Below are 288,358 nucleotides of genomic sequence, written 5' to 3'. Positions count from 1 at the left end.
CTACACACTACCTCCGAGCTGAAATAAGAGAAGAGAGTGCCGAAAGAACCATAAAGAGTCGGGGTTTGAGTAGCAATGCATTTAAAGGTTTATTTAGACAAAGCAATGGTGTCGTCTTTGGTGTAATTTATGTACAACAAAAGGTGTTATCCATGAGTAACAAAAGGTTTTAACAACCTCCTGTGGGTTTACAATGGAATCTCTGTGATTGGTCCATGCTCATTCAAATAGAATAAATAATATCATGGTCATAAGATGAGGTCATAGACAAAAGACATCACAAACTCAGTACAGAGCGTGCCAAGATATAATCAGAATATATCACAGACAAATACTTTTACAAATCTTTTTTTGCAACACAGAAACAGTGAAAAATAAATGTAGTACATTTATATGTCAAAAACATATAAATAGATAAATAGCAAAATTCATAAAGAGTTAATTATGTGCATAAGTTAGAAAGTATCCTACAACTCCTACAAGTATCCTATGATAAATATAATGACTAAATATATGTGAAAAGAATTGCTTACAGCCTAGATGTTTTCCAAAGACTTGCTGTTTTCTGAATCTCTGCTTCTCCTCTAAAGCTTACATCCCTTATAATGTACAGAGATATAGGAATTACAATTGATGTTATCAGGAGAAATTCAAAGGTAAAACAGGTGTTATAAGAACTTTTTACATTTTTGTTTGATGATAATAAAATCTAAAGCCAGGTATTAATATTCATCCCTCATAGTATATTAGTTATAGAAAAAGATCTGTTCAACCCTAGTTTAATTTTTGAGCCTCTTGCTTGAAATTGACTTTGCAGAAAAGTTAGTGTGTCAGGAGTGATGGCCAATCATCTTCCTTGTTTCAGACACAGAGAAGAGTAGACCCAATAAACAACAGTTTTTTAGGGACACAGACATGGGATTAGAAGAATTAAGTGTAGTTTTGTATTGGAAAATCATTTATAATGCTGAAGCACCGAAGGTACTGTAAGAGCAAATTTAGTGTTATGGATGTATGAATGTTTAGTGTTTTTTTATTCTAGTTCTATGAGTTTTGGTCACAGAGTGCTGATCTTTATATCGTTGGAATCTGTACAATCTCCAGAAACAACCAGGTACAGTATGTGTTTGTATCGTGTAATGACCGATATTATTGGGTCAGTTTTGTTAAGTAAGCAATGTTTAATTTTTTTTTCTGTCTGTTCATTTAGCTGTTTGGTGTTGGAATTGTGTTTTGTTTAGGTAAAAGCTGTGTTTGTAGTCGTACAGCTGAGTTTCTTCCCATTTTTCTGGTATGCTTCATGTGTACTGTAGATATAATCAGGGTTTGTATAGTTGTAGAAAGGATGTATAATTTCTGCCCCACTTTTCCCCAGTACCGGGGGCCCTCAGGTGGAATGGTTAACATCATACATTATACTTGTTATGCTAATGTACATTGGTACAATGTAACAGTTAAACCAAAATTAGCAGAAATCTAAAGATAAATTCAAATTAACTTGAAATTAACATGGATTAATTTAGAGGTCACAGTTTTTATTTACTACTGTAGTATTTTTTCTTCCTTCACCTTGTGAAACACAACTCCATCTGATTGTTTACGCCATTTCACTGTGATGTTTTGGGTCCTCAAATGATCCTTCAGTTTCTGGTTGATCTGAAGAACAAAATAAGACTTTTATTACTAAATAATGCAGGATAGAGACTCACCTGTAGGAAATGATACAGAAACTGTATACAACAGTCAGAATCTAATTACAATACAGTTTATATGTGTCAGAGTTTGATGACCAACCTGCTCCATGATGGCCTTCATCACTGCAGCATCATTCACATCCTCACTGGATTGGACCTTTACTCTTAGTGTTTGTTGTTTTCCTGTGATATCTAAATGCAGAAAGACAAACTATAACACAATTAAACTATCATTCTGTGCTGTTTAATTTGCCTAAATATAAGACTGAATAAAGCATTAACTCACTTGAGTAACAGAAGAAAGGCATTATGTCTGAGCATCGAGCATCAGCAGCCTGACCGTTATTTATATAACCACAGTTTTCATTCCCCAGGGCATTATCAGGTTTTCCAGACTTCCAGCTGATGGTAGAGAAATTAGTTTGGTCTGTCCACTTCCAGGAGTCTCTGAACAGACCAATTAAAGTCCAGCCTGAGATCAGTCCCTTTATAACTGTGTCTTCAGTTGGATCTTTCGAGATGGCCAAGTCTGTGTGATGCTGTCTACAATAAGCCTGAGCTTCAAGCCATGTCTTACGAGTTGAAATATAAATGTACTGATTTCCAGTTGTACTGACTGTGAGAATAAAAAACACATGATAAAATGTGCTTATTCAGGGAACATTAATACTTCCAAAAATAAAAAGTATACAAATTACAACATTAAAAACTGAAATACAAATTTCTCAAAAATTGTTGACAGAACAGCAAAAACATGTCACACATTAAGACCTGGTAGACTGAACAAGGATTTTCCAAAAGTCTTAAAGGTTTTTTAAGACAAGTCTGAAATGTGTTCTATGAAATTCTGATAAATAGTTTTGCCACTTCAATTTAGTGTGTATATTGAAAACACCCAGTTCAGAATTTATATTACAAAACAACATTCTCTAATGAAAAATAGAAAAGTGAACAATATGCAGATTCTTACCATCACAACAGACAGAGGGGTGTGCTATATTACAGGCAACATCCTCCCAACCATCAAAACCCATCATACCACACTCCTCATGTCCACCATAGTTGTTGGGTTCACCTGGTTTCCATCTCATACTACCCACTGGCTCATTTCCTAAGGACCAGCGCCAGCTGTTGACGGGATTGTAGAGTCCAATCCATGCACTGGAACTGAATTGTTGTCTCTGTGCTTCATTTTGAAGGCGGACCATGTCATCGTTATTTTTGATGATAGCCAGGTCAGTGTGTGTGGCTCTGCAGTAAGTCTGAGCATCACTCCAGGTTTTCACCTGCTGGATCAGATAGTACTGACGAGGGACAAATTGGACAACAGCAACCGCCCCTGAGGAGCAGATTTTTAAAAATTGTATCAATGTTAGGACTGTTTCATAAATCCTGCTAATGTTCTGGCTCAATCTTCAACATGAAAGATTCATTTCTCATATATTTATTATTGTACTGTTCTCCATCATTCAACAAACAACCTGCCTTTTGCTACAGCCATATTTTTCAAATGTTGACTCCTGAGTTCATAGACCTGCTGCCTTTTTCCTGCACCCTATTTCTTATGTTTTCATGTACAGTTGAGATGCCTTGTTTCAATGTTTGAGATCTTGCATTTTGGTCTCAGTTCATCCAAGAAGATTACTTCTGGCCAGACGTCTCCGAACAGTAAACAGGTGTACCTGTGTCCTATTCGTTTTTCCCAGTTCTTAGAGGTGCACATCCAGACACTGGGGAGGGATTGCGATAGTAGTGTAGTTTCTGTAGGGGAAAATCTGGATGCCTTAGGTGGAGTTAGTAACCCTCACAGTGGGGCAAATGGATGATGACTCGGCTGCAACCTGAGAAACCTGAAAAAGCTCTGGATATAGGAGACTCCATGTTAAGGCATGTGAAATTAGCTAGGCCTTTAGGGGCTCCAGCAGCACTGGTTATGTGTATTCCGGGAGACAGGGTGCCGTAATAGCAGCTAATATTAGGGTCTTAAGCAAGCATAGATACTTGAAGGTAGAAGGGAGCTAACAATATACACCTTCATCAGTCAGAGATTACTATGAATAATATTGTAGAGGCATGTAAATTAGCAAAAGTGATGACCAATGCTGCAGTATGCTCTGGCCCCATCTCAATGTGGTGTAGCTTACAGCAGGTTATGGTTGCTGAACTACTGGATGTCCAGGCGGTGCTGCAAAATCAAAGTGGGCTTCATAGATAATTGAATAACCTTTGAGGACAAAGCTGGCCTGTTAGGATGGGAGGGTGTCCATCCCACTCAGGAAGGTGCTGCTCTCGTTTCTTGAAGCATAGCACATTGGTTAAGAACAGGCCTAGTAAATCGGTGACAATACGGAGCCAGGGCCAGGGAGCAGACAAACAGGCTAATCCGACCATCTGCATTCAGTAATCACCCAGGTTTCAATATAGAGACTAAACATGTACAGTATTCCCGAGCTAAGCAAAAAACTATAAACACTCTGAAAACTTCTTTTAGTAACCTTATTAGCATAAAATTAGATCATCGTGACTGCACAGCCAGCACCTTTGATCTGAAGCTAGGACTGTTAAATATAAGATCTCTTGAATCTGAAGCTGTTATGGCTAATGAAATGATTACTGATCAGAAGTTTATTGTTCTGTGTTTAACAGAAACATGGTTCAAAGCAAACAAATTTGACACATTAACGGAGCTTGTCCGCCTGGTTATAGGTACAGTATACAGTGGTATGAAAAAGTGCTGGCCCCCTTCCTGATTTTATATTTTTTTGCATGTTTGTCACACTTTAATGTTTCAGATCACTCAAACAAATTTAAATATTAGTCAAAGATGACACAAGTAAACACAACATGCAGTTTTTAAATGAAGGTTTTTATTATTAAGGGAAAACAAAATCCAAACCTACATGGCCCTGTGTAAAAAAGTGTTTGCCCCTAAACCTAATAACTGGTTGGGCCACCATTAGCAGCAAGAACTGCAATCAAGCGTTTGTGATAACAGAGCTGTGGAGGAATTTTGGTCCACTAATCTTTGCAGAATTGTTGTAATTCAGCCACATTGGACGGTTTTCAAGCATAAACCACCTTTTTAAGGTCATGCCACAGCATCTCAATGGGATTCAGGTCAGGACTTTGACTAGGCCACTTCAAAGTCTTCATTTTGTTTTTCTTCAGCCATTCAGAGGTGGACTTGCTGGTGTGTTTTGACTCATCATTGGATCATCTTGGAACTCTGCTAAGCAGGCCATTTTTCCCCAGTCTCTTCTCTGAGGCAAGTAAGGCCTGCGGTTCTTTGGATGTTGTATTGGTGTCTTTTGTGACATCTTAAATGAGTCGTCCATGAGTTAGATGACATATGGAAAACTTTCAATAAAAAAACAGAGACAGTACACGTGGTCCCATGCCATTGATAATACGCTCTCCCAGGCAAGATTAGGTGTTTTTTATGGTTTTAAGCATCAACTTAAGATAAGATAAGATAAGATATAACTTTATTTGTCCCACAAGGGGAAAATTTCTCTGTTACAGCAGTAAAGAAAAAAGAAATATATAAAGGAATAAAAACATAATAGTATACAGTATATACACAACACAATGTATAAAAAGAAAAAAGAGACCATGAGTTAGTAGTTACACTAACAGACATATTGCACATTTTTAAATTTCTGTTATTGCACATGTTTAAAATGCTTTGTTATTGTTATCATTACAGTTAAACAGTAATATCAGTGTGCATTATGGTGACTGGTTCACTGGGAGCAGCTTTGATTGTAAAGTAGGGAGAAAAGAGTGTCTGCGGCAGGGAGAAAAGAGTGTCTGTGTCGCTCCTTCAGACACTTAGGATGTAACAGTCTGTCACTGAAGGAGCTGCTCAGATATGAAACCGTTTCATACAGGGGGTGAGAGTCGTTCTCCAGCAATGATGATAGTTTTGCTACCATCCTCCTTTCTCCCACCTCCTGTACAGTGTCCAGAGGAATCCCCATGACTGAGCTGGCCTTCCTGATCAGCTTGTCCAGTCGCTTCCTTTCTGCAGTAGAGATGCTGCTGCACCAGCAGACCACACCATAGAATATGGCTGAGGCCACCACAGAGTCAACAAAGGTCTTCTGTAGCTCTCCCTGCACTCCAAAGAGACCTTAGTCTCCTCAGCAGAAAGAGTCTGCTCTGCCCTTTCTTATAGATTGCCTCAGTATTGTCTGTCCAGTCCAGTTTGCTGTTCAGATGAATACTGAGGTATTTGTAAGAGTCCACTCTCACAATGTCCTTTCCCTGAATGTTCAGTGGTGGTAATGAAGTTTGTTTGTGCCCACCACCACCAGTTCTTTCGTTTTTCCCACATTTAACTGGAGGCAGCTCCGTTGGCACCAGTCCACAAAGTCCTGGATCAGTCCTCTGTACTCCCTGTCATCATCATCCGTGATCAGACCGACGATGGCAGAGTCATCAGAGAACTTCTGCAGGTGACAGGTTTCTGAGCTGAAACTTACTCTTTTTACAAAGTGTTTTATTGTTCCAGTAGGCATCTTTGACCAAAGTATAGTACACTGTACTATCAGTAAAAAAATGTAAAACCTAGGAGTGCCTACTGGCATTTTAACACTGCACTTTTAGAGGATACTAATTTTAGAGAGTCTCTTATTTTTCATACAAATTAAAGATTTTTGTCAACAGTACACTCTCAATGTCACAAGAGACATTGTTAGATCTCTGAAAGCTCTGGAGATAGAAATTCTTTAAAAGCTCCATTTAAATTCTTTTTCAGTTTAGAGCAAAAGGATGGACAGAAAAGATTCATGCATGCTCTGCGAACAGAATCAGGAGATCTCTCATCGGAGCCCACTGAAATTTCACAAGCAGACAGTAAGCTTCTACTTGAAGCTATACAGCAGTTTGTGGCCCGGGGAACAGTTGGTGGAGGAGAGTTTCCTGGTGGGTCTGCTGAAGCTCTTTGAGCAAGCAGCCAGGGAGATGGACAAAGAGTGTCAGCTTCACAAGACTCCAGGGGATGGAAAATGGTATACAAGGCGTTCTGGGAAGTTATAGGGCAGGACATGCTGGACATTCTAAGGGACAGCATGAAGAGAGGTAAACTCACATTGAGTTTGCAGGAGGGCCATCCTAACACCAAAAGGGAGACCTGATGAACCTGAGGAACTCGTGCCCAGTGTTGCTACGGTGCACTGACTGTAAACTGCTCTCAAAATCGTTAGCCTCCTGACTAAGGTAATGGAGCAGATCATTCACCAAGACAAGACATACTTTTTACAAGACTTTTTCTAGATCAGGAAAAGGCATTTGACTGGGTTGAGCATGAATATTTGTGGAAGGTGCTGGAAAAATTCAACTCAGGTTTTATAGCCATGATCAAGATGTATCCTGAAATTGAGAGTGTTCTAAAGGTTAACAGTGGTTTATGTGCCTCTTTCAAAGTGTACAAAGGTATACAACAAGGTTGTTCTCTGTCAGGCATGTTTTATACCATTGCAGTTGAACCTCTTTTATTTTAACTGAGAAGAAATCTTTCTGGTTTTAGTAGTCCACATGCTAATGTCCCTATACTGTATGCCTCTCAACATATGCAGATGACTTAGTCATTATGATAACTGCACAAGAATCCTCCATCTTCCCAAAGAAGAAGGGGGTCAGGGGCTTTTCCAGTTATCCAGCAGAACTGCAGCTTTCCGCCACCAGTTCATACAGAGACTCCTCAATGGACCCAAAGACTGTACACTAGTGAACATCACGGGTACAGACCTGTCACAGGCAGAGGACCTTGCAGCGTGTATGCGATTGTGGTCCCTATGCATCAGCTCTTACACCACTGGAGTTCCTCCCTAATGTAGGAGCGTGTTTGGCTGATGGACTATCAGCATACAGAGACTAGTCCTGCAGAGGAGGAACCCATTCCCCAGCTGAACATCGCTCCTGACCCTGACGGGTGTGAGGGCCAAGCTGCTCTACAGAGTCTGTGTTAAGGTTTTAAATAAGAAAAACCTGAGTGGGAGGGTCGACACCCCATGGAGAAGTGTACTTGGTTTTAATTATGATATTAAACCTGAGTGGAGACACTGTACAAACCAGCGTTAACCAAAAAAGCTGCCAACCTCCAATGGAGGATTTTACACTGTATTACACTGTATGTTCACATCTCTGTGAACTCTTTTATTTCCATTATAAACCCTGATGTTGCACATGACTGCACATTCTGTTCACAGAGAGAAACTGTTTATCATGCTTTTATTCACTGCTCCAGGGTACAGTCTTTCTTTGTGTTTTTAAGGAGCGTTTAAAGGTCTTTTAATTTTGACTTTACTTTCTAGGGTTTTATTCTTGGTTTTAAATGTCAGGAGAAACAGGTTCAACTGATGAGTTTTATCTTTAACCAGGCAAAAATGGCAATATACCTGAGCCGAAAAAACAAGATAGCACAAAACACTGACATTGGTGCAAAAATAATTTTAAACAGATTGGTTAAATCAAGAATTTCTATATTTTTAAAGAAGTGAAGTGTTATTGTGAGAATGCTCTGTGCTTTGTCACAGAAGAACTCTGCTTTGCATCAGAGATAAACTATAAATTTTAATATTTATTTATTTATTTATTTATTTATTTATTGAGTCACTATGATTTTCATTACATGTCACTGTAAATAAAGGATGGTAAAAAGTAAAAAAAAAAAACTCTCTCTCTCATTTCTCTCACCTGTAAACAATGTGAGTAGAATCAGATAAATCTTCATACTTATGTTTTCCTGAGGAACTCAGAATCTGAAACATAAAGATTAATGAGAATGTGAGCGATAAAACCTCCCAACACTCTTACTTAAATAGGAACATTGGCCAAATTCATTCTTTAGACTTTATTATTCATTTTCGTAAGTTGGAAGATCTTCTGAGAACCGCAGTTTTGTCCATCTTAGTTTCAGTAGGTGTTAATCAGAGCATAAAAGAACCCAATTATAATTGAGGTCTTACTCTTGATCCCATTCTAAAATTTGATTTAAATATAAAAATATAGACACACTTCCTCATTTGGAAACTATTACAGACCATTATCCCATTTCCTTTTAAAATGTGTCTTGGACATAATATATGCACTTTTAAATTCAAATCCAAATTTAATTTGTCACATATGTAAACTTTTACAGAATGATATGTTGTGCAACAGTTCTACGACTCTCATCCCATTAGAGAGAGTAAAACAGGAGTTAAACAGAGTTAAATAATAATTTCAGAGTTACAGTACAGTTCAGTGGCAGAGCTACAAACATAGATATAGTAAAATAAAGAGTAAACATTTCAATCAAAGAAAGTAAAATTTGAGCTATGGAGTTATATGGGAGTTATATACAGTAATGTGCCATATAGGCTTTGTGCAAATGAGCACAAATCTGAGATTATATTGCAGATTATATATCACAGGCTCCAGCTGACTTTCTGTAACATAAAGTGACCAGGTCAGAAAAACCCTGCTTTAACAGAGAGGGCCTACTGATGCTGAGAGAAGAAGCAGCTAAAACCTTAGGGAGAAGAAATAAAAATGAGTGAAAGTGTTGCTGTCAAAGAGACTAAAATATGTATGTGCATGTGTAAAGTGAAGTAATTAAAGTAGGTGCAGGTGAAAAGACACATATGACAGCAGACTACTACATATTACCACAAAATGATAAAATGGGGGACCTGGTTTGTGAACTGCACCACTTGAGGACAGCTGAAAAGATCATTGGAGTTTTTCCTCCCTCTATCACACACCTCTCACACACACTCTTCACCCTATTCATAATAACTTCACCCATATTACATAATAACCTCTTTGATTATTTATTCATATCTGTGATGTCACAAAATCCTGCAACCTTTAGATCAAATCATTGTTAATATTACTGTTACCGAAATGACTGTGATAAACCCAACATCTTACCTATAGACTGAGCATATGGTGGGATGTGAGTGGCCTGAATTTTGGCCCCCAACAAAGCTCAATATCTGCAAATGAATGGAGAACAACAAAGAGAGCAGATACAGCTATGGGTGAGCTCAAACCTGTCTTCAGCAATCCTACCTAGTTCATAATTTTCCTAGTAATTATGTGGTAACAATTGTAGGTTTGATCCACCAGTTTATTATTTCACTGCCATTTGCTCACAGCACTGAATCCAACACATTATATTATATTATATTATATTATATTATATTATATTATATTATATTATATTATATTATATTAGATTAGATTAGATTAGATTAGATTAGATTACATTAGATTATATATGCTTTGCTGAGTGATAGGAATAACTAAAAAGTCCACTACTAAAACTTACCTGTAATATGGAGATGATTAAGAACCTCTTTGTGTCTTCTGTTCTGCTGCTTCTAAACTCTGACAAGATTCTGCCAATTATAAAATGCCTCATGTAAAACAGCTGTAAATCTTACCCACATGAGAGGAACGGGTACATTCTGGAGATCTGATTGGACAACAGAAATTTCCATATCAGTTTCATGTGTCACTGTTCAAGCCTTCTCAATTGGTTAGTCTAATTGTTTGTTTTTCAAGGAGGGCACTTACTAATGGTTCTTTATTTAGTTTAATACAGAAGTGTCCTTTATTTAAAATTGTGTGAACAAGCTGAATTATAATTTTTATAATATATAGGCTTGTTGATGATGGAGTCACTGAATGCTTTATGTGTCTGCTTGCACTCTAAACACAATGTATATTGTCCTTCACCATTCATTGGCAATAAAGACTCTTAATATTATGGGCTTTTATCCTCCTCTCAGTCTCTGCCTTTCTGTTGAACTACACATACTACTCTTGAGCTACCAGTGAACCTAACTACACAAATAAAATGTAATTGACTTACATTATTAATTGGTTTATTTATTACATACAGTCTTTGTATCTACTGTATATACAGTATATATATTTGCAAAAGATGATTCTTATTCCTACTATATATTCTTACCATGTAATCCATGCATATTTGGTATACTTGGCTAGTGGCATTTGCAGCACGTGAGGGCAGTCCTAAAATCTTGATTGATGAGCTGGCCTCCAGGTGAGTAATTAGTCAAATCAAGGTAGGTGTTTCATCAGGACACAATTTATAAAAGCACTTAAATCTCATTGTTTTATTTATTATTATATTTTTTTAAAAAAAAGCTTTGTTATTATTCTTTAGGTCAAGGTAAAATAAAATCTTCGGTGAAGCCTCAATGCAAAGTGTTTAAAGAACCAAGGCACATTTCTCACTAATAATGATATGCAAGTATCAGTGACAATTTGTATTTCAATGTTTTAGGTTTTCTTTTCACATAAGTAAACTTGCCCTCTTTGTGCACTTTAAATTTCTATCGCCAGTGTAGTAGCTAAGCTCTTGCTAATGATGATAACTAAAAAGAATTTAGTTATATAAAAAAGTGTAAATATTAAATATGTTCAGTTATAACTGACCTCTTATTTAGTGGTCCAACTATGATATTATCACAACTGTGTTCATTGCATCTGAAAACATGTCTATGGAGCACAATGCATGTTAGAAACTGTAGCTGCCTGTAGCTAGACATTCAAAATGACAGTTAAGGTTGAAGAATGTCTCAGGTTATGCATGTAACTCAATTCCCTGGAAAGGGAACGAGACGCTGATTCATGGATTGACACTATGTGGAAATGGTGTTTGAAGCATATGCAAAGACACATTATCTTTACTGAAGGCATCAAATGATGTAGCAACGTGCATCAGCAAAACTATAAAAGGGCATCTGCATCACATATTCTTAGATTTTAATTGAAGAAAACATCTCTGTATTCTTAACAATGCTTTGAAACCATGCATGCGACACTGGAGCTATATCGGAGGGTATTTTTTCTTTTCCCATGACTGTGTGGTTATTAATATACAATAACCTATTTATATATTTACATTAATTAGCAAAAGTTCACTTATGGCATTTATCAGATACCATTATTCAGAGCAACTTACATTTGTCTGTTATGCAATTGGTTAAAGACCTTGCTCATTGAACTCACTATTCTTATCAGCAGTCGAACCACGGAACTACACTGAACTACAACTGAACTGCAACCACTGAACTACAACTTGCCCAAAAGTCCTATCGATATTTGCAGATATGACAATGCAACATTAGCCTAGTAAAACAGATTATCTGAAGTTGGTGAGTGACAAAGCAATCTATATGGTCAAAGAAAGCTTAAGAAAGGGCTGGGCATGCCTCACCTCTACTGTACTCAACCTTGGATATTTGCCTGTAGCTTCTGTAGAATATGAGGACAAACCAACAGTGCTTCTTCAGGACATATTTTTCAAAAAACATTTAATTGTTCATTGTTTTAGCCATGATTAAAATTTATAATAACATTTTACAAACTAAAAACTAACAAATGATTTTATGCTTTGCAACCATTCTTTGCTACAGGTTCTTTGTTTAGTCTAAGACATTGCGCATTGAACTCTGCAGTGAAGCTTCAATGCAAAGTGTTTAAACAAATTACCAAGGCAAATTTATCACTGATAATGAAATGAGAGTATTAGTAACAATTTGTATTTTATTGTTGTTTTTTCCCCATGACTAAACTTGTCTTGTGTGCACTTTATTTCTCTCTCACCTCTGACACTAACCAACAATGAAATATTTATCATATAATACGTTATGATATTAAATTATATTTTGAGTTATAATTGACCTCTTATTTAGTGACAAATTACCTAAATTATGGAAGATGAAACTGTCATTGAGTGTCTGTCTTCACGTTTATCAAAGCAGAACAGAAAGAATTTCTAGGGCAAAACAATTGATTTTATTCAAAAGATGAAGTCCTGAGTAAATGGTTTCTTTGAAGAACACTTTTTTGTCTGATTTCCTCTTAATCTTGAACAGGGGTGTCAAACATACGGCCCACGGGCCGGAACCGGCCTACCAGGGAGTTCAGTCCTGCCCGGGGGATAAATCTGCAATATGAAAATTTCAATATTCATTTTCGGCAGAACTACCAGCAGATGGTAGTACTGAGCTTCAGGGTCTGAGTAGCATTTTAGTCAATAACTCCTGAGCTAAACGCTGTTACTACACAAATAACACCTCTTTTCTATCGTAGTAATGTAGAGAGGCAGCTACAACCGCGTTTTGTGTAGTAACAGCGTATAGCTCAGGAGTTATTGACTCTGGAAAGCTGATCCTATATTAACACGGGTCCTAGTTCTTGCCTTATCGTAAGCCTTTCTTCGCTTTCTTTCTTTGTTTTTATCCTCCATGTCAATGTTAAAACTGCCCCTTTCTGCTCATTGGCTACACATTTGTTTTGGTTTTTGTTTTGTTTGGTGGCCCAACGCATTTTTCTGAAGCATTTCACAAATATCGGAGACCCCACCTTTACATGAGATTCTAAAATTGGCTGCTATTCAGGACATAATGCCTGATATTGATGCACTTGTGCAGGTTAAAAGATGCCAAGTTTCAGGGGCAAATTGATAAAATAAATTTGTTTACTTTAAAAAACATACATACTTGCGTATAAATTAACAATTTTTTACAATAACTTTCTTTTTAAAACAGCTGCCGCTTAAGATTTTAAGTGTGTGGAGTCAATTCATGTATTCAGAATTACTTCCTGGAATTGGAAATTGGATTTTAAACAATTTCTATATTTTGATGTTTGATTTATGTTAAAATGCAGGACAGTGTTGTTATGTTCCACAAACATGTGACTAAATGTTTTGCGCCATTGTACTGTACAATAACTGTCTTCAGTTTTTATGCATAATGCACTCAAATACACTGTAAATGTTAAACTGGGTAAAAATGTTGTTGATATTGCACATACTACTTAGGTTGTTCATAATATATTTTTGTAAAAGGACAATTCATTTAATATAAAGATTTGTATAATTTACTTCTTCTTTGCACTAATACAAAGAAAAAAGTGGACTTACTGTTAGTTCTACAGTATGTAATTTTGTTATGAGTTTACTGGACTGGCCCCCTTGAGATCAGATTAAGCTGTATGCGGCCCCCAGACCAAAATGGGTTTGACACCCTATCTTGAAATTTGTGATCCATGAATAACAGTTTGATTAAGTACAGTACAGACATTGATACCATTTGAACTGTGCATCCATCGGTATAAGGTTACCCACAAGCCTCGTACCCTTCCTTAATGGAAGACCCCACTTTCATCCTTGGGTTCCATTATAGCCACTCTTGGTGCATTCTGCTATTGAAATATTTCAATGTGTGCTCCTTTAATAAGAAACTGTGCAGTTCTTCTGGCTTTCCTCCATGCCACTTAATCTGCCTGGAAATGAGGACTGTGTTTCTATCTATGAAACATTTTTTCTCGTCTTTGCAAATCTGTGAATCTGCCATGGGCATAGGGTTATACAACATGGGCTTTGCACCTCTCCTTTGTGAAGGACCATTCTTGGGGTGTGCTGCCATTGCAAACATTTCTGCTAGGCATCTCTCATGGGCTGGGCTCATGTCTTATGGGAGGGTCTCATCCATGGGCGTAAATCCCGGGGGGGGTTGAGGGGGAGACGGAGGGGACATGTCCCCCCATCCGATGATTGTCCCCCTCAAAAAATTATTTAAAAAATATTGCACTCTCTATTGAGAAAAATATATGTATGTATACATAAATAACTGTGTAAGTTGAAAAAAAAACTGCATTTAGAAACAGTTGAGTTCCCCCTCCCCTTCCTCACAGTGGTTTGACCCACTGCCTGCTTTCCCAGTTCATCACCTACTCTGCACACACTAGTCAGGTGTGTGGCTGTGGCTCAGTTAATGTTGAACTCCATTAAGTAGGGGATTTTATTCACTTTAAATAAAGTGATTCTCTTTAATGTAGTTGATGCAGACTCATTCAAAAATTGCTCATGAGAAATTTTATATTTATTGTCCCCCCCTACTATTAAATGAAATTTACGCCCATAGTCTCATCTCTCATGGGACATAATATGCCTGGAAATGAGGGCTGTGTCTCTAGTTTAAAGTGCTTTCTCCATTTACATCGCCTGTCCAATGGGGAAGATTATGCACCATGTGCTTCATACCCTTTATCTGTTGAAGACCCTGGTTTCAACCTTGTGCCCAACACTTGGGGGTGTGCAGCTATTGCAGAGCACTTCCAATGGGCACAGCTCTCCCATGCTGGAATGTTTGCTGGCCACCCCACTCATGGGGAGCCCACATTAGTGTGCAATTTTACCTCTAAATTGCACACTAATAGGGTATAACCACCCATAGGGTTACCTGCCAGGGGCTTCGCAGACTTTGTTTGTGGAAGACCCCATTTCTAACCTCAGGTCCAGTGCATGTAGCATGTTGCCATTGCAGTACATGTTTAATGGGCACCTTTCTCATAAGCTGGGGTGCAGAAAATTGCCAAGCCCATGGATTAGAGAGTCCCCCAACTTTGATGGTACACAAGCTTACCATAAGCATAGAAACACTTACTCCATATGTGCAGGTATGACTGAGTGGAAGTGGATCTGTTTGCATCTGAGGAGTCACTGTCTCCTCTGGCTTGTTATTGTCACTGATGAGTACAGTATGTCCACATTTCAAGGTGTGAACAGCACCACTTGGACCCAGTTCACTGCCCAATCACTATTGTACTTGATTTTCCCCAGGAGTCCTTATCAGTGGGGCTATCCCCTGTCATTAAGCTGTACTGTATATGTCACTTATTTCTGCTAGTCAAGTCTTGCTTTTTGTGTTTGAATGGCCAGATGGCTGAGGCCTTTCTGCACACTGGAAGTCCATCTCTGTCCGCTCTCTGCTAAACCCAATGAGACTTCTTTTTGTGCTCCTCGGCTATCACATGTGTTGCTCAGAAATCATCATCGGGCTGCATCATGGATTGACACTATGTGAACCCCCTTGTGGAAATGGTGTTTGAAGCACATGCGAGCACACATTATTTTTACTGAAGGCATCAAATAATGTAGCAACGTGCATCAGCAAAACTATAAAAGGGCATCTGCGTCACATACTCTTAGATTTTAATTGAAGAAAGACCTTGGGCATGCCCATTGTGTGACCAGCCTTTTCTGGTGTATGTTCACACATGCTTTAGACACTGCTTCCACAAGGTTGTTTTCATAGCACTAAGCCATGACACAGCATTGAATATTTCATAAATTGTTTAATGTTCCAATGAAATTAAATGAGTGGAATAATATGCAAACATAATGTATTAGCCAGTAATTACTTAACCATAAGCCACCTGCTTCCAGCTAAGGTTTCTTTCAACAGAAAAAATAAATCACATCTATTTACTCGACTTTAAACACACACCAGACTTTAATAGAAGATGTCTCCTCTAACAATACAAAATCATTAATTTAGCCAGGCAAGTGTCATGATTTTTCTTCCAGTCATCACTTTCTCAGATTTTTTTTTGGAAAGGCTAAATTTAATTCAGCACTGTAGTGTTCTGCGGTAGCAGAGTAAAGATGGCTAATAACCGCATTCTCTGTAATGATATTGGAGCTGAAGTTTCTGGCTGAGGTGTCTGAGAGAAAAATGCTGAGAAAACATCTCAGTATTCTTACCAATGCTTTGAAACCCTGCATGTGACACTGGAGTCGTACCGGAGGGTATTTTATCTTTTCCCATGACCTGGCTCACTGAACTCACTATTCTTATCAGCAGTCGAACCACGGAACTACACTGAACTACAACTGAACTGCAACCACTGAACTACAACTTGCCCAAAAGTCCTATCAATATTTGAAGATATGACAATGCAACATGAGCCTAGTAAAACAGATTATCTGAAGTTGGTGAGTGACAAAGCAATCTATATGGTCAAAGAAAGCTTAAGAAAGGGCTGGGCATGCCTCACCTCTACTGTACTCAACCTTGGATATTTGCCTGTAGCTTCTGTAGAATGTGAGGACAAACCAACAGTGCTTCTTCAGGACATATTTTTCAAAAAACATTTAATTGTTCATTGTTTTAGCCATGATTAAAATTTTTATAATAACATTTTACAAACTAAAAACTAACAAATGATTTTATGCTTTGCAACCATTCTTTGCTACAGGTTCTTTGTTCTGTACAGGTGAGATCTGCTTTCTTTTATTGTTTTATTGTGTCTTAAGTGTTTTTCTTTTATGGTGCTGACTGTTTGTATTAATGAACATGTTTCCTTTTTGTACTGTATGTACAGCACTTTGACAAACACTTGTTGTTTTAAAAAAAGTGCTTTATAAATTGACTTTGACTTTGATTTCTTTGTTTGGTCTGTCATTGCACATTGAATTCTGCAGTGAAGCTTCAATGCAAAGTGTTTAAGCAAATTACCAAGGCAAATTTATCACTGATAATGAAATGTGAGTATCAGTAACAATTTGTATTTTATTGTGTTGGTTTTTTTTTCCCTATGACTAAACTTGCCGTGTGCACTTTATTTCTTTATTTCTAAATATTTATTATATAATACCATATGATATTAAATCGGGAATGGGGATGTGGTAGTCTAGTAGTTAAGGTGCTGGACTACCGATCGGAAGGTTGTGAGTGCAATTCTCACGTCCACTAATGCTGGGAAACATGACACGTATACAGTGACGTCAGACTCGGCTCTGTGATGGCTCTCTGGCATTCACTAAATTCCATATATATATATATATATATATATATATATATATATATATATATATATATATATATATATATATATATATATATATATATATATATATATATATATTTTTTTTTTTTTAAATTTACATTAAATTTACATTTACAGCATTTGGCAGACGCCCTAATCCAGAGTGACGTACATAAGTGCTTAAATCTCTAGCACACTAGGTTACATACTTAAGATACCATCTTGAGAGTTTAAAACATTTATTCAATGTTGCAATGAAAAAGTGTCAAAGGTTGTGTGTGTGTTTTTTTTTATTTTTAATGCAAAAGATAAGGAAAGAAGTGCTAGTTGAAGTGTTTCCTGAATAAGTAGGTCTTCAACCGCTGCTTGAAAATAGCCAGTGACTCGGCTGTCCGGACCTCTAGGGGAAGTTCATTCCACCACCTTGGTGCCAGAACAGAGAAGAGTCTTGTATGTATATATATATATATATATACATATATATATATATATATATATATATATATATATATATATATAATGCTTTATTATCTTACAGTTAAGCTATTTTCGAAAACAAATAAACAACCAAAAACGGTTAGGTTTAGGGTTAGGGTTAGATTATCAAATAGGTCATTGCCTGCCCGATGACGCAATATCTGTTATGCTGTTCTGAAATCCCTGGAAATAAGTGCATCCCATGGCAGCACCTGCACTAGCTCTGAACCAGCACTTGGTTCAAAAAAGCCATACAACCATACTATAAAAACAGCCTTCTTCCACCTTAGAAATATTGCCAAGCTGAGAAACATCCTGTCTGTCTCTGATGCTGAGAAGCTAGTTCATGCACTTAGAATATCTAAGTCTACTAAAGGTGGTAGAGCGTTTTCTTATCTAGCTCCCAAACTCTGGAATAGTCTTCCTGATAGTGTTCGGGGCTCAGACACACTTTCCCAGTTTAAATGTAGATTAAAAACTCATGTCTTTAGTCAGGCATACACATAATACATCCCATAATATTGTGCACTATTGATCCCATAATATTGTGCCATATGAGGATGAGGTTCCCCTTGAGTCTGGTTCCTGTCAAGGTTTCTTCCTTCTGTTCTAGTGAGTTTTTCCTTGCCACAGTCACCTGAGTCACCTCAGACTTGCTCATTGTGGATAAATACAAACACATTTAAATATATCTAATATTAATCTTGAATTTTGTATTTTATTAATCTTTATATTATTCTTTATAATAACCTTTTGTTCTATGTTTATGTTCTGTAAAGACACTTTGAGACAATGTCAATTGTAAAAAGCGCTATACAAATAAACTTGAATTGAATTAAATGGTCTGCATCCTACCTTGCAGGTTGCTCATGTCAGCTAACATGGAGGGGAGTGACATCTGCTCCACACAGACACTCCACTGGTGTCCCACAGGGCTCAGTACTTGGTCCTTTCCTTTTCTCCCTGTATACTCACTGTCTTGGTGAAGTTATTTCCTCACATGGGTTCTCTTACCTCTCTTGTTATTTCAAAACTGGACTACTGCAGGTCTCTCTGTCAGGTACAAGCACATGGACGCAAGGAAGGGTGTCGACCTTCAATGGAAGCTTGAACCAATTTGTCCAATTTCATCTGACCACCTACAGAACCATCACATACTAAATGTTTTTGTTTGTTTTTCAGGTTATTCTGTGTAGATTCTTTCCGTGTAGAGTCCATTGTGTGTGAAAATTCCAAAGAGATTAGAAGTTTCTGAAATGCTCAAATCAGCCCCTTCTTTTGAACTTTGCAAATCCACATCACCATTATATTAAAATTCAGTTAAGCTACCATTTAAAAACATTTATATGCTAAGCAGAAACATTCTGCAAGTAAAACACTGTTTGAGGCACTCAGTCCATGAGGTTATTCTAAATAATTCCTAATATGCTGAGACTCTGCATGAACTGAATGGCATCACTCTTTTAGGAGACTAGGAATTAGGAATAATGCAAAAACTCAAAATAACAGAAAGACCAGCAGTCAGTCATAACGCAGATGCTGAACACATTTAATTTGCACCGAGTACTGGTACTTCCTTGTTTCCTTGTACTTGTGTTATGTTTCTGTGTGATTTGTTTTGATTCATGTCTTGTGTCCACTCCCTTATTGTCATTGTTAACCTCATGAATTTAGTCTCAAGTGTTTTGTGCATATATTTATACCCTTGTGTGTCTTTTGTTAGATCTGTTTAGTCTTAGTTTTGTTGACGTAGTCTGTCTGTGGAAGCGGGGGCAAGCACTGGTTTATAAATAGAGGGTGCAGGAGAGGGACTGGTAATGATCACCCATCTGTGTTGAATTCTGTTAATGAATGTTCTCTGTTGCAATGAGTTGAGAAATGATAGTCAGGAAAAGAGAGGAACACACAGAACTATATTTAAGCTAGAAAAACTGCAAAGAAGCATAGAGAAATAAAGTGCACTTTGAGATTCACAAGCCGGCCTCTGTTTCACTTTTTACTCATGGAGTTGTAGATGGAGCAGAAGGAGTGCTTCCTGGCTCTCTTTATAGAGCCTGGTCCATTAAAAGGGAACTCCAGTGGCAGCCCTGATGGTCATGCCCCGCACTGCGATCAGCAAGATAGGGCTGCACACTACCCACAAAATATTTGTCGAGTTCCTTGAGCACACAGGTGATGAATGGGGCTGACCAGAGCATGCACTTTGCCTGCTAATACTATTATCTGAGGAAGCCCCACAGCTTCCTTTCTGCAGCATGCTGAAGTACCCAGACCTTCATCAAGCCCTTGTGCTTTGTCTTTGCCAGGGCCATCTATGTCAGCTCTGCATCATAAAGACACGGAAAAGGGGGAGGGCCATACCAACCTCTCTCTGGGGAATTTCCCTTGGGGACTTCTCTGTGGAGCAGACATGAGACACAACTTAGCATGGTAGAAAATACAACCAAACATTGCAATCTCCTTTTCATATTTTTATGGCATGTTATGAATGTCAGCTAATGAAACCACTGCACCCCCCAAAAGAGTCATTGCACCCATTACCACTGTTTGAGGTCCCCTTGAAAGAATTGGAATGAAACAGGCTGTTAGAATGGTTTTATCTAACGGTTTGACAATACACTTAAAAACAAATTATATATTAATTTGCAGAGATGTACAGAATTGGGATCAGTGGCTCAAGCCCCTGTTATTTGCATTGCAATAGGTCAGGCAAGCCTCCGCAGGGCTTTCCCTGTTTTCAGCCTCTTTTAGTAAAAAATTAATACTTGACCAGTGGACAAGCTCAGAACATTGGGGCATTTATTAGTGTGTGTATACTTTAGAGGGTTGCTCATGTACAGGAACTAATACTGGGAGATAAAGTGTTTATTTTGCTATAAGGGCTGTCCTGAGAACACTAAGACTGGTAGGACTCACAAAAAAAACAAAGAAGTATTAGATTGGAAGGGTGGAAGTATGGTATGTTGGCTTCCATTTGAACCATTGACAGATGTGTCATAAAAAACATGAGATAGCATAAAATTCACGAGATAGCAGCAATTGCAGCCTGCCCGAGACTTAAGACCAAAAAGGAGGTAAGACAGTTTTTGGGGTTGGCTGGCTATTATTGCAGGTTTGTGCCTGATCACAAGACCCGTCAGGCTTCTCAACACCCAGAAATTAATTGTTATCAAACACACACACACACACACACACACACACACACACACACACACACACACACACACACACACACACACACAAATTCTCTTCATTGCTGTTTTGCACATTCATAATAAATGTTCTTTTGCACACCACATTTCAATACATCATTGCTGCTTTAACAGAACTGTATATATGTTTGCTTTGTGTGTTTACTCTCCTCACTTGCACATATGTTTTGTACATTGTACAGATTACACAATGGTCTGTAATCTCTTGTGTTTTTTGTCCTGTAATGTTTTGCATCATTTGTTTGCATCATTTGTTTGCACTGGTTGACTAGAACTAACTTACTTCAGTCCTTAGCTATGTCTTAGTTCTATGTATCTCCTTGAATATAGGAATCATGGCCAAAATATATTGAGAACTAGTCTAGCCTCTTTTCTTTTCTTTTCTTTCCATTCTTTTCTTTTCAACTAGGTACCTTATAAGTGTTGATTTATAGTGATTGATTGTAATCTACAATGCTACAGAAAAATATTTGGGCATAATAGGTTACTCAACTTATCTTCTCCTTCCCACCCTCAGATCTCACAGCTTCTGATTGGATCTCAGGCAGTCTGCCAAGTCTGGCAGACATATCATCATGGATGACTGCTTATCAGTTAACGCTCAATTCTAGCAAAACTGAACTGCTGATCATCCCAGGTGATTCATCCCCAGGCCATGATCTTGCAAAATCGCACTTCACCTCACACCCTCAGATCTACATCACTGCTCCACTGGTCCCACCATCTCTCAGGGTAAGAGGCAAGTTTACTACAAGACTCTTTTAGTAAACTCTTTTCTGTTCTGGCACCAAGGTGGTCTAATGAACTTCCCCTAGGGTTCTGGACAGCTGAGTCACTGGATATCTCTAAACAACAGATGAAGACTTACTTATTCATGAAATACTTGGACTAGCACTTTATCCCCTCTGTGTTGTATGTGTGTATTAAAAAAAAAACTGTGAACAGTATTTTAGACTCATGGTATCTTAAGTCTGTAAGTTATATTCAATGACTTAAGCACTTTTGTACATGACTCTGGATAAGAGAGTGTAAACACAGTTGTGAGTATTTTCAACACTTTACATTCATTAATTTAACAGACCTGGATCATCAGTGGTCTAGTAAATTACTTCCAGACCTGAAATGTGTGCCTCTGCTGGGGTTTTCTAGGCAAAGGGAAAGCAAGCACTAACAACACTGTGCATAAGCGCCCTCTACTGCCTGATTATGGTAATGTAATATTTTTTCAGGTTTGTGGAACACTGTGACTGATTGTAGTTGGGTAAATGAAATTGAACTCAGTTTTATTCTTCTAACTTTAATCTTTTCAACTCCACGGATCCTCAAGCACAGGTGATGGAATCTGAAATAAATCAGAAAATTCTCTGAAGCTCAACAGACCAGACTCTGTTGTTACAGTGACATGTCCAGTTTATAAGCCATGTTTAAATTATAAATAAAGCAGAGATTTAGCTTTCTAACACTAAACTCGTGCAGAACGGAAGATCTATCAGCTCACAATAAAAGGCCAATGTTAAACTTTTATTCTGAAATATCTGCGCCCACGTGACCGGAAGTGAGTGCTGTTATGGGGTAGTTTGTCTTATGCTCATATATCCAGATAGTTTCAGTTGAACGCGGCGGTTTTTTGGTTATTATTTGTGTAGAAAGGTTTTTATGACGAGTGTGTAAATACTCACATGTTCTCCTGGTCCAGGTGTAAATGGTAAGATGTGTGTAAAGACTTATATGCTAACAGTTTAGCAGTAAACAAAGCGTTACCATGTGACTAATGCTAGCGTTAGCTACAGTGTTGTAGTTATCTAGTAAACGTGCCAGTATATAATATATACAATATATACAACCTGTCAGTATATAATATATATAATATACAATCTGTCAGTATATAATATATATAATATACAATCTGTCAGTATATAATATATATAATATACAATCTGTCAGTATATAATATATATAATATACAATCTGTCAGTATATAATATATATATAATATACAATCTGTCAGTATATAATATATATAATATATACAATCTGTCAGTATATAATATATAATACAACGTGTCAGTATATAATATATATAATATACAATCTGTCAGTATATAATATATATAATATATAATACAACCTGTCAGTATATAATATATATAATATACAATCTGTCAGTATATAATATATATAATGTATATAATATATATAATATACAATCTGTCAGTATATAATATATATAATATACAATCTGTCAGTATATAATATATATAATATACAATCTGTCAGTATATTTTATATATATGTATGTATATATATATATATTTATATATATATATACACATATATATATATATATATACATACACACACACACACACACACACACACACACACACACACACACACACACACACACATACATACAATCTGTCAGTATTTAAATACCTTAATTATCCCCAGTAATGTACAGTTTGTGTAATAGCTCCTGATATCGTTTTATCAGTTTCATTCACAGTCATTTCTGCTGCTGTTCTTCTTTAGGTAAAAGTCCTTCATCCTCTTCCTCAGACTGTACATGTGAACACCATTTTCTGGACAAAAACAAGTATGTGCAATAAATTTGGGTATAAAACAAACATAATGCATTTTGTGTTGCCTGCAGGATTCATTTTAAATCATGAAGCTTCATCAGTGTCTCCTTTAGGGAGCTTTTTTACAGAACCATGTAACGTTAACACCCGTTTTCCTTCGTACAGTACATGTATTTTATAGGAGGTGTGGATGATGATACCGTTTTGGACACTCAAGCCTACATAATTCTTCCTAAATGGTTGCTTGTGATTTTTTCTTTCTTTCTTTTTCCCCTTATCACTCATGTAATAGTTGTTATTGTGCATGGGTCCTGTAGCACTGATTTATTCGAAGCTTTTATTCTGATTTATTTTTGTTGGTTTATTTTTGGTCTAGTGGCATTTAGGAGAGACCGGAGTTTACGAGACATGTACGAGCAGCGCTTCCACCCCGACAGAGCTGTAAGAGCTTTTTGGATTTTGTATAATCCTGTGGAACTAAATCAGCTGTGGATAAACCATCATATAATGTGTCTTAAGCATGCTGACCTTCATTTGGGCCCCAAGGCATCTCTGATGTGCAGTTTATATATTCAGGTGTTGGGGTTTCAGGTGATTTTGTACTGATGCTTGGTGAACTTCAGGAAAGGGGTGCGATTTAATCATTTTTACTTAATCTTACTTAAACCTTCTCTGGAAAGCGTCTGTGAACATATCCCATGTGATGTTCCACTCGTCCTTCCAGGGGATCACCTGTTCACAGCACTCTTCAATTCAGTCTACATATTTCTTTACTGCTTTGGCTTCCTATCATGCTGGAAGCTGAAGATTTCCATAGACAGTAGGCAGTATTTGGAGCTGTCTGTGATCTTGATTAGAAGATAAGACACTCCATCGCATCACCAGGCTTCACAGATGCTTTCAATGATGAGCTGTTTAGTTTTAAACAAGCTTGGAAAGTTGAGCCCAGTCACATTCTTCGTTATTAAATCACATTATGATTTAAAAATCCCAACAGTGTTACTAATGGCTCGTCTCAGCACCAGCCACTCTACCATGTGAGTGTTACTGAGCTGAGAAAGCTCCACTGTCCACGTCGCATTCGGGAACAAGCAGCAGCCCTCATGTGGAAAGTGGGAGTGAAGAATGATCTATAGTAACACACTCTCATGAACTGTGCACTGCAGTGAAAACACAAGGGTGAGCTGACTGACTGCCGGCAGCAATGTAGAGAGCAAAACCTAAAACCCTTATAGATTCAAAAGCACTTAAATTATAGTCCACTGGACCAGCAGGAGTTTAACAGCTCATTTAGAGGGACTTTATCTTTTTTTCTTAGTGTAGCAGTGAAATATGAGGCTGGTAAAGTTTCCCCTGTTTAACGTTGGCTTGTTCTGATTAGTTATGTGTGTAAAATAAATGTGGATAATAAGCTTTCATGCAGAAAGTATGTGTTTGGTGGCCTTAATTTAAGACTTTTGCCTGTTTCAGGCCCCTTACCCAAGAGGAGGAGGAGGAGGAGCTGGTGGGGAAAGGAGAGCTTTTGGACGACCTGATGATGTTCGAAACTTTGACTACGACTCTCCTCGCTTTTACCCAAATGGGGGTCCCAGAAACTACCACAACGATGAGAAGAAGGGCTACCCTAGTGACAGCCACTACTCTTTCTCTAACGAATCCAGAGGAGGCCCAGCTAATCGAAGGGTAACTGCGAGATAAAGGACGAGATAAAGTTGTTTACATGCGAACATAAAAGGCCCTCTGACTGTGTTTATTAGTTATTCTTATGCTCTGACTAATCAGTCATTACGGTAGGATACGAGTCCTTATTTGTATAATTCAGGTCCATTTTCTCTCATGATGGTGTGTACCGAATCACTGTAGATATTAGATTACAGCTGTGTCTCCACCCCTCCCACCTCCTCAACAGGATGACTACTCTTACTACAGAGGAGCCAAAGATGACTCTCATTCTGGACGCCAGGTGGACTTCAGGTAGGAAGCAAAATGCTTTTGTTGGATGCATTTGTATAGCTTTTTAGTGATAGAATTCTCTGTGCTTAAAAGTAGGAGAGAGACTGAAAACTCACCTGTGCATGAGCTCCAAACCCACTAACCAAATGCTGCAGATCAGATCACTGAAACCGCCCCATTTTTACAGTGTAAAACAAAGGCTGGGCTTCTGAAAGTTTGATCCTGTGTTTCTTTATACTCTCCAATGATTGTAGTGTCTTAAAAGATATTCAGCAATGTTCCTATTAACCCTTAACTGCATGGATTTACTTAGAAATATTTGCAAACTGTCTGTTCTCTACATTGCCATCTCGGCCACCACATCTTGGCTGTTTTTTTTCTTTTATTTTTATTTTAGTTGCTCTGTGTACAGTTGAGTTCAGTGTGCTGATAGTAAGGCAGTCACTAGAATCTACCCTTAATGTGGACAAACCTTCAGGTTTTTAGTCAGGAATAGTTACTGAACATTGTATTCTCTGGAGCACCCAAACGTCCAGGTGTTACATTAGGACATGATATTGTCTCCAGCACATTTCCCTCCTTTTTGTTCTTTAGGACAAACTACAGTATTGGAAAAATAAGTATCTGGTTCATGCTAATAAAACAGAGAAATATGTATATGAATAACGTATTTTCAAAGAAATCAAATGTATCCCTGCCCATTGGCTTTCAGACATGTCCTCACTAACTCAGGATTTTTAGAAAAGTTATATTGTGCCATAGAAGAGCGTGTGATCCACCACAGTCTTGGGCGTGGTGACATTTATGGTGTGCACGCATTCCTGCAGGTGACCCATTTCCCATCCTCCCAGTATGTCTCTGGTAAAACAGGTGAAGCCCCCTTGGAGAGTTAAAAAAATCAAGTTTTCATTGCTCTTTTCAATGGTGGGAACAGCCATTGCAAGTCTATACAATTCTCATCGTCAGGAATTTCCTTCCTTATAAACAAAGTCATCAAACAGTTAATTCCAGTAGCACTGTTGTTGTAGTTCAGCGGTAAAGGGGTCACTGTCAGGGCAGGTTTTCCCATAGAACATGCATAGCAGTCAGCTTTCTTCAATTTTCTTCAATGTAAATCAGTCTGCTTGGGCTCTGGTAAGGTGTCTTTTACCTATTTGTGGACTACAGACAGAGCAGACGATAAGGTTTGCACAACTCATCTTCTGAAACTGATCTCGCTGCTCCTGAATCTACCAAAATGTGATACGGATACCTCTTACATGTACAGTCAAGGATTATTTAGCATATGTTTCTTCTGGAAAATATTTGTGTTAAAGAAATTCAGTAGGAGAGTTTATTACTTCTATATTACTATCAGAACTTGGGGTTAGCTTAAGCGTGTCGTCTTTGCTAAGTATAGAAAAAAATTTACCTGACCTTTCTAGACAGCTCTTTGCACCATTCAACCACCCTTAAATCCCCTATAACTTCCCAATCTGTAGTCTTCTTAGGGTAACCCCAAGACCAATGATCAACAGAGCCACAAACAAAACATCAATTTCCTCATACTTGTCCTCTTCCTCTGCCTCATACCTGGCCTCAGCCTCAGTCTCTGGCCTCAGATTTGCAGTTTGGATCTGCAACTTCCACCATGGGGAGCTGAGCTGTTAGGTCCGGAGTGTCCTTTGTTTTTGCTTGCATCAATGGCTTGTAGCTTGTAGCGGTACATCTACTGAAAATGTAGGTGGTGGAGGGAGCGGAGATCTTCCATCCGGGTCATTCTCTATAACAGACTTAGGACACTGAATATCATGGTGCAAGTTTATTACTAGCCTTAGGCTGAGGGTGTTTGCTTCTAGCTTGTGTTTCAGTATTTCATTTCTCAAAAGCTGATCAACTTTCTTTGCAACACTTCCAGCTGTCTTTCAGTAAAACTTTTCTTTTTTAGGGAAACCACACTCCTCTACCCACATCACAAACTGGGATACGGAATCACCACTCTGTTTCTTATCACAAAGTTTGCTGTTACAAGTGCCCATGTTTCCTCTCTATACTTTTAAATCACAAGCTGTCACTGACCTGATTTTTCCTCTAGATGACTATTCGATGGTCACTTCAGAGGCAGATTTCCACAGCCTTCGGTCTAGCAAAGTTGCTCTGTCTGACATCCATTCTCTAATGGGATGGCTCTTACCTGGGCGATGAACAGCGTGGAGTATTCAAGCTCTGCGGCGTCTAATGCCAATCTCACATGTTTAGATGTTTCATCTGGTTTTGATGAGATATATAACTGACAGCACATCAGCATAACAATGGAAACTAATCCCATGCCTTCTAATGATGTTTCTAAGGGAAGTGTGTATATTGAGAAAAGCAGAGGTCCTAAAACTGACCCTTGAGGGACCCCATAATAAACTGCCAATAAACTGGAGGATTCTCCATTTAAATCTACAAAATGATCAGACAAGCAGGATCTAAACCAACTTAAAGGATTTAGGGATGTGACCTAAAGATAAGAAGGAGTTAATAATATGAAGAAGAGGCTCACCGGCTTTATGTAACACTTCTTTCAGTAATTTAGTTGGTATGGGGTCTAGTGAACAAGTTGTTGATGTAGCTGTAGTAATAAGTTTATCTAACTCTTCCTGTCCTGTACTTGTAAAGCACTGTAGTTGTGAGTGTAGAGCTTTAGGTGAGACTGGGTCACAAGGTGCTCTCATATGTTGAACATCAACTATTTTGTTCCTGATAATTGTGAAGAATCTCAAAATCCTCACTACTGAACTGTGATGGAATAATAGTGTGTTTAGATCTCTGTTTTTTGTTAATCTAGTCACTGTGTTAAATAAAAACCTGGGATTGTTCTGGTTATTTTCTATGAGTTTGCTCAGGTTTGCTCAGGTGCTCATAGGTGCCCCTAGCAGCTTTTAGAGCCTGTCTATAGCTGGACATAATGTCCTTATACACAATACTAAAAACCTCTAATTTAGTTTTTCTCCACTTTCGCTCGAGGTTACAGGTTGTTTCTCTCTTGAGGGTGTGAGTATGACTATTATACCACGGTGCAGTTGTTTTATCTCTAACCTTCTGTAATCTGATGGGACAACAGTGTCTAATGTAGCGCCTATGCTGTTAGTCATTACATCTAGATGGTTTGTGTTTAAGGGTACAGTAAGAAGTCCAGACAGATCAGGCAGGTTATTAGTCTTATTTAGTCTTTAGTGGTCAGAATAATAGTTCTACCGAGTCGATAACGTGGTGAGACACAGTTAGTCTGTTCTACAGTTAGTGTGTACGTTATGAGGTAATGGTTTGTGATGTCATCACTTTGAGGTATGATATCTATATCAGTGACATCTATTCTATGTGATATTATTAAATCTAGTGTATGATTAAGATGATGTGTTGCTCTAGTGATGTTTTGTTTAAGCCCAAATGAGTTGAGTAGGTCCATAAATGTGAGTCCTAAAGCATCATTTGTATCGTCAACATGAATGTTAAAATCTCCTACAATTAATGCTTTATCAAAGTTAACCAAAAGGTCTGAAAGAAAATCTGCAAACTCTCTAAGAAGGCCCTGGGGGTCTATACACGGTGGCCAGAGCAAGAGATAGCAGGGATTTTTTTCCTCTGTATGTTCAGGAGTGCATTAAGAACAAGCACCTCAAAGGAGTGGATCCTGTTTTCTGGGTAACAGTAAGGAAATCACTAAAGATAGTCGCAACACCACCTCTACGACCAGTCTGACGAGGCTCATGCTTATAGATATATCCTGATGGTATAATCATGTAATGATTCATGTAATAATTTGGCCAAGTTTCGGTAAGGTAGAGTGCAGTAAGGCTATTTTCTGAGATCATTTCATATACAATAAGTGCTTTGGGTGCAAGGGATCTACTGTTCAGAAGCCCAAACTTTAGGAACTGTTTTTCTTGTTTAATTCTGTAAAGATTATTTAGAGAAAATTTCATGAATTTACTCTTTGATCTCACTAATCGGGGAACAGACACAGTAGGATGAGCTATGTGTGCATTTGTATCAGTTTGATGATGAGGTGAAAGATAGTTATCAGAATTATGATATGATTTGTGATTTACCAGCAGACAGTGATAGCATCCTGGAAATGTCCGAGAGGAGTTCCACTCCAGCTCTGTTGGGGTGCAGGCCATCGGCACAGAATAGCCTAGGATGCTCCCGGAAAACATTCCAGTTGTCAATAAAGAGTAGTTTCTAATCATGACACCATGACTGTAACCATTCATTTACGGCAAAAAGTCTACTGAAACTCTCAATTCCTCACTCTTACCATGATCCTTGACATGGGCGATGTGCTGTGAACCAGATCCACCAGGATCTTGAAGTCCCTCTTCAGGATCCTCGATCTGCCTCAGGCTGGTATTTTTGCTGGCATGAAGCTCCAGTGTTCTTGCTCAGGATCTGAGGTACTTGTGCAGTGATATCGAGAACACGAGCACCAAGAAAACAGCAAGTGCGCACCTTACCTTTAGCCACAGTAGCATGAATATGGTGAACAATGTAGCCTCCGATGTTCACCACATCGTGTTTTTCTTGGTGGAGATCTCAAAGACCGGTGGTAGTGGAGGGGGAGAGGTCCTCGCCTGGGGCCCGGCTTGCGACTTCTTCTGCTGCACCCAGGGTCTGTGGTACCCCAGCGCCGGAGTGAACACCACCTGGCCTGGCAGCTTCCTAAGTGTACTGGGTCTGGGCAGAGAAATACACAGAGTTGAGGTGGAGGAAGTATTAATTTTGTGCAAGGAATTTAATTTTAAGGTATTTAAGTATGTTTAAGTATGCAACAATGTATTTATGTCTGATGGAGTTCAAAACAGACGTGTCTTAAAACACCACGAATCATGAAAGATGGCAAATGTTGGCTATAAATGAGGTGAGCAAAAACTCAGATAGTCTATGGCATCTAACAGTTTTGGACTGTTATCAAGGAGACCAAAATGTCCCAGGAAAATATTTACCACTCCATTACACCACCTCCATTGCTTTGGGAATATTTTTAGAAAGATTCATCTGACCAGGTGTTGTCTGGTGGGTTTGTGTCCACTGTAGCAGATTGTAGCCCATCCATCTGAAGGTTAAATGTTTTGTGCATTCTGAGATGCTTTTCTGCTCTCCGTGGTTGTAGTGAATGGTTATGGGAGTTACTGTAGCTTTCCTGTCAGCTTAAAACAATCTGGTCATTCTCCTCTAACCTCTCATCAACAAGGCCTTTCCAACCGTAGAACTCAATGGTTGCTTTTTATTTTATTGCACTATTTTGAGAAAACTCTAGAAACTGCTGTTTGACAAATTTTTGATGTAAACATTAAATTAAACTTGTGTGTCTTTTTCTGCATTATTTTATTCAATGCACTGCTGCCTTGTGATTGGTTGCTTGGATGATTGCATGAATGAGCAGGTGTTTCTATAATAAAGTGTCTGAGTTCCCCATCAAATCCGTGAACTAATGAATCTTAGTGAGTAGTGTGGAATGGAAACTGGGCTTAGTCTCCTTAAAGCAACACTGGGAGGTGTGTATCCAAAAAAATGGAGAAAGAGATGCATTAAAGTCCCTTATTCATTACTTAATTTACCTTATTTTATCTTTTCATCTCACAGAGGCCGCAGTCGAGTTGTCTCCTCGCCCAATGCTCGTGTCCAGGGCTCGCACCCTGCTCCCAGATCCCTCTCAACACTGGGCCCCAACTCGGGAGATGACACATTAATCCAGGCCATTATGAACTTGGACCGAGGGTATGCATGTGCAGTATCTAAAATGAAGTTACACTGTGTTTGGAGTAGGTGTTGATCAAGGACAAGGTTGGGAATTTACAAACTTTAAATCTTTGTGTCACAGATTTTGGTCCGGTTAGATTTTGTAATTGCATCGCATTATTGCTGCATTTTTCGCATTATTGCTGCATTATTCCTACACATTCATACTGCAAGTCTCCTGTTCTAGTACATCCCAAAGGTGCTCTTTTGGATGAGTACACTGAATGTTCATGGAAGAAAGATGGGTAAAGTTTGGGCATAAAGAGATACACACTGTCATTGACAATACTCATGTAGTCTGCTGTATTCCACTGATACTTGGATACCAGGACTTTTACACACAGTCTTTACTCAGAATGGTGCAATAAAGAAAAAACATCAGGTTAGCAGCTGTTCTGCAGATGGAAATACTCTGTTGATGAAAGAGGTCAATTGGGAATGGCTAGACTGGTTGGAGCTTACAGATTGGCTACTCGGACATCCACTCTGTACAATTTTTCATGAGTAGAAAAGCATCTCTGAATGTTGAAACTTGAGGCGGATGAACTACTACAGCAGATGGTCACATCAGGTTCCTCTTCTGTCAGACAGGTAAACATGCAGAAACCTGGTCTGTTTGGCGAATCTCAGTTTCTGTTGAGGCACACACATGGTAGGGTCAGAATTTGGCACCAACAGCATGAATCCATGGACCCCGTCTGCCTTGTGTCATCAGCCCTGGCTGCTGTAATTGTGTGGTGAAGGTTTTCTCAATGCACATTGGGCCCTTTAATACCACTCAATGATTGCATTAATGCCACTTTCTATTTGAGTTCTGTTGCAGGCCATGTGCATCTCTTCATGGCCACAATTTACCATCTTCTAATGGCTACTTCTAGTATGATACAAAGCAAATGTCATCTCAGATTGGTTTCACAAACATGACAGTATCTTCACTGTCCTTCAGTGGCCTTCCCATTTACCTGATCCCTGCCCAGTAGAACACCTTTGGGGTGTGGTTGTGTAGGAAATGTACAGCCTGAACATGCACCTGAAAGATCTGCAGGAATTGTGTGATGCAGTCATCTCAGCATTGACCAGAATTTCAAAGGAATATTTCCAATATCTTGTGCTCCAACAAGGTGCTTTGTTAGTGTATACATCATAAATCTCACCATAACACTCATCGCAAGGTCTCTGCTTATGCTAATAGTGTGCTGCTGTTTACTTCAATGCCTAAAACATCTATATCCCCATAATTATTGATTAAATATCATTGGATCATTTATTAGGATATAAGGTCGATTGGGTCAAGGCTGAGTTAATGCCTTTCTGCAAATGTATAGACACAATAATTTTAAGATCCACCTCATGGAAAAAGTAGGCATTATAGTTACAAAAGAACTAAGTAATTTATTACAACAGAACCTGGCTAAGATTTTATTTTTTTTAACAGCAAAACTTCATAATATATTCTCATTTATCTGGGTAACAACTCTCCCAGCATATCCAGACAACGTATTAAGAGTTGGGGGATTACAGTGAGGGGAAAAAAAAATTAACCCCTGCTGATTTTGTACGTTTTTTTACACTGGCAAATAAATTAGTCTATAACTTTAATTGTAGGTTTATTTTAAACAGTAAGAGACAGAATAACTGGGTAAAAAATGGGTATTCCAGCATAACAATGACCCAAAACACATCGTCAAGGCAGCAAAGTAGTGGCTCAAGAAGAAGCACATAAAGGTCCTGGAGTGGCCTGGCCAGTTTCCATAGAAACGTTTGGACAAAGTTCCTTCATCCCATAGAAAATCTGTGGAGGGAGCTGAAGGATGGTTTGATCGGTGTGTTTGAACCGCAAGACATTAACGAGGACCTGGTGAAGGAGTTGGAGGATTTAGGTATTAAATTATGTGCATCCACTTCCTACACTTCACAAGGAAGAAGCTGCTCCTTCAGGACCAGCATAGAAAAATTATGGACTGAAGAAATGTGTCTGATCAAGGAGGTCACAAACAGGGTTGGAAGGGATGGTGGGCTTAGCCCCTGAGATTATGACTTACCAATGGTTCCAACGAATGAAAGAAAATGAATGAGTTATGGCTGTCCAATAGCAGTATACTAACAACAGCGACACCTAATGACCGGAAAAGGTATTGTTCTGTTTAACAGCTTGACATGTAAGTTTTTAAACTGTGTATAGCAGAATGAACAAGTAAAATAAGCGCTAACTCTTATGGGTTTCTTGTACTGTTAAGTCTTGTACTTTATTTGTGGTGTAAAATGTTTTCTTCAAAAGACCAGGGGCTTTGACAGTACATAATGTGCTTAAGCCTCCGAAATCTTACGATCGCAACACCACTGGTCATAAACCTAACCGGTTTAGCTTAGTTCTGTCAAAAATGACATCAAAGTATTGTTAGAAACTTCTACAACAAGAGTTGGATTAAAGTTCAAGCAATTAAAAGACAACAATATTGAGTACTAATAAAGTGTATTTGAACTTTTAACTAACGCTTAAATGTCTGCTATTATTCTGAAATTACCCCAATGGAAATATTGTAGATACACTAAATTGTATCTACACAGGAACTGTATAGTAACATAAAATAGGTGGAGTTACACACCTAAACTAATACTTTGTGGAAGCAGTGTTCATATTACAGCACTTTTTGTGTACGAGTCTATCAGTGTGATTTCCTAGTCATTGTTAAAGCCCCACTAGGCGCTTAGGGTATCTCCTGTGCATAGCCCACTTCTGTTACCCCACTGATTTTAGTGTAGAGCTCTGGATGTGTGCTTTAGGTTGTTCTTTTCATCTTCAGAGAGAAACACACAGTATTGGGTATGCGTGTTATCGTGTAATGGTTAAAGACAATGTGCATTTTGTCCACAATACAGAGTTGGTGACTCTTGAACACTGCCCCTTGTCTCAAATCATCTACATATTCTGATTTTATTTTTTTTTGGTATAGCTTAGCATTCTGACCTGTGACACGCCAGTAATAAATTAGCCAGATTAGCTTTTTTTTCCAGGTTTCATGCCTCACTTTTCCTGATGATAATCAAATAGTGATCTGAAGAGCCACAGTAGAACAGCAGTGTCTGTGGCAACAGTGTAGAAGTGTGTGATGGTAAGCCGCAAACCGACTACCACAATGATTGGATAATGAAGCATGACAAGACATCCAAGGCCTGTTAGGGTTGTAATCTATTCTGCCATTATACAACATCGCCATTGAGTTAGGAACAAAGGATAATTGTGTTCATTCTGTTAAATGTGTCATCTCATTCTTCTTTATGCTTCTTATCATCTTTCTTCTTCTTTGATGGCTGTAATTTTCTGCAGTGTCTTTCACAAAAGGCCTAATGTCAGCCAGATATAACGCGGGTTGTCTTTGTTGTTGCTTTATTAGAAACTTTGTGATTTGTCGTCGATGCTGGAATGATTACACAAAGATCTCAAGCCTGCTTTGTGATGTCCACTCTAATACTTGATGTTCCTGTGAAGGTATTGGAGTCATTGTGCCATTACTATAAAGCAGACAGGCTTGCATATTCATTTTTGAAAGAAACAGCTTGTGGGATTAAAGGTGATTGTAGTCACATGCCAGAAGTGAGCAGTACTTTTTAGACATTCCTGTAGTTCTTTCAGTTTTGCTGTTGGCCTTCTGGTACCCTCCCTAATAAGGTTTATCCTCGTCCTCTCATCAACTTTGGAGGGTCATCCTGATCTTTGCAATGTCTCTGTGACGCCACGTTCTCCTCTTATTGAAGATCGTTTTTACAGTGACCCAAATCAGGTACAATCTCCTGATTGGTAGCTTTCAACAACGATGTCTCAGTTTCTTTGCCAACACTTTGTGGCCCATGGCTCTCAGAAGAATGCAACCCCAAACATTCAAGTGAATACTACAGCAACATCTGACTTATTTGGTTTTAATCAGATTCATGTTAATTGGTGGCAGGTGTTTGCTAATGTTCCCAATTATTATTATTATTATTATTATTATTATTGTTATTTTTATATATTTTTTGGAATATCATATTAAAGATGTAACAAGACTTGCATTTATGATGATGTTCTGTCTTTATTTTGGGTGAGTAGACTTTTTATATCCACTGTAGTTATCTTCCTCATGATGACATCTATTGTGTGCAACGCAGCAAATAAACCCCACAACACATTGCTGCTACCCCCATGCCCAACACCACGTCTGGGTTGGTGTTCTTTGGCTTGAAAGCCTCACCATTTTCCAGTTACAGTAACCGTGTCCCTTTGTGCACATGCAAACTGTAGCTGGGCTTTTTTATGGTGATTTTGGTGCAGTGTTTTCTTCATTGCTAAGCAGCCGTTCCGGTTATATCCATATAGGACTTACTTCACTGTGGATTTAGATACTTGTCTAGCTGTTTTTTCCAACATCTTTACAAGGTCCTTTGCTGTTGTTCTATGACTGATTTGCACTTTTCATTTCACTTTTCTCTAGGAGATCGAATGTGTCACGGTTTATTCCGGTGTACACCTCTAATTGACTTCAGTCAGCCAGTTATCTTATCAGAAAATAATTGGCTAAAGGCTTGACATCATTTTGTCTATTTGTTGTTTTTTTTTCTTTTTTTATGCTGTATACACAGTTAATTTAGTTTAGGTAAACTCAAAACTACAGCAATACAACTACAATATGAAATCTTTGAAGTAGTTTTAATGATGAGTGTATTGTGTTGTATCTATAGTGTATTGACTTGAGTGTAATCTGAGTGTACTTCTGACTTCAGCTGTAAATGTTCTGATTTTTCTAAAATTAATATAACAGATCTCTGTATGTAGTGAGGCACTAATAAAGGAATTACACACATTATTATTCAGAAACAAATATCTCATCATGAATGTATTATACTGTGTAACAGTAAACCAGTCTGCTTTGTTAATGTGTGTAATATGAGAAAAGTTAGCACCTTTGGTTAAAGAACAATTTAGGAAACCCATTTTAATTTATGTAAATGTTTTTACCATAATACATTTGGTACTCATAGTTATATTATGAGGTTTGTGTTAATTTTTTCACCTGGATTTTTTGGAAGGATGTGGTAAGATGAATGCTGAAGAAACAATTTGTATTTGCTAGTTTTCAATGTTGTTTTTTTTTTATATATATATATAATGTATATATGTATGTGTGTGATTCTTTTCCCCACAGGGAGGAGAGGGAAGGTCTGCGACGTAAAGCACCCTTTCCTCCAGTCCACGACGGTTCCCCTACTCGACAGGACGTGTCTCCTTCCCATCATAGCCGCTCTGGTTCCAGCATTAGCAGCCGAAGCTACTCTCCAGATCGGGGCAAGAGCCACATGTACCAGCCTCCTCTGGGAAAAAGTAGGCTCAGTTTTCTGTCTCTCGTTTATTCTAGGCTTCACTTAAATGGGAATGTTTGCATACACCAATGACTACACCCTACATATTAGCGCTTGTTACACTAACGGCAATAGTGCTGCATGCTGTAGAAGCTAAATAGGGCAGCGATGTTTAGAACTGGTGAGAAAAGGTAAGAATTGACCGCTTCCTTTTATTCTCCACCCTTGGACTTAACCACAGATACGTATATCTACTCTTAAAAAACTTAAAAAACCATGGACAAGCTCTACCCTCAAACAGTTGTCATGCTGCACCACAAATTCCAAGACTCTTCAGGGTAGACAAGAGAGTCTTGTGGTTGACTGTCAAATGCTGCTGAAAGGTCAACAATGATGAGACAGTTTTGCTAATTTAGCATCATGTAGCTTCTCTGTGACATTCAAAAGACCAGCCGCTGTAGAATGTGCTGCAGCCAGACTGGTTAGGATCTTGGAGGTAGTTTATTGAGACCTAGCGAGACAGGTGATTGTAAACATTGTGCTCAGCGATTTTAGCAAGAAATGAGAGAAGTGATACCGGTCTGCTAATGTCTGAGAGATCCCGGAAAGGTTATTTCAGAATGTTTCTTTATCTTAAACTGACTCCTAACAAAACCTAATAGCTGGTCATTTCAGGCGATTCATCAGCATGTCAATGTGCAATCTCTCTGGATATCTTGCTGATCTCATTGGTCACTGTATGCAATCTTGGGGTAACCATGTACAGTCAACTTTCCTTTTTCTCATACATTGCTTATCTCACAATTTCATGTAATTTACAATATCAGAAGTATTTGTCCGTTTTTGTCCAAGTTCTCCCACACTACCCCTATGTTCCCTCCACTGGCCACTGGAAACTGCCTGCATCAGATTTAAAACACTGATGCTCTCCTTCAAAGCCAAAAACAGACTAGCACCTACTTGCCTCAAAGCACTCATCACACCCCACAGTGCACCAGGCTCCCTTCAGTCCTCCATCAGGGTACAAGGAAGTTACACATCAAGACTCTTCTATATTCTGCAACATAGGTGGTGGAATGAATTTCCCCAAGAAGTCCGAACAGCTGAGTCACTGGTAGTCTTTAAATGATTTGAATAGACGTAACCACTTGCAATTGTCTGTTTGCTCTTTAAGCTGTATTACCTTCCAAAATAGTTGATGGCATTCTGAGTCCAAACCTAGTGAAACAGTATAAATGTATTAGTTAATGCAGACTTCAAAAGCACTTCTGTATGTTGCTCTGGATAAGGGCTTCTGCCAAGTTTCTGAAATGTAAATACCTTCTTAAATAATGGCTCACACAAAATGGAAATATATTTATACAGAGTTTAAAATGTATGGAGTTGTAAACAGTACTAAATATAAATGGGCAAATAATAAAATATTTATGGTATCCTTGAGGATTTTTAATAAATATTCAAGCAGAACAGCTCAAGCTGACTAGTCACATTTCTTCCATGATGCATTTCTTTTACCTTTGTAGGCAGGGAAAGAGCCCCAGGGCCATCTGTCAGCGTGTCCCGAGATGGATCACCACATAGTTCTGTGTCAGCCTCTAAAGTAAGTAGCATCTTTCCTCAATGACGTAAATAACTGTCAAGGATTCTTAACCATGTTTATGGGCTGTTTAGGCAGTTTATTTTAGCCAGCCACAGTTTTTTAAAGGGTCTTACAGATAAACACCAATGAATTATGGATTCTCCAAGTTATGACTCCCTCAGGGCTTGCATTGTAGATGGCACACTGGGTGGTAAAGAGTACAAGGGGATAGTGACATACTCTTCATTTTTCTCTTCAGTCATTTTTGCCCGGTCACTGGACAGATTTGTGCTCCAGTACAGATTTTTGAACCTACTGGAAACCAACAGTGGCTTAGTTCAAATCAAGTAAACATTCACAATTCATGTACAGATTAATATTCCAAATTTCACTTGATTGGTGGTTCTCATTAAGAACACAGACTTGAAGTTTACCCTGTCCTCTGCTAAAGAACACACCTCAATCTTGGTACACGTCTTGGATTGAACACATCTTTCAAGTTTTATTAGATTTATATTAGATTTAACTTTGTCATTACACATGTACAAGGCAAGGAAATGTAGTTTGGCATCTAAACAGAAATGCAATAAGAAGCAACTGCAAGATACAGATGAATATGCTATGGACAAGATATACAGGTTTGGTGCTATAAACATGATATACAGGGTGTTATATATTATATTGTTTGGGAAAGAGCTGTTCCTCAGTCTGCTTGTTTGTGTCCGGAGGCTCCTGAAGCGAGACGGAAGGGGTAAAACAGACCATGGGTCATGCATCCAGTCATGAGTTATAGTTGCTTGGGCTTCAGCCGTCTGACACTGATGTGGTGTCAAAGTGTCATGTCTCTACTACATGCATGTTTAATGCTCTGGCCTTCCCATATTTTGTTTAAAATAGTTTACAAAATGATTATTATAAGTCTTATACAAGCATGCCAGCATCATTTATTACTGTGAATGTTCTCAACAATCTTAATTTTCCATTCTTCTGCATAACATTCCACACAAATACTCTGTATGCTGCACAGGAAGACATGCCAGTAATAGAACGTCAACCAGATGAAGCTCTGGTCCCTGCAGATGAAGCCACTACAATTGCAGATGATTTCCATGAACGGCGATCTCAAGCTATTGCAGCCAAAGCCAGAGAGATCGAGAAGGTTGTATTCTATCTGTTTGTTTAATTCTGTATTTTTAGCATTTTTGTGGCATTTTGTGATGATCAGGGGTGGCTAAATCTACTAAAACAGAACTGAACTTTAACCGAAGCTATTGTGTAAGATAGTGTTCGAATAAATTCAGTGTGATTATTCTCTCTAATCAACAACACTTTTTGTATGATGGGTAAGTAATTTGAAAACCAGTGTGTAAATAAAACTACAGAATTCTCATAGAGTCAAAACATATCCAAATATGTTTAATTAATAATTATTTTATATTTGTTTGCTATTTTTCTAATGTAGGTTTTTAGTACCTCTACACACAGTGTACACTTCCTTAACACTGACTGTTTATTTGATTATACAATAATGATTATTGACTTTGTGATTTTCAGGTGTACCGCCAGGACTGTGAGACATTTGGTATGGTGGTGAAGATGCTTGTGGCCAAGGACCCTAGTCTGGAGAAACACCTGCAGAACCCTCTGAAAGAAAACCTCAGTGAGATTCGTGAGCGATGTCTTGAGGATCTGCGACACTTTATCTCAGAACTGGATGAGGTAGTTCGTCAACCAGAACCTACTGTCTGATGTGCCAGCATCAGAGAGAAAACCTTCATCGTTTTCTGAGTGCACTACTTCATGGTTTCCAGATGCCTAATATTTTGGAACATAATTTGTACACAATTTTTCTTGAATTCAGTTATATTTAGTGTAGTGCCCCATACTAGTCCATCTTAAAGGATCATGTGATCAGTCATTACTATTGTACATAAATACTAATTGTATTCATACAGTATTAATACATAAAAAAAATAATTTATTATGTTTTCAACCCAAACTGTTTAATCCTTTTTTTCAATACCATGCATAAACAATAAAGAAAAAAAACTCCTGGATTAGTATTATTAGGCATTGGTCTTTTTTATTGGACATTTTTGTTCTTGGAAGTTTTCAGTATAATGTCTATCTCTGTAAATCAATAAAGGTACCATATTCTACGTTCTGATATGATCGTGTGTGAAACAAAGGAATAATTGTGAAATTGTGTAGTCCTTTATTTCCTTGTGGCCCCTCTGAGTTGATTTGGTCTCCAGGTAAAATATGTCTTTGGACTGATTTGACATACCACACACTGTACAAATTAAACACCAGTGCATTAGTTGGGGAAGTCGTGGCCTAATGGTTAGAGAGTCTGACTCCTAACCCTAAGGTTGTGGGTTCAAGGTGCCCTTGAGCAAGGCACCAAACCCCCCAACTGCTCCCCGGGCACCTCAGCATAAATGGCTGCCCACTGCTCCGGGTGTGTGTTCACTGCTGTGTGTGTGCACTTTGGATGGGTTAAATGCAGAGAATGAATTCTGAGTATGGGTCACCGTACTTGGCCGTATGTCATGTCACTTCTTCTTCACTTCTTCTTCATATTGCCTCAAAGTCTACTGCAAGCTCTGTTACCAGTGCTCTGGAGTTTTTAGAGTTGTACAGTGTTTTCAATTTCAGTGTAGGTGAAATGCAGCGAAATGCAGCTCATAACAACAATCATAACTACAGTGGAAAGTTTTAAGAGAGACTTAGGTGCAGACACTAAAATTAAGCAAGTAGGATGAAACATAAAGTCGAGTATTCTTGATTTTATGCTATGGTATGTTATTTTATCAGGGTTGTGTGATTAGGTGTGTGATGCTGCCTGGACACACTCATGGTAAGAGCTCAGTACTCAGGCCCTCAGCCACACATACATAACTCTACACCATAAAAGGAGCTGTGCACAGGAGGTCTCCAGAAGCTGACGCACACTCTTCCAAGTGACTTCAGTTCTACTCTGTCCCGTACTCATTTAATTACTTACAGCATTACAATCTGTACTGTGGAATTGTTTACATCAACATGGACCAAGGACCTGTGTCTTTTTAAGAAAGAAATCTTAAAAGAGCAGACTTAAGGTAAGTGTATATTCCAAAAAAAAAAACTTTCATATACTATCAGTGCATTTCTAAGGAAAAATAGAGGATCCTGGTGCAGTTAATGTGAATGATGAAGTAGTGTTTATTAGAATCACAGAGGAAAACAGTTTCACAGGCCTGACTGACAAACCTAAGGACAATGTGTGATAAACGTAGAACAATGAGGGCACCTATTTTGGTCGTATGTGGTTGTTAAACTCTTCTTAAAAGTGATGTGATTGAATTTGCTGGCTATCAAAGCTAACCTATGTCTAACTTTTGAACTATGTAAAGAATAAGGACCAGGCTGGAATTCCACCAATGGGAAACCACGGAAGTTCATGAACAATCCCTTATATCTAAGTGCTTGTACAATTTCCAGATCAATAATGCTGTTGATTATGGAACCTTTGTTCAAAACATGTTGCTACAGTTGCCATATTTAGTGATTATATTTATAGTCTTGTCTGAAAGTAGTGTAATGACAAGGTCAATTCTTTTGTTTTTGGCATACAAAGAATTTAGGTTTGAGGCTTTTTTCTTTTGACTGCAGTCAGGAGTTCTTGCTGGTACTCTTTGGTCCTTCTTGGACTGAATTCTGTGTCTATTGTTGACTTTAAACCTGTAAATCCAGCAGACAGTGTAATTTGAAGCTGCTGGTATTTTGTTATAAAGCTTTAGTAGGTGTCAGAGAAGAGAACTATCCCTTTGTCTCTAATGTAATGAAAACGTTTTTGTGCATGTATTTATGGGAGATGGGATATTGTTTAGGAGTTTAGGGTTTTCATGGCCTTCCTGTTCAGAATGAAGAACTCAGTGCCAGCTGCCTTAGACACTAGACAGCTTGAGAGTAATCAGAAACATCAGTCTGACATTGTTCCTCCTTGCCATGTCGAGATGGGAGATAGGACAGTGTGTACGATATGGGAGATGCTTTCCTCTATGAATCTACAGTACTTGATCAGTAGGTAAAAATAGGATGAGCTAGAGTGCTGGGAAAAAGAGAAGCAGATGAAGACAGTCCTTGATTGGTCTTTGAAAGCGCTTCATCACCATAGAGATCAGAGTGCTAATATTAGTTGTGCTAAAGCATGCATAGAAATGGTACCATTCAGTGGGTCGCTAATCCCCTCAGCATGGGATCTGACTCTGTGGTCCGTGCTACATTCATCTGCTGTTCATTCAGCTGTATCCATATTTCTCTGTTTCTATTGAATAAGATTAGTTCATTGTAACATTATAATAGTCATTACTAAACTATAAATATAATATAATTAATAAGTTTTAATTGATATGCACATATGCACATTTGATCACACACAACTCAATGTTTATTTACTTTCATATATATATATATATATATATATATATATATATATATATATATATATATATATATATATATATATTTTCTGAAGAGTAGAGATTGTCTACTCCAGTATTCTTCCAGAACACAATGACCTCAGAAGAAGAAGAAATAAGTGAGATTGGCAACACCACAGAGACCACTTAGGAAACCATAGCAACCAAACAACGGCACCTACCTGGGATAATATTTCATCTACGTAGCAACACCTTGGAAACCACATAAAAACACCCTAGCAACCACCGGGAATATCCAAGTAATTACCTAGCAACACCCTTTGAACTACCTTGGATAAAATAGCAACCACACTGAATATCATATCAACCACATGCCTTAGCAACTACCTGGGATAACAGCAACCACCTTGAAACACCTTAGTTACCAAAAATAAAATAGCAACTGCCTAGCAACACTATAGCATAGCAACCATGTGGAAAACCATAGAAACCAAGCAGCCCCTTAACCATCTAGTAACACCCTAGGAAACAGGTTTGAATACCATAGCAGCCAGAGAAGATCCCATATGGCAATTTACTTTTATGTTTGAGCAGAAACACTCCACAGTCCATTTTCCCCCATAAGGAATAATACAGTGATGTGTCATTGGTCTTATTCTTTCTGAAAAGATTTTTTTCAGCAGTCATTTATTTTGACATATGTTACAGGTACCAGCTTTCCTGTTTCCTGCAACTCAAAAAGATTTACAGAATAATGATTAAACAGATGGTTGTAGTTTTCACAAAATAACTGTTTTGAGGTTAATTTTGTTCCATCAAAATAACATCAGCATTTGCTCCCAGGCACAAAATACATAGTTTTCTTACAGTTTCATTGTCATTACTATCTAATTAGGAGAAGAGGCAACAACTTAACACTTAGATGTTTAACATCTTTGCATGTAAATCATGTGCACTTTCAGTATATTATTATTATTATTATTATTATTATTATTATTATTATTATTATTATTATTATGGAACAGTGCATTCTAATCAGATTGCACTTAATTATGCAGTAACATTTAAAAATATTTCTTTACTTTCAAAACTAAAAACAAAACGTAACACATACAGAAATTAAAAAAAATGTGTTGCCTTTTAGTTTGGAAACAAAATTACACGTGACTCGTCATTGCCATTAGTAGCTGGTAGAGCTATTTGCCTTAAATACAGCAAAATTACCCAAACTGAACTTTGTAGTTAAATATACCATGGCATCAGTGAATAAGTGGACCTGATGGTTTTTCTAAGGACCCTTTCGTACTTAACCTGTAACTCAGGAGATAAATTATCACATAGACATGTTTACAGTCTGTTCTCTGCAGTTATACAAGAATATATCTGGTACCAACAGAATTCAATGTGTATTTTGTGGTCTTGTGCTGCCATCTCCTGCTACAAATCAAGCAGAACTACTGTATCCTCCTGCATGACTATCTACATTATCTCAATACTGCAAGACTAAAGTGTGTAAAACATGTTAAGGTAAAGTCCCTTTCTCAATAACAGCAAAAGAAACTGGGTTACTTTTTTTACCTGTTGTGTTAGGAAAATCAAGCTACGCATTAACTATTCATTAAATATATACAGTAAGTATATTTTTAAGTATTATCTGCCTCGGTAGGTATAACTAAAGGTTCATCAGTATATCGGTTTGTTCAGCTTGTTCAGCTATCTGTGCAGGCAGCTAGTACACATGGAAAATCTTTTTTTCTTATTGGAATCCCTATTATGATGTGGATGTTTAATGGGAGGTGTGGCTTTTATTCTCATAGCAGGTACACTTAACCAGTAATCTTTGGGCATGTGGTTGCCTAGTGGTTAAGGTGTTGGAATACAGATCGGAAGGTTATGAGTTCAGTGGCAAGCTGCCACTGTTGGGCCTCTGAGCAAGGCCCTTAACCCTCAATTGCTCAGTTGTACAAAAATGAGATAATATAAGTCGCTCTGTATAAGAGCATCTGCCAAATGCTGTAAATGTAAATGTTCCACTTATCAGACTCATGATCAGAGCTGTCACATAATCCCATCAATCACAAATCTTGTTTATCCCCAACTTTCAGTTGATCTTTATGTTCACACAATGGATAGAGGCACTTCAACGGGAAATTATTTGTCCAGCATTTAGAGATATAATGAAGCATTTTTGTTTTCTTAATCACTCCAGCAACAGGGTATACCTCATACACTTTAGGTTCCTCACCAACACTATTGCCAGGTTGTAAAAAGACTCCTTTTGCCTTTTAATCATAGAAGCTTTTGCCTGTAGCACTGGACTGTTTGCTATTTTCATTCACTATACAGTTGGCCTCCAACATCCTTTTAACCCACTTTGCTGCATACCCCTTGGATTCTATTTCTGTCACTAGCCCAAATATTAGGTCCACTGATAGATGTGGGTACTGGCCTTTTAAACCTTTACCACTTTTGGAAAATTCTGTCTTTTTATAATTCTTTCTTCATATTCCTCATCATCCGTAGAATCTTAAGTGGGTCTATAAGTGATAAGGTGTTGCACTTAAATGGCGAACACCAGAAACTGATCTTTCTCATCTCTTGATCATGCTGGAAATTTGGGTGGATATCCAAGGTATAAAATCAATAAAGAGCAACTAGGCTGCTATTCTATCACTCTTTGTTATTCTAGAACATACTTGCACAAATATTGTGAAATGATTAATCACCTCAATGATATATTCATAAACAACCTGGCCTGGGATTAAAAATCACAACCTTCCAAGTGGTAGTCTAACACCTTAACCACAAGGCTACCACATATAGCTAGAAGTTCATGCTGCTTCTTTCACTGCTTTGCATAACTAGATTTATGTAGCAACTATCTGTTAGCACCACTTGCTGTTTCTCATAGATAGATAGATAGATAGATAGATAGATAGATAGATAGATAGATAGATAGATAGATGGATGGATGGATGTATGGATGGACAGATAGATAGATAGATAGATAGATAGATAGATAGTTAGATAGATAGATAGATAGATAGATAGATCGATAGATCGATAGATAGAGTAGATCTTTACTGTCATTGCATAGTACAGGTACATAGCGATGAAATGCCATTTAGCATCTTCCAGAAGTAAAAATACTAGAAAGAAATGTACAACGGAGCATGCACAGATAAACATGTCAGTATACTGTATGTACAATGTACAACAATAAATAAAGTTATGGTGGGGCTTTGTGTATAAGTGAACTATGTGCGAAATAGGAATATGTGCTAGTTGTCCGATATGTCAAAAAATATAATTATATCTATTGTGCAAATGTGTGTATTCTGTACATTTATGTAGAAAATTAATCAAAACATATACAGTGTATGTACAAATAATATACATAAATGGACACATAAAGTGCATCTGCGTAACCTGGTGCAAACAGTGTGAGACAAAAGACAAGAAGACAGTGCAGGTCAAAAGACAAGCAATACAAACCAATTCCACAACAAGCTACTGTATTTTTGGTATTGAGGGTGCGGTTGTTAACAAAACACAATGTTGACAGGCTTTAGATTTCCTCCCTGTAGTCCGATTCATTGTTGCTGATCTGACCAATCACAGTGGCATCATCTGCATACTTGATAAAGATGTTGTAATGCAGAGGAACACTGTCATGGGTGAAAAGGGAGTAGAGCAGTGGGCTCAGCACAAAGCCATGTGGGACACTGGAGTTCAATATGAGGGCTAAGGACATGTGATTAACCAACCTAACAGACTGTGGTCTATTAGTTAGGAAATCCATAATCCATCTGCACTAGATCTCTGAGCTTATTGATCATTTTAGTGTGGATGACTGTGTTAAATTCAGACCTGAAATCAAAGAACAACATACTAATGTATGTATTGTTATTGTCCAGGTGAGTGAGAGCTAGGTGAAGAGCAATGTTAGAATGGTAGGCGAATTGGTGTGATTCCAGTGCAGGTGGAAGGCTTGCTATGAGGTGACTTCATAACAATCTGGGTGAGTGCAACAGTGCAGAAATCGTTCAGACTGCAGATGTATGCTTGGGCACTGGTATGATGGTTGTAGTCTTCAGACATGTGGGAACAGTGGCCTGGGCCAGTGACAATTTGAAAATGTCAGTGAAGATTTGTGCCAGTTGGCCAGCACAGGCCCTGTGCACACACCGGGTATGCCATCGGGCCATCTGACATAAGCATCTACTCTGATCAGTGCAGAATGCACCTCTGTTGTGTAGAGTGATATAGAATGATCAACTATGGAGGGGTCAACATTTGTGGTATGGTGTTTGAAAGCTTGATCGAAGCAAACAAAGAAGTGGTTGTGTCAGCAGTGCAGGGATACAGTAAAAATACACCTAAATGCATGATAGCTAAAATAAATATTAACTAAAAAAACAAAACAGGGACAAAGGACTCGACAAAACATGACATGACCAGACGACATAGGACAACAAGGATTCTGCGCCACTGTAGGCAACGTGGCACAGTTAAATACACAACACAATAAAAACATCAGGAACAGGAGTGCAGCGGTGGGGATTAAGAGACCAGGGCGGGGCAGACACGTGACATAGAACATAAACAAAAGCACGTGGCCAAGGTCCGGGCTGGATCCTGACAGTAACACCCCCCTTGAGGTGCGGCTCCCGACGTGCCAATGTCGTCTTAATGACAATCCTGACGAGGTCCAGGAGAGGGGGTGGCGAGGCACACGGCGAGGCAGGTGGGGTGAAGCAAGGCACATGGTGAGACAGGTGGGGGAAGCAAGGCACATGGCGAGGCAGGTGGGGGAAGCAAGGCACGCGGTGAGGCAGGTGGGGGAAGCAAGGCACACGGCAAGGCAGGTGGGGGGAAGCAAGGGACATAGCAAGGCAGATGGGGGGAGCAAGGCACAAAGCAAGGCAGCCAGAGAGGGCCGAGTGATGTCCACAGCCGAGCAAAAAAAACAGAAATGGAGGGGAGGGCAGGAAAAGTCCTCCACCACTGGCAAAAAATAAACAAAAATTTCCCTAGGGCAAAAACATCCAGGCCTGCAACACCCCCCGCGGACAGGAAGTGAGGCGCCGTCCCCGCGGGAAACCGGAAGCGGTGCTGCGCCCCTCACCAGAACAAACATGGATCGATGTCACACACACATACAGTACAAAAAAAAAGTCCAGGATAAAAAAACAGTCTGAAAAAAAAAAATGCTCCCACAATAAGCCGGTCCAGGCTAAAGCTATCCTGCTGGGTCTTGGTCTGGCGGAATCCTTCTGTCAGCAACGCAGGGATAAAAACAGTGGCCAAAGTCCGGGCTGGATCCTGACAGGTTGAGCTTGTCTGGGAGAAAGGTACTTTTGGTCAGAAGTGGCTGTATAGTAGGTCTGTGGTATAGTGTGGTATAGTTTGTGGTATAGTGATAGTTTGGATGCATTTCCACATGCATCTGGGGTCAAAGCTGCTGCGGAAGTGCTCCTCAATGAAAAGTGCATGTGCATGCTTGAACTTTCACGTTTGCCCTGGCTCCGCTATAGTCCTCAGCATCACCATATTGGTGGGCTATAAGTGAGACCCTAAGAAAACATGTGGGGAATATTGTTCCTTTTTGACCACTCAACTACCATCCCAAACAGCACATTCCACATCCTCTGTAGACTCTCTGGTGCAAAGCTTAACATATTTCCCTATGTCCACTGGAAGGTTCACCTTGCAACAAGGTTTGATTTTCCAAGCCAATATTTTATATTCAATTTGAGTTTATTTGAGCTGTAACAATGGGATTTTTTTCCCAAAACAGCTTTACATCAATGTTTATTTAATTATTTATTTATTTATTTATTTATTTATTTATTTATTTATTTTATTAATTTACTTAATTTATTTGTATGAAGCTGAAAATCTGCAAATTCGTCTGTCCTGACACTGATAAAGTAGGGCTTCTAGCATTTGGTCAAATTTGGTCAAAACATTTGGTGTGCTCAAGTGCCTATTGCTGCTCAATTGGCCAAATAAGATGTGTCTTTAAAGATTGTTGTGGGCTTCTATCTGTGTTCTCTGTGCTGTAGTTTAAGCAGCTCAAGGTTTGAATAAACTAGTTATAATAGCCTAGAAACCTTGAAGTCTCCTACAATATGTGATGTTTTGCTGGTTAGTGACTACTGCGGTGCTGCAGTAACCCTGACACCTTAAGGTGATACAATTTGACCTAAATATCTGATTATTTGCCAAAATACACACACTTTTTAGATCTTAGAATCAATTAATGCTGTTAAAGCGCTGGAGGACTTTCAAAAAGTTCACATAACGAAAAATAGCATCCATGTAGAAAATACATTCTCTCAGGGATCTCGTTACCTCTTCCATACTAATTTAAAATGTCAAATGGAAAGTCGAAAAATCCAAATGGAATACACACACACTCATATAGCACTCATAGGGTTATGAGGATGTTATGAGGTCTTGAGCCCTTTGCCGTAAAATCTTGATGGTAGGACAATTATATTGGAAAGATCCATTATTAAAAGGACTTTCACAATCTCGTATTTAACTGAAAGACTGGAAGAGATGAGAGTTGACCAAGATATATATGTGTTATATGGAGGAAATAGCAGATTATTACTTTTCTGTTTTTTGGCTAAGATCAAGTGTACTGTAGTATTGGCAGATAATAGCATCCAAGACTTCTACTGTAGATTTTTCATCATCTGGCTTCATGGATATTACTATAGCTTTTTCACGGACTGTTCTGCCTTCTTCAGTTTGTGCTCCTGCAAAACTAAGGTAGAAGTGCTTTTTGGCCTCTGCCCTTGTTTGTAAGGGATAAAGTTCCATTGACAATACACCTGTATAACTCATTTGTGATTGAGGAAGACATCAGAGCGTTCCTGGGAAGATAATGTTCTTCCATGTCAGCAAAAAAAAAAAAAAAAAAAAAATAATAGCTGCTTTGGGATCTGGAAAAACAAGTGGAGGATAAACTTTGACTTCCCTGACCAGCCTCTGTACTTTCTAGAGATGTTGTATGCTCAGCCATTCAAAGATGGCCTACATTGGATGGAGATGATGTCTATGCAGTGAGAGTACACAGTGACAGAGGCCTGCAGCCAAGGAGCAACTATAAAACCAGTGCCTCTCATGAAAGGGCACAATGCATGCACTTTGGCCTCATGTGCTCTCTGGGAAGTTGAGCAGGTGAAGCAGAGATTGATCTAAGCAAGGCAGAGCCAATGGGAGCAAGCAGAATGGTGAAGATGGTAGTAGTGGGATTGCAATGAAGAAAGGCACATGATGCCCTGGCTGCAGCAGCTAACATTCTGCAGAAGGATCAGGACTGTTCATTAAGAGCCTTGAGTCTATTTGGAGCCAGGCAGGTGAAGGCATATGAAACTTGATGGTCTTGGAACATAGCCCTGGGAGCAGTTGCTGGACACCCATGACTTGCCCACCCATAAAAGCCCTGGAGTGACTGGGATGACAACCAACCCAGCTCAACAAGAGGGGACAGCAGTGGAATTCCCAAACAGTCATGGGGTTCAGGCCAGGAACAGGATCTGAGGATAAGCCAGAGGCCTCAAGGAGTGGATATACCTCAGCCAAAGATATGGAGGAAGAGGCAGAAAAAATAAATTGTGGATAGTAAGTGGAGTGCAGTAAGGTTCAGGACAGTGCATGTCTATGCCCCTTGACTATTAGGTCAGAGTAAGGGCTTTTTTTCACACATTGAACCGGCTCCTTTACACTTGTAGGCTACTTTTGTGAAGGGGATTTCACAGAAGATATAAATGCAGAGAAAAGGAAGCTGACACCGGTAATAGTGGGAGCAGGATTTATAGACATTTTTAGAGTGGTCTTGAGGTGCATGGAGCAAGAGAGGGTGAGGCAAGTAACATCATTGGTGAAGAGTATTTTTTGGGGCACGAGGTGTGAGTGCATCCAGAGCCAGTGCCTCTGAGTCAACCAGGGAGACAAAAATTCATTGCCTCTGGGGCCATTGCTTCACCCCTCTGCTTAGTTGAGGATGTCACTCAACCTTATTGCTTTCACTGTCTCTCACCCCTTGGGTCTTACTGTGGTCATCACAACCACAGAGGCCCTGGGCCTCTTCATGGTTGGCATAATCGGTCCCAATTTGGGACACTTCATGAGCCACGTAAATGGAGGGCTATGTTACGCCCACCATGGACAATTTATTCCCAAACCACCAGAGGCCAGCATAACTCTTTTATTTTCACTGTTCTTTTGTTGTTGGCTCAGTTTCCTTCTTTGACTGTGCTCTCCTGTTTAGTCAGCCTATTTAAGTTCTGTGTTTTCTTTCTTTAATTGTTGAGGAATTAGGTTAAATGCTTATGTTTATGTCTGTGCACATGTTAGGGAGAGAAAGAGAGAGAGAGAGAGAGAGAGAGAGAGAGAGAGAGAGAGAGAGAGAGAGAGTACTATATTAATTCCCAAGGGGATATTTGGCCACATCACAAGAACAAAATGGAGGACAAAACTTTAACAGTGCACAATAAACTCTACATATGTAGAAGTAATGCTTCAGAGTATTTGTACAGATTATGAAGTATATTATGGGTTGGCAGGGTTAACAACTGTAAGTTAAACATGTGTGATGAGCAGTTGTGTTAATATTTAGTTTAGTAGTTGGGTATGCAACATTAATAGACATATCCATCAACGCCAGTGTCCAGTTTGTTCCCCAACCTCATTGTAGAGTTGGATAGTAGTTAGTAAGAATGGCTTCCTGTACCTTTCTTTGTTACAGTAAAGCTGCCATAAACTACTGAAAAAGCATCTGTGCTGTTTTGCCAGTATTGCCATACTTGAATTTTGGAGCTGTCCATGATCATCTCAATATAATTACTTAGTTTCTTTGCCTTGCCAGCTTTGATGCTGCTTTCTCTGTGGATTACAGCAAATAATAGAGATTTCTTGTTGGTGAAACAGTTTACTTGTATAAAATTATTAAAGCAGAAAATGATGTAGTCTGTGACACACAGTCTGTGTTATTATTGTCCTCTACTTGTGACTCGCAGTGCATTTCAGCTCATGTATTGTAATTGATGTTTTAATGGTGAACAATAATCAGGGCTGATGAAAACAATATTTACAGTGGTAAATATATATATAGTGATATGTAATAGCCTAGCTTAGTGTTGGACTAAAATTCGGACGGTTGTGAGTTCAATTCTCACGTCCACCAAACTGACACTGTTGGACCCCTGGGCAAGGCTGGTTTCTCAATTGCATAAAAATGAGATTAAAAAATGCAAATCGGTTTAAATAAGGGTGTCTGATAAATGATGAAAATGTAAATATATAAATACAATAATAACACAGCTAACAAGTTCAAAAGGGGAATACTAAGGTCAGTGTCAAAACCAGAACAGAGAACTCTACATGACCACATTTACAACATATCTGCTAACAATACTCCAAACACACTACTTCTATCACCATCCTCCTTGCTTTCCTTCTTGTTCTTTAAATAGGGGCACCAGTGATGATGTCATTGAGGTGGAGGTGGGATCAAGGCAGGCTAGGCAGGCTGGGAATGGGACCTTTACACAAAACATTGCACAGAGATAACCGAAACCATATTAAAAGAATTGTAACAAGTAATCCATCATAAAACTGATATAACATAGCAATGACTTATTCTGAGTCTAACACCCACCTGGAATGCCATATCAACTATATACTGTAGTGACACTCTAGCAGCCACATGGATTACAAAAAAAGGCCACCCTAGAAACCACATGAAATACTCTAGCAACCACCTAGCAACACCTTAGCAACTATCTGAACTAACACTGCAACCACCTTGCACAATCTTAGCAACCTGCATCCACTTAGTGTAGAGAAAATTGCTCATTTAACGCAACTCTAGAGATACAATGTCTTGTTAAACCTTGTTAAATAATACAGGGTGTAGCACATGGAGTAGCAACACACTGATATAGATCTATGGGTAACTAAAACAAAAAAATAAACTAAGAAAACTTTTAATATTCTGATGAATATCACAGCTTTTAACTATGCAGGTAAGGGTCCTGCTCCAAATTCTTCTCTGACTGTGGTTAAAGTTAACTTAAAAAGTGGCAACAGATATGTGGCACAAGGTAAGTTGGAAGTACAAATACCCGGATACAACACACACCCGTAGCAGTAGGCAGCCATTTATGCTGCGGCGCCCAGGGACCAGTTGGGGGGGTCGGTGCCTTGCTCAATGGCACCTCGTCGTGGTATTGCCGGCCCGAGACTCAAACCCACAACCTAATGATGCATAACTACTAAATATTGTCAATACTATTATGATAATCGGTTCTACTCTTGCTCTCCTGAAGCTCAATGTTTAATCTCTATAAATGAATGTTTGCCATTTGACACCACCTGATGGCAATATGGACATTTCTTATGTAAACCCTGGCTATATAGTTATAAAACTGCAAAGTTTGGTGTCATTCTGATTTCACAAAAGCCAATCACTATTCCTAACATGGTGGAGGAAAATTCTGTTTATGCAGGAATGACTAGAAATGTTAGATACATACCAGTAATATAATTTGTCTCAGTAGAATTGTACACATATTAGTCTCTGTACTCACTGTACACCTATGACTGTATGGCCACTTCCAACTCCACCACCATCAAGTTTGCTGACGACACATTTACATTTACGGCATTTAGCAGATACCCTTATCCAGAGTGACTTACAACTGAGCAACTGAGGGTTAAGGGCCTTGCTCAGGGGCCCAGCAGTGGCAGCTTGGTGGACCTGGGGTTCGAACCCATGACCTTCCGATCAGTAGCCCAACACCTTATCCACAGAGCTACCACATCCCAATAGAAAAAACACTGACACAGAAAGACACAGAAAGACACTGTTGTGGTGGGCCTGATCTCCAACAACGACGAGACGGCCTACCTACAGGAGACTAACAACCTGGAGAGATGGTGCCAGGAGAACAATCGTCTCCTGAACGTCAGCAAGACTGAGTAGTTGATAGTGGACTTCAGCACAAAGCAGGAGCGGTCATGCCAACCGCTAAACATCAACGGGACCCCAGTGGAGAGAGTGGACAGTTTCCGATACCTAGGTGTTCGCATCACACAGGACCTGTCTTGGTCCTGTCATATCAACACCCTGGTGAAGAAGGCCCGGCAGCGTCTGTACCATCTGAGACGCTTAAGGGACTTCAAACTACCCTCTCAGGAGTTAAAGACTTTCTACACCTGCACCATTGAGAGTGTGCTGACAGGTAGCTTCACTTCCTGGTTCTGGAACAGCACCATGCAGGACAGGCGAGCCCTCCAGAGGGTGGTGCTGTCAGCTGAACGTACCATCCACACCGAGCTCCCTGACCTGCAGGACATCTACAGCACGTGGTGCAGGACCAGGGTCAGGAAGATTGTAAAGGATCTCAGCCATCACAACAATGGACTCTTTTCTTTGTTGTGTTCAGAGAAATGCTTCTGCTCCTTGAAAGCAAACACAGAGAGAATGAGGAGAAGCATATTCCCGCAGGCCATTCAGAGTCTAAACCAGGAAACACCCAGGATCTGGATCTAGTACTGGACCGCTTCCCTTCACTGTTTTTTCTGCACACCTTTTTTGCACTATGACACTTTAACTTTTCAACTCTATTCTGTCACTTTAACTCTGGACTTGCACAGCACAGTGCCATTTTATACACTTTATACACCCCATACTGCACATGGACACTTTAAGGACAATAATTAAAACCATATGCATTTATATATATATATATATATATGTATATATATATATATACAGTTGTGTTCAAAATGATTCAACCCCCACTGAAATTGATTGTTTTGGTCGGTTTGACATTGATTATGATCATTCAGTCATCCTGCTTACAATTAAATCAAAGAGGCACATGTAGGTCAGACAAATATAACATAACATTTATAATGAAATAATCACAAATGTCTTTTCTGAGCTCACATCATTATCAGTTTTATTCAACCCCCAAGTGGCATTCAATCTTAGTACTTAGTACAACATCCTTTTACAGTTATAACAGCTTCTAAACGTGAAGCATAGCTTGACACAAGTGTCTTGCAGCGATCTACGGGTATTTTCGCCCATTCATCATGGGCAAAAGCCTCCAGTTCAGTCACATTCTTAGGCTTGCGCACTGCAACTGCTTTCTTTAAGTCCCACCAGAGGTTCTCAATCGGATTTAAGTCTGGTGACTGCGATGGCCACTTCAAAATGTTCCAGCCTTTAATCTGCAACCATGCTCTAGTGGACTTGGAGGTATGCTTGGGATCATTGTCCTGTTGAAAGGTCCAACGTCTTCCAAGCCTCAGGTTTGTGACGGACTGCATCACATTGTCATCCAATATCTTCTGGTACTGAAGAGAATTCATGGTACCTTGCACACGCTGAAGCTTCCCAGTACCTGCAGAAGCAAAACAGCCCCAAAGCATGATTGACCCCCCGCCATGCTTCACAGTAGGCAAGGTGTTCTTTTCTTCATAGGCCTTGTTCTTCCTCCTCCAAACATAGCGTTGATCCATGGGCCCAAACAGTTCTAATTTTGTTTCATCAGTCCACAGAACACTATCCCAAAACTTCTGTGGTTTGTCCACATGACTTTTGGCATACTGCAGTCGACTCTTCTTATTCTTTGGGGACAGCAAGGGGGTGCGCCTGGGAGTTCTGGCATGGAGGCCTTCATTACGCAGGGTGCGCCGTATTGTCTGAGCAGAAACTTCAGTACCCACATCTGACAAATCTTTTCTCAGTTCCTCAGCAGTCACACGGGGACTTTTCTCCACTCTACGCTTCAGGTAGCGCACAGCAGTCGAAGTCAGCATCTTCTTTCTGCCACGACCAGGTAGCGTTTCAACAGTGCCCTTTGCCTTGAATTTGCGAATGATGCTTCCTATGGTGTCTCTTGGTATGTTTAACATCTTTGCAATCTTCTTATAGCCATTGCCCTTCCTGTGAAGAGTAATCACCTGTTCTCTTGTCTTCCTGGACCATTCTCTTGACCTCACCATGTTTGTAACCACACCAGTAAATGTCTAGAAGGAGCTGAGTATCACAGTCATTTTAAAGCTGCCTAATTGGTGCTTATTAGGCTTTATTGCTGCTCCCTGATATCCACAGGTGTTTTCAATACCTGATTGAAAACACTTCATTGAACCTCTGTTCTTCAGAGTGGTAGTCTTTAAGGGGTTGAATAATTATGTCAATGAAGAATTCACAAAAGAAACATTTACTACTGTATTACAAAACTAATTGATGTCATTTTAGTTGCATATGGTTCTTTAAGAAGTCCTTGTAGGATTTCATTCTGAATACAATTACAAATGTACACTAAATTCCCTAAAACCATTTACAGCATTGGGGGTTGAATAATTTTGAACACAACTGTATATATATATATATATATATATATATATATATATATATATATATATATATATATATATATATGTATATGTATATACATTATTTTCACTTATATTTTCATATTTTACATAGTTTTTTTATATAGTTTATACTTTTTTATTTATTTATCCTGTTGGTTATATTTTTTTATCCCTAATTGCATTCCATATGTTTGAATACCGGACAGAAGCAAAAAGCATTTCACTGCATGTCTGTACTCTGTATGTATGTGTATGTGACAAATAAAATTTGATTTGATTTGAGTTTTAGAATTAATCAGTCCCATAAAATAATCTAATTTAGATAATTAGTTTCACAGTATAATTTCCTTTTTATTTTAATGTATAGTCAAAATTTATTCAGTCAATGTCCCCTACGATTTCACCCTCCACTCACAGACTGCTGCTCAATCATTCCCCCACATACCCACAAAACATCTCAGGCTGAGACATCATCCATCCTGTTGCTGACTTCCACTGCTAAAGCAATCTGCACCACTAGCCCATGGACCATCTTAAACTTCAATAGCTGAAGTACCATGTACCAATAAGCACGTCAATGTCCGTAATAAATTGTCATAAATAACCTGCCAACCCAAAAAACTATCTCACCTCCTTTTTAGTCTTGTGTCACAGGTAAAACACAATAGCTGTTGTCTTGTCAATTTGGTGACGCTCCAGGCCATGGCCCAAGTGGAAGGCCAAATACTATACTTCCAACCATCCACACACTTATTTGGGTATGCCTTGAGCTCCTCCCATCATAAAGACCTCACAATATTTAGACACCGTTTTGAGTTTCCAAGTCGATGCAGATCTAGAAAAACTGAAAAACCTCAGGACCACAGATCTGAATCAGTCACTGTGGGATTACTTGATGTTCCCCATATCAAGGATGAGATCTGTGAGGTCCTCTGGCACCACTCATGTATTTCGTTTTAGGCTTACACCCATATGGTAATTCAATAAGGTACAGTAGACCACAACGGAGACTTACGGGACCAATCACACTGCAAAAATGGGTGTTTAAGCCACTTACTTACATACAAAATTGCAAACATCATTATACATAAACTTCAGAATTATATTTTTCAGCGTTTGATAAAATTGTTTGATAAAACCATCCAAATGTGTCTGTTATGAATAAATTTAATTCCTAATATTTGTATAGTTCACAAAGTGTTTATGTGAGAGATAAATATGGTGCCCCATTCAGTCAGAATTCCTTTCAGGAATTTTGCATGGCACGGCTTGTTGGTGTTGCCTTGCATAGTCCACTAAGAGTCATACAAAGTGTTGCTGTCATGCAGTCTGTTTCAATGCCCCAATGAGGTCCATCCAAATTCTTTTGAATTGGACTTTGATTGAGGGCACATTGGTGCTTTTGGGGCAGCCAGTGAATTTTGTGACATGCTGCACACCACTGGCCAAGAGTGGTGCCAACAGAAATGGGCCATTAGACGGTTCAGAGTTTTCTCTTGACCTAAATATCCTGACATGGGATTATGATGAGCTGCATAGAAAATCAATTCCCTTCAGCTGTTTTGGACCAAGAACTATTTAATATTTTCTTACATTTGAGTGTCCTGCATCAATCAATATAATCTATCTTTAATAACAGAAAAATAAGGATCAAAGAGCACAACTTTGGACTGAATCCCAGATGCTGTGCTTGGGAACATTGTCCTTTTACACGACACAGTTTAAGCCAAGGAAATGAATATTTTGTTATAGTGGAGTTCATAGTAGTCTTAATGACTGCAGGTTTCCCAGGTCATCTGGCTTCAAAATAGTTTAAATGATCACCATTCCTCCAATATTCTTGACAAATGGTTTTCTGTGATTTCACTAAACATGGTGATGTGCATGACCACCAAACATCTCCATCATGCACAGTCCAAAGGATACTGTTCCAGAACAAACCTAAGTTGTGCTGCCATAATGAGTTTTTTATTTTAGCCGCATTTCTATAAAGCCATACATGTTCAGTCTTTTTCTGATTGCACTGTCATGAACATGATACGTGAACATGAATATGGGGATGTGGTAGTCTAGTGGTTAAGGTGTTGGGCTACCAGTCGGAAGGTTGTGAGTTCGATTCCTATGTCCACCAATCTGCCACTGCTGGGCCCCTGAGCAAGGCCCTTACCCCTCAATTGCTCAGTTGTATAAAATATGAGATAAAATGTAAGTCGCTCTGCCTAAAGGTGTCTGCTAAATGCTGTAAATGTAAATGAACCTAAAAATTAATGTGCTAATAGATGTCTGTAGGTCACAACATGTAGGAATTGGGATTTTCTTTATATTTCCGAGTGTTTGACCTTAGACTAGATTTGCAGGGACATCGTGTAAAGAATCATTTTCAATGTAGAATGGGGAATTTCAAATTGTTTGTACATGGGCTTATAACCTTTCTTCGATTGATAAGCAGGAACAGTTGCTTCTCTGAGGTCATGGCTGATGTCAATCCTGATGTTCTACCCCTTGTTGGAGTCACATTGCCCAGTGGTCACCTTGCCAGGGATTGATCTGCATGGTCAGCTGGTGTCTCATGGGATTGTTGTGTATGAAGCCACCCAGAGACGTCATGTATTCTTTTGAACCAATGTTGTGTCAGTCAGCTGTATGGTCTGGTCTTTATCAGCAATCAGGTCTGTGCTGAACTCAGAGTTTACGATGACCCATTAGTTCCACAGGAGCTCTCGGCTGCACTATTATATGTTGTACTGTAGAAAGGACATTATTTACATTTACATTATTTACATTGACATTATTTCCTGTGCAGTGTCACCCAAAATAAGGATTCTGTTATGATTATTATTGTATTGTAATAATTATTATTTTGGCTCTGATAAATAAAAAAAATTATAAAAATGAGATTGTGCTTTCATTTGCCCATGAATATACAGTATATGCAGCTAAGTGAATTGTGAATGCAAGTGTATGTACTATGTGGGATTTTTAATGATAAATAATGATAAACAGGAAGCCCTAAAAGCCCACATTGGCTTACTAATCAGCTCCAGAGTCAATACCGCAAAGATCATGAGCAGTCTTAGGTTGATGGGAGATATGACGGCAAAGATGGGAAATATAAGCTAATGGCACCAGCTCATATCTCTCTTGCTGCCACAACTGCGTTCTGATAATTCAGAATCCGACAGGCTCCTTGCTTTTGGTGTTTTCCTTTATGAGATTTTTATTTTGCATGCTAATACAGAGCACTGTGTCATATGCTCTGTTGTAGAAATGATCAAACTCGTCCTGTATTTTTCTGTGGCCTTGTGATAGTAGGCCAGTGGATTCTGTGATTCGGGTTGTATGTACCTTATGTTGTCTGCTTCACAATAACATCACTGAGGATGCTGAATTGTTCACTTATCAGGGGAGTGTAGATGATAGTAGTGTGTGTGTGTGTGTGAGAGAGAGAGAGAGAGAGAGAGAGAGAGAGAGAGAGAGAGAGAGAGAGAGTTTTAGTGTCAAATCATGCATCTGAAAGCATAGGGAATGCTACTCGACATGCTGATTGCTGTTATTCACAATGGAAATCATGTGAAAGGAGGAAAAAATATCCCCTACGAACCTAATTATGTCTAGTGTCAAGAGCAGGTCACTGTACTGTATGGTGCTGCGACCTGAAAGACCAAAAAGAACCTCTTTAGCAAAATCTTCATCAGTCTTCATCAGTAGATGGTTGAATACATATGGGAACAACTTGAAAAGTTAGTAAACATCAATGAAAGATGCTGGAAGATTGCCAGTGGCTTATGTTCCCCAAACGAACAAAAGTCCTAAGTAAGTACAGTAAGTAAGATAAAAGAAAAACACAAGACATTATGACCCAGAGAACAACTAAATCTGATTGAGCAAAGTACAGACTTTTATATATCCTGGAAGCATAAACAAGCAAAAATGACATGAAAGTAATTTAATCATGAAAAAATAAGGAATAAATGCAACAAAGACAAGAATTTACAAGGTAGTGTAGTGGTAGAGGTTTGGTGATGGTCTGAATTAAAGTGGTTGTGAAACAGAACATTTCTTCATCAGTTACTGAGCGTGCCTCCAGAAAATATCAGCCTAGTGATTAGTTGTCTTTTAGCTGTAATATAAGTATTAAAATGGCACTTTATGCTCTTTACTGCATACAGTATTTAAATGATATCATCAGAAATATGCTCTGTAAGGATATACGTTTTCCCTAGAAAGAGATTTCAGACTGAAAATGGTTTAGATCAATAATCTGCTTGCATTTTGAGCCACTAGTTTGGCCTGATCTAAGTATTGTTTGAATTGAATATTATGGATTCCACATGGCTCTTGAGATTATTATGGCTCTCCTTTCCATTTTTTCCTCCTAACAACTTCATTTCAAACTTTTATGGGCAATACCAAGTTCCTTGGTATGTTCCTTAATAGAGAGCAGGAATGTTCTAATATGCCATTTTAGCTGTTATACCCCCAGAGATGATGATATCTATAGTGCCACCAAATTTGACCCAGGAACTCCACAGGCTGATTATACATGCCTGACTGCAGATGTAGTTTTCCATGACTAGATATAGTTCCCTGATCTTGCTAAGAATATCTAATTCTGATCGGTTTTGAATTTTCATACTAGTTTATTACATTCTGATGCACTGCTTGTTCTGGTTGTGTTTTTTCAACACAATGTGTTTTTTTTCACTGCTGAAACCCTCCCAACTGAGCCCATGTAGACAGTATTAACAGCACAACATTCAATACGCTCAATGGTCCGTAGCGATGAAGATGAGGAAGAAAGAAAATGCCCTGTGTGAGCTTGTGTTTAGTGTATCTTCTGATTCCTGTTTGAACTGTCAGGATTGGCACCTGATTTTGTCTTCTGTTGTCGTAGTCCATCCAAATCAAGGTTCAGCATTATGAGATGTTTTTCTGTCCACCTCAGTTGCAAACAAACTTATTGTCAGTTTAGACCAGAATGTTAAATTCTCTCATCATCTCTCTTCCAGCCACAGCACTGATGCTCACTGGATGTTTTTCTGTGTGGAGTGTTTTATGCATGTTCTCCTCCCGTCCATGTGGGTTCCTCCTGTTTCTCAGGTTTCATCCCATTTCCTAAATACAGAATGTTGACTGGCTAGAATAAATTGCCCACTAGGTGTGAATGAGTGTCTGTGTGTGCATGGTTTGATAGCTGGAGTCACTGTGACCCTGACCTGATAAGCACTGACTGTGTGAGAGAGTAAGACATACTGTAAATCAATAGAATAATATTCAAAGGCAGAAATTCATGACATGATTGAAGAATATAGTACAAATGACGTTTAAAACGTGTTTCATTATATTCACTGATACATGTATTCTTTCTTTTATTTATTTATTTTTTCTTTTGGCAGATCCTCCCTTATCCTATTAATATCCTTTTTCCACTTTCCCATGACCAGACCGGGCCCCTGCTGTATAAGCAACCACTTTGTTTGCTTATGCATAAGGCAGGCCTTGGTATAGTCAGTGACTCTGACACTGACAGCTAAGTGAACATAAACAAATTATATTAAAAAAAAAAAAAAAAAAAAAAAAAAAGAAAAAAGAATATTGGCATCTAAAAATAATTGTTGTGAGAAAAATATCAGTCAATAATAATAATAATAATAATAATAATAATAATAATAATAATAATAATAATAATAATAATAATAATAATAATACACTGTAGTGTCCCACCCCCGAGATGGTATGTCTGGAAAGTCGTGCACTATTTATTCTGTTCTGTAGCAAAGGAACATCTGGAAGCAGTCAGTGAGGTCTGCATAGGAGGAGTGGGAGTGAAGGAGGGAGCTCGGTCTCAGGCTCGTTCCCCAGACAAGCATCACTGCACTGAAGCAGGAGAGCGCGTTTGGTGAAAAGGGCCGTCGGCGACTGCAGTCGTCTGGTTCGCTTCCTCGGAACAGAGCAAGGACGAATCTCCTGATTACACTGTACACGTAGTCTGTGTTATCGGATCAGTACAGATGGGAATCGATCACAGCGGTAACGTTTAACCCCGTTAACACTTTAATATCCGGCCTGGAATGCATTCTGTTATTTTAACCTACTTCGACGGTTGTCCTTTTTTATGCGGCGTCCAGTTTTAAAGACATTCGAGACAAAAGGATATTTCGATTATCATCGGCCCAAGTGGGGCTCGTGTTGTGGTTCTTATCTAGGGCCCGGATGTTGTAAGGATGCACTGGTTCGTTCCCCTAGAAGACTCCAGTGAATATTTATTCCCTGTCTTTAACTCCATCATGGGAATAAGGTAATATTCACTCAACCCACAAAAGGGGCAACTTGAGTGTCTTCGTCCTCCTTTCTTCATATTTTTCATTTTCTTTTCGATTTTGGGATGTTTTTCTACCGCCCCCTTTTTTATTGTACAGCCTTTTTTGCTTCTTTTTTTTTCACCGTACCGAAAGACAAGCTGAGCTGCGTCTATGTTCAGTGAGAGCAAAACATGTATATACCGGAGGAAACCCTGGAAAACCATCAAGGTAACGTTTCATTTGGGTTTTGTTCCTAACTGCGAGCTGTGCGTGTGTGTGTGCCTGTGTGCGTGTGTGTGCCTGTGTGTGTGTGCGTGTGTGTGTGTGCGTGTGCGTGCGCGCGCCATATGGATGTCTTGTTAGGGAGGAGACATGACTCTTATGACGGATTCTTATGAGCTCTATATTAGGCTCTCATGTCCGTCTCGTGCTGACCGTCGGCATCACTTTTAATTTCTCCAAATCTACGGCGGAGGATCCACACAAATGGGCGACATCACATAACTAGCATTATTTAGGTCAAGCTGTAATCATAACTAATTGACTTGTTGGTTTTATTTCGGTATGATCAGCGCAGAGACCACAGGCTCACATACACAATCTGGTAGAACTCAGTGACTGGTAGAACTCAGTGAGTAATGAAACTGGTGGTGGATCTGTGATTGAGGTCAGTGCTGCTGCTACACCGACACAAACCGACACCGACACAAACCGACACCGACACAAACCGACACCGACACAGACACATGGTGCAGATACAAAAGATTCAATGCAAAATGAAGCTACTGATCTGATCTGATCGATACACCAGGATACACCTTTTTTTTTTTCCTTTTGTGATACACAACAGGTCTCTAGCCAATTTGTTCATTTACAGGTGTATTTATTTATTTATATAATTAATTAAAATGTACCTACTCTTTACTATAACAGAATTGCAGTAAAATGAAATATTATCACTAGACCATTTTTTTCTTATTCTTTAAGCAGATCATTTTGTTTTGTTCTTTATTGTAATTAGCAAAATTATGTGGAAATAGAACAAGACACTGTAAAGCTTGAAATGGGGAAAATGTCAATTAGGTTTTAATAAGCTTGCTCTTTATTTATTGTAATCTTATGAAATTTGTCTATTTTTGAGAGACTTTTACTTACTGAATGTTATTTTACACAGTGCTCATGGGATAAAAAACATAAATGGTCCTTAAGAAATTAAAATTATGTAGAAAACTTGAACACTTTTGTGACACCTGTAGAACCTGCAGTAAACAGTGCAAAATAAAAAAAAACAAGGTTTTCATTTGACTCAGCCGACTGTTTAAAAAACATGTTTATAAAATATTTATTTTACATTTTTATAGATTATTTTGCTGTTACTAGCAGCAGGGACATGAATCATAAGCGAACATTATGTATCCATCATTTATCAGAGCCATATAAGCCAAGCGTTGGTGATAGGTGAAGGCTGGGTTTGAAAGAAAAAAGTGTTGAGGTTAGTGCACGTGTGGGCTACTGAAGGGTCAGATGTACACAGCCTCAGACAGCTAGAATACTAATCACAGGCGGTATTCACTTGACCATCCACAGTGGACTGTGAGAAGCTATCAGTGGACTCTTGTCAGACCTCTAAAGATTGATGTGTTCACTTCTGCGTCTTTAATTTAAGCCTAAAAATGGAACAAAATCATTAACCTCTTCCCCATACGTACTGCAAAATCCTGCTTGAGATTTAATATGTTAACATGCTGCTGTTTCATCACTGAGGGACATCCAGATAACCTGAATGGAAATGGATGAATGCCGTATTTTTAGAGCTGAGCACATGAGTATTTATGGATGTTTTAATTTGAAAGAAAGTGGTATAGAAATACAGCTGGCTATGATTTTTATTTCATGTTTTTATTTCATGTTTATTTCAATTTGTACACTTCATCTAGACAGTTTAAGTAACCATATAATATTGTACTACTGAGAATGTACATAATGCATCTATATGTTTTAGAAATTAGATTATATGGTGGTATTTGAGATATTTCATGTGCAGTACTAAGAGCCTTCTAAGTGTACTGTTTTTCTGCATGGTTAACTTTGTAACTGATACAGTAAAAAACCCCAGGCTGCAGTACAGTGCCCTTGTCCCTGGCCTTAGGAACAATCACCTTCAATTACCGCTAGAATTACACTCAAACAGTTCAGGGACATGGTTCCTGGGGTAGACAGAGAAAAGAGAGTGAGAGGAGGAAGAGACACTTGCATTATGTCTAATTATATTAATTTAATGCTGCATAAGACAAGCAGAGCATATGCTTCAGCATACACATACATTCTATACAATTATGTGCTTTTAACTTTTTGGTAAGTGTTTGGACAAGAACCATGAATGTGTGTGATGGTCAGGTGTCCACATACTTTTGGCCATACAGTGTATGCAAGATTTGGGTGGGTCATGAACTTTACTGTCAATTCTGTATCTATAATATGGGGAATACACACTTTAGTGAACAGACACCAACAGTGTCAAAGACCTAAAAGGGTCAAGCGGAAAGAATATAAAATGGAGGTGAACAGAATATGCCGTTCATCGGGGCACCCTTCAGTGAGCATCCTTCAGTCATGTGGTGAGACAAGATGCCTTTTGCTCATGTCTAAATAAAGCTTGCGCACCTGAGAAGATTCCTCTGTATTTAGCAGCATTCATATATCCACCAATTCTGACCATTTTCCTGCTGCCATGCTGGCCATTTTCCTCACGGTAGGCTCACAGTTGATAAGTAGTGTATCGATTTTGGCAGACGTATCAGGGCTAATTGATGGAGTATTTCTTTCTCCAGTCTCTAAACTGTGTTACATTGCCTGTTGAATTGTCCAGATGGCCAGCCACAGGAAGTGCTTCCAAACGTCTTTCATTTCACAGTAATGGAGAGTAATGTAAAGATGTAGAGATGTATATCAGATGCATGTCTTGACAAAATTTACAGTATCAAAAATATATTTTTAATAAGAAATCATATGGAAAATACAACACTGTAAATAAGAACAATAACATATAAGTATTTTTGCAAAATCTCTTACACTGCAAATGTATATAGCTGATTCAAATTACAGCCCACATAAGCCCCTAGTGGTACTGAGGGTACAATATACGGCCCCAAATCATGAACTTGTGGTCTTACTCACACTGCTCACACTATTACTCAGTAACAGTTATAACATGGCTAGACATTCATTCTACGAACCTTACATTCTACCACATCCCAAAGATGCTGTGTTAGATTTAGATCTGGTGCCTGATGAGGCTAGTCATAAGATGATAGAAATCTATGTGGTAAATAATAATACTTAGATCAGGTGTGGCATTCCAACAATTCTGGAATGTTATTTAGGCGCCAGGAAAACATTACACCATTACAATATCAGCAGCCTAAACCAATGACACAAGGCAGGCTGGTTCCATGGATTAATGCTGTTGAAGCCAAATTCCGACCTTAACACTTGCATGTCAAAGATGACTCGAGATTCATTAAATAACATTTCAACAATATGTTGAAATGTTTCAAATAACATTTCAGCAAATAACAAGTCTAGTTATTTCAGTTGATGTAGTCTGGCTAGGCGTCAGCATGTGATGGTCAAAGTCTTAAAAATCACATTTTCCTGAATGACCTGAAACTCTTGACATATATCTGCATGATTTTGTGTGTAATGCTACTGCGACGTGATTGGCTAATAAGTGCATTAAGGAGTAGGTGTATGGGTGTAAAATTCCATCACATATTCATTTCAAAAGGCTCCCAAGTGAGCAACAATTATATACAACGATACATGAGAACAGGATAAAAAAACACAAAAATGTTTGGACACCATTACCGAACCTCCACAGATGGTCAAATTTTTGAATAATTCCAGAAAAACTATTGATGGTTGTTCTTAAGTATGATGGTTTGTTCTTAAGTGCTCTACTTTCTCTGTCATCGCTGAGTGTGTGTGTGTTTGTCATAAGGGGATATAGTTCACTACAAATTCAGAGAAGCAATCATCAAGGTTATTATATATGTATAACAATACAACCAAACATAAAGAAGAAATTGAACTCAAAGGAATTAGCACTGCATTAGCATTGTATTATTTTGTTCTACTCCATGTACCAGATACTTTCTTAGATCGTCTCCCAAAATGTGGACTTGAAGGACTGTAGGTCTTTGGTAATGGAACAGCTCTTGGACAGGTGATGAGCATAAACACAGAAAACTTGGACAAATGTGGACACTATTCTCTGACTCTATGCCTCTTTTGGTCTGTGATTAGACATCAGTATCTGGTATTTGTGTTCCTATTACCCTTTCTTTCTGCTTCTTTTTCTTTTATTTTTTGTAAGGACTTGTTGATCTGGCTTGTGTTCTGGGACTGCAGTCTGTAGAGGCATACGGGTCTGTTACATTTATAAGATGAACTCCTGTGTTTTGGTACTGTTTCGATCAGAGCTAAATGCTGAATAAATCTCTGAGGCCTCAGTAATCACTGATATAGTGTTATCAAACCCATCGTCAACTGCATATTGTCAGATATCATGTAGAGATGCCTTGGCAATGTTGGCAGAATTTTGTCCTGGAGGAGAAATCACACCCTTAGTTGGCATGAAACCACTTTGCTCTTCTGGGCTGGTTTGACATGACCAATGTGGCCCATGCTGTATCCTGTGGATTTGTCTATTCGCTGTTGCTGAAAACAAGGAATGGTGTAATAGCAGACAAGGTTCCCTGCTGGCTCTGATGTATAATCATCAAACTTAGTGCTTCCTGGGTCTGTGTGGCAAAGACCTCTCCAGTGGCAGAATGTTTTCACCAACTTCAGTAAACGGTGTTTTAGCCAGTCACCTTGTCTTCTTATGTGCTTTAACAATCCCATTGCAATCTTTGGCCACTGTTAGTCACATAACATTATTCTGATGCATGAGGACATGAATATATTTAGAGCTACTCCTGACCAGGAGTCAAAGTGAGGAGAATGAATTGGAAATGTGTTCCAGCTCTCATTGTGACTTTCAGAGGGTGAAAATATGAGCTTTCGGCCTGTGCCTGCAGCACGATGGACAGCTGGAACCAAACTCACAGTCACTCTGTCTCAGAACGTTCTAATCAAATTCCACTGGAAGAAAGTAAGAACCAGTGGTGTTTTAGATTCACATGAAATGTGTGAACACTGGCTTTGATTAAACAAAATCCAGTCAGCTTGTCAGGTATCAAATGCTGAGCCAGTGTTACTATGGTCAGTTATCACCCTGAATGTTATCAGCATCCTCAGAATGTCAATTTGATGCCCATTGAAGCTCAATTACTTCAAACAGATTAAAGTCTGTAACATAAATTACTTACTGGACCAGTTAAAGAAGTGCATCATGAATCAAAACACTGTGGGTAAGTTATCAAGATATGTTACTGATAGTAAAGTAAAAAATAATCAGACACAAAGGGTTTCTTGGCCTATTATCCTTAAAATGAATACATTAATGAAAATATTACCCATCTCCACTACCCTTAATTGACCAGATAACTCCGATTGCTCTCCTTGGTTTATTCTGTATCTTCTGAGGTATATTATGATGTCATTGCCAGGTTTGGGAACAAAATGGCTGATAAAACAATAATAACCATCAGCCCTAGAACAGAGTACTCACTCCTGTTGCGTTTCACTAACTCTAACCTCAGTTTCTGTGTTTTTCTTGTCAAGCTTTTGTCACGGTCCACCTGCCTGTTTTTTTCTACGTTGTTCTTATTTCTGTTTCTATTTAAATCCCGCCCTTGCATTCACCATCCAATCCCCGATTAGAAAGCTTAAACAAAACATGAATGCAGCAGGTTTTTGGTAACAGACGGTTGCTAATCAATCCCAGCATGAGATGGCCTTACATGCCAATGCAGCCTCCTTTTGTAAGCCTGAGGCTGACAAGATATCTCATGAAGAGTTCTCTCCAGGACCCGATTCAGTCAAGGACATCATCGCTCCACACCCCACTCTGTCAAGGATGTCATAGCTCAAGCACCTGACTCTGTTGAGGACTTCATCTCTCCAGCACCTGACTCTGTTGAGGACTTCATCTCTCCAGCACCTGACTCTGTTGAGGACCTCATCTCTCCAGCACCTGACTCTGTTGAGGACCTCATCTCTCCAGCACCTGACTCTGTTGAGGACTTCATCTCTCTAGCACCTGACTCTGTTGAGGACTAACCCTAACCCTAACCCAGCACCTGACTCTGTCGAGAATGTCATTGCTCTTCCAACTGACCCCATAGAGGATGTAATGTCTCTGCCTTCCCACGCTGGAGAGGAAGTCATTGCTTCTCTTCACCACTTTGCTGATGACATTTTGGGCAATACCCATCCAGCACCAAGGGCACATTGTAGACATTCTGATTGGTGGTTCAGGACCCCCTCATGGCTGTATGTCTCTATGTAGCAAAAAAGTGTCATGCTCTAACGGGTGTTGGTTCTGTGGCACATCACATGACATAGTCACAATCACAGATCACTCACACCTGTTTTGTGGTGTTTTCACTTATTAGTAACTTTATTTAACTTGCAGACACACTGTGGTTCATTGTCAAACTTTTCACAACTCACATGCATTGTCTCATTATTCTGTGTTGTTCTTGTTCTTTTCTATTGTTCGATTGTCAGTGTAGTAAATTAGCAAACCTGTGCATGTGTACGTATTCGCCCCATGCTTTTACGTATACATGCATTGTATAAAAGTCTGATGGATTATAAAACCACATGAAGTCAAATTGATTTTAATGATGAATTGTTTATATCACCAAACTTGTAATTATGTATTCTATAGTCTAATCTTCAAATTCATTCATGTTCAGACTTGTTTATCAGATTATGTGTAACTGTAACTAGTTCATAGTGGCTGGTAATCAGATCTCACAAACACAGATTAGATACTTAATGTGCAAAAAAAAAAACATAGTTAATCGGGATACAAGCAGTACAGTATTCCACCTTATTGTTTAATCTGCCTTGAATGTTATCCCAAACACTATTTTCCAGTAGTGTGGTTCACCCCTCTCCCCTGAGGGTCTGACACGGACCTGACATGAGGGGTTTTCATTTCATGGGAATTATGTATTTCTTTTTGTGTGTTGTGAGATCTAATTAAAAACTCCACCTCCTTTCTGGACACTGTCAGCATTCCAGAATCTTCTGAATTCCACTCGCACCCCTGGTCCTGACCATTCATACACAGAGACCCCCATTCGAGATCAAGGGATAATCACCAGTCGACTGGTTAGGAGTAGCTCAAATTCCACTTATTGTTAGTCAAGTCAGAATAATTATCAACATGCTGAATGTGGTGCTCACTGCAAGATGCAGACAGGTTTTAATGAAGGTAAAACCATATAAAACACATCAAAAGATTGAGCTGGATGATGCTTTACATTTGAAAAAACAACAGAAGTATTTTCAGAGCAGCTTTTCAAAATTGGTGAAACAGATAATACACATATAGCCATAAGGATTTGTTAATAGTTTTAAATGTGCATGTGTGTGTTACAGTGTGCAAGCAAAACTCCTAATACTTGTGAACAATCCCAATTCTTTTGCTTTCTTTTCTTTTTATAGAAGATTAGAAAAAGAAATTAAACTCCAATATTTGGAAAGATTCCAATATTTTATATGCATTAGCGTAGTATGTATCTAGCATTGATTATTGAAATCTGTGGCATTAAAAATGAAAATACAAATGATCCTGCATGCATCAAACAGTGTTTATTTAGCCTTGTGTATTTAGCCTTGTTTTACTCAACCTTTTCCTTTGTGAATCAGAGTTAAAGGCAGTTATACATTAAAGCTGTGTATACTGTATGTAAAGCTACAGCATCCACAGACATCTACCTCCATCCTTCACTTGGTAGAGGTTCATATCTCTATTCCTTTGGGAATTCCACTCTAGCTCTCTCATTCTTACTGCTGATGAGTGATTTGTATAGTATGTAGTAAACTATATATAGCATATTATGGCCTGTATATTTCTGCTCTCAAATGGTGTATTGTGATACCTTAAGCCATGTGGAGGTTTGTTGGTGATGTCATTGTTGTTTTCTGTCATCAGCTGCTGCTTTCCTTGGCTGACTCTGTTCCCAGTCTGGATGTTACTACATCAGTGGTTTCTTCAGGATGTATCAGATTGATGTATTGTCTATGCCCAGTGCTTGTGCAGTGATTGAGCTCTCAGTTTTTTTCTCAGCTTTAGGAAGGTTTGCTGTTTCTCTGCTGTTCATGTTCATTTATTATTATTATTATTATTTTTTTTTTTTACAAATATAGACTAAACAGGTAAAACTTTAACTTAAAGTCACAAAAAACACTGTTTCTTTATTCTGTTCTTTAAAGTGAACATGAGCTGAAGCTCTTTACTTGTATTTGCATTGCACTAAACTGCAGTATGGTGAAGTCTGAAATATTACCTGTGTAATACTTAGATGATGGGCATACAGTGAAAATAAATAAGACTGCTGTGGTTTGGTGAAAAGTAATTAAAACTTTGTACAGGCAGTCTTTATAGACACCGAGACTAACTGATTACCTATAGCAGCGGTGTACAATCTTATCCACAAAGGGCCGGTGTGGGTGCAGGTTTTCATTCCAACCAAGCAGAAGCCACACCTGATTCCACCTGTTTAATCAGTTGTTCTTGGCTTTTAGTCGACTCTGGTGTGGCTTCTGCTTGGTTGGAATGAAAACCTGCATCTACATCGGCCCTTTGTGGATAAGATTGGACACCGCTGACCTAAAGGATACAGATTACGAATAAATAATATACACACGATTAAATCACCAGCAAAAATCGTCCTCAAATCATCACAAAATTTATCCAGCTGCATCTTGTCCTGAGAACTAAGGAAATTATTTATGAGTTAAAGCTATTTAAGTCAAGATACTGTAGCTCTGCTCAGATAGGTCCAACTCTTCTCCCATATATAGCCACAAACAGCAATTATCAGGGTCAGAGCACATTTCACAAGTAGCATCCCAAACGGCAACTCCTGTGAGGGGACATACAGTGCTGTAGAATATCGGAGGGTAAGTAGAACAACGTGACAATTAACCAATAAAACCAACCAATCAGGCTCAGCAGGGGGAATATCACTTACTGACCATTTTATTCCTGTATATGTCACATTAAACAAATGATCTTTGCTAACCCTCAGCTTTTAGCAGAGAACCAGTATAATAAATGTAGCCATGTGTTTAGGGTCTGTGGAATTAGCAATACTACTGAGGCAAGGCATTAGATTCAGAGTCAGACATGAGAGATGAGATAAACTAACCCTTTCTCCTGAAACAATGAAGCCTTCTCCGGTTATGTTGAGCGTTCATTTTCCTCAGTATGAGCTGTTACTAGATGTGTTAAACAACCCTGAGTCCTGGGTTTCAGAGGCATAAAGAGAAACAGAGAGCTGTCTATGGGAGAAAAACATCTATTTTGAAGCTAAGGAAAAAGAGAGAACATCAATCAGAACATCAATCAGAGCCAATTCACGAACACTGAACAGAAACCATACAGCAATTTGGTATGTTCTGAGAACAACAAACAAACAAGCAAAACCACTGCTGTACTGACCACCAGCCAGTGAACAGGAAAATAGCAGTAACTGATGACAGAAACATGGTGAGAACTGTAAAAGAAAGAGTCAGTGCAATTCGTTTGAACTTGGTTTACTCAAACAGCAGTAGCTCTGCTAGCTTTGATGGGAGTTCTGACAAGAATGTTTTAGTGTGGTGGACACGGACCTTGAAAGGTTTATTCACGGCAAAATCCTGAGGCCGTTTACTAGGGTTTGGTCACATGCATGGGGGTGCAGTTAACTAAGGCAAGCCGATGTACCATAACTATTACCTGCAGTAATGCATTGCATTCTCTTATGAGCATTCTCCTAGCTCTTCATAATGCCATAGCAACCCCTGCCTTTATGTGTTTTAATTCATTTGGAATAAATTATAGAAGAGAATCTCAGATATCTACACAAAAAAATGTCAAATATCAAATCATTATTCTTCCTTCTGTTGATTTCCTTGGAGCTGGTAAATCTTGCCAATAGATTTAATTTGTTTTGCCAAACAGAAATTCAGCAATTCTTTCACAATTTTATTTCTGCTTTTTCTAGAAACTTCTAGATGTGAACTTTGAACAATTACATAGCCAGACTATGATGAAAAAAGATATTTTTTAGTCAACAGGCCTGTAATGGAGCAATGAAGTTACTTTAACACACTTATACCACCCTAAATATTTTAGCCACACAAACTGAGGTTAAACAAACAAATCTGAGTTCATTTACATCTTGGAAAGGCTACTTTAAGTACTAGACGTAAGGCAAGATCTTAAAAACAGTTTGATGCATTACAATCCATTTGATCCTTTTGAAAAAAACTGCTCTTGCTCTCATGAAAGCTTCTGCTTTACATATTTTGTTAAGAGGTGAGTCTAGAGGGTGCTTGGCTCCTTATTTTTATTATGATGCTTTCACATGTGCATCTATAGCAGGCTCATGCTTTATATGAAATTTGGCAGTGATGGTTGACTGTCTTCACCAAGAGAACAAATAATATCTCCACACCACAGTGGAGAAAAATGTTGTTCACTGATTCTGTGTGGCAGGTCGAGTTTAGTGGACACCATGATGCTAAGTTCTGCAATGTTGCATTTTCCACCAGCTTTTCTAAATCAGCCATCACAAAATTGGGGTCACTGCATTGAAAACCCGACCCCGAACAAAACTCAACCCGAACAAAACTTGTTTTTCTGATTTCTGATACACAGGACGATTCACCCATAATGGGCAAATGAATTTGATGGAGAAGTTGGCAAACAGGGAGTGAGGGGATATCTCTGCAATGGTGTGACGTATTTATACCAAACTTCGTAGGTGAGTCAAAGACTAGGATCTAATGACTCCAATCAATCTTGCCTAAATTCACCTTGAGGTAAAACTAGTATTAAAATTAGTAAAACTGCTCCTAAACTTTGAACTGATCAAGAAAAATTCTACTTTCTGTATAAAGTGTACACAAAGTAAGTCATTTATAAGGCTTTTTTCAGGTCTTGTCCAAGAAACTTTCTGATATCATTACAAAATTCTAACTCTTCCACTATCAGGCTATGCTTAAGAAAAGCTAAGAAAATTACATTAAAACGTGGCCAAAACAGCAAGAGAGGCCATTTGTCAGGAGAAAATCGCCAGAGCCAGGTCTCTTATCAGTGAGCCCCAAGACAGGAGTGTTTAAGTGTTTAATAAAACCCAAAGTGCAAACATAAAAAATACAATAAACAAGAAACAGGATATCCACAAAGTTTATGCAATAAATTCCACAAGGCAAAATAACTTTGTTGATAATCCATAATCAATAGTAATAGGTCCTCAAGGCAAACAGGGGAAATAACAAAAGGTTACGAAGGGCAACAGAGTAGAACAGCAGCATAATTTACATGAGAATTTAATTTACATGAGGCTGGCCTTACAACACTAAACATCAGACAGAGAAACACAAGGGAAATGGGAAACAGGTGGCAGCAATGAAACCAATGACCAGCAGAAGGAACGTGACATGGGGGTAGAATGAGGACCTCTAGTGGAAACACACAAAATGACCAGTCCAGAACCCTGACAGAAAATATTAGGCCTCTACTTTATGCTATACTGAGAGGACCCAGCAATATAACATGGATTGGCATGAAATTTGAAATTCAGCTGTAGGACCAAGATGTGAGGTCATAACCAGAATTTGGGGTGTGGTCATTCACAGGGGGTGGAGCTATGGTGGGATATCTATTCCTCAGAATCCACAAGTTCAATCAAGCCGTATTAGTGAATTATTGCATAATTATGTGACTTATTAATGATTAGTCGATTCAACTTTGTTTTTAAAACACATTTAAAATCAGAATGGTACCGACGAGCTGTAAAAAAGACTCAACAAATAATTATACTGGAATGAGACAAGATAAAAGCTAATAAATGCATAAAAACAAGAGAATGGACAAATAAAATAAAATTAAAAGAGAATAAAGAAGAAATAAAAATGAGAGCAGGTCATTATAAAATTGTAAATAGACTGAAAGTAATAATTTTTATTGCTATTACACAGTCTCCCCTGTTTTGTTAGAACATAGTGTTAGAGCAACAAGGCTAATTATTTTGCCTTTGCTATACACTGAAAACCTTTGCATTTGAGATTAAACCGTAAATATGAGATGGTAGATGCATCAGAATGTTAGAGCATGTGACTGAAACTGCTACATTCTTCTATTGTGAAGCTTTTCCAGGTTTGTACTGCAGCTTCTTCCAGTTGTTGTGTGTTATAGGGGTTTTCCCTCCTCAGTCTTTTAGGGTTACAGTCTGCTTATTGACTTGTCCAGTCTAAAATCTACTCTGTTGTTGTGTTGGAGCTGTGTTTTGGGTCATTGTTGTGCTGCTTGATGAAGTTCCTCCCAATCAGACTGGATGCATTTCTCCTTTCTGTGACTGTGGTTTTTTGGTTCTTCCTCAAAGCCTCACAATGTTTCTATCATCAGCTGCTGACATTTCCTTGGCTGACCTGTTCACTGTTTCTCCCATAGACAGCTTTCTGGTCTTCCTGTTGGTTTGACCCTTCTAACAACAAATACAGTCTTCACAGGTAAAACCCAGGACTCTGATTAGATATTCAGACATATTCATTACTTAGACAAACCATCTTAAAGGACACATCTGGGCAAGAAGAAACAGATGGTACAGTTACATGAAATTGGGTGGATTCAAGTGGAAGGTGTCATATTCAAGAACTCCATGCTATTTTGTCTAAATACATCTCTTGGGTGATTAACCAAACTGCTCTTAATTGTTGAACCACTTCCACAATTCTCTTTTCTGAGGATTCTAAATGTACTGAAAGTTTGTGATTTGTATAAAAAAGGAAAGTCAGCCATTTTGAACATGTTAAACAAAACTTCTCAAGTATTTGCTATTTGACACAGTAAAACACCAAAACATTCATCCAACAGGAAGTGAGGCCATAATACTTGATGTATTGCCACCAGATTGACTATTTCTTTGGCAACAAGCCTTTAAAGTGCCATTGGCTTCTAGTCTTCCTCTGTCAATAAGAGTTTGGGCCATAAAATGTTCGACACTTTAGTCATTGCTATATTTGCATTTGACTCTGAAATATGTAAAAAATAACAGTTTAATGGCCAAATTTTAGTTTCTTGTTCTTGTCTTCTCTCTCTCTCTCTCGCTCTCTCTCTCTCTCTCTCTCTCTCTCTCTCTTTCTCTCTCACTCTCTCTGGCCCAGTATCATAATTTTGATGTACAGACTTCATTTTATTATGTCAAACAATCTGGCTGAAATATCCCTGACCTGTCAGCTAATTCTCTCTGGAGGAACCAGTGGTCATGTTATTACCGGTATTACTAGTCTAAAACCTGACCCATCTCAGCACATCACTGCAGTAGACCTGTCTATGGTTAGTGTGGTCTATGGATAATGTTAATATGTCCACTGAAAACAATAGAGATATACATTCAGGGTATTTTATTCTTAGATCAGTGAATATGTGTCATTGCTTTAGAGTGATTTGAAACCTGTAATTACCCACAATTAATAAAACAGAGAAAGAGTTGCTATTTCGTTCAGGGAGGGGATTAAACAAATTGTAGGCTGCAAATCGTTGTTTGCGGGAGTAAAATATCAGTACATAAAACAATTGACTAGGCTAATTATCAGTATAGGCTAATTGACTAAGCTAATTAATATAGGATAAATAAACAAGCTAACTTACTAACTAATAAACTCATAGACTTTAGGTTAAAATGGTTCCCATAAACATTTGAGGTGCATGCAGCTATTTTGGAGATTTGCTACGAAGTGGGAAGTGTTAGCTCAGTGGTGTGAAGTGTTACATGTGACATATGCTTTGCTATTTCTTTATAACATGACAACTGTTACAGCAATTACAGCCTGAATTGGGAAAGTTGTTTTTGAAATAAAGCCTTCATATGGCATTGTGGTGAGTTTCAGTATAAAAAAAACCAAGATGCTAGTTTAGTCCATGCTCCGCTACTGGTTTAAATCTAAATACAGATTGGAGCATTAAACAAGTGCCAGTGCATGATGAGTAGAATACACTGCAGAATATAATAATATAATATTCTGTAAAAGTTTTCCCCACTTAACTGTCAAGGGAAACCATTAGGGTAGACATAGGGCAGACTGGACAGAACATAAAAATATACAGAAACAGAAGAAATAGAAATGATTAGAATTCTTAGTTATGTGTACAAAGCAGCAGAAAGTGTTCTGACCCTGAGCAGTCCATGGAAACCCATCTCCATCACACTTTAACATTAACTCCTGCTCCATGTTGACTTCTGAACACATTTTAAAAAATATTTATTTATCTTCAGGTCCCTGCATGTCGCCGCCTACATATTTATCCTCCTACACACTCTTCTGATACTCCTCTGCTCAACATCCCTTCTTCCTGACTGCACACCACAGGAGATATCAGCTTTTACTGTCGCTGTCCTGAAATGATGGAACGAATTCTCTACCGTTCCCTTTCCCCATTAGACAAAAAAAAAAGCCATCTTTCCAAGTTTCTTTTCCACCCACTCAGTGACTCATTTTGTAAATGATTGTGTCCTCTATCTTTTATTTTGCTGTCCTGTAGTTAATGAAACACGCTTTTATGTCCTTGGATGTATCTGTACAGTGTCCCTTTGTAGATGAAAATATCTAATAAGTAATATACAATATGATACTGAGTCGACTGAACTGAAAGTTAACATGGCTGATTGGTGTAGAGGACATTGTCAGGACATGGGTCTTGTTGTTAGGATCTAACTAAATCATATATAAACATTTCAATTGTTAACAGATTAAAAGTCAATTAAACTGTCTATTACAAGTGTTCAACATCACATAATAAATGCTAGTAACACATCCACCTCGTTCATGTGCCTGAGGGTTACACCTACATCTATATTCAGGTGAGATGTGTGCCTTCTAAAGGCTTTATTAATATAGTTTAAGACATGTTTCTCTTAAAAATGGAGGTCACACTGCGGCCTACAAACACGGCCACCCCGGACTATACACACACACACACACACACACACACACACACACACACACACTCAGATGAACGAGACTCTGATTCACAAAGATTTAGTCTTTATTAAAATGAACTGCTCTGCATACTGTATCATGTACTCATATCTAATAATCTGACAGGAGAGAAACTCTCACAGCTTTCCACATTTGATATGCGGTAAAAACCAGGCTATGGTGACACTGTGCCACTGAGCTGTGTTTGTGTCTCATGAGCAGCTGCCGGTCATATCCTCAGAACACAGTGAAAGGAGAGTCTGGGTGATGGGACGATGTTTATGGAAAGAAAGGAGTTGATATGCTAATTAGAGATGCAGGAAACAGCTGTTTGTGACACATAATCACTGTCACTAAGGGTGTGTGTGTGTTTCGGCATCTTAGGTGGCACAGATTCAGAAAAACTGAATTATAATTCCAGATTCTTTGCTCATCATCGATGGTATAAGGAACACATGAAAATGATCTGAGAAGAACTTGACTGTGTCTGAGATTTGATTTTAAGCGCACTAAAGCTTTAACAACCACATTTAACTACGATGATCTGCAGTCTTTATTGTGTCTCTTATTATATGGTGAACAATGCGGTGGTATTTCTACTGTGTCAGTGTAAATAAGATCATCATCATTTTTAATTATTTATAAGAGAAATAAGGTGAAAGAGAGAAGCGTCTCAGTACAGGATTAACACCCTTCCTCCTCTTTGGTAATAAGAGAAATCAGAGTAACTCTATCTCCAGACTCATCTTCTTATCTAGGCCAAGTCTGATATGTAGGCTTCGTACATATATTAGATCACCTCCCTAGAGATCAGGCTTGCTTTCTTTCTCAAAACTGCTTTAAAACCCCTGTATTAAAACCTACAGCTCACTAAGCCTGACATGGCCGCAAGCTAATGCCCTGAATTAGATTTACTTGACCACAGTGTAGACAAGTAGTGTGAGAGATCGAACCTGCGTAAAGGCATGGATGAGTACATGCTGAATCTTCAGGACCATTACTGCATTCTTCAAGGAAAACTTCCCATGTGTACATAAACTTGGTACATGATTTTTCATTTACACCAATATACTATAATGAGATATAAAAATCTATTATATTATGGTAGCAACAAACTTATTATACACTCTCTCACACACACACACACTATGTACTTGAACCCTTCCTTACTCAGCTCTCTATTATATGGTCAAAAGGTTTGATTGTGTAACCAGGGAATTCATTTTAGTTATAACATGAAGTCTGTCTGAAGTCTGAAGTGTCTGTTCACTTCTCATATCAAACTGCAATCCTGAAGCTATCATTGTAGTGATGGAGCAGAAGTAAGAGCCTTTCTTTAGTGAAGAAGGTTCTCCTTCCATGAAATATGGAATTTAGTTTAATGCCACATATGTTCAAAGTCATTTTAAGGTGTGAATATAATCATTATAACAGATATCCGGTATGCAGTGGAACATTTACATTTTCATTCAGTAGCCTGACCCACTTCCATGTGTTCACAGGGTAAACTGTTCTTGGAGGTTTTCAATCAAACTGTAGGGTAACTAACATGATTGTATGAAATATACACATCTGTTTTAATCCAAATGTCAGGATTTTATCAGTGGTTTGTCAGCTGTAATTTTTTATATCTGTGTAGAAAACACTGCTCTCCTGTGAATTAGTCAAAACAAATATTAAAATATAAAATCTGCAGAAAAACGGTTTCTGATACCTATATATTTACAATAAACAAGGCAGACGAATAAAATGAAGGTTCGACAGCAGCTGTTTAAAAGTTCTTTTATTAGATATAATGATTTCTTACAAAATTATCTAAGAATGAGCAGAAATTGTTAAACTAGTGCAATCACCACTTCTGCAGGTTTCCATGTCAACCTGTAAGTTATTTTGGGAAGCGTTATTTGTTGCAACGAGTGGTTTGGAAATTCATACAGTACACCTTCACACAAGGCTTTTGTTCAGAAAGCTTATTTATGTAAATACTTAAGAATGTGAAGTGTTTGATTTGAGTCTCAGGTATACTTTAATGTCTGCTGTTGTATAACATCATGGTGTCTCCATCACTTACATTAGCACTGTAACATGCACACATGTTGCTTTATGTTCTCATGACCTGCACAACCCAATGTTCATGGAGCTAAAAGCTGGAATATTGCAAGTTTCAACTGCTCAGTAATGCTCAGCAGATGAATGGAGCTCTTGAAGAGAGGAAAGGTCAACAATGTCCTCTTGGACAAGGGCATTTTCACTGAGCAACTTAGAAGTCTTATACTGCATAGAAACAATGAACAGCACAACTAAGTAATGACACTGGATTGTTAGGGCATGAAAAAAATACCACTAACTTTGAGTTCAGCTTCCTTCATGGTGAATTTTTTTTTTTCAGTAGAGAGAGTTCAGTTCTCGTCTCTGTTACTTATTAAATTTAGTAGAACACTGAATCTAACACTTTTAATCATTTTTGTATAAATGTTTATAAATACTATTTTTGTCTTTTTTCTTTCTCTTTCTGTCAAAAAAAACAAACAAAAAATACAATTTGCAGTTTTTATTTATTTTTTTTATTTCTAAATAATATAGTTTATTGATGATATATATATATATATATATATATATATATATATATATATATATACTGTATATATATATTTTAATGCAAGGGTTTCTTCTTTCAGAAAGAGGAGTACAGTATGTCTGTTACGCCATGTGTATGTAGACTATGGGTAGACTACGTCACCACACCAACAGACAGAAGAGAAAGCAAACAAAAGAAGTTCAATGCATGAGACATGTGCAGCACAAACTGTTGCTGACAGAGATACAATCATACAAGTAACTTGATACTGACGTCAGCTGTTTTTATATTGATGAGTCTATTTTTGGTGTATGTTCCAAAAATAGATGGCAGAAATGGATCATTATTTAGAGATCTGAACCTTCAGTGAGGCCAGAGAGTTCTTTTAATAATAATAATAATAATAATAATAATAATAATAACCTTTATTTTCTATAGCGCCTTTAAAAGAACATCTCAAAGCGCTTTACAAAAGCAAAATAAAAACTACAAAAATATACACATAATTTAAAGATTAAAATTAAAACAACAAAAATAGACAAAAATATAAAATAAGCACTATGTAAAATTACAATTAGTCAAATTAAAAGCTACACTAAAAAAATAAGTTTTGAGCTGAGATTTAAAAGTGCCAAGAGATGATGCTTGCCTTATCTCAGTTGGTAATGAATTCCACAGTTTTGGAGCTAGTGAAGAGAAAGCCCCGATCTCCCATCGATTTTAAACGAGTTAAAGGAACAGTTAAAAGACCAGTTTCAGAAGAACGAAGGTCGCAAGATGGAATATAAGGAATTAAAAGATCAGCCAAATATTGAGGAGCTAACCCATGTAAGGCCTTGTAGGTAAGCATCAGAATCTTAAAATCAACCCTAAACCTAACGGGGAGCCAGTGCAAGGACTCCAAAGCAGGAGTAATGCGATCTTCTAACTTTGGTCTAGTAAGTATTCTCGCCGCCGAATTTAGCACTACCTGCAATTTGTTTAAGGTAGCTTTAGACACCCCAGCCAACAAGGCATTGCAGTAATCAATACGGGAAAACACAAAAGAGTTGATCTCTTAGCAACAGAAAATGACAGCATTGGACGTAATCTGGCAATATTTCTGAGATGGAAGAGAGAAGTTTTAACCGTATTTTGGATATGTGGCTCAAACGTTAAATTATCATCAAAAATTACCCCTAGATTCCTCAATTTTGTTTGAAACTCCACATTTGAACCATCAAGAGTTAGCTTGACTGACCCGGCTTTGCGTAGTTGGTGGGGTGAGAGAACAAGCATAATCTCAGTCTTTTCACTGTTAAGACAAAGAAAATTTTCTGTCATGCATTCTTTCATCTTAGAAATACATTCAGAAAGAAAATCAACAGGCAGAGTTTCATTAGGTTTAAAATGAATATAGATCTGAGTATCATCTGCATAAAAACTAAATTTTAGATCAAAAGCTGGCCAAAAGGGAAAACATAAATATTAAAAAGCAGAGGGCACAAGATTGATCCCTGAGGTACCCCAGATTGAACAACGTTAACCTCAGATCTAAATCCACCCATGGCAACAAATGGGCTTCCGATCATTGAAGTAGGACATAAACCAATTTAAAACAGTATCAGAGACACCAAAAACAGTTTCAAGGCGAGTAATTAAAATTGAATGATCAACAGTGTCAAATGCGGCACTGAGATCAAGAAGGATCAAAACTGAAAGACAGCCTGAATCTGAGGCAGTTAATAAGTCAAGAGGAAGAGGAAGTCAACCTATGTCCATTCGTAATAATGCAGGTGTATGGACGTGTATTGATTAGTTATGTAAGATGCATGTTTTGAACCTGAATGAAGCTGCTGTTTTTCTTTTGAGATACATTCTTGAATTCTTTGTTAAATCTGGACATTTTTGGTCAGTAATCATCATTTCAATTGGTATTTAATGAATGTGAGACAGTGAGTGTGGACCAGTGAATGATGCAATAAGTAACTGAAAGGTTTTATAGAATGAAGTAGCTTCAGTGTGAGGATTTTTCTTTAGTGCTTCAAAGCTTGTGTTGAGTTACGTTGTTCCTTCAAAAATCCCTTCAACTCAAAGGTTGATTTATGAAATCCTTTCTTTCTCTAAGTAGGAAAAAGTTGAAAAAAGTTTGAAAAGTAACAAATGTTGTAAGTTTACTACATTAAGGTATTTTTAAAAATTATTTTATGATGTTATCCATCACTAATGCTGGCACTTGTTCAGGTGATCCTTTTTACACCCTTGTATACATTATTTGTTGCTGTGGATGGCTTGGAATGTCATATTTAGTAATAATAATGGTAAAGGTGGTCAAATTTCTATACAAAAGTAAACGGGTAGAATTTTGCAGTGATTCTGATATGAGGACTTGCAATCCAAGTGGGAGCTGAAAGCCAAAATGAAACCAGCTACAACTAAGGACCTGGCATAGCATCAACAGGATAGAAACCAAGTATCTGCGGATGTCAATGAGCTCCAGTAAGTGGTGGCCTCTCATCCACATTCCCTTACATAGGCTTTGTTTAGACCTTCCAGTAGAGAAGTTGGGGGAAGAGCGTGGAGGATTGGTGTAGGTACTATCAAATATGCACAAAAAAGAAAGGTACCAATATACATATTTAGACAGTGACATATTTTTGATCAGTTTGTCTCAATGGGTTTGCACAATGGGTTTTAAAATAAGAGTTCAAGATAAGATTAAAGTGTAAAAGGGCATCAACCAAAATATTAGGAATTACAGACATTTATTGCATTGTACCTTCAGTTTCAGAGGCTCAAATATAATTGGACATTTGGATTTTTATAATTAGAATTTGCATTTGGTAGCAAAAGAACTTTCTATCTGTGGTCCAGAGAGGTGTCGATGCGAAGAAAAAAAGAAACTATCAGATTGAAAATGCATAAACATTAGAAGTACAACAATTTGGTACATTCTTGAAAAGAAGGAAAGCCCTGGTGAGCTCAACAACACCAAAATGCCTGAAGACCACTAAAAATAAAAGTATATGATCACAGAATTATTTGGTAAATAAAAACCACTTTACAATCTCTAGCTCTGTTATAAACAGTCTGTATGGGGTAGGCATTTCATTTTTAAAGGCTATAACCAAGAGACACCATGAATGTAAACACAGAGGGTTTTCCCCAAGATTGAAACCACTGCAACACGTTAGAGCATAAAGGCTAGATTAAACTTTGCTAGAAAGCATCTAAGAAGCTTCCATAATCTAAAGGGCTCATGATCCAAAGCATATACTGTAGCAATGCACTGAGGCAAAGGCATGTATGGCTTCCAGTGGAACTGGGTCACTGGTGTTTATTGTTGATGTGACTGCTGACGGAAGGAGCAGGATGAAATCTGAAGTGTACCGAACTTAAATACATTGTTCTCACATTCAGTCAAAAGCTGCAAAACTGAGAGGACGGTGCTTTACAGTACAGATGGATAATTACCCAAAACATATCGACATATCCTATAAAAGGCCTGTCGTTGAATAGTTTCATCCTTATATATAATTCTAATATTTATAGCTATGTTAATTTGTCCAGTTACTTTTGAGCCTGTGAAAATGGCTGTAATTCATAAATAGTTAATGCTATATTTTTATTAAAGCTGAAAGTCAAGTCCAATTTGAAGGTGTAACGAGACAATGTGATGTAAACTGTCTTACTGTTCAAATACTTATGGAGCTAATTGTATGTTTATGTGATTAACTCAGTATTAAGTGCTTACTTATTGCATACTTGTAAAAATAAAAAATACCAGATACATCAAAAACCCCTTCGATTTTCTAGCTAAATGTCTTCCAAAATTTTTTATACTTAATATTCTAGATTTTTTTTTCAGATACCCTTTAATAATGCCTTTGAAAATAGAAGGCCATGGTGCATTAGGAAAAGATACAGCCCAAGGTCGAATTGTAATTACATGCATAACACCAGATGTGTTTGCTCATCATGAGTGGGACAGATGACTGAGTGTCTTCACAAAGACATGGCAATCAGGAGAGTGAATAAAGTTGTGCTTTTGCTAAGTTGTGCCTGTGTCTTGGGAATTTTAGCACCTACAGCCTGCATCTCATAATCATATTCAACATGTTCCATCATTTAAGCTTTTACATTGTGCTGATCTTTTCTTGGTTAATTACTTTAGAGGTCACTTGAAAGAGAAAATACAAAAGGTTTTTAATATGATAAAACATAAAAGATAAAAATCCAGGCCAGAGTCCATCTTTGGCTTCTAAGTGACTAAACTAAAATGATTTTCTGCAAACAATCATATGGACTTCCACAGAAACCCACTGCATAAACAATAATAATAGTGAATAAATCTGCAAGTGGCAGTCATCTGACTAGACACACTATGTCCAGAGCGACATAAAGGCAACTGTTTGAGTTTAACTGTGGTGGAAAAAAGTGGTGCTGGTGAAAAAGCCATCCCGGTTGGCTCAAAATTACATGCCCAATTAGAGCTCTAATGAAATAACTTATGGTGCATTTAGTTTAGACTTATCAAGTGTCACCTTCAGTAGAGGTCCCATCCGTTGTGGTCAAGCAAGTGTTATTGGGGGACGGGGTTCAATGTGCTAGGAGCATCTATTTAATTTGTAAAACGTCAGTATTATCTTAGTCATTTATGTGCCACCATGTTGTAATGTGGTGGAATCGATGACGTACACTTGTACAAATCCAATGACATGTAGCACACAGACTAAATGACAATACAGATAGAGAAGTAGAGATGTCAGAGAAATAAATTAGAGCTCAATACCATTAAAACTGACACTAATGACTGCTTCAATGACGGCACCATGAACTGTCATCCTATAAAGGGAAACATGTATAAACCTGTATTTTTAACCAGTTGATAACTTTCTTTTATGTTCATCAACTTGTGATGTGTTGCCTGAACAAGGCTGGTTTGTGCCTCGCATACTCTTTCTCTGCCCTCTCTAACCACTTGTTGACCCAATAAGGTGTGATACCCAGTAATGCGAAAACAAGTCAATGGTCCAAATATTTTTTTCATTTCGTATTCTGTACATAGTAGGAATTGTGGCCATTCTGTCTGGTGACCATGATAGTAGATCATGCGTTCTCAACCTGGTTATTGTATTTTAGGTGATGGCTTAACATTTCTCCATGAATTTCTGCCAGAAGCCAAGATTTAAATTGGAACCCAAGTGTGGTACTGTAACAATGTCCTATGGTGTACACTAGGGTCATAGGTATGGGTATGAGTAAAGGAACTGAGTTCCTCCCAGAAAAGGATTGATGAGATTTACTGTAGGAGTGGCACAGGAGTGTAATACCTTGACGGATATTAAAAGTAGTTAAACAATGAAGCTTGCTCAAACATATTGTTGTTTGGTTATAAACAGTAAAAATGGTGTGATGGATATATATATATATACATCAAATGAATAATAATGTGCCTTCAGGATGCAGGTAGGATGATGTATGAAATAGTCAGCATGGATTGTCCAGCTTTTACCTGTGATGCCTAGTGTGAGAGGTACACCCAAAAATTAGTAAACACTTCTGGTGATGCCAATTTAGTGTGTCTCAGAATGCACAGTGGCTTACAAGCATGGTCTCCACAGACTCCCAATCCACACTGTCATAGTGATACTTTATATGTGTGATACTGACACACATGCACTATATAAACACACACACAAAACTTTCACTTTTCACATACAAACTTTGTTTTTCTTTTAGGTTTAGGAAAAACACTTGTTGTTGAGTGGCAGACATATTGGAAGATGAAAGGTAACACATGCAAAGACCTAAACATGGTCAAATTTCAAACCTTGCAACAACATATCATTAGTTTCTATCACCATCATAAAGGCATAAGATACATATCTTCCTTAGCTTTGCCTGGATGCAAAACCACATTCCTACAGTAAGATCTCCTGGCAGAATGGCAAATCACTGACTGGTCATCCCATTGTCTTGCAACAAGCCTCAAAGTGCCTGAACTCTCATGTGTTACTTGCTATGAAATGTACAACATGCAGATGGTAGTACACTGCAGACTAAACATTATTTTGCAAAGAATACTAAGTTCTTACTGTTTCTTAGTGCTTGCTATTTACAAGTAATTAAGCCACCAGAACAGAGGAGAGTCTTGATGCAGGCCTTCCTTTTACACTGAGAGCATTTATTTGTTTCTGGCGTGATGCACGACTCGCGAGTCACCTGCGAGTGACGTACTTCCGTTTGGGAGGAGTATAGCGCTGACGTACAGTATGTGGCTTGAACAACCACATTCATTTACACCTGTCCAGTTTCATCTGAAATGCTTCCCAGACCACCTCCTGAAGGGGTTTGTACCATCGGATTTATATCCGTCTCCAAAACGTTTTGGAGGGCATTTAGACCTGGTCTTTTTACCATCGGATAGCTATCAGATCACAGAAAACTCATGAAGTGACCAGGTGTAAAAAGCCCCTCAGTTTTAGTGTTTTAAATCTGATGTAATAATTACAGAAATCCAGTAGAGGCAGCACAGCAGTGAGGTAGTGTGGGGAAATTTGTGACTAACATTTGACAGAGTTCATGCAGTCTCTGTTATGAATAATTGTAATCTTAAACATGTTATTCTTGTGTGATATCAGCTTGAGGGAAGAACAGTGTCAAGTCCAGTGTCACTGTCTGACAGTTTGATTTAAAAACAAATTTGCCACAAATTTGCCATAAATTTGAATTTATGATTTGGACTGTAAAAAAAATGTTTTGTTACACTAAACAAAAATATCAAATTTTTCTATTTTCATATAAAAACATGCTTTTTGCATTAACTCTTGTTTGTCCTCCGAAGAAAGCAACACTCTGGCCAAAATCTGGTGTACACATGGTTACTCATGGCTTTCAGTGATAATGTAGTGGGCTGTGTGCAAGATTTCTCAGCTTGAATGAGAGTGAAACTTCCTACTGATTATGTATCTTGTAGGTGGACACAGGATTTGAAAGTCTACAGTGTTATGGTGTTTATTTAGCTGGGAGGAGAACAGGGAAACCATAGGAGGAATGGGGTAGTGCTCATCAGATAATGCTACATTCAGGGAGGCATGATAGCTAGATGGCCACTGCTACTAAGCAATCATTTTGCTTTGCAAGAACATTATTTTGATGAACGAGTGGATTGCTTAAGCAACAGTAATGACTCAGTGGATGATTTTTTTTTTTTTTTCAAGTTACCGTTGCCAACCATTTTTCAAGTCAGAATATACAGAAGATGAAATGAAACAGAAGGCAGAAATGAACTGTGGATCTTTTAAAATTACATTGAGACAAATAAATAACATGAGCAACAACACGAATAGCTACCATAATGTTAGCAATGTTACTTGATTATTCACTTTTGTGTTAATGACATTCATTACTAGTCATCTTACTAATGGTTACAGGGTGAGGAGAAAGCATTCACTAGCAGGCATTCACTGGTTCTTCTACCTCAGTTATGATTCAAGTCCCAGACATATCTGTTTTCTTTTAGATTTATGCCTATATAAACTAGCAATTCTGATTAGTTGAATTGAGAATGTGAGGAACATGTTTAGATCACAAAGATTTTTATTATATTTTATTCATGTTAATATTAAGTATACAGTATAAAAATACATTAATTTCTGCCCAACATTTCAGATTTTTTTGGCAGTTGTGTTTATTAACATATGACAGGAATGATACTAATGTATTCAGTAAACTACATTGTTTACTGACTAGACAACATATACTTTTATAGTTATATATACATAGATATACATGTACATGCTTTTTCTTTCTATTATATTTTTGTTTGTTCTTTTCTATGGAATTGACTTGTATAAGTAAGTACCTCAAGGCAGTAAATTAATTTACTGCATATTTTCCCATCATTGCTTGGCTTGTTGGAGTATTTTAAAAGCTGCTGATCTTTAGGAATTTTCAAGCCCAACAGAATTGAAACATCCAGTGATAAACAGTCTGAGTCTATGTAGTTGTGCCATCAGTGCCAGTTTGAGTGGTTTGAAAGGAAGGCTCTGCTAACTCAGATGACCACTCTTTATAACTGTGTTGAGCATAAAAGCAGCTCAAAACCCACAACAATCAATGAGGTGGACAGGATACAACAACAGAAAACCACATTGGGTTTCACTTTTATCAGCTTAGAACAGGTATTCGGGGCTGAAACATGGTAACACATCTTTCACAATGCTTCCTCCTCCCAGGCTCAAACTCTCCAGAATAGCTCTGCTGATCTAATTAACGTAATTGATTTTACATAGAGCAGTTAATTAATTCTTGAATATGCAAGGTAAAAGGCAGATGAGAATGAGACCAAGAGAGGCAACAAGGGGACCAGAGAACAACCAGAGGAGAGAGAAAGGAGAGGAGAATAAAATACAGTAAAGGATTGAGAGAGAGAGAGAGAGAGAGAGAGAGAGAGAGAGAGAGAGAGAGAGCAAATGCTGTAATCTCCTGAGTGGAAGATTAATCTTGTTTGAGGACAGTAGGGCCATAGCAAAGCTGCTCACCCACAATGGAGTATGAGAAGTGAACCCATTTACATCCTTCATAATAGGGATATGCTCAGGCCATTTAAAAATATCATTTTATTTATTAATCCATTATGATTGATTTCCCATTATGCTCTTTCCAATTTACTGTTACTTGGGGTCAAGTGGAAATCCTGATGTATGTCTGGATACCTCATGAGCAATGTAACTTTCAAAATGAAGTTGCTAAAGATTCCTGGAAGTATGTGGCAGTTATAAATGCAGTTGTGAATCTATGGACTTTACTGGAGATTATCCATGTAAGACCCACCCAAAGGAGCCCATCCTTGAGTCCAGAACTGTTGACTGGTATTACAATAATCCATCATAAAGGTCAAGCAGCACAAGGTCTAAGACACAACCCTGATCAGAGGCCAGTAACAGGTCATTTACCAGTTTAACCAGCACTGTCTCTGTGCTATGATGAGGCCTAAAGGACTGATACATGTCATCAATGTTATTCCTATGTAGGTCTGAACATAACTGCTGCGCTATGATCTTTTCCAGGGTCTTGGAGATAAAGGGGAGGTTTGATATTGGCCTATAAATGGACAGCTGACAGGGTCGAGGTCATTTTTTTTAATCAGGAGTTTGATAATTGCTAAGTGCTAAGGGAACAGTTTATTATTTTTAGAAAAAGGCTAGATTACTTCTATCATTATCTGTTATAAGAAACATGTAGGTAAGGAATCTAGAATGCAAGCTAATGATTTTTTAGAGGAAATTAATTAGTGATATTATTTGGGTTTCTCAAAGGAGACTAAAACATTCTAAAAGCTGATCTGATAGAATAGTATTGTTACCTACAGGAATAGCTATTAAATTTTTAGCCAGAATTTTTGGCTGATAAATTTAGACAATATTGGCATTGAAATAATTCATGAACTCAGTGTTGCTGCATATTAATGGTGTGCATTTTCCTACAGGGGCTTCATTCCTAGTTTTGCTGCAGTATTAAATAAGATTTGGATTTTTTTTTGCTATCTTTAATCAGGGTTTAGAGATACACTGATCTATCAGCACTAAGAGATTTTCTGTAGTACAGGAAGCTTTCCTTTCACATTACATTAAATACATTTAAAAAACATCAGTCCTCTCACCTTTACGGTGGCCGGGAAGTGTAAAACACATTAACAAATCCGAAAACAAATTAACAAATCCGAAAACAAATTAACAAATCTGAAAACAAATTAACAAATCCGAAAACAAATTAACAAATCCAAAAACACACTAACAAATCCGAAAACAAATTAACAAATCCCAAAACAAATTAACAAATCTGAAAACAAATTAACAAATCCGAAAACAAATTAACAAATCCAAAAACACATTAACAAATCTGAAAACACATTAACAAATCAGAATACACATTAACAAATCTGAAAACACAAGGACAAGTCAGACAACCCAGAAACGGTAGTGTATCGTTTTTGGATGGAAACTTACCGATCATTGGACAAGACACCTGTCACTCAAGATATTACAGGTATGGAATCTTATGTGTAATGTGTAAAGTTCTCCGTTTAAATATAAGAAAATAACAGAATTAATCCACAGTAATCCATTCCATCCATCCATTCCAACTTTTCCCTGCGGCAGACTGTTGAACTTCATGTATACCTTGAGTGACAGGTGTCTTGTCCAATCACAAACTATACCAACCGCTTCCAGGTTGTCTGAAATGTCGTTGTGTTTTCTGATTTGTTAATGTGTTTCGTGCACCGATTCAGACAACCCGGAAGCGGTAGGTATAGTTTGTGAATGGAAACTTACCGATCATTGGACAAGACACCTGTCATTAAAGATATACAGGTGAATGAAAGGTGTCTCGTCCAATGATGGTAAGTTTCCATTCACAAACTATACCAACCTCTTCCGGGTTGTCTGACTTGTTAATGTGTTTTTGGATTTGTTAATTTGTTTTGGGATTTGTTCATTTGTTTTCATATTTGTTAATGTGTTTTGGGATTTGTTAATGTGTTTTGGGATTTGTTAATTTGTTTTGGGATTTGTTAATTTGTTTTGGGATTTGTTAATTTGTTTTCGGATTTGTTAATGTGTTTTGGGATTTGTTAATGTGTTTTGGGATTTGTTAATTTGTTTTGGGATTTGTTAATTTGTTTTGGGATTTGTTAATTTGTTTTCGGATTTTTAATGTGTTTTGGGATTTGTTAATGTGTTTTGGGATTTGTTAATTTGTTTTCGGATTTGTTAATGTGTTTTGGGATTTGTTAATGTGTTTTCGGCTTTGTTAATGTGTTTTCGGGTTTTGTTAATTTGTTTTGCACTTCCCGGCCACCGTACACCTTCAATGCTGCAATCAATAATCTCCCATGTTCTGACCATTTAGCCACTTTTATGATCTGATATAACAACTTTGAGTTACATAACCTCTTTGACAGCTTAAACCTCCTGCCCATTTAACCACCATGGCTGCTAGAGCCTTTAGTGGCTCTGCTCCTTGTCTCTGGAATATGACACTAACCACATTCGCTTATCTCACATGATCTTAGGCTACACTTGAATTGTATAAGAGTGCTATTTATTTCTCTTTTTTTTTTTCCTTTTAAATGGAGATACATTATCTAGAGTGCAGCAAAACTGTGGGGTCAGATGGTAATCTAATCATGAATGATAAGGGCGATTATTGATAAACCTCTCTGCAGACATGAATGTATGTTTGACACAGTAACGTGGCTAAGTGCATATATTATGACTAAGACACATATTAAATGAGATCAAATAGGTTCATGGCTCAGGCTGTTTAACTCATTCTCCTCTCTTCTGGAAATATCAATCTATAAGAGTTACTCATATGTTTGCTAACACTAAATGTTGCATACAGATGGTGTGGGAGTGATGTGTGAACTGTTTCCTAACCCTAACAGTTATAAAAGTGTTGGCCCCCTTCCTGATTTTTTAATTTTGTGCATGTTTGTAACACTTCAATGTTTCAGATCATCAAACAAATTTAAAGATAACAAAAGTAAACACAACATACCGTTTTTAAATGAACCTACATGGCCCTGTGTGAAAAAGTATTTGCCCCTAAAACTAATAACTGGATGGGCCACCCTTAGCAGCAAGAACTGCAATCAAGTGTTAGTGATAACGTACAGTGAGTCTGTTACAGCTCTGTGGAGGAATTTTGTTCCTCTCATTTTTGCAGAATTGTTGTAATTTGGCCACATTGGAGGGTTTTCGAGCACGAACCTCCTTTTTAAGGTCCTGCCACAGCATCTCAATAGGATTCAGGTCAGGACTTTGACTCGGCTACTCCAAAGGCTTCATTTTGTTTTTCTTCAGCCATTCAGAGGTGGACTTGCTGGTGTGTTTTGGATCATTGTCCTGCTGCAGAGCCCAAGTTCACTTCAGCTTGAGGTCACGAACAGATGACCGCACTTTGTCCTTCAGGATTTTTTGGTAGACAGCAGAATTCATGGTTCCATTTATCACAGCAAGTCTTCCAGGTCCTGAAGCAGCAAAACAGCCCAGACCATCACACTACCACCACCATGTTTTACTGTTGGTATGATGTTCTTTTTCTGAGATGCAGTGTTACTTTTACACCAGATGTACTGGGACACACACCTTCCAAAAAGTTAAACTTCTATCACGTCAGTCCGCAGAGTATTTTCCTAAAAGTCTTGGGGATCATCAAGATGTTTTCTGGCAAATCTGAGATGAGCCTTTATGTTCTTTTGGCTCAGCAGTGGTTTTTCTCTTGGAACTCTGCCATGCAGGCCATTTATGCCCAGTCTCCTTCTTATGGTGGAGTCATGAACACTGACCTTAACTGAGGCAAGTGAGGCCTGCAGTTCTTTGTATGTTGTTGTGGGGTCTTTTGTGACATCTTAGATGAGTCATCGCTGCACTCTTGGGGTAATTTTGATCGTCCGGCTTTGGTACTTCACTTTGTTAGTCAGGTCTTATTTAAGTGATTTCTTGATTGAGAACAGGTGTGGCAGTAATCAGGCCTAGGTGTGGCTAGAGAAATTAAACTCAGGCTTAGGGGGCATTTGTCAATGACATTTGTGACAAATGTGCAAAAAAAAAAGATCAGGAAGGGGAAAACACTTTTTCACACCACTGTATATATATATAGGGTGTGGGTGTGTGTGTGTGTGTGTGTGTGTGTGTGTATGTGCGTGTGTGAACTAAACTACTGACTTAAGTTTTTTTTTTTCAGTGCACACATACATTCACCTCTCTCTTTTCTGTGCAGGTTCTAACTACACCAGCCCATCTCTGGTTATGGTGTCTAATGTGAGTGAGCAGGAGCACAGTGTTAGTGTTAGTAAAGGTGGCATGGTAGGTCTGGCACCAGAACACATCCCAACACCTAATGCCGCCCTCAGCTGGCAGGCAGCTATCGATGCAGCACGTCAGGCCAAGCTTATACGGAGTGCAGCAGCAGCACCCATCTCCACAGCATGTTCTACGCAGCATCACCGTCAGCACTACATCAAACCCAAGAAACCAACAAGCACAGTGGCCACAAGGCCCCCACACTCCCTCCTCTGCCTTACCCTCAAAAACCCCCTTCGAAGAGCCTGTATCAACATTGTGGAGTGGAAGTATCCTTCAAACAGGAAATAGGTTCAATGTTATCTTGGGAGAAATGTTGTGAAAATGCACTAATACTGTTGCACTATTCTAATACTGTTTTCAATACTGACAAAAGTAATAATTCCAAACGTTGTGTATAAATGGAAGGTGTAAAGTGTAGATGTTAAGTTCTATAATACTTTCTTAAATATAAATATGTGCAAAAATATATGTTCAAAACCATATTCTAGCACAGGAAGTGAAATACAGAATGATGGGTTAAGTGATAAGCTGCTTGTTTCAGACATTTTATCAGTATGTGAACAGACACTGGCCTACAATGGATGTATCTATAAGGTGAGTTATATAAAGTAACTGCCATGATTGATGCAAAGGTTCATCAGAAGATGTTTTAACTGCATCTAAAGAACATTTAAAATAAATACTATACAAATACAAGTCAAGGTGGTTGCTGAATAAGTACATTCTTAATAAAGCTAACTAAACAAACACTGTATTATTATCACATTAACTACAGAGTAATTCATATGAAACACATGTAGAAACAAATAAAAATAATACATCGAAAATGTCTATACTTTATTTTTGCATTTTGAGAAGTGTAATAATATAGTAATACAAGAAGAATAAGATTTGGGGAAAGTTTGATCTTTTATGTAGGAATAAAATGAGATTGGTATTTTGATGTAGATTAGTTCATAGTAATGAAGAATTAGATTAGAATGAATAGGTCAGTAACTACTTTCCATACATTGTAGATATGATTGATTTGCTACTGTTAAACCAGAGTTTCAAACTATTAGTGAAAGCAGTCAGGGGAACCAGAGTAACACTGACCTTTTCATTGCTAGGCATAGACCACTACTCTTTAAATATTGTTGCAGAGATAACCAAAGAATGCTGCTAGATCTGTCGTGGAACATTGCACCAGGTCCCAGAGTGTTGTTTGGCTCCACTAGAGAGAATCATATTTGAAACTGATTTGGTGTTTGTAAAAAACTTGTCTGTGCCTGGCTGAATTTCCTGGATGTATTGAACTGGATGAGCTCAGGGTGCTGCTAGACTACCTCAGGACACAAATTCTGATAGACCCTTTTCTCTCTCTTTTAAGAAAAAACATGCCCAGAGTTGTTGCTTGTGTCATTTGCATTGTGACAAGTGCATGTTCGTCTGTGCGGCATTTGAGGTTAGCCACAGGCACCATAGGCCCTTGTTCTGACACTAGAAACTATACCCAATTGTGCATCTAACTAGAGGAAAAACACTATAAGGAACAAAGACTGGGTTGAGAGCAGATTTTAAGTTTTATTCCCCTGCATTTAAGCCCATGGAACGTATCTGTCTGATGCAGATGCTGGTAAAGCAAATTTTTTCTGTGAATGTCCTGTGTAGGGCAGATTGTCCTCCTTTAGAGAGTAGGAGATTTGTCCATTTAGGGCACATACTGTACAAGGCCAATGTGGGTGCCTAGCCAGCACACCAGGTTGTAGGATCAGTCAAGGATGATCTAACTGATCCATTTGTCTACGTAAACTTTTGATTCTGAAACCTATTCTGTTACATCCTTCAACTGTAAGGCTAATAAATAGAACAATACCTTTGATACCAAATCAACTCATTTACATGTATGGCATTTGGCAGATGCCCTTATCCAGAGTGAGGTACAAAAGTTCTTTGCAGACTTAGGCAATGAATACATCAACACTATTTCACTAGGTCACAGACGTAGGATACCATCAACCTAAAACTCTGATGGGAGAAAAAAACAAACAGTGAAAATAAGTGTTAGTTTAAGTGTTTCAGGAAGAGGTCAGTCAGTGTCGTAGCTATTCAGACATCTAGAAGATGTTAATTCTACCACCTTGGTGCAGGAACAGAAAAGACCTGACAGGAGAGGGCTGCAGTAGTCCAGTCTCGAATTGACAAGAGACTGAACAAGCACCTGAGCAGCTGGTTAGATACAAATAACAGAATCCTTCTGATGTTACACAGAATAAACTGACAGTGGCCAAAGGGGAGACTTCTGCTATACAGTAGCATGTACTCTGCCATCTAGTGGCAACTCTCACTATATATGGCATCTGGTCTTGCATCATTTTTTTTAGCTAAACCATTTTTGACAGCAGGACCTCCAAGACACTGATGGCTGCGGGGTGTTTTTGCATCCCAATTTTCAAATCAGCCATATCTGCCTATAATGCTGAAGTTGCCTGAAGATTTTGCTGAGAGATGCCAAGGGGAAACTAATTTTTGTCTTTGCTCTATAGGGCTTTGTATTCAAATACAACTGATTGCTTTCATATGCATGATAAAGATGAGTTAAGCAGGTTTACACTATTAACAGTTAAAATGTTAATAGTGTATGTTAACATTAAAAGAAATCCAATTTTCTATTTTACATGTTAGTTTAATGAGCATACCAATGACAAATCCAGTTGACATTACGTACTTTAAATAAATAGGACATGTTGTATTGCAGCAAAGAATCGCCATTATATCATGTTTTCATTTCTAGACCTGCCGATCTTAATTTGTTTGCTGTTGTGATTTATAAATATTTAGAAACGACAGTTCCATGTCTGAGTCTCCTTAGCTAAACCTGCACTTTGCGACATGCGTTTTGCTCTACAACTCACATGTCAACGGGTGTTTTCTTCTTGACCTTAAAAACGAATAAATAAAACCAGGTGTGTGTGTGGTTGGGGGGGTGGGTGTTAAATACTCAATGTGTTAAATACGTTCTAACCTTTGGTGGCACACACCATATAAATAACAAGGAAATAACATGTATACATACTGTATACTGTATGTGTATATACATCTGTGTATTTCTGTCACATCTGACATCTTAATAAGCAGTTTTTATAAGCAATTTTAATAGCTAGGTGTGGCCAGTGTCTTTATTATATGATTCCATAATCAATTCCATACTCAATCCCATACTCTGTGCTCGATTCCATACTTAATACTGGATTCCATACTCCATACACATTCACATTCTTCTATGAAAAAAGGAAAGGTTTTGTCTTAAAAAACAAAAAAACTTCTTATATATACATAGCACTAGACTTGATATTGCTGATGGACATCATCTCAAAAGAGCTTTAGTGCAAAAGGTATAATGGCAATTGCAATTCATGAGACTAGATCTATGTTACCTGACTTGCATGTATGCCTGTTTGCATGTATGGCAGTTGTGCGCCCATAAAGTACATTTTATTACTGTGTTTGGTGTTGACCACATTGTGGGTTCTTTTTTTTATCTGTTTCAGTCCTTAACTCTACACTTCTCCAGACCCTTTGAAATCATAATTTTAATGACTATTTTTGCTAACTGTGTTGCCTTAGCTGTCTACATCCCCTTCCCTGAGGATGATTCCAATGCCACCAACTCCAATCTGGTAAGAAACATGTTTTTTTTATAATTCTGCTGCTGTAATAATACTAGTAAGTCAATAAGGTTTGCGATGTTGAATGAGGGAATACACTCTAGACCAATGCTCTCATAATGGTGGTGTGATTTGTTTTGAATTGACTCTGAACCAGTTGATTTAAAAATGCTAAAGACTTTTTAGTTCAATCTAAGCCTTCTGCAATCTGTGGGTAGAGTCTTAATCACAAGTCTCTGCTCAAATTCTACATAAACATACACTTTTAACATCCGCTAGTTTTAACAAACAATGTTCCACATTCTTTTTTCTTTTACATTGTAAAATATATCTATAGATATATTAAAAGCATGCTTTTACTGGGTCTTCAAGTGCCATCTTGATTTGGGGAAAAGGGGAAACATAGGTTTAGTTTATGCATATTATAAGAATTATATGAGAAAGATGACTTTATATCTAGATATATTCTTTGAGGTCTGTTTTCTAACTTGAATTCTGACACAAATTTTAATGTTTTCTCAAAAAAATAGGTGAATTTTGAAATACCGTTGTTCTGGTCACAAAAGCAAAGATTGAGAGGATTGTCAACAACTTTTAAATGACTCTTGAATCTTGCACAGGTTTATATGCCATTCATTAATTGATTACATTATTTTATGCAACTGCTAAAAATTTTGAACTGTTAAATTATGTGTTAAAATTGTGTTTAACTGTTAAAGCCTGTGTTTATCATTTTGCATCTGCTTCTGCATTATGCATCTGCATCTGCAACAAATGCATCTGCTCACAAAACTAGCATTAAACAATCAGAATATGCTTAGAGCTTCTTAAAAGAGTGCTTGCTTGGCAAATGGGCTCAGGGAGTTGACCCTGTTGTCTAGATAAAGGGTATACTGCTTTAGCAGTTGAGTAAAACTATAAATTATGGTGTTATTTTGTAGATTTTTATAGGTGTATTTTTTATGTGTACACTTTAATTAAGCTTCAGTAATGGCAATAACATTCACTTCATTTGTTTATTGAACTTTGATCCATTCTAAAGGACCAGCTTAGAGGTGAGAGTCCAGAATCAGATTTACATTACCCGTTTTTCTTTTAGAAAAAAAAAATAATAGGAGTATTTACATGATAGATTACAGCATAAATTATCCAGAGCTGTACTAGATCAGTGTTGTGGACGTTTTAAGGTTTGTGAGAATTAACGTATAAAATATCACACTGGTACTGTAGGTACGGGCAAGAGTAAAAAAGCTTTCACAGTTTATTGTGTTCTGCTACACAGCAAGGCCCCACACGCCTCGTGTAGCATGAGTAAGGCCGGGCCACGATCATTGATAACATCAAGATTTTATAGACAAGATTCAAACAAACAGGACATGTAAAACAAAACATCATCAACCACTGGCTGAGAAGCATCACCTGCTTATCTCCTGACCAAGTGAATCTGTACCTACCAAGGTACAAGGTCTACTGGAAGCTGTTTATGTTGATTTAAAAAAAACAACTGCAATCTCTATTCACAATAACTACCAGTCATGGGAAGCATAGAAGCATAGAAGGACAAGTTCCCACAAACATCTCTGAGAGAAAAATTTCCACTACAATCAGTACACTACACTGTAAGCTGATGAATGTTGGGGTTTCCTGAAAGGCAGACAGTGCTTTGCACAGATCCACCTAATGAGCAGTTATTATCAAAGTTCACTAGGGGAAAGGCTCCTCTGGGTATGTGATAAGAAGATGAAGGTGGTATTAATGTCTATATTCTGTAGTCATGGATAATAGACCCATAAGAAATTGAAAATCCTTCTACATGTATCCAAAATTTCATGGGAAGATCAAGGGAAAGGAAATCTCTCATTGGTCTGCACATTGTTTCACTCACTGTCTTCATGTTCCCTAATTCTAGCCTTCTCTTGTTATGTGGAAAGTCCGGAACTCAGCTCACTGCTATCCATAGCATCCAAATACCTAACGTTCAAAGCACTTTTCAGTAAGACCAAAGTTAGTGACCTGCCAGCTTATCACCCCTGTGACTGTACAAGCTAAGGTAATGCCCTCTACCTTTTTCACCACCACTGGCTTCTTTTCATACATTAAAGATGGTGGATCATGTATCGACTACAGAGGCTTCAACTTAAGAGGTGACCATACTATGCTATCCACTCCGGCCCATCTACCAGGGAACAGATTGCATTGCACTCTCACATTGCATTTTTTTAAACAATTTTTTTCCTTGGGGATTAATAAAGTTCTCTTTATTTCTAATCATGTAGACTTATGAAGATCTGTGAGGGTGGTGACTGGTAGAAGTCGTTTAGTACCACTTTGAGTGCTGAAATAATATTTAATGAAACAATTAAAACAATATTTACAGCATTTTGCAGATGCCCTTATCCAGAGCCTCTTACATTTATACAACTTAGCCATTGAGGGTTGAGGGCCCAGCAGTGGAAGACCTGGGATTTGAACTCACAACCATTCAATCAGTAGTCCAATGCCTTAGCCACTGAGGTACTACATCCCAAGCAAAACTGGAACTGGGCAAGTGGCACAAATTGTTTAAGGGGTGAAACACGCATTTGTAGTCTTCAGTTCACACTGTCATATTGTACACATTGTCATCAGGTACTAAGAACAAGCACTGGTGGCCTAACCTACTTAACAATATATACTATATGTTGTGCCCAAGTCCCAAAAACCCCTACCTCAGGGAAACTGGCCACAGAACCCACTCCACAGCAACCATGAGCCCATCTGGTGGTTGATTTTATAACTGGTCTCTTTGAATCATGACTGGCTAATGAGGTCATTAGACTACTTTACAAACTGGTTTGAGCTCAATCTGATTTTAGAACTTGATTGACAACAAAAATGAAATTTTTAAAATTATATAGATTTTATGAAAATGCATTAGTACTTTACTCATTAAAGGTAGAGTTTCCGTTGTTTGAAAGTCAATGTTGACATTTGAAATCATCAAAACAAACATGCCCCTAAACCAAATGGGTCCCACCCATGTATTGATAGCTCCGCCCACACATACATACGTAACCCAGGCAACCAATGGAAAGAAATGAGTCTTGTCATAGCTGAAGGGAAGAACAATACGATTGCAGATAAACAAACAAGCAAAAATGACACACAAGCATAATCATGTAAAGGACAAAGGCATATATTAGTTCTGTGTAACAAAGCAAAACCAACGTTACTCACCTATCGAGAAGGAAAAAAGCGCCTCTGCGTCTTAAGTAAAGTTGGTCACATATTCACAGATTGGAGTTTCCCGTGTCAATAACTCCTGAGCTAAACGCTCAAATACACAAATAACACCTCTTTTCTACCGTAGTAATGTAGAGACGAAGCTACAACACAATTCTCCTCAAAATATTCAGCTTTCCTCCGTGGTGGACAAAATACACAAGTCTCTATGTGCGGACAACTTAGAGACAGATTCCAAGGGACCGTCTGCAAAGTGCAAAACCCAAAAAGCGAATACTACAAAAATATTCAATAAGTTCACTGTAATACACTGTACTGTCTCCAGCTCACACATCACTGATGTCCTGATAGTTATACTACAACACTTATTTGGGGGAAATGTCTTTTTGTATCATGTTTATGATTTTTTTAATATGAAAATAATTTCCCCAAAAGTAAAACACATTTCCCCCAAATAAGTGTTGTAGTATAACTATCAGGACATCAGTGATGTGTGAGCTGTACACTCTCTCCACCGATATTGATAAGACACGCCCCTTTCTGCTCATTGGCTACATGTTTGTTTTGTTTTTGTTTTGTTTGTCGGCCCAATTCAGTTTTCTGAAGCATTTCTCAAACAACGTACACCCCACCTTTAAGACATTCAATTATTAATTCAAATTAGTGTGTAGTTTGTAAATTCACCCTTTTGGCTAGAGATGCTAAAGCAAATTGTGTATTTTTCCACTCTTGTTGGCTGTGTGCCTGACCCACTTGGCAATGTTTTGCTTTGGGTTTTTTGAAAAATGCATCCCTCAGGCATTTACACCACACCTGCTTCCCACAGCAAAACACTTAAAAAGTGAATATAATGCTTACTTAGGTGTGCATGGAATGCAAGGTTATTCTTTTACAAACAAATTATTTTCCTCATGAAGCTTTTACTGGCACTTCCTATTGACTGCTGCCTCTAGTCGACAGTAAGGCTGAGGTGCAAGTTACGCTACGGTACATCCCACTGTAGCCAATGACCCAAGCCAAATACATAGACAGCATTCTAAATATGAACAGAAACGGTAAATATTAATCTAGCCTATTGAAACCGGGACAATCAGTGTCCTGGAGGACTGATTATTAAAAAGAAGGACAATCCCGGGAAAACCGGGACATTTGGTATATCGATCTGTAACTCATGATGGATTGTATGGATTCACTCAAAACATGGTTCAAAATTCAAATCATTAAACTATAGTCAGGAAAGTGGAACCAGAGGCTCAGGTAGGGACCTACTAGTATGTCATGCAACATTATAATTTAAAACCTACACTATAAAATTTACATGAGGTAGGAAATTCAGGTCTCAAGATGTTTGGGTGGATATTGATTATAATTTGCAATTCTTGCAATTTACATACCATTCTTATTTTAATGTATTTGGCCCAACGTGTGCTGAGCAACGTAACACAATTCACAAATTAAAAGGTTTACTGTTATTTCTGTAAAACTTAAATGTGCAATATCATATTCTACCACAAAATGAACCAATAAATCCTATTTTACATTGTAAAATTACAGCCATAAAAGTAAAATATTTAATCAACTATTTAGAAGATTATTTGTAATTACGTGTAAAAGTACCATTGAGAAACAGCAATAAAGCTGCACTTTAGTCTTGTTTTAAATAATCTTAATAGACAGTGGATTTAATAAAATGGTTTATGTGACAAAAGTCAGAATAATCATTGTTGTCAATGGAGGCTCATGCTTTTTACAAAGTACAGCTGTTGATAATGTCATGCTAATGATGTGTCTTAAAGATTTTAATTACTGGGAATCCAGTAATATTTCAAAATGTTTTATAATAAATACTATGTGCAATATCATATAACACCACAAGGTGGCAGCATCAGTTTGTACATGTGCATAGTCAAGCATGTTTATTTATCATGTATATTTCAGATATCAGTTTATTAATATTTAATTGAAACCACAAAAGCTAAACTCTACAACATAAACTATGTAAGATATTTATGAATTTTATTAGTAATATTACTACAAGTATTCAATTATTGCCATTGCCAAAAGTACTGCCCTTTTGTTTTTGTTAGGATTTTTCTTTGCTAAATCTGTTCATACAGGCCAAACATTCATACATGTAGGCAGGCAGAGAGTGAGCCTACTTTACTCAAAATGATGAATATCCTGAATGGATGTCCACTGCAAATTAACTGATCAGAAGAAAATATATGTCTGTATCCTCTTTCAGATTTCTATAGTCGTTGCATTGTATGTACTGTAGCCACTACATACAACAATTTATTGTTTTAGCTATAAAAAGCTATAAATTCATATATATCTCCTCAATTGTTTCAGATTATAAGAAACTTTCATGAGAAAATAATGTTTTATGCATTTTTTTTAATTATTTCTAATTACTTAATTTATATCGACCACATTTGAAAACATGGAGGGATTTTTGACCCTTAAAATCCTTGTTAACAAGTATGGGAATTTTGCTGAAACATGGCAACCCTTCCTATGAACTTTCAAGAGTTGTGCACATTTAGGGCTATCCAGTTCCTAAAGCGGATAATTACCATGCTGCACCTACTGATTATAACAATACTAATACCAACATGATGCCAGGGCTCTCAAGTTTTGAAGACAGGCAAGAGTGACATCTCCACCCCCCCAGCGACACACCGTGAGTGAACCGGGGCCTCTGGCACCATCTCAGGGCCCCCAGCTTGAGAACCACAGGCCTAGACTACTTGTTCTGAGCAGGTGTTGTCAGTGAACTGGGGCCCCCTGGCACCATCTCAGGGCCCCCAGTTTGAGAACCACAGGCCTAGACTACTTGTTCTGAGCAGGTGTTGTCAGTGAACCAGGGCCCCCTGGCACCATCTCAGGGCCCCCAGTTTGAGAACCACTGGCCTAGACTACTTGTTCTGAGCAGTCGTTGTCAGTGACCCGGGGTAGAAGGAACTTCCACATCCTCTCCGCTTACTTCTGTCAGAAATAAAGTACAACCAGCATACACATGCTAGGAAGATATGGATTCAAATACACACACACAATTCAAGATTCATAGGTCCTTATTCATCGAAGCTGTGAAAATAGGTCTGTCCCCACTATCTTCAACAAATTCCGATTGCTTGTTGGGTGTGCTCATTGTGAGTGTAACTCTAATAATAACTTTTTATCTGTTCCTGGAAGAACAACACACACATCATGAATTTCAAGACAATCCTTTGTTTTCTGGTTTAGTTGGCTCTCTGAAATTTGAAATCATTTCTTCTTCCATTATAGTGAACATTTTGTCTAAGAGATTGTGAATGGAGAAATGTAAGCTTGGCTCACCTTTTGGTTCTTAATTCACTAATTAGATAATCCAACGACTGTTTTGTATTATTTTTGTATTCTGACTTTTCAACAATTTTCTACTGAATTCTGTTGTCTAATAATCTTTAGAATGTTACTGTTTGAATTTAAATATTATATTAATATCACTATTTATGATTAATAATGTTACAGCACATGTACAGTATTGAGACTGTGCGTTTTGTTGAAAATTATACAATAATATAATGTTATTAACGAAATGAGCATTGCAAATTATTTTCTTATGGCCTCTTTATGTCTTTATCTCTCTCTTCATGTCTCATGTTATTGCAGGAGCAAGTGGAGTATCTCTTCCTTATAATCTTTACAGTGGAAGCATTTCTGAAGGTCATCGCATATGGGCTGTTATGTCACCCCAATGCCTATTTAAGGAATGGCTGGAATCTGTTGGACTTCATCATTGTAGTTGTAGGGTGAGTAAAATAAATCTGATTACTTAGATAATTCATACACGCTCTTCTGTCCTACAACAGCCATGTTTCAGAATGTCCTTCGCTGTTATTTACTGTAATGTTCTTATCTTGAGTTACTGGTTGAGAATAGAGGGGTTTAGTATGATTATTGAGCAGGGGTTGAGAGGATCACTGTGCTTTGAACTGACACAGCAGAAGCATAGTCTCACCTTCTGCTGCCTTTTTAATTCCGCAGCAGTTAGCTTGTTTTTTTTTCAAAGTTGCAAAGATTCAACAAATCTCTTCATTCCCTTTAGTGCCATAGCAGGTATTCAAGTTGAATCAAAGGTTCAAGCAGAAGCAAGACTTGTATGTCTGTGGTGTCCACAAGGCCATGTTGTTGGCTCCCTCAGGCAGAAACATGACATTGGGTTAGGAACACAAGGCCTGTTTTCAGACTCAGACTACAACACAATCTGGGAGGACATGCCATTGGCCTCAGGCAGGATGTGAGGCTGCAAGAGAATCAATGTGAAAACAAACCAAAACCAAGAAAAAGGAAACTGGAACATACAGTAGAGCAAAGGTGCAGTACTGACAGATGGTAAACCATGGAACAACCATAACACCAATGTGAGCTAATAATTAGCATTAATTATAATGTTTCTGTCACTTACAAACACATTTAAGATGAATGATTCGTTTGAAACTAAGCTTGCACTGACAAGAGTCATTTGTGTAGGATTTGTCACAGAAGAATTGAGTTGTGTTTTTAGTGGAGGATAACCTGGCATCATTATAAACTTCAACAGTTGAGGCAACTGACCTCATGGATCTGGTTTACCAGATACTACATGGAATGCAGCAATTAGATGGACAATAAATCTATAGAATATGATATAACGGATACTGTGAGTGATTTCACATGAGTGATTCTCACCCCGGCTGCTCCAAGTGTTTAAACATAGCAGATAGTTGGTGGGGTATGGAGCCATCATGTCGAGAAAGCACACAAACACATGATTAAGAACCACTTTAACTAGCATACCCTAAGGCCTTTTTTCAATCTACAGAAAGAGCAGTTTAGACAATACCGCTTCATTCTTGTAGGTCAACCCCAAAGGCTTCAGACCCATGAGAAATATAATTAAAATTATGCCTACCTCCAGTGTGTTTTCCTACACACCCTCACACATTGGATTCTACAGTGGTGATGAAACCCATGATGAACCCAACACCACTGCTTGACCTTCACAACAAATCAAGTACAGCAGCACTCATGTAGGAGCAGGCTGAAAGTTGGAAGGCACTTTAGAATACCAGGAAGGCAGCAGGACCATATGGCATTCCAGGACAGGTCCTGACAGCCTGCACTGGCCAGCTATCACCAGTGTTCACTTAGATATCCCTGTCCCTTGAACAGTCTACAATATAGAGCAATGATCAAGCACTCATGATCAGTGGGAGCCCAGTGAAGAGAGTGGACATTTTTCGGTATGTAGGGGTTCACATCATGCAGAACGTCATGTTTCTTCACCATGGTGAAGAAGGCTGGGCAGAATCTATACCATCTCAGATGCTTAAAGGACTTTAAACTAAAACTAAAAAGTCTTTAGCACCTGAGAGGGCAGTTTAAAGTCCTTTAAGCATCTGAGATGGTATAGATTCTGCCCAGCCTTCTTCACCATGGTGAAGAAACATGACGTTCTGCATGATGTGAACCCCTACATACCGAAAAATGTCCACTCTCTTCACTGGGCTCCCACTGATCATGAGTACCAAGTTGGGAACAACACCAGACAGGACAGTCAAGCTCATCAGAGGGTGAGGCAATCAGCTGTACATAGCTTTTGAACTGAGCTCCCTCACCTAGAGTCTATCTACAGAAAACAGTGCTGGACCAAGACCATGAAGATAGTAAAGGACCTCAGCCATCCCAGCCATCAGCATTTAGAGAAGTGCTTCTACAAACAAAGACAGAATAAGGAGGAGCTTCTTCCCAAAAGGCCATTCGGGACCTCTACCAGGAGTACACCTAGAGCCTGGACCCTTTCTTTTTTCTTGCCTTTACTTTTTAGGACTTGCCACAACGTAGTGGGTGTTGTGGGGCTTAGAAGGACATTTAAAAAAATGCTCAATTTGCACTACATGATTTGTAATAATCTCTGTTTCTCTCTCTTTGCCTCTGTCTCTTTCACTCCCCCAGGTTGTTTAGTGCTATATTAGAACAGGCTACAAAAGGAGACGGAGGGACACCTATCGGCGGGAAGGCAGCAGGCTTTGATGTGAAGGCCCTGCGTGCTTTCAGAGTACTGAGACCCCTACGATTAGTGTCTGGTGTTCCCAGTGAGTCATACACAATCAAACACAAATCTAGCAAATACTAATAAGGAGGTTAAGGACACAATTAGTGAAAGTTAGCATTTTTTTAACAAACAGGATCTATAGAGTGCAGTATATAATCATTAATAAGCTGGAGAAATGGCAAAGCAAATATTTGCAAAAACATGTTTTTTTGTGGTTTCAGGTTTACAAGTAGTGTTGAACTCCATAATTAAGGCCATGGTTCCTCTGCTGCACATTGCTCTGCTTGTACTCTTTGTGATCATCATCTACGCCATCATTGGCCTAGAGCTCTTTATGGGGAAGATGCACCGTGCATGCTTTTTCTTCAGAAATGGATACAGAGGTCAGTGTCAATTTTAGTTGTCGTAACAAACTTACACAGTATGTTTCCGATTGTTATTGTTTTTAGGCTGAGTCACGTTTTCACAGGAAATTGCTTATTATGCTTTGTCACTTTTGATGGATCATAATGAGACAATGGGTATAATTTTAGCAATTGAAGTTTGAGAGGTGTAATTGTGCTGTAAATTTATAAACATGTACTAAATCCTTGTACCTTAGGGCCTATAGCTGAAGAGAAGCCTGCACCTTGTGCCCCAAATAACGCGCATGGGAGGCACTGCACACCACTCAATATCACCCAGTGCATGATGGGATGGGAGGGACCAAATGATGGGATTACAAACTTTGATAACTTTGCATTCGCCATGCTGACAGTGTTTCAGTGCATCACCATGGAGGGCTGGACTGATGTCCTGTATTGGGTGAGTCTGGTATGAGCCAACAAATAAATGTCCTAGATTATGTCAAGCCAACTTATACTTTTAAAAAAACATAAAAATAGCTAAAAGATAGGCAGATGTGTAACTAGGACTAGGATTAGGCATCAGAGACCAGTGTGTGTGGTATGTGTTTGTGTGTGTATGTATGTGTGTGTACATTGCATAAGTGATGAGGTGGGATAATTAGAGTTCCATGTACTTCCAAAGGATTTTAACCTGTAGACTGTGGAATTTGACCTTTACATTCTGAATAGTAACCCTTTATAGATGAGAAACGTTTTCATCACAATCCAATTCAATCAACATGTACTTGAGGTCTCAGAGGAATGATGACACTAATCAGTTACATAATTATATGAAGTAAATGCTCAAATTATCCTGTCTCTCCTTCTGTGTCCTTCTTTCTCTCTATGCCTCTATTACAGCGTGTTCAGTTGAGTAATCTTACTAATGCTTGACTTTGCTTGACATGCTCTTACCTAAAAATGAATGAGAATGATTTATCAGTTCATGTTTTTTATAGATCACTTTGGCCACACTGCTATTGTCACCAGCTGTTTGTATGGACTATTCTTCTCTCTTCCATAATAAAAGAATGGAGAGTGCATTCACTGCTTTATGAGCTTATTCTGAGCTTTATTATAAAACATCCATGACAATAGAAGGGGCTGTGTTTTATACCTATTTATTTCAGCTGCTGTTCTCTCTGAGAGCTGTATTCAGAGTTGAGTAGGATGTAAGGCCAATGACAGTCTTTCAATTTTTTTTATAAATGCCCACTAAACTGTATTTGTACATTTATATCATTTATTTAATGTGCAAGCAATACATTCATGAACAGTTTGGTTTTTTCCCATTTCTCTTATAAGGAATTCCCTCCAATACAGTAAAACAAGTAATATACTGCATGAACAAATATTTTGGGTGGCAGCTCTGTTTGTTTACACCTAGACTAAATTCAGATTTTACTCCACATTCTTCATACCACCATACATTTATTTTAGCAAGGAAGTTAGGGTAGAGACTTTCTTCATACAGTATAAGACCCTGTTCAGAGTGCAGGTAAAAGTGGCCCAAATCTGATTTTATTGGGGTCAAGTGGGGGTCAGACTTCTTCAGGAGTAGTGTGAACAATCACATCTTGCCCAGATCTGATTTTTTCAAATCAGATTTAGACCACTTCCATATGTGGTCCTGAATCAGACCCAAATCTGATTTTTTTCCAATGTGGCCACAGTGTGAACAACCAAGGCGGATTTGATGCGACTTTTACGTCAATCTACTTTGACATTCGTCACAATTATGCGCCGGCGAGTACGCACACAAACTTAGATAATCAAAAGTTGCCCTTGACATCCGAAAATTTAAACAAAATGTGAAGCTATTCACATCACATTCGAACCACTACTGGCTTCGTCTCCACATCCACACAGACCTCTGTAGTGACTTTGCAGCCATAACCCCGCAAAAGGCCAAAATAGCTCATTTTGCTCTCTTTCTCTTGATTCTTCTCGTCCTCAGCACCTGCTCATTAATGTTACGGCTGCCAGTATACAAACATTTTGAAAGAAAAGCGAAAATGCTTACTTCCTCCATAACGTCGCCAACTTTTTAGCGCAACGGCGTGCTGCGTGTGACGTCATTGTTATTGTTCGTTTGCGCATGCGGGTCAGATCGAAACAGCAAACAGTTCACACTGGTATCTCATATATTCCACATTTTAAAAGGTAATGTGAACAGCCAAACAAAAAAATCAGATCTGAGCAAAATATCCGAATTGAGCATTAAGACTTGCAGTATGAACCTAAGAGGTTATTCGCGATAGATACATGTCAGTTTATGCTCTTGATACTATGGGGAAATTCTAACAACTCAACACAAAAGAAAAACAACTCAATTAGGAACAAGTTCTATACCACTGAAGATAAAATGAACAGCTGTACAAATTGTTTGCAAAAATAAATTTCATTCAGGAAACACAAATTAACTTACAGGGATGGGATTTGGTAGGATGAATCTGTGGTCTGAAGGATTAAAAATAATCAATTAAAATTCAAGAAAGTGTTTGTAAACATTTAATCCACTGAAAAGCTAATCTAGATAAATAATAGCTGAAATAAGTCTGAAACAATTCTGACATAATGTTATGTCTCCAGCAAAACTCACCAGCTCTCCATGAATCAGCATGTTCGATTTCAATATCGCCTGCGGTCCCAACAGATGAAGCACTGCACAAGCATGTGTCATACCCAAGTGCTGAGTTCTTTGGTGAAGACATACTATTGCTAGTACATGCCACAGATTATGCAATATTTCTTTATCATCGTTAATACGTTTTATTGTTACCTATTCTTCTGCTAGCACTTGAGCAAACCAACCATTCTGACTCCTGTGTAAAAGAGATGATTAACACCTCACTCTGGGGAGTCAGACATCTGGGCCATAAAAAGGGAATATATGAGGTTTTTCTCTGCGATATCAACTAGTCAAGTTACGTGGCTTTGCAAGGTTGAGCACGTGTCACAGTCAGAGATTAGTTGTACAGACTAAGGAATTTCCTTGTGAACACTCATGAAATGGGTAACATAGAAAGACGTGTTGGTTGTTTTCTAGTAAGAGGATGAATAGGTGGGAAAATAGAGCCTCAACAGAGTGGTGTACGACACAGCGATGTAGTTCAGTAATATACAGCACTTGAATATTTCAGGAGATCTTCATGAGTCAGTGGTTATCAGAATTTAGGTTTCTCAGACTGATGGACTTCTCCCACAAGCACCCTCAAATCATCTGGTTTCTCAGCACCAGTCAAAGAGACAAAAGGAAAAAAGGACAAATATGCAGTGAAACTTTCATCACTTTTTCTTGTATTCTACCTAATATATTTAATTTTAGTAGTAGGTGATATTCTGGTTGTTATTATTGCAGATTCTCTGTTTCGCTTTGGCTCTGCAGTCTTTCCACCTAGGAAAGAATTTTGTTACTGCTTCTGTTTTTACTACCTTCGGCTAGTATTGCCCATATTTCATGAACCTGTCCCTGAGATCCTTGTAGTACTTTTGGCTCTCAACTTACAGTCATTTACAGAGTTAGTGTGAAATAGTGTTCAGGCTTGGGGCAGATCGGTGCCTCATTCTGGTGTATACTGGTGGATAATGTATGGTCAGAACACAAAAACCTGCTGAAAATGAGACAGTACATCTGGCCCAGGAGATCTTCTTGGCAATTCTCAGATTTTGCCAAATGCTGGTCTACTCAGACAATGTTGAGACTCTCAGGTGCTGCCTTACAAAAAAACTACATTTGAATGATTTACCTTGTTCTTTGTAAAGGATTCCAACTAAAAAAGATTGATCACTTTAACCACTGCTATATGACCTATGGAGTGAATCTAATAGTCAAGTAAGGAAGTAGTAGTGAAATTCTTACCATTTCCAACCTTTCTCCCAGACACCATTTGGATCAACTGTTGCTTTGAGTCCAGTCATGTCCATGTTCATCAGAATTGTGAGTTGGATTATAGCTCAAAAAAGTTGTTGCTTTCTGCATTAGTGTGTAACCAATGATTGTTTATTGTATATGGACTCCATGGCCCTACTGACACCCACTGTGATTTTAAAGCCTAAATTGGGTGAAATTGAAAATTGTAATTGTGTCTGGCAGTAGGTGGAAATTGGAGTTAGAGTCTCCACATTGGTCATGGACAAGCCCATTCTTCTTGCTGGGAGCATTTATGATGACTGGCATATGACAAGTGCAACATCTTATGGTGATGTTATATAACATTATATAATGGTAAGCACAGCATTAATTTATATGCAAAACATGTTGCTAAATTCTAACCTTTCATTTGTGAAAGAATACTAATTTTACCATTTTCGTGACAAGATTCTAGAGCCTTGAGCCATTACTTGTTAGATATTTGTGGATTTGTTATAGAGCTATCAATTTTTTCAACACCATAGATTCAAAGTTTGAGGTTTGAAGATGTCAAATACAATGCATGGCTACACTGTCAATAAGAGCTCCAGCTGTGCACTGGAAAGTATGTGTGCATTTATTGGTAATTAATAGCTGTTAATTTTTAGCTGTCATTGCCCACCTCAAAACTCAATCACCTCATCAATCATGCCCATTTAATTATCATTAAATAAATCACTTAAAAATATTGTGTGATATATCAGTCAACTGACCATTAAAATTCAAAGGGCTACAAAATGGCCATATGAATGGAAATTTGAATCTAACTCTAATGTACAATTATTATTATGTAAAGTCCATAAAATTCCATAACCCAAAATCATAAGCCAGAATCCAGGAAACGGGGTAAATACAGAATGAGCTCGAAAAAGGGCCCAAAGGCAAATCCAGAAGAATAAATGAAATGACAACTCATCGGACAAAGTACATTGGCCCTCCCTGTGGCCCTTGGTAAATATTGCAACAGCCACTGAAACTTTGGCCTTATCTATAACTATATCTATAGGCACTAATAATAGTAGAAATAGTATTAACAGGTCAAGTATCTCAGCCAATGATGACATTAGACAATAAAATGTGGGGAAGTATAATCCACATCAGGGATACTAACAAAACAAATTGAAGTGAGACATAAAAATAAAAATAGCCTACTTATGTATTTGTGTATTTTATTTATTTTATTAAATAAATAAATATTTGACAACCACCGATAACACGGTTACTTCAGTGTGATAACAGTACTGTTGTATTCATTGTGTCTGGGCAGTAATGTAGAGTGGCTAAATGGCAACTAATCCTTTCAGCAGCCTTTGATACAATTGCAAGACTCTCTTGTCTATCTCCAAAAGTATTATAATTTATGACACAACATTGCAACTTTACTTTTTATCTGGAGGGTAGGTCATATCAGATGACATGGAGGGGATCTACATCTGCTTTGTGCAGACTCTTCATAAGGCTTAGTGGAAGATCCTCTTCAGTTCCCACATCCACTTATACTCATGCACTTGCTGAGCCATAAACATAACCCTAACCCTAACACACCATATGCAGTGATGTGGTCCTGGTCCTGTGGTTGCACACTATTTATTACATCTGATAACCTTACAGAAGGAAACCTATAAACTTAGGAAGTTCAGCATTGTTTGAACAGAAACTGCTATCCTTCTTTGTAGCAAGGAACTACATATTACCCTTTGTATATTATACTTCATAATCCTTTGTTTTGAATCCTGAAAATACTATTTGATTGCATCTTTATTCAGGCAAGAACAAATTCAGAGTTGCAAATTGTTTAGGATTTGATATTGATAAGGCCCTGATTACAGGCTTGTAACAGACCTGGAGTTTGTGTACTCCTGCATAATAGTCAATAAGAACACAATGATCCAATGTAAATGCTGCAAAGCTGTTTTTGAGGCCCTTTTTTGGTGGTGCTGGTGGTTGTGGAAGTATTCTTGGGGCAGATTCAGAAAACTGACAGTGGGCATTCAACTGCCTGAGATGTCTTGTGGTGGTCAGACAGAACCTATGTGGTGAATGAACAATAAACTGGGTTATTGTGACATTAATGTGACAGTTTTAAGTAAGTCCTCCAGTGCTAGCAGTAAAAGGCCAATGTGTTGCCAATGCAAGCTACATACCATACAATAGGACACATTCTCATTAGCACATGTTCAGTCTGTCTACATATAATGCTTGGGCAGCATGCATGTAATCCTTTATCTTATGAGATTAGTAGCATCATTTTCAATTCAAGCATCATTTTCCTTACCACCGTCACCTGAGTCACCTCAGACTTACTCATTGGGGATGAATACAAAAACATTTAAATATATCTCATATTAATCTTGAATTTTTGTATTACATTAATCTTTATATTAACCTTTTATGTTTTGTAAAGCTGATTTGAGACAATACCAATTGTTAAAAGCGCTATACAAATAAATTTGAATTTGCATGTCAAGCAACCCAAATTTACTCGCATTATTCTTAGCTAGAATGCAGGCCAAGGAGCTTTGGTAGGTTGAGCTATGAGTTCTCTATTAATTTATAATTAATTATAAAATGTCTGAGCCACACACTCATTAAGATGGTCCATACTGAAGCAGTGAGCATATAGGTGGTGCCTGCCTTCAGCATTCAATTCACTCAGACTTTGGCTGTTTGAACATGGCCCAGATAATTACCAGTAAAACCACTCATGCATAGTAGCAGTGCTGGCAATTTAGATGGTGGATGATATTGAATACTCCAAACAGGTAACAGTGAAGGGGAAGAACCTAACCCACCATGGAGTACGAGAGGTGATCTGAGAAAAGCCTGACCCAGGTCCATTATTTTCACTTAGCAGAATTCAGCTTAATTGGCAGGCTCAGTAGAAAAAGCAAATAGCACTGGAAAACTTTTTGTTATGCATTTTGGCAATTAGTGTGCAGCAATTGAAGAGAGCTAAGATCATCTGAGAGTAAGTGATGAAATCACAACTTGGTGCAGATCTCGACTCTTACTGTCCACTTCTGGCAAAGTTCTCTTCAGACGTGACTTCGGTCAAGACTTCCTTCTACAAGGAAAATCTTGAAGCTTCTGCACAAGACCCTCATAAACCCAACAACATCTCTTCTCTACTCAACACCCCGGCTCCACCTGCTTTATCCACTGTGCAGAAGACTTTGCTTATTTTTACCACAAGAAGATTGAGTAAATCTGCAGGACCTTTACTTCTGTCCCGACTGCACCTACATTTCACAGTCAGGATTCTCCTACTTCTGCATTAAATTTCTCAACCGAAGCAGCGGAAGAGATTTTACAACTCATCCAGTCTTGCAATCCTACCACCTGCTTATTGAATCCACTCCTTCCACTATGCTCCAGACCATTTTACAAGACCTTGTGCCCTTCATCACCATGATCATCAATGCATGCCTATCTTGTCATGCACCAACTACCTTCAACTGAGCAAGGGTTATTCCCATCCTGAAGAAACATGGGCTGGATCCATCAGACATCAGTAACTACAGATCAGTCTCACTTCTTTTTTTTCTTTCAAAAAATCTTGCATTGTCTATAATCATCTGTCTGTCTATCTCTCACAGAACAATGAGCTTCTAGATCAGCCAAGATGTCATGTGTCCTCATCCTCCTTATTTAAAACATGAGAATGATTCGGACATTTTTGTCCATACATGCTGCTCAGATACTTGTTCAGTCTCTTGTCATTTCAATACTGGACTACTGCAACTCACTGCAGCTACAACTCATTTGTCCTTTGCAATAATCCAAAATTCAGCTGCACGACTTGTTTTCAACCTGCAGGTTCTAACAAAGCCAAAAATCTAGCAGCTTCCTCTTACCTCAAACCCCTCATCACTCCTCACACTACAGCTCGACACCCTCAGAGCTACCAGCACTGCTCGACTGGTTCCACCATCTCTCAATGTAAGATGTAAGTATAGAACAAGACTCTTTTCTGTTCTGGCACCAAAGACCTTCTTCTTGGTGAAATACTTGAACTAGCACTTTCTCCCCTGTTTGTTGTGTGTGGATATTTTGATGTGGATAAGGGGGTCTGCTAAATGCTGTAAATGTAAATGTAAATAAAAATATATATTGATTTTAGTCCATTTCTAACATACTGCAAATGTAATATTTACGCAATTGTATTAAATCTAAATATGTAAATCTATTTTATATCTAAATCTATTTTCTTTTCAGCCAAAGTATACTGTATGTGAATCATGGTTTAAAATGCATATACACAATTTACTTAAAATACATTATATGGTTAAAAGGTTGTGGACACCTAAAGTAAATGGTTAGGTGTCCATAAATATGTGGCCATATAGTGTAGATACACAAAAGAATGAAGTACCCCTTGTGAAAGGTTTATTTATTTATTTAGTTAGTTAGTTAGTTAGTTAGTTATTTATGTTAGCATAAAATCCAATAGGTGTGCATTAGTTAGGACACAGTCATATCAATATACTCAGAATGGGCCACCCAGAATAATAATCACCCCAAATAACCTTTCCCATATATATCAATTGACATAACTTTTGACATACAATGCTCTGAATACAGTAACTACTGAATGCTGTAACTACTTGAGGGGCGTAAGTGCCCCTTAAGAAGTTACAGCAACTTTCTAGCATCCATTTATTTGCCTTAAATTCTTTTCACCCTCTGCTCTCTCTTTCTCACACTTTTTATTTTCCTAACTGTGCTTCCTTCCCTCTCCCTTTAGATGCAGGATGCTATGGGCTATGAGCTTCCCTGGGTCTATTTTGTCAGTCTCGTCATCTTTGGATCCTTTTTCGTTCTAAATCTGGTTCTTGGGGTGTTGAGTGGGTAAGCAACATGCATGTGCATGTGCTATATGTGTATGAATGTGCGTTATGGACTCTGTTGTCTAGCATCAGAGTAGAACATCTCTTTGACTAATAGAGCATCTTTCATCTCACAAGGAGAAAGAACAGAGTGCAAGAGAAAGACAGCTGTTTTATTTATTAAAGAAAGGCCCATTATTTTGTTATTAAGCAGTCATATGCTAATCATCCCTCTCTCTTTCCATTTCTCCATCTCTCCTTTTTGTCCTTATTCCCAGGTGAATGATGCTGTAGGGAACTCCTGGCCATGGCTTTATTTTGTTACTCTTATCATCATTGGCTCATTTTTTGTTCTTAACTTGGTTCTGGGGGTCCTGAGCGGGTAAGAGACAGATGATCATGCAGACAGGTTGAAGATAGACAAATTAAAGACTGGATTTCTTGACTGGAATCCTAAATAATGCAGAATTAAATAATATACAAAAAGATGCCAAACTGAAAAAAGAATGCTAAAATATTTTGCCAATACACTGTTTGTACAAAGGATTGTACAGAGATAATTAATACATTGGAGCTAGGACTCCTTCATTTAAGAATTCAGCTAAACAATACCACAATCATGAGAATCTTTTATCTGTTATCCTTTTATGACAGCACTGACATTCACATTTCAATATTTTTATATTATAAAAGTAACTGAAAATAAGCTTCTAAAAATAAACTTATAGCATTATAAAATCTGGGTTTCTCCAAATGTCAAAAAGAAGGAAATTGGATTCAAATACTTCACACATTTATAAGGACAAGCTAAAGGCAAGTGGATATATTTATTTATTTAAATTCAACTCAGCAAATAAACATGAAAAACGAAGAAGGCAAGGGAAAAACATTGGGCAAACACTGCAACGTGAGGGGAGAGAAGGAAGAAAAAGAGGGGAGGAGGAGAGGTAGTAAGAGAGAAAAAGGAGTGTCATCTGTCATCACAGAGCGCCCCAGATGATTCTCCACTTGCAAGATGGCTTCATCCAAGGCACTGGTTCGTAGCACAAGACCCATTCCACTGTTCCTGCTAGGATCTGTGTGATTAGCTGTGGTAGCACAACCAAGTATAGAAATCCCTCTGTGTCCCACTCTTCACAGAATTCAAAACACACAGAAGTCTCCAAGATTCTGTCAAAGACAAAAAGGCAGCTGACCTCCAAGAGTATCAGGAGCCTAAAGAATTGGTGAACCACCTTCTTCACTTCTTCACCACTTCTTCTTCTTCTTCCTCTGACAGCAAGAAGAGGCATATGGCCCATTCTTTCTTTGGCCATCTCTGTGCAATAGCAGCATGATTGAAGTGCTACACAAAGGGATCTAGATCATCCATGGAGGATATATTTGTGAAAATATGATCAAGGCTGGCTGGAACAACTTCAGATGGAGGCACTGCAGCTGGGGGCATGGCTGGATGCAACTGCATCTGGAGCACCTGTTGGTTCCCAGTACACTGCACATGGATAGTCTGATTTTGTGTCTGAGGTCCATCAGTATTTGTTCATTCTTACTATAATTATGTTTTTTATAGATATGAAAATAGTTGCAGGTGCAGTTGTTTTAGACATGTTAATGCCAAAACTACAAAACTAATTACCCAAAAACATACCCATAATAGTCACACATACTGTACCTTTTTTCACCTTGTGCTTGCTACATATTTTGGATCTGATTGAATGCTTTCTAAACAAAGCTGTATAAGTGCATTGCATCAATGGATGATGCACCTAATTTGGAGTGAGCTTGTGAGCCAGCAGGATGATAAAGTTTAATGTACCAGTGTTCTGGCTTCTGCTCAGGTGACATAAAAAAAAGCCTTGTAGCATAACAGGCTAAATGCATATTCATGGAGATATTCATGGAGTTAGCTTGTCAGGATCACAAAAAAAGAGGACTACTGAATACTTCATATACCACAATCTTACCAAAGAAACTCTACACCAACTACACCTTCATTCATTTCATCACCACCTAATGCACTGGATGGAGGATCAGTCTGTTAACCCTCAATGTCAGTGCCATACAACAGAAGCAAATAGCTTTCTGTATCACTGTCATGACTAAGATACCCAAACCCACAGTTGTCAGACTTCCTGGAGGAATAGAAAAGTCACACACTGGTTATCTCATTGTCATCTTAAGTGTCTTCAAGTCCTATATATCTGTATCACCTTGCTGACCATAGAAAGTCCTGAAACCCAGTATCACATAGTGATTCAGAATGAATAACATGAGTTCAAAGAAGTGTACTGCAAAGTCAAAGCCTTTTGACTCCCATCGCACCACCACCAGAGATTGCAACATAGAGATTCTTGAGCATCCTTAAGCATACTAATCTCCCCATGCCTTTAGATTGGAGGTGGATACAGCTGAGACAGAGGTAGAAGTCATCATTTCACAGTGGTTTGGGGAGAAACCCAAGCTTTACCTTGTGGCCTTCCTTATGTCACTGCCGAAACTGGCATCCAATTTAACTACACATAAAACTGCACAGCCAACAAAGATTCACCACCCATAATGCACCTTTTAACTCACAGACCACTGGACTCAACCACAACACTACAGCATTTAAGAACTCCCAGTCACTCTATTCATTGCAAAGTATATGATCTGTGCTTTGTAACAGTCATTACATAGCACATACACATCTTTTGTTTTTTCGATTCTAGTTCTGGGTTTCTCAGTACTGATTCTTGCCCTATTTATGCTGTTTGTACCTCATCAGACCATTGCCTTTTTTTGTATTTGCCTTACGTTTTGAAACAAATTGAAAGCTTTTAAAATAAAGCTGTCAAATACTGCAATTATGTTATAATTATTATAATTATAATTATGTTAATTATCTGCTAACTGACAAAACTAATCTAATTGCATCATTCTTATCTCTTCCCAAAAGGCTGTAAAATCTTTACACAGCCACAGCCTTTAGGGTTAATGCATTTATTGCATTTGTCTGGTTTATTTTTAACATTAATTGAACTTTCCTCAACATAGCTAAAGTGTAGCACAACATCTAAAGCAGAATTTGAGAGCAGAAAACAAAGAAACATGAAATGGTGATCTCCTCAATGGAGCAAGGAGACATACTTGACATAATTGTTACATACTCAGAGGAGCAAGAAGAAGGAGTGACATGGAAGGGTTGTAGATGTCCTCAGCCATTCAAAAATGAAATACAGTCTCAGGGTGGGAGATGGTCACAGTCTTTAAAAATTTGAGTAGAGGGCACATTGCCTCAAGCCAAGTCATTCCAACAAGACATTGATCCATTACCTCTTTTCAAGCTGTTCCTACATCAGAAGCTCATGTGACACAGGGGCTGATGGGTAGTGTAACTTCATGCTAGCAGGGCATTACGTGTAATAACTAGTATAGTACTGTTCTCTATTAATCATTCCTGGCATTATGTTTTGTATTCATTTTATTTGAAATGAGTTATTTGAATGAGTTATGAGTTTTTGAGTTTTTTTTAAGGAGAGAGTTCAACAGGCTTCAGATTTGTTAGAGGGTTTCCCTAGTATTGGAGGTAAGATTATTAGAGTACAGTCATTGAGGCAAGAAGGCTCTTCTTTTTTTTATACAGGCCCCCTTTCTGATTTTTTTTAAATTAATTTATTAATTTATTTATTTTTTGCATGTTTGTCAGAATTTAATGTTTCAGATCATCAAATAAATTTAAATATTAGTCAAAGATAACACAAGTAAACACAACATGCAGTTTTTAAGTGAAGGTTTTTAAATGAAGGAAAACAAAATCCAAACCCACATGGCCCTGTGTGAAAAAGTGCTTGCCCCCTAAACCTAATAACTGGTTGGGCCACCCTTAGCAGCAAGAACTGCAATCAAGTGTTTGCTATAACTTGAGTCTGTTATATATATAAAATGAGTCTGCTACAGCACTGTGGAGGAATTTTGGTCCACTCATCTTTGCAGAATTGGTGTAATTCAGCCACATTTGAGGGGTTTAGAGCATGAACCACCTTTTTAAGGTCACAGCATCTCAATAGGATTCAGGTCAGGACTTCTCCAGGAAGGACTCCAAAGTCTTCATTTTTTTTTCATCAGCCATTCAGAGGTGGACTTGCTGGTGTGTTTTGGATCATTGTCCTGCTGCAGAACCCAAGTTCGCTTCAGCTTGAGGTCACAAACAGATGGCTGCACTTTGTACTTCAGGATTTTTTGGTAGACAGCAGAATTCATGGTTCCATTTATCACAGCAAGTCTTCAAGGTCCTGAAGCAGTACAACAGCCCCAGACCATCACACTGCCACCACCATGTTTTACTGTTGGTATGCAGTGATACTTTTATGCCAAATGTAATGGGACACACGCCTTCCAAAAAACTATTGTCTCGTCAGTCCACAGATTATTGTTGTGTGGGGTGTTTTGTGACATCTTAGATCGTCATCGCTGCACTCTTGGGGTAATTTTGGTTGGCCAGCGACTCCTGGGAAGTTTCACCACTGTTCCATGTTTTCACCTTTTCCAGACTGATATATCTCAATTACTTTCTTTCTCATTTGTTCCCGAATTTCTTTGGATCTCAGCATGATGTGTAGCTTTTGAGAATCTTTTGGTCTACTTCACTTAGTCAGTCAGGTCTTATTTAAGTGATTTCTTGATTGTGAACATGTGTGGCAGTAATCAGGCCTAGGTGTGGCTAGAGAAATTAAACTCAGGTGTGATAAACCATAGATAAGTTATGTTTAAACGGGGTAGGGGTGGGGCACACAGGGACATGTGGATTTGGATTTTGTTTTCTCTTAATAATAAAAACCTTCATCTAAAAACTGTGCTATGTTTACTTGTGTTATCTTTGACTAATATTTAAGTTTGTTTGATGATCTGAAACATTAAACTGAAAAAAAAGGAAGGGGGGCAACACTTTTTCACACCATTGTAGGTATTATAGAATCAGACACTGCCTTCACTAATTTACACACCTCTACAATATTACTTTTAGTAACCTCTGACTGATGAAGGAGAATATTGTATTTCTTGCATATCTTTGAAAATCTATGTTTGCCTAATGCCCTTATATTAGTCACTTCTTGTCTCACTCTCGCAAACCCTTTCTAGTGTCTGGATGTTTCAGAGAGCATATTCATATAACATATAAAGCTACTACTAATGACAGAGAAAAAATGACTAAACATTGTGCACTCAACATAACGTACAGAGAATAAAATTCTGTAAGAAAATGGAAAATGCAAGAAAAAGTAAGAAATACAACAAATAATAATTATAGCACAAATTTATTAATGAAAAGGAACACTGTAGTTTACATTATATGCTGTGAGAGCAAGAAACTCCAAAAAGATTATTATTTTATTATTTTAATTCCACACAGAACATATGAAACGAGGCTGTGGGCCAGCTTTGAACAGATGTAAATATAGAAGCTTCTCTAGAGCAGCTTTGTAGGTGTCAGGAAGCAATATTGAAGAATACTTAGTGAATGTATGCCATAGTGAGCTTTTAATATCAACCTGGAAGGTTTTGGTGGAGATATCAATGCACTGAAATACCCCAGCTATTTCTCCCCTACTCTCCCTTTTACAATAGGGGTAATGGGGGTCCTAGTCACTTACCCATTTAGAGCAAGGAAGGGGCTCTTGGGGAAACCTTTAAAGGTGTATTGTTGCACAGTGAGATATGTTGTTTCACAGAAGAATTCTACATTGAATAGTCCTTCCCACCTTCATCTGGCTTTTTTTTTGTATCGAGGCCTCAATGCTATCACCATAAAGCACCTCTGTCCTCTAGTCATTGTGAGACTCATCTGTTCATGAAATTGGACTTACAAAGTGCCTACAACCCGATAAGGATCAGAGAAGGTAAAGATTGTAAAACAGCATTATTACTATGAATATCAGATTATGCCTTATGGTCTGACTAATGCTTAGAGACCTGTTAAATCAATATGTCGTTGTCTACATAGATGACATCCTCATCTACTCACAAAACAGCACATCTCATGTTCGCACCATTTTACTTTGTCTCCTGCAGTTCTGGCTATATGTCAAGGCAGAAAGGTGTGAACTTCATCGCACCATGACTACATTCCTGGAATAAATCATTAGCTCTCATGGGCTTGAGATCGACCAGACCAAAGTAAAGTGGCCCATGCCCACTACAGTCAAGGAACTGCAACATCTCTTGAGGGTTTACCAATTTTTACCATCATTTCATACAGGAAGACAGTATAGTAGCCACCCCTTTACCTCCTTACTACAAAAAAAAGCCTAGGAAGATTTAGTGGAATGACAATGCCCTGGCAGCCTTTGAGAGGCTTAAGAAAAGTTTCATCGCAGACCCAGTCCTCAGGCACATGGACGTCCCCTTTATAGTAGAGGTGAATGCCTCCAATTGCGGTATTGGGGTGGTCTTATCTCAACACCAGGATTGCCAGCCAATATATTTATACTAATGTGCCTATTTTTCTAGGAAGCTAACACCAGAAGAGGCCATTTATGATGTGGATAACAAGGAACTTCTATTCCATCAAAGTGGCCCTGGAGGAGTGGAGGCACTTGCTTGAGGGAGCATGCTGTCCCTTCCAGGTGATTACTGATCACAAGAACCTGGAATCCATCAAAGGTGCCAAGAGAGTTAATCCCCATCAGGCCAGATCAGCACTATTTTTTCCAGGATTAATTCACAGTCACGTTCCAGCCTAGCTCCAAGAATAGCAAAGATGAAGCCCTATCCAGGTAACACAACCTTATCAACAACCCCCCTGGTTCTGAACCCATACTGCCTCTATTTCTGATAAATGCCCTTACTCATTGGGACCTAATGGAGGAAATTCAGAGGGCCCAACAAGCAGATCCGGTACCACCTGTGTCCCCCCTAAGTAGTTTGTTTCCCAAGCACTTCTTAGAACCATCCAGTGGGTCCATAACACTTCCCGTTCGGCCACCCTTGAATCTAGTGAACAAGCACAATGGTACAAAACACCTTCTGGTTGCCCACACTAGCCATAGATGTTTACTTTGTCATGTCCTGCCAAGTGCACAATTATGAACTTCATGTTATCTCCCTGCCAAGTTACTCTAAGCCCTGTCTATGCCTCAGCACTTGTGGTCCAACTTATCCATTGACTTCGTAACTGACCTCCCCACCTCCCATGGTTACATGACTATACCAGTGATCGTGGACCGCTTTTCCAAGGCATGCAGGCTGGTCCCCCTCAAGTGCATACCCACAGCTGTGGAAACTGCTACAGTGCTGTTCAACCATGTATTCAGGGTATATGGCCTACCAGAGGACATAGGTTCCAACAGAGTCATTCAGTTCACTTAATGAGTGTGGAGGGCCTTATGCAATCATTTGAACATTAATGTCAGTCTCACCTCGGGATATCATCCCCAGTCTAATGGCCAAGCGCACCAGGAAATCAGATGGCACCTATGGTCCTATGTGAGCAGTACCAGTGGTGTGAGATTTTCCTATGGACGAATATGCGCAAAACTCCCTGATACACTTCTCCACAGGGCTCACCCCATTCCAATCTGTCCTTGGGTTTAAACTCTCCAATGTTCCCACAGTGGATTACTGCAGGCTTATCAGCAGCAACGCTCACACCCGCTATCAGCCTGGTCAGATGGTGTGGCTGTCAATTAGGAACCTCAACCTCCGACTGCCCTGCAGGAAATTTAGTCCCCGGTACATAGGCCCATTCAAGATCCTGAGACAACTGAACCCAGTGACCTACCACCTAGAACTCCCCCAGCTACCAAATATCACCTTCCTTCCATGTGTCACTGTTGAAGCCTGCCCACGGGAAGCCTGTTGGAGGCACCTCAAGTACCACACTCCCTCTCCTGCTAGATATCGAAGGGTCCCACTGCCTAATTGTTCAAGGAGATCCTGGATTTCAGGAGAAGGAAGGGCCACCTACAATACCTGTTTGACTGGGAGGGCTATGGCCCAGAGTAAAGGCCGTGGGTCAATTCCAGGGACATCATTGACCCTTCCCTTATCAGTGACTACCACAGAAACCTTTTTTTAGTTATTTAAGCCTAGCTTATGCTAAGCTAATTTCAAAGTATTGTTCTCTGCCTTACCAAGCCAGTCTACTGTTTAATGTGTTTACATTCTGTGCATAACCTACTTTTCTGTTCTCCTGTTTTGTGCCCTATGGATTTTGTGTTTTTTGGATGTATGGATGGATGGATGGATCTGTTTGCTACGTTCTTTGCCTTTCTGTATTTTCTGACCTCTGCCTACTCTTCTGCCTTTGCGGTTTGGATTTGTATGCTTGTGCTTTGAATAAACACTGCATATGGATTCTAATCCTTTGGATTCAGTCGGCTCCTTACAAGTCCAATGATCACAGGTAGGAAGGATTTCCTGTGTTGCTCTGTGGAGCACCTTGGTTGGATGAGTCTGCAACCAAATGTACTTTTGTATCTGTCCCGGACATCATGGAGCTGGTTGACATCAATGAAGCGAGAGCAGTTTCTTTCTGATTGTGTTCTCAAGCTCAGTCCTGTGTTCTTGATTTGCCTCACTGTACTGTCACATTAGCAACCTCAGCTTTAACTCGCAGTAGTTGGGACACCCAAAATCTCTGGTCACTTGTTGCTGGCACTCAGTCTCCTTTTTAGTTCTAGGCTACTAAACCTGACTGGCTGCTCTTGAGGTGGGCTTGTGATGATTGAATGCTCCTGGGTGTATTGGTTGAGTATAGGAGTCTCTTCTCCTGTGTATTATTGCATCAATTGCTCCACAATGATGCATCTAATTTCGGCCTGGTGGATCTTCAATGCAAGCAGACTTTGCCATATATATATATATATATATATATATATGCCACATTTATCCATTTATAGTGTTTTTGCCTGTATGTCCATGTAATTGGGGTGCTTCAATCAATCGATTTACCCAGGCCAGAGACTTTGTTTTTCAATCAAATTTTGTGCGGAATTTGTTCTCTGACCTCTGCTTAACATTTATTAGTTTTTTATGAAAAAATCTTTGGTTTTGTTAATAACCGAAATGAAATGAAACAGAATCTTTAATTATTTTTGCTTTTACCTGTACTATTGTTTATAAGTCACATTGTGAATCAAATCAATAGCATGTATTTCCTTAATTTAGCCTTGTTAAATAATAAATGATAATAGAATGACAGATCCTTACAATCCCCTCAGAAAGTACTGGAACAGCAAGGTCAATTCATATGCATGCATCAAAGACATTTGCATTTGAGATAAAAATAGATATGAGATGAGAGTTCAGGATTTCAAATTTTATTTCATGGTATTTACAACTATGTGTTAAACAACATAAAACATGGAACTTTTTGTATTGAATCAACCAATTAGTAGGCACAAAAAGATAGTAACAGAAAGGAAGATGCTGAAATAATGTCCCTGCATCAATAGTGGTTATTCCTTCTCACCTACAGCATCCCCTTTTTTCTGCAGGACAAATCTTCTGGTGTCACTCAGTCTACCACAAGCAAAACAGTTTATTACATTAGTGCTGACAGATGAAAGTATTTTTGCACAATATTGTTATTGCAATAGACAGATATGGTTATCCCAATCATGCTGTAAATGCGAGAGAGAGAGAGAGAGAGAGAGAGAGAGAGAGAGAGAGAGAGTATTAAGTCTACAAATAGGTATTAGGTGTGACACGTAATAATTGGCTCTTTTTAATACTCTCTACTGACTCCTATAAAAAAACAAACAATAGTTAACAATTTTTTAACCTGTCTCAAATCCATGATTGACTTGATGTAGGTGTGTGAGCCCAAAAAGGTATTTTTGCAGGTATTTGTCACTTTTGTAGCCTGAAATTGACATGTTAAATTTATATAAATAAACTAAATATAGGGTTTTAAACTGAAAACTGAATTATTAAATCAGAATTTTAAGAGCACTAAAAAATTTGTTAGGGTATAGATGCTTGATTCTTTTAAAATAATAAACATGAATTTTAAAATAACCATGAAACAAGAATTATTATAAAGTTATTAAATTAATGTCCATTCATTTTCATTATTACTAATTCATTGCTTTTAATTTTTTTTATTCTAATTTGTGTTGTGTTTGTGTATCACATTTAGGTATTGTTTGTTCTTTTCCTTCTCCATTTATTTGTTTGTTTTTTACTTATTTTTACCCAGAGAGTTTTCTAAGGAACGTGAAAAAGCGAAGGCACGTGGAGATTTCCAGAAGTTACGAGAAAAGCAACAGCTAGAAGAGGATCTGAAGGGCTACCTGGATTGGATCACTCAGGCTGAGGACATTGACCCAGAGAATGATGAGGGACTGGATGATGCTAAACCCAGAAACTGTGAGTAGAGAATTAGTTAGATCTATGTCAAAGATTTTATGTATGTACTAATATGCAGGAGGGAATGAGTTTAGACACATTAAGCCATTTCCAGATCTTAGTTAATTGGTGTAGTGGAGTTAATACTGGCTTGGTTGTTAACACAAATGGGAACCTTCAGCTCGTGCTCATAGACAGGCATTTACAGCAGAGACTGTCTTGCTTTGTTGCTTTCCCTGTTGAAACATAATGTATTAAGAAACTGAATCTGAGCTTGGTAAAATTTGCAGGAGATATTTGTGCTAAATCCATTGATATGGTATTATAACCTAATTTACTACTAAATGATTTTAATGAAAATACTTCACAGAATGTTCTAATTTGTAAATATTTGAAATTATACTGGATTTATACAGTAATTGGAATGCAATTGTAAAGTAATGGAATTGTAATTGTGGAGTCTATTACATTTGAAATTAAAAATTAAAATGTCAGGTTTTGGTTAATGTGGTGAATATCTGTGATATGTATGAGATAAATTGATTCTGTTCTTGACATATGTTGTAGTAGAGTAATAAAAATGCATTCCTTTTAGCAGTTCTGGCTACTGCCACTAGAGGGTCTAAATGTTTGTGTAGTGGGAACTTTCATTGAGGTTCTTAAAAGAAAAGGAAAACATCCATTGTTGATTTACCTGTCTGTCATTCCCTCTCTGGAATACTTCTTGTGTGATATTTGATAATATGTGAATAATCTCTCTCTCTCTCTCTCTCTCTCTCTCTCTCTCACACACACACACACACACACACACACATATATATACATTGCATCTATATAATTTAATCTATACATATCTACAGTGAGTATTCCAGCAAGCGAGAACGAGTCTGTGAACACTGATATCCCTCCTACAGGAGATTTAGAGGGAGAACCGTGTTGTACCCACATAGTGTAAGTCTTTTTGCTTAACTTCTATTCATTCTCTATTAACTTATTTTTTCCCCCTTCCTTTGTCTCTTCTTATTGTACTAACCATATCAGTGCTGTTCTGGAGTAAGACAGCAGAGCCATTTTGTGGGACAGAGAGCGTCAAATGCCCAGGTTTGACAGATACATAAAGGGGATATTATCAGGCTAATGTATATATATTTTAATTAGCCTAAAATTAATTATTGAAAGAGATCATATTAGATGCACTAAGTTTATCTAACAAAATGAACGTGCGAACTACACCAAATCATTTAGTCATTGTGCCAGTGGAAGTTCAACTTTATTCAACATTATTACATTTTCCACTGTCAAGCTGGAATTAGTGATTGAAATCTCTCAAAAGTACAAATATATCACTACCTTAAAACACCTTGAATGTTATGCAAGAAAACAAACAATATTTCTCCAAATGGAAGGAAAAATAAATAAATAAATAAATAAATAAATATATAAATAAAAAGACCCTGCCCTCTAGTTTAACAATTCCACTTACACACACCCACAATCCATACACACACTCCAGACACTTTAATTCTATTGGTCAGTGGTGGCAGTCGTGGGTATATTGCAAAGAACAAAACACAAACCTTGTACATGTCTTGTCACAAATTGCAACCTGATTGTAGTTCCCCTGGGGCCTGTTTCAGAAAGGAGGTTAAGTGAAAACTCTGAGTATGTTAACCCTGAAATGAGAGAAACTCTGGGTTTTCCGTTTCAGAAAGGGAGGTATGTTAAACCCGAGAAAGCAGGCTAAGTTAAGCCCGTTTCTGAAAGAGCGGTAACTTGTACTCAGAGTCAGTTACCATAGTAACTTACTCTGTGAACCTAACATGGTCGGGAGCAGGTTTTCTTCGGTAAACCCAGAGATTCTGTTGGTCTCCTCCCCTTTTTTAAAGAGGAAGCGATGTTTAAACACCTCATTCATTGCACACATTTCAGTTACACAGAGAGTATCTATTAATTCGTAGGGAGTTACAATTACATCGGGATCTTTATCTGTATCTTTACAGTCAATAAGATAAATTCATAATCTCATCCATCCTTACATCAGAAATATCAACCATCACGGCCATGCTCTTACATCCGAGCAGATGCTTCGTGTTGCCTTACGTTTATTTGCAAATGGTAGTTTTGTGTATAACATCGGGGATGCAGAACATATTAGTAGGGCTACTGCTTGCAGAGAGGTCAGGAAAAAGCGCCTCGCTCTTAAGTGCTTTCTGAGAAGTTTTGTGTTGTTTCCTGATAAAATAAAATACTGTTCTTCCGGTTTCACCTCTGATATTATAACATTTGGGAATTTACTCTTAAATGGTTCTAAATTACTAACTACAAATTACATCTTCAACAAGTCTAATTAAATTAATGTAATAATTACTATCTCTAGAAAGTATTGGTCTATTTACTAATTTGGTCTATTTTAATTACTTTCTAAATACCAAATCAACCTCAACCACTTGAACAATAAGGAGAGACAAGAAACTGCACTGCTAATGCTTTCAAATAAGCAATATACAATTGCATGAATTATCCTTGAATTGAACAAAGTGTGTAACTAGAGGGAGAAGGGCACATTAAAAATATACCTTTTAAATGTATATAGGGTTTTATTTTTTATAAAGTTTTTTTTTTTAAATACATGTTAAAATTCTCCATATGCTTGCAGACTTTTTTTGTCTGATGCTGTTGCCATGGTGACTCATTATATCTGTGCTCCATTGATAATGGCTTTTTATAGTTGTGGTGCACGCGCTTAACTCAGAATCAGTCATTTACAGTTGATAAAACTAACTAATTTCAGCTGTTCTGTAACCGAACACAGTTTAAACTCAGAGTTGGTTGAACCTCCTTTCTGAAACAGGCCCCTAGACTTTCAGTATATCTACTTCAGTATATCCATCTAGCATTCAACTGGCCACTGACATTACTGAGGCTTGTTTGTCTATATATTTTTCCAGCATGTAAAGCTACCTTTTAAAATTCCCAGGCAAAGAGATTTGGGCAAATATGTAGTTAGTTTAGTCAGGACTGACACAGATATGACCACTGCTTTTCCGGAAGCAGATACATTGGATTCATATAATCAGATGTCTGCCAAAGTAATATGTGACTACCTGAACCTGTCAGGGATTGGTGTGGAGGTGACAGAGAGGAACCCAAGCGCAGGACAAACATCAGATAAAAAGGGAGTTTAATAATAGTCTTATCCTAGGAGAAGGAACAGAACTCTAAAGGAATCCTAGGGAAGAGTTCAGGAATTAATCCACACAGGAGACAAAATTAACAAGAATGGAAACAGCAAAAACAGGACAATATAACAGCAAAACCCATTGGGTAAACATGGTAGCAACTGATAGCAAAATGCAATAGGTCTACAGGAACAGGAAGAAACAGGTCCTGCCAAGCCAGAGTAGTTGTCCTGGTTGACAAGGAGGGCTTGGGTGTCATTGGCAGATGGACTGGTGCTCTTGGTGCTGGATGGCCCTTTGTTGTCTCACGTGCCATTTCCCTTATCACTTTACTACGCTTGTAACAATTGTCAACTGCCGAGATCTCAGATGGCTTGCCTGACCAGGGAAATAGGAGCAGGTGTTACCTGAGCATGCAATGGTAAGGGTTCATACCAGTTAACGATCCGGTAAGGAAACTTTGAGCATATTCTATCCAGGTTAAAAACTCACTCCATCTCAGCTGGTCCTGAGAAAAGTGGACCCGCAAGTAGCGGCTGATCTCCTGATTTATGCGTTCAACCTGCCCATTTGTTTGTGGATGGTAACCAGAGGTTAAGCTGATGTTGACTCCCTGGCTCTGGCAAAACTCCTATAAAAATACCCTAGACATGAATTGTGGCCCCGTCTGAAACTATATACTTGGTAGGCCGATAGTCTGAAAGACATGGTCAAACAAAGCTTGTGCCATTTGCATGGTGGTGGGGAGAGTCTTCAGCGGTATTAGTTTAAATGCCTTGGAGAACTAATGGCAGGGTATGGAGAGTGGTTGTAGAACACCTGTGGGAAGTTGTCTGGGAGTTCTAGACTGGTTGCATATCGAGCAACTTCTGACATTCTCAGTAGCATCTGCTGATATGAATGGCTAGTCTCATGTGCACACTGGATAGTTCTCTACCAATGTGGCTAGGACCATGTATTTTTTCAGTGGACAGTGCAGTCCCATGATTTGTGTGGTGGTAAAGTGTATGCCTTTACTTTGCTTAAAACCTCTCGAAGCTCATGGTATTACGTTGGTAACTGGGTGGGCTGGATAAGTTTGAGACTCTTGATGCATGTGGTATGACAGTGGATTTCGACAGTCTTTTGCAGGCAGTGGGTAATGCAACTTGAGGACCAGTGAATGAGTTCCTTGCTCCGCCTTGAGATACAAGGATCATGGGTGTGGAGCCAGAGGAATCCTAGGATAATTTGGTTATTGGGGGTAGAGATAAGGTAGAAACTCATCTAGGTTAAAAGGTCCAATCTGAAATGTAATGGGAATGGTTTTATGTGTCAGGTAGCCCTACCCTATAGGTTGGTTGTCCACAGCAGTAATCTATATGGGTGCTTTACATAGTATAATGGGAAGTTGGTGGTCTTCATCCAACTTGCTGTGGATCAGGTTAAGAGTCAAAACAGAGTCTATCAGAGCTGGGACAAAATGCTCCTGACTAGCATTAGTTATCTGGACTATGATTTGTAAACTAAAAATCCTAGGAGTGAGGCTCACCTTAGGTGTTTGACTGGTTGGATTTTCCAGACAGATAGCACAGCAGTGTCCAGTACAGTAGTACAGAGCTGCTGTTTTCTGTGCCTCAGTTGCTCCTCTGAAGTTACCAGGGTTCCTCTGGGTTTCGTGGGTTTAGGTACAGTTGATCTTGGTTCTCTTTCTACAGGCTAAGGAAGTGCAGATGTGAATAGGAGAGAAGACTAAATTTGGAGCATGATGTCCATCCTTATTGCCAGGTTGATATACTGGACGAGGTCACAGTCCTGGTCCCAGCAGTCTGGAGGTGCGGGGTTGAGGGCCTTGCATAAAAGAGCTTTCACTGAGGTACCTCTTGGCTGCAAGGGTGCAAAATTTTAGTGCTCAGTTGTGATGACACATCTTTGCCCCTCACCAGATACCCAAAGACATATCTTAAGAGCTGAGAGAACTGCTGAGTGGAAGTGCATACCTGCGGCTCAGAGTCCCAAATTGTGGCAGCCCAATAGGGGCCCTTCCAGTAAGCAGGGTCATAAGCATGGAGTCATCTTGATATGTTTCTTTTTGGTGTGAAAAAAGACTTGCCATTGCATTAGAAATACTTTCAGGACTTAACATAGAGCAAACAATCCAAAACAGAAGGCAGGAGACAGAGTAGTAAAAACTACACCAGGTTACGTATGTAACCCGGTTCCCTGAGAAGGGAACGAGATTCTGTGTCAGGGCTGACACTATGGGAATGCTTCTGTAAGGAAGTTGTGTCTGAAGCTCTGTGTGCACATGCCAATTTAATGGCTCGGGAAGGACACATGACAAAGTGATTACGTGCCAGTAAGTCCATATACAGTAAGGGCATCTATGTCACATTACTCCAGCTTCCATTTGTCTGAAGGAAGTGCAAGAGGATGCCCAGGGCATGGTCAGCGATGCAGTGTCTCATTCCCTTCTCAGGAAACCGGGATACATATGTAACCTGGTGTAGTTCCCTTTCGAGGGAACTTGACGCTGCATCAGGGCTGATGCTATGGGAATGCCAATATCCACGCTGCCACGCACCGGTTGATGACTGTATCATAGGCCATGAGAGAGCACGAGCAGTCTGGGAACAGATCATCAATGGCCCTGCAGGACCTGGGACCCTGGAATGGGGTCCAAGTCTAGGTTATAGAACCTGATAAAGGTGTGCGGAGAGGACCAACCTGCCGTAGCAGAAATATCTTCAAGGGGGACACCCCTGGACAAGGCAATACCCCTAGTAGACTGGGCCCTGGAGGAGGGAGGCGAAGCAAGACTGCGCACCTCATAGGCCTGAGTAATGGCCTCCACTACCCAGTGTGCCAGGCGATGTTTGGAAACCGGATTACCCCTATTCCGGCCCCTAAAACAGACAAAAAGGGCAGAGGAGTTATGTCACAAGCTAGAGCGGTGGACATAAGTCCTCAAGGCACCTCTTCTGTTTCACTGACTCATGGGGTGGAGGACAGTAGGCCTGCAGGATAACTGGACAACCCGCCATCCTGGGCACCTTAGGGATGCATCCTGCCATGGGGTGCAGAATAGCCTTGGACATGCCAGGGGCAAATTCTAGGCAGGTAGGGGTGATCGAGAAAGAGTAAGGCACGGTCTACAGGAAGGCCTCAGCCGCCTGACACCATACAGAAAGCGAGAGACCAGATGGTGCTTATCCAACTAGGCCCCAAGGACAGGTTTGTTGTTCGAAGTGATGGCAGCCACGTACACCTTTAAAGTAGACAGGGACAGGCCCCCCAAAAAAAACGAGACTGCAGGAACTCCAGCACGGTACTGACCGGGCAGTAAACTGGATCCTGAAAGTGTTTATCGCATACAGCTTCCTAGTGGAGGGAGCCCTAGCATTCAGTAGAGTCTCTTTCACCTCAGATGAGAGGCCTGCCTCTAGGAACTGGTCCCCCTCAGGGTCCAGACCCAAAGCTTCCACATCTCGGGGTGGGGGTGTAGGATTGCCCCCTGTGCCTGAGAGAGGATATCCTTCCTCACGAGAATCTCCCATGGAGTGCCATTCAGTAGGGAGACTAGGTCCGTGAACCAAATTCAAGATGGCCAATGAGGGGCAACTAGGAGAAGGTTGACTCAGTCTTAGCACACTCTGGCTAGGACTTGTGGGAGCAGAGCCACCGGCGGAAAGGCATACAGACGGAGCCTTGGCCACGTCCATACAAAGGCATTCAGTCCCAAAGGGCCCAGATGAGAGTGGAAAAACCACAGCGGACAAAGGGTTTACTCCTTGGAGGCAAACAGATCCATTTCCGCCCGGCCAAAAATCTGCCAAATTCGCTCCACCACATGGGGTGGAGACGCCACTCTCTGGGCCTCAGCACTTGCCTTGACTGGAAGTCTGCCTCCTGATTTACATGCCCTGGAATGAAAAGCAAAGTGACAGGAACCTGGTCTCTGCCCAGAGCAGAATCTGCTGTGCCAACCTGAACAGGGGGCGTGAATGCAGACCGTCCTGATGATTGATATAGGACACCACTGCAGTGCTGTCTGTCCCTACATGGCAGCCCCTGAGGTGTGGAAGATAGTGTTTTAATGCTAGAAACACAGACCTCATCTCCAGGCAATTTATGTGCCATGAACATTAGTGGCCCTCCCACAGAGCCTGGGCAGGGTGGCCATCCAAGGCTTCCCCAGCCCGAAAGCGAGGCATCCATCGAAAGAGCCCTGCTTTTTGGGTCTTTGTTTGTGGCCCACAGCGCGTAACCATTATAACCCTGAGGGGATGTCTCGAGGATGAAAGCCCACACCCCTGGGCCAGAGCTGGAATGGCCTCATGTGAAGCAGACGCAAAGGGATAACTTTGGCTGCTGCCGACATGAGGCTGAGCATCCTCTGTGCCTCGGCGACAGAGAGGCCTCGGCCTAGCCGAATAGCTTTCACTGCTGACAAGATGGTGGAGTCCGAAACTACCCCAGAAAGGTGGTTCTCTGTGAAGGAGAAAGCACACACTTTTCTGGGTTCAACCTGAGGCCTAGAGACCTCATATGGGCAAGCACAGCATCTCGATGACTGGCCGCCATAGCCTTCGACTGGTCCAGAATGAGCCAGTCGTCCAGGTAATTCATTACACGGATGGCCTGGAGACGCAACGTAAAGGCTTCTATGCCCCCCGTTCTATGTTATATGTTCTATACTGGTACAATTCTCCCCCAAATGTGAACCTGGGAAACTTCCTGTGCACTGGCAGAATGCCTATGTGAAAATAAGCGTCTTTGATAGTCACAAACCAGTCTTTGGACCTGATCTGGGACACAATAACCTTGAGCGTGAGCATCTTGAACTTGTAAGTCTTCAGAGTAAAGTTCAGAGCCTGCAGGTCCAAAATCGGACGCAGCCCCCAGTCCTTCTTGGGAACAACAAAATATCGGCTGTAAAAGTGGTTGAAGACCTACTTATTCAGGAAACACTTCAACTAGCACTTCTTTCCCTATCTTTTGCATTTATTTAAAAATAAAAAAAAAAAATTTTACTTTGAACAATGTTTTAATGGTATTTTAAGTATGTAACCTACTGAACCAGCATTAATGTATCCAATGATAGAGATTTAAACACATGTATGTCACTCTGGATAAGGGCGTCTGCCAAATAGATAGATACAACTTTATTGCCATTGCATTGTACAGGTACACAGCAACGAAATGCAGTTTGGCATCTGTATGCTGTAAATGCTATAAATGTAATGTAAATGTAAAAGGTGGAGACCTGCTCTGGGAGGGGAACATGTTCTACGGCACCTTTCCTCAGGAGCGAGAGAAGTTCCCCTTGGAGGAACACCGCCTGGTGCCTGCTAATGATCGCGGGCAACACACCCTGAAAACATGGAGGACGGGGGAGAACTGTATCCTGTATCCTTTTTCCACAGTCTCCATTACCCACTGAGCCACCCCTGTCAGAAGTTTCCACGCTGCCTGGTTGTCTGATAGTGGTGTCAACCTCGCACAGACCTCTGAAACAGTGCACTGGTAGATGCTAACCCAGGGAGATGCATGCAAGGAAGAGGAGCAGGCACAGACCCTACTGCTCCCCAAAACATCGGAGGCAGTGGGGCAGACAGTAGGGGGAGCCTTCCTGAATAGGATGCTCCTAGGAACCCCAGCCCTCGGGCATCGGGACTCCTTTGTAGCTCACCTGGCCGAGATGATGAACCTAAGGTCCCCTCTCACCTGACGGGTCTGGTCCCAGGCACGCTGACCGGCCTCCTTAGTCTTAGACGGGGGGCAAGGGCCACCACACTAACCCTTTTTACTGCCCTGAGTGAGCTAGGAGGGGTTGGGTGTGGCTGGAAGATGGCCCAGGCCCGAGTGAGAAACTCCCTGAATGCCGCTGACTGGCATTTCACCTCCTGGTGCCTGTCAACAACAGTACTCACTGCGTTGCCAAACAAGCTCTGAGGTGAAATTGGGGCATCCAAGAGAAAATACTTATTCTTATCTCTAAGTCCAGTCAAATTGAGCTGCAGGTGCCTCTCTGTGGCAACCAGCGCAGCCATTGAACAGTCTTTGGAGCGGGCCATCTGCTTAGTGGCACAGAGAGCAAGGTTGGTGGCTCAGCAGAGCTCAGCTACCCCCTGAGGTCCCAACCCCTAGCCACCGACTAGTTCTGTCAGCAGGTCAGCCTGGTAAACCCGAAAAACTGCCATGGTGTGCAGGGCCACACCTGCTTGGCCTGCTGCCATGTACAGTAGGCCTTACCCACAAGGGCTGAAGTAGTCCTACAAGGATTGGTTGGAAGGGCAGGTTTCTTCCATGCAAGCAAAGTAGGTGAGAGATAGCCCGCAAGCATCTCTTCAATCCCAGGCATCGCTCCATACCCATGACTTTCAAGACCTATAATGGCTGAATAGTCAGACATGGCAGGGGAAAACGACATGCTGAAAATGGATTTCCCCAAGACCTCGACACCTCGGCATGGAGGTCTGGAAAAAACAGAAAGCAGCATGCTGTCTTCCGGGTCTGGTGAAATCGCAGCACGAGCTCCCAAAAACCAAAGCTGAGCAAATAGAGTCAGGGGAGAGGGCAAGAGAAAGGGAAATACCTGTCTCTTGCTCCTCTTCCGCTAACTCAATCTGCAAACCCCATGATCGAAGCCGCTGAGCCGCCTTGGCAGACATGGGACCCGAACCACAAGGCCCAGCTGAAGCCGAAAATACAGCCAGGCGGGATCGGAGAGTACACAGAAGGAATCCTGCCATGCATGCAGTAAATATACGCAGGAAATGCACAGTGCGTGTCATCCCCTGTGATATAGTGGGGTCACGGATGCACGCATGTCTTAAAATGCTTGGATTGCAGCATAGTTTGTTTTTTCCAACCAAGCTTTCCCGAAAAATATATATATTTCTTTCCCTGCACTAGACAGACAGGACAGACAATTGACATACATACACAGAATGCTTCCTGAAGACAAAGAAGCTGGAATTATTTGACGTAGATAGCCTTATATGGACTTACTGGTGCATAATCACTTCATCATGTGTCCTTCCCGAGCCCTTAAATTGGAGTGTGTGCACACAGAGATTCAGACTCAACTTCCTCACAGAAGCATTCCCATATGGTCAGCCCTAAGGCAGCATCAAGTTCCCTGCGAAAGTGAAACTCTTCATAAGCAGTGAATGCAATTAGAACAGCCAACAATTCCAAATACAAATGTGGAGTCAGCGTGAGCATGGTTTAAATAACCACAATGAAGTGAATTGATGGTGCTACAAAAGCCCTCCTATAGAAGTTAATAGAAACCAATCTTTAAAGTTTATTAACAGTGCAGCCAGGTAGTTATGTTTATAGTCTTTTATTGGTCATTTGACACACCTTCAAGCCATATGACATATCCTAAGAATGAGATTTTGACACACAAAATTTTAATTTCTTTCCTTAAAATAGAGCTTCTCCAAAAGCTGAGCAAAATGCCTTGCAATGTGCATTGTTCTTTGTCTTTTACCATGTCTGAAGGTTGTCATTAATAAAGCATTGGATGCCCACTGGCACCAGCGCTCTAAATATCTTTCTACTAAATTAATACATTTTTAAAAATAAGATTTCATACATTGTGTTGCTGTCAAGATCAAGAATTAAGCCTTTCTACATTTTAAAAATAAATGCATTGTATAGGATAAATGCTAACATATTCCACAACCATTTGCCTTTAGAAAATGTCAGCAATCTCCTATAGTCAGTATGAACAGTTTTGTAGGCTAAAGTTTTTCTACGAAGCATAGAGAATCCTGCCACCATTCTGCTGTCACACTTCTGAAGCTAATCCCTAAATTCCTTTCATTGTGTTTATATATATATACGTACATATATATGTGACACGTTACATTCTTGTTGCCTTAAAACATTTTTTAATAATAATAATAATAATAATAATAATAATAATAATAATAATAATACAGTGCCTTGCAAAAGTATTCATACCCACTGAACTTTTCCACATTTTGACATGTTACAACCACAAAGAAAAATGTATTTTATTGGGACTTTATGAAATAGACCGAAAGAAAGTGTCACATAATTGTGAAGTGGAATGAAAATTATAAATGGTGTCTACATTTTTTTTTACAAATAAATATAGAAAAGTGAAACCCTTCAGAAGTCACCTAATTAGTAAATAGAGTGCACCTGTGTGTAATTTAAGCTCAGTATAAATACAGCTGTCCTGTGAAGCCCTCAGAAGTGTGTTAGAGAACATTAGTGAACAAACAGCATCATGAAGAGCAAAGAACACACCAGACAAGTCAGAGATAAAGTTGTTGAGAAGTTTAAAGCATGGTTATGTTATAAATTAATATCCTACGCCTTCAACATCTCACGGAGCACTGTACAACCCATCATCTGGAAATGGAAAGAGTATGGCACAACTGCAAGCCTACCAAGACATGGCCGTCCACCTAAACTGACAGGCCGTGCAAGGAGAGCATTAATCAGAGATGCAGCCAAGAGGCCCATGGTAACTCTGGAGGAGCTGCAGAGATCCACAGCTCAGGTGGGAGAATCTGTCCACAGGACAACTATTAGTCGTGCACTCCACAAATCTGGTCTTTATGGAAGAGTGGCAAGAATAAAGCCATTGTTGAACGAACGCCATAAGAAATCCCATTTGCAGTTTGTGACAAGTCGTTTGGGGGACACAGCAAACATGTGGAAGAAAGTGCTCTGGTCAGATGAGACCATAATTGGCCAAACCTTTGGCCAAAATTTAAAATGTTATGTGTGGTGGAAACTTAACACTGCACCTCACCATGAACACACCATCCCCACCGTGAAACATGGTGGTGGCAGCATCATGTTGTGGGGAAGTTTTCTTCAGCAGGAACAGGGATGCTGGTCAGAGTTGATGGGAAGATGGATGGAGCCAAATACAGGGCAATCTTAGATGAAAACCTGTTAGAGTCTGCAAAAGATTTGAGACTGGGGCGGAGGTTCACCTTCCAGCAAGACAATGACCCTAAACATACAGCCAGAGCTACAATGGAGTGGTTTAGATCAAAGCATATTCGTGTGTTAGAACAGCCCAGTCAAAGTCCAGACCTAAATCCAATTGAGAATCTGTGGTGAGACTTGAAAATCGCTGTTCACAAACACTCGCCATCCAATCTGACTGAGCTTCAGCTATTTTGCAAAGAAGAATTGGCAAAAATTTCACTCTCTAGATGTGCAAAGCTGGTAGAGACAAACCCTAAAAGACTTGCAGCTGTAATTGCAGGTTCTTCAAAGTATTGACTCAGTGGGGTTGAATACAATTGCACACCACACTTATCAGATATTTATTTGTAAAAAAAAAAATTTAAACACCATTTATCATTTTCCTTGAACTCCACAATTATGTGCCACTTTGTGTTGGTCTATCACATAAAATCCTAATGAAATACATTTTTGTTTGTGGTTGCAAAATGTCAAAATGTGAAGACACTGTAATGCCTATACAAACTTTATTAAAGGTGCCCTTCCACACAAAACCGTTTTTACTTGTATTTTTTGATATGTGTTAGGTCCATATGTGTTTGTGTTGTGTCGGGAATGTGAAAATGAACTGCTACCTCCCCTGTCAGCTCTAGCCACTGAAAAGAAATAAGCAGAGAAATCAGGTCAATTAGAAAAGCTGCTCAGTGTGACGTGGAATTGATCGAGCTCATTACTATTCATGAGCTCTCCCACTTGAGACCGCACCCACAGAATTCGTGTAGCTCAGTGCTAGGCTACTTATTGTGCTGGGCGAATAAATAGTCATGCTCTCATATCCTAGCGGTTAGCCAATCGGAGCCAAGCAGCATAGCTCATTGAATATTAATGAGAACTGGCGCAAATCGAGCTGAGTCTTCCTGCAGGCTTTCTATACCACACTAGAATGGCTTGAAACAAGTTAACCAAGGCATTTAAGGTAAACTTCAGACATTACCACAAAAGTAATGAAATACGTGTGGCAGGGCACCTTTAAATAAGAGAAAAGTAATGTTTGGAAATCTAAAATAATATATTATTCTAATTATTATATTATTATATATATATATATATATATATATATATTATTATTCTTATTCATAGATCATAACACCCATGCCACAGTTAAAGTCACACTTATAGAGGTCAGACATTTTCCCCATTCTGATGTTTGAACATGAACTAAAGCTCTTGACCAGGATCTGCATGATTTTATGCACTGTGGTGCTGCCACATGAATTGATAATTGCATAAATGAGCAAGTGTGAACATTATGCAAGTGGACAGTGAGTGTATTTCTTGCTTTTCTTTGCATTTTCCTTCTCTCTCTTCTTCTAATGATCTGTGTGATCAGCTGCTGGCATTACCACAAGGGCAATGATACATAACTGCTCCTAGTGAATAGAACATTTCATTTGTGTACCTGTGTGCTGAACTAGGAGCTGCTGATGTTTGTGTTATGTCTCTCACCTTGTTGACGATGTCATCCATATTGTTATGTCCTTGTCTGTTATAATCCATTCTGCTTTTCATTCCAGAAATAGGATCTCCAAATCCAAATTCAGGTTAGTACATGTTCTCACTGCCTGAAGGAATAGTTTGCCATCTAATGGTCCTCTTTAAACATTCTCATATATGTCTGTCTGTTTGAGTATATAATGTATATTCATTCCAAATGTTGTGCCCTTTCCACTGTATCATCCTAATGTGACATACTGTACATTAGGCTGTGACTATGCTTGCCTTAAATCCTTCTAACAGCAAATAGGTCTCCATATTGCTCTGTATGTCTTCATATATTCTGTCTGTCTGTCTTTCTGTAGTCGATATTCTCGCCGCTGGAATCGTCTTTGCCGGCGTAAATGTCGGGCTGCTGTGAAGTCGAACGTCTTTTATTGGCTGGTGATTTTTTTTGTGTTCCTGAATACTCTAACCATTGCCTCAGAACACCATAAACAACCACAATGGCTGACTGATGTGCAAGGTAAAGGAATGCTCTTATTTATTACAACTGCAAATAATACCCTATAGTTAAAACACTACACTGTCTTTTGAGAGATGCCAGCTTTATTGCATGTAAAGATTTATTATTGAAGTGACTCAGGTAAAATATCTGTCCACAATTTCCTTTGATTTTCTGTTCCCAGATATTGCCAACAAGGTTCTCCTAGCTCTCTTCACTGGAGAAATGCTTTTGAAGATGTACAGTTTAGGACTGCAGGCATATTTTGTCTCGCTTTTTAATCGCTTTGATGGTTTTGTGGTGTGTGGTGGGATACTAGAGACCATTCTGGTGGAAACAAAGATTATGTCCCCTCTAGGCATCTCAGTGCTGCGTTGTGTGCGCCTGCTGCGCATCTTCAAAATCACCAGGTGTGTATGAGAGTGTTCAAAATATGATTCGAACATTTAGAAAATTTGAATATCAAATTTAATAAATCACTTGGAAAAGAAATGTCTTCATAAAGCTAGCCTGAAATGCGTCCTAAGAGCACAAGCGTGGATTAAACAAATATTATTAAATCTATTGATTTCATAATACGCAGTATTATTCAATAGCAATATTGAAAATAGCCCATGCAATTGGCTTCATAAATAAATTACATAATTATTACTTAGTTTAATAAGTTAATCATTATTTAACAAACACATTAGAAATTAAATCAAGCGCATTGACTTTTATATTAGAGCAATTTTTTAAACTTTTGTTTCCACCTTTTAGATTAACCAGAAGTGACCAAAAGGAATATCACATTTTATGGTTATATAAGTTCTTCTGATTGTGGCTGTGTACTAAAATTGTTCTGCACTGGAACTCAGGTACTGGAACTCTCTCAGCAACCTGGTAGCATCTTTGCTGAACTCTGTTCGCTCCATCGCCTCCCTGCTGCTTCTACTCTTCCTTTTCATCATTATTTTTAGTTTGCTTGGCATGCAACTGTTTGGTGGGAAATTCAACTTTGATGAGACACGTCGGAGCACATTCGACAACTTCCCTCAGTCATTACTCACAGTCTTCCAGGTAATATAGAGAATGCATGTCAATGACAAGTAGAGATATTTCTGTGCAATATTTTGAGCTTAAATCCAATATGCTATACAGTAAAAAAGGTCATCTTTATATTTGTCTGCCTTTCACCACCACTAAAGTGGAGGCTAGTAACAGAGGTGTTACTTGTCGTATGCTAAAGTCTCAAGAAAACCATCAGTCCCAGCCAGCAACACTTTACTGTGTTGTTCAAGTACACATTGTGAACTAGGTAAATGGCTTGGTAATCAATGTTATATAATAAATAAAGAATAAAAGAATTAACACAGTAATAAATGATAAAAATGTGCATTAACAAATCATAGACAACATAGAAATAGACAACAATGTACATAAGACACAAGACACAATATTCTCTGCTGTGCACAGCAGAGCATAAAGAGGAAAAATCATGTAAGTTTGTGACTGCAACTATCCGGCCCATGGAGACAGCCCCAAGATGGCAAAGCCAGTGGATCCTGTGCCCAAGCAACTGGGTAAAACCAGTGTTATCAGAGAAGTGACAGCAACAGCAACAGCTCCAACTATGTTTTTACTGTGGTTAAACCGGTCACTGTAGTGATTCCTGCCCAATCAGAGAGCTGCCAAGGTGAGCCTGAATCCTTGGCCTCAAAGCTTATTGTTAGTGGAACAGTTGACCCTGCTAATGGGGTTCATCATCTATCAGCCTTAATAGAGTTGTGGCCTGCCATCAATGTGATCCATCAGTGACTGTTTGAGAGGACCTACACCTCACCACCAAGTTTCCCCTGCATTGCCACTGGCACTGTGCCACTGATCACCTGTCTGCCATTCTGATCTATTCCTACGATCTATTATGTTAACCAGGTTCTCACTCTGCTCTCTCTTGTCTGCTACAGCACCAGCTGGATGTTTTAGGAGAAAAATGTGAGTGAGAATGTTATCAGCAGGCTGGGAGAGGGCAGTGACAACAGCAAGATACAGGCTACCAAAGAATGGCCCATCCCCTTTACCTGTTACAATGGGTCCTGGGTGTAGCAAAGTTTTACCATAGATTTATATGGAATTAAAGCTCTGTGGCTACTCCAGAGGCTCTATTGTTCCAAGACAGACCAATGAGCTTTATACTGTTTGAAGCAGAGCTTCACTGTGGCCCCCATACTGAATCACCCCGATCCTAGTATCCTGTTTGTGTTAGAATAGATGCACCATGGTGTCCGCTCCCAGTGTCAATGCCAGTGCCCTATCTCAACTCCTTGACCCTGTCAGCCAAGATGCCTGAACACATCCTCCCAACCTTCATAATCATGGCCCCATTCAATGGAATATCATGGAATATCATTGCACCATCTTTTTCCCAAATGAGGATGTCCGTCAAGTACCAGCAGGCTTACTGGGACCCTTCCCTATACCACAATGTCCAAGGTCCCACATGACCGTAGACTTTATTACGGACCTCCCCAATTTTGCACGCTTCTATCCCATTCATTGCACATTGTAAAGATCTGTTTTTTGTTTTTACTTTTTGTATTTATTCTTATTTTCAAGATTCATAGATTTATGTTTATTGTTGATTTTCTCTCTTTATTTGTCCTTTATTGCACTTACATTTTACATTTCAATTTCTATTGTATTTCTTCTCATTACAAGGAACAGTCGTAAAAAAGCACATTTCACTATATGTCATACCGTGTATGCTTATGTATGTGACAAATAAAATTGGAAAAATAGAATACTCTACTATATTGGTCACCATGGACCAATTCTCAAAGAGGATGACCTCATAGAAGGAGGTGTTCCTAGGAAATTCTCCAAAACTCCATGTTTGCTTTACATGCACATGAACTTTAATGACATTCCATTCTTAATCCGTAGTGTTTAATATGGATCCCCACCCCCCACCCTCTGCATCTATAACAGCTTCAACTCTTCTGGAAGGCTTTCCACAAGGTTTAGAAGTGTTTAAGGGAATTTTTGACTGTTCCTCTAGAATCACATGTGTGTGCTTGCAGTCTCCACTCTAATTCATCCTGAAGGTGTTCTATCGGATTGAGGCCAGGATTTCTTGCAGGCCAGTCAAGTTCCTCCACACCAAACTTGCTCATCCATGTCTTAATGGACATTGATTTGTTCACTGGTGCACAGTCATGTTGGAACAGGAAGGGGACTTCCCCAGTTAGTAGCATGAAATTTTCCAAAATGTCTTGGTATGTTGAAGCGAGTTTCTTTCACTGAAACTAAGGAGCCAAGCCCAACCCCTGAAAAACAACCCCACACCATAATCCACATCCACCAAACTTTACACTTGGCACAATGCAGTCAGGAAAGTACTGTTCTCTTGGCATCTGCCAAACCCAGACTTGTCCATCAGATTGATAGAGAAAGAACTGTGATTTGTCACTCCAGAGAGCACATCTTCAATTCTCTAGAGTCCTTGTTGTGACATGCTTTTTACCACTGCATCTAATGCATGGTGATGTAAGGCTTGGATGCAGCTGCTCAGCCATGGAAATTAATTTAATGAAGCTCTGTACACACTGTTCTGGAACTCATATCAATGCCACTGAAAATTTGGAGGTATGTAGCTATTGACTGTGCAGAAATTTGGCGACTTCTGCACTCTGTGTGCCTCAGCATCACCATGCTCTGTGCTGTTGCATGGTTTAACACTTTTTGGCTGAGTAGATGTTGTTCCCAATGGATTCCACTTTGTTATAATACCACTAACAGTTAACCATGGAATATTTAGTAGTTCCATGGAATATGCAGACTGTTTCTACAAACATTTGTGAATTAATGGGTCACTCTCAGGAGCTCGACCCATTAATTCACAAATGTTTGTAGAAACAGTCTGCATGCCTAGGAGATTGATTTTATGCATATATCCTGTGGCCACGGAACTGGTTGAAACACCTGAATTCAATGGTTTGGAGGGGTGTCCAAAAACATTTGGAAATATAGTGCATCTGCCCTGTGTTCTAAGAAACACCACAAATGGATTTAACACTGCCTGCCTCTGAGCATTTGTTACAGGGACCTTGGGCTGCTACACAAACTAGGTCCCAGGAGCCAGTAATGGATAATGCCACCAGGCAGGATAGAGGGCACCTGAAATTGTGTGTGAGGAAGCAGATGCCAAGTAATTGAGTTGGTGTTGGTGCTAGGATATAGGCTGATAGACAGATTATTATGAGTAATTTCACATAACATTCTTATAGATATGAAAAAATAATTTGCAAAAGGTCTCACATTTTGCTTGGTGGCTGCTATGGTATTCCATGTGGAGAAGAGTTGCTTGCTTGCAGATTAAATTGAACACAGTTCATGGTGGTGATGACCCATCATCTTAAACAGTGCTCCACAGTTTAGGTTAGACTTCTTTTCAGACAGTTGACAGATAGGGGATAAAACAAAAAATCTTTTCACTAGAAGAGCCAACAGAAATCTAAAAACAACCCAACAATTAATCAAGAAATACTACAGTTCTTTAATAATTAAACAATAACACCTGGTCTTTTATTATTTATTAGTATAATTTATTAGTATGGTGTAGGGCCTACTTTTCTATCCAGTACAGCATCAGTTTCACATGGGAATGACAAATACAAGTCCTACACCATGGCCAGAAGGATTCTGAGTAATTTCTCTTGCAGAGCAGGGGCCAGGTAACTATGTGATGCTGGTGGAGAAAAATGTTTTCTAACTCACTTCTCCGAAACACCCCAAAAAGACTCAATATTATTCAGATTGAGTGTGCAGGCCATGGTAGATATTTAACTTTCATGTTCAATAAACCAATCTGTCACCAGTCTTGCTCTGTTTATTGGTGCATTAGTTTTCTTGATACATAACACCACTTTCAGGGTACAACAGCGTTCAAGCCCATGCACTGCCAAGCTGCCATTGTTGGGCCTTTGAGCAAGGCCCTAATCCCTCACTTCTCCAGACATGCTATATCACGGCTGACCCTGTGTTCTGACCCCAACCTACAAAGTTCTGAGAAAGAATTTCACTATGCAGTAATGTCTATGTGACAAAATAAAGGCTTTTATTCTATCTGTATTTGAGTGCTTTTTAATTGCTGTTATGGGAACAGATTTTGACTGGAGAGGATTGGAACTCAGTAATGTATGATGGGATTATGGCTTATGGTGGACCTTCATTTCCTGGCATGCTTGTGTGCATCTACTTCATCATTCTCTTCATCTGTGGAAACTGTATCCTTTACAGTGGGGGGATTGAGAATGCTAGAAACATTACAGTCAAGGTCAAAAACAAAACAAAACCAGCACAGGCTTACACTGTTTATTTTATACTCCTGAACTCCTGAACTAAACAGATATCCTACTGAATGTATTCTTGGCCATTGCTGTAGACAACCTTGCAGATGCCGAGAGTCTGACGTCAGCTCAGAAAGAGGAACAAGAAGAGAAGGAGAGGCGAAAGCTGGCAAGGTAATGTATGCCCACCATGGAGTTAAGAAACCATGTATAATGAAAAGTGTAAAGTCCTTAACGTGTAAAGTACACCTTGTAGGCTATGGAAATATTACTAACAAAAAGAAAAGGGTCTTCTTCCTTTGTTGTGTGCTTTCACTAGGAACAGTAATGTGCTTGTCTGTTCAGTCACAAAATGAAAAAGAGGGTTTACTTAATGCAGAGTGGACGATTTTTCAGTGGGCATGAAACAAATACAATTAAATTTTTTCCATGTCAGATAATAATTTGAATTGTAAATGCAAATTGCCAACTTCAACTCTGTTTTCATTTGGTTTAAGACATTCTGAGTGACATAAGAGTTTTATCAAGTATAATACTTTCCTCATTTGGCTCTTGTTTTGAGGTATCTTAGTGTTTCTTCTTCTCTAGAATATTTAGGCAGTTATGGGCAGTTGTGTTACTCTAATAAGGCAGGGCGCAGCACTCTCTTCTGTGCTAGAGCTTTCAGCAGTGTAAACATACTCTGCTGTATCTTTGTCTGTATCATTATTATCCATTCAAGCTCCTCATTCATTCCTTGCTGACTGTTCTATGGTCAGAAATCCTGATACACAACTAATTGTTAGATTAGCACAAAGATTCTGTATTCCAAAAGTCATCTCAAAATTTCCTATGTCTCACCTATTCAGTAAACATGAGTGCTTCTAGTTTGTTTACCCAGATGGTGTTAATTTGTTGCTTACGTTGTCTTACTATTGACAAGGCTAATCAAACAGGCTGCTTAATGAATATCTTTTTAACCCCTCATGAAGACTTGGAAATGACTGCACTAGCTCTGGAGGAAAGCTCTCAGGCAGTTCAGAATGAACTCAGTTCAGACCAGCAGGTTACATAGGCACCAATGGTTCATTAATTTACTAAATTAACAACAAGAATCTTGAAAAAAAAAAAATAAGTATTTAATTTTAGAGCCAAGAAGCTGAGTAGCTTAGCCCAGACTTATCTGCATCTGGCCACAGATTCCAGCTCCACTAGGTGGATGCATCCCCCACAACTGTGAAATAAAATCTCCATAAATATATAGAAAAGGTGTAATAGAATTTATTTGTGATTGTGTTTACATGATTATAATTATTAAATTATTATAGATCAGCTTGGTTATTTTAAATAATGAAAAAACTAATTTATATTTGTACACTTATTTGACTGTACTATGTGTAGATATGTAAAGGAAATTTATATTTTGCAATTGCAGCCAGTTCTATAGAATTTCCATTTTCATAAATAAATATTAAAACGATGACAGTTTATACATTCAAAATATTTATATTGAATAAAATTTACAATAACCGTGTGTATTCTGTGAATTATGTCTCTCTATGGATGAGTGTAATGCTATACTGGGATCCAATACTGTTTAACTGAAACCATATTACTGTATGTGTCACAGAATGGCTAGTCCAGAGAAGTGGCAAGGCAATGAGAACCCTCCAGTTGAAAAAATAGAGGAAAAGATTGAAATGAAATCAATTACATCAAATGAAGAAACTCCAAAACCCGCCAAGGCAAGTTATTTTCACTCTTGTACCTACATAGAAACAAACCCTACTAATTATTTAAAAAAGGTGACCAAGCGAATGCAGTTGCAACTGTATGAGTCTTTTTGTTAAGACGTTTTACTTATCTTGGCCAGAACTGATATATTCAAGATATAATAGATCTAATCAATAATCCTAATCCAGAGATATAGATTTGGACACACCAACCTCTAGATAGTGTGTTTCATTTTATCAAGAAAACTGCCTTAATATACAGCTGTCAACAACTGTACAATGAGGATTAAGAGAGTAAGCCTTGACTGATTGTCCATAACATTTAATAGTAACTCAAGGCTTCTAATAATGTTTTCAGGTGTTTTCCACATGTTTTCTATGGGTAGTATTAGAAGAGGACTATATAATCCACACAATCCAAGCAATCAAAATGTCTTTACATAATTTATCTTTAACATTTACCCATCTGTTTTCTAATGGAGCTTTCCTGATATTGTTCCAGTATCACTTGGCAAGATCTTAAAAATGTGACTTGTGATTTGCAGATCAATATTGATGACAATGATGAGAATCCATATCCAGTGAATGACTTCCCAGGTACCAAAGAACCTGTTTTAAAATGAAATAATAATGGTAAGGTGAAAAAAAAGTGTTGCAGACTCAAATTTCCAAATTATTTTTTCTACTATGGCAGCACAGTCAAAATGAGCTGTAATAAATTCTAACATTTCCATCAGTTTTACTACTTTAGCAATATGTGTATAATGACTGCAAAATTTTTTTGTTTTGTTTGTTTTTTTGCACCAGAGTATATTTTCTTCTCTCACCCTTTGTGGAAAGTTATACTTATTTGCATTTGGAATATTCACATGGGATCTTTTCCCAAATAGCAGAATCATTACCTGACTTATGTAAACAATAAAAGACTCCCAATTTATCTTGCTCATCCTCTTTCCTAATATTGTATTTCTAAGGAGAAGATTTAATGTATTTCTATTTATTTATTTCTTATGAAACCTATCTATCTTCTATAATATGAGCAAAATAAAAAAGCAGTCAACAAATATGACTTAAAAATACACTGAACATATTACTATTCAGGGCTTTCATAGATGATTGAAAATCTGAAAACATCTAAATTATATACTGAAATACAGTTATGTGCACACTACACAGGTCTTCCCCAGCTACCTAGCCACTCTAAAATATTCCATACACATCAGAATAAATTATTTAACCTAAAATATATATCTGGATCATGCAAAATTGTTTATCACTTTACTCACCTTTTCTGAGTTCAGTCTTAATATACTAGACTATAACTCACCTCTTAACATGGATACCATATAAAGTGATTTTAGGCCCAACAAAGGATGTACTTCCCTTGCCAGTTGAGGAAGTTTAACCTGCCACAGTTTGTTTAAGCTGCTATAACAGTTCTACTCAGCCATCATTGAGTCTGTTCTGTGCACTTCAGTAACTGTCTGGTTTGGTTCAGCAACAAAATCCAATAACTGTATATATCCAGAGTGAGTTTCCTCAGAACTCAGAAAATCACTCTGGATCCCTCACATACAAGTCATCCACTTTTTAAACGTTTACCATCTGGCCGGCACTACAGAGCCCCAAATACCAGCACAACCAGGCAGAAGAACATTTTCTTCCCCAAGGCAATCTACCTCAGGAACAGTTAAATGTTCTTGCCATTGTGCAATAACAATGTGCAGTAACCTTACATTTAATAGTTACCATCTCCATCCTTGTACATCCCTGCTTCTCATTTTATTCTGTTCCATTCTATCATCTATAGCACAACTGTACATGCAATTTATTTATTTTTCAATAATTCTTTTTATTTTTATTGTCTATGTGGTGTTGTGTTCTGGAAGAACCCTCTTCTGGAAATTAAACAAATTCCTTGTATGAGCAAGCATACTTGGCAATAAAGTATTTTCTCTTTCTGATTCTGAATTCTACTGTTTGAAGCCTGATCTTTTTCTCACTCCCTAGGAGAGGATGATGAAGAGGAGCCAGACATGCCAGTGGGTCCAAGGCCAAGGCCTCTTTCCGACATTCATCTGAAGGAGAAGGCTGTTCCTATGCCTGAAGCTAGAGCCTTCTTCATCTTCAGTCATACAAACAAGTAAGTGAGTCTCTGCCTAGAGTCACAGGGTCTCTAACAAACGCACTGTTCAAGATATCCATGATTACTTATATACATTGTGTAATTTGTTGAGAACAAAATGATCTGATGATCACCCAATTGAGGGCTGGATTTAAAATCACACCAAAAATCAAAAATTGGAAATTTAAGTCTGATACAACCTGCATGATTTTCATCAACCCATAATAGTGTGTTTGGCCCCCATGTGTCTGTATGCTTTCCCCACAAGACCTGGATCAAGGCATCAGTGAGCTGGACAGTCTGTGGAGCTAGTTGGTGGCTTTGGGTCCTCCAATAAATGATGTCCCAGAGGTTCCCAAATGGTTTGGGCCAGTCAGTGGCATCAGTGTCTTCATCATTTAGAAGCTGCCTACACACTTTGGCCAGATGAAGCCAGGCATTTGTCATGCACTTTGAGGAAGCCAGGGCCAACTGCAGTAGATTTTCACCCCATTACCTAAAGCAATAAGGCTACTGTTGGCTATCATGTGTTCAAAAACACTCAGAAACCAGTAGCCTGCTGGAGGTAATTTTGTAGGGCTCTGGTAGTGCTCCTCCTCCTGTTCCTGCTCAAATAATGGAACAGGAACTGGTCCTGCTGCTGGGTTGTTGCCCTTCAGTAACCCTGTCCAGCTCTTATTGTGTATCAGCCCATCTCCCAGAAGTGCTAGTATTCCTGTGAGGGCTCCCTCTGCTGACAGCAGAGGGGAGGCATGCCCAATTGTGTTAGATCTTGGATACCTATCATCACCTGCTGTATCAACACCATAGAATACAATAGCAACAGCCTAACAATACCCTAGCAACCACTTGGAATACCATAGCAAGTATCAAGCAACACCTTGTAAACACGTGTGTTTCTAATGAGAGAACACAAAAAAGATAATGTTCATAACTAGGGAAACATTTATCAACATTTCAAGACCAGCTAAATGTTAGAAACACTAATAAATAAATAAAAATATACATGAAACAAATTAAATGCTATTTTCTCAGCCATTGCATGCGTAAGTATATAGTGTTTCTAATTTACAGATATTATCCACTCCACAATCATTCTGATCCAAAGAACTAAATTCTAAGAATATTTTACGCAAGATATGTGCTGGCTTTACATTAAAAAAAAATCACTCATACATCTTCTTTGGTTTGTTACCTTCTCTTTCTTCGCAGGTTCCGGGTTTTGTGTCACAGGATTGTCAACCACAATGTCTTCACCAATCTTATCCTCTTCTTTATTCTGCTAAGTAGTATTTCACTGGCTGCAGAAGACCCAGTAAAAAGTGACTCATTCAGGAATCAGGTAGATAGGATAATTGTACATGTCCATGTGTGCATTATCTGTGTGCCTTATCTTTCTGAAGAAACACTGATATGTGCTTGTGTATTTTACTCTCACAGATTCTAGGTTATGCAGATCATGTGTTCACAGGTCTCTTCACAATAGAGATCATATTAAAGGTGAAATAAATAAATAAAATCATGTCATCCCTGAGCCTTCCATGTTTCCTCTATCATTTCATCTTTCACAAGCTTTTTCGTACATTTTATGAATATTTGGTCATTCTTAATTTCATTCTCCTGTGTGCAGATGACAGCATATGGAGCATTCCTCCATAGGGGTTCTTTCTGTCGTAACTACTTCAACATTCTGGACCTGGTGGTGGTCAGTGTCTCTCTGATCTCTTCTGGGATTCAGTGAGTAACACCTAATGTAATAAACCCAAACTGTCTAGATCATAGTTAGCACAATTTGTAATGTATGGGCTTTTATGGCCATTTACTCTTTGTCTGTATTACCTGCTTTTTTAAGTCTTACTAGACATTTTAGTATCTTCCAAATTAACAATTCATCTATGGGACATACAGTATTGGATGCCTACGAACAAATGCAGACACAAATGTGAACAGTCATATAGAATCCACATACTGTATGGTGTACAATTGTCTTTATATGACCATATCCTGTTTGGATCAGCTTAGATATATACCTTTATTTGCCCTACAGGTCGAGTGCCATTAACGTTGTCAAGATTTTGAGAGTTCTTAGAGTCCTCAGACCCCTGAGAGCTATTAACAGAGCCAAGGGCCTCAAAGTAAGTCAGAGAGTCTCTCTCTTACTTATTGCTAGTTCTTAGGATCCCTGGATCTTCATTAATTTTCATGACACTCTAAACATCAACAAAACAAACTCATTTCTCTTCATTATGTTAAATTATGTTTCTGTATGTCTTTGTATTCACAGCATGTAGTCCAGTGTGTATTTGTAGCAATTCGCACCATCGGGAACATTGTTATTGTCACTACTCTGCTGCAGTTTATGTTTGCTTGCATTGGAGTGCAACTCTTTAAGGTGAGAATAAACATGAAACATTTAGTTAAATGTTTAGAATGCATACTATATTTATGTTTAGTAATAGATCATGCATCTCATGCAACACCTTGTGTTGCATAAACACAATTAACTTTCTGTTTTGTGACGATCAGGGCAAGTTCTACTCTTGCACAGACTCTTCTAAACAGACTGCGACAGAATGCAGGTAACAATCTAAAATCAATGGGGCTTTTCAACTTACAAATTTACAAGCATATAAAAAACCAAACAAAATTCTGGATAAGCATCTAACATGATTGACAACTGTTAGCCCTTTAATGCTTCACTATTAATTTATATCTGTAGTTTTGTAGTGACAAGGACAATAACAATACATGAAACTGGAGACTATTGTTGACTTCCCTCTTTATTTATTATTTACTTCTAATATGAACAAAATCTATAAACAAAATCAGAAATTTAAATTTAAGGTTAAGCAGAGGAGGAAACTTAATCACACACAGGTGGCACAATCTAAATAGAACACACCAGCACTCAGTAAACACAACGTAAATGTAAACTAACATAAGCCAGATATCCTTGGATTCATTTATCATCATCAATGGCAACAAACTTGACATTTGAGGAATAGCATCAATGGTTAGAGAATAGAAAACTTCATGATCTCCACAGTTCACAAAAATGTAATATATAAAGAATGAAATTTACCGAATTCACAACAGACTGGGTGGGTGCTGATTTTCTCAAGGTGCTAGTTTACCCTCTCGTATTGTCCTGGCTCAAAGAACATCAAAGCCAATTCCCTCTCACATCCTTATAATGAGTGCAGAGAGTAATTCATTTCACAATGGTGGACCAAGGTTTTACCCTTAGTAGAATATGTCCAGAATTCAGAAACCTGCTACACAACTCCCTCCCTACCAGTGTGTTTTTAGCCCTACCAGGATACCAACCTCACTTATTTCCTTGGAGAGGAAACTGTGGCTCAACCTTATGAGGATGAACACTCCAATATCTCCCCAGGGCCTGTTCAGTGTCAGTGCCATCATTGAAAGGTATCAGGAGGAAAAATGCCATTTTCAGTCTACCTCTCTGTCTCTACCTAAATGTCTTCCAATGGACTCTGGATACCATAGAGAAAGGTTAAAGAATCCAATTTGCCTTCGGCCACCCCTTTGAAGGCCTGTCATTCACTATTATTGGCACAGAGCAACCATTAACACCTCCTGGAACTCCAACCACCACTCCCCCTCCCCCCACTGTACCTTAACCTACACTTAGATCTCGGGTCTTCCAGAAACAGAAGATCAGGAACTGTGACACTGTGACAGCTCTGAAGTCATTCAGGTTTCTGGGCACTAACATCTAGTAGGAGATGAAATCAGAGATCCATATAGACTCTATTTTTTAAAAGGCCCAGCAAAAGTTATACTTCCTCCACCAATCAAGGAAGTTTAATCTACCACAGGAGCTGATGATACAGTTCTACAAAGCTGTGACTGAGTCAGTCCTGTATACATTCATCACAGTCTGGTTTGGTTCAGCCACCAAATCAGACATCACTGACTGTTAAAACAGCTGAGATGATAATGGGGTGCCCCGGCCCAACCTACAGGACTTGTGCAACTGCAGGGTGAAAAAAACTGGCAGGTAACCTTTCTTACCCTGGACACAGTCTGTTTGCTCTTCTGCCATCAGACATATGCTATAGATCACTATGCACAAAAACATCTAAGCAAGAACAAGAACTTCACAGGCTTTTCACAGGCCGTATCCAATTTGAACAACTAGCACACCCACCATTACATATTCTGTCTGTTAATGGATTTTAGCATGAAGCAGAATGGGAACTACCACTCACTCATGATCAACAGGAGCCCAATGAAGAGAATGGACAGTTTCCAGAATCTAGATGTTCACATCACGCAAGACCTGTGGTCCTGTCATGGTCTTGTCACATCAACATTGTGGTGAAGAAGTCCCAGAAGCGTCACTACCATCTCAGACACATCAATAACTTTAACATTATCTTTCAGGTGCTAAAGACTTTTTACATCTGCATTAACAAGAGCATCCTAATAAGAACAGCACCAGACAGGACAGTAGAGCACTCCAGAGTGTGGTGCGATCAGCTGAGCTTTAAATACACACTGATCTCCCTGACCCAGAGTCTATCTACAGCAGGCGGTGCTGGACAAAGGCTAGGAAGATAGCAAAAGACCTCAGCCATACAAACAATGGATTTTTTTTCTCTGTTGCATTCAAAGAAGCACTTCTACACCTTGAAGGCGAACACAGATTGAATAATGAGGAGATTCCTCTGCTTTATCTACTTTATTTTTTATTTCTTTAAGGACACATGTAAAAAGCATTTAACTACATATTGTAGTGATGTGACGAGACATACAGCTAAGTATGGTGATACTCAGAATTCGTTCTCGGCATTTAACCCATCCAAAGTGCACACACAGCAGTGAACACACACACACCGTGAACACACACCCTGAGCAGTGGGCAGCAATTTATGCTGCGGCGCCCGGGGAGCAGTTGGGGGTGTTCAGTGCCTTGCTCAAGGGCACCTCAGTCGTGGTATTGCCGGCCCAAGACTCGAACCCACAACCTAGGGTTAGGAGCCAAACTCTCTAACCATTAGGCCACGACTTCATACTGTGTAGGATTCATCACATTCTCCCTTTTTTCACACACTTTCATGAAGTGGATGGATGCTGCCCTGGCTCCTCTTTGTTTCAGTCTACCTCTTTGAGGGATTGCCAATGACAGAACACTGTTTCAGGGAGTGTGGAAACATCTTCGACAACCATGCACCATTATATAGATGACTGGCTTATTTGAGCTCATTCTAAAGATATGGCAGCCAGTCATCAAGATGTTGTGCTTACACACATGAGGTCCTTGGGACTCAGACTTAACCCAGAGAAGAGTGTGCTTTCTCCCCCTTAGAGAGTCATCTTCCTGAGGGTTATTTGGGATTCAAAAATGAAACATGCACATTTGTCTCCTGCTCATGTGAATTAAATTTTTTCTTCTGTAAAAGACATTTGGCTAGGCCAGCAACTCTCTATTGCTCAGATGCAAGGTTATTGGGGCTCATGGCAGCAGCAGTCAACGTTATTCTTCCGGGTCCATTGCACATGAGATCCGTCTCAGTGCTGGCTTAGGGGCAGGGGGTTTCACCCTCACAATCATCTTTTCAGGTTCATAAGGCTTACACATCATGCACTTTGTACCCTTTTTAGCTGGAAAAGGCCCTGGTTCCTCAAATTATGTCCTACTCTCAGGACGTGTTGCCAATGGAAGACTCTTTTATTGGACACCTCCCTCATAGGCTGGGGCATGGTCCTAGATGTCTGCTTGGCTCTTGTTTAATGGGAAGGCACTCATTTCATATGACACACAGATGGACAATAGTTTCCTTTATCAATCATTAAGTCAGTCTGCTTTTGCACCCATTGTTCAGGTTTTGTTCAGCAGATCCTGCACTGGGCTGGGACCATTACTATTATCACTGAGTGCGATTTACAGTCCAGGGTGCATAAACCAGGGAGACTTCCTGCTTGAGATTGGAGATTGGTTTCTCCTCTCGAATGTGGTGGAACACATATGGCAATATTTTGGCTAGTCAGAAGGCTAATCACTATGATGGTACTCCCTCTCTCCTCCAGCCCCTCTGCTCAGCTCTTGTGAGTCCTAGCCAGAGTGTGCCAAGACCAAGTTTGCCTCCATGCTGGCCTGCTTGGGTCTGGTTCTTGGACCTGATTTCTCTCCTGGACAGAATTTCTTGGGAGATTGTCATATGAAGAATTATGACAGGAATCCTAGTGTCCTAGTGTGGAGTCCTATTAGTCCACAGTTCACCAGGACCTTTCGAGTCTGGTTTACAGATCTTCTTTCTCTCATGGACAGCACTCTTTGGGAAGTCCCCATCAAGAAGGATCTCCTCTCTCAGGTGCCCTCTCACCCTATCCAAGATATGGAAACTCTGAGTCTGACATCTAAGGGGAACTAACTCTTAGACTCTGGTCTCTCAATTGAGGTTGAGGAAAACATTAAATGCTAGTGCTCATTCAACAAGAAAGTTGTAAGCTCTAAAATGAAGGATCCATTATTCCATGAAGAGGCGTTCCCATAACATTAAGCTATAATGCAACATTTTGTTACCTTCTCAGGGTAATGGGTTACATACATAACCTGATTTCATTTCAGCACCTTGAAATCGAAGAAAAACCTGCTTACATTGTCAAAAATTTCTCAGCTCTATGAAATTTCTGCAATCAAAAATCAATTAATGTCTTAAAATAATTTTTAAAATAAGACACCAAGGACTTAAAAATCAGTAGTGCATTTGGTTTTGTATGTGATTCATTCGATTAAACAGTTACTTTGTTTTCATTTCTATTTATTTGATTAAAACTATTTAACAAATGATATTTGCTGTTTCAAAGAATTGCAAAATGTAATACTGTGTGTTATTAACTTACTTCAAAAAGTAAGTTTCTAAACATTTATTTTTAAAATTCAGATTCAGAACCTGTTTAAAAAAATAAACAAGACAGTCATTTTAGGTACAAAATAACTTTCAAAATAACTTTACAAAATAAATATCTTTAATATGTTATTACCAGTGTTGTGCTAGTTACTAAGAAATAGTAACTAGTTACAGTTACTTCATTCAAAAAGTAACTCAATTACTTTGTTGATTACTTACACCAAAAAGTAACGCGTTACTGTTAAATGTAACTTTTTAGTTACTTTTTTAAAGAACGTTCTTTAATGTTCCCATTAATGCCCCTTTATGCGTTATGGTCTATACAAACACAAAACCAGACATCCCAAGTGTCCCGGATGTTCCGGGAGTCTTCCGCATATTGATAGCGGCTCCCTGATGCCCGCAAATTAGTTACAATCTCCCGGAATCTAGAGCGAGCGAGCAAGAGACTGTGCTCCAATCCTTGTAGCGCATGCACAGCAGAGAGGGAGGGGGCCAGTCCTGATTGGCTTGTTTTGGTAAGTCAACCCATCAATTGTCAGTGTGGGCGGGCTATAGCCCATGTGTTTCGGAATACCTCCTGGAAAATACTTTTTGCGGGTTGTCTGCAAAACTGACTTAAACACACAGTAATTAAAAAACACACAAAGTAACACAGACCAGCACAAACTGAATATATCACAAGGATTGCTGAAATAACAAAACAAGCTGAATAATATATTCAGTATCAAAAACTAAAGTGGCTTCTGCATCATAAAAGCTGTTTATGGAGGTGCATCAACAGATTGGAGTTGCTGTTTATTGCAGTAGATAGGACCTTCGAACCAGAAAGAGACATCTTACATTTGACTAAAAGCTTTTTGTCTTTATACCCAACTAAAGTGAAATAATGAGCATATTTCCGCTTAGAGAAACTCATCTTGCTCTCGCCTTGACTCGCCATTACTGCCGCACATACTTGAATAAACGGAAACACACCCACAGTGCGGCTTCTTTGTGTTTACAGTGGTTGGCATCCATCCACCAATCCTACAATGCATCGCTGCCGTAAACAGGTTAGGCTGTAGGATACACTTCAGCCAAAATGAATTAATTTAAAAAAGTAACGGACAAACGCACCATATGGTATCGGTAACGGAGTTGCTTTATTTAAAAAGTAATGCGTTACGGTATTAGTCACTGTCAAAAGTAACGCGTTACAGTAACGCCTTACTGCCCAACACTGGTAATTACAATATGTTACATATCCTAAAAAGTTGACTATAGTCTTGGTAGAATCCTATATTGTTGTAATATAATTATCTCTCTCTGTATACAGAGGGACATACATTCTGTATAAAGATGGCAATGTTGGAAAGCCAGAAAGAGCTCATCGTACCTGGGATAACAGTGACTTCAACTTTGATGATGTCCTTCAAGGCATGATGGCCTTGTTTGCAGTGTCCACTTTTGAAGGATGGCCTGCGTATGTCAAACACATATTGAAAATTTACACCATAAAAGACAGAGCTTTTATAGTATATTAAAGCTGCAATATAACATTATTTCCTTTTGACCTTCAGCCTCCTATACAAAGCCATAGACTCCCATGCTGAGGATGCTGGCCCCATCTACAACTACCGTGTGGTCATCTCTGTCTTCTTTATCATCTATATCATCATCATCGCCTTCTTCATGATGAACATCTTTGTCGGTTTTGTCATTGTTACGTTCCAGGAGCAAGGAGAGCAGGAGTACAAGAATTGTGAGCTAGACAAAAACCAGGTATTGGTATTAGCAAGTGTGGTAAGAAATAACACATCAGCTCTCAATTTTGTAGCTGTATGTAACTGCAAGAAAAGCTGTATACAAACAAAGGTCAGATTTAGACGTCATGAATTAATTAAATCAAATAAAAATGGTCTAGAAATCCACATGTTTATACTACCAGCAGCCTGAACAGTTAATACAAGACAAATTTGGTTCCATCATTCATGCTGTTGATGCTAAATTCTGTAAACATTTTGTAATCTATTTGAATTTTTAGTGATAACCTGCTTGCTGAAAAACATTGCCCCATCACCCAGTCAGCATTCAGCTGGCATGTACAGGAATAGCACTGAGTTATTCTATTTTATTTTGTTTCATTTGGAGACTTACATAGTGGGCATTATTAAGTTCAGATAACATAAGGTTAATTATGGGTTATGGAAAATAAAATAACTAATATTAATTTAATTAGTGCCTTCCTACTACCAAGAATATTAAACACACTATAAATAACAATATACACAAACATATACAGTGTCCATTGGTTCAGGCATAAAAATTAAAACTGTTCTCCAAACCCTTCGAAACTTTCCCTCTCCCCTCCACAATCCCCACAAAATTGCACCTATAGCAAAGTCTCAGTCATACCAGAATTAATGTCACTGGCAAGTCAATTCTGTTTCCACTTTAAGGAAGAGACCATCTTCCTCTTGCATTGACTTCCTCTTGCATGGGAAGCCCTTACAGTGCTTCCCATCCACAAAAACATCCATGGGGCCCCCTTGTCTCCTGTCAGAGGATTTTAGAATCTCAGATTCCATCTCCAAACGCACCTAAAAACTCCTTCCATTGGTCAATTATCCCTCTCCTCAGAGTTCTTAAAGGGACCATGCAGCTTTTTCACAGTTCATGAAATAAAACAGTTTATTGGCTACCAGTATAATATATAGATCTCCAGTACAGTAGATCTCCTAAATGATGAATACAGTAGAGGATAAGCATATGTTTGTATATTAGCATTAAATTTTGAGCTATTCTTTGCAAAATCTGTCATCCATGGGTACAGCCCAAGCAGATGAAGATTCATCATTTGTGGTGCCATATAAAGGGTTTCATGTCATAGAGAGAAATTTAATGTACTGTCTTACAGCTGGTAAAAGGATATTACTCTTTTGCTGTTGAGACTGGGTAAGGTGTGAAGGGGGTTGAGGTTCTCAGAAAAAAGTTTGAAAGGAGGAAGAAGTTTGAAAGCTGTGCCATAATAACTAACAATGATCTGGTCTAAAGAATAGCAGACATAATTCAACATATATACTGTTACTATTGGCTGATTTTTTTTTTTTGGCCAGTGAATGTACTGCATCTTCAGGAGCATAGCTTGCAATGTATAAATCTGTCTACATGTTGCTGTTTTGTTTTGGATGGCAAAGGGGATGGCATACAATGGAGCTTAGAGATAGCATGCTGCCTCAAGTGTTTAAGTCATGTTTCAAGCAGATTTGTATGCCTCTTGGCCCTGCATGTCAAACGGTCCACATACTAGCAGTTGTTGCCAGAGAATGCTTTTACCAATGTCTGGCATTTTACAACTTTCTGTACTCTCACAATATGCATTGCTAATGGTATTATACTGCACTGAGGGCAACAATTTATAAACCTTTTTTGAAGATTTACTTTTGAAAGTATAGATTAATAACACCAGAATTACCATTACCTTTGTGGCAGATTTAGGCAGTGGTGTATTAAATCAGATGGTTATATTTTATCTCAACTTGACAAAAGACAAAAAAAGGACAGAGAAGGGACATGATGTAGCATAAAACATTTAGAGACAACCTGCATGGGGTCACAGTAAAAAGATAATGACCATCGAATATCATGCACATAAAAACAAAGTTTTTTCTATTTTCTAATGCATATGTGTGTTATTCTGCCTGCCTGTCTATCCCTGACTGTTTGTGAATATGTTTGTTGTTATGCTCATGGTCCAGCGGCAGTGTGTGGAGTATGCTCTAAAGGCACGGCCTCTACGCAGGTACATTCCAAAGAATCCATACCAGTATAAGGTGTGGTATGTAGTCAACTCCACCTACTTTGAATATCTGATGTTCACCCTAATCCTACTTAACACCATCTGCTTAGCAATGCAGGTCAGTATAACTCGTCACTCTATAACTTGTTATAGATTGCTAGATGGTAACAATTACTTGCTTAGTTATTTCAATTGTGAAAAGTTCAATTGAAAAAGGTTTTTTTGTTTAAAGATTACCATACTACATAATTTACAGTATACACTGTGTCTCTTTACAGCACCATGGTCAGTCACCATCCTTCAACAAAGCCATGAACATCCTCAACATGCTATTCACTGGTCTGTTCACTGTGGAGATGATCCTCAAACTTATTGCCTTCAAACCCAGGGTATGATCTGCTTTCTACTCACAGCTATGCATTTAAAAAGTGTAGTTCTATGCTTCATTAGTCTTAGGAGGTTTAAAACTGTAGCAATTAACAATGATGGTGAGAGGGTCAGTGAGAGTGGCAGAGATAACAAACGCTTTTCTTTAAAAAGTTTTTCTTTAAGGTTTTTATAACCTTTTTTCAGTGTCTCTCTCTCTCTCTCTCTCTCTCTCTCTCTCTCTCTCTCTCTCTCTCTCTCTCGCTCTCACACACACTATAAGCCTCTCTCTGTCTGACTTCTCTCTTCTCCACCTTTTTTTTTTGCTGTTTAGAGCACAGCTAATAGTATGGTACACACAGGAGCCTCACAGGTGCCTCTTACCACTAGCCGAGTACCAAGAAAACCAGGCTAGTCCAATCACTGTGCAACTCTTCTATTACCCCCATATCAATCATGGACTTGAGTTTTAGTTTTCGGGTAAGCAATAGGGTCAGCTGTGCACTACGACCCCTTGGTCATTGTGCTCTATGAGGTTAGCGTGACCAGGGAGAGCTGAAAACATGTCAGAAAATTCTGCTTATATTCATAACCTCTGTGTGTTGAGGAAGTGAGAGTTCTGGCTACTCCCTCTCAGGATTTACCAATTAAAAACAACACAAGGACCTGTTCCCTACAGGCATGGAGTAGATTCTGTTGATACATTTGCTGTGACTTGCCTCATTCCTGTGCCTGCAGCAAATTCTCCTTTGATAAGAATAGTATGCCAATAACATAACTTGAACTGGGAAACTCCTATGGAGGTGTGTGGGGGTAGGGTTAGCTCGTAATGCGAACAATATTGGTTCCAGCAACTTGATGTCTTTGTGACTGAACAATTTTTTCGCAATTTTCTTTTTTAATACACATACAGCAAACATGGGAGAAAGTGTTAATTCAAGTATTTCATGAAGAAGTTCATCTTCAACCGTCGTTTGAAGGTAGCCAGTTACTCAGCTGCCTGGACCCCTAGGGGAAGTTCATTCCACCACCTTGATGCTAGAACAGAAAAAAGTCTTGTCATATACTTACCTCTTACCCTGAGAGATGGTGGGACCAGTTGAGCAGTGCTGGTAGCTCTGAGGGTGCGAGGTGCAGTGCTAGAAGTGATGAGGGCTCTGAGGTAAGAGGGAGCTGGTCCATTTTTGGCTTTGTAGGCAATCTGATTCATGCAGCTACTGGAAGCCAGTGGAGGGAGTGCAGCAGTGGGGTGGTATGCGAGAACTTAGGCAGGTTGAATTGACCGATAGTAAAGGGCACTGCTGACATTTGACCAGCTGACATTTGCAACAAGCTGCACACCACTTGTAAACATCACTGCAAATGCCTGGCCAATAAAAACTGTCTATGAGATGATTTAGTGTTTTATCATGTCCTAGATTATTGCACATCAGATTATGATGAAACATGGGGAATAACATTTTCTGGTGGCTCTTAGGCACCAACAACTGTGTTATTTCCTCCTTTGTATGAGTGTCCTGTGTCACCTGATAACCCTATCCTGTAACATTGTGGGTGCCTTTCAGGCAAATCCGTGGCCACCAGCATGCCTCTTTATAGGCTCTCATTCATGTAGCTCCAATTAGTGCAACTCGTGACACCTGCACACACTGCTATTTAAGACCACAGATTTGGCGCTTGCCTTGCGGACATAGTTTGTGCCACATAGTTTGTGAGTTTGAGCGGTTATATGTATAAATAGAGGTAATATATATTCCCATAGGAGTTACGAAAGAAGATTTCAATTGAGTGTCAGCATGTTAATATGTATCAGAGCACATAGCAGTAACGGTAGAGCTTCGGGCACATGATTCGAAGAGCTTAGACTCTGTGGATTGAACCACACTTCGGGCACTCCCCTTTATCACAAGCATTTCACCTACCCTTATTATTTTTGGTCATAAATATATACATATATATTTACAGTCAGAAGCTTCCCTCCTGCACTTACCCCTTATTTATATTTGCACCGATTTATAGACCTATACCATCATCACTCCCTATCCAACCGCACGCTTTCTCTTTCTGCTCTGGACACCTGTCTGCTTTCCTATCTGCTACTCGAGTGGATAATGGGCAGGACCAGGTACCCCCTCCTCTGAGTGGAACTGGAGTCCCCCTATAACATATCCATAATAATAGCAAAATGGGGTGAGAAAGAGAAATGCCAGGCTGTAGGGGTTGACTATCTATTACTCTCACTTGGTCAAAGGCATGTGGGAGATTCTTGTCCCTCAACTGCTCCAGGGAAAAGTCAGCTGATCGATCTCCATGAAGCAGAGAGGGGGCCATCCTTCTGTGGCAATGGCCCTAGCTGGGTCCCGATTTCCATCAGCAGGCACTGGTCCTGGCAATTGGCAGCTTTTCCACAGTGCCAGCAGGTAGGCTCTGGACTCAATACTGCCATTGGGTGGTCCGTTCAATGCACCTATTGGAGCAAAGAGGAGGTCACAGGAGTCAAAGTGAGGAAAGGGAAGACTGGAGTCAGTAGTGCTAGTTTCAGGGGAGTAGGCCCTCATTACCAGGTACAGGCATGAAAGGTCAAAGGAAGGTCATGGAGATGTGTCATCTGTCTTAGAGCATGTGTCTAAATAATCCTTGGCCAACTGGATGGCCTTACTGTGTGACACTGGTCAGTATTACTGGATCCACACCGCCTTCCCATCAGAAGCCTGTTGACGAACAGCTCCAGCAACACAAGGTCAATCAGTCCCTCGGGGGAATGTGGTCCTGTCAGCATCCACTTCTGGTGAATGGTTGCCCAATATCTTGGAAGGCCAAGAAGCAGAATCCTCAGTGATGGCGGTCCTTGAGCATGCATCTTGCTGGGTGCAGGATCAACGTTTTTAGGTCCAGGTAGTACACTTTTTCTTTTTACTGGGAGTTTCTGTGCTGGGCCTGCAGGGAAAGTAGGCACACCGCCACTTTTTGCCTACAACCCGGCCTCAGTGACAGGCTTGAACAATCAACTAAGGCCTTAGTGTCATTATGAGACCCCATCTTGTTCAACGGGAGTAAAGACAGATTTACTGGGGACACCAACAATGTTCCCTTGGCATGGAAGGCACTTCTGAACAGCTGGTGAGTCACTCTCTCCACCACCTTCCCCAACTCTTTTACTGTTTTGGCTAACGCAAAGCAGAATATAGTCATTAGTATAATTATAGAAGATAATAGAAAATAATTGTGTGGAAGTAAGTAGTTAAAATGAATGCAGTACAAAGCAGCTTTTCAGATTAATGCTGAACTATGTGGAACAGACATGACTATAAAAAAGCAAGTGGATAAAACTGCACCTTGGCCACTATATTCTGGTATTTCAGCTAAATTTAAAATGTCTTTTGCCAAACAGCAATTCCATATTAGTTTCAGTAGCTAGCATGTAGTGTACCTTAAAGCCATGTTAAGGGAATCCATGACCACAGTAATCTTGGCTTTTTACCTTGGTCTGGTCCATCTCAACCCCGCAAGGGCTAATGATGTACAATAGGAATGTGGTCATGGTGCATTGAAATTTACACTTCACTGACTGGACATAAAGTCAGTGCTGCAGGAGACATAGTAGAACTTTGCGAACATGAGAGATGTGCTGTTTACTGTTTCCTGAGTATATGAGGATGTCATCTATGTAGAAAATGTAGTCCTCCATTTTTTTGGACAAGGAATGGATCCTGCTCTTGGGAGGGGAAGCGTTAGGCAGCCAATGGGCAGTGAGGAGGCAGTTGAGCAGCCTTTTCTTACCTCCTTCAGATCTTGGTACTCGCCGGGGGATTTGACAGACTTGTTTGGGCTCTCTATGAAGGTGGATACATTCCTTTAACTGCCAGGGGTATCTGAGAATCACTGGGTTCAACAGGGGGGAGATCACAAACAGAACAATAGTTTCCATATGGAAAGTCCCAATTGGAGTTTCAGAGAAATGGTCTAGTGGGTGATTTAACCATCTACAATGGGTTGGCTGTTTACAGTCGTGATTCTGAGGGCAGATGCACAGGGTGTGGTGGGTATGTTAAGATCCTGCACTAGGAGAAAATAAAATTGGTTGTCTGCAGAGCCAGAGTCTATAAGGGGTGAGACATAGCAAACCTGGTTTGAACTGGTATAAGAAGACTGTGAAGACAGGAAATTTAGTCCAACTTGTTGATGCGGTTCTCCGGTTTCTTTAGATGCAGCAGTGGCTGTCTGCAGTAGTAGCACGATTACTGAAGAAAATGCTGCTGCCGCTCCTCAGTAGAGACTCTGATTTTCTGTTTTCTCCAGCTGCATGGGTTCTGGCACCCACTGTAGAGCGGAATGGGATGCATCACCCATGGTGGAGAAAGACCTTGGGGTCATAGGGAACAGCTGATTCATTCTTCATCTCAGCTTGAAGGGCCACAAGGAACATGGCCCTTAACACTGTTTCATTCCATCAATTTTGAGCGGCTAGGGTCCCGAACTGAAGGGCGTAGTCGGCTGCTGTACAGGTCCCTTGCTGTAGCTGCAGCAGTTGGACAAAAAGTCAAGTCAAGTCAAGAATCTTTTATTGTCATTTCAACCATATATACAGTTGTATGAAAAAGTGTTGGCCCCCGTTCTGATTTTTTTTATTATTTTGCATATTTGTCACACTTTAATGTTTCAAATCATCAAACAAAATTAAATATTAGTCAAAAATAGCACAAGCAAACACAATATGCAGTTTTTAAATAAAGGTTTTTATTATTAAGGAAAAACAAAATCTGAACCTACATCGCCCTGTGTGAAAAAGTGATTGCCCCCCGTTAAAACATAACTGTGGTTCATCACACCCGAGTTCAATTTCTCTAGCCATACCCAGGCCTGATTACTGCCACACCTGTTCGCAATCAAGAAATTACTTAAATAACACCTGACTGACAAAGTGAAGTAAATGTAAATGTAGAAAGGCAAACAGCATGGCAAACAGATTCAAAAACACAAAATTCAAAAGGTATAAAATGTTAGAACAGAATACTTGGTCATACACAGAAGGTAAATACTTGAAACAATAGAACAGCTTGGCAACAGAACTGACAATACTGACTACAGTTGTGTTCAAAATGATTCAACCCCCACTGAAATTGATTGTTTTGGTCGGTTTGACATTGATTATGATCATTCAGTCATCCTGCTTACAATTAAATCAAAGAGGCACTGTTCTGTTATACAGTTGTGTTCAAAATTATTCAACCCCCAATGCTGTAAATGGTTTTAGGGAATTTAGTGTACATTTGTAATTGTATTCAGAATGAAATCCTACAAGGACTTCTTAAAGAACCATATGCAACTAAAATGACATCAATTAGTTTTGTAATACAATACTATAAGAAGATTGCAAAGATGTTAAACATACCAAGAGACACCATAGGAAGCATCATTCGCAAATTCAAGGCAAAGGGCACTGTTGAAACGCTACCTGGTCGTGGCAGAAAGAAGATGCTGACTTCGACTGCTGTGCGCTACCTGAAGCGTAGAGTGGAGAAAAGTCCCCGTGTGACTGCTGAGGAACTGAGAAAAGATTTGTCAGATGTGGGTACTGAGGTTTCTGCTCAGACAATACGGCGCACCCTGCGTAATGAAGGCCTCCATGCCAGAACTCCCAGGCGCACCCCCTTGCTGTCCCCAAAGAATAAGAAGAGTCGACTGCAGTATGCCAAAAGTCATGTGGACAAACCACAGAAGTTTTGGGATAGTGTTCTGTGGACTGATGAAACAAAATTAGAACTGTTTGGGCCCATGGATCAACGCTATGTTTGGAGGAGGAAGAACAAGGCCTATGAAGAAAAGAACACCTTGCCTACTGTGAAGCATGGCGGGGGGTCAATCATGCTTTGGGGCTGTTTTGCTTCTGCAGGTACTGGGAAGCTTCAGCGTGTGCAAGGTACCATGAATTCTCTTCAGTACCAGAAGATATTGGATGACAATGTGATGCAGTCCGTCACAAACCTGAGGCTTGGAAGACGTTGGACCTTTCAACAGGACAATGATCCCAAGCATACCTCCAAGTCCACTAGAGCATGGTTGCAGATTAAAGGCTGGAACATTTTGAAGTGGCCATCGCAGTCACCAGACTTAAATCCGATTGAGAACCTCTGGTGGGACTTAAAGAAAGCAGTTGCAGTGCGCAAGCCTAAGAATGTGACTGAACTGGAGGCTTTTGCCCATGATGAATGGGCGAAAATACCCGTAGATCGCTGCAAGACACTTGTGTCAAGCTATGCTTCACGTTTAAAAGCTGTTATAACTGTAAAAGGATGTTGTACTAAGTACTGATTGAATGTCACTTGGGGGTTGAATAAAACTGATAATGATGTGATGATCATTTGTTTATTCTTGCATTATATCAGTATATACTGTAATATCTGTAACCCTCATTATAATCCATTTTACAATTTTATTTATTTTAAAATTACACCACTACAATTGTTTATAGTATTGGCAATTACAGTCAGCTGATAATTTATGTATGTTGTATATGTTTGAGATGTTTTTTCTTTTTTACTATAATAATTTATTCCAGGCATAAAGTTTAACTTATCCTTTATCCTATGTAGGGCTATTTTAGTGATCCTTGGAATGTTTTTGACTTCCTCATCGTAATTGGCAGCATTATAGATGTCATCCTGAGTGAAATAAATGTAAGTACACCAACATCTTTCTCTCTCTTTCCTTCCACACATTTTATTTCAGTTCTGTACCCCCAACCCCCCACAGCCCAACCAATGCTGCATTTATTTTGATTCATGGAATAAATTTGTCCTAGTACTTAGAAGCATTTTATGTTACAGCAAGTAGTGTTTATTTGAATCTGTTGGTTTGTATACAACATATTTTATGTCTTTATTTGTTCTCTTTTTCTATTTAACTGAGGTTAAATGCTTTTGGTTATTTATGGCTTTCCTTTAGTGTTGAATATATTAAGTTCAAGTTTAATTTATAATTCAAAAAGTGATCTTAAGTTAAAATAGACATTTAAAGAGCTCATAGTATTAGGCTTTGGATGTACTTTTTTCTGTAGCAGGGATGAGCACATTAGTCAGAACTGTACAAAGAACAAAGGATGCTTCCCATTTGCAAAGGATACTTCCCAATGTATAGAAGTTTGTACTTGCTTCTACAAAGTCTTGCCTCGACAAAGTCTCCAAAACTCTCCAAAAAAACTTTTTTTGCATTGCCACAAAGATGATTTATTTGCAAGAAAAGACTATTTATCTGATTTCTTATCCTTTGCTTGCAATAGCTGACATCCCCAAACTGTTACATTCTTCTCTTTTTGTACTGCTGATAAGTGGCAGACTTGAACAGTGTGAACTTTGGGATTGTGCATTCTCATGGACCAACCTGTGCCCTTACAGGACACTGCAAATACAATCACTCTCTCTCTACCTCACACAGAGACACCTAGAATACAACTTTGTGTCCACTGTGTGATATGAGGTCAGCAATGCAATAGCTTTAATCTGTCTTCCTTTCTTTAAAGCCAGCTGACCCTTCTTCCTCTACTCCTTCCTCTGTGGTAAGACCAATGGTAAGAACTGCCAGTAATCAAAGCTCACTTCACAGTCTGTCCCGTTCATTAAACATGTTCTTCCTGTCACTTTAGCCATCCAGGCTCCAGCATGTCATACTCAGGAACCTTCACAGAAATGGAAACTTACAAAACATGTCTTAGATTACTGGGCAGATATGTATCAACCAAAATGTGCCTTGTATCTGTTGTGTTGCTTTGGCCCCCTTTCATTCCCACCCAGTATGTTGGCATCACCATCTGTCATGGTAAACTGTCGTCACATGAACTGGGATTGTGCCAGCCTTCTCTTTACCAGGGCACAATGATACAGTACATTTGTCAAAAATTATCTGTTGATTTTCATTTTTTTCAAATATGTATGGCTACATGTGTCTGTATACACAGAGGTTTATATATTCATGAGGGAATATGATGTATATATAACATCACTCTTTACTCAATAATCATGTATATGCTGAAAGTTGACTAATTTGACCAGTCTACACATCTGTAGATGTTATATGAATTTTACAAACCTACCAGATATTGTAACATACAGTATGCCTCCCTGTGTTCAGTTCACTGTAGGCTGCAACAGAGAAAAATGCATATAATTTGTTACTTTATTAAAAAAGATATTTTTGTTTTTTGTGTCTTTATGTGTATGTTGGGAATGGGTGGTTCCTGTGTGTATGTGTTTGTGCTTTTTTGTCTGTCTGTGAAATGCTGAAAGGGGCTCCAGAACACAGAAGATAATGCCAGGATTTCCATTACCTTCTTCCGACTTTTTCGAGTTATGAGACTGGTGAAGCTGCTTTCACGTGGAGAGGGGATCCGGACATTGTTGTGGACCTTTATCAAATCCTTCCAAGTGAGAAGTGGCGTAGATTTTATTTTGTGAAATTTATTTAAATTAATTATAAAAACAACGGAAATGTACATTTTATATATAGATATATATGTGAATAAATGTTTTCCCTCTTATTTCTATTATCTATTCAGGCACTTCCTTATGTAGCATTGCTCATAGTAATGCTTTTCTTCATCTACGCTGTTATTGGAATGCAGGCAAGTCTTTATTCAATAATTTTTCCATATAGTCAAGAGTTGTATGTGTCTTAATTTCATATACTGTGTTTGTACTGAGTGCATGTCAGATAACTGCATGAAATAATATAGACATTAATATGGAAATTAAATGGGTATATAGTTACTAGTCTACATAAAATTGTCTAAAACATTTATTTCGAGAAAATCTGTTCATACATCTATAAACAGAAAATATAGATACAAATTTGTATATAGACACTATGTTTATAAATTCATTAGACAAAAAACTATTCGGTGGAAATAAATGTAACATACCATCTCACATATAATATCTTTGTCTAAAACTACTTATATAAATGTGAATATGGGTGTCTGATATAAACTATACAAATGAATGTATGTGCGCTTATGTTGTACATACACAGTTCATGCAAACTTGGCTGCTACAAATAGCTTTGTTTTTCACAGTTATATATCGTCGCTGTCGGGCAGAAACCTCGTATGTCCAAATTTGGTCAATTTCATATTTTTTCACATATCTATGCTATTGGTCAGTCCCCACGTGGGTCTGTTATTTTTACAAGTTATTAACCAATCTAAAGTCTTGAAAATAGCTTGAGTGCAAATTTCATAACTCCATTGGACACTTCAACTGTCCACCTCTTCCTCACTCCGAGGGAGAGCTTCGAGGCATATTTCTCCTCAAGAAGAGTCGCAACGAATCAACACGTCTTCTGAGGTAAATGTCTTCAGAACACTGGGCTCAAATAAAAAAAAAAATCTTGACCCCCGCTAGTTCTGGTGCTCATCTGAGGACAGGAATTTAGCGCAAGACAATCCACTGCAACGTGGACTAAACCCTGTGCACTGCAGATAAGGTACGGCGTTTTTTTTAAATTTCCTGAAAAATAACGGTTTTGGAGAAACGAGGATTCCGCCCGACAGCAACGATATCAAAATATGATATATATTTAAGATAAGATAAGTTATATCTTTATTCGTCCCACAATGGGGAAATTTCTCTGTTACAGCAGCAAAGAGAAATAAATGCAAATATATAGAAGAATAGACATAGTATAATATACAGTATATACACAAAACACAATGTACAGTATAAATACAGAGAAGAAAAAAAGAGAGTAAATAGTTACGCTAACAGACATATTGCACACAGGTAATATTGCATGTTTTTCAAATATTTCTGTTATTGCATGTGTTGTTTAAAATACTTTGTTATTGTTATTATTACAGTTAAACAGTAATAACAGTGTGTATTATGGTGACTGGTTCACTGGGAGCAGCTTTGATTGTTAAGTCTAATAGCAGCAGGGAGAAAAAAGCGTCTGTATCGCTGCTCAGAGATGAAACCGTTTCATACAGGGGGTGAGAGTTGTTCTCCAGCAATGATGATACCATCCTCCTTTCTCCCACCTCCTCTGTGTCCAGAGGAAATTTGTAACAATTTTGAAGGAGTCACATAAATAAATGAGGAGGGATCAATCACCACTTATATCAACATTGTATTTCCCTTGTTATCAGAATATACAGTTTCGTGCACCATATATGTTTTGACAATAGTACACAAAGCAGAATTATCAATCTTTTCACCATTGAAAGTAAGTGCTCATAAATGTGCACCCAACATTAAAGTCCTGAGTTACCACAAATGTCCTTGGTTCTTCACTCAATTATAGATGTTAAGAGCATGATCTTGTAGCTCACCCATAACTGGTTTATCCAAAGTTTGCAAGGGAGCTCAGATATATTTCCAAATTGAGGAGAAACACAAATCAAAATCTTGAGCCAGATGAGATGTCCTCAAACTCCAGTAGATACATAAATCCTATTGAGATATAGAACATGAATGTTCCTCAACCAGGGTGTACAAGAATCAAAGCATAGGGAGAGCAAACACTCCTAGCTAACAAGTATCTTCCCTCACATTTCCTCCCTCCTTTTACCCCTAACCTGGAGAAATCTCCCTGATAATGACCCCTATTGCCCTCTAATGGCAGGGAGTAAAATACAACTAACAAAAAGTAAGGAACACAGGCAACAGTTTATTGAACTGTTACAAATTATGATGTGATGTATGCATATTTCCCCGTGACCCGAGGTACTTCCCGAGAGTGAGTGAGTGAGTGCATGCACATTCTGGAACATTATCCTTTGGACTGATGAGACCAAGATATCATGCTTAGGAAGATATTTAGCATAAACAAAACAGGGTGTATTTCAAAAAAATCACTTTTTTTACCAACTGTGAAGCATGGTGGTGGTAGTGTGATGATTTAGGCTTATTTTGCAGCACTGGACCTGAGAAAAATGAGACGATCTGTTCAGCAGCTTAATCTGGGCCTGAATTAGATCATGTAACTGCACAACAATTCACTTGAATGCCATGTCTGAATGGGTAAATAAGAAAAAATAAATAGTGTGTTGGAATGGCCAATTCCATTGAGATGCTGTGGTAGAATCTTAAGAGAGCTCTGCATAAATAATTGCTCTCAAACATCAGTGAACTGATGCATTGTTGTAAAGAAAACAGGCAACCATTTCTCCAACAAAATGCTTGAGATTGATAAACTCCCACAGAAAATGCTTAAAGTTATTATTACTAAAGCTGGGATCTGAGAGCTCAGTCCATGCAGGTGCAGCCTGTCCTGTCATGTCACTTTAAGAACGTATCATGCCCTAGGATTTAAAATTTCAGGTGTAAACTGAAGGAGGGGGTGCAGAACAGGGCTTTCAAGTCCCCCATCCAGGGGGTGCCTCCTCAAGGAAGCCCCAATGACCAACATATGACTTGCGGAGATAGCTGCCACATACACTTTCAATGTAGAAGGTGTTAGGCTTTCAGAGAGGCACTTCTGCAGGATCTTCAACTCTGTTCCAACAGAACAGTAGACTGGTGACACTGATTGCACCAGAGACATAAGCACCTCCATTTCAGGGTATACCATCTCCTAGTGGAGGGGGCTCTAGCATTCAATATGGCCCCACAACATTCACTCAGGGACCAGAATGTAGGAGCTAGTACCCTTCAGGGGGCAGACCTTGAGTTTCCATATCTTGGGGTGGGGGTGAAGAATCACACCCTGACCCTGAGCGAGGAAATTCCTATTGACAGGAACAAGGAGTACCATCCAGGAGGGAAATCAGGTCTGTTACCCAGACTTGAAAGTCCCTGGTGCAGTCTGAACTACTGGGACTCAACACTAGGAGCAGAGCTACCTGTAGTTTACTCCAGCTTGAGACAGATGTGCCCAGATTATGGTTCAATCCCAGTTTACGAGTCAAGTCAAGAAGCTTTTATTGTAATTTCAACCATATATAGCTGTTGCAGTACACAGTGAAATGAGAACATTTCTCCAGGATCATGGAGACAAGACAGTTTGATTGTATTGAATGCTGAACTAAAGTCTATGAACAGCATTCGTACATAAGTGTCTTTATTTTCCAGGTGGGTAAGGGCTAAGTGGAGGGCTGTGGCAATGGCATCGTCTGTGGAGCGGTTTGGACGATATGTGAACTGTAGGGGGTCCAGTGATGGTGGTAACTGGGTCTTGATGTGCCTCATGACAAGCATCTCAAAGCACTTCATAACTATGGGTGTGAGTGCAACGGGACAATAGTCATTGAGACAGGACACTGTAGACTTCTTTGGGACAGGAACAATGGTGGTAGTCTTGAGGCATGTAGGAACAACGGCGTTTCTCAGGGAAATGTTGAAGATGTCAGTAAAGACATCCGCTAGTTGTTCTGCACATTCCCTGAGCACCCTGCCAGGAATGTTGTCTGGTCCAGCAGCCTTCCATGGGTTAACTCTGCATAGAGTTCTCCTCACGTTGGCCATGGATAGACAGAGTACCTGGTCGTCAGGGGGAGGGATCGTCTTCCTTGCCGCTACGTTGTTCTGCACCTTAAACCGAGTGTAGAAGTCGTTCAGCGCATCTGGCAGGGAGGCATCGCTGTCAGAAGCAGGTGAAGCTGTCTTGGTCTTGTCTTGACAGTGAAATGAGACAACGTTTCTCCAGGACAATGTTGCTACATAAAACAAATACAGAGCTAAGGACTTAGTAAGTAGTCCTAAATACATAAAGTGCATCTGTGCAACCTGGTGTACACAGTGCAGGACAAGAAAACAAGACAGTGAAGGACAAAAGACAGTGCAACCAAAAAATGTGCCTTTGATGTGCCTTTGCGTGTGCATAAATATTGGAATGAACACAGTGTTATAGCAGCAGTTACCTGAGATATTTATGAAGGATTGTGCAAAACAGCAAACAACTGAAATGTGAGACAGCATGTGCAAAGAGCAAAAAATCTGTGTGCAAAACAGCATGTAAACAGTTTGATGGATACAGTATATATTGAAAGTGTGTGTTGTAAGAAATAAAAAATGTGTGAAAATCAGACGATGAGGGTGAAGATCTTAATGAAGAACAAGAAGTTAATTCCAACACTGATAAAACACATGAAGTACTTTGGGTTCATCTGAGTCAGTAAGAACCCAGGACAAAGCATGCTTAAGTATTTCATACTGTTTTCCCTCGTTGTAGTTCCGCTTTGAATGTGTCTTGAGAGTAAGAACTGAGTGTCTCCCAAATGGCTGGGATACACCTTGTTGTCTAGCCGGATGTCTTTAAATGTTAATCATGGTCACGTAAACCTTGGCTTGTTATTGTTACAGTTATGACCATTTGGGAGATAACTGTAACTGATGTCCTGCTGCCTCTCCAATACTAACGATTTAATCAAGTTTATTCATTTAGAGTTCTAAACGTATTACCTTATGATACATAAGCCTTTTTAGGAATGAGCTCTTTCCAATGTGTATTTTGGAGTGGAATCTGGGTGTATTTGTCTGTAATTTCTTACAGTGTATATGGTGTAGATCTGTGCAGTCCATACAGTTGATGTGCATGTGTGTGTGTGTTGTGCTCAGTACAGTACAGTTCAGTGATTTAGGAGTCTGACGGCTTGTGAAAAGGAACTGTTAGACAGTCTGGTCGTGAGGGCCCGAATGCTTCGGTACCTTTTTTCCAGATGGCAATGCTGTTGGCTTTGTGGATGCAGCATGTGGTGTAAATGTCCATGATAGATGGAAGAGAGACTCCAATGATCTTCTAAGCTGTCCTCACTATCCGCTGCAGGGTCTTGCGATCCGAGGTGGTGCAGTTCCCAAACCAGACAGTGATGCAGCTGCTCAGAATGCCCTCAATGGTCCCTCTGTATGCTGAGGCCTCCTCTCTGTATGCTGACTCATTGTTCTTGCTGATGAGACCCACCACAGTCGTGTCATCGGCGAACTTGATAATATGGTTCAATCTGTGCAGTGGACTGAGCATGCAACCCTGAGGGGCTCCAGTGCTCAGTGTGGTGGTGCTGGAGACTTGGACTGACTGAGGCCTCCCAGTCAAGAAGTCCAGGATCCAGTTGCAGGGGGAGGTGTTCAGTCCCAGCAGGCTCAGCTTCCCAATCAGGTGCTGAGGGATGATTGTATTGAAATCTGAACTAAAGACTTTTACAGAATTCGTACGTACATGTCTTTATTGTCCAGGTTAGGGTTAAATGACTTGCCGTGGCAATGGCATCATCCGTGGAGCGGTTTGGAAGATACCAGAACTGTAGGGGTCCAGTCATGGTGGTAACTGGGTCTTGATGTGCCTCATGACTAGCTTCTTGAAGCACTTTATAACGATGGGTGTGAGTGCGACGGGATGATAGTCATTGAGGCAGGACACTGTAGACCTCTTTGGGACAGGGACAATGGTAGTTGTCTTGAGGCATGTAGGAACAACAGTGCTGCTCAGGGAAATGTTGAAGATGCCAGTGCAGACATCCACTAGCTGTCCTGCGCATTCCCTGAGTCGTTTCAAAGTCCACATACTGATGGAATATTTCCAAAAAGATTTTCTGGCACACTTTTTTCTGGGTTTAGTCTGATTGCAGTGAACTCTTGATGTTTGGTTGCCATGTCCTTCAACTGGGCTAAGATAAAACAGCAACCTGTTTTGAAGGGGGGCAGGAGGTGAACTGGATTCTATACATTTTCTCTATGATATCCAGAACCCATTATGATGCATTTATCAGAGGTTTCCAAGTTGCCAGATGGTTTGACAGAGGAGTTATACTACTTGTGTCTCTGCCATACCTGGTGCCCTGAATCAGCATACTTACAGTGGCCAACACAGCAGGTGGAGCTAAAAAATTAAGTGGGAACAACAATGGACACAACTGAGCCCGAAACACCGCTAGTGAAGGGTGGAAAGTGGTTTTGCCTGAGAACCACTTAGAAGGTGAGCTTAGAGCATAGAGGTAACACATGGCCTGAAGTCAGGTTCTAGTTTAGAATGGGCAATGCTAGACTGCTCATTAAGCAAATCTAATTTAAACTTTTCAATAGTGCATGTAACTACCTCCAAATGCTTCTCAAACTGATTTCTGTTGCAGTTCATTCTATGTCATCTACATCAGTCTCCCCACCGCTTGATGTGGACAACCTCTACTCCTCTTTTTGTTTGGAAGAAGTCCCAAAGCAAGCTCCCAAAACCAAAGTGGTGATGTCAGATTCAGGGAAGCAGACAAAAAAAATGGGATCACCCATCGCTTGTTCCACATTTGCTGACTCAAACTCTGACCCCCATGACCAAAACCAATACAGTACCTTAGCAAACCAAATGGCACAGGTGCTTGAATGAGAGCAGGGCTTGCAAAGTGGAAATGCACAGTGTGTGTGTTGTCCGCTATTACATTGCAGGTGCATGGATTGTTCTTTTAAATTGTTTGCCAACCATCATACAAAATTCTAGTCTTTATATATCTTCTTTTGCCCTATTCTAAGACAAACAAGACAGACAATTGGCAACAACATACACAGAGCATGTAATATAAATAGGTATAAATGTAAACATATATGGTCTTGCTGGCCATCCAAGATGGTAGCGCGGCAGTAGCATGCAGTGGCCACTCTGGATACAATATGGTGCTATTTACATTTTTTAGCCCGGTGTTCATGTATACAACCACCAAAAGTTAGTACAATACAGAAATTGTCCAACAACCAACCTGCAGCATGATGTGTTGGAAAGGCTTTGCAACCTTGGATTGCTGCAGAGACCAGGCCTCCAGTCTTCAGCATCACCTGATGCCATTACAATGACAATAAATGACACCTGATGACAATAAAAGCTTCTTGACTTGACTTGACTTGGCATGCTTCACTTTGACCTCTTTAAATTACCTCTTTAATCCAATAGATTGGCATGTTTTCACACAGAGATTCAGACACTGCTTCTGCAAGGGGCATTCCTATAGGGTTTAGCCATGACCCAGCACTGACAATAACAACAAAAAAAAACCCAAAGAACTAAAGTTCCATCATCTAGGAGTCAAAACAGTGCCTTTGATGCATAGCTTCCACATGATGTGGAATTAGCTCTACTCTCCAAATTACCAGAGGCAGCGGTGTTCATGCATACAACCACAAGAGGTTGTTACAGAACAGTAATCATGTCACAACCAACCTGCATGACGATGTGCTGGAGAAGCTTCATGACCATGGCTTGCTGGAAAGAAAATCGCCTGATGCCAGTGACTGGGAGAGGGGATGCAGGAAGTGGCGCTTGAGGAAGCAGAAGCATGGCAAGCTGTTGTGTGTGTGTGGTACCTCAGGTTCTGTGCCTCGGTCTGGTCCATGTGGCACTTCTTGGGTTGGCCATCAACTTGGCTTCCTGGAGAGCTCCCAGATATTCACTCAGATAAGGAAGGTGGTTGGACCAGGTGGAGGAATGGACAATTACGTCATCCAGATAGGCGGTGGTAGGCTCATAGAATAATATACTTCAGCCAATGTAATGTCGCAGGTACCCCATGTAGTCCAAACTAGAGTACAAGAAGATGTCAGCATACTGGTCTACCACCTCTGTCGACTCCTGCTTCTGGGATGATCAGCCACTCGTGGGACCAAGGTTTGCTCCACGGTGTCTATGGGAGAAATAGCAAGTGCAGATACCACAAGAGCTGGTTCGCTCCAACGTTTGAGCATATTAATGTGATATACTTGGGCATCTGCTTGCTTACCCAACTGAGGATGGTGACCCTGCCACTGGGCAAGGAACCTGCAGGCAGCATTTGGGACGAGGAGTAGTACTTGAGGGTGTTGTCCTCTGATTTCTCCAGCATGCCTGTGTGGGAGAAGTGCCTGTGTTTTCTGCTCTGCTCTGATTGGCTGTTATGTTTATGGGACGCTTTTTCTGCATCAGATTTAGAATATCTAATTTTATAAGGGCATCAGTGCATGCTCTGCTGTCACCGTACCTGCTCTGCTGTCACCGTACAAAGAAATATTCATTTGAAATTAAGAAAATCCCACTCACCTGCTTCACCTAGGATGGTGTTCCATTGCCTGGTTGCCCCAAGCTTGCTGCTTTACATCCCATCATTGCTGATGATGATGCTCAGTTTTCTGGTTTTCTAGCATGTCACTATGTCCCCAGGTTCACCATAGTTGTTAGTCCACATCTGAGTCCTGATCCTGTCCCCATTCCCTGGCTCCTCCATCAATGTTGTCTTTAAAGGTTCTGTCATATTATTTGCTCTGGCCACAAGCTATGTGTAAGGTAATGATCTCTCTGCATCATGGAATTGTCTCTGCCTACTTGCATTTTCTTTAGATTGTCTCCCCTTTGCTTTCTGTGATATCCGACACAGGCTTTCCTGTGTGATTTATGTAATAGTGATCTTAACAGAGTAACTCTGATTCCATATGTTGAATTGGCATGGGAATATTTTCACTCAATTTCTCTGTCTATCTCAAATAAACATGTTCCCATAAAAAAGGATCAATGGTAGGAAACATCCCTGGTTCTCAGACAGTCTCTCAGAGCTAATTCATTTAAGAAATAAATTATGGGCCCAAGCTAGATACCTTGATAAGAAATTCCAAATCAGAGTTTTATCTGAAGACAGTTACACAGAATCTATATAAAACCTCCAAATTTTGGAAAGTAATTCATCTATGTCAGGTACACATGTTGCTTCAGGCTCAGATGAAATAAATGATAAAGCTGCTATGATCAGTCAGTTCAACAAACACTTTATTTGTGCTGGGTCTGCATTTGACAGTTTAAATGTAAATGCACAGGCATTGACCACAAAAAATCTGCCGGTCCCGACAATCTGGATCCTTATCCTGTAAAGGTGGTGGTAGATGTTATTGCTGAGTCTATTACTCACATTTTTAATTTGAGTCTTATGTCCAATTCAATACCCCAAATCTGGAAATCTGCTTATGTTCTCCCCTTATTTAAAGGTGGGTACCCCTCAAAGCTAAACAATTACTGTCTGATTTCCAAACTCTCAATCCTGGCTAAGATCTTTGAATCCCAGGTAAATTTACAGGTCAAACCATTCTTATTTGATAATATTTGAAACAATTTTCAATCTGGTTTTAGAACTGACCACGGTACTATTACTGCTGCTATGGTGGTAATAAATTATCTTATTTGTGCCTTGGATAGACAACAACATTGTGCTGCTTTATTTGTAGATCTATCCAAGGCATTTGATTCCGTAGATCATGAATTGTTGCTGAACAAACTTAGGGATGTGGGTTTCAGCTCTAATGATGTTGAATGGTTTAGAAACTATTTTGTAGCTCGAACTCAGTGTGTCTATGGCCACAAATCTGAGATTCTTGGGATATCTAAAGGGGTCCCACAGGGGTATATTTTGGAACCTATTCTGTTCTCTATTTTTATAAATGATTTAGGTAAAGGATGCTCAAGCAAAAGTACACTTTTATGCTGATGACACTGTCATTTATACATATGCTCCTTCCATAGCACAGGCTGTGCAAGAGCTTCAGACTGCATTTCAGTCATTACAAACTGCTCTGTTCAATTTAAAATTGGTTTTAAATCCTCAGAAAATTAAGTACATGGCCCACAGTTGGCAAACAAAACTCGTCCACAGTTGCTTGATGATCTTAGCATTTTTACGTCTGATGGTAAATACATTGAATGGGTACCCATGTACAAGTACTTGGGTATATGGATAGATGACAAACTTTTATTTATTGTACATACTGTATTACTGATTTAGTTAAATAGCTCAAAATTGGCTTTTATTTTAGAAATAAATCTAGTTTTAATGCCAAAAAAAACTTGTTGAAGCTACTTTTCTGTCTGTGATTGATTATGGTGACATATTATAGATGCACGCAGCCTCCCACATCTTACAGAGCCTTGATTCAGTGTATCATGCGTATTTATTACAAATGCAAAGTTCCTTACTCACCATTGCATTCTTTATGATGTGGTGGGTTGGACATCACTGACCACCCGCAGAAAACAGCATTGGTATATTTTTATATGTAAGCACCTGTAAAGTAGGGGTATGGATGACAGCATTGAACTGTGTCAATTTTGCCCTGCATGCTTATTTGCTGCAGTTGCTTTAATGTACATGAATGCTTTGCAGTTTTGAGCATCTGATATGATGTGGGACTGTGTACATCATCCAATCAAGTTTGTTGTTTGAGTCAATTGGATGCATCTGCCAATGAATGCAGGGGGGCGGGGCAGAGAACGAGGAAGCCCGGGAAGCGAGAGAGATTTTTGAGGAAGTGCGCACGAGGGGCGAGCTAGAAAAGAAACCAGATAAAAAAAAAAAAAAGGAATTGTTTGATAAAAAAAAAAGGAGTTCTAACGTTTTCTTGACTCTAAAAACTGAGGGGCGCCGGTCGTGAACATCGAGGTCTCACCAGTGAACAGCGGATGGTTTTCGTACCTGGTAGCTTATGCTAATAACACTTAGCTCGCGCATCGCGTTGAACACGGATTGTGAGCAACGTTTGGTGAGCTGGAGTTTCGCGGGCTAAAGGATACCACGAGACATCGCTTCGGCCGTGAGGACGGACATTTTGTGAAGCAGGATCGGAAAGTAGTGAGTGATAAGCTCAAAAAAAATAGCTATTGAACTCTTCATCTTGGTGAGTTTTATAACGTGCACCAACGGGCCCCAACGACAAGCGTTTTGAGAACTATTACATTTGTTGTTTATTTGCTATCCAAAGGCATTGTTTTACATGACCTTTTTATTTCATTTGAAGTCATTGACATTGAAGCTGCAGTCTGATTATTGCAGTAAATTAATAAACTCTTATTTGTTTCTATGTTATTATAACTGGGTGTAGTGGCAACTCATTCCCACACACATACACACACCCACATACACACACGCACACCTACACACACGCATACATACACGCGCACGCACACCAAGTTTAGGACATTGTACTCTTACTGTATTTTTCATGTTCTGGTGACATATATTACGCACTGCTCACTATCAGTAAGTGTAGTAATCACCAGTGGAGGCACCGCGCTACTGGATAGTAATGGAGTTTCTTCGTTTACCACCACAAATACTAATTCTGGGCTTTAGAGTAATTCTACATAAGTACAGGGAGATCAGCCAGTTCACCATTTCACCGCTGAGAATCCAGGCTCCTGCTGCGCCATTTCTATATATGTTGTAGTTTAACCCTGAAAAAGGGGTTACATATATATAAAGCCATGCTAGGTAAACTTCCAGCTTACCTCCTCTGTCTCAATTCTGCTAGTTATCAGCTAAAGCTCCTCCAAGTGGTTGCTTTTTAATGTACCCTGGGTTTGGACAGATTTGGGGAAAACTTAATTTTGATACTATGCACCATGGGCATGGAATAACTTGCAAAAAGATCTTAAACTAGAAATGTGTATATCAATAAATACATTTAAGACCATCATAAAAAATGTGGTAAAGGAGACATGTAGTTGTTTTTCTTGAGAGGTCCTTGTATTTAAATGATTTTTGTATGATTGTATGTATGTATGTTTTTACTATGTTGTGTTTACGTATGGCTGCTACCTTGTATGCAGCATTTAATATGTTGTTTATGTATGGCTGCTACCTTGGCCAGGTCTTTCTTGAAAAAGTTTTTTTGATCTCAATAAGACTTCCTGGTAAAATAAAGGTAAAAAAAAAACTAAATTAAAAAATATATCAGCACCTCTGCACATCTCAACTGAGAAGGCCACTCTGCCTTATGGCTCCACTGTAGACATTGCTTAAAGCCACCCTCAACATTTCAATTCAATTCAATTCAAGTTTATTTGTATAGCGCTTTTTACAATGGACATTGTCTCAAAGCAGCTTTACAGAACGTAAACATAGAACAGAAGATAAGCATAAGGAGTAATATAGAGAATTAATATGATAAAAATTCAAAATTCAAAATATATATAGTTCACAGTGTGTGTGTACGTGTGTATGTATATGTGTTTATCCCCAATGAGCAAGTCTGAGGTGACTCAGGCAGCAGTGGCAAGGAAAAACTCCCTTAGATTGGTAAAGGAAGAAACCTTGAGAGGAACCAGACTCAAAGGGGAACCCATCCTCATATGGGTGACACTAGATGGTGTGATTCCAAATATACAATCAGACAAATGTTGTATTGGTGTAGGGATCACATGGGGTTCAGATCTCCTCTTAGTATCACAGAGTCCAACTGGAGCTGGTAGATCTGTAGATGTTTTCTTCAGGATTCTCACAGAGTCGGCCTCATCTAAGCGGAGATCCAAAAACTTCATCGCACGGAAGATGATCGGAGCTGGTACAATGTCTGGGTGTCTTGGCATGGGTTGAAAAAGAGAAGAGCAGTGCAAAGGGATTAACATATCTGCTGTTCATAAAAATGTGCAGGTCTAGTGTAATAGTGCACAATATAATATAACGGGATGTGTTATGTGTACGCCTGACTAAAGAGATGGGTTTTTAATCTACATTTAAACTGGGAAAGTGTGTCTGAGCCCCGAACACTATCAGGAAGACTATTCCAGAGTTTGGGAGCTAAATAAGAAAACGCTCTACCGCCTTTAGTAGACTTAGATATTCTGGGAACTACCAGAAGTCCTGAGTTTTGTGATCTCAGAGAGCGTGAAGGATTGTAACGTGTTAGAAGACTAGTTAGATACATGGGAGCTAAACCATTAAGAGCCTTGTACGTAAGTAGCAGCAGTTTGTAATCAATTCTAAACTTAACAGGTAGCCAGTGTAGAGATGATAAAATTGGGGTTAGATAGTCATACTTTCTTGTCCTAGTGAGAACTCTGGCAGCTGCATTTTGGACTAACTGTAGCCTATTTATTAAAGATGCAGTACAACCACCTAGTAATGCATTACAATAGTCCAGTCTAGAGGTCATGAAAGCATGAACTAGTTTCTCAGCATCAGATAGAGACAGGATGTTTCTCAGCTTGGCAATATTTCTAAGGTGAAAGAAGGCTGTTTTTGTGGTTTGGGCGACATGATTTTCAAAGGACAAGTTGCTGTCTAATATAACACCCAGGTCTTTCACTGTCGAGCTACTAGCAACAGTACAACCCTCTAATTGGAAGTTAAATTGTGAGAGTTTCTGTGTACTGGTTTTTGGACCTATAAGTAGTATTTCTGTCTTATCAGAGTTTAATGAAAGTTACAGCTCATCCAGTCTTTTATCTCTCTAAGGCACTGAGTTAATTTGGACGATTTAGCTATTTCATCTGGTTTTGATGAGATATATAATTGTGTGTCATCAGCATAGCAATGGAATCTAATCCCATGTCTTCTAATGATGTTCCCTAATTATTCCCTAATAACATCCCTGGTAGCTGAACAAATGGTCAAAATGGGGAAGGAATAGCTAAATTGATGATAGCGAAACCTAACCTTGAAGTGAAAATCTCTGTCATGAGTCCCCTTAGAGCATAACACTTTATTATAATATTCTTTATTTACATTGCTTGTCTCTTTCTACAGTACACTGCCATGTTATACCAAATATTCTTACTTGGTACCTGTTTAGTCTGTATATTTATACTCGCTGTTTTATGCATGCTATTGTGTGCCACCAAGCCCTGTTTTTGTCAGGACTCTGCCTGGACTTTGGCCATGTGCCTTTTGTTTATGTTTCATGTTCATGTGTCTGCCCTGCCCTTGTCTTTTCTGCCCCGCCTCTGCACACCTGTCCCTTGTGTATAATGATTATTTGTATTATTTAATTGAGCCGCGTTGCTTCATGCAGCGCGGAATCCTATTGTCTCCTGTCGTCGTCATGTCTGGTTATGTCTGTGTCCTGTTTCGTGTCTCTTTAATTTATTAAATCCCCGTTTTTGTTAAGCTGTCCTGCATTTGGGTCCGTTTTTACCCCCGCGTCGCTGACAGAAGGATTCCGCCAGACCAGGACCCAGCAGGACAGCTGAAGCTTGGACCGGCCGCTCGGGAGCATTTTTCTTTTTTTTTTTTCCCTGGACTTTGCGGGTTTTGGTGACATCGGTCCGCATTTTTCCGGTGGGGGACGCCGCTCCGCTTCCGGCTTTTCCGCGGGGCCGCCACCTCACTTCCTGGTTGCGGGCCGTGTCACCAGCCCGAGTTTTGTTTTGTTTTTTCGGTGTCCTGTGACATCGCCCCGCATCTGTCCGGTGGGGGGCGTCGCTTCACATCCGGTTTCCGTGGAGGACGCCGCCCCACTTCCTGTCCGCGGGGGGTGTTGCAGGCCCGTGTTTTACCCCCTGGATTTTTTTTTTCTGTTCTGTGGTGGGTTTTGTTTTTTCTCCGCCCTCCCTCCCCCCTTTTCCTGGTTCTGAGTGTTGGGTTTGACCGTGGTGCGTCGGGGGTTGTGCTCGGCCCTCCTGTTCGGCTGTGGACGTCGCTCAGCCCTCCTGTTCGGCTGTGGACGTCGCTCGGACCTCCTGTTCGGCTGTGGACGTCGCTCGGCCCTCCTGTTCGGCTGTGGATGTCGCTCGGCCCTCCTGTTCGGCTGTGGACGTCGCTCGGCCCTCCTGTTCGGCTGTGGACGTCGCTCGGCCCTCCTGTTCGGCTGTGGACGTCGCTCGGCCACTCTGGCTGCGCCGCCGTGTGCCTTGCTCCCCCCACCTGCCTCGCCGTGTGCCTTGCTCCCCCCACCTGCCTCGCCGTGTGCCTTGCTCCCCCCACCTGCCTCGCCGTGTGCCTTGCTCCCCCTCCTGGACCCGTCGGGACTGTCAGGATGGTTTGGCGCGTCGGGAGCCGCGCCTTGAGGGGGGGTTCTGTCAGGTCTCTGCCTGGACTTTGGCCATGTGCCTTTTGTTTATGTTTCATGTTCACGTGTCTGCCCCGCCCTTGTCTTTTCCGCCCCGCCTCTACACACCTGTCCCTCATGTTTATTGATTATTTGTATTATTTAGTTGAGCCGCGTTGCATTGTGCAGCGCGTAATCCTCTTGTCTTTATGTCTGGTTTTGTCTGTGTCCTGTTTTCTGTTTTTTTTAATTTATTAAACCCCGTTTTTGTTAAGCTGTCCTGCATTTGTGTCCGTTTTTACCCCCGCGTCGCTGACAGTTTTACCATTTGACCAATATGACTAAAGTATAATGTGACTTCCGAGTTTCTAATTTTTCATATAAAAGCAAAAGACAACATGTATAGTAAGGGTAACTAATCAGGAGGAAACAGGTGAGGGCAAAAAGGCACGAAACAGAACAATAGATCAGTTGGGGCTAGGCACTTTTTAGGAAAGCAAATCATCAACAAAAGCACATGACAAAGGCAAACAAAGCCATACAAAACAGTCCTGCCAGGTCGCCCTCAGGAAGTCAGACAGGAAAATGTCCACACTATCCCTGACACTTCTGCTTGTGCCCTGATGATGATTCCTGCTGTGCAAAAAAGCCATCTTGATTATACTCAATTGTGTTTTGCTGTTTATAAATGCAGAAATGTATATATCACAGAAAACTTTGAAGGTGCTGCAATAGAAGATAAATTATCAGGTTTTATGGTGTATTATTACTATAAGTAGAATTATTGTTATCTCCACAGATGTTTGGTAAGATAGCACTGAGAGACAATACACAGATCAACCGAAACAACAATTTTCAGACGTTCCCACAAGCTGTGCTGCTGCTTTTCAGGTGAATCCTGTCTTCTCGTTTGCTCTGTTTATTTACTTGATCAGAAGATTTTGCATTGTGTAACCAGGTGTGTATTGTTGTATGCCTATGTTCAGATGTGCAACAGGTGAAGCCTGGCAAGAGATAATGCTGGCCTGCTCTCCTAACCGCCCATGTGAAAAAGGATCTGAAGAGGCCCCTACCAGTGAAGAGTGTGGCAGTCATTTTGCTATCATTTATTTTGTCAGTTTCTACATGCTCTGTGCCTTTCTGGTGAGTGCCTCCTGCTCATAACTGTCCAGTAAAGCTTGTTGAAAATACTTTAGTCATAGAGGACTATCAAGACATGGTGTGGTTAGGAAAAAGCTTTTTTTCCAAGCTTTTGGAAGTTGCTAGATATGAATTCTGGAAAATTGCTAACCTTGCTTCCGAAGTGTGCTTATGTCACAATTTTCCGTGTATAAGTTTTCTGTATAGTGTATAAGTTTTCTGTATGCGCACTGTAGCATAACAGAGTCTATTCAGTTTAGCTATCTGCATTGCACATATTCTGTTTTATTCTCAAGTTCTAAAATGTTTAAATGTTAAATAAGGTATAGGTAATTACATAGTACAAATACACTGTGTTCTACACAGACAAGACTTGACTTGACTGAGATTACTGAGATATTGGAATCAGGTGAGGAATATTAGGTAGTGGATAATACTGTCTATGATATTTGTGCTGCTGCAGGCTGGCACTTTAAGCACAGATTTATCAGGTTTTGTAGCTTTAATTTGGAAACCAACATGTGGTCCCAAATCCCACAGGGCTAGTTAAGGTTCTGCTCCCATAGTTTCCTGTGAAGCTCTCAGAACCCTGTGGGACAGACATCTGCTGCCATGTGGTGGCATTGTTATTGACATTCCTATAGCAGAATAGCCATTATGCATCGTCAAAATGCCTCGGAAGGGAACCAAACCAGGTTATGTGTGTAACCCGGTTCCCTAAAAAGGCAATGAAATGCTGCATTGCTTTTCAATAGCACTTTCTTCAGCCAATTAGAAACTGTAATGATGCTTGCTTGTTTGACGTGTTTTCACAAAGCTTTTAAGTCTGTAACCTAGTGAACCAGTGTTAATGTATATAAAAACAGAGACTTCAAAGCACTTTTGCACATAGCTCTGTATAAGGATGTATGCCAAATGCTGTAAATGTAACTGCTTCAGTCTCAGCTACTGCAAAGAGGCATTCCTATAGCATCAAGCCATTACACAGCATCTCGTTTCCTTTTCAGGTAACCAGGTTTTTTGCCAGTAATAAAACTAAGCTGACTCTATTGAAAAACAGATACAGTGGGGAGAACAAGTATTTGATACACTGCTGATTTGATACTGCAGGTTTGCCCACTTACAAAGCATGTAGAAGTCTGCAAAAATCCAGAAAATCGCATTGTATGATTTTGAAGTAATTAATTTGCATTTTATTGCATGACATAAGTATTTGATATATCCGAAAAGTAGAACTTAATATTTGGTACAGAAACCTTTTGTCAGGACTCAGCCCGGACTTTGGCCATGTGCATCTGTTTATGTTTTGTGTCACGTGTCTGCCCCGCCCTTGTCTCTTCCTGCCCGCCTCTGCACACCTGTCCCTTATGTGTTGATTGTCATGTGTATTTAACCGTGCCGCGTTGCCTATGGCAGCGCCGGAATCCTCTGTCGTCATTGATCTCATATCCTTTGGCGTCCTGTGTCTTGTGTCATGTTTTGTGTTTTTTATTTAATAAATCCCGTTTTCTTTTACGCTATCCTGCATTTGGGTCTATTTTATCCTGCATCCCTGACACTTTTGTTTGCAATTACAGAGATAATACGTTTCCTGTAGTTCTTTACCAGGTTTGCACACACTGCAGTAGGGATTTTGGCCCACACCTCCATACAGACCTTCTCCAGATCCTTCAGGTTTCGGGGCTGTTGCTGGGCAATACAGACTTTCAGCTCCCTCCGAAGATTTTCTATTGGGTTCAGGTCTGTAGACTGGCTAGGCCACTCAAGGACCTTGAGATGCTTCTTACGGAGCATCTCAAGTTGCGCTGGTTGTGTGTTTCAGGTCGTTGTCATGCTGGAAGACCCAGCCACGACCCATCTTCAATGCTCTTACTGAGGGAAGGAGATTCTTGGCCAAGGATCATCCAGATGGTCATTGGCAAACTTCATACAGGCCTGGACATGCGCTGGCTTGAGCAGGGGGACCTTGCATGCGTTGCAGGATTTTAATCCATGACTGCGTGTGTTACTTATGGTTTTCTTTGAGACTGTGGTCCCAGCTTTCTTCAGGTCATTGACCAGGTCCTGCCGTGTAGTTCTGGGCTGATCCCTCACCTTCCTCATGATCATTGACACCCCACGAGGTGAGATCTTGCATGGTGCCCTAGACCGAGGGAGATTGACCGTCATCTTGAACTTCTTCCATTTTCAAATAATTGTGCCAACAGTTGCCTTCTCGCCAAAGATTTCACCACTCACAGTTGAAGAGTACCTATGATATAAATTACAGACTTCTACATGCCTTGTAAGTGGGCAAACCTGCAAAATCGGCAGTGTATCAAATACTTGTTCTCCCCACTGTATGTACTGTAGATTTTTTTAAATCTTAAACAAAATGATAATCAGTGTTATTACTTAGGTAATTAGGATGTAAAGGGGGTGGCTTAGTGGATCTCATTCTTCAGGGTTTAAGGATTCAATTCCCAACTCCACTCTGTGTGTGGCGTTTGTATGTTCACCAGAACCAAAAACTTTTTGCCATCTCTCAATTGTCTGTAGTGTGTTTTTACATGAATGTGCCCTGTGATGTCCCTTGCTTTGTGCCTGGGATTAAGTTCCAGGTTTCCTGCTTCCCTCTGTAGGATAGGTGGTACACCTGGATGGATGAGTGGATGGATGGATGGATGGATGGATGTTAAGATATATGTCTAGAGGCATGCATGATGTCTTTTTGTGGAAATTGAATTATACATTGAAATGTGATATTCTCTGTGTTTACTTTCAGGGTTGTCAGACTTGCTATATTATAATAAATTCTATAACCCCACTCCTGATGCAGCACACTGTTTGCTTCTCGATCCACAGATCATCAACCTGTTTGTGGCTGTCATAATGGACAACTTTGATTACCTGACACGGGATTGGTCTATACTTGGACCACATCATCTTGATGAGTTCAAGAGGATCTGGGCAGAGTATGACCCTGAGGCAAAGTTAGTCACTGTTCATTTGTTTACAATGAAATGTATGGTAAAACTTAGTTGTGCTTGGATGTCGCTTAGACTCCACAGAGATGGCATGCATAGCATGCCTGCAAATTTACAGAAGAAACTGTTTTGCTTGATTTAAAGTGGATTTACTTTACCAGATACCATATAAATCTTACCTTGGTAGCTTCTGCCAGGTAAGGGGATCCAAAATATTTTTAATACAAATAAATATGTTCACATACATATTCATTACGTTCTACATTGCAGCAAGTTATATTTCAATGGTTATACTCCTGCAACAATCCCATAAAAGCTTGTTTAAATGCACGTAATTTATAATTAGTGATGTGTGTCACAACATATTTTAGTATCAAACAAAATGTGTTCAGAGATCAAATTTATAATAGGGAAATATTTGAATGAGTTCATTTGGTCTTTATATTGGGAGCCATGGATCCAAGCTTATTCTGTTTTAAAACAGGGGAAGAATTAAGCATCTGGATGTGGTGACATTGCTTAGAAGGATTCAGCCACCCCTGGGGTTTGGCAAACTCTGTCCACACAGAGTGGCCTGCAAGGTAAATTAGCAAACATTTTTAAAAACCATCCATACATCAAGGTGAATATAAAACATCTATACTTTGTAGAAATTACAGGATTTTATAACATAGGACAAAGATATGTGAGACTCCATCTCTAATGTGATATAGCAACAAACAATAAAAACTAATAGCCTGTATGCAAAAGTGCTAAAAACCCATCAACTAATACTTTGTTAAAGCACCTTTTGGTTATAATACAGCACCTCATATTCCTCCATACTCCTTAAATCATTCCACATATTTTTGATAGGATTCACATCTGTATTCTGACTGCACTGTTCTAAAGAACTGATATTCAGAAACCATTGCTTGTTGAATTGGATTTGTGCTTATTTCTTCATTAAGCTGGAAGGCATGAAGCCTGAAATATACAAAAGGCAAACCTTATCTGAACATAATTATCTTTATTGCTGTTGGTTTAGGTTAAGGTGTTTTTAGAGGAGTTTTTATAGAAGAGAATGCTTTGGCAGTAGACCTATTGACCTATTAAGCTATTTTCCCAACATGAGCACATTGCACCCTGCTATGTGCACATTCTCTGCAAATCCATGTTCAGAGGTTCTAGGGAAAAAGGTCCCTTGGTTTTAGCCATCAGATTTCTAAAGCACTTCTTTGGGTTTTTGATAGGATTAGATATGCACTCTTACTGCACCCTTTTACTACACTGATCTTCAGAAGCCATTCCTTTCTTGATCTGAAATTGTGCTTGTGTCTTCATCATGCTGGAATTTGTTTTTTTTTCATCATTTTTAGCTGTCTAAAATAGGCCTACAGGTTTTGTGTATAAGTGATGATATGGAGTTCTTTGTTTGGTTTGAGTGGAAAAATATTCCAAGCATGCCCATGCTTTTTAAGTTGTTTCAGACCATAGTTTCAGCTCTCAGTTATAAACAAGATAATGTCAGGAACATCATTCAGCCTATGAAAATTCCTGTGTTTAAGATTTTGAATTCAAGTTTAATTCAATTCAAGTTTATTTGTATAGCGCTGTTTATAATTGACATTGTCTCAAAGCAGCTTTACAGAACATAAACATAGAACAATAGGTTAATATAAAGAATTATATAAAGATTAATAGAATGCAAAATTCAAGATTAATATTAGATATATTTAAATGTGTATGTATTTATCCCCAATGAGCAAGTCTGAGGTGACTCAGGTGACTGTGGGGAGGAAAAACTCCCCTAGATGGTAAAGGAAGAAACCTTAAGAGGAACCAGACTCAAGGGGAACCTCATCCTCATATGGGTGACACTGGGGGTGTGATTATAAATATACAGTCTGATAAATGTTGTACTGATGCAAAAGATCACATCTCCTCTATAGTATCGCAGAGTCTAACTGGAGCTGGTAGATTTCTAGATGCCTCAGGATTTTCAGAGTCGGTGTCATCTCAGTGGAGGTCCAAAATCCTCATCGCATGGAAGACGATCGGTGCTGGTACAATTTCTGGATGCCTCGGGATGGGTAGAAAGAGAGAAGCAGTGGAGAGGAATTAATGTAGCTGCTGTTCATAATATTTGCAAATCTGATATAATAGTGCACAATATTATGGGATGTATTATGTGTATGCCTGACTAAAGAGATGAGTTTTTAATTTACATTTAAACTGGGAAAGTGTGTCTGAGCCCCGAACACTATCAGGAAGACTATTCCAAAATTTGAGAGCTAAATAAGAAAACGCTCTACCACCTTTAGTAGACTTACAGTAGATATTCTGGGAACTACCAGGAGTCCTGAGTTTTGTGATCTCAGAGAGCGTGAAGGATTGTAACGTGTTAGAAGACTAGTTAGATACATGAGAGCTAAACCATTAAGAGCCTTGTACGTAAGTAGCAGCAGTTTGTAATCAATTCTAAACTTAACAGGTAGCCAGTGTAGAGATGATAAAATTGGGGTTATATGGTCATACTTTCTTGTCCTAGTGAGAACTCTGGCAGCTGCATTTTGGACTAACTGTAGCCTATTTATTAAAGATGCAGGACAACCACCTAGTAATGCATTACAATAGTCCAGTCTAGAGGTCATGAAAGCATGAGCTAGCTTCTCAGCATCAGATACAGACAGGATGTTTCTCAGCTTGGCAATATTTCTAAGGTGGAAGAAGGCTGTTTTTGTAGTATGGGTGATACGATTTTCAAAAGACAAGTTGCTGTCTAATAAACACCCAGGTCTTTCACTGTAGAGCTACTAGGAACAGTACATCTCTCTAAATGGAAGTTGAATTGTGAGTTTCTGTGTACTGGTTTTTGGACCTATAAGTAGTATTTCTGTCTTATCAGAGTTTAACAACACAAATTTACAGCTCATCCAATCTTTTGTCCCTCTAACACACTGAGTTAATTTGGACACTTTAGCTATTTCTTCTGGTTTTGATGAGATATATAACTGTGTATTGTCAGCATAACAATGGAAACTACAGTAATCCAAGAACTAGTAAGGACATACAGTCTTGGTCCGAAGATAAGAACAAGTCATTTGTAAAATGTAAAATGAATGTGACTGGTTAATTCTGATCACAGTCCCAAGCCCCATTATAAAAGGGTGGCAACACATATGCAACTAAATTACTTTAAGTTTTTTGTTTTGTTTTTTCCTTAAACCTTTTTAGTTGAATTTTGTTGGTTGCTGCATCACATTAAAGGTGAAAAAGATCTAACATAATTTGTCACTTATTTTTACATCAATAAAGCTTGCCATTTGTATACAAGCATTATGTAAATTACATATTTACATTTATATTCCTATGCTGGACACATATGTATACTTTTTTTTTTTAAATAAATCACAACATATGTATATATGATTGAATTTTTCAGCGCCTGGTGTCCATGAACATGCCTCTGAACAGTGATGGCACAGTAATGTTTAATGCTACTCTGTTTGCCCTGGTGCGCACAGCCCTTCGCATTAAAACTGAAGGTATAAAATAATATGCTAATATGATACCATTCTTAGAACTTTGGTTAAGCTATCCTGTAGCACTGAGACAGCATTCATGATATACATTCAAGGAGCAATAACATTTTATGTGTGGTATTAGGTAATCTGGAGCAGGCAAATGAAGAACTGAGGGCGATAGTAAAAAAAATCTGGAAAAGGACCAGTATGAAGTTACTGGACCAGGTTGTGCCACCAGCAGGAGGTCAGTAATGTTGCATTCTGTGCTACTTCTTGGTCTTTAAACAGTTTGAAACTACAATCCCAACAATGAGAATGGAATCATGCCTATCAATATTTATATCCATATCCATGCTTTTTTCTGTTTCCAGATGATGAGGTAACAGTTGGGAAGTTCTATGCTACATTCCTCATCCAAGAATACTTCAGGAAGTTTAAAAAACGGAAAGAACAGGGATTAGTGGCTAAAGTTCCTCCAAAAACAGCTCTCTCTCTGCAGGTGGGCATAACACTGATATTACATATACTGTATATGACAAACATAGATATATTACATATTTATTAGAATTTACTCTGTTACACCCAGTAAACATAGATATACAGTGGCATACTGTAGGCTCACCAAAACTGAACAGGTAAAGGTTGAAAAAAGGCCAGATTTACTATATAATTTTCGTGAGCCTGTGTTTACGATCACCTCACATTCCTATTGTTGGCTGACAGGAGTGGGACCTGATGGCCTTCTGCTCTTGTAGCATATAATCTTTAAGGTTTAGGGTGTCATGCAGCAGTTGTACACAGGGGATAATTTAGTTACCATAGCTTCCTTGTCAACTCAACATGATCCTCTGTCCTCTCACATCAGCAGCTTTTTTAACCATTCAGTGTAACTATAGTATCTGTATGGAGCAGTTTCTGAAATACTCAAACCAGCCTGTATGGGACCAACCATGCCATCAAGTTACTGAGAATATATTTTTCAGCATTGTGATTTCCAAACAATGGAGTGTACCATGAGCATTTGTCCAAACAATTTTATGCACATACACATTCAGTAAGCACAAATTAACTACCATGGATGATCAACAGTTCAACTGAAAACAAGACAATAACTATGGTTCTGTGTTGTACCAAAATAGGTCCACTGGTAAGATCCGTGCTTAAGTTCTGTCTTATATCACCACAGTCTGAAAAGTCTATCATGTAAGGAATACTCCCTAGTCCAAGACTGAAAAAAACTGAAGTTTGCAGGTGATCAACGGGATGAAGATCTAGACTTTTGGAGTAGTGAACAGATAAAACAAAAGCAAATATATTAATATTAATCATCAGCTCCTCAAGCATGGAGGAAAAAGGTATCAATGTCTTCTTGTCCATTGAAAGCTTTGAAAGATTTTCTTTAAGCTCGACTTCTGCAGTGCTTTTCACCTTTCTTATATCCTTGTGGACAGCAGTCAAGGGGATGAGAGGAAATCTTTATCACCTCCAGTAGCCATTACAAATACTGCTTAATGCCATTTGGGCTCTCTAGTGCCTCCTCAGTATCATAAATAACGCTGTAGGGGACATAAAGTGAATAAATGAAGATGTGCCTTGTTTAAGTTCAAACATTCTCCACATCATCCGTCCTAAAGCCCCCTGAAACAACCAAAACCTTTTATAATAAATGTGGATGCTTCAGGGACAGGAGTTTCAATCATTTAGCTAAGTATTTCGATTAAGTATTTAGGAAGAATCTTTTTCTAAAGCACTGCATATTAAGGTCATCTGCAAATTAAATTAATTGAACACTATAAGAAAGGGTCACAATTATGTGTATAAGGTCCAACAATTGCATATCCTTAGTCAACATGGCTCCATTAGTCATGCTTTCAATGGCCCCACTCCTTAATAAAAGGCACATGGCAGGCACCCTGAAAGCAAGAAGAAAAACATTGGTTTGATGAAATAAAAATGGAAAGCCAAATGCTGGTGATCAACTAATAATGCCACCCTTATGATAACCAGCTTCTCAATTCTCTAAGGGATCTTCTCAATTGCAGGGATGGTGAGATTCTTCAGAACTGAAGATTCAAAACTTTAATTGTTGTCACACCGAGAAATCAATTAAAAAAATTACAAAAATAGATATTTATTTTCTTCTATCTTAAGCACAATAGTCATATATTAAATATAAGCCCTTTGAGGTTCCCAGCACTGAGTACTGCTTTTCTTCATTTCCAATATTGTATAGCCATATACTTTTATTCCCTGTCATTGGTTTTTGCCCAGATTGTGTTTACTTGTGAGAAAAGCTAAATATTTCACAGCTGAGGAAAGATAGGAAACCAGTTAAAGCCATTGCACAAGAATTGGACAAAGACAATGTAACAACTGGAAATATCATAAGAACACTCCCATATTCTTACCCCTGATATTTTATAAAAATGCCCTCAACAACCACTGAAATGTTAATAGAAGTTTAAAGATGGTACAGTAAGTTCCATGTGACCAGGTAGCACAGTCTTCTGTAAAATTCTTGAACATTGCTCATAGAACTTCTCTTGAACATTGCTCACAGAAATTCATGGAACTTCTAATTGCATCTAATTGCAATTCTGATCATAAATTTATATTTTTAATGAACATTTTACAGTCGAGACCAAAAAATTAACCTAAGCAGATTTATATTAGAGTGCTAAGAGATTGGACTACTTTAAATGTTACTATTGATTGAATGACTAGTTTGAATCACTTTAATAATCATTATTCACCTTTCATATTCCCCTTATACTATTTCATTAGTTATTAAGAAGCATTATTACATGATACAATGCATGTGAAGTAAAACTTTTATTGTTACAACATTTAAAAGAAAATAATTAAACAAGCATGTGGCTTATTCTAAAAATCTTTGTGAGGTAGGCTGGTCTGCGTACACTGCATGAAATGGGTCCAGAAATACGGAGGGCAATATCAGGAGACCTCACTGCAGAGGAGGAGCTGGAGAAGGCCATGAAGGAAACAGTGTGTACTGCATCTGAAGATGATCTCTTCAGGGTGAAGGTCAGATAATTTTTTATTACTTCTTTTTTGTTTACTGAAGTTCAGTTCTTGGCCAAGCATCTATTGTTTCTAAAGTGAACTGGTATAATTTATTTTGGTCCCTGTATCTTAAGCATTTCATAGTTAGTGATAATTAATTATAGTACAGTGCAATTGGATTATATTTATACATACGTTGGGGTATAAACGGTCATGGGAGAAAGAGGGTACACCCTTCTTCATTCTATGTTTTTATTTATTAGCTCCAAATAACAACTGTGTGGTCTTTACCAACTTTGATAAACAAAGAAATAACTTCAGCTGACAACAAAAAAATCTGAAACCATGTGTGAAACAATAAGAACATTTTCTACTTCTAAAATCTTGAAGAGAGTAATTGGCAGCCCGATGTTTCAAGATTAATCCTTCAAAGGGGATGCCTTATAAAAGCAAAACCTTGGGCACATTATTGTTCAGGAGCAGACAAGTATGTGTTTACATCATGCCGAGAAAAAGAAAGAACATCAACCATTGTTGTACAGGTACATGTCACTTAACAATTTGTGACAAAGAGGTACAGATGAGCAATCAGAGAGCTCAACAGGCATAACAAGAAAGACTAGGCTAGGTTAACAACAGTATGAGTCTTTAGCAACCTCAAAAACAGTTACACCTTTGACACCTCCTGATGTACCTAGGAGCAGTAGAATGATGACAATGAAAGTTCCATATAAGCTCCTTCTGTAGGATATCCAAATCTGGAACTTAGGAGTATTTCTCAGGACCATTTCCCTTATAGTACACCAGATTCTGGATACCACCCCAAACCTGGTTAAAATTAAGCAACCAGCAGACTGCATGGACAGAACACTGGAGTCGGGGAAGTCAAGGGGAGGTGGAGTGTGTCTGATGGTGAACAACCATTGGTGCGACAGCGCGAGCATCGTTCCTCGTTCACATTCCTGCACACCAAATCTGGAACTACTGACCATGTCGACCCTTCTATCTACCTCAGGAATTCAGCTTAGTCATAGTCCGTGCCATTTACATTCCACCTCAAGCAGACACGGATACTGCAGTATGGGACTTACATGAGACACTAACGCTACACCAAACACAGCATTAGGACACTGCGCTCATTGTGGTGGGAGACATTAGCAGTGCCAACCTCAAGCACGCACTACCAAACTTTCAGCAGCACATCACCTGCCCCACTAGGGGTGAAAGGACACAGGACCACTGCTGCCCAGCATTCAAGAACAGCTACAAGGCACAATTACGTCCACCATTTGGGAACTCGGACCATGACGGCATCTTCCTCATGCCTGTATACAAACAAAGGCAGAAACAGGAAGCTCCAGTTCAGAGGGAGGTCGCGCGGTGGACTGACCAATCGGTGGCTGCTCTGCAGGATGCTTTGGATGACACAGACTGGGAGTTGATAGTGGACTTCAGCACAAAGCAGGAGCGGTCATACCAACCGCTAAACATCAACGGGACCCCAGTGGAGAGAGTGGACAGTTTACAGTACCTAGGTGTTTACATTACACAGGACCTGTCTTGGTCGTGTCACATCAACACCCTGGTGAAGAAGGCCCATCAGCGTCTGTACCATCTGAGATGCTTAAGGGACTTCAAACTACCCTCTCAGGTGCTAAAGACTTTCTAAACCTGCACCATTGAGAGCGTCCTGATGGGTAGCATCACGTTCTGAGACTGGTGCGGTCGGCTGAACGTACCATCCACACCAAGCTGACCTGCAGGACACCTACAGCACACAGTGCCGGACCAGGGCCAGGAAGATTGTAAAGAATCTCAGCCATCCCAACAATGGACTATTTTCTTTGTTGTATTAAGGGAAATGCTTCTGGCTTCTGCTTGTTGAAAGCAAACACAGATTTATATATTCTGATATTCTGGTTCAGGAAAAAATGGGTTTGCCAATTCTAAGGCTGGTCAGGTGTCCACTCTCATACTGAAAATAAAAGCCAAGTAAACCTCTCAGTTTCTTGGGCTGCATTGGGTCTATACATTTTTAGGCTGTGTTTTAGGCTTTAGTTTAGGCTGGGGTTGGAGCTGTCAGAAAATGTCAGAAAATGTGGGTGTCTTCACTGGGAGGAATTAGACAAATGCAGGAATAACCTAAAAATGGGGTTTATTAAGAAAAATACAAACACATGGAAAAACATTGGAGAAGACAAAGGAACTGAGGTAACAAAACAGAAAACCAGGAAACGTAACAAATCAAAAACACAAACACACCACAAACACAGGTACACAGAAACACAAGAACTGAGCAAAATACACACAAGACAACTGGTATAAATATGGAAGGCAATTATTTAAAACACAAGGAACAGGTGTGCGGAGGCAGGAACGGATAAGGATAGGGTGGGGCTAACGTGAACAAAAACAGAAGCACAGGGCACAAGACAAAACGTCCCCCTAGTGTTTAGACATGGAAAAAGTCAAAGCTGTCCCTGAGAGGAGCTATTCTATAGTCAAGTCAATTCAAGAAGCTTTTATTGTAATTACAACCATATATAGTTGTTGCAGTACACAGTGAAATGAGAATGTTTCTCCAAGATTGTGGTGCTACATAAAACAATGACAGAGCTAAGGACTTAGTAAGTTAGTCCTAGCCACATAAAGTGCAACTGTGCAACCTGGTGCAAACAGTGCAGGACAAGACAGGCAAGACAGACAAGACAGTGCAGAACAAAAGACAATACAAAAAAGACGATACACAAAAGAAAATAAACAGAAACAGCACCGACCAGTGTAAATACTGTATGTTCAAACAATATTGTGTGCAGTAATACTAGAGTGAACACAGTTTCTTAGCAGCAAAAACAGCAAACAACTGAAATATTGTACAGTATGTGCAAAATGACTGAAATATTGTACAGTATGTGCAAAATGACTGAAATGTTGGACAGTATGTGCAAAGAGCAAAAAAGTGTGCAAAACAGCATGTAAACAGTTTGATGGATATACAGTATATTGGAAGTGTGTGTATTTGGTGTAGGTCTGTGCAGTCCATACAGTTGATGTGTGTGTATATTGTGCTCTATACAGTTCAGTTCAGTTATTGAGAAGTCTGATGGCTTGTGGGAAGAAACTGTTACACAGTGAGACTTTCACCCCTGCCCTTTGCAGTCACATTGTTACAAGTAAAAAATATAAAAAAGACAGCTCATGGTTTTCACAATACACACATTGAAGTATTACATTCTTCTTATTTTAAAAGCCTGTGTTACATATTCCTTAAACCCGGAGCCGCAAGTGGCTCTTTCATCCCTCTGCTGTGGCTCCCTGTAGATTTGGAAAATAAATATTTAATTTAAATTGATTTTATTTTAGTTAGTTAGTTTTAAAAAAATGCATTCTAAGATTATGATGCTCTTGTAACATTAAAATCAACCGTGTTTGTTGAAATCTGCGTCATAACTGCGTCATAACTGCCGACTTGGGAAATCCGACACACAGAAGCAGACGCATTTTTGGTTTGCTGCAGTCGGCAAGTTAAAATGTTGATGTCATGAATATGAAGAGGACTCAATTAGACATTGAACATTTTATTTGAAAGTAACCTTCAACCCAGCGTCTTTTTTGTTAAGGTTAGTTCAAACTGTTCAAAATATTTTTATTTGGCTGCAGAAATAAAATTTCGTTTACTCAGTAGCAGTTCATTGATTTCATAAATGCAGCACACTACAGTTTTTTCTATACTTTCCATAAAGGTAAAAAACGATACATGCAGTATCTTCATTTTAGATGTCAAAAGGGTTTTGTGGCTCCCTGTGTTATTTTTTCTGTGGGAAACGGGTCCAAATGGCTCTTTGAGTGTTTAAGGTTGCCGACCTCTGCCTTAGACAGTAAATTTTCAGGTTGAGTCACTGCACATTTCAAATTTTCAGTCAATCATTCATATATACAATTCCATTGCCTAATGTAGAAATTTGTATGTCATAATAATTTAATTTTTGTATTTCACCTAAAGGGAAGCAGAATCTGGTTATTTATTTTTTTTTGTCAATATCTAATACATGTAGTGTGTGTTGGGACTATGTGTTTTTACACAGCGTAGTGATCATGTCTCTTGTCCTCTGCACAGCGGTCAGATGGTTTCTTCAGAAATCACATCAACTATTATCATCAGAGTGATGACTGCAGTGATTTCTCCCAATCCTTCACCAGTCAGCGGCCACTGCACATCAACAAGTCAGGCAGCCCTGGAGAGGGCAAGTCTCCATCTCGTGAAAAACTGGTGGACTCTACCTTCACACCAAGCAGCTATTCCTCCTCAGGTTCCAATGCCAACATCAACAATGCCAACAACACATCCATTAACCTCTGCTACCCATCCATTAGCACCGTGGATAGGCACACCAGGCCCCTGTTCATACCTGTACATCTACCGTGCTCTTCGTGGTCCTTCCCCAATAAAAGGTAAGGCAATTGGGGAAGCATAATGTTGTTATTACAGTATAATGCTATAAGTGTAGAGCATAATGTGGCTGCTAACTACAAAGGGAATCTTAAAGGGTATTAGCACCTACAGTATATAACCCTGGGTATATGCTTTATCAATATTAGCCTTTTTCATTGATCTGCATTAATTTAATGCTTTTATATTTGGTTTAACTAAATTTAATTAATGATTTGAGCTAAACTTTTAAGCAGTGGATTGAGATGCTATGTGGACACCAGTCATCCATGTGATGATGCTGTAGATGGCATTGCAGATCATGATGAACTGGGTTCTTCCATTCAAAAAGAATCCTCCTGTTTGTCAGCATACAAGTTACAAACTTCATGTATCTGGTGAGCAATTAATCAGTAAATCATGAAAGATGCCTGTAGTAGCTACAGTGCCCAAGGCTTACTGAGGAATAACTTGTTTGCCCGTCTGATCCTAATGAAGAACTATTTTAGGACACATTGCTGTAAAAAATAATTGCCGGTTATGAAAGAAAGGTGTCAGAATGCACTGTGCATCACAGTTTGCTTCATATGGGGCTGGGTAACTGAAGACCAGTCAGAGTGCCCATGCTGACCCCTGTCCACTGCCTGAAAGTACCTAGCATCAGAACCATGGCATAGGAAGCATAGGAAAGTTATCAGGTTTGCACAAAATGTGCAATAAAGAAAAGGAAATTCAATGCAAAATGCAACAATGTCTGTATGCATCACTGGTTTCTGTGTCTTGGGGGTATGTTTACTATTTGGTTTATTCTGTCATGTCTCTGAAAATGGACAGCATATATTCAAATGCCTTGCCAATATTTTGCTGAACTACAGAATTTGGCAGCCACTTAGCAGCATTGCAGGTGAGTTAAAAAGTGACCATATTAGTCAAAAGTAAAACCAGGCCATCAGGAGGTTTCAGCAAACTCTTGATGCACACAGTCCAACTGACTATTTCACACAAAACCAAACGGATTAACTAATTAATTTGTCTGGAAAAATGAGAATGTATAAGATCAATAGCTCCCAAAATAGTGCAGCATAAATCTCATTACTTTTTTCTATGTTGGAGTATTATTTAATAAAGTTCCAAAGTAATAAGTCACAATAATGTTACTGTATAAAAGTGGGTATTATAAGTAGGTGTTATTACAGAATCAATTGTCTGCTAATCCTATGGTGTTATGAGGATTTACTAGCTGTTGGATAGTTACCACTGCTTGGCCCCTGAGCAAGGCAGCTAACATTCAATTGCTCAGTTGTATGAAAATGTATGGATAAGGGTGTCTACCAGATGCAGTAATTTTAATTAGTTAAATAACTTGTTAAATACAAATTTGAAAAAAAAATGATGTACATACACAGTAATTTTACTATATAGTATTTGGGATTGGTGATATAAAATAAAAATACATAAATGTGAAAAAACTTAAAGGTGGGGTCTCCATTGTTTGAGAAATGCTTCAGAAAACTGCGTTGGGCCGCCAAACAAAACAAAAACAAAACTAACGTGTAGCCAATGAGCAGAAAGGGGCATGTGTTGTCAATATGGGCAGAGTGAGTGTTCAGTGCGCATGTGTGACATTAGCAGAAAGCAGTTTTAACATTGACATGGAGAATAAAAACGAAGAAAGAAAGCAACGAAAGGCTTACGATAAGGTAAGAAGTAGGACCTGTGTTAATATAGGATCAGCTTTCCAGCGCTGGAGAGAACTGAAGGAGCAGGAAGTTGGCGCATATTCACAGATTGGAGTTTCCTGAGAATAACTCCTGAGCTAAATGCTGTTACTACACAAATAACACCTCTTTTCTATCGTAGTAATGTACTGTAGAGAGGCAGCTACAACCGCGTTTTGCTAGTAACAGCCTTTAGCTCAGGAGTTATTTACTCGGGAAACTCCAATCTGTGAATATGCGGCCAACTTTACGTAAGATGCCGAGGTTGTTTTTTTCCTTCTCGATAGGTGAGTAACGTTGGTTTTACTTTGTTACACAGAACAAATATATGCCGTCCTTTGCATGATTATGCTTGTGTGCCATTTTTGCTAGTTTGTTTATCTGCAATCATATTGTTCTTCCCTTCAGCTATGATAAAGGCACATTTCTTCGAATTAGTTGCCTGGGTTGCATATGTATGTGTGGGCGGAGCTATCAATACAGGAATGGGACCCATTTGGGTTAGGGGCATGTTTGTTTTGGTGATTTCAAATGTCAACATTGGCTTTCAAACAACAGAGACGCTACCTTTAAGTTTTAATGTTTAATGATAATTAATTTATGAATATTAGTTACTGACTCTACTTGTGTTTATGTTCAGCTCAGATTCGGGTGAATGTCATTTCCCAGTTATCTCTCGAGGAGAGACTGCTAAAGGTGAAATACATGACAAGATGGATATAGAGACTGAACGCTATCATGAGCAGGACACACTCTCCACTAAAATGTAACAGCTTTCCCAGCATTCTCAATTATTTTGATTTCTCTTTTCTGTTTTTTAATAGAAATTTAAAAATTAAAAATACAATATTATCCTGTGCATATGAATGTGGCAGGTTGGTGTTGCAGAATGATGAGTGTAAGCAGTTAGCTGTGATGGAAGAGGCAGATGGGAGTGGGGACAGAAGACCATGGCAGTTTCCCCAACAAACTGTTCTCCATCCAACTGCACTAAGTAATACTGTGGTCATATGAACAAATCAGTCATCAGGTTTGTTGTAATAAAATTGTAATAATATAAACCCTGCATCCCTTTCTCACAGGTCGACGATCTTCCTTTCATCTAGAGTGTCTCAGCAGACAGAGCAGGACTGAAACTTTATATACAACAGCTTTGCCTCTGCACTTTGTCCAGCATCAGGTGAAACACGTACCAAAAGTAGATTATTATAATCTTCGTGATACCTTCACCCCTGCCATGGCTCCTTTTTCCTCCTATAAACAGTTAGTCCCATCCTGCCACTGTTCGGTGCTTGAGCAAGGCACTAAAACCCCTCTGCTCCAGAGGTACTATATCGAGGCTGACCATGTGCTCTGACTGAAGTTGGGATATGTGAAGAAAGAATTTCACTTTGCTGTAATGTATATGAGACAAAATAAATGTTTCTATTCCTTTTTGCTCCTGCAGCACCCATGTAGTCAGTGATAGTGGGTCTTCATGAGCATAGGTATGGGGTGGTGCCAAGGATTGAAGAGATGCTTGGTTGAAAAGACATTTTCCCTTTTTTTAGCAGCATGGAGAAATGCTTTGCTTTCTAAAATATGCTTTCAAAGTATTGCTTTCTAAATTGCCATCACAGGCAAAACCTACATAGAATCAGGTCAGGCTGGTGCATCTCTGTACACCATGGTGGTCTTGCAGGCCTACCAAGCCAACCTGAAGAAGGAGTTGGATTGCAGTGAGTGGTTAAACCCAGAGGCATTAGGTGAGCTCCACTGGGCCAGAGATCTTGCCCTTTCATCCACTAAGCAAATATCCCACACTATTGACCATTCCATGACTTCACTGGTTGTCACAGAGAGCCACCTGTGGCTAAATCCAACTGGTAATAAAGAAAGTGTTTCTCCTGGACATAGTAAACACTGTTGTAGACAGGTACCAGGAGACTAAATGGCAGTTGTTTTTCTCATTCAGAGAGCTCATCTCTCACCACAGTCAGGTCACAGGGCCTTCTTCTAGCTGCCCTTGACCACAGCCTTGCTCCAACAGGCAGCACGGCCATCCTCAGAGGTAACCCTGCCAGGCCAAACAGGACCTTAGGTCGGTCAACTTCACCAGGTGGACTAAGAAGGAATTCTGATGCCCAAGGACTAGGGTTTCCGAGAGCAGACCCCTGGGGACAGGTTGGTCTATGTTGTTCCATCTAATTCTAGCCAACCTCCCTCAATGCTCTCAAAGGGCTCTTCTAGAATGTGTTCCCCAGGCTTCTACAACCAGTAATTTTTCATACTAAAGTGGGATGGAGGCTGCATCTCATTGTAGATTTGTGTACTCTGAACCTTGCTCTGAGGACTTACAGGTTAATACTCAAGCTCATTATTTCACAAATCAGGTCCAAGACATAAAAACTTTTATGCTGATATCCAGTCAGAAAACAGGAAGTCTCAGGTTCACTTTCAGGGGTGGTACCCTGAAAAAATAATCCAGTAACAAATTCTTCCTTTCAGTCTAGCTTTCTTACCACACACCTTCATGGATGCTGCCTTGGCTCCTTTGCTTCTCCAGAATATCCATGTACTGAATTACATAGACAACTGCCTTATTTTGACTATAATCTATAAACTATAATCTCTGTGTTAGTCTCATCTCATTTGGTCTGCTACTTTGTGCATATCATGCAGTGCTTCAGAGATCCATGGTCATCATCATTAGAGGGAATGAAGGTGCAACATGATCTCCTATCGTGGGACAAACAACACCCTCTTTAGCTAATAGTATAGCTATGGCTATTTTATTTTGTGTTGTAGTCAATCTAAGGGCTAAGAGTTCTTGTTCGATACCTTCGGCTGCCCGATTAGTGGAGTTAATATAAGTGGCAAGCCGATAATGTGTGACTTCTAGTTGATTCCATACCTGAGTCATCCCATATTGTGGGAAGAAGCAGTCAAAGAATTTACTCAGTTTAGCTTTTAGTCTAGGTTCTGACGGAGGAAAGTCAACATCAGAAATGTCTCTTTTGGGTCACTTTATCTGTGATTGTGAGTGAAGTATGACCACATCTGAATACTTAAACCTTGCTTAAGTACATACTCCTTTCCAGTTATGGGGTAAGGCCAGATGCATGTTTTTACCACAGACCCAGTACCAATAGTCAGCCCTGAATAATGTGCCGGTGTCAGATGGATGAATAAGGGAACACTGCCTGTGGGCAGGTCCTGCCATCTGAATATAGGTGTGTGCACCTATGGCTGGCGATATTAACTAATGGTATGTTTCCCGTTCCTACAAAACAGTGTGTGTAGTTTAATTTAGGAAGAGGCTGTGCAACAAATGGGTTAACTCTGGTTTGATTTTGTCATGAACACGGAACAGAGCAGACCCAAACGCAGGATAGCTAAAACAAACAGGGCTTAATAACAGAAAACACGAAACATAACGCAGACTAGAAACAGGACAAAACCACAGTAGATGCCGCGCTGCACGAGGCAACGCGGCACAGTTAAATACAAAAGACAATGATAACACAATAAGGATCAGGTGTGACGACAGGGAGGAGCAGACAAAGGCGGGGCAGACACGTGACGAGAAACGTAAACAAATGCACATGGCCAGAGTCCGGGCAGAGTCCTTACAGATTTAACTTGAGTGTTCATTTCAACACATGCATTAAAGGCCGTAGACATATAATGGCATTAGTTTAATTAGTCCTCCCAGGACCTCCATCTTCACACCACAGGGTACCATTCGGGACTCCATAAGCATCCTGCTTAAACATGCAGTAAGACTTTCTACAGTACTGGGCTATGGCCTTCAGTTCGCTACCATTACCTCTCATGGGGATCATTGTGTGTTTGCTTGCAGCTGTGCGGACCACTAAACACACGTAACAAGACCAATTTGTTGACCAATTTGGACTTTCTGGAGTCTTTTCTGCATTCTCTTCTATTTACAGGCAGATCATAAGAATGCCAATAGTCCCTAGGACTCTTGGGTGATCGTCAAAAAGGCTCCTCATCTTAACAGGAGCTTCTAACCCGTCTATTTGCATGTCATTTGCATGACACTCTACAGTAGATAGTGAAAATGTAAATAATGTCCTTCCTACAACAGTTTACAATAGTGCAACCAAGAGCTCCTAAGGAACAATGGGTCATCGCAAACTCCCAGCTAAGCACAGACCTACTTGCTGATAAAGCCCAGAAATATAGCTGCCCGAACATTGGTTCAAAAGAAGGCCATGCAGATCAATCCCTGTCAAGGTGACAACCGGGCGACAAGACTCTAGCCAGCGGTAGAACATCGGGATTGAGGAAGTCGCTCCGTAAGAAGAGACGATCGGACCAAGAACTTGGAACACTGGGAGCTCCGGAGTGATATATATATCTCGACAGAGAGAGAGAAAAATTGTTAGGCATGACTGTGATCAGGTTATTGATGATGTAAATTATGTGCAGAATGCAGACAGGGACTCTGGCAAGACTAGCTATGACAGCATAACTAAAAGGCTAGAGCCAGAAGGCATGACATGAGGGCTTCCTGGGATGTAAAGAGGCCCACCACTCCACAGTCTGCAAACCTGAGCGACTTGCAATGGTGGTAAGCCGGCAGCATCCAGACATCCTAGTTCACCAAACACTCTATGCCCATGAACCCTCCAGATCCAAAGCTATTCATGAAAAGCTAAACTAAACAAATGTGTTTTTAGCCTGGACTTAAATACTGAGACTGTGCCTGAGTCCCTAACACTAATTGGAAGTCTGTTCCATATCTGTGAGACTCTGTGAGAAAAAGCTCTACTTGAGGTACTACCAAATATCCTGCACCTTTTGATAGAAGTAGGCGTGACGGATCATAAAGAAACAAAAGATCTCTCAGGTACTGTGGTGTGAAACCATTAAGTGCTTTATAGGTTAATAATAGTATTTTATAATCAATGCAGAACTTGACTGGAAGCCAATGCAATGAGGTTAAGATAGGGGTGATGTGTTCATATCTTCTGGTTCTAGTTAGGACTCTAGCTGCTGCATGGATTAACTGGAGCTGCTGCATGGATTAACTGGAGCTTGTTTATGCTTCTACTGGAACATCCAGACAGTAAATCATTATAATAATCCAACCTAGAGGTAACAAATGCATGAACTAGTGTTTCTGCATCATGTAATAACATTATATTTCTTATCTTAGCAATATTTCATAGATGAATGAAAGCTACCCTTGTGGTATCCACAACCCTTATTTATGTGAGCTTCAAATGAGAGGCCGGTATCAATAATCACACCAAGGTCTTTCATTGCTGCACATGATATAACAGAATGACTATCCAGAGTTACTCTGTAATCAGAAAGCTTACTTCTGGCTGCCTGTGGACCTAGTAAAAGCACTTCTGTCTTATCTAATGTCCTTCACACAATCTTCAGTCTTACTAAGCTGGCGACTCACATCTGATTTGTGCTGATGACACGCAGGCACGCTACATGTTTCAGCTAACAGTGGAAGCCAATACCATGATTACGAATACTTGCACCAAGTGTTACTCTTTCAGATGAAGCTGCTTCTTCTCAGTGTCTGTAAGCTGTGTTATATATGGGTTTCTTCTGACTCAGACACTATACGTGTCGTAGAGAGTCAGATGGAGCTCACAGGAGAGGTTACTAACCCTTGTTCCTTTTAGCAGCTGTTTAGCAGCTTGTTCCTTTTAGCAGAAATGGTCCAAGCCACCGCCTGGCTCTCCAGCTTCTGGTGCAGATCTGTTTGCATCACTTTAGGCAGTTCATTCATTGCATAGAATCTGAGGCGTGCAGCTACCGGAAGCCAGTGGAGGGATCGCAGCAGTGGGGTGGTATGTGAGAACTTTGGCAGGTTGAAAACAAGCCGGGCAGCTGCATTTTGGATCATTTGCAGAGGACGGATTGCGTTCATAGGTACAGTAGACCTGCCAGCAGTGCATTGCAGTAATCCAGTCTTGAAATGCCAAGAGACTGAACAAGTACCTGAGCAGCCTGTGTGGACAAAAATGGCCGAATCCTTCTAATGTTGTAGAGAAGAAACTGACATGAGCGAGTCACATTAGCAACATGAGAGGAAAAGGACAGTGATACCGGTCTGTAGTTACTGATGTCTGATGGATCCAGAGCAGGTTTCTTTAGGATGGGAATAACCCTTGCTCTCTTGAAAGCAGTTGGTACCTGACCAGATGCTATGGATCTATTGATGATAGTGGTAATGAAGGGCAGAAGGTCTTGCGAGATGGTCTGGAGCATAGTGGAAGGGAGTGGATCCAATGGGCAGGTGGTAGGATTGCAAGACTGTATGAGTTGTAAAATCTCTTCTGCTGCTACAGTCGAGAAATGTGACAACGAAGGAGTGGGGGAATCCATAATGTGAGATGTAAGTGCAGTCAGGGCTGAAGTGAAGGTCCGGCAGATTTCTTCAATCTTCTCCTGGTAGAAAGAAGCAAAGTCTTCTGCAGTCAGGGAGGATGAAGAAGGTGGAGCCGGGGGGTTGAGCAGAGAAGAGATGTTGTGGAATTTCGGAGGGTCATGTGATGAAGCTTTTCCTTGTAGAAGGAAGTCTTGGCAGAAATCACATCTGAGGAGAACTTGGCATGGAGTGTTCGGTAAGAATCAAGATCTGCATCAAGTTGTGATTTCTTCCACTTTCTCTCTGATGATCTTGGCTCTCTTCAATTGTTGCGCAGCAGATCTGAAAGCCAAGGAGCAGAACAAGACGTTTTCTTGGGTTTAGTGAACATAGGGCAGAGGAAGTCCATATTTGAGGAAAGAGATGAGAGGAAAGTATCTGTGGCTGAGTCCAAGGGTAGTGAGGAAAAAGACTCAGGATCAGGAAGAGAAGAAAGAGTGCCAGAAGCTACAGAAGAAGGGCAGACAGAGTGAAGGTTGTGTCCGGTAAGAGCAAGGGGGTGAGTGGTAGTTTTAGGTAGGATAGGTAGAGTGATGGTGAAGGATACCAGGTGATGATTGGAGACATGTAGTGGGGAAGCAATCACGTCTGTAGCTGGAGAAGGACGGGTGAAAAACCAGGTCCAGGACATTGTCTCCTTTGTGTGTGGGGATGTAGCTGTTGAGTGTCAGGGCGAATGAGTCGAGAAGAGTCAGAAGGGAAGAAGATTGAAGCTTGTCATTGGGGAGGTTGAAGTCACCAAGCACCGTCAGAGGGGAGCTATCGGAAGGGAAAGCACTAACCAGTGTGTCCATTTCTTCCAGGAAGTCTCCTAGGGGACCAGGAGGGTGGTAAACAACAATGATAACAAGGTTGATTGGAGAATTAACTTAAATGGCATGGAATTCAAAAGAAGAGATGGTTAAATGAGACAAGAGTAGAGGTGTAAAGCACCATTTCTTTGACAACAATAAACCTGTACCACCACCCCTACCTGTTTCTTGTGGTGAGTGAGAGAAAGCATAGGTAGAGGATAAAGCAGCTGGTATAGCAGTGTTCTTTGGGGATATCCAGGTTTCTGTTAGTGCAAGAAAATCAAAGGAGTAATGGGAAGCTAAAGAGATAAAATCAGCTTTCTTTACAGCAGACTGGCAATTCCAGAGCCCACCTACCACCACTGTTTGAGACTTAAACAACAGAGAAGGGTAGATGAGGTTACTGGGATTGTGACCTCTGCTCTGTAGACGAGAGCATCTGTGACAGTAGGAATTGAGTACAGAGATGGGTTTGAAGCACATATTTGCAGTCAACCAAGAGTGAGAATTAAGGTATGGTAGAATATATCAAAACAGTACTAGACACTTATGTTACAATGTGAGATAGAGAGATACAAACTGGAGAACCTTCAATTTAAAGGGGTAAGCCCTGCCCACAATTCACACCTTAAGGGAGACTGAAACTACTCCTGATTAATCAGTTGAGAGAACAACAAAGACCAACACTATAAAATCAACAATGGTATAGAATATAACAAAATTCAAATCACACTACTCTAGAACCAAGTGAGTTAAGCAGATAGTATACAAAAGTCAGGAACCTACTTTACCAGAAGACAATATATTTAAATGTAGAGAGTTAAAGCACACTGAAGAGTGTGGCCATTTAAATTGAAGGCGAACCAGCCTACTCTTCAGTGTGCTTTAACTCTCTTCATTTAAATATATTGTCTTCTGGTAAAGTAGGTTCCTGACACTTGTAAACTGACTGCTGAACTACTGATTAATCAGCTGAGAGAACAACAAAGACCAACCCTATAAAATCAACAATAGTATAGAATATAACAAAATTCAAATCACACTACTCTAGAACAAAGTGAGTTAAGCAAATAGTATACAAAACTCAGGAACCTACTTTACCAGAAGACAATATATTCAAATGAAGAGAGTTAAAGCATTAGCTAGGTCTACTACAGAAAACTTCCTTTCCAGTGGAATCTGGGACAAGATTGTGCAAGGGTTTGGCAGCATTCACTACTTGCAAATCCTGGACAAAGTGCCACTCCTCTGGTTCACCCAGAGGCCTAGGTTTTCTCACAGGAAAAATAGGTGTTCTCACTGGGGAGGTTACACATGGCACAATCACTCCAGCTTCAAGTTTAAATACCGGCATGATACCCTTAACAGCCTCTGGCTTTAAGGGGTACTGTTTCTTACAAGGTCTGTAATCTGATTTAGGTGTTATCTGCACCAGTGCACAATTGTTGATCAGACCTACATCATATTTTCCTGTTGCCCAAAGTTCCCTAGGAACTGGGGTCTTCCCCAGAAATGTGTGTCATTTGCCACATTGTTTTCAGTACATCTGTGTCTGCCTGTGGCATTATCTATCCAGTTCAAGGACATACAATAGGCTTTAGTTTTCTCACTGTACATCACTGTGGGATCTGAACTGGGTTTCCAATCACCAGCTTCCACAAATTTCAGTGTCCACTTTCCTAAATCTTCCCACTTCTCTGTTTCACCTATTGATAGACACACATGTAGTAGTGAATTCTCTATTGTGAATGGATGGGCCTTCCCTGGTTTTTCATGTATTCTAAAAAGACTCACTTCTGCAGTACACCTGTGATCAACTCAATACAAATTCTTCAACAACAACACATCAGCTTCTTTCTGCTTTTCAAACCACTCTTGTTCATAAAGTACATCTGGTCAAGTGTGTGTGAGCTGTGCAGTACAGATCATGTGTCCATGTATTGTGTGCATGTAATGTTAGTAACACCACGAGCCTTATCTCTGAGAGTTTGAGTCACTGAATTCACAGCAGAGGTTCTAAGTTCTCACTCATACACATAGAAAAGAGGTCTGGGGTCCCACTTAACACCCTGGAATGCAACTGTTTTACTGGTACACATTTTTAATCCATTTGGGGTGCTAATTAGGTTTATTACCAATTTGCAAATCAAATCCCTGCCAATCATATTTATCGGGCAGCATTCAGACAGCAGAAATTAACATTTGAATGACTGCTGGTTATTCCTAATACACCTTATGGGTGCCGTAAATTTTTCTCTCAATAATCCCAGACGCTCCGACTGAATTCAGGGATCTGCCACTCATTTTTGGCATCTCACTCAACTCATGTAATTTGATCACAGAGTTTCCTGCACCAGAATCTACTAAAAACACAATGTCTTTCCCTTCTACATTTAATGTGTGTATTGGCATGTGCTTATAGGCATCTAAACTGTACTTTGTATATGTGCCTTGTGGAGCATGTTTCTTTTCAAGAAAATCAATAGCATTCAAAACTTTAGCATTTAAGTCGGAATCAGATGTTAGCTGAAGCATTTCTTTATTGCAAAGCATCACAGATTTTGACTCACCCATCCCTTCAGGACTGATCTCCTTGACCCCAACTTGAGATGTTGAAGGCCATGCTCTTTCCTCGTTGTGTTTCTTAGAGCATTCCTTTGCCCTGTGATCTTGTCCTCCACAAATAAAACATCCACTCTTTCCTGCTCTTCCTCTTCTACCTCTTCCTCGATACCACCCTTTTCCTCGATGTGTTCGGGACCACGGCTTGCTTCATTATCAGCATTGTGAACTTTGTATGTTTGCGCTTCTTTCTTTTTTCCTGCTCCTGCTTAATTTGTGGGAGCAGCTTTTCCACATGCAAAGCATGTTGTTTGATGAGTTTTCCAGTGTCCCAAGTGATGCATAGGTTTTTTTACCTTGTCAGATATTTCTGGAATCAGTCCATTCATGAAGCTGTTTCTCAAGTGTGCCTCGTACGCTGTCACTACCCCTTCACTCATATCATTTGTGGGAATAAGGCCACTGTATGCATTGTGTATTTCGTTGAGGTGATGGAGGTAGTGTCCTGTTTGCACAGTGCAATCTTGCCATGGACATCAATCAGGACATGCCATTTCTCCCGCTCTCATGGTCTGGGTGTTGCATGCACAGATTTTCATCCGGCCATTCAATTGCTTTATGTCAGCTGCTAGTTTTCTTCCCAACAGGTGCCTCAGTTCAAGTGAGGTGGGAGGAAATTCTTTTCAAAATCGTTCCAACACCACACCAAACACCCCACCCCCCCACCACGACTTCTCTCGGGTCAGGGAGGGGCTCATGAGCATGCTCAATGTCCTTTAGTGTCCAGGGACGTCCTAGCATGGGGTCTCCATCCGGCCCCGCTACTTCCACCACCGGCATTGTACTCACTCTGAAGTTGTCACTTAACCTCTGAAGTCAAAGCCTCTTCTTTGACAGGTTCAGGATCAGCATTCTCCTTTTGCTTTTCTTTCTGCCATCTACAATGGGGAGGGTGGACTCTTCTTCGTTGGCTCCGTATCTGTGAACACCTGTTAACTTGACACAGCCTCCCCCAGACTTTTTTGAGGAGGCAGTCCATCCAGGTCAGAATCACCTGAAAAAGACTTAAGACACTGGAGACTTTGTTAGCTTATCATTGCACTCTGTGTATTCTGTATATATTGTGTACATAATCTCTTTGGAGTAGATTGTGCTTTTCTCCACCTTTTCTCTGCCTCTGATTTCACATGTGAAAAGCTGTCCAGTTTACCTTTACCCTGTTCTTCTTCTTCTTTTTCCTGCTATTGTCTTTTTCAATTTGGATTAGGTTACCTTTCAGCAAGTCTAACTGTTTCAAGCTAAAACTGCTGCTGTCTGAGAAGCCACACTCCGTCACCCACCACATTAGTTGTGATACAGAATCAGGACCATAATTATTCATTCATTCATTCATTCATTTTCTACCGCTTATCCGAACTACCTCGGGTCACAGGGAGCCTGTGCCTATCTCAGGCGTCATCGGGCATCAAGGCAGGATACACCCTGGACGGAGTGCCAACCCATCGCAGGGCACACACACACTCTCATTCACTCATGCAATCACACACTAGGGACAATTTTCCAGAGATGCCAATCAACCTGCCATGCACGTCTTTGGACCCCCGAGGCACGGGGAGAACATGCACACTCCACACACACAAGGTGGAGGCGGGATTCGAACCCCGACCCTGGAGGTGTGAGGCGAACGTGCTAACCACTAAGCCACCATGCCCCCCCCAACCATAATTATTACTCATAAAATACACATTAGGTCCAGTGACACACACTGTGTTTTTACTGAGTTTCCTTTTCGTTTAGTTTACTTAGTTTAACAGCCTTTAAGGCTTGAGCGCTTGCAAGCCTCGGAGGGAATCCCCGAAGTCGACTCTCAAATGCGGAATCCTGCCAACAATGCCAACTTGTTGAGGAGTTTGAGTTTTGAGAGATTTAAGGTATAAAGTATCACACTGCTAGGCACGGGAAAGAGTAAAAAGGTTTCACAATTTATTGTGTTCTGCCTCGCAGCAGGACCCAACACTCCTCGCATAGCATGAGTAAGACCGGGCCCCAATCATTGATTACATCAAGATTTTATAGACAGAATTCAAACAAAGAAGACATGTAAAAGCAAAACATCATCAATAATTGGTGTAAATGCACACTGCCTGCTCATCTCCCGATCAAGCTAATCTTTTCTTACCAAGGTCTACTAGAAGCTATATATGTCCCGCCAACTCGTCTCCAGTCCCCTCTGTCCTTGTCATAATCGAAGCAAACAACCTCTGGCAATGACAATCTCTAGTTACAATAACTACCAGTCATGGGCATAGAAGGACAAGGCCTTACAAACATCTCTAAAATAAAAATTTCCACCACAGTCTCCTGCTTGTGTAGAGTCCATCCTGACTGCTGTGAGCAACATCAAACTAGTCCAACATCTCTTTGTTTCTCAGATGCGGAGATTATTAGGTCCAGCATGCCAAACCTTAAAGATAGAATACAACAAGACATCAGGTTCCTCAGAAAAAGTAGTATATTAGGGATATAAAAACATGATTACATTTTTGGATTGAACAAAAAATGTGTGTTATAGAAAGATACAAAGGGTTTCTTTGTTTTCTTTGATTTAGGTGGAATTCTGGTTGCAATGGCAAGTGTACAGGAGGTTTTCCAAAAGGTTTCAGACTAGGTGCACAGGGATATTAAAAAATGGAACAAGGAACATTATAAAACAAAATAGGTTAATGAGCATTTAGTTCTTACTGGGAGTTGCCCAGTTTCAAAACATTCCCTACATCTCAGAAATACTGAAGACATTTGAGTTTGAGATTAAAAGATGAAAATGAAATGACATCAGAATTTCAGCTTTCATTTACTGTTATATACAAATAGATGTTTTAAACTTGAAAATGACATTTGTGGTTGTATTTTGGAGTGGCTTGATTATTTCCCTCTTTCTTCAGCTTTAAAATGGCTTGCTTGAAACCCAGGGCTCATTTCCAACTAAAAAAAACAATTCCAACACCAAGCAACTAAATGACAAACAATACATAAACAAACAGAAAATGTGTAAATATTGTGCACGCAACATAACAGACTCAAGCAATCAGCCAATACAACCAGATTCCAATGGTATAAGGATGAGCACTCTATGACCAAAACTCACAGAACCCGAAGCAAAAATAACCTTTTTTTAAACCACCAAAATTTGGTGTTCCATCTTCTGACCTTCTGACATTCCAAGTACCAAAATTATTCAAATACACCTGGTAGTTGTTGAGATACTCATTTTAATTTGATATCATTTTTAAATGAGCAATTAAGCAAGATGCTCAAAAATAGGCATATGGTTGCACAGTTTATGAATCAAGAATGATGGTGAATGCAAAAGCAGTATTCTAATCACAGCACAGAAAATAACTTGGTAGAAATACAAACTGAAGCAAAGCAAAACAAACTATCAGTAGCAAACAGTAATATCTGAGAACTAGAGCGAAGAATGTCACATCAAATACAGTAGAAGGAATCAATTAGAAGCTAGACAAACAACTATTATCACAACAGTATAACTCATTACTAAATGTAGAACAGGTGAACAACTGAATGGAGATATGAAACACAACCAAAGAATAGTACAATATATTCAGAGTTGCCCTCTGGAGGTCAGTCAGAGAAATGCTGGGAAATATTTATGACATTATTATTTAACATGCCTGTACGGAAGCGTATTGCATTGACTTGAGTAAAAAAAAAAATCTACTCTGTTTTTCTGAATTAACGACTTAATTATCTTAGAATTATGAGAGAATTTTTCAGGAAAACATTTTTTTTTTGCTCTGTTTTTCTGAATTAACGACTTAATTATCTCAAAATTATGAGATAATTTTTCAGGAAAAAAATTTTTTTTGCTCTGTTTTTCTGAATTAACGACTTAATTATCTCAAAATTATGAGATAATTTTTCCATGAATAAAAAGTTTTGTGCTCTGTTTTTCTGAATTAACGACTTAATGTGGATTGCATGGAAGTAAACATGTCCCGCCTTTCAAGTTTAATCCGGTTTTATTTTACTTTGGGTTTGAGACATTGGGAGATACTGCTGTCTTTAAGTAATATAAATGGTATTGTTATTAGTGCATCAACTTTGCGCAGACACCTCAAGACTTTGCGCCTGTTCAGACAAAAAGAACATTCTGATCTGCTTGACGTTGCTGTGTATCTCTAGGATCAGTTGAACCGATATGTCTTGGCCTTCCATGCCGTTTTGCCCCTCCCTTTCTTCATGTGTTCAATGCTTTTTCCTTATGTCATTCCATTAATTTCTGACCTTGTTTGTTTTGTTTTCTTTGTATGTATGGATTACTTGGGTTGTTCTGACATCTTGTGAAAATTGAATGTTTCAGCAACTTTAAAAATATATTTAACTAGAAAAATGGTGACGTGTGCAATACTTATTTTACACGCTGTATGTTATAATAAAGTGGTACTGCCAATTGTCTGTTTGCGTGACTGCATGGAATGCATACATGTTCCTATTAATATGCCACTTTAATGTATATTTTAATAAATTTATACAAACATTATATTTTTATATATATTTTTCTCAGGAATAGGAGTGTTAGCTGCTAGATTTAGAATAGTCAGTACATAAGTTTAATAAAATAAAACAAATAAATTAAAACAAATTTTTTTATTTTTAAATTGCATTTGAAATTGTTAATTACAGTCTGAAGCAAATTGATAATCGAACCTATTTATCACCAGTTAAGGGTACAACAAGAAATTAAGTTCTCCTTTTTTTTTCTCAGGTGTTAATATCGGAACAGTTGGACCACTACACACAGGACCCCTCAAATGCCAAGCTGGCCAAGCAAGAGTTGTCTGCTACACAGGACATGATCATAGAGGATATGGAAAATATGTCAGAAAACATACTCAGTGCCAATGGGCCTCACAGCTCAAATGGCAGACTCCTGCCCTATACGCACTGCAGCAATGGAGTGAGAACCAGCCAGGGACAAAGAAGAGCCTGGGAAATAAAGGTTCATGAGAAGGGAGCAGGAGGACTGCAGGTTGCTGAGCGAGGTCAATTGAACAATAATCTTCTCATTGATGAGGACATGGAGTGTGTGACAAGCTTGTAGGGAGATCTTCAACAAAAAAGACTTGTTTCACCAGACTGTCATCCAGTTAAGGGTTCCCCTGTTCTGTCTCAGAATGCTACAACATCTCTTAAGCCAGAAATGTATCTTTAAACCCATAGATATTATAGGAGTACAATGCAGTTTGATTTAGCTTAAGTGGAAGTTTTGTCTTTCTTTCTTTCTTTCTTTCTTTCTTTCTTTCTTTCTTTCTTTCTTTCTTTCTTTTTTCTGTGTGAATGGCTATGAGCAAATTTGTCTAATATGTGAATGTGTGAGTGAGAAGGAAAAATGTGTCTATATAAAAGTGCCTCACAGTTCTTAGAACCTTGACTGAGTAATGATGCAAAGAACAAAAATGAAAAAAAAAAAGACTACAAAAACAGGAAAAGCAGAACTCTGCTTGTCATCCATTTTACACTTTGTCATTAAGGAATGATCAGCAGCAAAAGGCCAAGTCTCAATGTAAGTTTAAGTTTTGGCGCTTGTGTGTTCAGCTTGTAAATGGGCAGAGGCAGCTTTTGCTCTCTTTCCCCCATACTTGCTTGTGTTTTTTTTTAGTGGACAATACCATTGGACAAAGGGGCAGTACACTGGCAGGCTCTAGCCAGGCCCCTCCACTATGCTCACATACAGTTTAAATAGTAATTACACTTGATTCTTGTTAGTTCCTGCCCTATTTGAGGGTTTGCAGGTTTAGGGGACAGAATGCAATTGTGTGGATAAGCTATGGGGAATATGAAGTAGGATTTGTTAGCACTTATCAATCACATGGTTAAAGATTTATTTAGCATCATTTAGATATGCTAACAATGGAAACTGAGTTGTTTTTTTTTTTTTTTTTTGCAATTCATAATTTGACGTGGAAGACTTTTTACCAGACTCACCATTATGTGATACTATTGATTAACTGGATAACCAAACAGTTGGCTAAGTACATCATCAACATGAGCAACTTCTGGAGACTTATACAGTATGGAGATTGAAGAAAAACTCATTGTCACTGAATGGTACAAAGTGTTTTGTCCTTAGCCTAGGGGTTTATATAGTACAGAAACAGCCCTTGAATAGCTGTTTATAGTGTTAAGTACAATTTCTATAAAAGTTACAGTAATAAGTGATGTCAGCCGAGTAAAAACATAAATAGCAACTTTTTTTGCTCATTAGCTGATATGTATAGTTATTAGCAATTCATTGGTGGCTATCAAAATATTGTTGTCCCAGTTTATTGTCATTAGTATTCATAACATCAAAAAGGTCAACCTCAGAACTTCAAAACTGCTTTTACTCTCTAGAACTTGTTTGTAGGTGTTATATTAACTGCTTGAGAAGTGAAAATGGAAAACTTGCAGGGAAATTTTTCAGGTTAGCCAGAGCCTTTATATGTTGGCAGTAAGTAATGTTTTTAATCTATCAGCAAGATTAAATATTATAAAAATGAACAGAACTATTCCTTTACTATGTTAATAAAATCATAATTGTCTATAGTACATTTATAGTAAGAAAACATGCATAATAATAATCTAAACTCCTTGGCTGATCTTATAGCTTAATGTGGTGAGGGTTGGTGTAGCAAGTCCATTTACATTTTCCTGTTATTTTAACAGTTTAGACAAATGTATTTTCAGCAAGACTTGGGTTATTTTCTTATAAATAAAATAAGAAGGAGGTTATATTTTTATAAAGCAATTACTTTCCGTTTTTAAATTAAAAAAAAAATTGTGTAATTACTCTTTAAAGTGTTTTTGTGTGAGCTATAGGAGGAGGAGCATAAAGCATAGAGGTTTTTAAGTAAAGAAAGCACTGTACAGCCATTGCAAGTCTCCTGATTTTCCAGTCTGTTCTCCTCTGTTTAAGTAATTGTCAGGAGGAAGTTTGCATCCAAATCCACCATATATGTCAATTTATATAACAATTATCTTCCATGGGCATTGCATTTTATTATTCTTTGTGTGCCCCTTGTCATTTTCATTTTGGACCATGTTCTTTCAAGCTTACTCTCTAGTATGTGAGATAGTAGAAAGAATTTGTGGTTAAATCTTCTGTTTTCTCCTTATAGCTCTTCTCTATATCTCTGTCAATTATGCAGTGGAATGGATTTCACAACTTTAGAAGGTTCAGGTCTGAAATACATTTTGTTCATGCATGCTATATTCGATAATGGTATTTTAATAATGTTATATTTTCCTGGACATGTGTTGTATTTTTGTAATGTAATTTATTCTGCTTTTAAGAAAACAGAACCAGTTCCCACTCTGCAATCCCCTGTTTTTACTAAGGTGAATAAGATATGTAGTACCCTGCCTAAGGCCAACACATTAAATGTATTTATTTAATTTATTTTTTTTAGTGCTCATTGGGGAAGCACTGTGTTGCTGTGTTTCATTAATCATGATCATATAAGATGTGCTAAGGAATGATATCCCACCTAGACAATTGTATCAAAGGAAAATATGCGAAGATGCAAAGACTTTCGTTTTTATTGCTGCTCCTTGTTGGTTGGTAGATAGTTTGAAGATATCAGTACCCAGATGGCACAAACTGTCAAAATTGTTATTTGATATAGAGTGACTTTTAAAGTCAAACTGGTATTGCAGTTACTTTTAGAATATTTAAAAAGCCTCTCCCAAAGCCAGGGAGAAAACTGCTAAACTAATCATGACAATAATGGTGCACTTTGAGGAGAGACAGGAGACAACTGTATTTATTCAGGGACTCATGGGTAGCCTCATTTAAGATACTCTCTCCAGCATAGTTTAAACAACAGGGCTAAGTATATCATTAAAGCCACTATTATTATTATTATTATTATTATTATTATTATTATTAAATCATTGTCATTGATGGTGGTGTTACTATTGTTGATGTCTAAATAATTTCATTTGGTTTTAGCAGTGAATTCAATCACATTCACAAAGAAAGAACTGGTGATTTATTATGCAAATAAGGTATTCAAATGTTCTAGATAATATTATTATAAGAAGATAATATGATGCCAGAGTGACTTATATGCTTATAAACATTTTGATGATTATGAAATTGACATTCTTAGTACGGCCTTTTGTTATTCCATACATATCACACTGTTTAAAAAAATGTTTCATATAAGACCTCTGAAATTGAAACTCTATATTAAACATTTAGTTTTTCCAATATTCTGTGTTCTAAAGATCCACTTTGGCAACACTGTATGTCTGTTTATAGCATTTTTATAGTGTTTTTTTTACAGCTGTTGTGAATGTATGTACTTCTGTCCACTGTAAGAAAATGTTTATGGTAAAATCCTGATAAACATGTAGCCAGTATTCACCTTCTTCCTTTGTTATCAGTGTTGATCTGACCTAATTTTATTTGCCAGTTTACTCCCATTTTCTAACTTTGAGGCAACATCCATGGCCTTGAAGACAAAGGACAATAACAATGTTGGCTGATGGTCCTCACATGACTCCTCTTCTAGCTTCATATACCAAATGGTCCAGAACACAGGATTTCTGGCAACTTCTACCAGGACAGACTCCACAATAAAGAAATGATCAATTCCTCTAAGCACAAAGCAGAGATTTGTTAACAAACTGTTAACAACATCAATTTGATTATAACTGTGGTATTCCACCCCAACATCAGAAGAATCCACTACTATGAATTTTTTTGCATGCCCTGTTGCATGAGGGCAGTGGGTAGCCAAGCTCTATTATAGCAGTCAATCAGGGTTCAGACATTGGCAGATTCCTGTAGTAATAAACACTTGTATATCCATAGATGCTGCCCTCCCAGAATGACCCTGGGGAGAACTGTTGACATGTATATGAGGTTACCCACAACATGACTACAGCTATTTCACATAATAAAGACCCCAGTGGAGACTGGCCCATCGCTGGTTATTTGTGGCTTGAATAGAAAATCGTGCAGTTTGGAGTGTGACAGGTGGAGTTTGATAAGTTCTTGTGAAGTGTGATGGTTGCAGCTGTATTCATTTCTGGATCATAGGTAGGGGCTGACCTGCAAGAAATAATTGCCTGTAGTCCAGTCTTGAGATGATGAGAGGCTATACAACACCTGAGTGGCCAAGTACTGTAATTGCATTGAACTCAAGGAAAAATACCCACAACCTGATGCAATTGCCTCATACACAAGCACATCATCTAAAATCCATCTGAAAAAACCCTCCATATACAGTGGTTTGAAAAGGTGTTTTCCACCTTCCTGATTTTTTCAGATCAAAAAAATTTAAAAAGTAGTCAAAGATAACACAAGAAAACACAACATGCAGTTTTTAAATGAAGGTTTTTATTATTAAGGAAAAACAAAATTCAAATTCAAATTGTTGTGCTTTCTTAACCAGCTGGGTGGTGTTCATTGTCCAGGTGAGGTCCTCGCTGATGTGGACTCCCAGGTATTTAAAGCTGCACACCCTCTCCACTTCAAGCTCTCGGATAAACAGTGGCTGGTGAGTTCCCTTCTGTTTCCGCAGGTCCACTATCTTTCCTTTGTCTTGTCTGTGTTGCGGGTAAGAATGTTGTCTTCACACCATGTCACAAGATGGGCCACCTCCTTCCTGTAGGCCGCTTCATCCCCGCCTGTGATAAATCCTATCACTGCGGTGTCATCAGCGAACTTCAAAATTCTGTTGTTCTTGTGTGTGGCAACACAGGCATGTGTGAGCAGTGTGTAAAGGATAGGACTGAGAACGCAACCTTGTGGGGTGCCAATGTTTGTGATGATTGTGTCTGATGTCCTATTTCCAATCCTAACAGTCTGTGGTCTGCCAGTCAGAAAGTCTAAGAGCCAGTCACAGAGTGTGGGGTGTAGTCCAAGTACAAGCAGTTTTTGGGTGAGTTTGTGAGGGATGACCATGTTGAAGGCGGAACTGTAATCAATAAAGAGGGTCCTGGTGTAAGTGTCCTTATTTTCCAGGTGAGAGAGGGAAATATGAAGGGCAGCAGCAATGGCGTCTGAGGTGGACTTGTTGGTCTGGTACGCATACTGGAGTGGGTCCAATATGTCGGGCACACTTCTCTGAATATGGGTCAGCATCACTCTCTCGAAGCACTTCTTGATGATTGGAGTAAGAGCTACTGGCCTGTAGTCATTCAGGCAGGATGGTGGGATCTAGTTGGGCAGGGGGGTGATGGATGTGGTCTTAAAGCAGGTGGGGACGATGCTCTGACTGAGGGAGAGGTTGGAGATGGAAGGGAGAACTTCAGTCAGCTCCATAGCACAAGCTCTGAGGGCCCGCCCAGGGATGTTGTCTGGTCCTGCTGCTTTGCGGGGGTTGATTTTCCTTAGTGCTTTGTGTACATGAGCTGATGAGACAGTAGGGGGTGGGGAGGGGGGTGTGGTGGGCTGAGTGTGTGTGCCTCCTCTCTGTGTCGGTGCTGGTGGTTTTGAAGCAGTCTTAAAAGCTGTTGAGGTCATCTGGTAGGCTGTCTGATGAGTTAAAATTAGTGTTCATGGTGGTCCTGTAGTCTGTGATGTGCTGCATGCCTTGCCACATGCACCCGCATCAGCATTAGAGTAGAAGCTGTCCAGCTTCTCTCTGTACTGTCTCTTGGCCACTGTAATGGCTTTTCTCGGTCCGTACTTAGCTTACTTGTACTCTGTCTTGATGCCTGATGTAAATGCAAGTGAACGAGCATGCAGCATGTGGCGTACCTGACTGTTTATCCAGGGCTTCTCGTTGGGGAACGTCCTGATTTGTATGGTGGGTACAGTGTTATCAACACACGTGCTAATATACACAATCACATACTCAGCATAATCCTGTACACTGACAGGAGAGTCCTCCAAAGTGGCTGCAGTTTTAAACACATCCCACTCTGTCAGAGCAAAGCAGTCCTGCAAGATGCCCTCAGTTTGTGGGGTCCAAAGCTTAACCTGTTTGGTAACATAGTTTGTTTGCTTAAGTCATTGTCTGTAGACCAGGTACATAAACAGAGATATGTGGTCAGAGTATCCAAAGTGGGGGTGGGGTGCAGCCCTGTATGCACCTCGTATGTTGCTATAAACATTGTTCAATGTGTTTTTATCGCGGGTGGGAATGTCCACATGCTGATGATATTTGGGAAGAACAGTCTGTAGTTTGCACTGATTAAAGTCGCCAGCTGCAATAAACATGGCATCAGAGTGAGACGTCTCTAGCGCTTTTAGTACATTGTGGAGCTTGCCTAGCACTGCTGTTGCATTAGCTCGTGGGGGGGTGTAAACAGCAGCTATAAACACAGCGGTGAATTCCCTCGGTAAATAATAGGGATGGCATTCAGCAATAAAAACTCCACATCAGGCGAGCAATGATTAAAAACAATTTGTATGTCCTCACACCATGCGTTGTTAATTAACACACACACCACCCCCTTTGGCCTAACCCTAGGCTGCGGTCCGATCTCCTCGGTGTATGGAGTGAGTTTGTAGCTGAAGAGAAGATTCCAGGACTTTATCTGAAAGCTAAAAATAAATTCTTTATCTAAAAAAAATCCTCCTCCACAGAACAAAATCAACGAAAAAAATCAATGTTGGAAAAACCCGGGCTGCAACACCCCCCGCAGACAGGAAGTGGGGTGGCATCCTCCACGGAGACCGGAAGTAAAGCGACACCCCCCACCGGAAAAGTGCGGGGCAATTTCGCAGGATACCGCAAAAAAAAAAAAAAAACTCAGGCTGATGACATGGACCACAAACAGGAAGTGAGTTGGCGCCCCCCACGGAGAACCGGAAGCGGAGCAGGATAAGGGATACAAAATTAGGATAAGGGATTAAGCCGGGATATCTTGGTGATCCTGGCTCAATTTATCCGTGATCCGGTTGCACTAAAGCTGTTATGGTATAAATTACCATGGAGATTTATTCTGTGGAGCTAGTCTGCTCCAGACCAGGCTAAGTTCTAGGATCTATTTAATCTCATCCCTTATGTCAGTCAGCAGTCACCACAAACGGAAACCAATAGTTATTCCACTGCCCACTATACATTGTTATCACATATAACTAGACCCACTGTCATTATTTAAACATTTGTGATCATTAATTTCAATCATTTTGGATAAATGATGATTTTTAGATGATGTTGCTATCATTAGATAATTTACAGTATCCCATAGACTATACGGCTATATATAAAATGATAGAATATTAGGGCCACAGGGGGAAAAAAAAGAAAATTCAGACTTTGAGAATGAAGTCTTTAATAATATTGTAACCCGTCATTTTAGAGGAGGACAGTTGTTAAAATGACAGCTGTGGGGCATTTCGTGGAAATCTTTCTGCAGAAAGAACCAGCCTCATAAATTTATGACTTTTTTCTTCTTCCTCAGTGTGGCCCTAATACTCTGTCGTATAAAATACACATTCCATATAAATATAAAAACACAAAGTGTAACATTATGTTCCTTTATTGAATAATGATAAAACAAAGCAGGTAAACCATCGGCTCCTTTCGAAACTGAAGTCACATAGTGACTCTACAAGATGGAAAGCAAAGAATCAAAGCATATTATACAGCAAAAGGATAAATACACATTCAAAACGTCTGTATATAACACACCCTGCATGTCTGCTCATTGAAATAAATGCAGGACAAATCCATTCACATCAACTGAACAGACAAATGACAAATGAATGGATGCAGTAGCCTCCCTGCAAGCTTGTATTACACACAGTATACAGCACAAACATCATAAGAGGTCAAATCAATTTAAATATATACACATACTAACTAAAGTAATTCAACACATATTGGTCCCTTAGCAGCCGACCGCTGTCGACATCAGGGAAGATTGCCGGATTGTCCCAGTCCATGGCTGGTGGCACTCTGGGGGTCCTCTCCTTCCTCATTGCCACATTGTGGAGGACAGCACAAGCCACAGTAATGTCACATGCCCTCACAGGGCTGACCCTTAATTTGTGAATTTGGCATGGGCATGGTTGTAGGCCTGCTGTGCTTCATGGGGGTCTGTGAAAGGTGTCAGGAGAAAAGGCTGGCAGCCATGCCCCCTGTCTCCCAGCAACACACCAGAGAATTCACCTGTCAACACAAAATCTCATCATTACTACCTCATAAATTATTATAGTGATATAGTATATTATTATAGTGAACTCATAGTGATATTCTTGACACAGCCATGATGTAAAAAGTGGTTATTAATAGGGGTTGTGTGGCTCACCTTGTGATAGGCACTGATAGCCGTCATGTGCTGTTGCTGCTGCACTGGGGCCTTCACCCGATCACATTTAATCGGATTCATATTGAAGCTAGTAGACAAGACATGCCAGGCCTACACTATGCCTTTGATGGAGTACTCACTGGATCAGCATCGTCTTGTGCTTGTGCTGGTGGCTCTAACAGTAACACAGTGCAAGGTAATAGGCAAACCATAGTCAGACACTCCAAATGGATTCAATATGAATGTGGTTGTGTCCCATGTAGAGATGGAAGGACATACCTTGTATGAAGCGGGTGGCATCTTGGGAGGGACCTATTCTTGTCTCTTTCCCCCCCAGGGATCCACTCCAACACGGGCCTGCCTTTATTTAGCTCCAAGGCTATGTGGCCTTTCTCTCTCTGGCTCTCAACGAAGGCGGTCGCATTTTCTCTCCCTCTCCTCCCCTCTACTTTCCCTACTTTGCTTCTTTCGTCTTGTCTACTGTCTTATACTTTGAGAGACTCTCTCCGCACTGCTCTCCACGCAAGACTCTCTCCGCACTGCTCTCTTCTTCTCAACGAGAAGCTTGGGTTCGGGGGAACCTGAGTGCCCTGCCGGAACGTTCGCAGCTGGCTATATGATGGACGCATGGGAAAGGTGGCGGGTCGTGTGTCTGGCACCTCTTTCCGTGGAGGACATTGAAGATATCTACCTATTCGGAACCATGACAACAGGACTTCTGCTGATTGGATTAGGCATTGCCCTGGGTTATTGAGAGTATCAGAAAACGGTAACAAAGGTTTCAAAATCTCCCAAAGCTGCCCGTCATGATCGATGCAGTGTTCAGAGCAGTCGGCACTGAGGCTGGGACTAATAACCGCAATATGGATAACATCACGATGAAGCTCACTGCTTTGGATACTGTTTTGGTTAACATCACGGAGAAGCTCACTAAGAGAGTAGTCGTGTAAATTGGAATGCGTCTACTCGCCCCAAGACCAAACAATCCCAATTTTATCTGCTTTCGGCTCCCCTCAACCAGCACTGGCCTCGGCCAAGGCCGCTGTTGGAACAACAATTCCCCTGGAAGAGCACTGCAGCGAGACTCTCTTGCGTTCCTTCCCCCACTTCTACAGACACCTGCTGATTGTTGACTCTCTTTGGGACCTAATCAAGGTTGTCTCCATGGCAATTTGCTGTGTATCGCTATGACAATCTTGTGGACTGAGGCACCAAGATTTGATGCCGGGAGCAACGACTCTCCAGGCCTACACTTACATACATACACACACACACACACACACACATATAAAGATATGCACTCCCCCCCCTCCCCCCATCCCACGCCTTCGCTGCTTTGTACCGCCAGTCTGACAAGCGGGTCTGTGATCAGCGCTGAAGATAAAGGCCGCAGGACCTGATGGCTGCTTGCCTGTGCTGGATTACCTCCACCCCCCCACTCCCCTCCCCTGTTGCAAGTCGTGTGTTTTATGGTGTACTGTTTATGTGCTTATGTTGCTGAGGTGTTTTTTTCCTGTTCCCACACTGTACTCCCCACCGGAGCATAGTCTGGGTTTTTTTTTCCTCCTCCATTCCCTCATGTTATGCTGTATTTCTTTTCAATCCCCTGTCTTCCTGTCCCGTCCCCCCCTTGTCATATTGTATGTATTGTATGTATGGACAGGTTGATGGCTAATTTCACTGGTTACCTGTGTCAAGTGACAATAAAGGCTACTACTAATACTACTACTACTATTTCCTCTGCTGGGGAGAAGTCAGCTTTTGGTGACCCACCACCCGTGCCTTGTCTGAGTGTATTCTTTTTCACTGCTAAAACAGTACGGACAATGTGTGAGCAGGCACCTTTTGGGTACAAAATATGCTTGTGCATTGTTAAGTATTAGTCAGGGTCCTTGCCATTCTGCAGAATGTTCTTGTATTTGATTTTGAAGGTCATGTTTTATGTACATCACACACACCACACACACACACCCCACAAGAGACACTTTCTTTATCACACAAGAACATTCAATGGGGGGGGGCACGGTGGCTTAGTGGTTAGCACGTTCGCCTCACACCTCCAGGGTCGGGGTTCGATTCCCGCCTCCACCTTGTGTGTGTGGAGTTTGCATGTTCTCCCCGTGCCTCGGGGGTTTCCTCCGGGTACTCCGGTTTCCTCCCCCGGTCCAAAGACATGCATGGTAGGTTGATTGGCATCTCTGGAAAATTGTCCCTAGTGTGTGATTGTATGAGTGAATGAGTGTGTGTGTGTGCCCTGCGATGGGTTGGCACTCCGTCCAGGGTGTATCCTGCCTTGATGCCTGATGACGCCTGAGATAGGCACAGGCTCCCCGTGACCTGAGGTAGTTCGGATAAGCGGTAGAAAATGAATGAATGAATGAACATTCAATGGAGTCAGTGAGTGTAATGAGTGGCATGTTGTTTGGTCCACTAGGTGGCAGTAATGGGTGGTATAAATTTGGGTGCATTGATTGAAGAAGAGTTGGTAACTTGTATGTGATGGATGTCCCAGGTGGAATAAAGAAAGCAGTTCCTGCAATCTCAACTTCCTCTTATTTGTATGATGCCTGAATAATACATGATACCAGGAGTGGGGCTAGAAGAACGCAGTGGACGCCATTAAACCCCCTGTTTCACTGAAGTTGTGTGGAAACGTTGGTGCAAACATTGATGCAAACGTTGATGCAAACAACAGTTTGAGTTGTATGTTACAGCCATTGGACAAACGGCCACTGCGGATGAAAGAAAGATTGCCCTGCTACTTATGATTGCTGGAGTAGATGCTGTGGAAGTTTTTAACACCTTTATCTTTGAGGATGAGGCAGATAAGAAGAAACTGGACAAGGTATTGGAAAAATTTGATGCTCATTGTTTGACAAAGAAGAATGAGACATATGAATGATATGTGTTTAGAGCTTGAATACAGCATGAAGGAGAGGCTTTTGATTGCTTTCTTACTGACCTCAAGATCAAGGCAAACGACCTCTAATTCAAAAACGCACAGTTCCCCTTAAAGCCTACAATGGACAACCAATTGAAACAAAAGGAGTTTGTAGATTGAAAATACAAGTTAAGGAAAGACCCAGAATTTAATGTTTGTTGCGGTTCCAAATGGCCATGAATCTCTTTTAGGAGATAGAGCATGTGAAAACCTTCAGTTGGTTAAAAGAGTGTATCAAGTGAACCAAAATGTAGTCGTCCAGACTGGATATGATTCTGTTATTGATCTTGTGAATCAATTCTCAGATGCTTTTGAAGGTCAAGGAATGCTGCCATTCACTTACAAAATACAACTGAAGGAAGATGCTTCACCTGTTATCCATGCTCCTTGTCGGGTTCCTGTCCCTCTGCGAGAGGCTTTGAAAAAGGAATTGGATCGCATGACCCAATTGGAAGTGATACGGAATATGGAACAACCAACAGATTGGGTAAATTCCATTACTTGCGTGAAAAAGCCTAATGGTGCATTAAGAGTTTGCTTGGATCCTACAGATCTTAATGATAACATCAAAAGAGAACATTATCAGATACCTACACGTGAAGAGATTCTTAGCAAAATGTCCGGTGCCAAAACTTTTAGTAAACTAGATGCATCTCATGGTTTCTGGCAGATTCGATTGAATTCTGAGAGTAGCAAATATTGCAATTTTAATACTCCCTTTGGAAGATATTGTTTTCTGCGTCTTCCATTTGGATTTAAGTCCTGAAATCTTTCATAGAGCAATGGAAACACTGATTGAAGGTCTTGACGGTGTTCGTGTACAGTATATATTGACGATCTGGTGGTGTGGGGGTCTACCCTTGAACAACATAATCTGCGACTATTACAATTGATGGAAAGAATTCGAGTCCATGGTTTAAAGTTAAACAGAAGCAAGTGTCAGTTTGGTCCAATTCAGGTGGTCAGCAATACTTTGCCATGCTTTTTCTCTTTGCTTTATCACTGTGGCGGTGTTGCCTTTCTTTAGTTTTTTTTTTTTGTTTTTTTTTTTCGCATGCTTTACATTCACATGCCAGAAACTTAGGCATCACTTTTGATTCTGCCTTGACTTTTGATAAACAGATCAATGCTGTGGTTAGAAGTTGTTTTTATCAGTTAAAGCAGTGGTCCCCAACCCCATGGGCCACGGACCGGTACCGGTCCGTAGACCAAATGGTACCGGGCCGCCCTAAATTATTTCCATTTTATTTACTGTGGTGTATTTCTCTCGGGTTTCTGCGACTTTCCATGGACGAGAGGTTAACCGGGAGCTGAGAGACGTCACCTAAAGCCACACCAATACCGCGCATGCGCAAAATATCGTGATATTGGGTCTGGTTTAGGGGAAGTCTGGAGCTGAGCAGCTGCAAGCGGCAGTGGCGTTGTAGCTTTGGTGGAGAGAAGGTGTGTATCGCACTTCTCTCTGTTCACCGGTACTTTCTCATGTTTAACAGTGCTTGGTGTACGTGTATATTGTGTTTGCTCAAATTTAACCCACAAATGAGCAAAAATGAGTACGAAACAGACGTCGTTAGAAAGTTAGAACCTCTGCCGGTGTTCTGGATTAAAGTCATGGCGGAATAACCTGAGATTGTCACCACAGCACTTAAATCCCTATTGCCATTTCCGAAATGCTATCTGTGTGAAGTGGGGTTTTCTACAGTGACAGCAACCAAAACAAAACAACGGAATAAACTGGACATAAGCAACACACTTCGGGTGTCATTGTCTCCTATTACCCCAGATGGAACCGTCTCATTGCAAAGAAACAAACTCAGGGTTCTCATTGATTTAGCATTGTAGTGAGTTAAAAAGGCATGTTTAAATTAAATTAAAATTATTAATTTTAATTTAATTGTATAGCCGCCACCCCCACCCCCAGATTTGATTAAAATTATCAAACATTGACCGGTCCGCAGCAAAAAAAGGCTGGGGACCACTGAGATAAAGAACATTGCAAAGATGAAGTCATTCTTAACATCAAAAGACATGGAGATTGTAATACATGCTTTTATTTCATCCAGATTAGATTATTGTAATGTACTGTACTTGGGTGTTTCACAGTCTCTATTGTCTCGTCTTCAACTTGTCCAATATGCTGCTGCTCGATTGTTAACTGGAACAAGGAAGAGGGAACATATTTCGCCAGTGATGATCTCTCTTCACTGGCTTCCAGATAAATTCCGTATTCATTTTAAGACACTGCTGTTTGTCTATAAGGGTCTCCATGGATTGGTTCCATCCTATATCTCTGATCTTCTGTTACAATGTAATTTCTCTAGGGAACTTCGGGCAACTGGTAGTCTTCAGTTGACTGTACCTAGGACTCGATTGAAATCGAAAGGTGATCGCGCCTTTTCAGTGGCTGCTCCACAGTTATGGAACAAGTTACCACCCTATATAAGAACAGCACCAACAGACGCAGATTTTAAGTCTCTTCTTAAAACTTATCTTTTTACTGTTGCGTATGATCATAGGTAAGCTCACTGGTATAACCTTAGTCTATTATCTGTTGTTGTGTCCTATGTTGACTTTTGCATTTTGTATGTTGTTTTGTATTTTATTATATGCTTAAATTCTGTACAGCACTTTGGCCAAAAGCTGTTGTTTTTAAATGTTCTCTATAAATAAAGTTGACTTGACTTGACTTGCTTGTTATTTGCATTTGATTTATCGTTACCGAATCTAATAAGATATATTAATTAATTTTATTAAAGTGTTGAAATAAACCGCTCAGGTAGCAAGGGTGACATTGATACAATGTGGTGTTTTCATCCAAACCATCATTTTGACAGAGTTTGAAATTTCAAAGTTTGATTTATGTTGAATCAACATTGAAATCTTGATGAAAACCAGGAGCCAAAATATGGGTGATGATGTGGGTGATTAAAAAGTGCATCACGAGTTTGTCTTTAGCCTTGATTAATAAAATTTCAACAATATTTATCTGATTTCTAGTAGCCCATGAGCATGAATATTAAAGTTTTCATAGCCTATGTTGGATGTTTGGGGGACAAAATTAGGGAGGCCAGATTAAGATGGTTTGGACATGTTCAGAGGAGGGACAGTGAGTATATTGATAGGAGAATGTTGGACATGGAGCTGCCAGGCAGGAGGCAAAGAGAAAGGCCAAAGAGGAGGTATATGGATGTAATTAACGAGGATATGAAGCTAGTGGGTGCAAGTGTTGAGGATGCAGAAGATAGGGATAGGTGGAGAGAGATGATTTGCTGTGGCGACCCCTGAAAGAAAAAGAAGATAGCCTATGTTTCTGTTACTCTTTGCATTTACTCCAAGGCCTTCAGTAGGAGGAGTTATGAGGAAATGAGAAGCACACCCTTAATGATGGTGGCACTGATCATACATTGAGTTGCAGTCCACAGCATAATTGGTTTAATAACATGAGATTTGGTTTTATGTTCTATTACATAAGTTACAAATGTATGTACAAATGTAATTACATTTAGTTTAACCAGAGGTTTATCAGAAATTGACTGCTGGAAAGTGGTTGGTAGACATGAAATAGTCTACAATATACACCAACTGACTAATCTGGCTGAAGAGTATCGTCTCTTTGGACCTTTGGATAATGTGTCAGCATTTCCTTTTGAGAATTATTTAGGACAAATAAAACATCTTTTGCGCAAGCCTCGCTTACCCTTACAGCAAGTTGTGAAAAGGTTATCTGAAATGCCAAATCCAGAGTCACCAAAGCCTCACAACCTCTGACCAGATGTGCAGCAGTTCTCCATACTTGACTGAGGCAAGCGACTCATCAGCCCTGCCTGCCATGTACCCCAGCCAGGAACCATCTTCCAAGGATCAAGAGGGTATAAATTAAGAAGTGCTTTGGCAGTTTTGCAATCAGACCAATAATTGCTTTGAGTGTAATTTCCAGCTTCCAAATTCCAAGCAGTTTACAACAATATACAATATTGTTTATCTTAAAATATATTTTGGATGCTAATGTGCGAGTCTTTTCATTAGCACTTTTTTCTTGTTGCAGATGCAAATGATTCTGCAAGAAAGTTAAGCAGAGTTTTTCTACTTTCCTTTTACAGTATGCATGTTAAATATGTTTTGGAACTGTCACAGAACTTGTAAAAGAAGTCAAGGAACTCAGCAAAACTGAACATGTTTTTTGTCTTCAATATTAATATTGTTTCAACAAATTAGGGTGCTAAAGTGATGCTGAAAAAACATCACTTTGTAATGTGTAATCAATAATAGTACCATTGAACTCTGAAAGAAATGTCAATATTGAGTGTGCAAAAATGATGTTGAAAAAATATAGCTTTGTAATGTTTATTTAATAATGTAGTATATAATATATAGATTATTGGTAAATTTCAACATTATTTCAACAGTTATTATTTAACAGTAACTGATGGTGCAAAAGTGATGTAGAAAAAATATCACTTTATAATGTTGAATCAATGATATTACCGTTGATTTATGGTTGAAATCTCAACATTATTTCAACAGTGCCAAAGACGTGTTAAAATAATATCACTTTGTAATGTTTAATCAATATTATTACAATTGATTTGTGGTTAAAATATCAGTATTGCTTCAACATTAACTGAGGGTGCAAGAGTGATGCTAAAGCAACATCACGTTGTAACGTTAATTCAGTGAAATTGGCGTTGACGTATCAGCACTGACTCAACATTGTTTCAATGTGACCATGCTATCTGGGAATGCTCCCATACATGTGTTTTCTGTGTCCAACAAAACTCAGTGCTCCCAAACATGTTTATCCTATTGCCAAAGGAAATGTCACTCACCAAACTGTCCCAGTCACACTCCAGGTCAGACTTTTTCATTTTTCTCCAGATTAAGGACACCAAGTCTAAAACTCTGATGGGAGGAAATATAGCAAACATACATTTTTTTAAAAACAAAGTATAAAATTGGCTGCCACTTCCCTGCTGTACTTTGCTATACCAAGATCTGAATATATTTGTATTAATGTGTGATATTTATGTACTGCACTGTGTTCTGTTGTTCCTCACTCAACATATTTGTGGTGAGATAGAATGACAATAATGTTGACCAAAATTCTGGTTTGGTTTAATCAAATGTTTATGTAAAGTAGCACAAAGGAAGTAAGTGATTTGCATAAGACATTTATGTCTTAGAAGAAAACAAAAGTGTAGCTCAGATTATCACAAAATGGAAAAAAGGCAATCACTCTGGACCCCTCACATCCAGCACACTGCCTCACTCGGGACCCCTCACATCCAGCACACTCACTCTTTGAACTGTTGCCATCTGGTTGACGCTACAGAGCCCTGAGCACCAGAACGACCAGACACAGGAACAGTTTCTTCCCTCAGGCAATCCATCTGGTGAACACTTAACATACACGGAACACACACTATTCTCACACATGATTTACTTAAAACACATACTATGTATATTTCAAGTGAACATTTCACACTTGTACATTTGTACATACAATTTGTCTATATTGTATATGTCATTCTGTTACACTGTGGAGCTTCTGTCACTATAACAAATTCCTCGCATGTGAAAACAGACCTGGCAATAAAGCTCTTTCTGATTCTGATTCTGTTTTCTTATTACCAGGCATGTGCACAGCTGATTTGCATGTAGTTTAGCATAAAATGTAAAAATCAAAGAGCTAAAATTATAGCATACAGCAGAACAAAAGTTACCAACATAAATATACAATAGACCCAAAACTTATATAGCCATTTAAGGCACAATTTTCCAAAGGTTTTAATTTCTCTGCATTTAAAAACAATGTCAAAACAACTAGCATTTATTTTAAAGACTATTATCACATGAATGCATTTCCCAAACATTTCCCAAATATAGATTATGTTCAAGATAAAAATAATTTTGTTGTTTTTGGCCAGTCTGTAAGATGCAGTGTCTTTATATCTGAAAACATCATTATGGATTGTTCACAGTGAGTTGACATCTCGAGTCAGCTATGGTTTCAGTTTGGCATGCATCTTGATATGCAATTATTAATATATACTGTTATAGACTCCTTCAAATTTGTGCTGTTATCACATGCTGCTGTAACACTAATAATATTTTCATATTTAGCTCCCAAACTTTGGAATAGTCTTCCTGATAGTGTTTGGGACTCAGACACACTTTCCCGATTTAAATGTAGATTAAAAAACTTGTCTCTTTAGTCAGGCGTACACATAATACATCCCATAATATTGTGCACTATTATATCAGACTTGCACATTTTATGAACAGCAGATATGTTAATTCCTCTCTACTGCTTCTCTCTTTCTACCCATCCCGAGGCATCCAGAAATTGTACCAGCTCAGATCGTCTTCCGTGCGATGAAGATTTTGGACCTCCACTGAGATGAGGCCGACTCTGAGAATCCTGAGGCATCTAGAGATCTAGAGATGTGAACTCCATGTGGTCTTTTACATCAATACAACATTTATCAGACTGTATATTTATAATCACACCCTCCAGTGTCACCCATATGAGGATGGGTTCCCCTTTGAGTCTGTTTCCTCTCAAGGTTTCTTTCTTACCATCTAAGGGAGTTTCACCTTGCCACTGCTGCCTGAGTCACCTCAGACTGGCTCATTGGGGATAAATACATACACATTGTGAACTATATATATATATATATATATATATGTATGTAATAATAATCTTTTATTTATGTGCAGTTAGCAATTAGCAGTTTTGCAAATAGTTTTTTGTGTGTACATTCTATGATCTGTTTGTGCCTAGCTTGCCTTTTGCACTTTGGGTGGCTTGTTCACCTTCAGTGTGCCCCGGTAGTGAACTGAACAACCTCTGAACTTCCAGGTATGTGGGCTGGGTTGCTTATTTAAGCTGGTAGTGGCCTAGCTACTTATGTAATGTGTGATATCTCGTACCTCAGTTAATCATTGGCTTCTATGATTCCGCGAGTTGTCTTTTGAGAGCAGACTGGTGTGTTTGTGGTAATATCTGGAGACGGTGAGTATTTTAGTATGTTTAGAGCTTAAGCTTGTGCTATGAGCTTATTGTTTAATTATAGCAACACCTGATGCTCTTTGTTTACATATAGTGTAAATTCCTCCTTTTGTCTTTTTTATCGATATCTCCTGCTATGTTTACAACGTGGACTATTGGATCACACTATTTGGGGCTGGTGGCGGCTTTAACAGCGTCTCGGTTCAATACCGTGATAGTGTTGTCTCATCAGCAGACAGAGGTCTGGGGCCAATTGCCATACACTCCCCAGGAACATGCAAAATGAAGTCAAACAAACAAACAGAAACCAGACAACAAATCCCTTCGCAAATGGCGGTAAGAAGACAACACTATCACAGTATTGAACCGAGACGCTGTTAAAGTACACACTGTGAACTATATATATTTTGAATTTTTATTATATTAATTCTTTATATTACTCCTTATGTTTATCTTCTGTTCTATGTTTATGTTCTGTAAAGCTGCTTTGAGACAATGTCCATTGTAAAAAGCGCTATACAAATAAACTTGAATTGAATTGAATTGAATTTCTGAAACAGGGCATGAGGTTTCTTATTCAAGTCCCTAAGAGTTTGATTAATTTAAAAAAAATACATATGTACAAAATACAAATAAATTTTAATATGATTTTCCTGAAATAAAACATTGTGCAATGTATCTTAAAAGGAAGTGCACAAAACGGATCATAATCATAATGATATACTTTTTTAATATATCATAATAAATTGTTATTCTGTTTGTTCTCAGGTAATTTATGGCCAGAGCTTTTTAGTTCCTCACAACTTATAACATATTAATTGTCATGGCTGAGGCGCCTGCCGATCACCACCAGAGAGAACCTTCCCCCCGAGTATTAGTAGTTTCCGGACTACGTTTCCCATAATCCTCTGACTGGGACTAATTACACCACCACCTGCTTCCAATCACCCACTCCCTATAAAGGCTGAACTTGAACTTGACTCCAGTGCGAAGTCTCAATTTGCCCCGGCTATCAGTCTGAGCGTTTCCTGTTTTGTGATTACTCCCGGTTTGTTACTTTGTTTTGTACTTCTGTCTTACAACTGTTTGCTGCCTGCCCTGACCTTCTGCCTGTTATCTTGACCATGATTTCTGCCTCATCTACACTGTTGTGTTTGCTGTTATTGACCCCTACCTGTTGTTCAACGAGAGAATTTAATAAAGCTTGCAAATGGATCCTCAGTCCTATGACACTTCATTACATTAATACTGTATGTATGCTTCATTCACCAATCTATCCTCGATCCACGATCCTCACGATCCTCGATCCACGATCCACATCATGATATAGATGGCTGTGGACTCTTTCTGAAACAGGGCTTGAAAGTTCCTTAGAGATTGATTAATTAAAAAAAAATTAAAGTGTAAAAAATATACAATTAAAAGAATATACATTTTTTTCATGAAATAATGTTCTCACATTATTTATAATCAGTTATTTTAAATCCTAAAGGCTGGGAATAAAAATGATAACCACAATGCATTCTATTGTGATCTCCTCTATTGTGACGGTGCGTCTTCACTGCGCACAAAAATTGGTCACAACAGTAACTAAAGATTAATGATTTTTGTCACTTAAACACTGTGTCTATAGTTACAAGCTGTTAAATAATATATGTCAATATTTTACACACCTTTAACTCTAAATAAATAAATATAGAAATAAAGAAAGAGAAATGTTAAGAATTATTAAATATAGGGTTTGAGAGTGCAGTTTAAAGTGAAACCTCCTAAATACAAACTTTAAATATTATTAAAAATCACTCCTTTTTGTGTGTAACATTCCACAGTAAAATTGGCTGATCTTTATTGTGAACATAAAGGGCATCATGCTGAAGTGATCTGAGTGAGTTTTATTAACAAACAGTTTATAATTTCTTTTTTATAATGGATTAAAGTGTGTCTCCTGGCAAAATTATATTAACAGATATAGTAACTTTGAATAGGAATTATTAAAACATTCCACAGTAAAATTGTCTGATCTTTATTGTGAACATAGAGGACATCATGCTAAAGTGATCTAAGAGAGTTTTATCACCTAACCTTTTTAAATTTTTATATTATAATAGATTAAATGTTATTGTTCTGTGTAGGAGCTCTTGGACCATTGCTTTAATTTTCAGCTCTATTCCTTTAGAAAGAGCAGCTGGATTAACTGCAGTTCCAAAGTGTAGATCATATTTCAGAAACCAACATTTTCCACAAAGCTATACAGACGAATGTCTTTGCACATACAATTGTAGTGTCACAATATGCAATCAGTATATGACAGTGTTTACATACAGTTTGAGTCATGTTTTGTGCTGTTTTTTAAGCAGTGTGTAAAATCAAAAGTGTTTCCAAACTTGATATTTAAACCGTGAAGGTGCAGCATGAATCTTCGAAGAGGTTTGACCTTCTGCCTCCACCATAGTTTGAAACTAACACAATGTTATATACTACAGATAACAACAAATGAATTGCGCCCTTTGCTTGAATTAAATTGGTAACTTCTCTCCACCACCTCTTAGGAAAGGTAAAATAAGTAAATATAAAAATATAAAAATTGTTTTAAAAAGAATTGCAATAGTTAGGTGAATTGATTTTTGTCCCTCAGCCCTACTGGTCAGCTTCTTTCTCCACTATCATCACTAATGTCAGCTGTGAAGCCTAAACACTTTTTACCACAGAGCACAAACTCCCCCAGCCATCGTCACATAATATCTCTGGTAGTGATGCTCTTGGTCACTGTGTCTGTTTAATCCAAATGATGTATTAATGTTCAGTTACATCCCCAGCAGCCAGAGAGACAAAACAAGGTTTATTTATCTACTATAATATACTTCATTGTGATTGATATTATCTCATCCATGGTGGATTCTTGTCACATGTCCAGTATTCCTAGGATAGACTCCAGATCCACAGCAACCCTGTGGTTGAACATGAAATGAGGTACACAGATGTACAAAGTTAAGAGCCAGTCTAGGGTTAGATTTCACAGAGTAACCAGTTCAGGATTCAAGGACTTGGTATATTTAATAGGACCAGGAATGACAGACACACAGAAAGGTTCCAACAAAAGAGTGTTGGTATATTGTTAAACACTTCTATGAGGTTTGAGCCGAACCTTTAATCTTTATTGTACTGGTTATCAGGAATATGGAATAGTATCATCAGTGTATAAAGATTTCTTTATTATAAAAATGATACAACCCACACTACAGAAAACACTTCATGACACATCAAGACTTTTAACACTGTAAACATTGCCGCACATTTTAACAGGTTATTTTGGTATGTTTATTTGTTTTAGACTCTTTGTCATTGTGATACACACTTGATCTCAATCTTGACAACACACACTACTTATTTTACACAAAAGTCCTATGAAATCAATTACAGACTGTTATTATTTAATAGAAAATTACATGTCTAACTGATTAAGCTGATTAACTGTTTTGTTGCAGCCATCCAACCTGTGACCACTTGATCTCATCTGATCTCGGAAGCTAAGCAGAGTCGGGCCTGGTTAGTACTTGGATGTGCGACTACCTGGGAATACCAGGTGCTGTAAGCTTTTGACAAAGTCATTCATTTACTTTACTGTTTGAATTCTGTAACAACATTATTTTATTATTCAGTGGCAGCAGTCAGGAGAGTGAAGCTCTCCTCCATTTCAGTTTGTTTTTCCTTAGTTTTGTTTTTTCCTTTTTTTTTTAAACTTCCTGACTGCAGTGTAAAGCAGTCTAGAGGCTGATGTAAAAGATATTTTAAATAGTGTTTTTATTAATAATTCAATTCAATTCACAGTTATTGTTATGGATCTTCTACATCTGAAGTAGTAGTAGTAGTGGTAGTAGTAGTAGCCTTTATTGTCACTGGTCACAGGTACCAGCGAAATTAGCCATCAACCTGTCCATATATACAATACATACAATATAACAAGGGGGGGGGACAGGACAGGAAGACAGGGAATTGAAAAGAAATACAGCATAACATGGAGGAAGGGAGGAGAAAAAACAACCCCCAGACTATGCTCTGGTAGGGAGTATAGTGTGGGAACAGGAAAAACACCTCAGCAACATAAGCACATAAACAGTACGCCATAAACACACGACTTGCAACAGGGGAGGGAAGTGGGGGGTGGAGGTAATCCAGCACAGGCAAGCAGCCATCAGGTCCTGCAGCCTTTATCTTCAGCGCTGGTCACAGACCCGCTTGTCAGACTGGCGGTACAAAACGGCGAAGGCGTGGGATGGGGGGTGGTGGGTGAATGCATATCTTTAAACATGTGCGTGTGTGTGTGTGTGTATGTATGCAAGTGTGTAGGCCTGGAGAGTCGCTGCTCCCAGCATCAAATCTCGGTGCCTCAGTCCGCAAGATTGTCCTAGCGATACACAGCAAGTTGCCATGGAGACAGACTTGATCAGGTCCCAGACAGAGTCAACAATCAGCAGGTGTCTGTGGAAATGGGGGGAGGAATGCAAGAGCGTCTCGCTGCAGCGCTCTTCCAGGGGAATTGTTGTTCCAACAGCGGCCTTGGCCGAGGCCACTGCTGGTTGAGGGAAGCCGAAAGCAGATAATATTGGGATTGTTTGGTCTTGGGGCGAGTAGATGCATTCCAAATTTCACGACTACCCTCTTAGTCCATTCTGGTCTTCAAATCGATCCATTTTTCTTTCCATATCAGTGAGTTTCTCCGTGATCTTATCCATATTGCGGTTAATAGTCCCAGCCTCATTGCTGACCGCTCTGCCCACTGCATCAATCATGACGGGCAGCATTGGGAGGGTTTGGACAGCTGTTGCCGTTTTCTGATTTCCTCGATAATCCAGGGCAATGCCTAATCCAATCAGCAGAAGTCCTGTTATCATGGTTTCGAATAGGTAGATATCTTCAATGTCCTCCACGGAAAGAGCCGCCAGACACACGAGCCGCCATCTCTCCCACGCGTCCATTGTACTGCGAACGTTCCGGCAGGGCAGTCAGGTTCCCCCGAACCCAAGCTTTTCGTCGAGAAGATGGTATCAATTGCAGTGAGAGACCAGTTTATCAAATCCATATCCAGATTCAGAATATGAATGATTCAGCTCCCAAACTGCTGGAAATGTGGGACGTGTTCTAACGCTTCACCACCATAACTGGTTTATCCTGGAAAAAAGGTCTGAGGAGAGACTCCTGTCATACACCAGACCTGGTGAGTTTCTTATGCTTGATGCTGAAAAACACCACAGGACAGAATTACAGACAAATATATACATGTTGCTTATGAACAACAGAAGCATAAATACTGTACACACATTAGATGTGACATTTTACAGCACACAATGAATATTACTCAATATCATACAGTAAAGCGACAGTAAGTCGGTAACTCACTGTAGTGTCTCCAGTTTACAGTGTGGATCCTTCAGTAGATCAGAGAGCAGCTTCACTCCTGATTCTCCTGGATTATTATTCCTCAGATCCAGTTCTCTCAGGTGTGATGAGGAGTTTGACCTCAGAACTGAAGCCAGAGCAGCACAACCTTCATCTGTAATACTGCAGTCCAACATCCTGCAAGAAAGAAAACCTTCTCACACTTAACACACTCCATTTTATTATTGAAAACATGAATTACACAAAATCTTTATATACAGTACATTTACTCTCCATCTCACACGCACAACAATGACAATATATCATTGTTGATATGGTATGATTGTGGGATGTGGTAGCTCAGTGGTTAAGGTTTTGGGCTACTGATTGGAAGGTCATGGGTTCGAACCCCAGGTCCACCAAGCTGTCACTGCTGGGCCCCTGAGCAAGGCCCTTAACCCTCAGTTGCTCAGTTGTAAGTCACTCTTGATAAGGGTGATACTGCTAAATGCCGTAAATGTAAATATCAGATCACTGGATGTTGTAGTGTTTATTAAAACTGTGTGTGTGTACCACAGTTTCTCCAGTGTACAGTGTGGATTCTTCAATCCATCAGAGAGCAGCTTCACTCCTGAATCCTGCAGTTCATTGACACTCAGGTTCAGTTCTCTCAGACTGGAGGAGTTTGAGCTGAGAACTGAGGACAGAACTCTACAGCTTTCCTCTGTCAGATTACACATCCAGAGACTGGAAGAGAAATGATGAAATATCAGAACACTGATCTCAAACACACAAACACAGCCATAATCCAGCTAAAGTTGAAGATGTAACAGAAATGTCAGTGTGTTTGTGTTACACACACAAATCAGAGGACAGGACACCACAGAACTAACTATTGCAACCCACCAATAGTGAGACCATCATCAACTGAAACATTTGTAGAAGTAATTCATTTTGTAACTGTTACGACCCAATTAGAATCTAGGGGTATTTAGGGAAGTAACACTCAAAAAAAAAAAGGATTCATTCCCAGGAGTATGTGAGAAAGGGGGAAGGCAAGACAACAAATGCAACCAATAAGAAAGTTTATTAACCCAAATATTATAGTGAGTGACTATATATATACAATATTTACAAGACAATTAACGAAAAGAAAGGTATGGGGGAAAAGGGGCAAGAGTGGTGCTAAAGGAAATGAAGTAACAAAACAGAACACTTTCTCTCACTCACTCACTCACTCACTCACTCACTCACGCTGTGAGGCTGCTGTTGGTGTGGACCCTCCCCAAATGGCTCTCAGGTACACTGCTCACCAGCTGTTGAACCTGAACAGACATTTAGATTTGGCTAAAGATGTACGTCTCTGCAGTCATGTTAGAATATTGCGACCTAAGCGTTACATACATCGCTCTTCAAGGCGGAACTTTGAGAGATCAACATCTAAACCTGTCGCTTATCCGCGATTTCTGCCAAACCCCATAGACTGCTGTTTATACCTACAGGGGTTAATTTTAATAATTTATCGGCTCTCAGGCATGGGGAGGTTGCATCGGATTCATCTCCTCCCCCGTGTCTGCTGAAATCATCACTGCTCCACTTTTTAACAAAAGCTGGACCTTGTCTGTTTAACTGAGACGTGGCACAAAGAATCTGACAGTCTTTTTAATGAACTAACTCCTGCTGGCTATGGATTATTTGACCTTCCACATTTTTCTGGCAGAGGTGGGGGTATCATTGTGTTACACAATCAACAGGTCAACATGCGTCTGGTGGCTGCCCCCAAATTTGACTCATTTGAGTGTCTTGTTTTGAGTGTTTCTGCCCCCCTTTCTACTACAGTGGCTACAGTCTGCAGGCCTCCTACAGTAATTCAAATAAAGACTTTTTAGTGGAGAAAGTGGAGATCTATTGAGCCCACTGATTTTTCAGACTTTATTGACTATTCTTTAAGTTGTGATTCTCTATCTGATGATCTGGATGATCAAGTTTCTGAACTCTGTTCTCCTGTCTGGCCTGGACACATTTAACTGTTCATCACCAGGCCTGGAAAGACAGCTTACTTGAATATAAGGCTGAAATGGTGTCAGCCAGATCTGTTTATTTTTCTCAGATAATTGTCATTAATCAGAGAAACCCTAAACAACTGTTTCACTCAATCAATAAGCTGCTTAAAAATCACTTAAAAATGAATTAAAAATAATTATTAAATTATTAAAAATAATAATAATGGTGTAATTCAATGCTTAAAAATTACAAATTTTACAAATTTACAAATTTACAAATTACAAATTTTTACAAATTTACAAATCTCAAGCCCCTGCCCCTTTTGTCTAAAAGTGTAAAGTGCCCCTCAAGCCCCTGCCCCTTTTGTCTAAAAGTGTAAAGTCCCCCTCTCATTAGTAGTATTATTATTATAAATAACAATAAAAAAATAAAAAATATAGGCGGACATATTTAAGCGGAGGTGGAGCGGAAGGTGGATTTACCTTTACTGCGCTTTGCAGCCGCATCTTAGCCGCAAGTCTTCAAAACAAGAGCAGCAGACAGGTAACGTGGAAAATGGACATTTATCCTACCATAATGTTGTTGTACACTTAGTGAATGCGGTAGCATGGGACTTATGATTAATTATAATATAAGTATTACTCGATTGCTGCCACGTTTCTGACATTGACATGTCTTATTTTTTTTGTCCAAGGCCATTAATAGGCACTAGCATAGTTTAGAATGTGCTCATGTCATTAGCCCGAGGAAATGCATTTAGTGAAATTAAATCTAATTCCACGTCCAACTCTAACGTAAAACACATTTATATCTTTGATTTAATGATAGCGAATGCTTCATCCATGTAATACAAATAAAGTTTTCAATATCAACAAAACTAAACATGAATTTAACATGATTAACTTATTGATTCTCACTGTTAATATCATCTCCTTATTTTTGCTTGATGTGTGCATTCTATGTCTATCAACAAATTTAATAGAATTTGCCAAGGAAAGAAAGGATCAAAAGAAAAAAACACAAGGAACTCTCTGATGCAGCTAAAGGTAGCATCCCTCTCACAAGTTGTGGTAAAAAGTGCTAAAAAGGCTTCAAGAACTGAGGACAGAAAGTGAATTTAAGGTTGTTTTTGAAAAAGCAAATGAGTGGGCTGAGGCTGCTGGAATTGAGTTTCCTGACAAAATACCTGGTGAGTCAAGACCCAGAAAAATACCTGCAAGGTATAAGTACAGTTCCAAGTCAACAGGAGAAGACCATCACCCTGAGAATTTGGGGGAGTTCTACCGAACAAGGGTGTACTACACCTTTTTGGATACCATTACTCAAGAGATGCTCAGACGATTCAAAGGAAAGGATAATAGTTTAACTGGCATTATCCTCAAATGCTTACACAGTCTGACAGTAGCATCCAAATGGTCAAAAGGAGTAGAACCTGGTGATGCTGAACTTGTCAGAACAGTTAGTAAGTTCTACGGGATTGAGGAAGAGAAGGTCTTCACCGAACTTAAAGTGTTTCATGCATCCTACTCCTTCACCAAAAGTAATGTCCAGGAAATGCTAAAGTGCCTAAAAGACAATGCGATTGAGTCTGTTTTCCCCTCTATTTCTGAACTCCTAAAAATTTAAAATCTAAAAAGTTAAAACTTGTGAAATCCAGTCTTCAAAGTCTGTGTAATGAAGAGAGGCTTTCTGACCTACTGCTGCTCTCCATTGAGCGAGACATTGCAAATAATCGTGATGAAGTCATTCAAATATTTAAAAAGACAGCAGATAGACGAATACTGATTTAAATACAGGTAATTTCATAAATAAGTTAAAATCTGTACAAAAATACATTTGGTTATGTTTATTGAAGTAATATTTTTGTCTTTTTTTTTTAGTGCCCTTTTTGGTCCTTCCGCCCCTGCCCCACTGCAGGTCTGTGCACGCCACTGCTTAAATATGCCTGCATTTTCTGGTATCTGTCTTTCTAACTTTGCTGTTCATGACTCTCAGTCATTATGTAATATGGTTTCAAAACTGAAAGCCTCAACTTCCAGAGTTGATCCGATACCATCTTGTCTTTTTAAATCTTGTTTTGATTCCCTCTCTCCTGTTGTTTTGAGAATTATCAATAACTCTCTGTGCACCGGTGTTGTGCCAGCAGCACTTAAAATTGCTGCTGTCACCCCTGTACCAAAAACTAACAACATAAACTTTGATAATCCGAACAATTTTCACCCCATCTCTAATCTTCCATTCCTCGCCAAAATTTTAGAACAAACAGTGGCCTCTCAATTACTTTCTCATCTTTCCACTAATGATTTTTTTGAGCCACTTCAGTCTGGATTCCGTAAACTCCACAGCACTGAAACGGCATTAGTTAAGGTCACTAATAGAGATGAGCCGGATACTCGGCTGAAACGAGTATCCGGTACGGATAAAGCACTTCTGCCGAGTACGAGTATTATACGAGTAATACGAGTCAATATCTGTGCTCGGATTGAATGAAAATCATCATTGGGTATCTGATTGTGTCAGCGTTCTGTGATAGGCTAGTCACAGCGCCCCTCCCCTACACACATACAGATGTATTGTGTTGCTGTGTCTCGCTCTGCTCACTCACAGTCACACACAGAACAGCTCTCTGTCTCTCCCTCAGTCACTCGGGTTCGCGGGTATTTTCCGTTAACGTTTAGGGTTTCTTCAGCTTTTTACTTCGGGTTGTAACGTTAATAATACGTACTTACTAACCAGTAGAGTTCTGGTAAATGTGGGTTTGTTCAGACGTGGTGCTTCTTTGGTAGAATGGGACTCGCATCGCGTCTCTGCCTGTCGGAGATTTTTTTTCTTTTTTAAACCTTCAGCTGTCTCTAACCAGTAACCAGACACCGAGTGTCTGACACGTTTTTGCTGTATTTCATAAAGGTAGTAAGCTAGTGTTATAAATATTACAAATTAATTATTACCGGTTAAAGCCCCACCCATTTCAAGACAAGCCCCGCCTACTTCCTGGTTAGGCTCCACCCACTCCGAGTACGGATACGGATACAGATAATTCATATGGTTAACAGATACGGATACAGATACAGATAATTCTGTACTCGCTCATCCCTAGTCACTAATGACTTGTTAATGGCTTCTGATTCTGGCCGTCTATCTATATTGATCCTTCTTGATTCACGTCTTGACTACTGTATTGCTTTGCTGGCTGGAGTCCCTAAACCTACCCTAAGGGAATTACAGTATTCTAGTATTCTGACTAGGACCAGTGCAAGGGAACACATTACACCTATCCTGGAAAAACTGCACTGGCTTCCTGTTAGTTTTCGTATTGATTTTAAAATTGTCATGCTCACTTGAATATGGCCTTGAACAATTTGGCCCCTCAATATCTGTGAACTGTTAACCCGTTACATACCTACATGTGCTCTCCGCTCTTCTGAAGCTGGTCTTCTAACTGCCCAAACAACACGGCTAAAAACTATGGGTGATCGAGCTTTTTCTTCTTTGGCTCCCAAACTGTGGAATTCCCTGCCCTCAGAGATTAGGAATGCAAAATCCCTGGGTGTTTTTAAATCCCATCTTAAAACATACTTTTTTTAGGGTAGATTTTATGTGGCTTCTTTCTTTGTTATTTATTGGCTTTTTATTTTTTGTATGGTTAGTTTTAGTGTCTGTAATATTATGTGTATCTTTTAATTTTATCTTTTATGTCAAGTGCTTTGAGAAGCTACTTTTAAAGGCGCTATACAAAATAAAGTTTATTATTATTATTAATTAAGTGTCCACTTTTCCCCCTTTAACAGGGAAACGAGTCACCAACATTATTTCACAAAGGGTGACAGAAAAAAAGAACGGGTATGACAAACAGTACACAAACTCACAAACATTCGGTTTTGACAAAGGGTGACAATGAGGATGAATGAGACACTCAGCCTAACTTGCAGTTCTCTGGCGACATTTCTTGAAAGTAATGGGATGATGGATGATTGGTGCAGAGACCCATGATGTCACTTTTAAAGCCGGGAGATTGACGGTTCAGCGGACCAATGGGAAACTGAGGATGGACCTGAAGAGGGACAACGCGAGAGCGCGAGAGAGAAAACAAAAAAAAGAAGCAAAACACAGACACAGCCACACAGACGTAACACTCCCCCCTTAAGAACAAACACCAACTCACAAATCACAATTCCAGAACACTTTTTACATTCTGGAAAGTGCATCAGATAAAACATTTTCTGCTTCTTTCTTATGTTTAATTACCAAGTTGGAGTTTTGTAATGACAAAGACCAGCACATAATCGTTGATTTTGATTGAACATACGTGACAAGAAAACCAGAGGATTATGATCAGTGAAGAGAGTAACGGGCAGATTGCTAGAACCAACATTAAACTTCAGAATGTTGTAATGCCAGTATAAGATCTAAAGCTTCTTTCTCTATGGTTGAATAGTTAAGCTGATGTTTATTAAACTTGCACGAAAAATAACTAATGGGGTGATCTATGCCATCTTTATCCTCCTGAAGAAGGACAGCCCCAGCGCCAACACCACTGGCATCAACTTCTATTTTAAATGGTAAGGCACAGTCTGGAGACGCAAGAACAGGTGCATTACAAAGAAGTGCTTTAACATTACTGAAAGCGTACTGATACTCTTTAGACCACACATATGGCTTGTAAGTAATGAAGTGATGAAGTGAGAGAATATACAACCATAGAAAAGTTTTTGCAAAAGCTTTGATAGTATCCAGCCATGCCTAAAAACCGGCACAGCTCACGTCGAGTAGTGGGAGTGGGAAAATCTACAATGGTCGTAAGCTTGGCCTCGACTGGGCGAATCTGACCATGACCGACCTCTTTACCAAGGTAGGTGACAGTCGCTTGACCAAACTCACATTTGGCTAGATTAAGTGTTAACGAGGCCTTGTCAAGACACTCAAATACAGCTCTCAGTGAACAAGTATGTTCCATTCAGTCCTTTGAATAAACAACAACATCATCCAGATATGCGCTACAATTTGGCACACCTGCCAGTACTAATTTTACGAGACGTTGAAAGGTTGCTGCTGCGTTTTGTAAGCCAAACGGTAAAACAGAATACTGTAATAGGTGATCTGGGGTTACAAATGCAGAAATTTCAGATGCCTGTGAAGTGAGTGGAACTTGCCCGTAACCTTTTAACATGTCTAATTTACTGACAAAATTTGCTGATCCCACATTGTCTATGCAGTTCTCCATGCGGGGCAGTGGATAACTGTCGGGCACCGTCACTGCATTTACCTTTCGGTAATCGGTGCATCTAATCTAAAAGTTCCATCAGGCTTGGGAACGAGTAGACATGGGGAGCTCCATAAACTATAACTAGGCCTAGCTAAACCATTTTCTAAGAGGTAGTTTACCTCTTGGCGCATAACAGACCTTGTAAAGGCATTAACAAGATAAGAGTGCTGTTTAATAGGACGCGCACCATTTACGTTGAGGTCATGATACAACACATTTGTTTGTCTAGAATTATCACTAAAAAGAGAGGGAAAATCAGAAATCAATTGAATTATGAACATATGAACATATTATGAACATTAAGAACATCTGTTCTGTCGATAAATGTTGGAGATATGATGGAAGATCTTTTAACATCTCAGAGTTCGCCAGTCTCACGCATTGCTGCGGAGTATTATGGAGAATGACACCGTCCTCATCAGCACCTGAGATATTAGGAGGGGATGCCACCTCTACTGATACAGCTACAGAAGAGACAATGGGCCCAACAGTCTGATCTGCAGCATCAGATGGAGATTTTTCTCTGTTGTTGTATGGTTTTAACATGTTTATATGACAAACTCTGGTTTGGCGTTTTCTATCAGGAGTATGAATCATATAATCTGTGTCACTTATTTTCTTTGTTATGATATAAGGTCTAAAGAAACGTGCTGAAAGTGCTGAACCTGGCACAGGTAAAACCACAAGCTGAAAAAATCTAGCAACCACCTTGCGATCATACTGACGTTTCATGCTTTTTTGTTCGGCCGTCAATGATTTTTTAGCCAGCGAACAAGCACGATGTAGACCTTCATGAAATCTGCTGACATAATCTAACACATTAATTTTGGGGACTTGAATCAGAACTTTTAAGGGACCTCTATTATTATGTCCAAACACCAGTTCCACAGGACTAAACCCTAGGGAATCTTGTACTACTTTGCGTGCCGCGAATAATACCAGGGGAACGCCGTCGTCCCAATCTCCATAAAATATTTGCGCAGCATTGACTTAAGGGTCCGATAAAAACGTTCCTCAGGGTGATACACGCTTGAAACGCGGTGAGTTATTGCAAGAGACTTCATTACCTGTGTGAAGAGTTTTGAGAAAAAATTGGTACCCTGATCTGTCTGTATAATCTTAGGGGGCCCAAAAGTGGAGAAAGATTTAATCAGTGCCTTAATAATAACTGGAGCGGTGATTTTTCGTAACGGAAAAGCCTCGGGAAACTGGGTAGCCACACATAACTGTAAGCAAGAACTGGTTACCTGATTTTGTTTTAGGGAGAGGACCAACACAATCCACAATCACATGTTCAAACGGCTCTCCCACCACCGGAATTGGGAAGAGCGGAGCAGGTGGAATCACCTGGTTAGGCGTACCTACAAACTGACAGGTATGGCAGGTTCGGCAGTACCGAGCAACATCTTTTTTTAATCCTGGCCAAAAGAAGTGCTTGAGTATTCTATTATAGGTTTTTGTAAAGCCAAGATGTCCAGCCACTGGATGGTCATGGGCTAAACGTTAGACCTGCTGATGATACGGTAACGGAACAACAATTTAATGCACACTATTCGGAGAAAGAGCAGAGGCATAACACAGGGCGAGCGAGTTATCCTCCTTTTGAGCGACAATAATTTGCACTCTGGAGATCTTGGAGATCTTGGGGATGTCGAGGTCTGCCACACCTAAACCAGGAACCTTCTGCTTTTGGGTTATGATGCTTTTTACAAGAATCACCCATTTCCAATGAGGCATCATCACTCAAAAGTGGAGCTAAGAACGAGTCGGACAAATTAACCTCTTCACCGCTTTTCCGAGACTGAGCATGAGTCATTGCACATGCAGGAAAAACTCAGAGATAAGTGTCAGACATCTCTTCAGGTTGACAGCTTAATTCTGGTCTATCAATCACCTCCAATACCGGCATTACTTTACCCCCACCGAGATCGTTGCCCAGGATAAAGTCAACGCCTTTTACGGGGAGTGAAGGTTGCACAGCCACTCTCACAAATCCGGTAAACAAATCACTACATAAGTGCATACAATGTAACGGTGCTTTAACAGAACCCATCTCAATGCCTTGAACAATTACGCTAGAGCCACTGAAAGTTTCATTAGAGAAAGGCAGTACATCCGTCAGGATAAATGACTGCAGCGCACCTGTATCTTTGAGCATGTTTATCTCCTTTTGATCATCTGAATTTCCAGTTAAGGAAATTAACCCTTTCAGAATAAAAGGTCGATAACTATCATCGATAGCTTAGTCAACCTGCACAGAAACTCTCGATTGGAGAGAATTTACAAAACCCACACTTTTAGGTTGAGTTTGCTGTTTTTGTTTCAGCGCTAAACAGCTATAACATGTCCTTGCTTGTGACAGTAAAAACAATCACAAAACTCTTTAGGCTGAGAGGAATTAGCTTTGGGACGGGTCGGGGGAGTGTTCGGCTGTATTGGTGTAACTTTCTCCTCCCGGGCAGAGGAAAAGACACTTTTGTGGGTAAGCACGAACTCATCAGCCAACACAGCCATATGAGACAAGGAAATTACCTTCTGCTCAGTGAGGTAAACAACAACACGTTCAGGTAAACAGCCTTTAAATTCTTCAAGTAACATCAGTTCTCTTAATGAGTCAAAATCATTTACATTACTAGCAGCAAACAACTTATCGAAGAAAATATAAGTATATTAAAAAAGCAGGAAATAAAATAAGAATAAAATAATAACAAGTATAAACTATATAAGAAACCTATATAAGAAAACTGTATAAAAATATGAAAATATAGACGACGGAATAATGTGTATACATATGCATACATATACATATACATATACATATACATGTGTAAGTAAATGGTATTTGAAGATTGTCCTTAAAGTGTCCAGGTGCAGTTGGGTGTGTAAAAGTATGTGGAGTGTACAAAGTGTATAAAGTGGCACTGTGTCCATAGTTAAGGTGACAGTAACAGTCCAGAATTCAAGTGTCATTGCAAAAGGGGGGGGGGGGGGGGGGGGGGGGGGGGGGGGGGGGGGGGGGGGGGCACCGTGTGCTGTAGATGTCCTGCAGGTTAGGGAGCTCAGTGTGGATGGTACGTTCAGCTGACCGCACCACACTCTGGAGGGCTCACCTGTCCTGCATGGTGCTGTTCCCGAACCAGGAAGTGATGCTACCCATCAGGACGCTCTCAATGGTGCAGGTGTAGAAGGTCTTTAGCACCTGAGAGGGTAGTCTGAAGTCCCTCAAGCATCTCAGATGGTACAGACGCTGCCAGGCCTTCTTCACCAGGGTGTTAATGTGACAGGACCCAGACAGGTCCTGTGTGATGTGAACACCCAGGTACCGGAAACTGTCCACTCTCTCTACTGGGGTCCCGTTGATGGTTAGAGGTTAGTATGACTGCTCCTGCTTTGTGCTGAAGTCCACTATCAACTCTTTAGTCTTGCTGACGTTCAGGAGGAGATTGTTCTCCTGGCACCATCTCTCCAGGTTTTTAGTCTCCTGTAGGTAGGCCATCTCGTCGTTGTTGGAGATCAGGCCCACCACTACAGTGTCGTCAGCAAACTTGATGATGGTGGTGGAGTTGGAAGTGGTCACACAGTCATAAGTGTACAGTGAGTACAGCAAGGGGCTCAGAACACAACCCTGGGGGGCTCCAGTGCTGAGGGTGAGGGTGGATGATGTGTGTTTGCCCACCCATACAGCTTGTGGTCTGTCTGTCAGGAAGTTGGAGATTCACTGACATAGTGGCAGGCTGAGTACCAGGACCTCCAACTTAGAGGTGAGCATGGAGGGTGTAGCGTCTGGTACAGGTCATTTAGATTTCATGTCTCAGGCATCCCTCTTAACCTTCGACATCTGCTCTTCAATCACCTGATGAGCAACCCAGTTTACAATTTTATTGAGAGTCTGCGTTCCACAGTGTCACACCCACACACACATACACCACCCTGAGAGCCAGATAACCCCCTGGCCTCCCTGGGTGAATTCACAGGGACCCACAAACCATAAAACACACACACAAAACTGGCTCCAGAATGTCTGGATCCTACAACAAAACCAGATAACCCTATGCCGCTTCTCTGGTTGAATTCATAGGGACCCTCAACCATAAAACACACACACACTCACACACACACCCACCTACACACGCACACACACACACACACAACACAATGGGACATTCCTTTTACTACCGTAAAACTTCAAATAATAGCCGAGTCCCAAATAGACGCCTGTCTCTTTTAAACGCCTGGTGTGACAGTAAAAACAATCACAAAACTCTTTAGGCTGAGAGGAATTAGCTTTGGGACGGGTCGGGGGAGTGTTCGGCTGTATTGGTGTAACTTTCTCCTCCCGGGCAGAGGAAAAGACACTTTTGTGGGTAAGCACGAACTCATCAGCCAACACAGCCATATGAGACAAGGAAATTACCTTCTGCTCAGTGAGGTAAACAACAACACGTTCAGGTAAACAGCCTTTAAATTCTTCAAGTAACATCAGTTCTCTTAATGAGTCAAAATCATTTACATTACTAGCAGCAAACAACTTATCGAAGAAAATATAAGTATATTAAAAAAGCAGGAAATAAAATAAGAATAAAATAATAACAAGTATAAACTATATAAGAAACCTATATAAGAAAACTGTATAAAAATATGAAAATATAGACGACGGAATAATGTGTATACATATGCATACATATACATATACATATACATATACATGTGTAAGTAAATGGTATTTGAAGATTGTCCTTAAAGTGTCCAGGTGCAGTTGGGTGTGTAAAAGTATGTGGAGTGTACAAAGTGTATAAAGTGGCACTGTGTCCATAGTTAAGGTGACAGTAACAGTCCAGAATTCAAGTGTCATTGCAAAAGGGGGGGGGGACACCGTGTGCTGTAGATGTCCTGCAGGTTAGGGAGCTCAGTGTGGATGGTACGTTCAGCTGACCGCACCACACTCTGGAGGGCTCACCTGTCCTGCATGGTGCTGTTCCCGAACCAGGAAGTGATGCTACCCATCAGGACGCTCTCAATGGTGCAGGTGTAGAAGGTCTTTAGCACCTGAGAGGGTAGTCTGAAGTCCCTCAAGCATCTCAGATGGTACAGACGCTGCCAGGCCTTCTTCACCAGGGTGTTAATGTGACAGGACCCAGACAGGTCCTGTGTGATGTGAACACCCAGGTACCGGAAACTGTCCACTCTCTCTACTGGGGTCCCGTTGATGGTTAGAGGTTAGTATGACTGCTCCTGCTTTGTGCTGAAGTCCACTATCAACTCTTTAGTCTTGCTGACGTTCAGGAGGAGATTGTTCTCCTGGCACCATCTCTCCAGGTTTTTAGTCTCCTGTAGGTAGGCCATCTCGTCGTTGTTGGAGATCAGGCCCACCACTACAGTGTCGTCAGCAAACTTGATGATGGTGGTGGAGTTGGAAGTGGTCACACAGTCATAAGTGTACAGTGAGTACAGCAAGGGGCTCAGAACACAACCCTGGGGGGCTCCAGTGCTGAGGGTGAGGGTGGATGATGTGTGTTTGCCCACCCATACAGCTTGTGGTCTGTCTGTCAGGAAGTTGGAGATTCACTGACATAGTGGCAGGCTGAGTACCAGGACCTCCAACTTAGAGGTGAGCATGGAGGGTGTAGCGTCTGGTACAGGTCATTTAGATTTCATGTCTCAGGCATCCCTCTTAACCTTCGACATCTGCTCTTCAATCACCTGATGAGCAACCCAGTTTACAATTTTATTGAGAGTCTGCGTTCCACAGTGTCACACCCACACACACATACACCACCCTGAGAGCCAGATAACCCCCTGGCCTCCCTGGGTGAATTCACAGGGACCCACAAACCATAAAACACACACACAAAACTGGCTCCAGAATGTCTGGATCCTACAACAAAACCAGATAACCCTATGCCGCTTCTCTGGTTGAATTCATAGGGACCCTCAACCATAAAACACACACACACTCACACACACACCCACCTACACACGCACACACACACACACACAACACAATGGGACATTCCTTTTACTACCGTAAAACTTCAAATAATAGCCGAGTCCCAAATAGACGCCTGTCTCTTTTAAACGCCTGGTGTGACAGTAAAAACAATCACAAAACTCTTTAGGCTGAGAGGAATTAGCTTTGGGACGGGTCGGGGGAGTGTTCGGCTGTATTGGTGTAACTTTCTCCTCCCGGGCAGAGGAAAAGACACTTTTGTGGGTAAGCACGAACTCATCAGCCAACACAGCCATATGAGACAAGGAAATTACCTTCTGCTCAGTGAGGTAAACAACAACACGTTCAGGTAAACAGCCTTTAAATTCTTCAAGTAACATCAGTTCTCTTAATGAGTCAAAATCATTTACATTACTAGCAGCAAACAACTTATCGAAGAAAATATAAGTATATTAAAAAAGCAGGAAATAAAATAAGAATAAAATAATAACAAGTATAAACTATATAAGAAACCTATATAAGAAAACTGTATAAAAATATGAAAATATAGACGACGGAATAATGTGTATACATATGCATACATATACATATACATATACATATACATGTGTAAGTAAATGGTATTTGAAGATTGTCCTTAAAGTGTCCAGGTGCAGTTGGGTGTGTAAAAGTATGTGGAGTGTACAAAGTGTATAAAGTGGCACTGTGTCCATAGTTAAGGTGACAGTAACAGTCCAGAATTCAAGTGTCATTGCAAAAGGGGGGGGGGGGGGGGGGGCACCGTGTGCTGTAGATGTCCTGCAGGTTAGGGAGCTCAGTGTGGATGGTACGTTCAGCTGACCGCACCACACTCTGGAGGGCTCACCTGTCCTGCATGGTGCTGTTCCCGAACCAGGAAGTGATGCTCAAGTGATGAGTTGGAAGTGGTCACACAGTCATAAGTGTACAGTGAGTACAGCAAGGGGCTCAGAACACAACCCTGGGGGGCTCCAGTGCTGAGGGTGAGGGTGGATGATGTGTGTTTGCCCACCCATACAGCTTGTGGTCTGTCTGTCAGGAAGTTGGAGATTCACTGACATAGTGGCAGGCTGAGTACCAGGACCTCCAACTTAGAGGTGAGCATGGAGGGTGTAGCGTCTGGTACAGGTCATTTAGATTTCATGTCTCAGGCATCCCTCTTAACCTTCGACATCTGCTCTTCAATCACCTGATGAGCAACCCAGTTTACAATTTTATTGAGAGTCTGCGTTCCACAGTGTCACACCCACACACACATACACCACCCTGAGAGCCAGATAACCCCCTGGCCTCCCTGGGTGAATTCACAGGGACCCACAAACCATAAAACACACACACAAAACTGGCTCCAGAATGTCTGGATCCTACAACAAAACCAGATAACCCTATGCCGCTTCTCTGGTTGAATTCATAGGGACCCTCAACCATAAAACACACACACACTCACACACACACCCACCTACACACGCACACACACACACACACAACACAATGGGACATTCCTTTTACTACCGTAAAACTTCAAATAATAGCCGAGTCCCAAATAGACGCCTGTCTCTTTTAAACGCCTGGTGTGACGACAGGTTTGGGTAAATAAAGGCCGGTCTCAAATAGAGGCCGGGTCTGTTTTTTAGTATCGGGTTGTATTTGATCTTCTAAAACCCGTCAGATCGTCTGTTCTATGTTTTGATTAGATTTCACGTGACAGATGCAACCGTTCATGAATGACTCATCACTATGGCAACATAACAAAGAGGTTAACGAACTTTCTTTTAGTATTCAGTTTTTCTTAATTCTCTCAATACCACCATGGAGACAAAAAGAAAAAAGTATGATTTGACATTTAAGCTGACAGTTGTCAAATTTGACGAAAAAATTTCGGGAGAAGCAGCGGCAAGACATTTCTCGGTTGATCCAAAGAGAGTGCGAGAATGGCGTAAAAATAAAGCTGAACTGCAACGTCTGTCCGGGGTCAGACTGCGAGGTGGAGGGAGGAAGAAGGCCAGTGAAGAGCTGGAGGTGAGCGTGTGTGAGTGGATCCACAGCATGCGGGCAAAGCATCTCAGAGTCTCACGTAAAATGATCAGGGCCAAGGCAAAAGAAGTGTATGCAACAGTTTTACTCCAAGCGCTGGCTGGCTGGACAAATTCCTGAAGCGCAACGACTTTTCAGTCAGAAGACGCACAACTATAAATTATAAATAAAACGTAATATAATGTGGTAACCTCCTACTGTCATGCTTGAACATTCATTCATTCATTCATTCATTAATTTTCTACCGCTTATCCGAACTACCTCGGGTCACGGGGAGCCTGTGCCTATCTCAGGCGTCATCGGGCATCAAGGCAGGATACACCCTGGATGGAGTGCCAACCCATCTCAGGGCGCACACACACATACACTCATTCACTCACGCAATAACACACTAGGGACAATTTTCCAGAGATGCCAATCAACCTACCATGCATGTCTTTGGACCGGGGGAGGAAACCGGAATACCCGGAGGAAACCCCCGAGGCACGGGGAGAACATGCAAACTCCAGACACACAAGGCGGAGGCGGGAATCGAACCCCGACCCTGGAGGTGTGAGGCAAACGTGCTAACCACTAAGCCACCATGCCCCCCATGCTTGAACATCTCAACACTAAATTAAAGGCCTGTCTCTTATAGATGCCTGTTTCAAATACAAGCCGGTGCAGTTCGGCGATTTGGGTAAATAGAAGCCCGGGCTATTATTTGAAGTTTTACGGTAATTAAACAAGTAAATAAAATGCTCCACATCCCACGACATTCCACATCCCACGACATTAACCTATACTTGTATGTATCTCCTCCCCAATTATAGTGGTACTCTAAGAGACTTATTCTTGTAACCCTGTTGTAATGTGTCTCTTCTCTTAAGGCTTGACTGACTTAAAATTATTTGCTCCTTACTTTCCTGACAAGGGTGTAATTTATTTATGTACCAGGACACAACACTGTATTAACATCAGTTATACTTTAATTACTGGTCCTGGCATGTTAATGTATACCTGTTCTAATGCTGTATGTCCTTTTAAGGTCTGATGTCAGAATGTATACAAAAGTATCTGTTTTTCACTTTCCTAATGAAAATGCATTTTGTTTTGTGTTCTCATTTTTGTTTTCTTTTCCTTTATCAGAACACAATATCGTAGTAACATCAGTTGCACTTTAATTACTGATCTGTGTATGTAATGTACTGCTGCCTTTATGCCGTCATTCCTCTTCATGTTTAGTATCCAAATGACCACAAAATTATGCATTTTATTTGAGCACGAAAGGTGCCATACCGTCTTAATACACCTTGGATAAAACTTTAAAGTCCTCTAAAGTTTTATAGCCAAAACCACGCCCACAGACACATGAAACAAAGGGAGTTTTTCCCTCAGAAATTTCAGGCCGTAGTTTTGGCCATCCCCCCAAAGATGGGTGGAGTTCGGGACCTTTAAAATGTCACAAACACCACCAATCCATGGTCAGACTTTCGGAACAGCTTGGAGACGACTCCCTCTTCCTTCAAAGAACTTCCAGCAAGCTTCACTTCCAAGAACAACAACTGCTCTGATCTTCAGGAGAACTTGAAAGAACGTCTGACCCCACCCTAACTGACTCTTCAGAGATTTCTCTGTTGCATCCGGACTCTTGTGCAGCAAGCCAATGGCAGTGTAACCGTTTCCTTTACCAACCAATTTAGATGCGTATTTTAAGTATGAACCTTGTATTGAATCTTAAGGTGAATTTAAATTTCCGGTGACGATTTCCCAGTTAGGGTGTGATTAATTTTGAAGTTTAAGCTTGCCATTGCTTTCCTTCCTTTCACTAATTTCTTCTTTTCCAGTCTCTTCCTCCCTTTCCCCAATTTTAATTTCTTTTGTGTATGTTATTTTCATGTTTGTTTTCTCTACTTCTTTTGTTTGTTTGTATAGTTAGATTTATGTTGTGTTTGTCTCATTCATTAAACGCCATATGTTGGTTTCAACAAGTGATTGTCTCTGAGTATCGCTCACAAACTTAAGGTACCTGCAACACCTGGTCTGAACTACATGCTCTATTATGTTAATTTAATTTAAATTACGGTATAAAGTAAAAGGGAAGTGCGTCTTTCTTGGCCAGGGAAGATACCTCCTTCATAGAATTAATAAAGATTACACGGTCTGTTCGGTGGACGAACAGACCAAATAAGTGTAATGTTAATTCCATTACCATCAATTTCAACTTAACATGTTATAATTACTTATAAATATTTACCTTGCTTCACGAGCTAATGTCACTACAAGGGAATTATGGTGTTAAACGCTGAACTGTAGTCCACAAACAGCATTTTCGCATAAATGCTGCCTATAGGCTTCTGTAACCAACTCATAAGCTCAGAGAATAGCAGACTTAACTGATTCATACTTTAAACCCTCGTCCAAAGAAAGGGTAGAACAAACCTCCTGAGCTTTGCCAATTAATGTCCATTGTAATAGCAGAGACCAAGCCAGATAGCAATTACGTTTGGGCCACATGTGTGTATTATCTGGCATATATGGCCTAGATGTGGCATGGCTGAACAGATATGGGCCAAATTGTGGTCATATTTGTTTTGCTATAACTTTAAAATCTGCGAGAAATGCTCTCTTGGTTCACAACTCATTTTGAGGTATATGGCCCAGATAACAACGAACACATGAGAACTACACCAGGTTACGTATGTAACCCGGTTCCCTTAGAAGGGAACGAGACGCTGCGTCAGTGCTGACGCTATGGGAATGCTTCTTTGAGGAAGTTTTAATGGCTCGGAAAGGACACGTGACGGAGTAATTACTCGCCAGTAAGTCCATATAAGGGCATCTACGTCACACTGCTCCAGCTTCTATTTGTCGGAAGGAAGCGGGAACGGACGCCCGGGGCGTGGCCAGCAACGCAGCGTCTCGTTCCCTTCTCAGGGAACCGGGTTACATACGTAACCTGGTGTAGTTCCCTTTCGAGGGAACTCGACGCTGCGTCAGTGCTGACGCTATGGGAACGCCAATACCCACGCCGCCACGCACCGGTCGATGACTGTGCCAGAGGCCGTGAAAGAGCACGAGCAAACTGCCAACAGCACATCACAGGCCCCACAGTACCTGGGACCCTGGAGTGGGGTCCAAGTCCAGGTCATAGAATCTGATAAAGGTGTGCGGAGAGGACCATCCTGCCGCAGCACAAATATCTTCAATGGGGACACCCCTGGCCAAAGCACTGGATGAGGCGATACCCCTAGTGGAGTGGGCCCTGATGCCGAGAGGTGAGGCCTGACCGCGCACCTCATAGGCCTGAGTAATGGCCTCCACCACCCAGTGGGCCAGGCGCTGTTTGGAAACCGGATTACCCCTATTCCGGCCCCCAAAACAGACGAAAAGGGTGGAGGAGTTACGCCACGAGCTAGAGCGGTGGACGTAAGTCCTCAGGGCCCTTACCGGGCAAAGCAGATGCAGCCTCCCCTGTTCTGCCGACTCATGGGGCGGGGGACAGTAGGCCTGCAGGATGATTGGACAACCCGCCATCCTTGGCACCTTAGGGACATAACCCGGCCTGGGGTGCAGGATAGCCTTGGACATGCCGGGGGAAAATTCCAGGCAGGTGGGGGCAATCGACAAAGCCTGCAAATCACCGACTCTCCTGAGAGAGGCCAAGGCTAGAAGCAGAGCCGACTTCAGGGTCAGAAACTTCTCGGAGGCTGACTCCATGGGCTCAAAGGGGCTTCCACCAACCCCTCCAGGACCACAGAGAGGTCCCAGGAAGGAAGGCGTGGTCTAGAGGAAGGCCTCAGCCGCCTGACACCACGCAAAAAGCGAGAGACCAAAGGGTGCCTACCCAAGGAGGCTCCAAGGACAGGTTCGTGGTTCACAGCGACCGCGGCCACGTACACCTTTAGAGTAGACGGGGACAGGCCCCGAGAAAAGCAAGACTGCAGGAACTCCAGCACTGTACCAACCGGGCAATGAACTGGATCCTGAGAGTGCTCGTCACACCAGAGGCGAAAAAACCTCCACTTCAGAGCATACAGCCTCCTAGTGGAGGGAGCCCTAGCATTCAGCAGAGTCTCTGTCACCTCAGTCGAGAGGCCTGCGTCTAGGAGCTGGTCCCCCTCAGGGGCCAGACCCAAAGCTTCCACATCTCGGGGCGGGGGAGAAGAATTGCCCCCTGCGCCTGAGAGAGGAGATCCCTCCTGACGGGAACCTCCCATGGAGTGCCGTTCAGGAGGGAGACTAGGTCCGTTAACCATACTCGAGAGGGCCAACGAGGGGCAACTAGGAGAAGGTTGACCTGGTCGTGGCGCACTCTGGCTAGGACTTGCGGGAGCAGAGCTACCAGGGGAAAGGCGTACAGACGGAGCCTCGGCCACGTCCATACCAGGGCATCCAGGCCCAACGGGGCCGGATGAGAGAGGGAGAACCACAGCGGACAGTGGGTCGACTCCTCGGAGGCGAACAAATCCACTTCTGCCCGGCCGAAAATCCGCCAGATTCGCTCCACCACATGGGGGTGAAGCCGCCACTCCCCGGGCCTCAGCACCTGCCTCGACAGGAAGTCTGCCTCCCGATTCACACGCCCTGGGATAAAAACCGCTCTCAGCGAAAGAAACCTGGTCTCTGCCCAGAGCAGAATCTGCCGCGCCAACCTGAACAGGGGGCGTGAACGCAGACCGCCCTGATGATTGATATAGGACACCACCGCGGTGCTGTCTGTCCGCACCAGGACATGGCAGCCCTTGAGGTGTGGGAGAAAGTGTTTCAACGCTAGAAACACAGCCCTCATCTCCAGGCAATTTATGTGCCACGAGAGACAGGGGCCCTCCCATAGACCCTGGGCCGGGCGGCCATCTAAAGCCGCGCCCCAGCCCGAGAGCGAGGCGTCCGTCGAAAGAGTCCTGCGACGGTGACACGCCCCTAGAATGAGACCCAAGGCCAAGAACCGGGGTCTTTTCCACAGAAGAAGGGTACGAAGCCCACGGCGCGTAACCCGTATAACCCTGAGGGGATGTCTGCGGGGATGAAAGCCCGAACCCCTGAGCCAGAACTGGAACGGCCTCATGTGAAGCAGACCCAAAGGGATAACGTTGGCTGCTGCTGACATGAGGCCGAGCACCCTCTGTGCCTCGGCGACAGAGAGGCCGCGGCCCAGCCGAATAGCTTTCACTGCTGCCAAGATGGAGGCCACCCGAGCGGGAGACAGATGTGCCCGCATCGTGGTGGAATCCCAAACTACCCCCAGAAAGGTGGTTCTCTGAGAGGGAGCAAGCACACACTTTCCTGGGTTCAGCCTGAGGCCTAAGGACCTCATGTGGGCAAGCACAGCATCTCGATGACTGGCTGCCATAGCCTCGGACTGGGCCAGAATGAGCCAGTCGTCGAGGTAATTCAGTACACGGATGCCCTGGAGACGCAACGGTGCCAGGGCAGCATCCATGCACTTCGTAAACGTACGGGGTGAAAGGGCTAGGCCAAAATGAAGGACACGATACTGGTACGCTTCGCCCCCGAAAGCGAACCTGAGGAACTTCCTGTGTTCTGGTAGAATGCTTATGTGAAAATAAGCATCTTTGAGGTCGATCGTCACAAACCAGTCCTCGGATCTGATCTGGGACACGATCACCTTGAGCGTGAGCATCTTGAACTTGTAGGTCCTCAGAGTACAGTTCAGAGCCCGCAGGTCCAAAATCGGACGCAGCCCCCCGTCCTTCTTGGGAACAACAAAATATCGGCTGTAAAAGCCGGAGTCCTGCTCTGGGAGGGGAACATGCTCTATGGCCCCTTTCTCCAGAAGCGAGCAGAGTTCCTCTTGGAGGAACACCGCCTGGTGCCCGCCCACGATCGTGGGCAACATGCCCTGGAAGCCCGGGGGGCGGGAGGAAAACTGGATCCTGTACCCTCTTTCTACAGTGTCCAGGACCCACTGCGACACCCCTGGCAGAAGTTTCCACGCTGCCAGGCTGCCTGACAGAGGCAACAGCCTCGCGCAGACCTCCCGGGTGCCCTGAAACAGCGCACTGGCAGGCGCTAACCCGGGAAGATCCGTACACAAACGGGGAGCCGAGACAGGCCCCACTGCCCCCCGAAACGACAAAGACGGCGGGGCAGGCAGTAGGGGGGGCGTTCCTGAATAGGATGCCCCCAGGAGCCCCCGCCCTCGGGCATCAGGACTCCTTTGGGGCTCGCCTGGCTGAAATAACGGACCTAAGGTCCCCTCTCCCCTGACGGGTCTGGGCCCGGGTACGCTGACCGGCCTCCCTAGTCTTAGACGGGGGGGCACGGGCCGCTACACTAACCTTTTTCACTGCCCTAAGCGAACTAGAAGGGGGCAGGGAGTGGCTAGATGAAGGCCCAGGCTGCTCGCCGCGGCGAGGGAGAAACTCCCTGAATGCCGCCGATTGGCGTTTCACCTCCTGGTGAATTGAACGGCCCATTGAACGGCCTATGGAGCGGGCCGTCTGCTTCGTGGCACGGAGTGCAAGGTCAGTGGCCCGGCGGAGCTCAGATATCGCCTGAGGTCCCAATTCCTCCCTCCCATCAAGCTCTGCCAGCAGGTCAGCCTGGTAGGCCTGCAAAACGGCCATGGTGTGCAGAGCCGCACCTGCCTGGCCTGCCGCTGTATAAGCCTTACCTACAAGGGCTGAGGTGGTCCTACAGGGCTTGGAGGGAAGGGCAGGTCTCCTCCATGCGGGCGATGCAGGCGAGAGATAGCCCGCGAGCGTCTCTTCAACCCTAGGCATCGCCCCATAGCCATGGCTTTCAAGCCCTATGATGGCTGAATAATCAGACATGGCCGGAGAAAAAACACGCGCCGCAAATGGATTCTTCCAGGACCTCGACACCTCAGCATGGAGGTCAGGAAAAAAAGGCAGTCGCCTGCATGCAGGTGGCCTGCGGCCTGAAGTCAGAAAGCGGTCGTCTAACTTAGAGCGGGCGACACTAACTTCCTCTTCAGGCCAATCCAAATTCAGCCTACCCACGGCGCGTGACACCACTTCGAGGAGCTCCTCGAACGTGACTGACTGCTCTCTCTCATTCGGCTTTACCGAGGGGGAAAGCACGTCCCCGCCCACATCGAGCTCCTCAGAGCCCGACGCGGAAAGCAGCATGCCCTCTTCCGGGTCGGGAGAAATCGCAGTGCGAGCTCCCGAAACCGAAACTGAGCGAACGGAGTCAGGGGAGAGGGCAAGAGAAAGGGAAACACCCGTCTCTTGCTCCGCCTCCGCTAACTCGACCTGCGAACCCCATGATCGGAGCCGCCTCGGCGGACGCAGGACCCGAATCACGAGGCGCAGCTGATTGCTTGGAAAACACAGCCAGGCGGGATCGGAGAGTGCGCAGAGGGAAATCCTCACAATGCACGCAGCTGGCTCCCTCGAGAGCCGACCGCGCATGCTCCTCTCCCAAACACACAACACAAAGAGAATGCGAGTCGTCCCCCGTGATAAAGCGGGGGCACGGATGCACGCATTGCTTAAAGTGCTTGGACTGTAACATAATTATGTCCTCGCCTAGCTTTCCCTATTTTTTTTCTTTCCCTGCACTTGACAGACAGTGACAAACGACACACATACACAGAGCGCTTCCTGAAGACAAAGAAAGCTGGAGCAGTGTGACGTAGATGCCCTTATATGGACTTACTGGCGAGTAATTACTCCGTCACGTGTCCTTTCCGAGCCATTAAAATGGCGTGTGTGCACACAGAGCTTCAGACACAACTTCCTCAAAGAAGCATTCCCATAGCGTCAGCACTGACGCAGCGTCGAGTTCCCTCGAAAGGGAACCATATGTGGTGGAGCTATGGCACACAGTGAGAAACACCAACTTGATGTATCTATGATGTACTTATCCGAACTACCTCGGGTCACGGGGAGCCATCTCAGGCGTCATCGGGCATCAAGGCAGGATACACCCTGGATGGAGTGCCAACCCATCGCAGGGCACACACACACACACACACTCTCATTCACTCACACAATCACACACTACGGGCAATTTTTCCAGAGATGCCAATCAACCTACCATGCATGTCTTTGGACCGGGGGAGGAAACCGGAGTACCCGGAGGAAACCCCCGAGGCACGGGGAGAACATGCAAACTCCACACACACAAGGCGGAGGCGGGAATCGAACCCCCAACCCTGGAGGTGTAAGGCGAACGTGCTAACCACTAAGCCACCGTGCCCCCCCTTCTTCTTAATGTTTTCAACTGAATTCCACTTAAATTATTAAGTACAACTGAGTAGCTGTAATTAATTATTCTTAAATGTATTCTTAAATGTTTACTGTTAAAGCTGAAATTATTTAAACACTTGTCGAAAGTAAATTGTTTTAAGTACATTTATTGTTGAGTGTTTCATTTACCTTTGAGTTATTAAGACTTTTACACATTGTCAGCTGCATGTGGGGCACATATGGGCCGTTAGATTTTAATTTAACCATACTAAAATTGCATATAAGGCTCACATATGGGCCACATTAAATTGTATTATTTGGCTCATGTTTGGTGGAGTTATGGCACTCCTTTGGTTCAGTTTTGGCAAAGGAGATGTGGGCCATATCTGGGCCGGCAAACACAAACTAATCTGGGCCACAGTTCACCTGTTTATCTGGCCCAAATCTGGGCCAAAGGAAATTTGCTGACTGGGAAACTTCATTGGGCCAACAAAGGGAGGAGGCAATGCGCTTAAAAGTGCTAAAATAAGAATCTACCTCAAATTCTCTAAATTGGGGAACCAAAGCAATCTGTTTGCTGACATCAAAGCCAGCTGCGGATTGAGTAAGGGTTCGGCCAGCGAGCGGAAATCTTCACTGCCTCCAGCTCGATCTGTTGCAGCTTCACCTGTTTTTGCGGCCTCAATTTCAAGCTTGCGTACCTCCAGACGCAACTTAAGTTCATCCTGGCATGCCTGGGCTTTGTCTTGTGCCTCTAAGTGTAAACGGACCAAGCGGACTTTCAGTCGCGCATCTATCGCTGAAGCAATGGACACAGGAGAGAACGAATCAAAGGGTGACAAACTGGGCTTGGCCTCGGCCTCCGCCACCCCCTCGCCCACAGCTGTGCCACCCCGTTTGTTCGCCTCCTCCTCGGCACTGAATTGCCCGGCACTCACGTCGACAAAATCAAAAACCCCATCAATCCTCCCATCCACAGCCCCCACAGGCAAAAATTTTAGCTCAACCAATCGTTGCGCAATTGTCTCTTTATTCTCCTGTTCACGCATTTGTTTGCCCAAAGAAATCCGATAATGTTCTGCTATCAATATCAGTTCCTTCTTTTTGCATAAATCCATTTGCTCCCTTGTCGGATTACCAATAAAATCCTGTAAATTAAACAAGGCCATGATCCTCAAACAGCAAAACAGGCTGATGATCTGAATCCTGATTGGTACTGCTCATTACTGATGATCTGAATCCATTGTGAGTTTGTCATAATAAATCAGATATCACAATAAAACAGCCTTGTGTTATGCTCCATAAATATTATTGGAATAATTCTCATTATAATTAACAACAACAAGGTTGTTCACACTGGACATCACATTGTGACAGTTGTGACAGAGTTCCTCTACCCGGCTGGTCTGAAGGAATTGCTCAGCTTTGGCCTTGCCGTCATGTTGATTGCACCCTGCTGTTTTTTGTTAATAAATTGTGTGGGTTTTACGGTGATTACACAGAGTAACACGCCTGCTACAATTAGAGCTTAATTAGGACTATAATCTTTTATCCTGTTTCAGTGATGTGTCTGGTGTACGTCATCAGCAGTCGTGTTACAGAGACAGTCACGAGTGTAATGAACGTGACCAAGGTGGTTTATTTACTCTATCATCATTGTGATAGGTACCAAAATGTGTTTGTAGAAGGAACTAAAAGTTGATAGATTGAGCACACATAGTCTAATAAAAGTACAAATTATACAAAAGGACAGATGACAGAACTGAAAGTTTAGTGTTTTTTAGTTTCTAAAAAAAATTTACAGCTTTTCTGTTTACTGTGTTTGTTAGAGGAAACGCAGCATGAACCCAGTCAAGTATAACAGACTAAACTTTATACATCACTAATATAGTGTGTGTGTGTGTGTGTGTGTGTGTGTGTGTGTGTGTGTGTGTGTGTACCACAGTTTCTCCAGTTTACAGTGTGGATTCTTCAGTCCATCAGAGAGCAGCTTCACTCCTGAATCCTGCAGTTTATAGTCACTCAGGTCCAGTTTTCTCAGACTGGAGGAGTTTGAGCTGAGAACAGAGGACAGAACTCTACAGCTTTCCTCTGTCAGTTTACAGTGAAACAGCCTGGAAGAGAAATGATGAAATATCAGAACACTGATCTCAAACACACAAACACAGCCATAATCCAGCTAAAGTTGAAGATGTAACAGAAATGTCAGTGTGTTTGTGTTACACACACAAATCAGAGGACAGGACACCACAGAACTAACTATTACAACCCACCAATACTGAGACCATCATCAACTGAAACATTTGTAGAACTTATTCATTTTGTAACATTACTGATGATCTGAATCCATTGTGAGTTTGTCATAATAAATCAGATATTACGATAAAACAGCCTTGTGTTATGTTCCATAAATATTATTGGAATAATTCTCATTATAATCAACAACAAGAAGTTTGTTCACACTGGACATCACATCGTGACAGTTGTGACAGAGTTTCACTTGTAAAAATGTTTTCAGAGGTTCTGTTGGCTACAGTACAGTGGCATGTTAAAATCTCACAGTGAAAGATGTGTATAGGTTTTAATCAGTTACATCAGTTTAATCAGACATTTGTTTTAATAAAACAATCACTTGATCAATTAAGGTTTGTGGATGGATGGATGGATGGATGGATGCATGATTGGATGGATGGACTAATGGATAGATTGATGGTCGGATGAGTTTACTGTTTAGAATATAAAGAGTGAGCGAGGGAAGCACAAGAGTTAAAGTTTTTATAGGAGATTTTCCAGGACATTGCCTTGCACTAGAGATTAATGTGAACCTCATTAACACCATTAATTCAGGCTGTTGAGAGTTCCACGTAGATTAAATCTATATAGGACAGATTTCATGCTCTAATACTGAGATCAAGAGAGAAATAAAATAAACCAGCTGGTGATCAGGGTTGTGAGATAGATGTTGAATGTTGGAGCAAACAGTAACCGAATCCAGATCATGCTCTAAATCTGGATCATCTCACCACCATAAACAATAAATGAATAAAAATTAAAAAATTAATACACGTGTAGATTTACATAAGAGTTGCACCAAAAAAATAGATATTCATAAAAAGTAAAAAAAAAAGTAACATTTTACAACTTGAGCAAGGAGAGCATCTTTATGAATGTTTTTAATTAATTTGTGCTAAACATTTTTAATCTCAAATGTTACTTTGTCAATAATCTCCATAAAAGATGACATGAGTCACATGACTGTCTAATCTTATTTCCTCAAGGTTTTGTAGTTTAACAGATTTATATGTTTATAAGAAAAAAGAAAAGTTAATTCACTGCACTATGATGTATGAGATCTGGCTAGTTTAAAGTTTAGTATGGACCAAGCTTTGAAAAAGGCTGCAGCGGCGAGCGGTTCATGGTTAGCTTGGCGGTCGATGCTCTGCTCTGATGACAAGTTCAGAAATCTTTCCACATCCTTGGAAGAGTTAAAGGTGCAAAAGGGGTCACTGTCTGTGATTTTCAGTGTGGCAGGATAGAGTACATATCATACCTTTATCTTGTACTGTGGACATGGGCTGGGAGAAGACCAAGCATCACTTCACCATGTAGTTACTGTATCAGGGTGAAACCGACTGCTCTTTCTCGCTCAAAAAAATCTTTACTTGTAATTTGTGTGCATACAGTGGACTTTCCTCAGAAAGAAATGACTTTGCTCACATAAACAGTCATTTAAAGAAGAATGAAACTGTCCATTGCATGTTTTCAGTTTGTGATTTCCAGTCAAATGTATATCAAACTTTTAAATCACATAAAAACACAACCAACATTCACTAAGTTATCTTAATCTTGGCGTAGTAACCATCTCAGAACAATTACAGGAGCCTGAAGATGTCGACAGTGGTGAAGCCAGTAATAATTTAGTACATGAGGACTGCAGTGAAATGGCTGAAGACCTGCCTGATATTGTTGTTCAGAATTAAGGTGCAATGTTATTAAAATTAGAACATCTTGTACATGTACCTATTTCAGCTATTGTTGATTTTTTTAGGTGAACTGCATTACTATGTAAAGTCTGTCAGTTCCTCTCGCAGCATGTGTTTAAGAAACATATCATTGTTGATGAATCTATGAATGAAATCACAACTACCATCATTCCAGCTACACTGCTTTCAGCCATAGGCAGAGGGGTCCTTTATGTTGCCCATAAGTGCAAGCAGCTTTACAAGGACAATTTTAGTGTTATGGAATATTGAATAATCCTCCAATTCACATCAACGGAACTGCTGTTGAGCGTGTACCCAGCTTCAAGTTTTTTGGAATACACATCTCTGAGGACCCTACCTGGTCTCTGAAGCGCCTATATTTTCTGAGGAGACTTAAAAAGTCTTGTCTGTGCTACAGGATACTGGAGAACTTTTACCGCTGTACCATTGCGAGTATCCTTACAAGCTGCATCTCAGTGTGGTACAGCAGCTGCACAGCTTCAGCTTAAAGCCCTTCAAAGGGTGGTGAAAACCGCCCAAAAAAATCATTGGTATTGAACTACCCACCTTGGAGGACATTTTCAAAAAACGCTGTTTGCAAAGGGCAAGGGGCATCATCAAAGAGCCCTCTCACCCCAACCACAGACTGTTTACACTTATCCCATCGGGCAGACGCTACCGTTGTCTCAGAGCCAGAACAAACAGACTGAAAAATAGCTTCTTTCCCGTGGCTGCTTCTGCACTGAACAGCTGATATGGTGTTAACAATCACCACTGTACTGTCACTTTTCTTCTGTGTTTTGCACTATTTTGCACCACTTTAAAATCATGCATCCTTGCACCACCCAAAAACTATCATTACACTTCTGTGTGTCCATCCATATTTATTCTGTCTAGTCTGTGTATATTGTTACGTCCCATATTATTGTTTCCAGGAATGGTATTTTGTTTTTGTTTTCTTCCCTTTTGTTTGTTCTGTGCCTTCAACTTTTGTTTTAGCAGGGCGATGCGACTATCTGCATGGTCAATATGTCTGCCAATCATCCGTGACGACAACGCGCGGATCCACCAATGAGGGCGCCCTACTGCTGATTTAAAGGCGCACCTGTTCAGGAGGCGGGAGCTCTCTCTGGCATGCCACAATTGTTTTAATGGTTGTTTGGTCGTTGACTCGCGTGTTTGTTCTGCCCTGTACAATCCTTGCATTAATTGTTTGTTAAGTCAGTGTTCTTTGATGAGTCAGTAACTCGTGGTTCAGTTTTGGGTCTTGTCTCTCTGGCATTTCCTGCGGTTTGTTATCTGGTTGATCAAATGTCAGTACTAAACGGGGGAAGAGACAAAGACCAGGTAGGAAGTCACGTGACATACATGTGCACCACTGAGCCATTAATTGCTGTCTAGTACACTAGGTTAGTGACACGTGCCACTCTTTGTATTTTTGTTTTTAGTAAGTGTAGTGTATTTAGGGTGTCTTGAACGCAGAGGATTTTCTTTTTGTTTAATGGATGGGTTATCGTAATGTAGGTTAGATTAGAAGTTTTGTTTCCTGTTTAGTGAGTTTGGTTATGTTTTGTTTCTTTCTTTGATTTGGCACGGTCTTGTTCTTTTCTCTTGTCCCCGTTCTTTTGTGAGTTATTTTTGGGTTTTGTTATTGGCTGTATATAGTTTCATGTACACTATGTTTTGGGGTAATTTGTAATGGTTCACCAAAATAAAAGACGTCAAGGTTGACTTTATGGTTTCCAGTAATTATTTCCAGTACACGTTCAATGTTTTAATGTTACACCCTTGTTCCCTAGACAACTAAAAAAATAGGATTTTTTTAACAATAGTGGGGGCTCGTCCGGGATCTATAACAGCTTGTCCCGAACAATTAAACACTGTTCGTGTACTGGAAATCAAGTGATGGTACAGGTTAGGGAGTGTTGGTAGGTTGGAGAAAAAGTTTAAGTCATGGGTTTGTGCTTGTTGGACAGGAGTAGTAATCATGACTTCGTTTGATTTAAAAACCTTTATTGACAACCCCACTGTGGAGCTATTTGACAAATGTAGAAAGGATGATTTACTAGCCATTGCGAGTCATTTCCAAATTCTGGTAGCGAGACAATCGCTTAAGAAAGAGATTAAAAACATTGTGTGGAATCGGTTGCTTGAATTAAAAATTCTGGTTGTGTCGGATTCAGACTCTGTGTTAGTTGGGGCGGAAGGCATTTCTAGTCCTGATGTAACCGATAGAGAGAATGTGCGAAGTGAGCCATTCTCCGGAACTGGCGCAGAGGATGTGGTCAGGACCGTCCTGCCGCCGTTTGATCCGTTCTCACCGGTTTCCTCTGGTTCTAAGGGGGATACGAGATTAAAAGTTCGGATAGCTCGTTCACAAATGGAAGCTCAAGAAAAAGCGGAAAAACGACAGGCTGAATTAGATTTGCGCCTTAAGATACGCACACTTGAGATTGAGGCTGAAAAACAAGTTAAGATGCGACAATTGGAGTTAGATGCCATGAAAATTGTTGGTGGTGCGGCAGCCGCGCAGGCAGTTCCTCCTCCTCACGTTATGCCAGCTCCTTCTGCACCTGTTCCCTCTCGAGTCTCTATGGTCTCTCCACCGGCAGATGCAATCTCAGTAACGGGTACGTTTGATGTTGGTAAAAATATTATGTTAGCACGGCATTTTAGGGAAACCGAGGTTGACTCCTATTTTAATGCTTTTGAACGTATTGCGACTTCACTTTGTTGGCCAAAAGAAGCGTGGACAATTTTGCTTCAGTGCAAATTAGTGGGAAAGGCACAAGAAGTTTTCTCGACTTTACCGTTGGAGGAGAGTTTACAATATGACACAATACAATTAGCCATTCTCTGTGCGTATGAATTGGTTCCCGAAGCCTATAGGCAGAGGTTCCGTAACCATAAAAAAAATTCCAATTCTACTTTTGTAGAGTTCGCTCGTGAGAAAAGTGCTTTGCTGGATAAATGGTGTAATGCCAGTAAAGTGGATGACTTTGCATCATTGAGAGAATTAATTCTGCTTGAAGATTTTAAAAGTTGTCTACCAGAACGTGTCGTGGTTTATTTGAATGAGCAAAAGGTATCATTGCTGTCACATGCTGCTGTTTTAGCAGATGAATTTGTCCTTACACATAAGACGGTGTTTTCTTCACGCACAGATAAGAGCGCAGTTCGGCCTTTTCTTCCTATACCCGATCAGTCTTCCCGGGCAAAGGTCGCACCTTCATCTAAAGACGTTCAGGAGTGTTTTTATTGTCATAAACAGGGCCATCGGCTTACTGAATGCTAGGTGTCATGTAGAACGTTTTAATTCAGAAGGGACGGAGGATGCTCCTGATGTTGGTTATAAACCTTTCGTGATGAAGGGGTTGATTTCCTTATCTGACAATGCCAGTGATCAAAAAGAAATACAGATTCTAAGAGATACCGGAGCAAATCAATCTTTTGTTTTAGCTGATGTTTTATCATTAACACCCGACTCGTATTGTGGCTCAAGTGTCTTTGTCTGGGGTATTGAGATGGGCGTGGTTAAAGTCCCACTCCATCGCGTGTACTTGAAGTGTGCGCTTGTTACAGGTTACGTGAAGGTTGGTATACGTCCTTCACTGCCGGTAAAGGGGATAACTTTTATCTTGGGGAATGACCTAGCTGGGGGTGAAGTCATGCCCATGTTGAAAGTTACTGACACGCCGAAAATGAGTCTAGCCACTGATGAGTTATCGAGAGCTTATCCAGATGTGTTTTCACGGAAAAACTCGCACAGTCACGGAAAATGGTGGATGATGTTGATTTGACGGATACATTCATGGTGCACAATGTGGTTGGAGATATAACAAAGTCTAACTCAGAGTTGGTCCCGAAATCTAACTTGGAACACTCGGAAAAGGCGCTTGGTGGTAGTAGTAACATAAAGCTGCCTATAACTCGAGAAAAGATTATTGCTGCACAGAAACAAGATCAGACCTTAAGCAAATGCTTCTCTAACGTTGTTAGCCCTGATGCTGTTGAAAAGAAAAACATTGCTTATTTTTTAGAAGGTGGCATGTTGATGCGTAAGTGGAGCTCAGTGGTTGATGCAGACATAGACTGGAATGCAGTCTATCAAATTGTCATTCCTATTGAGTATCGGCAGAATGTTCTATCTTGGGCACATGAACATTTATTGTCTGGTCATCTGGGAGTGACCAAGACCTATCATCGCATTCTCAGACATTTTTTTTGGCCAGGGATAAAGAGAGATGTTGCTAAATTTTGCCAAACCTGCCATGTTTGCCAGCTAATGGGAAAACCAAATCAGCTGATTCCACCCGCTCCTCTTTCACCTATCCCTGTAATGGGTGAGGCGTTTGAAGAGGTGCTTGTTGACTGTGTTGGTCTGTTACCTAAAACAAAGTGTGGTAATCAATTCTTGTGCACTATTATGTGTAGAGTTACTAGATTTCCTGAGGCGGTGCCTTTAAGAAAAATAACTGCTCCAGTGATCGTAAAAACGTTGCTTAAATTCTTTTCCACATTTGGTCTCCCTAAGGTCATACAGACTGACCAGGGAACAAATTTTCTATCACGACTTTTTGCACAAGTTTTAAAGTCACTATCGATAGAACATCGAGTGTCCAGTGCTTACCATCCTGAAAGCCAAGGGGCTATTGAAAGATTTCATCAGACATTAAAATCTATGTTGAGAAAATATTGCTTGGAAACTGGAAAGGATTGGGATGAGGGTGTTCCTCTCGTGTTATTCGCAATCCGAGAAACTGTGCAAGAATCCTTGGGATTCAGTCCAGCTCAGTTGGTGTTTGGACACACTGTGAGAGGACCGTTAGAAGTTCTCAAAGAGAAAATGCTGGAAGATGATTCGAATGCAGAGATTCATGTGCTGGATTATGTTAGTCGTTTTCGTGAACGATTGCATTATGCATGCAGTTTGGCACAGAAGTCGTTAGCCCCTGCTCAGTCTAAAATGAAGAAACGCTATGATGTCAAATCTGTGTATCGTTCATTTCAACCTGGGGATGAAGTATTGGTGTTGCTGCCTATTCAAGGTTCTGCCTTATCAGCATGGTTCTCAGGACCATACGTTGTGTTGAGAAAAATCAGCGAGACTGATTATGTGATCCAAACTCCTGACAGACTCCTGACACACCAGAGATAATTCACAGAACAGATCTACTGAGGTGACCATAGGGCCCATGGAATCTTCTGTGGCTCTGACTTGTGAACTTCAATCAAATCTGGAGGATGAGGTCGATGCAGATGACATAATCCTACGTAATACTTCTCAACAGTGTGCCAAGCTGGACAATTCTGAGATTTTAAAAAGTTTGTCAACACATCTCTCTCATTTACCTGAAGATCAGAGACAAGACATTGTGGGTGTTATTACTGATTTTCCGTCTTTATTCATAGATGTTCCGTCGCAAACTACCGTGTTGCAACACGATATTAATGTTAATGCCACATCCCCTATTAAGCAACATTCATATCGGGTTAATGCTGTTAAAAGATCTATTATGAAGCAAGAGACTGAATATTTGTTGCAGAATGGATTAGCTAAACACAGTAGTAGCCCTTGGAGTTCTCCTTGCCTTTTAGTGCACAAGCCAGACGGTTCGTTTCGTTTCTGCACTGACTACCGTCGTGTTAATGCAGTTACAGTACCTGACTGTTACCCATTACCCAGAATGGAAGACTGCATTGATAATTTGGGCTCTGCCAATTTTGTCAGCAAGCTGGATTTATTGAAAGGGTATTGGCAGGTCCTGCTACCCTGCTACCTGCTACTCGCGCTTCTGACATCTCTGCTTTCGTAACGCCGGACTGTTTTATGCAATATCACGTCATGGCGTTTGGATTACGGAATGCACCTGCCACATTTCAAAGATTAATACAAACAGTGTTGGCTGGAGTTCCAAACTGCAATGCTTACTTAGACGACCTTATACTCTATTCAACTGAGTGGACAGAACATCTGAAACTCATTCGTACAGTGTTTGAACGTTTGGAGAAAGCTTCACTAACTCTCAATCTGTCTAAATGTGTCTTTGGTAAGGCAAGTGTAACTTACCTGGGAAAAGAAGTTGGAGAGGGCCAGGTAAAGCCTGTAGAGGCTAAAGTGACTGCTATTGCAGATTTTCCTGTGCCTACTTCTCGGCGGGAGTTAAGACGTTTTATGGGTATGGCAGGCTACTACCGTAGTTTTTGTAAAAACTTTTCTACAGTAGTTGCCTCTCTGACCAGTTTGCTTAGCCCAGTTAATTCGTTTGTCTGGACTGAGGATTGCTAGAATGCATTTGAGGCAGTGAAAGCTATGTTATCTAGTGCTCCAATCTTGGCTGCCCCAATTTTTGAACGGTCTTTTAAACTGGAAGTGGACGCAAGCGCTGTGGGAGCTGGGGCAGTGCTTCTGCAGGAAGATGATGCAGGAGTCGATCATCCAGTTTGTTACTTTTCAAAAAAGTTTAATAAACATAAACGAAATTATTCTGTCATTGAAAAGGAAACATTGGCATTGTTGCTCGCTTTGCAATTTTTCGAAGTGTATCTGGGTTCTTCAAGTGCACCTATAGTTGTTTACACTGACCATAACCCTCTAGTTTTCCTGACTAGAATGTATAATAAGAATCAATGTCTTATGCGATGGTCATTGGTAGTTCAGGGATATAACCTTGACATTAAGCATAAAAAGGGTTCAGAGAACGTGCTAGCTGATGCTCTGTCTAGAGTGTAGCTTGGTGTATTTGCTTGAAATAAACATTACATGTTTATTTTTATGGAGGGGAGTGTTACGTCCCATATTATTGTTTCCAGGAATGGTAATTTGTTTTTGTTTTCTTCCCTTTTGTTTGTTCTGTGCCTTCAACTTTTGTTTTAGCAGGGCTATGCGACTACCTGCATGGTCAATATGTCTGGCAATCATCCGTGACGACAATGCGCGGATCCACCAATGAGGGCGCCCTACTGCTGATTTAAAGGCGCACCTGTTCAGGAGGCGGGAGCTCTCTCTGGCATGCCACAATTGTTTTAGTGGTTGTTTGGTTGTTGACTCGCGTGCTTGTTCTGCCCTGTACCATCTTTGCATTAATTTTTTGTTAAGTCAGTGTTCTTTGAGTCAGTAACTCGTGGCTCAGTTTTGGGTCTTGTCTCTCTGGCATTTCCTGCGGTTTGTTATCTGGTTGATCAAATGTCAGTACTAAACGGGGGAAGAGACAAAGACCAGGTAGGAAGTCACGTGACATACATGTGCACCACTGAGCCATTAATTGCTGTCTAGTACACTAGGTTAGTGACACGTGCCACGCTTTGTATTTTTGTTTTTAGTAAGTGTAGTGTATTTAGGGCGTCTTGGACGCAGAGGATTTTTCTTTTTGTTTAATGGATGGGTTATCGTAATGTAGGTTAGATTAGAAGTTTTGTTTCCTGTTTAGTGAGTTTGGTTATGTTTTGTTTCTTTCTTTGATTTGGCACGGTCTTGTTCTTTTCTCTTGTCCCCGAGTTATTTTTGGGTTTTGTTATTGGCTGTATATAGTTTCATGTACACTATGTTTTGGGGTAATTTGTAATGGTTCACCAAAATAAAAGACGTCAAGGTTGACTTTATGGTTTTCAGTAATTATTTCCAGTACATGTTCAATGTTTTAATGTTGCACCCTTGTTCCCTAGACAACTAAAAAAATAGGGTTTGTAACAATATATATATATATATATGTGTTACTGAAGTCCACAGAAAGGTTTGAAAGAATGAAAAATGAAGTAACGGTGATAAACCTGACCGACCGTCACATGCAACCGTCTTTGTGTTCACCATCTGTTTTTACCACATCCACTATCTTCTGATGCAGTGAACCAGACAAAAAACTGTGTCTATAATTCAACTACAACAGATTAACAAACATCACGATCCAAGAACAAGAATGTGATCGGTCATTAACAGTTTGGTGTCTTTGTCGAGCTCCAAGTAGAACAAAACAGGACTTTTTAATAACAGCGATCACGACACTACACTCACCTGTGACACATTATTCATCCTCTCTCTTTTTACCTGCTTGTACACTTGATAAGCAAAGAAAAAAGAACCCCATCAAAATAAAAGTCTTCACATAAAAAGTCACATTTAAACTCCATCCTCTACCAACAGTTCAGTTTTAGAGAAAGAAAATCACACATCTGAGTTAGCTGCCTAGCTTGTTTCTAACATGATAAAGCTGAACATTTTCCCACTTCGTCTGTCCAATGTGTCGAGGTCCAAAATGATGATTGATGTTTTATTTACCACAAGCTCAGTACTCAGTACAAAATTTAGCAGTAGTGCAGACTGAAGGAGATTTTTGTTTTTCCTTCGTATTGGGTTAAATTTTTAAAAAAACATTTATGTTTTATTTTTATTAGAAAGAACAATTGATGAAAAAGCCATGACAGAGTGAATCTCTCCACAACACTGTGTCACACACAACAAAAGATGAGGAACTTGAACATAAAGAGATACTTGAAGGACATTAGAGTGTTTTAATATTTACTTTTTATATTTTCTATCCATATTGATCCCATTTTGTCAGTCTGATGTTTTTCTCATCTGTGAGTTTTGTTAAATTGTTAACAAATTTGTTAAATTGTCACTTTCAAAATAAACAGAAAATACAAAGTCTTTCACTGGTGTTTAGTTCAGAAATGTATTTAGTTCTTAAATGCTTGCAGTTATTTTGTATAGATATTTTTTACATAAATTTTAGAGAACACTTAATTTTTCATGATTCATATATAAAAGCTATAAAATGCCTCTTATGATGTTATAAGATTTTGTCCATGTGGCCCAGCCCTCAGTTCAGATATAACATGTTAGTGTAAAAAGTGAAACAATCTTCTGTAAAAGTACCAGAGGTTTGTTTAAAGATGATTAGAGTAACTATTAACAAACATTAATCCAAACAATGCAGTTTATTTTTATTTTATTTATCCTTTATTTAACCAGGAATAATCCCATTGAGATAAAAAAAAATCTCTTCTACCAGGGAGCCCTGGCCAAAATGGCAGCACACAAAGTTCCACACAAAAACATTTCACAACAAACACTACAAAAAAAGTCCTGTCCAGCACTCAAAATCAACAAAATTCACAAATGTTAAGTAAAACAGGAACATGATTCCTTCAAACAAGACACCAAAAGGTTTCTAAAAACATTCAAAGATGGGAGCAAGTCTAGCATCAAAATACTCTGCATTTCATTCCATAATCTCGGCACATAACAAGAAAAGGCAGTTCTACCAAACACAGTATGATCTAGGCACAGTTAAAAGTAATTTAAAGGACGATCTAGTTTTACAACTACAATAAGATAAGAGACCACAGATATACCTGTACAAAGGCAGTTTACCTAATAGAGCTTTGGCAATAAACATCAACATATGCATTTTTCTCCTCTGAGACAAGGAGGACCAGCCAACCAAATCAAAGAAAGTACAATGATGGGTACGTGTAGGACCATTAGTCACAAATTGTATTTCAGCATGGTATATACAATCTGATTTTTTTAGTGAAGATAAATTAGCATGCAAATAAATCACCACCATAGTCTAGCACAGAAAGAAAACAACTTTGAATAATTCTCTTTTTTTGCTTCAAAAGGAAGACATTTCTTTAGACAAAAAAGCTTAGTGGTTAGCACGTTCGCCTCACACCTCCAGGGTCGGGGTTCGATTCCCGCCTCCACCTTGTGTGTGTGGAGTTTGCATGTTCTCCCCGTGCCTCGGGGGTTTCCTCCGGGTACTCCGGTTTCCTCCCCCGGTCCAAAGACATGCATGGTAGGTTGATTGGCATCTCTGGAAAATTGTCCCTAGTGTGTGATTGCGTGAGTGAATGTGTGTGTGTGTGTGCCCTGCGATGGGTTGGCACTCCGTCCAGGGTGTATCCTGCCTTGATGCCCGATGACGCCTGAGATAGGCACAGGCTCCCCGTGACCCGAGGTAGTTCGGATAAGCGGTAGAAGATGAATGAATGAATGAATGAATATTAAAACCCAACCTTTCATCAAGCCATATGCTCAGGTATTTATAGGTATTTACTCTTTCTCCACAATCCCCTTCCATAGTTAAAATGGGTGGAATCACAAGTTTGTTACAAGAGCGCGTAAACAGCATATATTTAGTTTTCTTAATATATAAAACCAATTTTAAAGTTAACAGTGAAGATTGTAATACCTGGAAGGAATCTTGTAATAGCTCTACGGCTTTTTTCATGGACTGTGTAGCCGTATAAATAATTGTATCATCAGCGTATAAATGCAGTTTAGCTGCTTATAATTATCTCATGACCTAAATCATTTATATAGATTGAAAATAAAATTGGTGCTAAAATTGATCCCTGAGGAACACCTTTCTTAATTTCTAGTTTTTTTGAAGTGAAATTTTCGACTGAGACACACTGCATTCTTTCAGATAAATAATTTTTAAACCAATTTATACTCATTTTACTAAAACCTAAGCAGCTGAGTCTGTTTAATAGAATTTTGTGATCTACAGAATCTTTAAAAAAATCAACAAATAAAGCAGCACAGTGAATTTTATTATCCAAAGAAGTAATAATATCATTTGTGACGAGTGTTGCCGCTGTTACAGTACTATGGGCTGACCTAAAACCTGATTGAAACTCATTTAAAATATAATTTTCTGTTAAAAACTGTTTAATCTGAACATTTACAAGAGACTCAAAAACTTTTGCCATAACTGATAACCTTGAAATACACGATAAAATATGATTCATGGGGTTAGTTTGTAAAACTTAAAATAAACATTTTCAGCAAAAAAAAAATTAAGTTTGTAATATGTCTTTGTATTGGTGAGTTAATAACTCATTTTCAAAAGTCTTTCAAAATTAAAATAAAGAATACTGTTTTAATTATATATTGATTTTGAACAAACACTTTTACCTTCACATAACAACAGAAAAATATTAAGTTAATGAAACTTGTATATATAGTGAGCATCCTTTAAAAGCTGAGTAAAGGCTGAATTTGCCCGGATGTGTTTTGCTGCCAGCGCGGGACTACTAGGAGCCGGAGAAACAGGAGAATCGAGGATATATAGGTAAGTTAATATTTTTGCTTTGTTTTAATCTCAGCAGCTACCAACTGTATACACAAAAAAATCGTTGACTTAAGTAAAGTTGGCCGCAATTTCCAGAGTCAATAACTCCTGAGCTAAATGCTGTTACTACACAAATAACACCTCTTTTTTATCGTAGTAATGTAGATTTTTAGTAATGTTTTGATTTTTCCTCAAAATACATATGAACCTAAATATGAAACAAAATGAATATGCGGCCAACTTTACATAAGTAAATCATTGTTGTCACACACTAAACTGAAAAGACAGTTTGACCTACGCTAATTCATAGATTCTAAAGTTAATAGACTTTTAGCTACAAGTAATTAGTGTGTTCAAAATAGACTTTATGTTTTGTTTTACAGTGGCAGCTGAATGATGTTAATTGACATCGAACATGCTTAGTGTCGTCCGAAATTAAAGTTTACGCTGGGTTGATTAAGACAGACAGACACAGACAGACAGACAGACATGCATACACACACATACATACATACATACATACATACATACATACATACATACATACATAAACCTGTAACAAGTTAAATAGTTAAATAATAAGCAAGTTAATTTAAGCACACTACCTAACATGACAATGTTTGTGCGTGCCATTTTTATCTGCTGTGCTGACGCTTATGTTTTCACAGTTGATCCATCTTGTAACCTTGTAAACCTTGAGCTTTTTGTAAATTTGCCATTACAACATTTGAGTGTTTATTTTTCTTTCATATACAATCTGCTGCATTATGTTTGATGGTTAGGCAGCTGACATTTCTTTAAGTTTGCAATTTTTCATGTTTAGTCAGTAGGCCAACTTAAACACAATTTGAAAAGATTCATTAGTCAGCAACACTTAAGACTACATTTTTTTATACAACGTATAATTTGTTTATAATTTTTTTATAAGCTTTTACTGTCAAATCATAAGTTTAAAAGGTCTGAATTTTTCTTGCAGTGTATCCTAAGATTTAACTCCTGTGTCCATTAATGTCCTGTTCCTTTACAGGATGATTCTGTGGAGAGGAGGAGAGAGACTGCTATACATTCCATAATAGTATATCTTGGAGAAAAGGAGGAAGATCTCTAATGACTTTAAAGAAAAAAAATGTTGTCTTCCTGAAATGTTAGGCTGTTGTCTTTCTGAAATGATTCATGTAAAAGTTTTGTTGTGCATACACGTACAGCAGCTGTAATTTTGACAATTGTTTACATGAAGGTTACAGTGTTGTATTTGTTTGAGACTTTATGGGGGCTGTAGTTTATGTGATGAAGGTAAAATTTAATACTTTGCAATAATATAAAAAAAAGGAAGAAAACTTTTAGTTTCAGCTAGCTACTCAATAATCTGGCAATTGTGTCTGTTGTTGAAATTCATTTTTCACATTTCCTGTGATTTATTATTATTATTATTATTATTATTATTATTATTATTATTTCTGATATGTACCTACCAGGTTACTAAGAAAAAGACTTGATTCTTTACTTGACTTTACTTGAAAAATACTTGAGCCCTGTATAATTATCTTTTTGTCCAAGTATTGTAAAAACCTTTTTGGACATAAGTTAACATCATAAAACTGGAATTGCTGTGATATTTCTCCTGATTGAAGTGAAATAAGTTACTTGTTATGAGAGCCATGAGGGCTCCCTCTGCTGGCCTGCAGAGGATTTGCTGCAAGTTATCATCAGGACTCTAATTCCCACTATCCATTGCACCACCAACTGTTTGTAATCACCTGGTCTATTTAAGCTCACTCAGAACTCTTACGACACATTAACAAATCCCAAAACAAATTAACAAATCCGAAAACACATTAACAAATCCCAAAACAAATGAACAAATCCGAATACACATTAACAAATCCCAAAACAAATTAACAAATCCGAAAACACATTAACAATTCAGACAACCCGGAAGAGGTTGGTATAGTTTGTGAATGGAAACTTACCATCATTGGACGAGACACCTTTCATTCACCTGTATATCTTTAATGACAGTCGTCTTGTCCAATGATCGGTAAGTTTCCATTCACAAACTATACCTACCGCTTCCGGGTTGTCTGAATCGGTGCACGAAACACATTAACAAATCAGAAAACACATTAACAAATCAGAAAACACATTAACAAATCAGAAAACACAACGACATTTCAGACAACCCGGAAGCGGTTGGTATAGTTTGTGATTGGACAAGACACCTGTCACTCAAGGTATACATGAAGTTCAACAGTCTGCCGCAAGGAAAAGTTGGAATGGATGGATGGAATGGATTACTGTGGATTAATTCTGTTATTTTCTTATATTTAAACGGAGAACTTTACACATTACACATAAGATTCCATACCTGTATATCTTGAGTGACAGGTGTCTTGTCCAATGATCGGTAAGTTTCCATTCAAAAACGATACACTACCGTTTCTGGGTTGTCTGACTTTTCGTTGTGTTTTCGGATTTGTTAATTTGTTTTGGGATTTGTTCATTTGGTTTCAGATTTGTTCATTTGTTTTGGGATTTGTTAATGTGTTTTCGGATTTGTTAATTTGTTTTGGGATTTGTTCATTTGGTTTCAGATTTGTTAATTTGTTTTGGGATTTGTTAATGTGTTTTGGGATTTGTTAATTTGTTTTGCACTTCCCGGCCACTGTACTGTCTGCATACTGAGCGTATTACTCTGGTCCGTCTATTGCCTTGTTTTTGACCCTGCCTGTTTTTCATGTTTGTGATTGTTTGCTACCTGCCCTGATCTATGCCTGGATTATTGACTACTGCTTTTGGATTTCCTTAGTTGTTGCTGTTTGCCTGGTGTTTTGACCCTTGCCTGTTTTTGGATATTGCTAATAAACCAGCATTTGGATCTAACCGGTTTCACGTGTATGACAGAAATCACAATAGGGAACAGGTGTGTAGACAGGGAGGAGCAGATGAAGGCAGGGCAGACACGTGACGAGGAACGTAAACAGATGCACTTGGCCAAAGTCCAGGCTGAGTCCTAACATGTACATTATAATAAGAGATGTGAGCTTTTGGGGATGTGGGTAAAGAAGAGATTCAAAACTAGTTGATATTAAATACTGACAAAATGCAGCAAGTCTTTGGAAAACATCTTAGCTACAGGTATGAGCAGTTCTTTTCACATTATACATTATTTTGTCACTTTATTCTTAGAATAAATACTCTGCAATTGCATTTATTTATCCATTTATTAATTTGGTTATTTATCACTGTTTATTTACACATATAAATATTTTAATTCTTTTTATTAATTTATTTAAACTACATTTACTCCTCACTCCTTCTTGTGTGAAAAAATTGACTTGTAATCTGACATCTGTATAAGCTCATGTAATTCATTTAGAGAAAAAACATGGCTACTGATGGACCAATAGTGTGTCACCATAAAATATATGAATTAATTACATTGATTTGAACATGTAAAGTGTTTATCCTAAATTATAACTCAATAAAATTATAACTTAAAACTGGATTTAACTATGATCAAGGTTGTCCACCAGTAGGAAATCCTTCTGGATGTTCCACTTTGCATGTCAACTTCTCCAATCCGGTGCTGTCTGTAACATGAGAGGTTTTTGTCATTTATCTGGGAAGAAGGCAGTAAATTTGGTTGTTCAGCTGGAATTCCCACGCTCTAAAAAAATAATAAATTGGTATTGGTATAATAAATAATAAAAACTTTAATAAATTAAGGTAACAATTTGCTTGCATCTTAAGTAATTTCAACTCAGTCATTATTAAGTAGACATCATGAAGCTTTTATAGCTAGACTAACCCAATTTGTTAAGTACAACCAACATGATTTGACTTAACCTCCAAGAGCTTCATTAAATGGAAACAACTTAATTTTAATATTTTGGTGATATTAAGTGGTCAGATTACATAATTTAAGCTATTCTAACTCCTTTATTTTGATTCCATTCTACTTATATATGTCCATGCAAATTGTTACCTTAATTTTTTTTGAGTACAAGTAACTTATTTCACTTCAATCAGGAGAAATAACACAGCAATTCCAGTTTTATGATGTTAACTTATGTCCAAAAAGGATGTTGTGATTTCTGTCATACACAGGAAACCAGTTAGATCCAAATGCTGGTTTATTAGCAATATCCAAAAACAGGCAAGGGTCAAAACCAGGCAAACAGCAACAACTAAGGAAATCCAAAAGCAGTAGTCAATAATCCAGGCGTAGGTCAGGGCAGGTAGCAAACAATCACAAACATGAAATACAGGCAGGGTCAAAAACAAGGCAATAGACAGAACAGAGTAATACGCTCAGTATGCAGACAGTGCTAACAATACTTTGCGTCGTAAGAGAGTTCTGAGTGAGCTTAAATAGACCAGGTGATTACAAACAGGTGTGCTGAGTTGGTGGTGCAATGGATAGTGGGAATTAGAGTCCTGATGATAACGTGCAGCAAATCCTCTGCAGGCCAGCAGAGGGAGCCCTCATGGCTCTCATAACAGTAATTCAATTCAATTCAAGTTTATTTGTATAGCGCTTTTTACAATGGACATTGTCTCAAAGCAGCTTTACAGAACGTAAACATAGAACAGAAGATAAGCATAAGGAGTAATAAGCTACAGTACAGAGCTACAATAATTACAACTGGTGTTATCAAGAGAAATTTAAAAAGGGAAAACCAGATGTGTTATGAGAACTTATTAACAATTTTTTTTCATTATTATAGAATATAAAACCAGATATATTAATATATATTTCATATCCACTTCTAAATATTATGCTAACATGTATATAACAGGTAAACAGTTATTTTGAAATTAGCATGAATCTAAAGCTGACTTAGAAATAAGTTTCAGCTTGTGAAACACAACTCCATCTGGTTGTTTACGCAATTTCACTGTGATGTTCTCTGTCCTCAGAAGATCCTTCAGTTTCTGTTTGATCTGAAGAACAAAATGTTATTATTAAATAAAGCAGGATTGTAGAAAATGATACAGAAACTTAATACAACATCCTAAATCTAAATACAATACGTGTGATGAATACTGGGAAATGTACATTATAAGTCTTATGGAGGATGAGACCAACCTGCTCCAAGATGGCCTTCATCACTGCAGGATCATTCACATCCTCACTGGATTGGACCTTCACTCTTAGTGTTTGTTGTCCTGTGATTTCTAAATGCAGAAACACAAACAATAACACAAATACATTATTATTTTGAACATTTTTATTAACTTTTTTTTACTTAATAAATCATTAACTCACCTGCGTAACAAAAGAAAGGCATTATGTCTGAGCACAGAGCATCAGCAGCCTGACCATTATTTATATAACCACAGTTTTCATTCCCCAGGGCATTATCAGGTTTTCTAGTCATCCAGCTGATGGTAGAGAAATTGGTTTGGTCTGTCCACTTCCAGTAGTCTCTGAACAGACCAAACCAAGTCTTCTCATTGATCAGTCCCTGTATAACTGATTCTTCAGTTGGATCTCTTGAGCTGGCCAAGTCTGTGTGATGCTGTCTACAGTAAGCTTGAGCTGCCTGCCATGCCATATTAGTAGAAATGTAAATGTACCTCTGATTTCCAGTATAACTGTCTGTGAGAATAAAAAACACAAAATGAAAATAAAGTATTCATGTCAGTACTTCCAAAAATAAAAGATATACAGATTACAACATTAAAACCCTACAATGCTGACAAAACTGCAAGAATTTCAGAGAATCTAAAATGTGTTCTAAGAAAGTCTGTTAAATATTTTCTGCTTTAATTTAGCAAGAATACTAAAAACTTGCAGCTCAAAATTTTATTAAAAAAGAGCATTCTCTACTAACAAATAGGAAAGTGAGCAATATGTAGATTCTTACCATCAAAACAGACAAAAGGGAGTGGAGATTCACAGACCATATCTTTCCAACCCCAGGGAAAAATCGCACCACACTCCTGATGTCCACCCAAATTGTTGGGTTCACCATTTTGCCATCTCCAAGTTCCCACTGACTCATTTCCCATAGACCAGCGCCAGCTGTTGATGGGATTGTAGAGTCCAACCCAAGCACTGGAACTGAACTGTTGTTTTTGTGCTTCATTCTGAAGTTGGACCATGTCATCATTACTTTTGATGATAGCCAGGTCAGTGTGTGTGGCTCTGCAGTAAGCCTGAGCATCACTCCAGGTTTTCCCCTGCTGGATCAGATAGTACTTACGAGAGATGGACAGGATGAGAGGGGTGAATCCTGGGGAAAAATTATTAAACATTTTATGCAATATTAGCTATGTCAGAATTTATTCAATGCATTTAATTATTTCTTTTTATAATTTCCTTATTTTAATTGAGTGTTTCCCTAGTAAATGTTTTCAGCACAAAATATCTTCTTTCTCCGATTTTTTCTTTGGTGCAAAACATGAAATGCTGAATTTTATTGATTAAGTCATCATTTTAATTCAGCAGACACAATTACCAATGCAGGTAAATTCAAAATTTTGCATCTTTCAAGCACACACACACACACACACACACACACACACACACACACTTCTCTCACCTGTAAAAAAAAGGAGTATAAAAAGATGATGTTCCATAAATGTTGTGTTGTGGACAAACTCACTAAGACATAAAAAACATGATTAAAGTTCCTTAGCAGAAAAAAACTGATAGCAAGTACAAGAACCGCATTACTACAAATGATTACAATTGAAATCAATTAGGGGAGGTGTTGTCTATAGTGTAATTATTGAATATATATTCTTTAGACCATATGTTTATTTTGAATTGTCAGAAAAACAGAAAAAAGGGCAAAGACAAAGACAGGTCATAAAACAGCAGACAGTAAATAGGTCTGAATCAGGATATGGCAACATGAAGCATACACAGAGCAGTAGGCAAAGAGCAAAACACAGGCTGTCATGACCAGATATATACTTCACAAAGAAGTCAACACACACTTCTATATAAATAGAAGTATAAATAGATGCATTAATCAGTAATGAAACTTCATTCATTTGAAGCTCATGTAGATAATACCACAAGGGTAGCCTTCTTTTATCTCAGCAATATTGCTAAGATAAGAAATATGATGTCATTACTGTACATGATACAGAAACACTAGTTCATGCATTTATTTCCTCTAGGTTGGATTATTGCAATGCTTTACTGTCTGGATGTTTATGTCTAGGCTGAAAACACATTTGTTTGGTTTAGCTTTTTATGAATAGCTTTTCTTAGGTAAAGGAGCAGATCTGTAGGGTTCATGGTCATAGAATGTTTGGTGAACTGGGATGTCTGGATGTTGTCTCCTTACCACCTTCGCAAGTCACTCAGGGTTACAGACTGTGGATCGGTGGGACGCTTTACATCTCAGGAAGCCCTCATTTCTGTGTATCTCCCCTCTCTTGCTCTCTCTCTCGAGCTATATATGCCACTCCCTAGTTCCTAGACTGATCGTCTCTTCTTATGGAGCTACTTTCTCAATCCTGATGTTCTACCCCTAGTTGGAGTCTCGTTGCCCAGTGGTCACCCTGCCAGGAACTGATCTACATGGTCAGCCAGTGACTTATGGGATTGTTGTGGATGAAGCCGACTGGAGACTCTTATGCCTTCTCTGAACCAATGTTGTGTCAGTCAGCTGTATAGTCTGGTGTTTATCAGCAATCATTTAAAGACTTTGACATTAGGGAATTAGTGTTGGGTCTGTGGTGAACTCAGAGTTTGTGATGACCCATTAGTTCCTGAGGAGCTTCCTCAGGAAAGGACATTATTTACATTATTTACTGTCCAGTGTCACCAAATGAGGATGAGGTTCACTTCTGAGTCTGGTTCCTCTCAAGGTTTCTTCCTAATATCATCTCAGGGAGTTTTCCTTGCCGCCATAGCCTCAGGCTTGCTCATTAGGAATAGATGTTAAAGATATATAGTAACTTAATTTTAAACTTTACAATTTTCTCTTTTGTTTCTATGCTTCTGTAAAGCTGCTTTGAGACAATGTGAATTATTAAAAGTGTTATACAAATAAATTGAATTGAATTGAATTGAAAACAGGTGAGCTTAGTCATGGTACATGAGAGGAAACAGGCAATGACGAGAAGGATGTGGAACAGAAGTGGAGGTGAGCTTCATAGCTCTGCTGCTCCCTAACCCTAACCCCTAACCCTAACCCCTAACCCACCCTTGTGCAACTCGCTCAGTGTGAGGAGGAATTTCATGACTGCATTATGCATACATAATGCTGCATTTATGCTACAAAACTGTTTTTTACAAAACGTTTTTATTCAAAAAGTAATAGGTTTAGCTAGTTATCACAATTATAATAAATATTTATTTCTAATTATTTACAAATGAAATACAATGCCTCACCTGCACTTCACATTTAACATTTTAGCATTTAATAGTAACATTATAACAGATCAGTGTGAAATTAGAGTAGTAATATTTAAATGAATAATAATTCATTCATTAATTTCCAAATATTACAGATGTTCATGACTGGGCACAGGTTTTCTTAATATTCACGTTTTAAAAAGGATTATATAATTACTTGTGAATAATGAGGAATACAACAACAAAAAAATTAAAATGCTAAACTGATTGTGAAATATTTATATTAAATGCGTAAGTGAATAAGAAAGTTCATCTTAACTCTTTTCTGTGTCCTGTGTGAAGTGGTTATTAAAACTATTTAAGACTCATGGGTCTGTAATCTTTTTCTTACTTCAGGCTTAAACTCAGCAGAAATGTTCCACTGATCAATGGCAACATTTAAATATTTTATACATTAGAGATTTTTCATGAGCTGTAGTAACTAGCATTGATTTAGTGTTAATTCACTATTAATTGTTTATCAGATTCTGAATGTGATTTTTCATTTATACTTTTTTTTTACATTCAAAAGTTTTTAATACCATGCATTAAGCTCTGTAAAAAATTCCCCATCAGGAAATAACTGAAGAATTATGAAAAATATTGAAACATACCTGGAATGTTAAAGATAGTAACCATCAGTATTTGAAGCTGAGAAGCAGTGTATCTCAGTATCTTTCAGATTTGTTCTGTGGTATGTGATAAACCAGGATTGCTATTTATTCTGTTTTAACCTTGATTACATTGTCTGACCTTCCCCCACTTTACAAATCAGATTAGATGGAACTCTGAGATTGACAGGTCATGAATGAACAGGAGGACTGGCCAGAGGACAAGTTCAAGATCAAGTTCAAGTTCAAGTTCAAGATCAAGTTACTTTCATGTTCTCTTTAGTGTGTAATTGAAGAAGGCCTCATCAGTCATCTGGTAATCTGCAACACTACTGAAAAAAGAGTACAAAAATAATTTTTGTCATGAATCTACACTAATTATTCCATTATAAATTATGTAATATATTATGTAATGAAGTTAAAGACAGTTGTGGCTGCAGTGAAAGAAAAAGCAAAATTGAAAAACAAGAAGTGGTCCAAAAACGGGTGATCTACAAGCCAAGATAGCAGGTATAATCCAAAACAGACAAATGAGGTAACACAACAAAATTAATACCAGAATAGCACAACAAAAAACTAGGCTCAGTACTGAAACATTGAACATTACTTTGCACCAAATATAGAAACACAATGGTTTAAATGCACAACCTATTTTAGGGGTGAGCTGAAAATAGATGAGAGCAATCAAGAAACATGAGGGAGAAAATAAATGACAATACATGGAAGGATACAAGACATGGGTCAAAATAAAGACATATGTCGGAAAGTAAACTAAATATAAACAAATGTCAACCCAGAAAGAGCCTGCTGTAATACTGTGAGCTGCTATGAGCTCTGAGTTGTTTTGCTCGCAGTTTATACAGTATACAGTATATATGTATAGAGGTTCGCACCACTGCCATTCGGCCAATCTGCTCCTCATGTTACAGCCCAGGTGCTGAGAAGACAGCACCATTTCAGCACCATTTTCATAATTTTGTGGATAGCTGGGAACCACATGGCTCTGAGGCAGGGTGGCAAAAGCTTGCCAAAATCCATGTAAACAATCTGACCAGCATTAAGAGGTCTATACCATTAGCAAGGAGAGGAGAGCATGGACTTGGGTGCAATGCATCTTTAAGCATTGTGTTTTTTTTCCCTTTTCTGTTTTCACTCACACAGAGTGAATAGAAGATTACGATGAGGCCACCTGAGCTCACTGTGCAATAGAGTCCTCGAAACTATTGTGTACCAGGACGAACATTTTCTCTAGGTTGTGGCAGACGCTTCCCAAGGGGAGGTTTGGGCCAAAGGATAGGGGGAGAAATAACTGAAATAGTTCAGAGAGGATATGCATGGCTCAATGTCTGAAGAGAGAATGTTGGGGGCAGCAGAGAATGAAGTAGAGCCAGGAGAACCAGTGTTAAAAAAGCACTTCAAGATGGTACTGGCCGTCCCCACAGCTGTCAAAGTATAAAGAAAGGAGCACTGCTATCACCTTAAACATTGCTGTTGAGCAAGTGGCAAGGGGAGACTTTTGTGGTATTTTAAAATGTGCTCAGGGCTGCGTTCAAGCTCAGACATTGAGATGGCGGAAGGTTCTGCAGTGGGCCTATCCAAAAGGATGAGATCTAAGGTCAAGAAGAGTGCCCGATGATGCCTGAGATAGGCACAGGCTCCCCGTGACCCGAGGTAGTTCGGATAAGCGGTAGAAAATGAATGAATGAATGTATGGTCTTTGTAACTTTGGTCTTCCGATGCCTCTTTCAATTTAGTGATAATCTGAGCTAGATTTTTGTCTGCTTTTATACAATTTGTCTTATGTAAACAACTCTGTCCCTTTGTCCTACTTTACATAAAACTTTGATTAGTAGGTCCTGAAGCGTGTTAGTGGTTTTTGGTATTGATGAATGTGATGGTGAAGATTCTAACATTAACCATAGGGGGCTTCTTTAACATTTGCTATATACAGATAAAGATAAATGTTATTTGATATAATAATTGTGAGAATAATTGTATAAAGCAATCTTTTCTGATAATGTTGCAGACTGTCTGTAAAGAGCACATTGTTCTTTCTCTCTCACACACACACATACATTCTCCCCAACACACAAACACACTCTTGTCCCTTAATTCTCTTGTTCCCTAATTAGTCTTAAAACAGATGGCCCTGCCATAATCATTCCTTATGTTACCAACCATGGGAACTAAGGGAAGTATAAGTTCAAATCCCTATAAAATCTGACTTTATTGGGGTAACTGAGAGGTCACCTAAACACAGATGCACACACACATACCAACACACACACCCACTACACCCTCCCTCTTCTTGTACGACTATATATTCCTGCTATTCCTAATAAACTTTGGAACTTCTCTTTGAAAGACTGACGCGTGTGTGTTTCATTGAGACTTCCCCAAGGCCTTGTG

At 39.7% G+C, this 288,358-nt stretch overlaps 2 protein-coding genes and 1 pseudogene across 5 annotated transcripts; all 3 read left to right on the top strand.

Annotated features, from left to right (window-relative positions):
• The first annotated feature begins 21,685 nt into the window (after positions 1-21,685).
• Positions 21,686-40,403, top strand: pphln1 (periphilin 1). 3 transcript variants are annotated; one of them, XM_060889425.1, is made up of 10 exons: positions 21,686-21,754; positions 23,555-23,618; positions 23,981-24,045; positions 25,075-25,287; positions 25,514-25,578; positions 31,168-31,302; positions 36,504-36,679; positions 38,181-38,257; positions 39,264-39,395; positions 39,791-40,403. In XM_060889425.1, coding segments are annotated over exons 2-10 (1,059 nt in total). In that variant the 5' UTR covers positions 21,686-21,754; positions 23,555-23,617; the 3' UTR covers positions 39,986-40,403. The 3 variants fall into 3 exon arrangements, with proteins under 3 accessions (XP_060745408.1, XP_060745407.1, XP_060745409.1); XM_060889424.1 differs by lacking the exon at positions 21,686-21,754 and adding an exon at positions 22,573-22,727; XM_060889426.1 differs by lacking the exons at positions 21,686-21,754; positions 31,168-31,302 and adding an exon at positions 22,573-22,727.
• Positions 40,404-61,889: 21,486 nt separating this feature from the next.
• On the top strand, positions 61,890-218,309 carry cacna1c (calcium channel, voltage-dependent, L type, alpha 1C subunit). Of its 2 annotated transcripts, XM_060889292.1 has the most exons (46): positions 61,890-62,600; positions 92,872-93,223; positions 96,511-96,616; positions 103,481-103,620; positions 105,806-105,945; positions 106,127-106,288; positions 106,507-106,709; positions 114,949-115,052; positions 125,208-125,377; positions 126,217-126,307; positions 139,053-139,079; positions 139,338-139,498; positions 139,662-139,887; positions 140,335-140,536; positions 144,621-144,741; positions 144,864-144,978; positions 146,414-146,528; positions 147,062-147,113; positions 148,527-148,659; positions 149,854-149,983; positions 150,082-150,141; positions 150,272-150,378; positions 150,689-150,776; positions 150,926-151,033; positions 151,168-151,220; positions 156,841-156,987; positions 157,085-157,286; positions 159,263-159,421; positions 159,582-159,692; positions 166,263-166,346; positions 167,189-167,236; positions 167,952-168,089; positions 168,221-168,286; positions 184,153-184,244; positions 184,340-184,496; positions 187,338-187,465; positions 187,944-188,040; positions 190,884-190,986; positions 191,108-191,209; positions 191,337-191,464; positions 193,870-194,010; positions 198,107-198,441; positions 200,777-200,902; positions 201,012-201,130; positions 201,219-201,316; positions 214,679-218,309. In XM_060889292.1, exons 1-46 carry the CDS (start codon positions 62,564-62,566, stop codon positions 215,012-215,014), a joined length of 6,120 nt encoding a protein of 2,039 aa, XP_060745275.1. In that variant the 5' UTR covers positions 61,890-62,563; the 3' UTR covers positions 215,015-218,309. The 2 variants fall into 2 exon arrangements, with proteins under 2 accessions (XP_060745275.1, XP_060745276.1); XM_060889293.1 differs by lacking the exon at positions 167,189-167,236.
• An 18,282-nt stretch (positions 218,310-236,591) lies between these two features.
• LOC132859457 (5S ribosomal RNA) lies at positions 236,592-236,709 on the top strand (annotated as a pseudogene).
• Positions 236,710-288,358: the final 51,649 nt, after the last annotated feature.

The sequence above is a fragment of the Tachysurus vachellii genome, chromosome 16 (assembly GCF_030014155.1).
Source record: "Tachysurus vachellii isolate PV-2020 chromosome 16, HZAU_Pvac_v1, whole genome shotgun sequence".
In the NCBI taxonomy this organism is placed as follows: Eukaryota; Metazoa; Chordata; class Actinopteri; order Siluriformes; family Bagridae; genus Tachysurus; species Tachysurus vachellii.
The sequence above is the reverse complement of the archived record's forward strand: the minus strand, read 5'-3'. Positions and strand labels throughout refer to the sequence as shown.

Coding starts and splice junctions, on each gene's coding strand:
- pphln1 (XM_060889424.1), top strand. Junction 23,619..23,980: donor CATTTTCTGGACAAAAACAA/GTATGTGCAATA, acceptor TTTTTGGTCTAG/TGGCATTTAGGAGAGACCGG. Junction 25,579..31,167: donor GGACGCCAGGTGGACTTCAG/GTAGGAAGCAAA, acceptor TTCATCTCACAG/AGGCCGCAGTCGAGTTGTCT.
- cacna1c (XM_060889292.1), top strand. CDS start 62,564: ATGTATATACCGGAGGAAACCCTGGAAAACCATCAAG. Junction 157,287..159,262: donor GTGAGCTAGACAAAAACCAG/GTATTGGTATTA, acceptor CTCATGGTCCAG/CGGCAGTGTGTGGAGTATGC. Junction 190,987..191,107: donor CCTTCGCATTAAAACTGAAG/GTATAAAATAAT, acceptor GTGTGGTATTAG/GTAATCTGGAGCAGGCAAAT.